This window comes from Thunnus albacares, chromosome 1, assembly GCF_914725855.1.
Source record: "Thunnus albacares chromosome 1, fThuAlb1.1, whole genome shotgun sequence".
NCBI lineage: Eukaryota > Metazoa > Chordata > Actinopteri > Scombriformes > Scombridae > Thunnus > Thunnus albacares.
The window spans coordinates 35,421,975-35,710,332 of NC_058106.1; the positions used below are offsets into that span (position 1 = coordinate 35,421,975).

The 288,358-nt window shown below is 39.8% G+C and overlaps 12 protein-coding genes across 20 annotated transcripts in view; 4 read left to right on the forward strand and 8 right to left on the reverse strand.

Moving 5' to 3' along the window:
• The first annotated feature begins 7,331 nt into the window (after positions 1–7,331).
• On the forward strand, positions 7,332–44,944 carry c1qtnf4 (C1q and TNF related 4). The gene is made up of 3 exons (XM_044356450.1): positions 7,332–7,477; positions 39,467–39,828; positions 41,222–44,944. The coding sequence occupies exons 2-3, from the start codon at positions 39,472–39,474 to the stop codon at positions 42,023–42,025; spliced, it is 1,161 nt and encodes a 386-aa protein (XP_044212385.1). The 5' UTR covers positions 7,332–7,477; positions 39,467–39,471; the 3' UTR covers positions 42,026–44,944.
• A 2,310-nt stretch (positions 44,945–47,254) lies between these two features.
• ndufs3 (NADH:ubiquinone oxidoreductase core subunit S3) lies at positions 47,255–51,480 on the reverse strand. The gene is made up of 7 exons (XM_044356463.1): positions 51,373–51,480; positions 50,020–50,085; positions 49,548–49,645; positions 49,022–49,171; positions 48,451–48,576; positions 48,201–48,320; positions 47,255–47,560 (listed from the first exon to the last, which is right to left on the reverse strand). The coding sequence occupies exons 1-7, from the start codon at positions 51,425–51,427 to the stop codon at positions 47,390–47,392; spliced, it is 786 nt and encodes a 261-aa protein (XP_044212398.1). The 5' UTR covers positions 51,428–51,480; the 3' UTR covers positions 47,255–47,389.
• Positions 51,481–53,460: 1,980 nt separating this feature from the next.
• ptpmt1 (protein tyrosine phosphatase mitochondrial 1) lies at positions 53,461–58,415 on the reverse strand. Its single transcript, XM_044356473.1, has 4 exons — positions 58,078–58,415; positions 56,490–56,570; positions 55,660–55,851; positions 53,461–54,986 (listed from the first exon to the last, which is right to left on the reverse strand). The coding sequence occupies exons 1-4, from the start codon at positions 58,246–58,248 to the stop codon at positions 54,858–54,860; spliced, it is 573 nt and encodes a 190-aa protein (XP_044212408.1). The 5' UTR covers positions 58,249–58,415; the 3' UTR covers positions 53,461–54,857.
• A 1,434-nt stretch (positions 58,416–59,849) lies between these two features.
• On the reverse strand, positions 59,850–70,088 carry prc1b (protein regulator of cytokinesis 1b). 3 transcript variants are annotated; one of them, XM_044356485.1, is made up of 15 exons: positions 69,957–70,088; positions 69,211–69,343; positions 67,524–67,646; positions 67,044–67,277; positions 66,704–66,874; positions 66,365–66,514; positions 66,130–66,277; positions 65,903–66,039; positions 65,373–65,468; positions 65,118–65,264; positions 64,919–65,032; positions 64,691–64,804; positions 63,913–64,089; positions 63,744–63,778; positions 59,850–60,693 (listed from the first exon to the last, which is right to left on the reverse strand). In XM_044356485.1, the coding sequence occupies exons 1-15, from the start codon at positions 69,965–69,967 to the stop codon at positions 60,645–60,647; spliced, it is 1,839 nt and encodes a 612-aa protein (XP_044212420.1). In that variant the 5' UTR covers positions 69,968–70,088; the 3' UTR covers positions 59,850–60,644. The 3 variants fall into 3 exon arrangements, with proteins under 3 accessions (XP_044212420.1, XP_044212437.1, XP_044212426.1); XM_044356502.1 differs by lacking the exon at positions 63,744–63,778 and having other exon boundaries at positions 63,990–64,089; XM_044356491.1 differs by lacking the exon at positions 63,744–63,778.
• A 500-nt stretch (positions 70,089–70,588) lies between these two features.
• vps33b (VPS33B late endosome and lysosome associated) lies at positions 70,589–79,461 on the reverse strand. The gene is made up of 24 exons (XM_044356513.1): positions 79,370–79,461; positions 78,951–79,069; positions 77,840–77,920; positions 77,676–77,737; positions 77,487–77,536; positions 76,683–76,750; positions 76,547–76,592; positions 76,364–76,458; positions 74,839–74,943; positions 74,637–74,727; positions 74,227–74,304; positions 74,078–74,151; positions 73,903–73,989; positions 73,727–73,817; positions 73,552–73,626; positions 73,382–73,446; positions 73,226–73,280; positions 73,096–73,142; positions 72,302–72,434; positions 72,090–72,163; positions 71,862–71,963; positions 71,685–71,760; positions 71,483–71,602; positions 70,589–70,838 (listed from the first exon to the last, which is right to left on the reverse strand). The coding sequence occupies exons 2-24, from the start codon at positions 79,044–79,046 to the stop codon at positions 70,759–70,761; spliced, it is 1,851 nt and encodes a 616-aa protein (XP_044212448.1). The 5' UTR covers positions 79,047–79,069; positions 79,370–79,461; the 3' UTR covers positions 70,589–70,758.
• Positions 79,419–80,977, forward strand: hddc3 (HD domain containing 3). The gene is made up of 4 exons (XM_044356533.1): positions 79,419–79,624; positions 80,225–80,280; positions 80,373–80,613; positions 80,756–80,977. Exons 1-4 carry the CDS (start codon positions 79,513–79,515, stop codon positions 80,884–80,886), a joined length of 540 nt encoding a protein of 179 aa, XP_044212468.1. The 5' UTR covers positions 79,419–79,512; the 3' UTR covers positions 80,887–80,977.
• An 841-nt stretch (positions 80,978–81,818) lies between these two features.
• Positions 81,819–87,439, forward strand: mfap1 (microfibril associated protein 1). Its single transcript, XM_044356524.1, has 8 exons — positions 81,819–82,023; positions 82,712–82,928; positions 83,049–83,187; positions 83,311–83,498; positions 84,471–84,740; positions 84,843–85,002; positions 85,754–85,843; positions 86,789–87,439. The coding sequence occupies exons 1-8, from the start codon at positions 81,942–81,944 to the stop codon at positions 86,966–86,968; spliced, it is 1,326 nt and encodes a 441-aa protein (XP_044212459.1). The 5' UTR covers positions 81,819–81,941; the 3' UTR covers positions 86,969–87,439.
• A 52-nt stretch (positions 87,440–87,491) lies between these two features.
• Positions 87,492–90,325, reverse strand: hypk (huntingtin interacting protein K). Its single transcript, XM_044356545.1, has 4 exons — positions 90,103–90,325; positions 88,657–88,712; positions 88,419–88,470; positions 87,492–87,725 (listed from the first exon to the last, which is right to left on the reverse strand). The coding sequence occupies exons 1-4, from the start codon at positions 90,262–90,264 to the stop codon at positions 87,630–87,632; spliced, it is 366 nt and encodes a 121-aa protein (XP_044212480.1). The 5' UTR covers positions 90,265–90,325; the 3' UTR covers positions 87,492–87,629.
• A 1,174-nt stretch (positions 90,326–91,499) lies between these two features.
• serinc4 (serine incorporator 4) lies at positions 91,500–126,181 on the forward strand. 2 transcript variants are annotated; one of them, XM_044356593.1, is made up of 11 exons: positions 91,500–92,026; positions 110,265–110,432; positions 111,213–111,391; positions 113,339–113,418; positions 113,934–114,027; positions 118,362–118,573; positions 119,777–119,872; positions 124,005–124,131; positions 124,353–124,465; positions 125,462–125,615; positions 125,709–126,181. In XM_044356593.1, exons 1-11 carry the CDS (start codon positions 92,000–92,002, stop codon positions 125,914–125,916), a joined length of 1,458 nt encoding a protein of 485 aa, XP_044212528.1. In that variant the 5' UTR covers positions 91,500–91,999; the 3' UTR covers positions 125,917–126,181. The 2 variants fall into 2 exon arrangements, with proteins under 2 accessions (XP_044212528.1, XP_044212519.1); XM_044356584.1 differs by lacking the exon at positions 91,500–92,026 and adding an exon at positions 98,508–98,972.
• Positions 126,182–129,369: 3,188 nt separating this feature from the next.
• Positions 129,370–175,498, reverse strand: adamtsl5 (ADAMTS like 5). 3 transcript variants are annotated; one of them, XM_044356565.1, is made up of 14 exons: positions 175,260–175,498; positions 174,740–175,027; positions 163,147–163,222; positions 154,454–154,626; positions 152,783–152,843; positions 151,884–151,989; positions 151,190–151,317; positions 146,691–146,814; positions 141,180–141,266; positions 139,346–139,509; positions 137,699–137,921; positions 133,585–133,716; positions 132,722–132,793; positions 129,370–132,636 (listed from the first exon to the last, which is right to left on the reverse strand). In XM_044356565.1, the coding sequence occupies exons 2-14, from the start codon at positions 174,745–174,747 to the stop codon at positions 132,302–132,304; spliced, it is 1,689 nt and encodes a 562-aa protein (XP_044212500.1). In that variant the 5' UTR covers positions 174,748–175,027; positions 175,260–175,498; the 3' UTR covers positions 129,370–132,301. The 3 variants fall into 3 exon arrangements, with proteins under 3 accessions (XP_044212500.1, XP_044212492.1, XP_044212509.1); XM_044356557.1 differs by having other exon boundaries at positions 174,740–175,498; XM_044356574.1 differs by lacking the exons at positions 174,740–175,027; positions 175,260–175,498 and adding an exon at positions 163,368–163,466.
• A 22,368-nt stretch (positions 175,499–197,866) lies between these two features.
• crtc3 (CREB regulated transcription coactivator 3) lies at positions 197,867–246,678 on the reverse strand. 4 transcript variants are annotated; one of them, XM_044356614.1, is made up of 15 exons: positions 245,360–246,678; positions 237,797–237,907; positions 233,891–234,019; positions 226,632–226,693; positions 214,660–214,722; positions 211,296–211,399; positions 207,997–208,035; positions 207,809–207,894; positions 206,007–206,056; positions 204,715–204,935; positions 202,620–202,855; positions 201,896–202,114; positions 201,249–201,332; positions 200,048–200,258; positions 197,867–199,179 (listed from the first exon to the last, which is right to left on the reverse strand). In XM_044356614.1, exons 1-15 carry the CDS (start codon positions 245,489–245,491, stop codon positions 198,974–198,976), a joined length of 1,953 nt encoding a protein of 650 aa, XP_044212549.1. In that variant the 5' UTR covers positions 245,492–246,678; the 3' UTR covers positions 197,867–198,973. The 4 variants fall into 4 exon arrangements, with proteins under 4 accessions (XP_044212549.1, XP_044212540.1, XP_044212558.1 ...); XM_044356605.1 differs by having other exon boundaries at positions 207,997–208,047; XM_044356623.1 differs by lacking the exon at positions 214,660–214,722 and having other exon boundaries at positions 245,360–246,677.
• Positions 246,679–249,608: 2,930 nt separating this feature from the next.
• Positions 249,609–288,358, reverse strand: part of iqgap1 (IQ motif containing GTPase activating protein 1) — a 51,013-nt gene continuing 12,263 nt past the window's right edge. The window contains exons 3-37 of the mRNA XM_044356632.1: positions 279,439–279,595; positions 277,529–277,606; positions 276,215–276,291; positions 274,126–274,193; positions 273,456–273,569; positions 272,468–272,646; positions 271,801–271,888; positions 271,526–271,683; positions 271,356–271,440; positions 270,442–270,605; positions 269,284–269,444; positions 269,038–269,162; positions 267,989–268,152; positions 262,035–262,125; positions 261,741–261,908; positions 261,333–261,475; positions 261,079–261,249; positions 260,856–260,939; positions 260,693–260,764; positions 260,331–260,400; positions 259,877–260,241; positions 259,599–259,762; positions 259,293–259,517; positions 258,067–258,207; positions 257,874–257,958; positions 256,591–256,823; positions 256,346–256,478; positions 256,113–256,215; positions 255,006–255,141; positions 254,836–254,923; positions 254,072–254,281; positions 253,813–253,979; positions 252,403–252,525; positions 251,923–252,031; positions 249,609–251,769 (exon numbers count right to left, since the gene is read on the reverse strand). Coding sequence (XP_044212567.1) covers positions 251,656–251,769; positions 251,923–252,031; positions 252,403–252,525; positions 253,813–253,979; positions 254,072–254,281; positions 254,836–254,923; positions 255,006–255,141; positions 256,113–256,215; positions 256,346–256,478; positions 256,591–256,823; positions 257,874–257,958; positions 258,067–258,207; positions 259,293–259,517; positions 259,599–259,762; positions 259,877–260,241; positions 260,331–260,400; positions 260,693–260,764; positions 260,856–260,939; positions 261,079–261,249; positions 261,333–261,475; positions 261,741–261,908; positions 262,035–262,125; positions 267,989–268,152; positions 269,038–269,162; positions 269,284–269,444; positions 270,442–270,605; positions 271,356–271,440; positions 271,526–271,683; positions 271,801–271,888; positions 272,468–272,646; positions 273,456–273,569; positions 274,126–274,193; positions 276,215–276,291; positions 277,529–277,606; positions 279,439–279,595 — 4,813 coding nt within the window. The 3' untranslated portion in view covers positions 249,609–251,655. The remainder of the gene's footprint in view (positions 251,770–251,922; positions 252,032–252,402; positions 252,526–253,812; positions 253,980–254,071; positions 254,282–254,835; positions 254,924–255,005; positions 255,142–256,112; positions 256,216–256,345; positions 256,479–256,590; positions 256,824–257,873; positions 257,959–258,066; positions 258,208–259,292; positions 259,518–259,598; positions 259,763–259,876; positions 260,242–260,330; positions 260,401–260,692; positions 260,765–260,855; positions 260,940–261,078; positions 261,250–261,332; positions 261,476–261,740; positions 261,909–262,034; positions 262,126–267,988; positions 268,153–269,037; positions 269,163–269,283; positions 269,445–270,441; positions 270,606–271,355; positions 271,441–271,525; positions 271,684–271,800; positions 271,889–272,467; positions 272,647–273,455; positions 273,570–274,125; positions 274,194–276,214; positions 276,292–277,528; positions 277,607–279,438; positions 279,596–288,358) is intronic.

The following is a 288,358-nucleotide window of genomic DNA, read 5'->3' on the forward strand; positions in this document are numbered from 1 at the left end:
CACTTGTACATATTTTTGGATTATACTGTATTGGTATTGGTGTTTTCAAACTGTATTTTTCATGTTTTACAAAAGAAAAGATGTCAAGAATGAGGACTAACTGGTTGCTTTGACAAAGTGTACATCTGGTTAACCACCCTGCCTCTGTTAAAGAGCAACACAGAGCTTTTCAGTGAGAGAGCAACCTTGCTCTCCACTGCAGAGAAGCTGGAATCACTCACCTGTTCACTAAAATAACCAGAAATATTATTGGACGGATACTGTTTTTATAATCTGGAGCTACTGGCTACAGTGTCTGATTCTGCAAATGCATACAGGTCATTGATAAAGACTTTGAGTTCCTGAAATGGTTCCAAGGTTGCTGGAAAAGTACCGGTGGTGTAAATGGGCCATATGTATATATGTGTGCACATCCCTGCCTGCATCAAATCAAACATCATATCAACTTTAACTGTCACAGCAGGGGTCTGGTTATTGTTTCCACCTTTAAGTTTCTCAGTTTTAATACACACTTAGTTCTGGTTTAATCAGACTCTTGTGTGTTTTCTCCCTCGGTACATTTTATTGAGGCAGATCTGGACACAGCAGTCGTACTTGGGGGAAGACCAAAACAGAGGACGTGGTCTTGGTTCGTTTGTTTTGGGAATGTGATCCAACCTAAAACTGATGTATTGCAACTCAACTCAACTTTATTTATACAGCACATTTCATACAAACATGCAGCCTTAACTGCGCCACATAGCAGGATTAAAACAACACAGACAACACTGACAAACAAAAATAAATAAAAGCCAAATAGACAAGAATAAATAAAATTTCGCAAGATTTAAAATTACAATAATAAAACATTGAAGCTTTGAAAATAGAATAAAATAGAATAAATATCAAAAAATAAATGAATTAATAAATAAACACCAAGGATAAAATGAAATAAAAACCAATGAAACCCAAAAACTAAAGCTAAAGTTTATTGCAAGCTCAAGGTTCAGCTGTATAGTTGTTATACAAATACAAATATTAAAGCATTTTAAATTAGAATTGAATAAGACAAGGAAATTGGTCAAAGTATGTAAAAATAGCACTAACAGAATAAATAAAAAAGGAAGATATATATATATATATATATATATACTGTATATATATACACGTGTGTGTGCTGCAAAATCAATGTCGGGAGAAGACTGGAGCGAACAAATTGCAAGTTTGAAAAAGCCCTTAGTGAAGGTGAATTTAGTTGATTTGTGGTCCGCAGACTGATTCCAACAATACATCTGAGAGAAATTCTTTCTAAGTAGCTTGTAGTTGAGGAAAACATTGTTCCTGATCCTGACTCATCCACATCACAGCGTCATCAACATCAACAACAAGCGATGGTTTTGTTCTCTGCTGTGTGACTGAACCCACTGTGCTGCTATATTTAGTTTGCCAGCCTGCTCCATAAAAACAGACCTAATGATGAAACTAGGGCAGCCCACAGTGACAGAGCCCCTTGCAACCTGAAGCAGCGCTCTCCAAAGCCTTGATGTTAATAATAACCCCAAAACCTGTAAAATTCATTTTCCATCAACATATTCTGCTTTGGAGGGTAAACTAAACACCTTAATCATTTTTTCTGTTTGTAAGTAGCAGGTTAATCTAAAGACTCGATCTTTTCTTAATTGAGTTTTTCAAGATAGATGAGACAGATTGATGATTTATGGCTGCATGGCAACTGGTTAGTATGCAAACACAGCCCCAAGGAGTCTGATTCGTATGAGGTATGAAGCACGCCTGGCTGCCATCTGTGTTTTGAAAATTAAGGATTAAAAAGAAAGATATGAATCCAAGATAAGAAAAAGAAAATTATATAGATAGATATATAGATATATAGATAGATAGGTATAGATAGATAGATCTTCATTAAAGATTAAATACAACAAATCACCACAGAAAATCAAAAGCAACTCAATCTAACTTTAATATATTCAAATATTTGAAATATTCAGGAAAGTGGAAGGCACGACTTCCCTCCACGGAGGTTGAGTTGCAGTCTGAAGACGAGTGTGCGCTCGTGGATCGCTGTGATGAATAATTAACTGGAGGGAAATCGGGATCCCTTTAATCAAACCAGCCAGTTACATCACTGCCGTGGAGGAATACTCCATCATTTACTGATCAACTTACTCATATTCACATTTGCATGTTTCCACAGAGGGAAGTCCAGGCTGAGACAAAAGAAGGTCTGAGAGTACCAGTTTACCACTTAATCAACCAGCACCACAGCAACCCAGCAGCATAGTGGGAGGCTGTTTATGATGGATGTGAAAGTCTAACGGAAATTAAAAATAATTTTTGCTATGAAATCAGTAAATATATCATTTGAAAACAATACATCATTTGTTTTGACTTGTGTTCTCGTTCTGACTGACAACGACACTACTGGTGGTGTGAGTGTGATATCTGTGTGGGCAGACGCTAAAAATAGTTAATAACATCACACCAACAGCCACTCAGACAGTTAACTAGCTGGGGCCAATGTTGATAGCTGTTGTTTAGCAGTGGTGGAGGAAGTATTCAGATCCTTTACTTAAGTAAAAGTACCGATACAACAATATGAAAGTAAAAGTTCTGCATGAAACCGTACATCTGAGAGTACTTGTTTTCCATCACCCAGCGGTTGATCCTCCAGAGAGGGCAAGTGGACCTAAAGCAGCAGACTCACTCTTCAATTTGCTTGTGCTAGTGTGATGTCACATAATGACACAGTTTGGATCTCTGGGGGTGAGGTCAAGTGAGGTCCAAAAAAACCACCTGCAATTACCGCTTTGTTCTCTTTGATGCCATATGGTGCCGTCAAAGAGAACAAAACGGAGATCTTTGAAATTGCCACTTTAAAGTATTAAAGTAGAAATACTCATTTCATCCCTCTGACTGATATATTATTATATATGACATCATTAGATTATTAATACTGAAGCATCAGTACATTTCAACTACTTTATATACAGTTAGCTAGTTTAGTCCAGTGGTTCCCAACCTGGGAGTCGGGCCCCTCCAAAGGGTCAGCAGATAAATCTGGTGGGTCGTGAGATGATTAACCCTTTTCATGCATTGTGGTCACTACAGTGGACAGCTATTCAAAAGCCGTTTTCTTATATATGCATGGGTTTTAATGGTATAGTTGCATCATCAGCCAACACAGTGGACTCTAGTGTGTCATCCCATACACTGCCATCCATTGGCCAGCCTTTGTAAGTGCAACACAAATTTCTGAAAACCAAGATGGCTGCCTGCTGGCCAGAAATGCTCATCAGCTCAGGAATATCTTGCCAATCCTTCTATAGTAATAGACCTTTGCAGGTAAATAAAATTTTGTAACATCAAGTAAAAACTAAGGAGTAATACAATTGCTAAAAATTTCGCAAGTATTGATTTTATGTTGGGAGAAAATGACAATTAATCATCTGTCCACTAAGTTGGACAAACTCCTTGAAAAATGTGTGTTTAAAAAAATGAAGTTCAAATATTTTTTTTCATGCCTAAAGAGGAATAAAAACACTTAGGAAAAAAAATCCTGACTGAGGTTATTATAATTCATGCATGAAAGGGTTAATGGGGGAGGCGTTGACATTCAGAATAACACAAATAACAAACAAAACCAAGTTACAATGATTTTCACAGGAGCTGTAGTTTTTTTGTGTGCTTGCTAAGTAATCGTTGCTTAACTTTAAAATCATGAAGGTTTCAGTTTGTAAGGGCAAGTGGCGTGATGCCAATTTGCTTTAGAATATGGAAAGTAAACAGCGAGCATGCCTCATTTTTCTCAGAAAGACAGATGAAAGAAATGCTGAATGAGAGATTGCATTGAGTTACAGAAGCTAGTGAACCAGAAGGTAGTCTGGTTCACTAGTCGTCAGGACTTCAGCGCTCTGTAGTTGCTTTATCATCATAGTTAATATTTCTCAACATAAAAAGAGAGAAGAATTCAAATTTCAGCTCGACTTTAATTTACTGCACTTTTTTCAAGCTGAAAAACAAAAAATGTTGCAGTTAATTAAAAAAGAAAAGTCCAGGGAGGCAAAGATCCATAATCCACAGACACAGTTTGATCAAACATTCGTACTAGATTTTTAAAAATGCGACTAAAATGGATAAAAATGACAACCTCTACTAGGATGCCCTCTTTCATCCATCGCCCTCCTTATCTGCCTCTGGCATCATTTTTCAATACACCTCCCCCCCCAAGTCTACCCATCTTGTCTTCTCATCCATGCATCCATCCATCTCTCCCTCCATCCATCTGTCTCTCCGGGTGGCATGGAGCAGTAATAAAACATAATGTCAGGGAGGATGAAGATGTCATGTTGCAAGCTTATCACTGTATTTCCATTTCCACAGATGAGATGGTGCTTTGTTATTAACAAGGTTGCCTGGAGCTGCCTACGCACCGCGTCACCTTCTATCTGAGGAGAAGTCTTAATTTTAACACTGGGGAAAATAAAAAATAAGACTGCTGTTTGTGTTGATGATGAAATATCCCCGTCTCTCCCTCTTGTTGTTTTTTTTCTCCACATCCTCTACCCTTAAAACTGGTATTTTAAGAGATGACATTTCAAAGGCTCGTGGACTAGCAGTTGCATTTGCAGCAGATGCTTTTCTCGCTAATTAATGCCAGAAAAGACAACTCTGACATTCGCTCACCAAGAGCAACAGAAACACAAACTCGCTCTTTCCCACACTCACAGTTAGAAAGAGCAAGGCATCGGTGCTGTTCATCTCTTGCTCGCTTGGCACATTTACACCGGCTATAGGTTAATTGGCTAATCCCAAGAGGATAAAGGGATTGATGACCATGAACAGGCAGAGAGAGAGGGTGTAGAAGACTGACAGCAAGGTGGAGATGGAATGAAAATGGCAAGGGGGGAAAAGGGAAGATAAGGGGGACGTTGGGACCAATTTGCCATCTTCTCCCGTCATTAACTGATAGCTGGGGCGGGTCATTAGCTGAGCGTGTCCTGAACGCTGGTCTCGTGGTGCAGGAAGAGGGACACCTGCTGAAGGTAGCAGATGGCTGAATAAAGAGCCCAGAAATAGATGTCCATGAGGGGGGAATAGTAGATGATTCAGCTCCAGCACCAGTTTTTTTCTGATTATTCATTTAAGAAATGGGGAAATTTTGTCAAAGCTGAGAAAAAGAGATGTCAGCAGCATCAGCAGCAGCAGCAGCAGCAGCAGGGGGGACGATGTGTTGAGGAAGTTATATAACGTTTCTGCTTAGGAACTGTTTGCATAGATAAAGTCAAACACATGGTGGTCACGCTCAATGATGCAAGGCTGATTCAGTTCCTAAATGAAATGAGAAATGAGAGAGGTTGGTATCAAAATACACTACGTGGCCAAAAGTATGTGGACAGCCAAACATTACACCCAGATAAGTGTGTTGAAAATGTCAGTAGGTGATTGGTTGCAAAGGAGAAAGTTTTTGTAATTTATGTGGTTTTGTTGTTGTTTTCTTTTGAGAATTTTGTTGTTTTTTCGTTTTCTTTTTTCAGTTTTGTTTTGGTACCATGTCCACCAACCAAAACCAAAAAAACAAGACATCTCGCATCACCAAACCAGTTTTCTGGGCCACCCAACATCCACATATCTTGTTTTTTTAGGCTAACTGAGGTCGGTCATGGTCAAAAAACACGGGTATTAACCTGCTGCCTCCACTCTTCTGGTTTCAGGCTTTTAACAAGATTTTGGAACCTGGCTGCAGGAATAAAGCCTGGGGCCCGTTTCAGAGAAGTGATTTGTGAGCGCTGCCTACACACAGATCACAAATAGCGCCAGGTTCCCGCTTCACTCGCAAATTGCTGATAAATTTGTGTATCCTACATTCCTCTCACATCCTCTTACATGTGTCATAAGTATGGTGTTTCTCCTGATTAGTTAAACGTGTCAAAATTAACGCGAGAGGAAATTATCTCATGTTGTAGCTTGCAAATTTGGTGAAACGAAACTGGGAAAACTGTTTCTTGCATTCACACAAGAAAACCAAAACAACTCAAATACAGAGAAGTTGCAAAACACTGAGGTTTCATGTAAGACAGCTCTAAAACTACACAAAAATAAGATAAGTGAATAAAAACCAGCATTAATGTTATTCGACCATCATCAACACAATTGTTCTACATTCTTCTGACTGTTTAAGTCAGCTGACACAAGTTGATTGTAAAGTTTTTTAAGAGCACAAATGTTTCTACATTGCTAATTTCTCATTTGGTTGTTTGCAGTTGCTTAAAGGAGGAGGAAGACGGTGTTTTTATGGTCCAGTGTAAATAACAAACTTTTAAAAATCTAAAAAACACGAGCAGAACTCTACATCAGTGTCGACGTGTCCCGAGCTTCGGTGGCTTCACACTCCATTACCGTCCCTAGTCGGAGCAGACGCACGTTGCCAACATGCCATTAGACTTGTTTAGCCTCATTGCGTGGCCGCGCTGCCCACTCTTTTAATTCTATTTCTGTGCGTTGGCCAAAGCACAAAGAGTGCGCCAGTTTGCCGAGAAGCGTCCAGGATGCTCAGATGCAACAGAGCGCGGCAGCCTGCCAAACGCTGGCCAAGAAAAGCAAAAGCACAGGAGGGATTTAGTCAAGTGCTCATTTAAATATGAGTGAGCAACAGACTGTGGAATTTGAATGAGATTATAAAGGGAGAAGGGGTAGGATGAATTTCAATTTGAGAGCATTACATGTATTCTCTCACCATCTCTTCCCCTCTCGCCTCACCCGCCTCCCAGAGGTGAGATAATGACTCCCAACAATGAGCAGGAGGGAGGAAGTTGGCAGCGCTATTGCCACATAGCAAAGCCCAATGGTTATTATGGCATGGCTGCTCCTCCCCTTCTATTTATCTGTGAACACACACACACATGCACACACACAAAAGGAAACACATTTGTACACATGCACACACACACACATGCACACACACTGGGATCTAGGTTAACAGAGCATCATATCTGAGTGGATCTTACTAGCAGCTTCACTGCAGTTGTACGCATTGCACCTCCAAAACCTCCTTATCAGATCACAACCCCCCCTTAGCACCTTAGCATATATTGTGTGTGTGTGTGTGTGTGTGTGTGTGGAAGGGGGTGGTGATGGAGGGAGGTGGAGTGCCTAATGCAGCAGCAGCAGCAGCAGCAGGTTGAAGGAAGAGACAGTGAAGGAGAGAGAAAGAGGCAGATGGAGAAAAAACAACAAGGGACGGGAAAAAAGAGCAAGGAGGGCGACAGAGGAGGGTGGGAGAGAGCAGATTGAGAGAGAGAGAGAGAAAGAGGAGGAGGGGGGAGTAAAGAGAGAGAGAGAGAGAGACAGAGTGAGTGAGAGAGAGAGAGAGAGAGAGAGAGAAAGAGGGAGGGGAGGTTTATCCAAACACTGGTGAGACAGAAGTTTCAGCTCTACGCTTCACACACAGCCAGGACAGAAGATACCACACGCAAACGTGCAGGTGAGACAACTCTATCTCTTCTTCTTCACCTCTATAAGGTGTTTTATTTATTTATTTTTTTTAGCTGTAATATGATGCTGACATTCAGGTGTGAAGGTGAATGCCGCGTGAAAGCGATGAACTTGGTGCTCAGCCGCAGCCTAAGTTGGGAGTGTGCAGGAATGCAGCGTAAACACTGATGCATCAGTGGGGGTTTGTTGCGTCCTGAGGGATGAATGTCAACATAAAGAGTCCAGAATCTGCTCCTTTTTCTGTCTAATTTTTTTTATCCCGCTGCAAGAGTGTCATTTTCCAGATGAACACAAAAAGAGGGGGTAGTGGGGGGGGAGTGTAAGTGTTGCTGTAATATTAATGGATGCTTTCCTTAAGTGTTGCATGCTGTGCGAGTGCTGTTGGAACGTGCCATAGTGTCTGTGTGCGTTCAGCAGTCGTGCCGCGTCTGAGTAGCATGCATTATTTATCTGCACTGATCTCTAGAAACAGCGATACCTCAACAGGGGCAGAGGGAGGAATGTATGTACTATAATTCATTCACAGAGTCTTAATATCATATGTGATGGCTCCACTGATATAACGTGAGAGGAAGAGCAGGGTGGACAACCATGCATGTTTTTTTATGTTTTAAGCTGTTCCACACATGCTTTGTCTTGTTTGTAACATCTTGCCACAGTATAGTAGGTTGCAGCTTGGCAGAAAGAGTATGCATGGATATCCTATGGTTTATTTATCTGTCATTATCTGCGGTGGAGATACTGGAGAGCTCCGTGGGCAGCAGAAGGATGTGAATAAAGCTAAAGAGTTGATGAGATCTCTCTTATCACAGATGGGTTTTTCCACACTGAGGAGGTTGACTCCTTTTGTCTGCAGCTCCAGTATCTTAATACACATCAGTGTAACACACGGCTGCTGCAGGCTACAGATTCATCATCTGACTCAGTGTAGATTTCACATTTGTAAGGGGACATATGCTTGTGTTATTTACAGCATCTGTGTGTGATTGTTTGCCTGCATACAGCTGCTTCTGCCCTTTTTTACTGGAGACTGAAGGCAGCGCCTGATGTTCTAAATCCTGGAGAGTCTAACACACACAGAGACTGATGGTTATGAGACAGTTATATTGGCCGATATCTCTCTCACAGCACATTAAGGCTTTAATAACAGGTAAAGGAATGTTCCACCTAAACTCACCCATTGTTCGTCTCTGAAAAGTTGTAGCTTGTTCCTTTGTGGAGGACAGCAGCTGTAGTGGGCTTGGATTCACAGCTCTTACAATGGATTCCAACTGTGACCCAGTTTCTTGGTGAAAATGTAACAAAATGTTAAGAGAAAGTTCTCACATCACTCCTGCAGTGTCATCCACTTCTTCGCTGTCCATCTTTATGCTCAGTATTATTCAAATATTCACATCTTTGCCAGTTACACAGTTTTTCTTTGTCGCTAGTGCAGTTAGCTGTTTGTGTTTGTTACCAACATAAAGCTGAAATCATCTACTCCACACTTAATGACCATTTCTACCAATATACACAGTCTTGGCAGTCAGAAAGCAGCAATCTGAAACTAGTAAATACAGAGGACAACACACTGAACAGGTAGTTAATAAGTGTGTTTCCATTCACCTGTTTTTAAGGTTTCAATTTGTGCGTTAAAAAACTGAGTTGAAACCCATAAAAAACATCAAAAACAGTTGAAATGTTGCAGAATTTTTTGGGGAAAATTGGTGTATCCATAAAAACTAAATGCGACAAAGTGCAATGGAACCAGACTTTAGCGGATAAATGAAGATGTACATGAAGCACATGACTTAAACGTCACTCCAGCTTCCACTGAAAAGATGAAAACATCAGACCTGTGTGCAGCGATGAGGACACTGTCATAACATGTCATATTTCCATTACATCCTCCATATGGTTCTCCATTATCTGAGGTTTAACCGCCACTCTTTTAATTACATCATCTTGTTGTGTCTTCTTCTTCTGAAATGGTTTAAAGGCATCAGACTGGAGAATTAGCACCACCTGCAGTTTATCTCGACAACCCAACTCACAATATTCGCATAACAGTCGTGGAAGGAAACACGCAACTGCTGTTTTTGTGGAAATTCAGTTAAAATTTGTGCTACGTTTGAGTGGAAACTTATGATGATTAGAGTCGCCTTGCAAGTCAACATTTATTAAAAGTGGATTATCAAACAAGGGTGCCTCAGCAAAACATTGAAAACAACAGCAGAACTGACAAACAATACAATTGATGAATTAAAATAGAGATAAAACATTGAGAACAGTGACAATAAAACCAACAAGCTGCCAAGAGAGGGTTAAAAACAAACACCAACCAGAAGGTTATAATAAGTTCTACACTGTAGGACAGAGAAACAGATGAGTTTCCAAAAAGGTTTCCAGAGAAGGAGCGTAATGGAAGAAGGGACCACGATGTGAAAATGTTCTGAAACCAGATATGAAACGGATATGTAAGGCAACCCCTGAAATTCCGCAACAACATGAATAACTGGTACTGTAACTATAACATTAATAAAGAAAAACTGTTTGTCTCGTTAACCTATGCTGTTATTTGTACAAAGAAGGCAAAAAATACGCAACACGTATCTTCATTGTGAGTGGAAACAGATTAAAAGCTACAGTACGAACTACGAGTGAGTGTCTGATACTCAAAACACGTTTTGATTGGAGTATTCCTTTAAGTTAGGCAGGTGACAGAATATGAGAGAGGAAGCTGCATTTCCTTTGCTAACGCCACTGCCACCTCCATACATCTGATTAAAAAACACACAGCAGTCACCCTACTCAAATATTAAGCAGTGGTAGAAGTTCTCAATATGTAAAAATACTTCATTACATGCAAAAGTCCTGCATTTAAAATCCTACTTAAGTAAAAATATAGAAGTATTACCAGGTAAATATACTTTAACTACTCAAGTAAAAGTATTTGTTTTGCAGAAAATCAGGCCGTGACTGATACATTCCATAAATTTAACAGTCAATTCATAAGTAGCTTTTTATTGGCGCTAGTTTTAACTGGGTCACCAGATAAATACGAGGGGTGTTGAGATGATAGGTTTGGTAGGAAAGAAGAAGAAACATAGTTCTGCTACATCAATTTGGATGAATTTTTCAGAACTTTTCTTTAATCTTTGCTTTTTTGTGAAATATTGGAGAGTTCTCTTTGTTGAGGCCATGCGAGGGGAAATGTCTCCTTGGTGGAAAACTAACAACTCTGACTAGAAGACATAACTACAGACTGATCTTTGGTAAGAGGCCACAAGTTACATTCAACCACTGATATTAAAGACCACAAATGAAAACTCACACATAAAACTCAGAACAGCAATCCTCGACAGTGTTCTTTACAGTTGATCCTGGTCGCGGCCCCGATGCTCTCAGTCATCAGTCTGAGTCCCGCTGCTCCCTGAGTAGTTTGTTAATAGGTTTAATTTGGAAACAGATCACTCTGCCGTTCAATGCTGCAACTGAGACAGATGTTACTTCTCCCAGAGGAAGTTCATGTGATGTAATTTTCCACGGCTGAGTCAGTTTATGTTAACTGTTCATTTTAATTAGAACAGTTTTTCATTTTTGTAAATAACCAGCATCAGACTTCTTCTGTTTCATGTTTCCTCCTGACATCCTAACCTAGCATACAGGCAGAATAACAAGTCTGTGATTCTCTGTTCTTCTCCCATGATGTTACATACCACACACACACACACACACAATACCTTGCTCTGCCTCATGCACTACTCTTAAATTACTGATGGACAAATGTTACACTGGTATCGCCTGAAACAAATGCGTAACATTGCATCACCAAGTGTACGGCAGATGTCACCGAGCGATGATCCACAATGAGGCTGCAGAGATCTCAGCACTGAACATGATGGTTGCAGTGCAGCTGACATCATTCTAGTGCAGTTAAACCATTTTGTGGTTTGGTCATTGCATTCAACAAGACAAAATGTGAGATGTCATCTCATAATTATGACTTCTGTATTTTGTAATTATGAGACACGGGAGTTATAATTACAAGATAGCATCTCCTCTTTAGTTCCTTTGGTCGATGCAGTTTGACTCCATGGTAACTATACCTTGAAAATGAGAACAGTTGAAGAGAGCTGGCAGAGATCCAGCGCAGTAGCTGATCATTTACACATTTGGCACCAGACAGAAGCCTTCGCTGGTGTCCTGAACAAGTGAGACTCCTGACTGAGGCAACTAACTACACGAACGACCTTCTGTAAGTCAACTGGGGATAATGGTGGTTTATTTTAAAATATTTTTGAGCTGTAGAAGGCAGGGTTTCTGCCAAGTTCAATATCCCCTCCAGATGTGTTTTAGGATATATAAAAATACTCTGCTTGGATTAATAATATAACTGATATTTTATTCCATAAAAGATGCTCAGTTACCTTGATAAAAATCCTTAAAATTACATCTACTCATTCTCCCCCATTGAAATCTATGAATATACAAATGTTTTTCATGTCAAAAGTTTAACTGCTGGACACAAGATGTCTCCTACTTCACTGTAAAGTCCATTCTCAGTGTTTGTGCACTGGAGGCTTCAAGTTTCCACATCACACTTGTGTTAAGTCATTCACTGGCTTTTGATTGGCTCCAAACAGGTTGTGATGTTACAAATCATGCTTGTAGGTACACACCTAAAACTGAGATGTTCGGTGAGAACAGAGAAACTTTCCTCCTTCAGCAGATGATATGAAATCAAACTCTGCACATTCATCATTCTGAACAACATCCAGCTGAAGGAACAAGAAGGAAAACACATTTTAAATGGAGGTGAACTTTAAATTTAAGACTGTTTTGATACCACATAAAATGCTATTTAATACCCGTTTCACAATCATACCGTCCAAAGTATGAAACCCAGATAGCAAAAGTGCTGTGGTCCAGATCCGGCCTGCACCCACCACTTTCAGCACTTTCATCCAACCCACATACAATGTGGAATGACGGTACTTGGACGGTCCGCCCCTGTTCCCCAGATCTGGGCCACAAGTATGTCAACGAAGAACAGGCCCACATCCAGAATACACATACCTGAGAGCACTGCATCTTTACCAGAAAGGGCCCACATTTGATTTGTGATATTTGGCCCATATTTGCTATTTTATATGTGGGCCATTTCAGGCTCACATCCATTTTGTCCGGGGTGGAAGAAGGCCAGCAGTGCTGCATCACTGCCTGAAGTGGCCCGCTGGGATATGATGGTAAACCAGTAGGGACGATATGATGATTATATCACTTTTTTCAGTACTTCTGAGCAGTATAGAACAATGAATCCTATAAATCTATATAATTAATACGGCCTGGACAACCATCAGAAAATATTCAAGTTCATTAAGTTTTTGCTAAAACCGTCACTCGCCTGTTCTGATTGGATGAGCTACTGTAGCTGCAGCAGTGACACAATGTTTGCTGCAGGTCTGATGATGTTGACTGAAAGATCATAAAATAGAATAAAACAGCAGCACAATCCACTGTCGCACCAGTCTCACTGGTAGTTTATAGGTGTAGCTGACAAACACATACATAAACATTTCAAAACTACCGCCGCCTACATCATACATAAGAAAATTACATTTTGATTTACTATTTAATACCTGCTGTGGCCTTTTTTTAGGAAACTGGAATGAATGTTTTTTAGATTTTTTTAGGACCTACAGATACCTTTATACAGTTATAAAGGTAGTACATTTGAGTTTATCAATATTTTCTCAGCTATAACTTCATGTCAGAATGCAATTCGACGTCTGTAGACTTTTGAGGAGATTTATCATTAGACATCTTGCAAACAGCTTCTGTCACTGGTAGGATCTCATCTGCACTGCAATGGAAGCAGCACACAACATAATGCTGTTCCTGAGCTGTTGACCAGACTCCACTGAACACTGAACGTAATGAACCAGGCTGCTGCTGATGAACACAACTCTGCAAGATACAACCAGAATACCCGAAGCAGATGGAGCACTGTTTGCTCTGAGCACGTCGGTCTTGAAACCACAACATGCAACCAGTTACATGAGATCAACATCAACCGACTGCAGGTGAATGTGAACAGTGAACTAAAAGAGAAAGAGAGATGCAGTCAGATTATTTTAAAGCAGTAACTTCACACCTTGAGGTTTGGATTACTGCGAGCGTCTGTGATAAACAAGTCATGAAATAAGCCCCGAGCAGAGAGACAAGACGGTGCTGCAGCAGAGGAGTGTCTTTGAGATATACAGGGTGTCATCATCTGCTAATCCCTCTGCTGCTGCGCTAATCTGTCTCCTGCAACAGCCTGAAAATCACACACACAAGTTCATTCGTCTAAACCGAAACCTGAACCCTGTCCTCTGTGTACCAAAACTTAACCTTAACTTAAACTTCTTTTCAGTCACAGAAAGGATCCTTCTACTCTGCACTGTTATTACCATGGGATATGCAGTAGATAATGAGTTGGCGTACTTCTGTTTTTGCTATTTCCGACATTTCCCAGAATTATTGTCAGTAGAAAGAGAAAAGGTGTCAATTTCTTGCATTTATTGCGTTACGTGTAATGTGTTGGTCGTGGCTCGTAGTGATGAACCTACAGAGAATTATCAGCGACTCTGCAGCTCCTCTCGGCTTCACGGAGCTTTATAGCGACTTTCAGCTCATTGTTTAGATGTCTGGCTGCAACTTTACTGTTTTGGTTCACTCTCAGCGCTCTCATAGTGTCGTTTTCAGAGAAAAAAGCTGTAAAAAGCCACTGTACACTACCCGCTCAGCACCAAATGGCAAACAGACACAGTTAGCTGTAGACTAGCTGGTGAACATAAAGAGACAAATATTTTTCTCAGGAGTTGGTGGAGAACAAAAACAGAGCTAAAAGAGAGTGAATATTGGACTTAGATTCACCAGGTGGACAGAAACACGACTTCAAATGAATGATCTTGTTACTCAATAACTGCTGGATGTGGAAATAAGCAACTGTTTACTAACAAGTTCAGTATTATTATCTTAAACGCTGATATCAGTATCTGGGTTTCCATCCAAATGTATCACAACTTTTAACCAAATTTTCAGAAAATCTGCAAAAGAATTTTTTTTTCATCCACTACTGTTACGCGAATATCAGGAGTTGGTTCATCGAGATAAGCAGCAGGTGGTGTTAATTCTCCAGTCAGGTGCCATTATACCACTGCAACAAACAAGCACCAGTCAAACCTCAAACAGTGAATAACAACGTAGGAGACAAGAAGGAAATACATCTCTGTTTGTTTCAAGTAATAATTTGAGGAGTGTTAGTCTTGTCGCCGTGTAGCAGTCACCCATTTGTGGGACTTGCTATCATTTCACCTGTCTCCCCGTCATGAATTTGGATAGTTGCATGTCTGGGTTGATTGGAGGGTTTATGCAGATCACCTGTGTACAGAGTGTGGGGACTGAACTGGACTATTGAAGAGGCATTATTTCATTAAGGGGACGTTTCCCATTGTGCAACACCTTGTGAGGTTTCTCCAAGTGAATATTATTTGTTTTTTTAAATTTCTTTATGTGGCTGGGAGCTGGTTTTCCGACTTGTTACAGAACATCTGTGTTCAAGGGAAATCAGTACCGCCACAGCCGTTTTCGTTCGTTTTCATCTGCCGTCACTTTTCGTTTCTTCAGTGGAGAAGAAAGTAAGTTTTTTTTAAAAGTCTTTATTTCAAATTGTCAACACACACGCTATCTACTGGCAAAGTGTTTCCACAAAAAACACCTCAAGTGAGCATAAAAACTTTTTCAAAATTGAGGACGTTTTTTTGAATTTTCCAACAACCTTTTCTAATGCGATACTTCAAAATGCACATAAAAATATGTTGATGGAAATACAGCTAGTGTTCTCAGCTTTGAGGAAGTAGTCATTTAAACCCAAAACATGTCTCCCAAAACCTGACCAAACTTGCAGACTTACAACAGTGATCTGTAGGTTTCAAAAGGAACAAACTGATGATGCTGTTCAACCGATATGGGCGTCAGTTCGGAAAACGCTTCTACAGTATGTATCGTTCTGGACGGGTAATGACAAATGATGTATTTTGGAAGGAAGTGAATTGAAGCCAGGCATAAAAGCATCAATCATTAACTGATTATTATTATTATTAAGAATAAAAGCTCACCAATCGTCTCTCTTCAACAGAGCTCAGGCTTTTTGATTCTCTCTGTGACTTTCACAGTGTTTCAGTAAACTGTCAGTCACCCGGTGCTCCGACGCAAAAAGCTACTGATTCAGTCAGTGACACTGATGATTCAGTGCGCTCAGTTCAGCTCGAGGACTTGGTGTTGAAAATGTGTTTGCTAATGTTCTGAACGTCCAGTTAATTAGTTTAGAAACTGAAACAGTGCAGAACAGAATCATAGGAGTGAAAGATTAAACCACTTTTTTCATGAGTATTTAATTTACATCTGAAGTTTTGGGTTACCTTAAATCACATTATCTGTTCCTGTTCCTCTTCTCTGATAGATTTCTTTGTGTATGATTGTTGAAAATCAGTGTAAAAATAAAATGGCGGCTCTAGAAAGAAGCTCTTTGATTCTGAGGAACTGACACCAAAACCTGATGTGTACTGTTGATGCATTAGATCACTGAAAGATGTTCTGCTGTGCTGGAAATATCTCAACATGTTAACACTTCACCTGGTTTTTCATTTAGTCAGTAATGCAGCAAGAAAACAAGAAAAATCCAAAATCAGACAACTAAACGAGCCAAAAGATGCAAGGTAATTCACTGATAGATGTTTGTTGGTGTTTAAATCTTGCAGTTGATGTTTGCTGTGACTCTACGCTGTCATTTTAATCTTAAACTAGCTCCTTATGGGACTGACATTTGTGTCTTTGGTCCTCGTAATCACACACATAACGAGGAGAAGCAGCAGTCAAAGCCGGCCCAGTCTGCTGCCTGGCTCGTGTCTCGTCTGTCACTGGCGGATCGAACCCTGCCGTGTTTCCTGGCGAGACACCAGGTCGTTGGTGTAGCTGTTACTCTCTCTTCCTCTCTCTCTCTCTCTGTTCCTCTGTGCAGTCATGTATCGGGTGAACTGACAGGATTGAGAGAGCAGTCTTGCTGCTGCAGGTTTTCTTTGTACTCGAGACTGTGGCGGGAGAAAGGAGATGTTTACAGGAAGGATTAAAGCTTAGAAAAATTGATCTCCTCTGTTGTCTCGCTTCGGCTGACAAACCTGGCTTACACCTCGAAATCTCTCCTTCTTTTTCTGTCCTTCTTTGCGTATTTTTTTTTCTTTCTTTGTTTCTTTTTGTTTTTCCTTTCTTTCCATCCAGTCCCCAGGCTGGTCCGGTGTCTACAGTTGAGCAGGCAGCTGACAGCACGGTGACAAGTGTTGAGGATGGGAGGATGAGAAACAGGGAAGGGAGGGAGGGAGGGAGGAAGTGGGACTAATGAGAGGGACAGCAGCAGCAGGGGTCTGTCACTGCAACTCCAGATAACAGCCCCCCCGACTGTCTTTGATATCTGTCCCAAGTGACCAGGTTGCTCTCTCCTCAGCTTGTACCAGTGAGGTGGGGGTAGGGGTGCTTATTAGCAGTCCCTGCTCTCTCTCTTCTCTTCCTTTGTGCACTTGTAAAGAGAAGAAGAGGAGAAGTAGCGGGAGGGCGTTGTCAGACCACGCTTGGATCACAAAAAACTAAAACCTTGAATCGCAGGAAGATCCAATAATGAGAGAGGATGGTGAGGATGAACAATACGTGCAGGTTCTTCGCCCAGTACGTTCTCGACCCCACTGTGTTGACATGAAAAATGCAGGATATCGTACATGAGGAGCTGCAGGAGGTTGTAAGAGTGAATATAGCAGATGTGATGTAGAAAAATACCAAAACAAACAGCTACCAGCTCCATCAAAGGATTTTTTAACTGCCAGTTTACAACTGAGATCAATAATTCAGTACAGAACACAATATATACATTTAGATATATGGACGGACCAAATACAGAATATTTTACAACACATGCCAGAATATCATTTTCTTTAATGAAATATAATGAACATACATCATTTATTAGCTGTTTTTTTCTTATATTTACATAATAAAATATGTTGCATGATCCTTTTTTATAATACATGAAAAGCAATGTACTTAAGAAAAAAAAAAAAAGCATGTGAAATGTATCTTTTCACCTGGGAAATATATTACATTAAATGTGAGATGTTTGAAAACAACCTTTATTAGTGTAGCACCTTTCATGCAGCTTAGTGTAATCTTAAAGGCTTTACTGAGAAGCTCTGAGTTTTAAAGGGTTAAGGCTGGCGATTTTGATTCTCTATATTTTCGAACGATGAACTGATCTACTAACAAGTACTGAGTGTGTATCCAAAGACTGATATATCTTATTCCTCGATGCACTGGGTGACATCTTCCTTCATCATGAAGATTACAGTTACGTTAGTTTTTTTAGAAACGGCTCCAAAGACCACTAACAACGATCATGTTTTTTGTCTCCGGAGAGTAGTTCTGTGTAAAGCAGATGCTACTGAGCATGTGCAGGAACACGGTTCTGTTTAAATTGCTTTACTAGCTTGTTGTGCTACATGTATAAGTTCTTATTTATCAAATTTATTATGTAGTACAAAGTCAAGAGGTTGTATTATGTAGCAAAACAAGCTAGCAAAGCTTTGTAAACGGAACTGTGTTTGCCGTACTAGAAACTACTCTCCTGGGAGTTACAATCTTAAAGCTGTTTTTACTCTTTTCAAGCCACACTCTTCCAGGATCAAGGAACATGTCACAGGAAATGAAAAGCGTTCTCCTGTGTTAAAGTCTGATATTCTGTTGACCCATCCATCCATCGTGACCACCGCCCCCTTGTAGACTTTGCCGCTATATAATAACAGTCATACTTTAAACATACGTCGTTTTGGGGGACTTGCACTGACGACTGATGCTGTGGTTTTTCCTGGGAGGACGGTCTCTAAAGGACCTGGTACGTTAAACTGCAAACCTACATGATTTAAGTGGTTTGTGTGTAAGCAGCCATACTGACTAATTCAGTGTTATGTGTATTGATTGTGATGCAGGTTGCAGTCTGTCACTCTGCTTTTAAAGACTGGCAAGAACTCACACCTCTAACACATTGCAGAAGAACAGACCTTTTTTTTTAATAGCTACAGTGTGTCCTGATTATCTTACAGTACATGGTGGAAGCAGCACTGGTTGTGTCTGTATGTCTCTGTATTGTCTAGAGCACTGAAATGTGTTTTTGTGAACCAAAATTATTGAATGCAAAACAGGTCCCTGACTGAAATTCTAGTCATCTCTTCAAAATCTGTCAAAGAGGGACATTTTTTTTTTTTTTTTAGTCCTCCTTGTGCAGCTTGTCCCAGATAAAACAAGATTACAACTGCTGTATTTTTCTTTTGTAGATCACAAAACCTGGTTTCCAAACCAAGACAGAGTGAAGCAAAAACATAAAATATTCATAAATACAAGCTTTGAGGACCACAAAAGGTATTTTAGTTCAGTCACCAGGTGCTCTATGTCATTTCCTCTTCCCAGAAACCTCAGACTCCTCTGGGCTTCTGTCTGCACACAAGCCTGATTATATATACTGTGCGATACAGAAGTCAGTGTTGATGTACTCTAAAGATATTGCTCCACAATAAATATCTTCACCACATCAACACCAAAGAGTATAATCTTTATAAGCATTCAGGAATGTCCTGTGATGTCAGGAATCCGCATTTTTATTTCCCCTCTTAAGCCTGCACATCCTGATAATGGACATAACCGTAACACTAGACTGAGCACTTTAATGTCCATCCACAGCCTTAGTGCTTATTTTGATATTGACTCCTAGTCGGAGGTGTGAACTTTTACATCCACCCTCTCTCAGAAGCCCTGTGCTTTGATTTCGCCCTCCCAGCAGGTAGGAGGCTGACTGAGGCGGCTTCAGAACATCAGTCACACCCTGCAGCTTTCATGGAAAAACAGTATGACAGTATAGATCATTATGGAAACCTTCATGTGCTGAGATTTTTCCTGTGCAAGTTCTGTAAACTGCATCCACAGGCGGGTGTGAGCGATATTATATTAACGTCTCTCTGTTTTTCATCAAATTGATTGGAGGAAGTGAAAGAAGGAAGTCAGGATTTTGTGTTTTTGCTGATAACCCCTGGGAGGATTTTGAGCCCCTTTGAAAGAACGAGGTAAAAAATACTGATTTTTATGCTTTCTTCAAACTGGCAACACTCGATAGATGTGAAAGGGCACTGAAGTCTGCAGAGTGTTTACTGCTGAACTATATCAACTTTTATATCCAACCTGTGGTAAATAATAGTGGTTTAAGTGCACTACAGCACAGTCTTTATGCCAAACTGGTAGCTGTTTAGATGAAGTCTTTTGTCATGGTAGAATATCTCTAAAATCTCATCAAGTAAAAGTGGCTATCGTTCCTATCAGTAATAACATTGTACTAAAAGTTAATCATCTGATGGGTCAAAAAGCACATTTTTAATAAAGACAATTTTAAACAAACCTTCAGTCTGGCTAAATTTATTCAGAAGACAAAGCGAAGGTGAACTGGTTTCACTTTGATCACTATAGTTGTGGACACACAGTTTTCTTGTGAAATGAGGGATAATTATTGACATTTTGGGTGTGCTCGCTTCTGGTTTTATGTCAAAATGAAGTGCTTTAGTTGCGTAACAACTGGCAAAGCTTGTTTATAACCATATTTCTCTCAGGGAAACATGAAAGTTGGTACCAGAGTTTGCACCATTTGGTACCAAAAGTCCTCCAAATTAAATGACAAGCTATGTATTGGTCCATGCATCCTTATTGGCAGGACAACCTAATCTTTCTGTGCCTTTCAAAACTGCTACAAATCACAGTTTTGTGATGTGACGATTGTTACGGACTAGTCAAGTCTGGGGGATTCAGTGCTGAGAACCGATACTAGTCCTAACCTGGAGGGTGTTGAAAAGGAGAAAATGTGGAACCTTACAGAGTTCCCAGGCCGGCTAGCAGTTATTAGGTCCCTCCGACTCGGCCTCGCCAGCACTGGGCGTTGCTCTTGTGAGCGGCGAGCTCCATCTGGCGTTTCATTTCAGTTTTTGGTGGTTGGGGGATGGGTCCCCAAAGAACAGAGCTGGTTTTACACAAGGGTCCGGGAGCAGGAAAGGTGTGAAGCTGCAATGTCTCAAAAACGCTTCTAAAAGGACGTCTCTGGTTTTTAACTCAACTCGTATCACTCATTCAACCTTGCAGCTGAGCCTCATCACGTCATTAAGTTACTCTAGTGGCTGCACGTGCACCTCACTGTGATGTCCTTTTTATCAACACGCATTTTAACTACACCACCTTGTTATCTTCTTAATGACAACGAGTCCAGTGTTTAGAAAAGGGAAAGGAAGAAAGAGGAACTATAAACCCCGCCCCCAATCACTCCTAACACGATGCCATAAGGTTCAGTTAGGTTTCTGAACACTCCGTTTGCAATGTTTCTTCTACCTTGCCGACGAGGTGACGTCAGCCCTTCAGGAAAGTAGAAAACCACACGCCCATAAACAGCCTTCTGTTCTGCAGCCATTGTTGCTAAAGTTGTTCCACAAGTTGTCCACTTGCATATTTCAAATTGGAATCAAGCTCAAACATTTACAGACGTATTTGAGGTATTGACATTTCAAATAAAGAATGAGACTGTTTACATGGCGTCCAGAGCTGGCTGAAGCTGGCCAATCAGAACAGAGCGGGCTCATCAGGAGGCGGGGCTTTAAAGAGACAGGAGCTAAAACAGCCTGTTTCAGACAGAGGCTGAACTGAGGGGCTGCATAAAGGACCAGTAAGATAAGTTGTTTTTGTGTGTGTAAATTAAAGTGTAAATCATATAACAATAGCTGATCCTGTTGTTTATCTTGGGAACAGTATCCATGTCGTAGATGTAGGCATATTTCACTGGATAAGTAAACATTTTGACTGGTGACGCTACAGGACAAGGGAATCAGAAAAGTCATTTGGATTCATCCTCTGGATAATTACACCAAATTTCATGACAATCCATCCGACACATTTCAGTAAAAAGTAAAAATGTCAGCCTAACGGTGGCGATTGAGGAAAAGTTTGTGGATGATCATGCAATCCATTTATCAGTTGTTGAGATATATTTCAGTCTGTAGCTAAATGATGGACCGACCAACATTTCCATCCCTGAAGCCTCACAGCCAGTGTGGCTAAAGATGTTATCATGAATAATAACCAAAAAATATATACAGAAGGTCAAAGTTTGGTCAAAGTCAGTCTGCAAACTGTGATGGATGTTAACAACAGTCAGTTTGAGAAATAATGTTTCCGTTCACCTTCCAGATACGTTCGTCTGACCCAGAGGTTTGTTTACAACCTGTCTGATCGTCTGACTGCTCGTGTTTCTTACCTTGTCTGACTTCTGTCTCAGTGACCGACTGAGTGAGCACACTGCTGTTATTACTGATAAAAAAACAAAATAAGACCAAAAAAAAAACACAACTATAATTTACAATACTGTTTACGCAGGTGAATGTGATGCATGTTGTATATCTTAGAACATTTCTGCAATTCTCTGACCGACTTTTAACATCAGCAGCACCATTGTGCAGCAAAGTTTAATAATCAAACAGAGAAAAGGCAGACAGAGTTTTATTTATTTATTTATTTTGACCCAAAGTAGCCATAAGCTGTCTCTCTTGTTATTGTTGCTATCACAGTATCTCCAACTAACTGTAGAAAATGAAGCAAGGTCAGATGGGAAGTTGTTGAAATGCGTTGCGGAAAAAGTACAAAATCTAGACGAGGACACAGTTTTAATGGCTCTGTCCTCCGAGACAAGTTTATTTCTATAGCACCTTTCAACAAGAAGTACTTTACGTAAAATATAAAAAGTATTAAGAAACAAAACACAATATAAAAAGGACATCATGAAAAATGGTTTAAAAGGAGTAAAACAAAATAGAAGATAAAATAAGGTAAAATAGAATTAAACAGGAGAATAAAAATGATTGCAGCTACAGTCCAGTGTGAGATATGAATAAATAGTCCCAAATTAAATTTAATAAGTGGCAGAAATACAGAAATGTCTTTCATTTAAAAGCACTGAGAGTTGGAGCAGACCTCCATAACATTACATTAGAAATGCTAATGACAGTACACTACTATAAGTTTAAAGTGAAGACTTTCACTTTTAATTTGTGGCTTGTAGAAATTGTAATCCTTTTTTCTAGGGTCTCTTAGGGTAAAAGGTATAATGAGTCTTACACTGTTTATCCAATATTGATGTGAAGACCTTCCAGTAACCTTAAAGCTGTAAGTCAGCATTTCAGCCTCATAGTCATTGTTGAATTTCTTATCTCTCGTGCCGGCGTACTGAGTCAGTGCAATGAAAACATCAGTCCTAATAGTTGCTGACAGAGCTGCAGGTTCACCAAGAAAGAAAATTCTGATATTTCATCAAAAATAGCTCCCTGAAGTCACAGTTTGATATGTTTGGCAGTGTAACGGGATGATTTTTGCTTTAATCTGCAGTAAAATCTTTGTTGAAGACATTAAATATGAGGACAGATGGATACCTCTTATCATGAATAATGACAAAGTCAGTTTCCACAACCAGCGGCATTTCATGTTGTTGCTTATTCATATGGTTTGACGAGCGTCCTTAAGACAAACTGTCAAAGGCAGCGATTATATTCTCGTCAGGATCAAGCTTTTTCTCCTCTCTGCAGCTGAGGGTTTTGGATGTGCTCGTACTGATTTTCAGTCCGTGTGGCTTTCAAGGCCGTGCGCTGCAATTCTAACAAAAGTCATTTTCAAAGGCGCTTCTACTCAGATGGCAGTGGGAGAGGACGAAGCGGCGACCTCGACTCCCTCCTTTTGTTTTAAAGGGATGGAGGGGAGGGAGGAGAGGCGACCTTGAGCTGGAGCTTCACAATGGATGTTTGTTCGAATTCATAAAGCAAATGATGTTTCATCCTTTGTGGGTAAACATGGGCATAATGGAGACTTCAGAGATGATGTTTGATTAATCTTACACTGGATTTTTAATTAAACCTTTTTGGAAATAAAGCATATTGTAGATTTCTACCTAAGAAGTTACTGCTGATAAAAACTACTTACAACTTTAAAGGGCAAAATGTGCTTTCTGAGAGTGAGATGAAAAGATCGATATCACTCCCGTGTCTGTGTTAAGTACAGAGCTCAGATCAGGAGGTAATTAGCCACATCATCAGAAACACTGGAAGCTGGAGGAGACAGCCTGGTTCTGTCAAAAAATATATACCTTCCAACACATCTAAAGCTCACTAATTTACACTGTGCATCTTGTTTGTTTAACATAAACAAATGTATGGAGCTGGATCCCGGGGGCAGTTAGCTTAGCTTAGCATAAAGACATAAACAGAAATGTAAAACAACAGTTTTGGTGGAACTTACATACTTTTACTATTTTTTGAGGAACAACAGTTTATCCGTTCGTCAGTACATCTGTGCAGCATCTTTGGCTGTTGTTCAGTTTGGTGAAATAGAGACGATTCCTCCGGTTAGCCAGTTAGCGTTGTCTGTCTAGAGTTTAAAAACCAGCCTACCAGCTCCTCTAAAGCTAACATTAATGTTAGAGTAAGTGAACAAGGGAGTGATTTTGGACACAGCTCAGTAAGTCTTTAACTAACGAGGTGTTAATTCGGGGTGCGATGTTTGTGAAGTGTTTTTACTCATGAAGTGAATCAGAACCACAATGGGCCTATATAGACTATGAAGCTATTAGACTATTTCTTGCTCCTGTTACAGTAACATTTATAAAACAATTATTAACTTAAATGAAACAATTATGAAACTTGAACTTGACCAGTGCATTTGCAAGATTTTAATCCATTAAAAAAAAAAAAGAAAAATCATCAAGTAGTGCAATATTTTCACTCTCGGCAATGTGATGTCAAGTTCATGCCTCGTCCTTTCCTCATCACATAGGAGATGTGATCATATGCGACAAAACAAAAGGTTAAATGCTAATTTAACATACTAGAATTAAATCCCCCAACGCTCCTTTCAGTACTTTGGATACTCGGCCAGGTGTGACAACACCTGTAACGTCATTCTTGTAAGTCAGTGATTAATTCAGCTCTATGCGCAGCGTGCAGCAAACTTCAATACTGAATAGGAAATATAATCACAACATGCAGTAGTACAAGTACAGTACAGTAGCTGTCATCATAAAAATAAATAGACTACAGTATATGTCTACTTGTCAGACTAAGAAAACAGTTTTCTTTGATGACGGACTTCTGTCGTCTTTTTCCGCTCTCCTGTGGTGAGGTCATCTGTGGTGTATCGTCCCTCTTTTACCCACAAATCTCTCTGCAAATGTCTGAGCAGGGATGGAGGAAACCCCCAGTTAATTTACTGCTTCATCACATCGCCTAGATGTGGCATCATCTCTACTGTCACACGGGTGCTGACAGTGAAAGTCCATTTCCGATTTTATTGTTGTTTGCACTAATGACTGTTTTCACGTTGTTTGTCACGTTATTTTAGATATTTTAGATGGCCTATGGGTGAAGCAGCATAGAGGAGCTAGAGCACAATGAGGGGATACATTTTTGGTCCCATCAGGGATGAAAAAAAAAACTCAGCAGAGGCAGGGATATATAGACAAGGCGGACAGGGAATCCCAACCATCCCCCCCGACAAATCGTACCCTCTGTTAATTAGTGAGCTTTAGAGGCGTCGGTAGCCTCCAATATTTATGCTATGCTAGGCTAAATGCTTCCTGGCTCTATGTCCTAGCACGCAGATGTACAATTTATACCAAACTACTCATCTAACTCCTGGATAGAAAGTAAATAATCACCTAAATGTTAATTATTTTAAGGTTAACCCAGCTGAAATTTTCTTTACTTTGTACAAAAAACAAAACAAAAATGTGTGTGTGTATGTGTGTATGCACCCATGCATATGTGCAATAAGTGTTTCTTTGTTATTTTGGCTTCAGTGCAGGCAGCCTTGCTCGCCTTTACAACGGAACAATAGTTCTCTGTGTGTGGCTTTGATCTAATGAGAGAGGGAGAGAGAGAGAGAGATGTGGGGGGCACGGGGAGAAAGAGCGAGGCTGTTCAGGGAAGCAGAGAACAGAGATGGATTTACACCCGGATCACGCTGAGAATGAAACAACTACTCCAAGAACTGATTTTATTTTGGCTTAACCAAAACACTTCAAAAGGAAACTGAACCTTGTGGTTTTGTGGAATGATATCAATATTTTCAGAGCACACTTTTTTTTTTTTTTTTTTTTTTACAGTTATTGGTTTGTCATTCACACCAAAGAATTGGAAGCAATTGTGCAGTCTAGGAAAACACATTTGATGACTTTAATTACAAATCAGAAAGCAACGGGATACTATTAATAAGAGTTATTGTGAAAATGAATTAGTAGAGCAACAACAAGGAAGCTAATTTCACAAAAAACATACTGTAGACAAGCAGACAAATTAGTTACTTGTCTTGTCATGCCAGGTATAACTGAGTATCATCAGTGAAAGTTTAATAGCTTAAGTCCCCATAAAATGTCCAAATTAATTAATCTAGTTAGCAAACATACACATAAACTCCACAATATACAAAACAGTTAGCCGAACAGTAATTTTGAATGTTGTATTAGCAACACATGAGCCTCAGACAGCTAGCGTAGCGTAATGTTAGCTTGTTTAGTAGAAAAGTAACCACAGGAAAACAAAACTTCAAAATCAACAGTCACAACACAGCCATAATAAAACAACTATAGATAATGACCTAACAAGTACATTTTGGAAGTAGATAAAAGATTTCAGTCAGTATTTGTTTGGTCACAGATCTGACTGTAACTGCTGTGTGTCGGTTGCTACTAGCAACAGGACGTTCAGGCTCTATTTGACCAGCTTCTGGAACGCGAAACAGCAAGCAAGCGTCCGACTATCACGTCACATCGCATAACATCGGATGCTCTCTGTCCACACTGAATCCGTTAACTATGCACCTCTGTTACGTCATGTAAACAAATGACATAGGCTACCTATCAGCTGTGTGCTCGAGATCAGACTGGAGATGTAACCACTCAAGTAAAAGGTGGGCGAGTACTTGCTATCTTCCAACATTTGTACTTTTTTAAACAGAAAACTCCAGCCAGCTGCCACCTTATTTAGGTTTTTGTAGTGAAATGAGGAAGATTCAACTAAATGAATCAGCTGTTCCTCGTCCATGACACTGTGTCCTACAGCGCTTTCAATGCAAGCAACAGGAAGAAACAGGGCGTCTGAAAAAAGTTCAGGTCAAACAGCGTGCTGCGGCACTCGCAGCCGGTTAGGACAAAGCAAATTGATTTTGTTGCTGACACTCATTCACGTCGCATTCAATTAGGACACGGAGTGAATCAGCAATCAGTCTTTCTGAAAAAGTGTTCCTGGAGTTTACTTTCCCCAAAATCAGCATCCACTATAGCAGTTGCTATAAGAAATTGAAACCTTGGTGAAGAGTTAAACAACGATTACTTAGTGATGCAGCACAGGTACTTGCGTCATCGTAACTTGGTTTCATCCATAAAACTCACCAACGCTCTCCTCTCAAGTCAACTTTCTAGTCATAATCTCTTCTGTCCAAAAACCTCCTCAGCGTTCGCTCTTCTCTGTCCTGCTGTTATTACATACAGACATGTCTGAACCATGACTGGGCATAAAGGTGGACGTAGCGAGGTGTGACGTAACCTCTTGGTTTGCATTGCATAAATATCAAATAAACAAACAATACTAGATTGCTTTTGTTAAAACTACTGTCCTTATCTTTACACATGAAACGAGTCACACAACATACTGTTGATAAAGGCTCTGTTCCAAAGGCTGGATTTTGAGTTATAAACATAGTTATAAATGCCAGTTGTATCTCTTCCAGCTTCACATTGGCTCTGTGTCTGATTGTTGGTCAGTAGGGGACCAGAAAAACTCCAAAACAACCTGACAGATGCTTGGCCCTTTGCTAACTGTCTGCTGCTCGGTGCCAGGCACGTAGCATACAGAGGGTTTATCACAGCTTGTTTGTTGAAACTGCTGCTGCTGGAAATAAGATTGATGAGAACATTAGGACCGAACCACAGTCGGTTTATAGTCTCTTTGGGTTTGACACTAGCTGCTACGGCTTTCATATTATATGTCATTTGATTTAGTGTTAATATAAAAAATATGAATAAAAAATGAGCTATAAGCAGAAAACTCCAATCTTAGTAGCTGTGAGGTGAATTCAGGAGTGCCTGGTTAAGGGCTAAATGGACTCCTGTGACATTAAGATGATGACTCTGCCACCCGCATATTCACTGGAGCAGGAGGAAATATGAAAATATATTAACAGGTTTTCAGAGCAGACTTAAAGGTAATATAAACTAGTAATCCTCAGCCAGCCTGTGAGAGTCGGTGAGTGGTTGTTTTGCTGCAGTCTGAGAGCTAATGTGTTTGTTATCACCTAGAGCAGATGGCCCAGCATGGAGGAGAGATTCACACACGCGCACACACATACACACACACACAACCACAAAAGCATTGTCATACATGCATATCATGCATGCGCACAGCCAGCACAAAACTAAGTACACATCCGCATGTACACACTCAGGAAAAACAACATATTTGCATACACCACTGTATACACAATGAATATATATACTCGTGTACACACATAAACACACCACACACACTCTTCAACTCAATAGTACACACACAAACACATAGCTAAACTCACATATGAACAAATCACACCTTTAATCAGCACACACACACACTTTCACACATTTCTTCAGACCAACAGCAACCCACGCAGCTAGGACTACACACGCACACATAACACCACCCACACAACAAAGTTATGTGGGCCACACACACACATATACTGTAAATCCAGTCTCCCATATACACACAAATAACAGTAAATCAAGCCAAACTTCCCACATCTTCTATTCTAAACTCACTCTCGAGAAATTTAGCTGTATTTGTTCAGCTTTCTTTCTCCACCATACACTCCTTCTCCTCCTGCCTCGCCTGCCATCTCCTCTCCCTCCTCCTGTCCTCCTTTTCATCCCCATCTCAATCATCAGTTATTGATCTGTCTCCGGGGAAGAGAAATCAGCCTTTCTCCTCCCTCTATTTTTAGACACTTGGCAGAATCTCATGGAGAGCCACAACCTGAGAGATGGAGTAGAAGCGTAGATGCAACCGATACGGCGAAGAGGTGTTTAATTTGATGGCGAAGCGACAATAGAGTTGAATAAAAGAAGGACCCTGTAAAGTAATGAACCTGACGATGCTCAGTTCACCCCAGAGCAACCGGTGACACAATGATAACACCCACGCTGATATGCAAATGCACCGTAGCGTTTTCATATTTTTGCATTTTCAGATGCGCCTTCAGGGGTTCGATAAAGGATGATCCCTGAGCCTGCGAGACACTTTCACAATCCTTTGTATTACTTCAGAAATTCATGAAGGTCAAATCTAAAAATGAGTCTGGTTTTGAAATCCTTGATAGGTTGACCTTCTGGAGACAAAAGGGGTTCAGCTGACAGCGTTCTGCTGGCATAAAAACACTACAAATAACTGATGGTGTGTTCAGGCACAAGTCCTCCCATATCTCCCTTTTGCATCCCGTCTTTTTCTTAGAAGGGCACATCAACCCTTTAAGCCTGAGCAGACTCAGAATGTCAAACACTGTCATAATCACAGTCACAGATTTTGTAGATAGCAGAGATCAGATGGCAGCGTTTGATGGCTGAAACAATCACCCTGCTTGTGGAGGGAGAGACGACTGATTGCGTGAGGAAACGACCTACGGCTGCACTGTCATCATTATGTCTGTTATGGACAAAAACCTTTTCCATGATGGAGGTCCGTCTCGCTAACGCCAGCTCCTCTCCTCTCGTCTTTGCTCATGCCGAACACACACAAACCATCAGCCATGCATTGCTTCTCCAGGCGTCACTCACTCAGCTGAACTGCAGTGAGCCATCCATCCATGCTGACAGCGACTGCTCGCTAGAGACCGGTCTGCCTCAGGTGACCCATGTAGGATCAGAGTCCTCCTGAGAACAACGCCACCAGGGTCACTGAGGCGTACAGTCCCTCATCTTTCATGGATAATGTTGCATTTTCATTCGGTGCTTTGGTATTCATGGAAACGGGCAGAAACAAAATGGAAAGGTTTGAAGAGAGCGAGGATTCATTCTGTTTGCACTTAGTAATCTTTCAGACTTTCCTGAAGAGGCAGTTTAGTTCTTGCTTTAAAGGGGTAATGTGTCATTTCTTCATTTTCCCTCAAGGTCCTTCAAATAGCTAATATTGACACAGCTAATGGAAAGTCCTGAATCCCACTGATGGAGTAATTATCAGAGTTATCAGTTCAGTTAGTCCATCTCGAGAGGTTTTCTACACAAATATTCACTCACAATTTCCACAACTATTGCTCTTCAACTTTTTTCTTTCCTCTTTTTTCTCTTTGTTGTCATAATTGTTCAGACCATCTTATTGTTTCATCCAGTAGAACCTCGTCTCCTGGACATTATATTCATACGCTACACCATCTTGGTGGTAATTGCTGCCCAGATTATGTTCAATGTTTTGTCTAATGAAGGAAGCGCTAGTACACCTCGTATATACTGCAGGTCTCTGAGACAGGAGGCCCACTTCACATCTTGTATGTGATTAGATTCATGCAACAAAAGTACTTGGGAAGCATGTTGGAATCAATTGAAAGACTGTGGTTTTCGTTCAATATTATGTTAACTTTTTACATTTTTAACCAAGGGTCAAGATCTTCCCCCGAGGTGCTTTAGAGCCTGAAGCTGCTATGAGCGGAGTCTACACCCTTCTCTGAACCTGATGACTATAGCTGTGAGGTTTTTCTTAATAATTTATTTATTTTTGTTACTGAAATATGTTCATTAATCATGTTTCCTCATTATGTTAATAAAATATGTAGTCAGGATGGCAATTAGTTTCTCTCAAAAGCATTTGCTGTTACAGTTCGGTAGCATATTAAAGTCATTTCTAGGATACATGGTTATCCAGAATGGTATAGCAGTGTTCTTCCATAGTAAACCACTTAACTGTGCAAATTTAGCTGCATATTGTCAATTTAACAATGAAATTAAATGCTACACCTACATATTATATGGCCAAGAGGGAGCAAAAAACTGTACATTGCAAATAGAATAGGTCCCAGTATAAAGCCCTGGGGCACCCCGTGCAGATAAGTTGAGCACCTTACATGCTCCGACTGGACAGTTTTCTGATGTAGCCGCTGTACTGTGTAAAAGGAAGTAGTTCATTTATGGCTGTACAGTTTGCTGTCAGCAGTCTGCTGTCTTTTTAACCTCTCAGTCCATGTTGTTGAAACAGTTTTAATACAATGATGACATCCAAGCTGTCAAGTGGAAACAACTCTGTGCTTCCATTTCTGCAGGTGTCAAAACAAGCGTGGTTGGTTCTCGCAACTTTGTCCTATTCACAATGACTGGCAGCCTGTCTCCGTCCCAGTTTTGAGTCTGTTGTATTTGTCTGTATGTGTGAAGGGCCTGTTAGAGTGGTTTGCAGCTAAATGTGAATAATTTAGAATGAAAATCTGCATCTTTTTGTTGCTCGCTCCTGGTAAAGTTGTTCTGTGACATCCAGGTGAGCAGTTGCCAAGCTGACGGAGTTCAAGTTAATGTAGGTGGTGATGAAAGGGACTGAGATTGACTGCCACTGTAAAGACTACAGCATTTAACACATTTGTTGAGACTGTGATCGTGATAAAAGAGCTGAGCCAAAACACAAAGCTCTGGAATCACAGACAAATCTTTGTCACGTCCCTCAGCAAAGGTCTTAATCCCTCGGCGGTGACTGAAAGCAGCTAAAACAAGCCGCCATGATACAAGCAACTAAATCAGTGTTTTTCTGCTTGGTTGGTATTCTTCATGAGAGTGTAAGGAGCTGACTCATCTGCAGGGACGCCCATGTCCAGCTGCTGCTTGCCCACACTGAGAACAGCCAGTTGGTTGAGGCATCTGGTGACTCAAGCAACGTGGTTCCAGTAATCCTCACTGCTGCCCTTATGACAGTGTCATATGGCGAATTTATGCAAATGTTTAGTGACGTGGGAGATGACATCATAGAAGTGCTGGATAAAGTGGTGTTCTGCAAACTCCATAATGTTTGTATTGCAAGCCACAGCTAACACCAGCCATGTGTTGTTTACTTACTCATTGGAAGCAGTGATGCTACAGGAACCAGGCTGCTACAAGCAAATATGCAAAAAATAAAAAAAACAAGGAATAGCTGGTGCATATCTCAATATTTATAACCTTCAAAAGCATGCATGGAAGTGGAGTACATTAAAATAAAAGCCTGAAGGGTGAGTGGAACCATATGAGCATCACTGAAGCGACTCAGCAGACTCAGGTGGAAAATACATGCACCTCTCTCTTTCTCTCTCGCCATCCCGGGAAAAAATAATTTATTACACAAAGGTTTTGGTTATTTTGGCTGTTGTGATCCGTGTGAGGCATACAGACTAGACTTCATCCTCTTATGTTGATTATGTTGCATGTGAATGAAGCACTTAGTCGTGCTTGTAAGGCTGATTGTTATCAGCTGTTTCTAATATGCTTCACAACCATTGGCTCATTCGCAGCTGTGTGGCCAGTAACATCCAATCATATTCATGCAGGTTGGTATTATAAGCTGACACTATCGCTGATTATTCAGCTAATTACATTCATGCCAACATTGTTTGTTGCCGCGTCTCCCTTCACAACCCTGATCTCCGCCTTTGTGGTATATCTGTTGATGTAACTAACATTTATGTTGCTGTATGTTCATTAAAGCTAAAGATTAGCTCTCGCTCTCTCCCTTAAACAGCTATACACGTACACATTACAAACATTACACGTTTGTAATGTGATTACTATTTTCAGTAATGAGTAGTGTGAAGGGTAATTACATTATGACGTTTGGTGGTTGACTTGTTTGCCGTCTTGGTTTGGTTCAGTAGTTTGATGGAAGGTTGATATATCTTTGCGTAAATGGTCAGTTCCTTGATACAAGTGTCTCTGACTGAATTCTTTTGAGTTAACAAAGCGTGATAAACTCTGGAGAATAGGTCCAATTAGTATGAAAATGTGCAAAAATATCTAAGCGGGACAAAAAGGCAAAGGGATTCACTCCAGTTTGATTAAATCCACCGTGTCACCATCCTGCAGGTTGCAGCAAGGTCACAAACTCGCTTCGTCTAAAAGTTTAAACACTATGACTAACTGTGAAGAGACCCCGGAGCGGAGCGAAGACACGCTGGAGGTAAGATATCTCCCAGCCTGCCGGAGCCTCGGGAAATCCCCCAGGAGCAGCTGGAGGAAGCTGCAGGGGAAAAGAGTCTGGGCTGGCAGCCTCGTCCTGTGGGGATTGTCGCTCTGACCCAGATAAGCAGTGAGAAACTGGATGGATGAATGGCTGTTTGGAGATTAGTAATTATCAGCACAAAATGCAATTAATAAACATAATAACATGTAATTAATTATATCATCTGTGGCATTAGTCAAATTCAATCATCTGTTTCCTATTTGTTTTTCTTTTTTGTGTTTCTTTCCAGTCTTTACGTTGGCATTTGGCCGTCTTAATTAAGCCCCGCTGCTTATGTTAAGTTTACATGAGCTATAATTTAGTGGTTAATATGCCAGAGCAAGCAGGAGGTACTGTAGCACCATTGTGAGGGATAAATTAAAGTATAATATCCTCTCCTCTTGAAACAAGTATCATCAACACCTTTCATCAAGGCAATTAACTCTTGCAGGCTCCAGTAAATCTGCTGAGTGGAAAAGACTGTGGTTTTACTGAGTGGCTCATCAGTTTACATATAAGACAAAACACAACACAGTTATCTTGCCCAAACACAATGTTATAACCAATTGTAAATTGTTGTAAATAATTAATATTTTGTATTATTTAATTTTCTAATGATAACTAGGTCCGTAGTTTAATTGTAGAATACATAATAAGGACCAATAGCAGCTTCAGGCAGCTCCTACTTCTGATTGACTGATGTGTTTAGCACTGTTTCATTTTTAGCCATGCCGTAAACTAGCATGACTGTAAACTCTTAGTCTTCTACTTTTGAAGGAGAAAGTTTTTCAGTAAATGTCTAAAAAAAAAGAAGAAAGAACACGGACTACAGAGTTTTACTGATGCACGTGCTTGGACGCTTTCACAGTTATTGGTGGATTAACGTGTCACTATTTGTGTATTTAGCACGTGAGCGTGGGATTGGAGTTATAGTAATCTGATTAATCACATGTACTTACTTTCTGAACATGCAGTTGAGTTTATCGTGTTGGTGTGGCTTCAACTATTTCTTGAAAATGCCAGCTCAAAGGACGGATTCACAATGTTTCAAGTCTGTCTTAAAACAACAGTCGGAGACTGAGACAGAGCCCAAATGAACATTGAAACATGCTGATCTTGCTGTAATCATTCCTCCTGTTCACACTGACCATTAGAAGATCCCTTAATAATGCACTTACAATGGAAGTGATGGAGGACAAAACCCACAGTCCTCCTTCTGTGCAGAAAAATATTTAAAAGTTGAAGCTAATATGAAACTTCAGTTGTCCAAATGAAGTAGATATCTTTCAGCGTTACAGTCTTTTTAGTGCCAAAGTCTCTCTTTTTGTTACTATTCTTCCACCGCAGCTGTCCGAGGAAACACAAAGAGGAAATTAGATGCTAAAAAGACTGTAAATGTGTCAGATATCCACTTGATATGACTAACTCAGACTGCTGAAGACTCATATAAGCTTCGAATCAACTTTTAAATGCGTTCACTAAATGACTTTGTGGACACACTGTGGATTTTGTCCTCCATCATTTACATTGAAAACACATTTGAAGGGGATCTTTTAATAGCCAGTATGAACAGGAGGAATGATTAAAACCTCTTTCACTGTTCATATGGAGACCTAACTGTTATTTTCAGACAGACTTGAGACATTGCGAACCCGTCCTTAAAGCCACAACAACACAATGAACTCAATGTTCAAAAGGTAAGTGCATGTACTTCACTACTTATCTGAATCAAATTACTGTAACTCCAAACTCTGTAGGACACAATAAACTGACTAATTAGCCCAATTTTAAAAATGCATGGCATAGTGTAGTTTTTACACTTGCACGGACTAATTCAGCTCTTCTCCTTTCTATTCTCCTCTGCTCTGCTGCTCCTCTCTCTGCTTAACTCCCATGGGTGCTCATTATGGAAGAGGTTTGTTTGATCTATTCTTTCATTGCTGTTTGAACCTGAAGCATCGTGCTCTCCAAGGAGTACAGTCTATCAACATGACCAGTTAAAACTGCTGCCATTACACAGACAAACAAACACTATTTCTCAGTGCAAGCTGCCGTTACACGAACAAGCTTAACTGCTGAGACGTCAGTTTTATAGCTTTTTTAAAATTTTGGGCTACTGTACCGAAAAAAAAGTGCCTCATAAAGGAAAATTATAATATCTGCAGTGAAGCCGGTATTACAGCATTTTCTTTTCTGTTGTGGAGAACAGATTTCTCTCCCTACTGCAGCAGGACGAGTAATCAGACGAAAACGATCAGTTGTGCCTCAGTGCCTTAAGTACAATTAACCACTATAATTAGATTCCATTTAAAGAGGTCGATTTAGTATAAACATACAAGAACATTTTGTTTCAACAGTAAATAACTTCAAGGCCTCTGCAGTAAAGCTTCTGTTCTCCTCGTCTCCTCAGAGACATCTAATTGATTGGAAAGTCCTTGATGATGGTGAACCGTGATCAATTTCTGGGTCATAGGCTGGAGGGTGAAGGAGTGAGGAGGGGAGGAAGGATACTTAGCTGAATGGAAAGCCATGTCATGAGTCATGAAGACTTTATTATTAAAACAACCAATCCAGTTGCTGTCAACCTACTTCCTAAGAGGTCACAACTCCAGCAACAATAGAAGAACTTTATTAAGATAAATAATAAAGTTGTTGCTGGACTTTTAACCTCTTCAGACTTCTTTCCTTCTCCATGCACACTGGAGGTTCATGAAGTTGTGCCAGAATATCTGCAAATTGTTGTTTTCGACATAGAAAACTGCAATAAGTTATTCAATATTTTAACATGTGGGAGGAATATGTTACAGTACTGACTAACAACTTCATCTTCTTATTATCCTTTTAAATACTGTACACACCCTCCATCATATTCTTCCACCATTTCACACTGGGAGATATTTAAAAGTTAATTCACAAGACTGATTCTTTGCAAATAAAAAAAAAAAACTACGCTTGTATGGAAATATATGACAGTCACTCCTGCAGGAGCATTAATACAAATTTACCAAATTTAAAGAACTGGTCCACAATTCTTCAAGTCTGTCCTAAAACAACAGTCATGTGTCCAAATGAACATTTAAACATGTTTTTCTTGCTGTAATCATTCCTCCTGACCATTAAAAGATCCCTTCATAATGCACTTACAATGGAAGTCAGTGCAAAAATGTATTAAAAGTTTATCTGAAGCTAATATGAAGCTTCAGCGTCCAAATGAGTCAAATCAAGTAGATATCTTTCAATGTTACAGTCTTTTTAGTGCCAAAGTTCCTCTTTTTGTTACTATACTTCCACCACAGCTCAACAGGGAAACACTGTCCGAGGAAACACAAAGAGGGAATTTGATGCTAAAAAGACTGTAAATGTGTCAGATATCTACTTGATAAGACTAACTCAGACTGCTGAAGATTCATATAAGCTTCACATCAACTTTTAAATGCATTTTTGCACAAAAGGACTGTGGGGCAATAATTCCCAAAATGACCATCAGCACAGTTATTAGAGGGCCTGAGTCAAGCGATTGAGACCATAATGACTTGTTGAAAAAAATGAATGACTTAGTATTTCTAGAGAGAAGTTCAGTGGGAGTCAGATGGAGCATCTAATGTCAGTCGGTGGCAGTGCACTTAAAGGTATTTCTGCATTGGCTTCAGCCTCAGGCTGTGGTTGTTGTTGCTTGGTGTGAATGCAAATTACAAGTCAAAATCTCAATAATTACAATAACTCTGATATGATGTGAACACAGAATAAGCACAGCCTCACAGAGCTGCGAGACTCTCAGCCTTGTTTTCTTATTAAAGAGAGTTATGAGCAGCTCCACCTCCATATACTGTTCATATATTTTATGAAGGACATAATAATATACGGATGTAGGTTGATAAACTCCTCTGGGTAGCTCTGTACATGATACGCTCTGTCCTTTTGTTTTGAGGGTGCTTTGAGCGCACTGACAGCTCCACCTGTGTGTTTCTGCTTCCTGTTGGCTCATTAGAGGACAATGGGACAACGAGAGCACTTGTCTCCGCTAATGAAAGACACATTAATACCTCCAGAGCGATCTGCTTCAATGACTCAAACACAGCAGAGGGACTGTATGTGTGTGTGTGTTTTATCTTTATGCAGATTGAGGAATCCTGTTATGCGTGTTTTTGTGATGTGCAAATGTATGTTTGCTCCATCATGTGAGTATTTTCCGTCTGTGTGGGTTTTTAGCATTTTAACGTGTGCTCATAAAACTGTTTTCACCCGAGAGGTGAAGCTTTGAAGACATTGATCCTCACATTTCTCTCAGAAGAGGCATTTTTTTGGTAGTGATGTGTGATGTTTAGGGCTAGACAAATGTCTATTGCAACAAATATTGACAACTGTCAACCAGAGACAGCCGGTACCAAATGGCTGGTCAGGTTTGTAATCTTGTGTACTCATTTGATCAGATAGTTCCTGATTTAAATAAAAAATAAACTGAATTATATGCTGGCAAAGACCTTATATGATTGCTTGTGTGTTTTTTTAACATTTTAGAATGTTTGCTAGAAGTGTTTCATTAGTCTCTACTGTCAAACTATTAGAAAAAAGTTTAAAATGCATTAAAAAAATAAAGGGTTTTATAGAAAAATATGTTTTTTTTTTCAAAGTAAGATATCGATAAAAGTATGTTTGGTGTTGGCACAGGAACTCAGATATCATATCGACACTAATATCAAAAATGTTCAAATGATACCCATCAAACAGAGGTTTATTCTCCAGTTAGGAAACCAACCATCTGCTGGAAAAAAAACCCCCATAGACTGTAAAAAATAACGGACACTGTGATGTCACCCATTGGTTTGTGGACTCTCTTGAAGGCTCGAGTTTGCATTTTGACCATCGCCATCTTGAATTTTTGGAGCCAGAAGTGACCTTACTTGGACGAGAGGGTGGAGCTGACACTAACGCTAGCTGCTAGCTTGGTTAGCATGGTAACTTTACAGTCTATGGTTAACTGTCATAATGCTAATGCTTGTATTCATGAGAAAAAATCTAAACATCCGACTCACTAGAGGGTCTTTTAGTACAACCGAATGCTGGAAAAGACTTTTAGACGACCAAAACGTTACAATTAATTGTCATGAACTGAGATAGCGCTGTCTATGGCTACTATGGTTACGCCATAGTTACATTACCATCACCATGGTAGCAACTCCCCTGTGATGGCACTCACCTGTCACTCAAAGCGGCCACACTCTTATTTATGCATAAATTTAAGCCTCAATAAAACTTAAACGGGTGAGTTATATAAATATTCACCCCTTGTACAGTTGTCATGAACGGGGACATTAGCTATAGAGACCAAAACCATTTTTTGTACCAGGCTGTAAACATGTTTATTTCTGCTGTAAAGTTGGGCATTTTAACATGGAGGTCTATGGGGATTGGCTTGGTTTTGGAGCCTCAAGTGGCCTGTTGAGGAACTGCAGTTTTTGGCACTTCTGCCTTTTCTACTTGGAAAAAACTGGAGAAACTGTTTTGCATGAATCTGTGCTTTGGCTTGAGGACAAATATTCTGATATATGAGCAGTGAAGCATGAAATGATATGATGAGACAGAGATTCTATATTGTGGAAATAACTGAAAATATGAGACGTTTTACAGATATTATTACAAAAGTTCTAATGAATGAGCAACAAAACAAACAAAGGGTCCTGAAGCAGCTCAGGCTGATCTTGGTGTTTACATTGTATTACAAGTTGTTGAAGGAAAACACAGAATGAGACAGTCCATTTATTTACTGTATTTATTTTTACAGGGAAAATCACTGTAAATGTGCCAGTGTTTGCCAAAAAGCTCATTTTCAACTGCTGTGCTTGGGCCAGATTTTAGATTAGCCATAACAAGAGGGACACAGAGAGGGGAGCTGCAACCAACTGCAACAAATAAAAAAAATAGGCAGAAATACAGATTTTCCCAGCCAGTGCTGTGTCTTCTCAAAAGTTAAAAAGCCCCTCCAGACACATTTAAAATAATTTATAAAACTCTGCTTTGAATAATAATTTGTATCTAATGTGGGGTTTTTTTTTCTACAGAAAAGTTAAATTACCTTGTTGGAAATTCTTAAAATGACATCTCCTGCTTCATTAAAAATTCAGAATCTGTGAATATGCAAATATTTTTCATTTCAAATCTTTTTGCCAGACATCTTGTGTCTAGCAGTCGATTCTCTCTGGCGCTGGAGGCTTCAAGTTTCCACATCACACCTGTATAAGCTGGATACTGGACCATGATTGGCTCTAAACTAGTTGTGATGTCACAAATCATGCTCGTAGCTAAACACCTTAAACTCAGATGTTCGGTAAGCACAGAGGAAATTTTCCACTGTCATCATTCTGCTCAGTGAAGCTCAAACATTCAAGTGAAGCAATAATGAGCAAAACACATCTTTGACTGGAGGGGGACTTTAAAACTTTCTTCCAACAAAATACTGCCGCTTGTCGCAGCTGCAGTGTTTAAAGATCTGAAGGAAGATTTTCTTGTTGCTAAAAATTTCAAAAAGCTCAGAGCTCCAAACTGCCTCTGTAGCTTCACATGAAATTAAACACATTTCTCACTTTTCCATCTTTCTACAGATACGATGCTGCTCCCAGCGAGCGCGCTAATTGGCCTGCTGTGCCTGAGTCATGCGGGGGGCGTCTGGGGATTCGCTCGTCTGCTGGACGACGTGGAGTTACGCTCAGCTTTCTCGGTTGCACGCACCAACAGCATGGAAGGCGGACCCAAGATGACGGTGACCTTTGACACTGTTTACGTCAACATCGGCGGGGATTTTGACCCCAAGGCTGGCTTGTTTCGTTGCCGTATCCCCGGGGCTTACTACTTCTCCTTCACGGTGGGAAAGTTCCCGCACAAAGACCTGTCTGTGATGCTGATGAAGAACAGAAACGAGGTGCAGGCCATCGTGTACGAGGAGAACGCCGGCGAGGAGAGGAAGGTAGGCGGACCCTGTGGGGTGAGAAGATCTGCAGAACTGAAGTTGCTGTGAAAATATGTGGGTGGGACTAAAGTTATCAGGCTCACACTTTTTCCAAGTGTGTCTTAAAACAACAGTCAGGTGTCCATATGAGCAGTGAAAAGATTTTCCTCGCTGTAATCATGGCTGGCTGTTAAAAGATCTCCTTCAAGTGTGGTTTAGATGTAAGTGATGGAGGCCAAACACAGTCATTTAGTGCAAAAATGCATTTAAAAGTTGATGTGAAGCTTGTATGAGGCTATCAAGTTTCCCTGTTGAGCTGCGGTGGAAGTATAGTAACAAAAAGAGAGACTTACATTGTGAGTACATTATGAAGGGATCTTCTAATGGTCAGTATGAACAGGAGAAAATGATTACAGCAAGAAAAACATGCTGACTGTTGTTTTAGGACAGACTTTAAAAAATTGTGAACCCATCCTTTAATTTGTATTGTTAACAAATCCCATGACAACACAAAAACCAACAACTGATCCTACTTAAAAGTATTTTCTGTGTACCCAAAGCATAGATAGATCTTATTCCTCTGTGCCGCAGAGCCACAGTGGAATAAAAACATCAATGAGTCACACCATTGCAGTGTGTGAAATGTTCTTTCATTACCATAAACACACACAGACACACACACACAGCTGCTGTAAATAATCATGCAGCACTAAATGTGGATTAATCCGCTGCTGTAATTAATGTTTACCATGTTCACCATCTTGGTTTGAGCATGCTAACATTCACTAATTAGCTCTAAACACAAAGTAAAGTTGATGAGAATGTCATCGGTTTTGTAGGTATTTGGTTGTGAGTATGAAAGTGATATTTTGACCTGATGACGGCACTAGATGAAAGATCAGGCGATCACCAAAGTTATTACAATTCATCCTGAGGGGAATCTGAATGTGTGTACTAAATTTCACGAAAGTCCTGGACCAAACTGGTGGAACGAAGGACTGACATTGTCACCTCTAGAGCCACCATGTTAGTGTGGCTAAAAACAAGTGCAAAGACTTGTTGAGTTAAGCAGACTGTATGATTTTAGAAAAGTCTCTCAGTTAAGTCAGCCTCCGATTCAAATAACGACTCAACTCTCTTTCAGGGTGGATTTTACCCTCTGAGGAAATGTTTAAAAAGGTGTTTTATTATGTCGAAGCTCTCCAGCTGTCTCACAGAGCGATGTGGCTCTCATCACAGAGGGTGTGTTTGTGTTGGGGTGGGGAATGAAAGCAGAGCAGAGGGGATTACACACCGAATTCCCCTGAATGAAGAGCTGCGTGAGGTAGATGATGGGATTATGTGCCTTGATGTAAAACAGAGCGGAATATGACTCTGTAGCCAGGATAATAAAGTCTGCTTCCATCTTTAGGTGCAGAGCCAGAGCGTTATGCTGCAGCTGGAGTTCGGTGACACCGTCTGGCTCCGTCTCCATGGTGACCCTCGCTATGCGCTCTACAGCAACACCGGACACTACACCACCTTCAACGGTTACCTCGTCTATCCCGACACCTACGGCTACCAGACGCACCACCACCAACACCGTCCTGCCTACAACTCCCAGCAGCCCCAGCTGAATGGTAACCAGGCCACGGAGCACGTCGGGCCTGGAATGAGGGACACGGCGGTGGAGGAGAAGGAGCTGCAACATAGGGAGGAAGAAGAGGAGGAGGACGACGATGAGGAGGACGATGACCAGAGATCTGCCTTCTCTGTGGGGCGCACCCAAAGCATCGTGGGAGTAGACCAAGTGGGCATGCCGCAGCATCAGCCGGTCAGCTTTGACACGGCGTTCGTCAACATCGGAGAGGACTTTAACGTGACTGAGGGGGTGTTCACCTGCCGTGTTCCCGGGGCCTACTACTTCTCCTTCAACGTGGGCAAACTGCCCCAGAAGACGCTGTCGGTCAAGCTGATGAAGAACCGCCTGGAGGTGCAGGCGATGATCTACGACGACAGCCAGGGCGAGAAAGCTCTGCAGAGTCAGAGCTTGATGATGTCGCTGAAGCCGGGAGACACCGTCTGGCTCTACTCCCACCAGAGAGATGGCTTCGGGGCTTACAGCAACCACGCCAAGTACATCACCTTCACCGGCTTCCTGGTTTACCCAGACCCCCCACCTACCGCTACCACTACCACCACCACCAGCCAATCAAATGCAGACAAGAAGCCCTAGCTGCAGCACATGAACGAAGGACTGAACATTGCGGGAGGAATTCATGCAAGGCGGAAGAGTCTGTGAAAGGCGTTGTGCGGTTCCTGTGCCGAGTGGAGAAAACTGGAAATGACTGTTGTTTTGTGGTCGTCTGACGCTTCCTCTTCGTATGAATTCCTTCGCAAAGTCACAGGGACCTTGGACTGAGTGTAAATGAATGAATGGCTCCCCGGTATTTGACTTCATCTCACTCAAATTTTGGACCTTGAATGACAGTAATGTGAACACTAATTGAATAGTTTGCTCGATGATGAAAACTCGGTCATTACTCGCTCACCTCTGTGTCAGTCGATGTCTTGTTGAAGTTAGAACGACCCCTTCAATACGCCGGGAGTTCGCTCCTGTGGCGTCATATTTACAGTGCGCCATGATCAAAACGTTTTAAAAACTAAATGATTGCACTATGGATACAAAAGTCCACACATATCCTTCAGAGGAGCCTTCGAATCGCTGCTCACATTTCTGATAAAAGCAAAAAAACGGCAATTCAGTCTGATTAACAAGCGTGAAGGAATGATGATTAAAACCGTGTATGCACATTTTATGCTCTTTTTTTTTAAGCCGTAGCTGTATTAACAGCAGTAGTAAGAGAGTTTGAAAGTCCTACACACTCTCCTTGAGTTTCAACTGACATGAAGGTGAGGAGATAATCACAGAGTTTTCATTTTTAAGTGAAATATTCCTTTAAGTGCATTTTGTTATTATTATCCTCGTCAAAGACTCGGTGTTTCTACTCGTACGTATCACGTGTCATCTTGCTTTCTTTATGTCTTTAGAGGCATGTGAAAATGATATGAACAGCGTGTTTTGTGTCAAAATCTTTTTTCTTCATTCTGGAGCGTTTCTCACCCCCGATACTCGGCCGCAGCAGGAGCCGAGGACAACGGGACGAAACCGACTTTGACTTACTTTTGTAACAAAAAAAAACAACAAAAAAAAAAAGTGCAGACTCCATATCCATCCCATACAGACTATTGACCACATGCCGCCTCCGGGCCTGCGGGGATCTGGACCTCATAATTTGATTTCTAATTCTAGCAGCGTTTAATTCATTTCTTCAGATGGCAACCACTGTGGGGAAAATTGAATTGCTTCTCCCAGGCCACAGTAATAAGCACGTCTGTTTAATTTCACACTGCCGGGAGAAAGATGATGATGTTCAAATTGTGATGAACCTTGACTTTATGAAATCACCCTCTCTGCTGGAGAGGCACCATCTCAAGTGATTCTACTTCACTTTGACTTAACATTTGCATTTTTTTTTTATTACAGTTAACAGGATGTCAAAGTATGAGATGTGAAGTTTTGATGTAAACAACAAGCTGAGGCAAATTCACAACTTTAATATGAAACAAGCTTTTAAAGTTATCAATTTTAATGATTTCGACTACATTTTTAAAGGGCCAGTTTACCTATAATTTTTGCCACCACCTCAAAACAATCAATAATTTCATGTTAACAATTGATCAAAGCTATCAAAGCTATTTGGAATATGAATGGAGTTGCTTATATTTACAAATTTAACCAAGAATTATCTCTCAACTCTGCAGCTCCTCTCAGCTTTACGGAGCGTTTTAGCATCTTTCAGCCTTATGTTGTACTTTTACAGCAATTTACTGTTTCGGTTCAGTCTCACAGCCACAAAAGGCTGCTGTTGTCAGTGAAGAAGCTCCCTGCCCAGCACCAAACGTCAGACAAAGTAAGCGTCTGATTGGTTAACATGTGTGTGTGTGTGTGTGTGTGTGGAGCATTTAGCAGCTGTGGGAATCACTTAGCTGCTTCATGATCCAACACGTGGACACGCACACTTGAAAGTCTCATTAAAAATAAATATCACAGACAGATAGTGGAAAGTGATATTATACTCTACTTGTCTGTAAATAATTCTTTAAAAGCACAGCATTCATTCAGACTGATGCACTATAGTTAAAGCACATTTAAAATGGTCCAATCAGATTACATCCAGATAAATCTGAAGATATGACCGTACAGTACAGTACAGTACAGTACAGTCAGAGAGGTGAAAAGCTGAGTTTTAGAAGTCTCTGACCTCACAGTGATCTCTTTGGCACCGGTGGGGGGGGGAAACGTCCTCGCACCTTCTCTGAAAACTAATAACGTGGAGAGAGTCTCCAGCTTCACACTCGCACCAGGCGGCTCCTTCACCACGGTCTCACTAATGGATAATTTCCTGTCCTTTACGGCTGCAGTGACTTCTAAGAAAGTGACAAAACTTTAGACAATGAAATGCTAATTTTCTTCTTTTTTTTTTTCACAGTATGAAATTATACTGCGAGTGTGCCTCATTTCAGATAATAATGTATTTTGTCACAGTCTAACCCATGGTGGTTTTTTCTATTTCAGCCTCAGTAAGTGAGCAGCGGCACAGAGGTCGGACCTGTGATTGCTTCAGTGTTACTGTGAGACAGACAGACCCCACCCGGTTCAGTATTATCGGTCTGTGAAGGTGATTCGAGCATAACTCATCTGACATACTCAAGAAGCACTTGTGTGATGCATGCATATATCTAAAAAAAAAAAAAAAAATACAATGAATTAAAAGATGATTGCTGAACAGCTTCACAGGCCCCCGTCGACGCCTGTTACTGTGTATTTTTATCGATACGTGAATTATCTTGTACAGTATTTGACAAATTGTTGGATGTGTCTGGTCTGTGCTTCTTTGTTTCTGATAACTCTGAAGAAAGATTGTGTTGTAGATGTCGAGCGGACATGGATCAAAATGTCATTAGAAGTACTTCCCGGTTATTGATTTGTCTCGATCAAACAGAAGCAGATTGTACTTTTCTATGATTTTGAGCTCCAGAGGCACAAACCAGAGTAAAAACGATCCTGGAATAATAAGTAAAATAATATCAATAAAAACATTTTGACCCATGTCTTGTTTCAGTAGTCTGGCTCATGTCGAAATGTTTTGAATATTTCTTACATGTATAATGAATGCTTCAATGACAAATGTTTGACAAAATTAAAAAAGAAAGAAGAAATGTACATCCTGTCTGGACTGTTATTGTGTCCATGAATTATGCAGCTGCACGTCCTCAGTGTTGATATGAATTTCTGACCTGCAGCGCCATCTTCTGGGCGACTCCGGTATGATTTATACAGCAGCAAAGTAGACTTAATAGAGTACCAACATGTCATAATAATTACTGTCTTCTTCAACTCACTTGCCAACACACTGTTTTGCAAGATATATTTTTTAAATTAATCTAAAGACCCTACAAACATCTCGATCAGCTTCTTATTGTGATAACATTTATTTATTTATTGCCAAAGTTGAATAGTTTTTGTTATTTCACATGAGAGATTAGTCACTTTTGTCTTCACTGGTGTGAAGTGTATAATAATAATAATAATAATAATAATAATAATAATAATAATAATAATGATAAACTTTATTTATAGAGCACTTTCATGACATAGAATACAGCTCAAAGTGCTTTACAAAAGAAATATTACAAGGAAAAAATTTTAAAAATAGGGGATAAATATAATGTGATGTGATGTCACAACTTTCTGTCCAATCAGGATTTAGCAATATTTGAGTATTAGTTGGTTAGTTATGGGGCTGTTTGCCTATGTTGCCAGGCAACTGCCAATCTAATCTAAAACACCCATTACTAGTTCCAGATGAAGCAGATCAGCTGAGTTTATGAGTCTTAAAAGACACATTCATAATTTAAAACCCTCAACATGAAGTTGCCACCGGTCCAGTCCACGGCCGGAGCCGTTCCGGTCCGGAACGAGAAAGGTGAGCCGTTAGTTAGCAAGCTAATGCTAACAGTAGCTTAGCGTAACCTCAACTTTAAATACAATTAGTGACACGATAAATGAGTCTGAAATCATATAGAGAGATTAGCTACTTATGCTAGCTGCTTTATGCTGATATAGTATTTAGTATTTCCATTTTATGCTACTGCATACTTCCACTTAATTGCATGTCAGAGGGAAATGTGTTTTTTACTTCACTTCATTAAAGTCTTAAAACAGCCGTTAGGAGCCCGAATGAACATTGAAACGTTTTTTTTTGGTGTATTCCTGTTCATACTGACCATTAGAAGATACATTCATAATGTGCTTATAACATAAGTGATGGGGGACAAAATCCGCAGTCGTCCTTCTGTGCAAAAATGTATTAAAAAGTTTATCTGAAGCTAATATGAAGCTTCAAATCAAGTAGATATCTTTCAACGTTGCAGTCTTTTTAGTGCCAAAGTTCCTCGGGGAAACACTGTCCGAGGAAACACAAAGAGGGAATTTGATGCTAAAAAAGACTGTAAATGTGGCAGATATCCACTTGATATGACTAACTCAGACTTCTAAGCTTCATATGGTCGAGGCAGATGGCCGCCCACCCGGAGCCCAGCGCTGCTCGAGGTTCCTTCCTGTTAAAGGGGAGTTTTTGCTTTGCTGCTGTTGCCAAGTGCTGCTCCTGAGGGGGGGGATGTTGGGTCTCTGTAAATTAGAGAGTGCAGTCTAGACCTGCTCTAGGTGAAAAGTGCAGAGATAACTTCTGTTGTGATTTGGCGTTACATAAATAAAACTGACTTGACTTGATGCGGACACCTGATTGTTGTTTTCAGACAGACTTGAACGCATCCTTTCATTATCGGAGTGAGTTGTTGTTTGATTCCAACACTGAAATCAGGAAAGCATAAAATGTTTCAAAAGGTATATTTAGACAGCAATTACTTGGACACTGCTTGTCTGGGTTTTCATGGTTTGGAGGACTTTAGTTCCAAACAAATCTTGTCAGAAAAGAAAATGTTCTTCGGGCACGCAGGCAGAGCGAGGAAGAAGTTATATTAAAAGCCTTTATTTAGTCGAGCATATTTGTTCAAACTCTGACTGGTTTCCAGCTCACAGGATCGGGGAAACAGTGAAAATGAGTGTTATATCACAGCATACAATGATATTTTAGTTTTATAACTGTGTGGCAACAGTTTGCACAAAGCCAGCTCTATAAAAAGAGTTTGGTTTGAAAGAACTTGGCTCCGACCTCAACTCCATCCATCACCTTTAGGATGAAGAATCAACATGTTTAACTATCACATTGGGGTGTAATGCTTTGATGTCCACATACTTTTGGACATATAATGCACCCAAATTAGAACCGTTCCATCCTGCAGTATTAAGAGTTGCTCCAAAGAAAACCTCCACAAAAAATCATTTTAAGATTGTTTTAATAGTATCGTTATTTACATAAATATTTCAGTTGGGTTTCTCGAAGGGGTTGGTACTCCCGGAACACAAACAGACAGAACATGATGATGATGTGTGTGTAGACTAAACAGAGGAAGATCACTTCTTCTCAGGAGCCTTGTCACCGGCCTCCAGTTTGGGTGCGGCCTCTTTGGGCTCTCGGTAAGCGGGGAAAACCTCCCAGGGTGTGTTGAGGTCAAACTTCCTGAACTCCTGTGACAGCTCCACGGGCTCGGCCACCACACGCTTCACCTCATCGTCGTAACGCACCTGCAGAGGAAAACACACACACACACACACACTTCAGTCTGCAGGCATTTTAAAGTCCATTTATTGTAGTATAGTATTTTTATGTCTGTAGGGGGAAATTATTTAAATGTTTTTCACGGTTGGGACAAAAGAATGGCAGGTATGTTAGAAAATAACAGCAATCAAAGCTTCACATAAAAGAAAAACCTTTCTTGTCTAGACAGCCTGATGAAATTATTCTAATCCTCAGGATGTGAAGTGTTCTTCCTCAGATAGACAGGAGTAAGGCAGAGGGGATGAATTTGACTGTGTTGAAATAAATAATTCATTTTTTTTTTTCAAAGAAATCTATTTCATTTCAAAGTCTGCAGGACATATATTATTCTTTCTCAAGTCACAGGCTGTCAAGGTCTGTGGGAGCCCTGGATTTATGATAATGAACTCTGAAAAAAAAAACAAAAAACAAAAAAATCACAGGATCCAGCAGAGTTTGAGATCCAAAGCGTCTGGGCACAGCTTCCATCCTGTCTGTCTCACAGACTTCCTGCCAATACTACTACTACGTTCATATCTTAGAATTAAAAAAACAAACAAATGAATCACACGGAGCTGAATTAAGCCAGCTCTCGTACCGAGTGGACGTGCTGCTGGCAGAACTCACCTCCACGTATCCTGACAGAGGGAAGTCCTTCCTGAAGGGGTGACCCTCGAAGCCGTAGTCTGTCAGGATGCGCCTCAGGTCTGGGTGGTTGGCAAAGAACACGCCAAACATGTCCCATATCTGTAAAAACACACACTTTACTCTCAGTCTGCCTGCCAGTGAAAACACTACGACAGCTTGAAAGTTATGTGACATCACTGATTGAGCGTTGTTGTGAATTTAATATAGTAGCCTGCAGGTTGTGACTCACCTCCCTCTCGTACCAGTTGGCAGCCATGTGGACGGGAACGGCGGAGTCCACCGGTGTTAACTCGTCTGTGTACGTCTTGACGCGCATACGAGTGTTGTAGCGCAGCGACAGCAGGTTGTACACGATCTGTAAACCAACACACACACACACACACACACACACACACACACATCATCATCATCACTGTAAAATCACATACTATGAATTATTAATGACAGCCTATGCACAAAAATGTTCATTCTAACCATAAAGCATTTGGTTTTAGGGGAGAGTGTGAGTCCTAATATCGATACTGGAATACTATCTTTTTCCTTCTGTTTTATTAATGAAGTGGCACACAAGTGGAAGCAGCCACAGTGTCTGTGTGAGAACAGTAAGTGACGAGCATGGACTTCACTACACCTGGAACTATCTTCTAAGAACTCATTTTTGTCCCTGGTTCCTCTGGTGAAAACACTGGTTTAGTTCCTGAGTTACTGTGACTATGACTGTAACAACACTATTACGATTACACTCATTCACTCTCATAGAAGCAATTTCTAGCAACAACAACGAAAAAAAAAGTTTGTACCTCAAAGCGGTTCTGCCGTGTTGGGATGTCGACAGCAGTCAGGTCGATCATGTTCCTGAACTGGGCGTTGGTGTGGTCCCTCAGGAACGTCAGCACAGGGACCACCCCGTCAGGATGGATCATCACCTCCAGCTCGTTGTAACAGGTCACCTACACACACACAAACGAAATGTAATCACTCTAACTGGTCTCAGGAGATGAATTCAAGACCAAGTTATGTAAATCAGCAAAACAGGAGAACGCAGACAGTTCCTGGTGGATTAAGGCAGGACTCTCTGCAGGTCTGCCTACATGCTGCTTTATGCATCACAACTATGTGCACCTGCAGGATTTCTTATTTACTTAATCTTTTCCCGCTAATGTATTTGTATGTATGAATGAATTTAAGTAGGGCTGAAATTAATGATTATTTTCATTATTGATATTATTATAAATGCTCTGACACAAACTGAACATTTGAAGTCTCTCGGTCATTTCCATCGAGGCGAGGGTGAGCTTAGAACTGGTTACAGGCACATGAACTGACCTGGACCTGCTGGATATATTTGGGCATCATCTCAGCCACGTATTCCCCGAACGCTGACAGCTGGTTGTGAGTGACAGCATCCTTGGGCCTGACGGTGGCTGCAGGAAGGACAAGAGGAGCAAGAGGTTTAAAAGTATTCAACCACACAGTGATCCAGACCTGTCCTGACAAGTCTGACCTGACTTTTTTTTAACACTAACAATTCATTATTAAAATTGCAAAACAGTTTAGGAACATTCAGACAGTTCACTGAAATGTTTTATAGAAATGCTGTTAAGTGACCTATTGAGATTTTAAAGATCATCTTAAAAACAGATTTATAACTCTGTGACTTAAATGTAATGATAATACATGGCACTAACTGCTATTTGTGTCCACTGATCAGCAGTCAAATAGGAGACAAAACAGCTCATCATATTTGACTGCTTATCAATCAACAAGCATCTTCTGTCGGCAGTCTGTCTGTACTCACGGCTGGTTTCTGTGGTGGAGCTCTGCAGTCTGCTCTGCTGCTGGAGGAGACATGAGGTCCTTGCAACTGGAAAAAGCAGAAGAGATGGTCAAAAAATCTGTATAAACACTTTACAGATTACCAGTGGTGGAAGAAGTAAAGTTACTCAGACACTTTAAGTAAAAGTACCAATACAGCAATGTAGAAATACTCCATTACAAGTAAAAGTCCTGCATGAAGAATCCTACTACAGTAAAAGTACATAAGTATTATGAGCTTGATGTAGTTAAAGTATTGCAGTAAAAGTAATGGTTTAGTCCCTCTATCTGATATATAATTATATATGACATCATTAGATTATTATTAGTGAAGCATCAGTATTTTATATACAGTTAGCTAGTTTAGTCCAGTGGTTCCCAACCTAGGGGTCGGGCCCCTCCAAAGGGTCAGCAGATAAATCTGAGGGGTGGTGAGATGATTAATGGGAGAGGAAAGAAGAAAAAACAAAGTTCTGATACACAAATCTGTTTTCAGTTTTTGGACTTTTTATCTAATCTTTGATTTTTGCTGAAATATTGGATCATTTGAACATTTATTGAAATGAAAGCATGTGAGAAGTTTAGAGGGAAAAATCACTATTTGGTGGATCTGTTAACAACTCATAGACATGTGAAATGTGACCCCGACTACACACTGCTTTTGGTAAGACGTCAAAAGCCAAAAAGGTTGGAAACCACTGGTTTCATCTTTAACAATGTGTTGTATTTTAAAAGCTTGTTATATTATCCATTGTGTCAAATCTTCATCTGAAAAGTAACTAAAGCTGTCAAATAAATGTAGTGGAGTAGAAAGTACAATATTTCCCTCTGAAATGTAGTGGAGTGGAAGTATAAAGTAGCCTCACATGAAAATACTAAAGTAAAGTACAAGTACTTTAAAATTGTACTTAGGCACAGTACTTGAGTAACTTAAATGTACTCAGTTACTTAACACCGCTGTTGATTGCTGAATATACAGATCTGCAGAGGAACTGACAAAATGTTCACTAGATAGATGCTAACCGACAACATGAAGAAACAGCTAATCCTACATCCACTCTGAACACTTCTACACGATGTATGATAACAAAATAAACCATGAGTGTATGAAGAAATAAGCTGTCACAAAAACAATACAGACTCTCTCTCCTGTCTGCTGTTCAGCTCCGTGCAGGCTAACACTAGCATTAGCTTAGCTAGAAGGTCAAACCGGAGACGTTTGACCGTTAAAATCGGACCGTGTCGTTTTCAGCAGCATGCAAAGACCCACTTTATATAACGGACCATCGCAGCAACCAGCCTGTACAAGCAAAAAAAGTGTTTCGAATTAACTTACTGTTGAAGCTCTTTCCAAGACCTCCGCGGACAAACCGCATCAACGACGCCGCCATGTTTGCTCTGTTATGTTAGCCGGTTTTCTTCGGGTAGAAAGGCGACTGTTGGCGGTCTATCGACTCCTGCAGGACCGGAGGAGAAACAACAACTTCTTCTTCTTTTTTCCTTCTTCTAAGACATGTCTTAAGAGCAGCTATATAAAACACCCTACATTGAATAATAATTTAATTCTGATATGTTTTTTTTCCAAAAAGAAGTTAAATTACAAAATCAGTTTATTTGCTGATGATGAAATTTTATTTCTTAGGGACCCAGCCTGATCTCTTACTAAATTACAAGCTCTTCTGGACAATTATAGCATAACATCTATAAGGTGAACTGTGAAAAGATTGAAATACTCCCTGTTGTGGATATTTTGAGCGATGGTCAGCGGTGGAGAAAGGCGTTCACGAGACCTTTGATGTCTTAATGCTGAAAATGTTTATTGAAAGCACTTGGCCAAGTGGAGAACCAAAAACAGTACACAGACAGCTGAAGTCTCAAGGAGAAGATATCTTAATCTCTGATTAAGAATTACAGTGTGACCTCAAAGCCAAGCTTGACCCAATGTAACCCAATTTGTAACCTCTAAAGATGGAAAATTCCATAACAGTCCCTCTGTCTAAAACTGATCGCAGAGACCTGTGCCAGCCAGACTCCTTCAAGTGGGCTCCAGAAGGGTTTACATATCTGGGTATCCATGTGGATAACAACGTGAAAAAGGTATGTAAACTCAACTACCCTGTGCTAATTCAAAAAATAGAGAGTGATCTAAACAGGAGGACAGATCTACCCCTGACCTTATTTGGCAGAGTCGACTATATAAAGATGAACATTTTGCCAAGGATAATGCACTTATTTCCATAGCTCCCGATCCCCCTTCCCAATAGTATTTTTAAATCTCTTTAAAAAACTGTAAGTGAAGAGAGATTATCATGGGACTACAAGATGGGTGGCCTCCAACTCCAACTAATTTCAAAGTTTACTGGGCAGCACAAATGAGATTTCTGTCATCTTTGCTTGAACGTGACTCTGCCTCCTCCTGGACACAAATTGGATTACAAGCCCTTAATGAAGAGGTGGGAAGTGACTTTATTTATAAGTAGAATCCAGAAAGTATTACTAGCAAAACCAAAAAACCCACTTACTGTTCACTTTGTTAGATCATGGTATGAAGTCCATAACATTCTTGGAGTGAGGAATGATTTGCCACCTAAAACACCTTTATGGAAAAACAAACTCATACCAATGATCTCTGATAATAAAATGTTTAAGCTTTGGTATGATAGTGGGATAAGATACCTGGAGCAGTTATATTGATGGCATCTTCATGTGTTATGAACAGCTAAAAGAGAAATATTAATTATTCACCAAACACTTTTTTTGTTATTTGCAACTGAGAGCCTAAAAAGTTTGGGTGATCAGCTGATTCTACCTGACCTGACGAAGGTGGAGGTGCTTCACAGTAACAAAGGCTCAAGGCATTTTATTAGCAGGATATATTCAACAATGATGGATCACCGCCCAAAACAAAACATACATCGGTCAAGAGAGAGGTGGGAATCTGACCTGAGCATGACTTCAGATGAGACTAAGGTCTGATCTATGTCAGAACAGCATGTTCGCTACTGTAAATGCCAGATTTAAGCTTGTCAACAACAACTTTCATCAGCCTTACATCACCTCCCCTCAGAAATTGCACCAGTACAAACCTACAATCTCAAATATGTGTTTCAGATGCAGCGTTACCGAGGACACGATGTTACACTGAACATCGCAATGTGCCAAAGTCACAACATTCTGGTGTGACTTATGTGACTAAAGTTACGGACAGACCAGTCCCATTAGACCCAGAACTGCGTCTCCTAGGAGACGTAATAAACGTGAAACTTAAGTCAGAGTTCCAGATAATTCATTGATAAAGCTCTCGCTGTTTTCAGAACATGTATTGCACTAACTTGGAAGTCAGATTCCCTCCTCTCTGTAGCAAAAATGGATATCAGAAATGACTAACTGTATATCCTTAGAGAAAATTCCTGAAAAACAGATATGATGTTTTCTTAAAGATCTGGCAGCCTTTTATTGAATACATGGAAACATCTGTCAACTGCAGATTCAATGTAACCTTTGAACTGGTCCCAGTGTTGGCCAGTACTAATGTCCAGGTACAATGGTTGAGGTGTCTCAGTGATAAGTATGTCATGGTATTCTGTTACCTGTGTATTGTATTATTGAGTTATTGAGTTTTTAATGGGAATAAGTTGTACTGTTTTTTGCGCCCCCCCTCAAAAAAAAACTCATCTCCTCCTTCTTCCTCATTAAAAAAAACAGAATCTATAAATATGCAAATATATTTAATTTCAATAAAGGTTGACACTTTGAAGATGAACAAAATGATCACTTTAATAATAATAATACAAATTATCCCTGGTGCAAAAATGAATAAAAATGATAAATGAACATTATGATTTTATCTCATGAATGTGACTTTCCATCACTCTGCAAAGCAGCTACAGCCGTCAGATCAATACAGTAGAGCACAAACGTCAACATTGCAATCTGAAATATGGAGGAACAGTATCAAGTTTCCCCTCAATGGCTAAAGCTAACAACAGTTTTGAAATATGAGAACTTCACTGTGGCTGAAAAGCTTGTTTTACATCAAATATCTTGTGAGACAGAACAGCGTTAAGTCAGAAAGTAACTTGTGTTTTCATGCAATCACATCACATTACTAACTGTATGCACACATTTACATACATACTCGTATTTGACAGTAACATCACAGCATTTGCAAACACTATCAGCCTGCATTCATCAACAATTAACTGTCAATATGTTTTTATGCTGTGAGGCACGATAGGAAAGTTTTCCACTGAGCACAGTAAACGCTTCGATGCTGAATTTTGCTGTAAAACGTCCTCATCGTATTGTGACACTGCAATCCAAAGGCAAGTCAAATGCTTGGAGTGTTTTTTTATGATTAAACCACAAGAAAACATGACTGCAATGTTGGAATATGGAAGTTATGCAAGAAGGGATTGTTTAGATATTTTAAAAGTTACATTTCTTTTAATATAATTCTGAGCTTCAATAATTCCAGATATTTTTTTTTGTTTTAGCCACAATCAGGAAATTAAAGGAAAAAATGATGAGGGTCACAAAACCTTCATGATAATGTAAAAATATACATTTCTGCTCACTGATCCGTTGTGAATTAACAACTAAAAACCTTCCATTTCCCAGTAAAACTCAAGAGAATCTGATTTTAAAAGAACAATTAGTTCAGCATTTACTCTTCGGTGGGTGTACAGTATGATATGGAGGATTTTTCTGAAAAGAAAACAGCTTTGTTTCATGTCAGCGTGACTTCAAATAAAGCTCTGAGTCCAGTCTTCCAGCTGCTGCAGGAACAGGATGAGGTCCGACCCGCCGCTCCGCGCTCTCTTAGCCAGACTGTCCGCACACCTGCTGGTGATACTTCCTCAGCATCTCCAGCTGAGCCGAGCGAACCAGGATGTGCGGCCGGACAGACGCCAGCTTCTCACAGGCTTCCTCTGGAGTCCAACTGTGTAACTGTCAGCAGAGAAACACGACGTCAATGTTGACATACCTGCTGCTCACCGACAGACTGACCGACTGAACAGACGGCAAGTTTAGCAGGTTTTGTAGATTATTGTGTTGCAGAAGTCAGAATCGAGACTTACAGTGTAAATTTAAGTGTGTTAACATCAGCACTGGGTGATCAGTGTTTGACTTTTAGCCCTTTTTATAGATATATTATATATTATAGATTATAAAGTTCCCACCAGTTTTTAACAGTACAGCAGGACAAAGGCAAAGCAACAAATCCTTCACCGTTCACCTAAATCTGGACGTGAACACCCTGAGATTTAAGTCAACAGTCAGCACCATAGCTGTTGTTTCTAATCACTAATTGATTAATTTATAACTTGCTAATCACTTAAATGTCTCACACAACAAACCCACAAAGTACAGAACTCAGTATTGTATTATCAAACGAGGATTGGCAAAATATGTGAAGAATCAGCAAACCAATAATTTGCTGACTTTTCCTGGAGGAATTTAATCAGCTTCTTTATCAAGACTAAGATAAAGAATAAATACTTGAACAAGGGATGTTGCGTTGCATTACACTGATAAGGTTTCTGTTTTCTGTCACTTATAATGACGTGTAGGTTTGAGTGCAAACAGCAGAGTAATGATATGACAGCGTTTATGTACTGACCCGTATGAGGTACGCGGCGACCAGCGTGGCGCTGCGGGAGCGTCCGGCCTTACAGTGGACGTACACGCTGGTCCCTCGCTCTCTGTGCTGCAGGGCGAACTCGACGCCTCGGTGCAGGTTCTCCAGGCTGGGAACGCCGGTGAGGTCGATGGTGCTCAGCCTCAGCTGCTCCACGCCGACAGCCCGCCACTCCTGCAGCCAAACGCATCCCATTAACCGTTTAGCATGAACACACCTTCAGCTTTTCTTACTTTAAGAAGAAGCCTGTGGTTTGCAGATCTATTATTGTGTGTCTTTCACATTTTGTCTTGATGCCTTTTATGTTTTAATCACTTATTGTTGTTGAAATGTTCTATATAAATAAACTCGCCTCGTTGTCATATGACAGAAAAGCAGCACAGTTAAGAAGCAGGAAGCAGGAAATGTTTGGAATTTTTGCTTGAAAATGACTTAATCAATTAAGAAGCCACTGAAACAGCTGCCTGTCAATCAACTAATCGATTAATCAGCTAATCATTTCAGTTTTAAACTAATTAACAGCATTTTAACTGATTTACATCATCGGGACAGAAAATAAAAACAAACTCTAGAGGAGATTTAAGCTCATAAAATGTAGAAACTGTGAAAATTTCAAAACTGGTTGATTTCTTGTCTTTTAATTCATCAAAACTTTCATATTTTAGAAGAAAACATTTTTAATTTAGCTTCTAGTTCGCCATATAAAAAATAATTGAATCTTTTGCTGCAGTGTTGCTGGGTCACTTTATTATTTTCTGTTTACACAAACTAAATATCTTAAACTTAGAGAAGAAGTCGTGGCGTTTACTCACCTCGGCTGAGTTGCAGAAATATTTGGTCTCATACTTCTCGTTCATGGTGACGACCCCTCGCACATTTTCTGTTTCTACCAGCTGTAACACAAAAAAAATCCAACAACAACCGTGTTCAGACGGTCACATGACCTTTGAGAACACACACAATATAGAGACTTTTTTTTCATTTTGGATTTTTCAATACCAAACCTGAAATATTAAGAATTCACAACATTTCCCAAGTTTTTACCATTTTACAACAAGCAACTTATATTATAAACTAGAAGCAGAATAACATGCAGCCTGAGCAGCTACTGTACCAACACCTACATTTCTTTAAATTTTATTGCCTTAATTTAGAGATATGTATGTTAAATACTCAGAATTTTTTTTTTTTATCTCATCACTTTTACTTAACCACTATCTCAAAATGATGACTTAATATGTCATAATGTTGATTTAGCATCACTATTACTTATTTATTTATTAGTAAGTATTTATTACTTTAAACCCATTTTTTCTTCCACAATAATTGTTTCCCTGATAGTTTTGTTTCTGACGGCAAATCTAATAAAAATGGGATTAACTTGATAGCAAATACAAAGGGAGCAGCAATAAATTAAAGTTAAAGCCAACATTGTCTTCATCAACCCTCAGTGCATGTTAGTGTAACAGCTGATCAGTGATAGAAGTAGAAGTACCAATACAACAATGTAAAAATACTCCATTACAAGTAAAAGTCCTGCATGAAAAATCCTACTACAATAAAAGTACATAAGTATTATGAGCTTGATGTAGTTAAAGTATTGCAGTAAAAGTAGTGGTTTGGTTCCTCTGACTGATATATTATTATATATGACATCATTAGATTATTAATAGTGAAGCATCAGTGTTAGAGCAGCATGTTACTGTTGTAGCTGCTGGAGGTGGAGCTAGTTTACACTACTTTATATACAGTTAGCTAGTTTAGTCCAGTGGTTCCCAACCTAGGGGTGGGGCCCCTCCAAAGGGTCATCAGATAAATCTGAGGGGTCGTGATGATGATTAATGGGAGAGGAAAGAAGAAAAAACAAAGTTCTGATACACAAATCTGTTTTCAGTTTTTGGGCTTTTTCTCTAATCTTTGATTTTTGCTGAAATATTGGATCATTTGAACATTTACTGAAATGAAAGCATGTGAGAAGTTTAGAGGGGAAAATCACTATTTGGTGGAGCTGTTAACAACTCATAGACATGTGAAATGTGACCCCGACTACACACTGCTTTTTGCTTTTTGTATTTTAAAAGCTTGTTATATTATCCATTGTGTCAAATCTTCATCTGAAAAGTAACAAAAGCTGTCAAATAAATGTAGTGGAGTAGAAAGTACAATATTTCCTTCTGAAATGTAGTGGAGTTGAAGTATAAAGTAGCATCACATGGAAATACTCAAATAAAGTACAAGTACCTTAAAATTGTACAACAGTGCAGTAACGTTACTTTAGTAAATGTACTTAGTTACTTTCCACCACTCTAACGGGTTTAAAGTTTGTAACCAACTAGCAAGTGTTAGCTGTAGGCTTAGATATGAGACAGAGACAGAGAGGCTGGTGTTTGGAGGTCTGACCTGTTTTGTCATGGATCTGAACGGCAGCGCTCCGAGGATCACGGTCCGGTCCACTCGGTCGAACCACCGCCTCGACGACACCTTCTCCATGACAACATTGTAGGCTAAAGTCGGGTAGAAGAGCAGCCGTGCTAACGCTCCGGACATGGCTGAGTTCTTGAACCAAAACATATACAAAACTCAGCTTTCAAACTCGCTCAGAGTTTCATTACCACACACAGTTGTCGTTGTGCTCAGTGTCAGAAGCACAGATGTCACGGCAGTCCGACCTGAAGCTCATGTTAACCGGTTAGCATGTGTCCCTCCCCCAGCAGGGATATTTTTTCCTAGGGTGGCGAAGTCAAGTTGCGCGAAGTCCCGCCCCTTCTCTACCTCTGATTGGCTCTAACCCCCAACATGCTTAAATCTGACCAATCTAACCAACGGAGGAAACGAGTACTAGCCAATCAGAGGTAGTGTGGCAGAGGAGGACGGGTCATTCCGTCGCTATCCTAAGAAAAAAAATTGCCCTCCGGCAGCCTGTTCCTCTAGCTATAAACTTCCGGCGTGAACCCATGCTTCCAATAAATTCCGCGACCTTCATGAAATCTTAAATCCATCTTAAAACTACATAAAGTTTAATGGTGGGAAGTAACTAAGTACATTTACTCAAATACTTGTACTTTACTTGAATATTTGCATTTGATGCTACTTTATACTATACTACTATGGAAATACTCTTAAGTACAAGTACCTCAAAACTACAGTTACTTACAACCGCTGCACTTTCTATCTACTTTATCTTTGATTAATAATTCACAGAATATGTCAAAATATTCCCTTTACTTTAGCACCACTTGCATTTTAGACAGATTACAGTGTTTTTTGTGGTAAATTGTTGTTGAATACTAACAAAATATCTTTATTAAATGATGAGGTGATCATATTCTACAAATATTAACATTGATATATGAGCAGAAAACCACATTAACAAGTTTTAGTGGTTCAGAAAGACCAGTGAAAGAAAAGACAGATATTCAAAAATACACTGGAAACAAAGACTAATGAAAGCCAGGATTACACTGAATGACATCTGGATGATATATCACAACAAATTCAAAGACCCTGCTGAGACAAAGTCAGATAACAACAGCTAATGTCAACTGATGTTTAATCAACACTGATTAAATTAAACAAGCAGAGTTAACAATTTGCCAGATAGATATTGATTAACATTAGCTGATCTTAAACTAATCCTTAAATCAAATTCGAGCTATTTGTTACTACAGTTAGTGTCAAAGTTTCATTTTCAGTTATCTGTCCTGATAAAAGAGTTTGAAGGTAAAAGTAGAGCTGCAATCAATTGATTAGCTACCAACTATTACATTAACTGCCAATTATTTTGATAATTGATTAATCATTTTGAATTTTCTGGTTTCTTTAGTTCTCCGTGACAGTAAACTGAACATCTGTTACTTTAGGAAACAGTGATCAACATTTTCTGATATTTTACAGACTAAACAACTAATTGATTAATTGAGAAAATAATCCATAATGAAAAAAAAAATTAGTTGAAGCCCTGGTTAAGTTTTTTTTAATAAACTTTATATCAACAAACTGCGCAAAAGTTTATGTTACACTGCATTATCTTATTATTTGTGGTAAAATGATAATTACAAACCATAATTTACATGTGAAAACACAAGCTTTGGTCTGGTATAAAAAAAAAAATAAAAAAAAAAGAAACCTGTGAGTATTTGTCCCCCATCCTCAGAAATAAAACCAGTCTGTGCTTTTCAAGTGAAAATGAATTTATTTTATTTTGACAAGCTTTTCCAAATCAGCCATGATAGTGTATTGAATCCATATGATTTATAACTGTATTAAACTATTACACAGCACCAATATATGATATGTTAATAACAGTCTTAACGGCCTGTTTAAACATCTATTAGCTTTGTCAGAGACGCTATAAAGAGAATAGCAGATTCAGAAATATATACATTACATACATACATGTATAAAAACAAATATAGGTGAAAGATTTGGATGGAACAGTGTAAGCGTGAGTAAAACTACACAATGCACTGTAATATATTTTCCAGAAAGTGCAAATATTTATAATACATTTGGTCTGTAACCCCAGATTGCATAACTTCAGAAAGTTAACCTTTCTTTTGTCTCTTTTTTTTTTATAAAAACATGTGCAGTACAGGATGCAAAAAAAACATTTATTACATCTTAATAACTGGCAAAATCAGAGAGGCAAAATAGTGTTAGTTTAACTTATGATACAATCATATTTTTCCTTTTACAGACAGTGATAGACCGGGAAAATGTTCAGTAACACGCTGAAGACAACATGTTCAGCAACTGGCGACAGATCGACAAGACGTCCTTGTTTGACAGGAAGCTGCTAAGAGTTTATCACCGAATCGACACTTAATATATTATTACCTTCATTTCCATATAAAAGCAGATAGCAGTGAAGGGTAGTGATGCGTTCTGGGGGGAGATCAGAACAGCGATATCATAGCTGACACAGTCAACATCAGAGCGGAGAGGTCAAATGTTGGTGGTGGTGGAGTTCAGGATGTCGTGCTCGATCTTGGCGTCAGAGGCCTTGGACAGGTCTCGCTGTGGAAGAAGGAAAAAAATAGGCGTAAGGTTGATTTCTCAGACGTGACGTGACAATATGAGGAAGAGATTGAAGCAAAACATCATCACTTACACTTTTGTAACCATTAAAGGACGAGTTCACAATTCTTCAAGTGCATCTTAAAACAACAGTCAGGAACCCAAATGAACATTGAAACATGTTTTTCTTGCTGTAATCATTCCTCCTGTTCACACTGACCATTAGAAGATCCCTTCATAATGCACTTACAATGGAAGTGATGGAAAAATGTGCAAAAATGTATGTAAAAGTTTATCTGAAGCTAATATGAGTCAAATCAAGTAGATATCTTTCAACGTTACAGTCTTTTTAGTGTCAAAGTTCCTCTTTTTGTTACTACAACAGGGAAACACTGTCTGAGGAAACACAAAGAGGGAATTTGATGCTAAAAAGACTGTAAATGTGTCAGATATCCACTTGATATGACTAACTCAGACTGCTGAAGACTCATATAAGCTTCACATCAACTTTTAAATGCATTTTAGCACAAAATTACTGTTGTGGACACACTTGCGAGCACATTTGAAGGGGATCTTTTAATAGCCGGTATGAACAGGAGGAATGATTACTGTTCATATGGACAGCTGACTGTTGTTTTAAAACACACAGGAAAAATTGTGAAGCTGCCCTTTAGGAATGACACACTGAAGGTTGTTAGTGGGAGTTAGAGAGTAGCCGATCACACAGATGGACAATCAATGTAAAAATGAATAGGGAGTCAATGCAGGGAGGCTAAAATATGAGTTATATGATCTTGTTTTCTTGAACCAGTGTGAAGGGCATTACAATAACGAGAAAAAAATAAAGGCGGGAAAACTCTGTGTAAGTCCTCAAAAGATAAGAAGGATTTAATTTTTGCAATTAAGATGAAAGAAACAACCTTCTTATCTTGGTCATCAAAACAAAGACCAGAATAAAAAAAACAACAAAAAAACACCCAAATTTCTTGCAGTTGGCTTAATGTTATGTGATCAGGTTCCCAGACTGCAACTATCTGACTGAAAGAGTCAGTTGTGGCAAATGGAAACTCAAAAAAGAACAATTCTTCGTCTCAGAGTTTGACGGACTGACACTAAACATGTCGTCTGCTATCAAGCTCCATGTTAAACCTGCAGTGTGGAACTTTAACATATAAATGAACGTTCGTTACATTCAAGCTCTTCCCAAACAAGTTCACAAAATGCTGATTAAGCCAATCACCGCCAGGTAAATCTCTCTGTATTATACAGTACACCAGTATGTTCTATGGGCAGAGCATACACAGTAGAAACTTCCGCCGGCTGGGTGGCTAACTTCCAGTTAGCTCTCTGCTAACTTGAATGGAGATAAAATAATTTAATCGTGCGGCTCCTCTAGACCAGCCGTTCTCAACCAGTGGGCCTGTTGCCTTTCACCACCAGCTGTTTAAGGGAGTCAGGGGTTTTCCCATTGTGACTCTCACAAAATCAAAGGCAAGGAACAAAGTGAAAGCAACTTGGAATGCTACGACGCACGTTAGCCTCTCACCAGTCTCACCAATCCCACCACGACTTGATCTCATTATTTCTCAGAAGTAAGCCCAAGTATCTCACTGAGGGTATTCAGAGTATTTATTTTGGTCATTACAACTGACAGTGGCCTAACACATATTTACAGCCCAGGTTTTTTGTCATGTTTTTTTTTTTTCTTCATTTATTTGCGAAGGTGGTCCTCGGGAATACAATCTGAAGTGGGCCTTAAGTTACAAAAGGTTGAGAACCTCTGCTCTGGACTTTCCAAAATTATTTTATCATAAATTATTTTAATCAGCTCAAAATAATTTATCCAGCATTTTACAGCTGCAACAGTAGCAACAGAGTAGAATACAGCAGAGCCTGTGACGTTAGCACATGTGGTGTCAACAGTGTTTTGTAATTACTCTCACTGCCACAAGGGGGAGACAAAAGTGCCACACTCCACCTTTAACTGCTGGTAGCGTCTACACATGACATGTATCTTCTATTTGGTGAACTATCCATGAAATTTAGAAAAATAGAGCATACAACTAATAAATCCAGACATCATTATTCATAGATAAGTACATCACCTGTAGCAGTTTTGTAAATTTTTCACCAAAATTCAGTGAGTAAAACAGGAAACCTGGTTACTGTAATCAAGGTAGGGGATTTGAGAACATGGTTCCTCAGATTGATTTCTCCAGGAAAACACTAATTTCTTGGTCATGTATGCACAAAACTGGGTTTCTAATCAGCTTTTTTTTTACAAGTATGTACTTGCATGACATAATACTTCACATGGGGAAAGTGACAGCGGAGCGGCTGAATAAAGCGGAGATCATCACACGGAGCGATGCGTCGTTGTATTTAAAGTAATTCCATCCAAAGTCACGCAAACATTGAAACTAACACAAAGCAGCCTGTAGACGTCTAAATAAGATGGTTCTCACTGCTGAGCATCTGTTTGTTAAAGTGACAAACTTTTGCACAGGGATTAAGATGCGTCCTCTGTCTGTCTGCCATTCATCTCTGCAACATCAGTCCCTGACGCAGATATTCAAAAAACAAAACAAGAAACAAGAAGCAGCATCTTCTGTCATTACAGTTAAAATCAGTCGCTGTAAAACAAGGTGGAGGTTTGGGGAGAAATCTAGTCACTAATCTGCTGCAAGTATATCCGGCTTTACAGTAACCAGGTTAGTACAGTGCAGATTACCTGCGTAACCTTGTTATTTAAGTAATTGAATAAGATACTTTGGATTGCATTGTAATGTGAGCCGGTGTTGACAGCTGTAACCATTCAAACTGAAGCACAACTGTTGGAAAACAGTCACACGAGAAACGGACGACTTCTGTCGGGTGTAGACGGCGTGTTAGATGGAGAGACTGATGGGATGGTCAGTAGCTGAGGGTTAATCCTGCAGGTTCGAGCTAAACTAGTGTGTTAAATTGCTGTTTGAAGATATTTATTCCATTAGAGGCATGCAATTAAGTGAAAGAGGATTAGTCAGAAGGTTTTAGGATTCCAAACACACCTTGATTGAATTGATTCAGTGTTGACCAAGTCCCTCTAAAATATAAATGTACATCATTAGAACTTGTACATCATCAGAAACCCCTTCGATATACACTTAAATGTGTTATTGCACCGAAATGAGGAAAAACATGCAGAGCAAAGAAATTAGAGACAAAAGTGTAAATTACCACAAACTCTGAATATGTGCTGGCAACAGAGGTTATGCTGAAGTTACGCTGTGGACCAGTGGGGGTCAGCAACGCACCACTCAGAGGGCTCCCCTTCAACTGGGCCTCGTTCTCCTTGTTACAGCCCTGCAGTCTTGGGTGGGGAGGTTTCCCTCCGCCCGTCCGTGCTGTTGAACCCTGGAGGACGCAAAGCAGGAGAGACTATCAGGTCAGACTTTTAATGCTTTTACATAAAAACTGAATGAAAGTAGGATTCCCTCCTCCCCTCAATCGTTTTAATGTGCTGCTGAATCACATTTTAATTGGAAAATCAATCAGTACAGCTGTAGAAATTACACATTGATTAGTTCACATTCAGTAGACATTTCTGCTGAACAGTTAGATTGAGGTTATGGAGAAAAATTTATGTCTAAAAGCACCTGTATGTAGTTTTTGCCCAGTTAAATCAAGTCAAGTTTATTTGTAGAGCACAGTATCCCACAGCGGAAATTCAAAGGGCTTCACAGCAGGCAGACACACACACACACACAACTCATTAAAAGCTAAACAAAACCAAGAATTACTTCAGTTTATTCTTAAGATACAATTCTGTGCAAGCAGGTCATATTTTACCACAAAGCATGTCCGATAAAAAAATGCTGTTTCATTGTCTGACTGAGATCAAGTCAACTAGTCAAATGCTGTTTTCTAGTAAATTTGCAGGGTGTTTATATTACATGTGCAGGATATTTTGTGTCGCCTGTTATATTTCTTGTTATTCTTTCAATATTAAACCAACCTTATTTGCTGAGAGAGGTGGGCGGGGCACAGGTGAGCGACAGACAGTTCCGCCGTAGACGGAGCGCATGGTGCTGTTAGAGGCGACGCTAGAGATGCTGGAGGTGGTGTTACCCTGACAGGAAAGAGAGGGAGGGAGAGTTAGTGCTGACAGAGCCAGGCGGCTGAATCAAGAACTTATATCATGAGTACAAATGCAAGGCATGCATTGCAAGCAACATGATTTTACCATCTTCCGTGATTTATTTGGGGTAGTTGTGCCGAGGAATCTGCGTTTGGTTGGGGTTCGTACCGCTGTTCCGTACAGCATATCCTCCTCAGTCTGTTTGCTCTTCTTGAGGTGCTGTTAAGAGTTTGTACAGAGAAGCGTCAACACGTGTCTCAAACTTACAAGCAAAGCCGGTAATACGACAAAGCGACTAGCTTACCCTTTCTTGTTTCTCCTTTTCTTTCTCTATCCGGTGCAGCTCCCACTGTTCCTCCACGTACTGCAGGAACTTCTGACTGTTTACGAAAAACTCACGACCCTGCTCACCTTCCCACGCTTCGATCTGGGCTTTTAGTTTCTTTTCAAGCTTAAAAAAAGAAAAAAAGACACAGGTGATGTCAAATTACTGTGAAATGCTTAGGAATCGCAACATGTTTAACCATTTCGAAAATCAACGGTGACCTTCACGTCTTACCTTTGGCAGACTTTTATGCAGCTCAGACCTCTGTTTCTCCTCTTTGAGAAGGTTCCCTCCTCTGTTAGTGAATCTGGACGGATCTGTGGCTTTTTTCTGGGAATAAAAAAAAAAGATTCTTCATTGTTTCTGAAAACATTTTATTCAAACTCTGACAGAAATTTAACAAAACGCATAAATCTTTGTGTGAAAAAGTGAAACATGTCTGTTTACACAGCTCACAGGCAAAGGAACAACTTTAAATATTACTTTTTTGTGTTTACATTTTTCACTTTTTCTATTGTTAGAGAGGATTTTATAGGGTTGAAATCTGAGTTTATTAGTATTCACACTGCTGCAACTTGTATTAATTAGTCATCTGTCTTGAATTGATTTTCTTATTTGTTCTATTTCCAATTTCAAAAGACTTTAATTGAGTAACTGTATCTGTAAAATCCAACTGGCTCTGGTTTAGTGGCACCAGCACAGCTTCAGATGAACTGTTAATTTTACTCTTGTTAGTTTCATTTTTCCTGATCAAGTGAACTCACCTCCAGCTCCAGGAAGAGTCTCCAGCTTTCTTCCCATTGGTTAACCCCGTCAAAAAGCTCTTTGTGATCCTCGTAATGCAGCTTCAAACGCTGGATCTCAGCATCGTGCATCCCCAACAGCTCTTCAGTAAAATCCTCTGAAATAGTCAATTTATAGTATAAGCAAAAAAAAAAAAACTCCTATAAATGTGATTAAAACAGCTAAAATGTCAAACAAGTGAACTCACCGCTAAAATACGGTGAAAAGGCCTGCCGCTGGTCAGTGCTGAAGAAGCATTTTTCCCAAAACACGGCGATCTCGGAGCGAATGGCGTCTGTGACGTTGCGAATGTTTAGCAGTTTGAGCTCCTCCAGACGCTGGACCTCTGCTTTTAACTGAAAAAAAAAAAAAGGAAGTGAATACATGAATACAAACCTAAAATTGTCCAATCAGCAGCACACAGGACACTTAAGTCTTCTCACCGCCTCCAGGTTCCTCTTCCTGGATGTGACCATGTGCTCGTTGAAGGCCTCTCTCTCCTCTTGCGGCACCTGCAGTCTGTCCCACAGCTGCTGGATCTTCTCTCGATGGGCCTCACACATCGCCTCGTTCTCTACTTTGCGCTCCTCCAGCTGCAGCATCAACAAGACAGAAAGTAGCATCAGTTAACAACTTGGACAGTGACTATACATTATATCTGGGTTTTCAACTAAGACCACAGACAACATTCAAGGCCTGATTATAATTTGTGGGACCCCCCCCCCAAAAAAAAGAGTTTCACTTCAAGATTCACCAAGTCTGATGTTATAAAACAATCTTACCTGACAAAGCAGCAGTTTGAGTGATGTAATATTGTCTCTGGAAAGACAGAAAGAGTCCTCATCCTCACAGACAACATCCTTCTCAAAACTGGTCTCAGGGATGTGGTCCAGCACTTCCATGTGCAAGATGATCTCCTTTTTGATGTCCATAAACTCAGCATATCGCTTCGCCTGAACACATGAGAGCAGCACATCCAAATCAAAACATTAAAATTGCCAAAATGAGGCTTCGTGGCAGTGACTTGTAGCTTTTCTATTCATACAGTAAAAGCAACTGAACAGGACAGCATGTACACGGTACACAGAATGTATGTATGTATGTACACAAACAATTTTGCACCTTCTCTGCGTTCTGGTCGGAGATGTGTTGGCGGAAGCTCTCCAGTTGCTCTACTGAAGGGACAGAGTCTGGAGAGATACCGTAAGGCATAGAGCACAGGATGTCACACAGGTCCTGGTCCTGCTCCAGCAGAAACTTCAGCTGCTGCATCCGCAGAGTCTTCTCCTTTATCAGAACCTCCACCTGAGTGCGGATGTTCTTCTCCTGCTGGAGCATGCTGATCCCGACCTCCTCCTGAATATACAGAGAGGACGGCGATGACAAATTCACTGTACAACATGTGGTGAAACTGAACTGTGCATACTGAGAATGCAGTAATAGGATATGTAGGAATCTAATGTTAGCATCCGCAATCAAAAAACAATACGTTGTGGAATATAGGAGACTGAATGATCCAGTCAAGAGAAACATGTGACCAAAGTTAAATTATTTTTCAACACAAAATCAGTCCAACGCTGAGAATGTTGCAGTTATTATTACCTCAAACACAGGTAGCTGAAGCTCCAGGCAGAGTTTCTCCATGTCTGTCCTGCATGTTTGAATGCTGCTTATAAGCCTCGTCTTCAGAGACTCTTCTTCTTTGATCATCATATCTAGTAATCCCTGGTGGACAAACAAATGAAATCAGCTTATTCAGACTGGATGACAAAGAAGAGACAAACAAGACTCTCCAGTAACTGATCATTTGACTGATATGCATATTGACAAAAATCCCAAATAGTCTTTCAATATCAGAATATATCTACTTTCAACAACTGGAGTTTACTGATCACACAGTAATGCTGCTTCTTCTGTAGATACAGATAAAGATACAGTCTAAAAATTGACAGGAAATTAACTGCCAACTGTTCTGATAACTGTTTAATCATTTTGAGTCATTTTTTAAGAAAGAAATGTGCGTCTCAAATGTGAATATTTTCTGGATTATTATACTATGACAGTAAACTGAATATCTTTGGGTTACGTATTGCTGGTCAGGACAAAACAAGACATTCAAGGACATATCCTTAGGCTTTGGGAGACAGTGATTGACACTTTTCACCATTTTCTGGTATTGTATGGACCAAACAACCAATCAATTAATCAAGAAAATAATTAACAGATTAATTAATAATGAAAATAAACATTAGTTTGCAGCCCTATTACACAGTAATACTGGTCCTTGTTGGTGCAGATAAAGTCTAGTTCTGTCTAGCAGATGAGCAAAGTAGTTCAACTCAAATGTAGAAAAATGATGAAATGATAACTGATGCATAACATGATCAAACATCTGTTTTCTATCAGTTTTTCTCCAGTCAGTGGATACTGGAAGCTTCCCAATAAGACACTTAAAACCACAGAGTATCTTCAAGTGAAAACAGATTTTTGTCAATATTAAATGTGAGGAAGTCTTCTTCCTTCAGTCACCACGAAAACTTAGAAACAGGCAGAAAGTGTTCCTCATCTAACATCCGCTTGTGTTTGCAACAGGAACAGTTCAAACAGAAATAGCCTTCTGTGGCTGTAGTAATGAAACCACAAACTTGTACACCCGTAGTAAACTGATGAATCATCCACCGTTCATTATCATCAGGTATAATCAAGTATATTTTTAAATTATCAGCTGATATAACAGTAGCAGATTTTTAAAACTTCTGAATATAAACATTGGTATCGGCCTAAAAAAAATCTAGTATCAGTGGGGCTCTCATGCATATAAATACTTGCAGTTCTAATCTTAAAACTCTACTGTGTTGACCAATGTGATCATTCAAGATGTGTTGTGCAGTGTGTTCATGACATCATTAAGGCTTTGAATTCTTTCCAGTGGCCTAGTTTCGCCCATAATGATTGTCCTGTTCTTGTAGACCCCCACCCCCATCTTTCACTCTCTCTCTCACTTGCACTACTAGTCATATTCTCTGTGTCCAGACATTTGACTGGTACTGCACCCAAACAACACACAAACTCATGACTTAAAAAAACAACAACACATGACTAACTGGTTAAAACCTCTGTTGACACCGTTCTAAGCCAAGTGCACCCAGTCTGATCTGATAAAGCAGCAGGTTTGGAAACATCAGAGTCAAAATGATCTTTTTTGTCCACCAGCCACTTGCATATTTTACCAGCATATTATTACAGGTTTACAGTATATATACATACATGATGCTGGTCAGTGTCTTACCTTAATGTGGTTCTTGACAACATTAGTTCTCTGTAGTCTCTGGTCCTCTGGTATACCAATCTCCTCCCAGATGTCCTTCAGGTGGCATAGTGCTTTATTCAGGCACGACACAGACTCAGCTGCGAGCACCTCACTGCATACAGTGAAGGGCAGACACGGTCAGTTCACTATCAATATATCACTAAAACTCACTCCAGTACCCAGTGGTGGAAAGTAACTTTACATTTACTCAAGGTACTTGTACCTCACATGAGTATTTCCATTTGATGCTACTTCATACTTCCACTACATTTCAGAGGGAAATATTGTACTTTCTACTCCACTACATTTATTTGACAGCTTTAGATACTTTTCAGATGAAGATTTGACACAATGGATAATATAACAAGCTTTTAAAATACAACACATTGTTAAAGATGAAACCAGTGTTATGTAACAACGTTACTTTTATTTAAGTAGGATTTTTCATACAGGACTTTTCCTTGTAATGGGGTATTTTTACATTGCTGTATTGGTACTTTTTATTTAAGTAAAGGATCTGAATACTTCTTCCACTTTCGATAATAACCAAATAGCTGCTGACGTTTAAACCGCAGAGACAAACCGCAACTCATCTGATGGAACTAACCGACGTCAGTTTCGCTAGCGTGCTTAAAAACGTATCTCATCTAGCTAAAACCAGCTAAATAACGATATTTTACGCTCTGAAAACTCTGACTTTATCGCAAAAAAATACGTGACCTTACCTTTTTCTCATTGTTGTTCCAAACTCTGTTGTGATTCCCAGTGAACAGCCTTAAACAACCAAAACTTGTCAGGGAGACAGGTCGCCTGTCTGCTCTCAGTGCACCGGCCGTTTGTACACAGTTCAAAATACGCATACAGCACCGCTCTGCCCTCTGATTGGCTGGTTTTGCAGGAGCGCGTGTTGCGTTACACCGCCGCCGGCCGTTAGGAGTATCTGTAGTTAATGCTTAAAGGGAACCGCCCATCACCGAATCACTTATTCACTAAAACAAACGCACCAGTTTCATACCGGGTGCGGCGACGTAGCAGCATTCCGTCACCACGCAACAATGAGCTTCTGTTAGTGACCACGATAAAGTTATAGATAGATACATGAATAATGTACATAATTTTTCAAGTCTGTCTTAAAACAGTCAGGAGCCCAAATGAATACTGAAACATGTTTTTCTTGCTGTAATCATTCCTCTTGTTCATACTGGCTGAAGATCCCTTCTTAATGCACTTACAATGTTAAATTCCTGTGCAAACCTACTTGGCAATAAACCTGTTTCTGAAAAACGATCCTATCATTTAATAGCTCTCTAAACCAGAACTTGTACACATAACTACTTAAAGGAAAATAAGCAACAACTGTGTTAAAAACATTTATTTACTTTATACATCTTTACAGTTCTTTCGATGTCAGACACAGACCATAAGAGTCAACATTTTTCCATCAGATAATGGCAGGACCGGAGGGAATGCATGACAAGTGGCTGCAGGAATGTGTCAGGTTCCTGTCCATCGATGTGTCGACAGGCTTCATACGTGGTTGTCAAGCAAAGCCTCGAGGAGTCTCGAACTGTTTGTAATCGCAGTTGTTACCACAATAAATTTATAACCTGGAAGAAAAAAAAACAGTAATGTGTGTTAATATAATTTGGTTTCAGGTTTTTGGATTTTCATAAATAAACCACATGCAGCAACAGGAGAAAATGCTTCATTTTACGGGTCTGTAATTGTTGAATAATTTCAAAGCAGTTTCATGCAAAGAAGACATTAATTACTGGAAATGAGTGTTCAATATATACATTTCCAGTTTATTAATTCAAATGAACTGTTAACTGTGTAACCTTGGAGTCTTTTAGTCAATATCCTCTCCACTACTGATAATATTAAAAATGGAAAAATATCTAACCTCAAATAATTTGAATTGACATATTTGTGTGCCATGACAACTACATAACTGAACAGAGAGCATGACAGCTTTTGTGGACATGATGCCCTTTCTCTGCTAATTATTGTGAATCAGCAGCAGGTATTTTTTAGTGGAGGACACGTTTAAACCGTTTCAAGAGACAAAAGGACTTCACTACGTCTTCCATAAAGCACATCAATAAGGAGAAGGTCAGAAAACAACAAGGCTCCTACCTGTTAGATGACTAATCAGGACAGCAGAAGTGAAACTAAACTACAAACAGGAGCAACACTAGCAAGAAGAGAGGAGGAACCTAAATGTTAGCCTCAGCGTTCGGGTCATCTTTACCTTTCTCTCTGCCGAGAAAACGTAAAGCCGAAATCTCAGAGAAGGTGCAGCCGCCGAGGAACATGACCAGGATGATGCGCTGAGCGTCGTTCTTTGCTTTTGAATCGGCTCCGCTGCCGCCTGATGAGAGACAGAAAACCTTCAGCACTCGTCAATTCAACGCAACTGCATGTAGGTTCTGCTGTTTAAACTGTGACTTAACCTGTAACAGCAAACTCATGTCCGTTCAGCAGCCTGGTGACTTCATCGAGCCCCGTCCAGCCGTCTCGCTCCAACACCTACAGATGACATACACAGCAGGAATGAGAGAGAACAGTTTCATCATCTCTCATCGATTCTCTGCACAGAAAACAAACATCCTGTTGAATGAAAGAATCACCTGCTCGATGAGTTTGCAGCTCAGAGGGACGTAGGCGCCGCTGAAGATGTACGCCATGTCTCGTGGGACACGCAGGTCGTATTCTTCATCTGACTTTGGCACCTTCACACAAAATATGATAATAGGTTTACTACCGTACAGCATTTTCAGTTAAAATACCATCTGCATGACCTGCTGTAACATGATGAAAGAGATGAAAGAGCTATCAGAAAGCTGTTGATAGTTTACCAGGTTGAGTTTTCTGCTCAAGGCTCTGAAATTGCTCTTCTTTGCCAGAGAGGAAAAGGCGTCTGTCAGCTTTCCTGGAAAATAAATAATATTAAAAATCATCAGGACAGTTTGGTGCCAATTTTAAGATTTCTACATTAACATAAGCAAAAATAATTCAGCTATTTCTTAGAAACGAGAGACATAGAGAGATATCGAGGAGCCTGTTTCACCTGCAGTTTTGTCGTTGACCAGTTTGCCCACTTTGGTCTCCATAACAGTGAGTGTTTCCCCTGGTTGCTGCTCCACCAGCAGCCCCAACTGCCTAAGGTTGGCAAATGTGAGCAGGTGGTCGATGCCATAACTCTGATAAGATCAATCAGAGACAATGTTATACAGTAGACCAGTGGCTTCAACAGGGGTTAAGGGACCAGCAGGGGTCCAGTTTAAAATGAGGACTTTGGGTTGTACATCTCCCTGGTCAAGACGTTCTTCCAAATATTAATATGTGTGTGTTGCATTTCCCTTCACATGTACAATTTTCATAAGTCAATTCTCTCCCAGTGCATGGAGAAGTGGGTAATCACCATCATCACCTTTTCAGTGGATATGGTGAACATGTTAGCAAACAGCTTTATGGAGCAACATTATCATTCATTTGGTGTCGTGTTTCTGTCCACTTGGTGAATCTAAGTCCAGTATTCACTCTCTTTTAGCTCTGTTTTTGTTCTCCACCAACTCCTGAGGGAAATATCTGGCTGTTACTTATTTTTGGGAGAATTAAATAGCTGTTTCTGTTGTGCTAATGCAGTCCAGTAAAATCATACAGCACGAGAAACATCAAGTTTGAAAAATGAAGTTGATAGTTTTGTATTGTGTCTTGCTTTTACTACTATGTGGTTCCTTTAGTAAATCCTTGGCTGTGTCTAATTGTGGCTTCCATAAATACGATAAACTTTAGGAACCACAGACTGCTGCTGCACATTTTCACAAACGTTAACTTTGTCAGACAGATGTTGAATCTCACCTGCAGGTACTGTGCTTTTAATGACCGGTAATCTTTTGGCAGCAGTCCTGCGAGAAAATACAATCACATACTGTTGATAGATGATGAGAATAACGTGATTCTGTCTTAATTACACATTGAGACAACTCACCGTTTTCTGTGATTGACAGCAGACAAAGCAGTCTCAGACTTTCTATCATGGAGACCTTGATAAAAAGCAAAAAGTAAAACAGGAAACAGATGTTTTTTTAGCGTGTTGTTGCTATTGTACTTGTTCATATATTAGACTCTCTTTAGGCAAACCCACCTGTCTGTTGATGTGCTCCTCTATGAAAGAAATGCATTCACGGATTTCGAATCCTTCAAGTAAAGCTGGAAGAAAACAAGAAATGTAGATGTTAACGTTAATTAGCAAAGGCCGTAACTGAGCTAAATCCTGATGTAACAAACATACAGCGCGAAGCAGAGAAATCTTACAGTGTTCTGTCTTCAGGAGCTCCTGGAAATCCTGCTTTGTCTTCTTCTTCATTATTGATTCACTGGCACCGATGTCTGAAAGAGAACGAGCTCTTCAGCAAAGCGGCTTCACAAATATTATGTAAAATATATACGACAATGGATCTGATGTACATCACTCTGCTTAAACACTCACGAAGGCTCAGGAGCCGATGTTCCTGTTTCAACCCTTTTAGTTCCTCCGACACAAACGTCTTCATCTGTTTTATGTCCATCCCCCGACGCTTCTGCAGAGTTGAAAAGAAAGAAAACTCAGAAACCAGTATCGGTTGCTTGAGTGAACTTAGTTTCAACGATGGATGATTTGCTCACATCGTAAGCAGTCTGGAGGTTCCTGGCTTTCTGACTGAGAAAGCTGAAGACGTTGGAGAAATGTTCATTTCTGATTTCATTGAAGACCTGAAAGAGTTCAGAGAGAGGTTTTAAAAGTAAAATCATGATGAAGAGATTCTGCAGCGGACGACTCGTCTCTTATAATAAACCCTACCTTGTCCTGAGAGTTCAGCATGACTTTTAAGCTTTTTTCAGAGGAAGTAACTTCAGGTCCAAACTCCACACAACCTGCAGGACAAACGCTGTGATGAGACACTCGAGCATCCTGAACATTTACTCTCCACAGCTTGCACTGATACCCACCACATTTGATTCTAAATATATCATCCACAAGTCCTTCATACACCACTTGTGAGCACAGAGGAGTGACGAAATCCACATCTGCAAAGATAACGACAGTAGGAAACAGTTACGGAGAAGATCTGCAACCATTGGTCAGTCAAAGGAACATTAATCAGCAACTATTTTGATAATCGATAACGCTCATTCTGGTCTTATATAATAATGAATTGAATATTTTGGGGTTGGGATTGTGTGTCAGACAAAAGATGATATTTGACGTGTGCTCTAGGACACTATGATGGACCTTTTCCCTGTTTTCTGATGTTTTATTGACTAAATGATAAAATGATGATGAAAATAATGGTTATTCGCATCTCTAATAGGGAGGAAAAGCATGTCCTCCACTGACAGAAGGGTACGTGGTTCCTCACCTCTATCAATAAGAAAAACATTTCCTATTTCAGCATGCTGAGGCTTTTGTTCTCCCTCTTCTATCTGCTCCCTCCACGACTCGTACGCCATCTGATGTCAGACAAACAGACAGAATCGATGGCAGTTCAGTCCTTCATTGTGCACATACTTATCGCAGTGGATCTAAGGGTTAAACATGACATAACAGTCTTTGGTCTTTACCTTTGAATATCGTCCGATCCCGTAGACCTTTGAGAACGGGCCGTAAAGGGAGTGAAGGAGGTGCAGAGCGCTGCCGGCTGTCCTCACCCAGCGCTGGTCGCCTGCCTGCAAAAACACACGTGGAATAATTTGGTTAAACTTTGTCTACTGAGGTTTATTACACATTGATAACACTGCATGAACAGGCTCCAGATGAGCTCAAAGCTTCAGATATGTGAAGTCAATTTTAGAGGGATTAGTAAGCATTAATACCAGCAGTTTCACTCATGATACTTTGGCTTGTTGAGTGGTGATTTTAAAGGTGTTTGTGATGTTTTAGATGAAATAAAAAATATAGTTTTGATCAGTAAAAGTAATAAGCTGTTAAAATGTTTACTGTGTGATGAAATTGACTCTGATGCATCTGTGCTGGTATGTGGCTGCTGCAGCACAAGCAACTTTTAGATTTTACTCACTTATACAGTAGTTCACACATCATCACATGATCAATTACATTAGTGCTGAAACAATTAGTCTATTTTGGTAACATAATTATCACTTAAGTCATTTATAAATGAAAAATTCTCTGGTTCCAGCTTCCCAAAAGTGAAGATTTTCTGCTTTTCTCTGTTTTATCTGATTGTAAATTGAATGTGTTTCAGTTTCAGACAGAAAAAATAATTTAAAGAGTAAATTTAAAACCCCTGAAAAATGTTGTTTTTGCTGACCTCTAGTGGTTAAACTTCTCACCCTGCTGTACTCCAGGACCCCACGACATCACTAGTGAATGTGATTACAGGTGCAGCGATGCACATTTCTGACCACACAAACACAACCACACCCATGAGAGGTGCTGGTTGAGGTCAGAGGGGAGACGGGCTTCACACTTTCAGACAGAAAGTGCAGCAAAACACTGATATCCAGCCTGCTGTTAAGTTAGCCTTCTCTTTGTTATTTGCAGCTCTAATTTGCATCATCATTGAGAGTGTGAATGTTTGAGAACAAGCAAAGATATACAGTATGTAGGGTACTATCATGTTTCTTTTTTAAATATAAAGTTTTAAAGAGCAATTAGAGTCATTTAATCCAATGACTAATCATTCAGCAACTGTTTTGATAACCGATTCATCGTTTTAGTCACTTTTCAAACAAAAATGCAGAAATACTCTGGTTTCAGCTTCTGAAATGTGAAGATTTGCTGCTTTTCTTTGTCATATTTGACAATGAACTAAATATCTTTGAATTTTGGACTGTTGGTCGAACAAAACAAGAAGATGTATGATTGAAGATGTCGCCTTGAGCTGTGGAAAATTATAACAGGCATTTTTTTAAACACTATTTTCTGACAATTCACAGACGAAAAGATTGAATAAATAACCTGCGTATTAACCAATAATAGCAGCTCTAAGCTCAATATTATTTTTCTGTTTAATAGCTGGCTGCCGTTTTGTGATCTTATCTTCTGACTCTTACTGAGTTTTTAATTGAATTGCAGACATTTGGCACTTGATCGGTGGGATTTTCAGACACAACTTGCATCATTTACCAGAAAGTTGTCTCGAAAGAATTCTGGGAGCTCCAGACTGATGATGTCATCGTCTAGTGGAAGGAGGTAGAAAGCCCATTCATCTGTCGTCACATCTGAGAAAACACAAAAACAAGGTTCACGTCTCCTCTGATCATCAGCCTCTGAAAAACAAAGTGAAGTAAAAAAAAAACAAGCACCTACCGCCGTAGATCCCCTGCTCCTCCAGCACCGCCTCACATGCATAGAACTGGACGACAGAAGAGGGTCGGCAGGTTAAGTATCAATAACTAGTATCAATAACTTGATCCAAAACAAATCAGAGCAGAGCAGTAATTACCTTCTGAGGGGTAAATATTATCTTGTATCTTCTAAATTTCCCTGCTGCTTTGTCTGCATTGGCCACATCTGGAATAAGAAGGAAAACAGAATGAAATACACCTGAAGGATCCACCTGGAATGATCTAGTGGGTTAACTGTACTACATGTAGGTAAAGCAGTGTATTGTTTTCATGCAAGTGCCAATACAACGCCTGAATTTCAGTGAGAAATACATAAACATACTCCTCAAAAATGTGTTTAAAATTGTGGTAGTTTTGATTCAAATCTGAAACTGTCTGATCAAAACTTAAGTAAACAAGATGTGCTGTTGCTCTGATAACACTGACACAGCACTGTGACAAAAATGAAGCTATGTGATATGACAAAAAAATCATAATAAAAAAAATCTAACTGTAATTAGTATTAAAATATTTAGATGTATATTTACATCTCTGCTGTTAGAAGCAACTGTAACTCTGTCATTTTGAGTTGAATTTTTTTTAATTTTTAATTTTGAGTCAATTAGAGTTTAAGAAAATGTACCAATAATAGATAAGTTAAAAAAAAGTTATTTTTCTTAAGTTCCTAAATACAAAATATGTGCGTACTTGTGGTACGTAAAACTGTGTTTTTAATAATCAAATCAAACTGATGACAACTAGAGTTCAGACTCTTCTGACTCCTCACATGTTTTAAACGGAGAACAGAATTGCAACTTTATTTAAGCATTTACAGTATTAAATTAAAAGATATTAAATGATAATCTTGAGCTTTAACTGAAACTTTAATTTAAAAAAAACAAAAAAACTCCAGCTCTACTCACCACATATCCACTTCACAGTTTTTATTCTTGGCCGGATCAGAAAACAAAGCCTGTAAGAAATGAATGTCACAATGTCATGCAGTCACATCAGGTGTGTGTGTGTTTGTGTACTGTATATATATATATATATATATATATATATATATATATATATATATTTATTAGGAGTGTGACAGCTGCAGGACTCACTGATCTGAGGTGCTGATTATTGGTTTATATTCCACTTTGTAGAGTTTGTCGACTTCATGTTGCTATTAAAAAACAAACAAACAAACAAACAGACAAAATATTTGAAAAAAGAATTGCAGTTTTTCACAACAGGAGTCAGAAAAGTAACATTTGATGAGATTCACCTTTAGTGTTGAAACGTTAGCGATACGATCCAGCGGGCTCATCAAGTCCGCCTCGATGAAGAGATCCTTCTTACCGGGAAGCTGTGTGATGAAGAGCGGAGGATGAAGAGGAAATCACTCAAAAACACTCACAAAGAAGATTCTGTGTGTCTACTATATTAAACTATTTGGCAAATGTTGCAGAGTAAAAACATGCATTTTCAGTCTTAAACAAACATGAAGTACAAAGAAGAGTCTACAAAATAAAGTGCTCATTAAATGTAGGAATTTTTCTGTACTTGTGACACAATCACAGTAAAAATATCCCTTACTTTTTTCTTTTTAGGAACTGACAGGTGTGTTTTAATTTGATTATACAGGTTCTGCTTGGTACAGTGGTTTGACGGCTACATTTAGGAACAAACTACAGGTGATGCAAAATGATATTATTCTCTAATTATTAAATGCATCCCCTCAAACTCAGAAGGGTAGGACTACTGCCAGTATAGTGCAGAGCAGAACAACAGAAGCTGCATCATAATAATAATTAATTATTAATATTATCAATGGTTATGCTCTTCAATACTAAGATAACAACAGTCCATACTCAGCATAACTATGATACCAGGGCGTGTTCATGTAAAGTGCCTCCAGGGAAAAATATAGCCAGAGGTTCCTTTTTTTAAACTGCTGACATGTTGTGGTTCAATCCTCCGCTACACATCCAGTTTTTAAAAAATGAGAGGAGCTAATAGAGGTTAGGTTATGACTTATTTATGGATCAGGCTCAAGTATTTATAATGAAATCTGCAATTAATTACTTTAGTTGTCCTTGTATTTTGATGTGAGAGTCATTATCTTTTATATCTTAAAGTGTCTTTTGGATTCATGATTGTATTGTTTAGTTTTTATGTTAAATGTCTTGTGCTTCTTTGTCTTTTAATATCTTGGGATCATGTTTAAAATAAGTGTTTTCACTTTAACATGTGGATTTTTTTTGTTTGTGTGTCTATTAATCCATAAATAAAAATCAGTCAATCGATCAATTTCCTGTAATAAAACACCAATAAATACATGATGATATGTCGGTGACATCCCTGGTGGTGCGTCTGTATATCCGGCTTGTTCCTACCTGTTCCAGCAGGTAGATGAGCTGATCTCTGGCCAGCCTCTTGAGCAGAGAGAAGTCAGGGAGCTCCGGGGAATCTCTCCTGGCACTGTGAGCCATGCTGGAGCACAATCACTCACCCACTGAACACACACAAAAAACACACTAACTCTAAGAAATGTAATGACAGGCTACAGAGAGGCTACAACCATCAGAGACACGTAGAAGTGCAGCGGTTATCAGATCAGCTAGCTAAATTAGCTTGTAGGCTAAAAACACACCCTTCACATCTCACGTACTTTCAAGACTAAAACTAGCGTCAAACATTCTGACATTAAAGTGGAAATAATCTCGCAGCAATATGAAGTAAATGTTCGAAACCGGAAGGTGAGCATTAGGTCGAAACATCAATAAAGATGCGTTTAGTTGAGATTAACCGTTACCTGCTTCCGTAGCGACATAAGCGGAACTGATCAATCGTCAGCTGTTTCTGTCCGAACACCTCAATAAACGGACTGCTACACTGTTGGTTTGTAGGAGAGACGCAGGAGCAGCTGTTTGTTGTAGCTATATGTAATTTTTCACAATGAATACAGACGCGGCTTTACTGTTAGAAACGGTTAATTTTGCTGCAGAGAAACATCGTAACCAGCGACGTAAAGACGTAGATGCGACGCCGTACATCAATCATCCAATCGGTAGGCTTGTTGCTGCTGCCGAATGTTTACATAAATCGACTCGGAAGTAAGAACACTGCAGAGCCGCAACGATTAGTAGATTAATTGATTAAGTGCCAACTGTTAAATATATTGCTAACTATTTTGATAATCAATTAATCGTTTAGAGTCATTAAAAAAAAAGAAAATATCCAAAGTATTATGAGCTTGATGTAGGTAAAGTATTGCAGTAAAAGTACATAAGTATTATGAGCTTGATGTAGTTAAAGTATTGCAGTAAAAGTACATAAGTATTATGAGCTTGATGTAGTTAAAGTATTGCAGTAAAAGTAGTGGTTTGGTCCCTCTGACTGATATATCATTATATATGACATCATTAGATTATTAATAGTGAAGCATCAGTGTTAGAGCAGCATGTTACTGTTGTAGCTGCTGGAGGTGGAGCTAGTTTTAACTACTTTATATACAGTTAGCTGGTTTAGTCCAGGTTGGAAAGGTTGGAAACCACTGGTTTCATCTTTAACTATGTGTTGTATTTTAAAAGCTTGTTATATTATCCATTGTGTCAAAAAAATCATTTTACAGTACAATAGATTGATTTCTCTCTCTGATACTTTTAAGGAGTAGCAAGAATCCTCAGCCATGAAGGAGGCGTCACAGAAATTGAGGTTTTGCAAGTACGTCATCAGTTCTTATCAGTTCATTTATTCAAGTCATCTCTTACAGTGTTTTTGTATTACTAAGCTTATGTATTGTTCTGTTCCTGCAGGCCGCTCTGCTCCACGACACCGTGGAGGACACCGACACTACTCCTGCTGAGCTGGAAGCAAAGTTTGGGCCGATCGTGGCTCGCATCGTAGAGGAAGTGACAGACGACAAAAGTCTGTCCAAACAGGAGAGGAAGCGTCTGCAGGTGGAGCACGCGCCCCACCGCAGCCACCAAGCCAAACTGGTCAAACTGGCTGACAAACTGTATAACCTGAGGGACCTGAACCGCTGCACGCCTGTCGGTCAGCACCTCTCTGTCACTGTTTTTATAACTGAGTCACTTATGGGGTGGATTTTTATCTTTTTCAGGATTTCAATCAATATATTTCATTTTATTCTTATCATCATGTCATGTACTCTCCCTCCTCTGTGTGTGTTTGGTAGGTTGGACGGCAGAGAGGGTTCAGGAGTATTTCGAGTGGGCCTGTGCGGTGGTGAAAGGCCTGAAAGGAACCAACTCAGCTCTGGAGGAGAAGCTGGAGGAACTGTTCAGACAGAGAGGAGTTCAGCTCTGATGACACAGCAGCACTACAAGAAGAGTCTATTTAAGTTCCATATTTCCATTTATAAATGTATAACATATAAATAAATCATATTTCATATACATTTTGGTGATGATGGTGTTACTTATTCATGGGGTTTCCAAACCTAAAACATGAAAAACTGATAAGGAGAAAAAAGTAGAAACTATTTATATTTTTTAAGGATGCAACACATAATCAAATTAAATACACAAATTCCATATCATATACTGTTATTTACTATATACTGTTGGCATATACTGCTGTTTCTCTGCTGAACTGTAATAAACTAACAAACGGAACTATTTATCCAAAACCATAATACTATATATTACATACTGCATCACTGCACAACTGTATATCTTTGTAAGCTCCTCACAGTTAATTCATATCCTGTACATAACTATTTATAATTCATATATAGCCATTCCATACCATACTGTTAATTTGTAAGATGTATATATATTAGAATAGAATGGATTTTTAGTGGAGTAGGAGACATCTTGTGTCCAGCGGGTAAACTTGTGAGATGAACTATATTTACACGTTTATAGATTCTGGATTTTTTAAATGAGGGACAAGAAGGTGTAGATATAATTTAAGGATTTTCAACTTATATGTGTGGAAAAACCATACAGACACACATGATTAGTCAAAGTAGAGTGTTTCATATACATATACTCGGGACCTTTAACTCGATTCAGCTGTTTTATTTATTTTATGTATTTATTTGTTTTATTCGTACTTTATTTAATTTTCTTTCTGTTTCTAATGTGTTGTTTGTGAACCCCCCAAACCACCTGGCATTTTGTTCGTAAGTATGTACCTCATTTTCATTCATGTACTCAATAAACAAACATAATAAACACAGGTGGAGTGTGTTCCAGGTCGGGAGGAAACGTCTGTCGGAACAAACCCGCTTCCGGTCCGCTCACACTTTACAGAGCTAAACTTCCGGTTGTTGGAAGAAGCAACAACGAGCTCGTTTCTTGTACAAGTGAAATACTAGTTTTTACTGATATTTAGGTGATATCGTCGACCAGGCAGACATGTCTAGTCGCGAAGCCCTCAACATGAAGCTGCCACCGATCCAGTCCACGGCCGGAGCCGTTCCGGTCCGGAACGAGAAAGGTGAGCCGTTAATTAGCGAGCTAATGCTAACAGTAGCTTAGCGTAACCTCAACTCTATATACAAATAGTAACACGATAAATGAGTCTCAAATCATGAGGAGAGATTAGCTACTTATGCTAGCTGCTTTATGCTGATATAGTATTAAGTATTTACATATTATGCTACTTCATACTTCTACTTAATTGTATGTCAGAGGGAAATGTGTCTTTACTTCACTACATTAAAGCACAGGTTCACAATTTTTCAAGTCTGTCTTAAAACAGCCTTAAACAGTCAGGAGACCGAATCAACGTTGAAACGTTTTTCTTGCTGTATTCCTGTTCATACTGACCATTATAAGATCCCTTTATAACGCACTTACAATGGAAGTGGAAGCATATTATTTTTCTACCGTTAATGTATTGACCAATTGTTTAAGCTCTTGTATCAGCTTTAAAAACCAAATTAGTGGAATTAGCTGGAAAAGAATAAAGTAGTTAATTAATAATGACCCAACAAAAAAAGTGTCACCATAAATAATAACATTAATTAACTTTTTGCAGAGTTGTTGTACTGATCAGTTGTGTTTTATGAAGGTGTCATGATGACAGTTTTTGGAGATTTTGGAAAACCTCTCTATAATTAGGCAACAGGGACGGGAATGCCTCGCTTTAATAAGCTAGTAATCAATAATGTGTCATCTCCTAGGTGAGCTCTCCATGGAGAAGGTGAAAGTGAAGCGATATGTGTCGGGTAAACGTCCCGACTACGCCCCGATGGAGTCGTCGGATGAGGAGGAAGAGGACTTCCAGTTTGTGAAGAAGGGAAAGGAGATGGAGCCAGAGCTGGAAGTGGAGGAAGAGGAGGTCTCTGACCCACGTCTCAAACGTTTGCTCAACCGTGTCTCTGAGGACGTGGAGGAGAGGTATCACACTGAAGATTTGATTCAAGAGGTTTTAGCCTCTTCAGGACGACATGATTTGATACAAACACTAAATTTTGTGAAGCTCATCGATCTCATTGCTTTCTGTTTCTTTCTCCTCAGGCTTGCGAGACACAGACAGATCGCAGAGCCTGAAGTTGTGGTTGAGAGCAGCGAGGACTCTGACGAAGGAACGTGGCACCCAGAACGTGAGGAGAGTAGCGAGGAGGAAGAGGAAGAAGAAGAAGAAGTCGATGATGAGGTTCATATCTGTGCTTCAGTTTATAACTGTTTTATGTGTGTTTTTTCTCAGTTATTTGACTCAGTGACTGTTGTTTTCTAAGAATTATTAAGTCTTTAACGTGGACTTTGTCACCCTCCGCAGGAAATCGAGAGGAGACGAGCGATGATGCGGCAGCGAGCCGTAGAACGGAAGAACGAAGAGATGGAGCTCATGGAGCTGGAGGAGGAAGGGAAGTCTGGGGAGGAGTCGGAGTCTGAGTCCGAATATGAAGAATACACAGACAGCGAGGACGAAGCAGAGCCGCGACTCAAACCCGTTTTCATCCGCAAGTAAGAACTGAAGAGAAAGTTTCTGTAAACAAACACATCATAATCCATAAACGTTCAAACAGCTTTCTGTGTAAGATTCTCATGCTGTTATATACACAGCAGCAGAAGATATACATTGTTGATTAAATATGTATCAGGCACATTAAAATAGCAGCTGTAGCTTAACTTTAGCAGGCCTTATTTTTTAGAAAGCGACTCCTGAAATCGTCATCACATAGAGAGAAGACGTATCACTCTGTCAGAGTCGTTGAAACTGCAGAAACACTCATGATTTTACACTGACGTTACAGAGTGGAACATCTTCCCTCACAAACAATCTTTGGTCTGGAGCGCAGACACCGGCTGCAGACAAACACACAAACCAAGCCAAGTTGAATTTGGGCACGTTGTCAAGTTAATTAGTCAATTAGAGACAGCTGATGACCTCCAGCCAGCGACGTCTTTTTAAGGAAAGCGACAGTCAGCGTTGGCTGAAAAATGAGAAGCTGCTACCTGAAGGAAGAGAGAGGAGAGATAACAGGTTTTGGCATCGGACTAGAACAAATCCACTGTACTTTCCTGGTGTCACTTCCTCCGACGCGCCCAAGTGGCCTAATCACATTCACACACTTTCATATGCAGCAGGTCGAGGTTAACAAGACAAGTACAGGACAGTAAAGAAAAGATTGGCTTTGGAGCAGCTTTATTTTAGCTGATTGGATCCATTTACCTATAACTGGATTGATTGGAAGGCTTGGGACGTCTCTACTGTTCATTAATCGGAAGTTTTTATTTACTGCATGATGTTAAGTGAGAAATAATTACAGTAAAGGGTGCGTTTTTTAAAATAAAACCACTCAAATCAGTCTTTTATTTGCTTATTCTTGGCATATAATGATAAAAGCAGGGATATAAGGCAACACCATGGAAACGACATTTTTCTCGTCACGTGATGTTTAATCGGCGTCTCTCTGTGTGTGTTTTGTGTCACAGGAAGGACAGAATAACGGTGGCGGAGCGTGAAGCAGAGGAGCAGAAGCAGAAAGAGCTGGAGGCCGAGGCCAAGAGGCAGGCGGAGGAGCGACGGCGCTACACCCTCAAGATCGTGGAGGAGGAGGCCAAGAAGGAGTTCGAGGAGAACCGGCGCACGCTGGCCGCTCTGGACGCTCTGGACACTGACGGAGAGAATGAGGAGGAGGAGTACGAAGCCTGGAAAGTCCGTGAGCTGAAACGCATCAAGAGGGACAGAGAGGCCCGAGAAACGTGAGTAAACACAGATTTTAAAGGGTTCACTTTATGATGATGATGTCAGTAAACACAGCTCTGGTGTCACTGAGGACGGTAACGAGTGGTGTTTGTCCGCAGCATGGAGAAGGAGAAGGCTGAAATCGACAGATTCCACAACTTGACGGAGGAGGAGCGCCGGGCCGAGCTCCGCAACAACGGCAAACTCATCACCAACAAAGCCAGCAAAGGCAAATACAAGTTCCTCCAGAAGTATTACCACAGAGGAGCCTTCTTCATGGTGAGTCACTGCGCAGGAGAACTCTTAACACATCATGATCCAAAATCTAGTTCAAACACAACAGAGACAAGAAAGTGTCTCAACTTCTCTTCTCTGATGTCTGAACTGATCTGTATTTATCTATTTATACTTTCCATCTGATCTTATTTGTATTGTTCATTCTTTATTTTTTATTTTAAGTATTATTTGCAAGTTTTCTGATTTTTACATAGTAGCATGAGCTGCTCTCTTGGTCAGGACACAAAAGACATTTAGAATCTCAGTGATACATTCTTCTGGTTAAATTAAGCGTCTGATCATGTGAATGAAATCTCAGATGTATTGTTGTAGTTTTAACAGTCACATCAATCGGACTGATACAACAACAGAGCTGATATTAGCATGTCACACATGTATTTGTGTATTTGTTGGTTGATAATTACAGACATTGCAGTGCAGAAATGTTAAAGATATGTTTATGTTTTTATGATATTTAGTAACAGCGTCTCCATTACATTGTTTCTCCACCAGAGGGCACCGAAGAGTTTTTCTCTTTAATCATTTTAAAGTCTCAATTGTCAGTCTCAGATCGGCCTCAGAAACCCAAATCAGTTGTTTACTGTGATATTTTTATTACTGTTTATGTCATTTATGTGTTGCATTGATCCTTTAATTGCTCCTTTGTAAAGTTTGAAGACAGGAAGTCATCATCAGTAGTTTTGGGTTCAGGTCTCTCATTGGTCTGTAACTGTCAACATGATCTGTATTTCAGGATGAAGAGGAGGACGTCTACAAGAGAGACTTCAGCGCTCCGACTCTGGAGGATCACTTCAACAAAACCATCTTACCCAAAGTCATGCAGGTCAGCTGCTTTCACTCACATCGCATCTGTGTTACATGTTGTAGTTTCGACTGTTCAACAGAATCATCACAGAACCAGGATTTATTCATCTTGTATGTTTGGTCTTAAAAGCAACATTTATTAAAGCTGTTTTATGTGATGGTGGGAACAGCGCTGCTGTGTTAAAGGAAGAAATGTGGCTTTTTAAAAATACTGTTAATATGCCACAAACAGTATGTACCAAATGTATAATTCCATGTCTAAACATTTTTTTCCTTTCTAACACACACAACCCAAGAAATCAAGTTTTTTTTTTTTTTATTCTAAACCAGTTGTGCATCATTTCATGCACATTTCTCTTAATTTAGTCTGATATATTTCACATCTCTGCACATTTTCGGATCTCCACAAAACTCTGAAATAATGTTCTGTGACACTACAGAATACTTTGTCTTAAGTTAAAGAAGTAAAAGTTTTCTCTTGTTTTTGACTTAAACTCGTGTACCAGAATGGTCTTAGATTTTTCCATTTCATCATCCACATTTTAACGTAGCTCAGGTGAAATGTCTGAGCTGTATCTGCAGTAAAGCTGCGTTCACGTCAGTCAGATGGACGGGAAAGATCCTCACGTTCACAACTCGTTAGTGTTCACATCATAATGACAGAATAGGAGTTAGACTTGTTTATGTTGCCGCTGTCACATCCAATCATATTAACCACGTTAAATGGCAAAGTACCCTAAATCATCCATATTTCTGGCTGTTTTTTAAACAAATTAACGCAGGTGTGAATCATTTCATCATCGTCTTTTTTCTAGTTTATTTGTGTACGTCAGGTTTAATAACCTTGAACTGTAGCGTGAAAGTGTTTCTACTAAGTGGGAGACATCGTAGCCGTCAGATATACCCGATACGTTCGACTGATTCTCTGATTTGACCTCTTCGTGTTTCCTTTTCCCCTCATAAGGTCAAAAACTTTGGGCGGTCTGGACGCACCAAGTACACCCACCTGGTGGACCAGGACACCACGTCGTTCGACTCGGCCTGGGCTCAGGAGAGCGCTCAGAACAGCAAGTTCTTTAAGCAGAAGGCGGCAGGAGTGAGAGACGTGTTCGACCGGCCCACAGTGAAGAAGAGGAAGACTTAAGACGCGAAGCCGAGGACTCGCACGCGGCTTCAGAGGACTGGACTTTGTTTCATAGAAGAAAAGCAGCAAATTGACTGATTCTATCGTTGGGATGATGAGTTTTATTCACCGGGAAAAAGCGCCGTCGTTTGAAAGACTTGATTCCATGTTGACCTAAGATAATAATGTGATCAGACATCATCTACGATACAGTTACAACAACTGAATGCAGCTTTTTTCTTTTTTTACAAGTTAAGATTTCTGCATTTTCAGGAGATACAGGGAAAATGAGTGAAATCACCTTTATTGTCCTTTTCAGTTTTAAACCCTCAGAAAGTTTAGCAGCGGGTTGTGATGTTATTTTGTAAATATCACCTTCAGTAAGCAGATTCTTGTATCGATTTCCTGCATTTCCCCTTTTTTCTCTTCCATATTTGTGAAAGTACATGTTGTAACTTGATTTGTATGTGAATAAAACTTGTATTTTCACCATTTTCTAAACTTTTCTACAGAGAGAACAGGTAGAATGAAAGGAAAAGACATGCCCGATGTTAACTTTTATTTAAAAAAAAAAAAAACAGAGTAAGTTAGAGCAACAACAGTTTAACCGCCGAGTTCTTCTGACTTGATGAGTTCTTCAAAACAAAGACATGAAGCAGTCCAGAGTGTGAATGTAGTTTGTTCAGTTGGTCAGAGCCACCAGAGCTTCCACCACGTTCCCCATGTGTTCCCTCAGACTGCGCTCCGCCACGTTCCTGGAGATCTCCATCTCTGACATCTGCACATAAAACATCACAACGTCAACCAAACGATAAACTGATGATAAACTGAGACAAATGTTAAACTAAATTGGAAATAGTCAAACAATTAACAAGTGTGATGCATTAAGGTGTCTGCAAATGTTTTGTTTTTGTGCGATCGACGGTCCAGAATCCAAAGTTTATTTTAAGTTTACCGTCATGTACGACACATAAAAGCTTCAAATCTGAAAGCTCGTTATTGATTAGTCAACTAATCGTTGCAGCTCTGATTTGAACCTCCTGATCATTTGTGTAATTCTGATTCTTTAGTTCCAGTGAAGGGAAATCTTAATGATATTTTAGACAACGGTTTGTGTTTGATGCCCTTGTGCACTAATTCAGCTCCATAAAGAAACAGTTTTCCTGCAGAGCACCGACCTCGACCCAACCACCCGACATGTCTGTGATGAACTGGAATTTATCTGTAATCTGCGAGTGATCATTTGTGAGACATGAAACGGACCCCAGACCTCATCACCCAGCATCAGTGATGGACTTCATTAATACTCATCCTGCTGAAAGCCTCATCAGAAGCAGCAGATTGATGCCCACAGCTTAGGAATGACATGTTCTACTGTCAAATACAGATGTAATGTTCTGGTGTCTACATACATTTGTCCATTCTTGTGTATTTAAAAAAAACATTTACAGATGTGTGATCCCAAACTTACAATTAGCTCAACATCCTCTTTCTTGATGGTGACTTTGGCCAACTCTTTTTCTCTGCAAGCACAAAAAAAAAAAAACAAGACAAACAGTGAGAACAATCAATGTGTTGTGTTTTCTGCAGCATCAACATAAGGTTCAAAATCTGATGAAAAAACCCTCAAACTACAGATTAGAAATGTCACTTTACTTCTAATAGATGAAGAAGCAACATATAAAGGCTGTGAGGGTCATTGATCTCACCTTTCCTGTTTGGCTTTCTGTTCTCGTGACCTTCTGTCTCCGATCACTGACATGGCCTGAAAGAAGAAATCAACTGTCAGAACACAGAACATGTGATGAGCATCAAAATCCTTTGATTATTAAACAGAACATGGACAGGACATGGTTTTCAGGTAAATTTTATTCAACTTTAAGGATCTGAAATGTAAAATTATTAATTTTTACATAAAGTACAAACAGGCTGCTTGTATGTTTGTATGACATGTATCCAGTATCACGTATTATAAATATGGTTGCTTCAAAGACTGGTATCTTATATTTTATGAGTATGAATTGACTCCTGGATAAGAAACAGCACAGCTGGGAAATATACTGATATTTACATTTTATCATCAGCTACTAATTGTATTGTTTTTTGTTTGTTTGTTTTTATACAGTAATTCTAATCATACATACATTTTTTGTCCAAGTTAACAATACAACCAGTTACTAATTAAGATTTTTCCTTTAGTTATTTGTGAAATATTTGAGGATGCCAGCTGAAAACCCAACAGGTGACTTTCCATTTCTGAACAGGTATCATTATGAGTGATTTAATAAAGACATCTAGACCTGTCTCAAAATTTTAAGTGGAAAAGCAGCACAGATTATTCTCTGTAATTACACAATACAATATACCTTAACACATATTTTTCTAGGGCTGCAACTAATGATTATTTTCATTGTCAATTAACAGTTTTACTGTCAATCATTTTACAATAGATTCGTTTTTTGGTCTGTAAAAAGTAAGAAAATGGTGAAAAAAGCAGAAATTAATCATCTCACGACCTCTCAGATTTATCTGCTGACCCTTTAAAGGGGCCCCACCCCTAGGTTGGGAACCACTGGACTAAACTAGCTAACTGTATATAAAGTAGTTGAAACTAGCTCCACCTCCAGCAGCTACAACAGTAACATGCTGCTCTAACACTGATGCTTCACTATTAATAATCTGATGATGTCATATATAATAATATATCAGTCAGAGGAACAAAACCACTACTTTTACTGCAATATTTTAACTACATCAAGCTCATAATACTTATGTACTTTTACTGTAATAGGGTTTTTCATGCAGGACTTTTGCTTCGAATAGAGTATTTTTACATTGTTGTATTGATATTTTTATTTAAGTAAATAATCTTAATACTTAATACAGAAAACTGTCAATGTTGGTTCAATAAAGCAAAGAAAAAAAAGGTGAACAGATTAGCAATTAGCCGCTAAGTCAACTGTCAACTGTGCTATTAACAAGCAAACGCTAACTGCCAATTAGCCCGCAATTATCAAGCAAAATCAAAATAGAACTATAAGGAAAATGTACACTTAAAGCAAAAAACTAAATAAAAGCACATGGTTTGGTTTGAGTGAAGCCAGCAGTGGCCGCATGTCTGCCGGCTAACGTTAACGTTAGCTCGCAGCTCTCACCGTCTCTAAATCAGAGCTGGATATTTCTTTCTCCTCCGCGTAGTCCGTGACCCTCTCCAGGTCCGCGGCTCCGCTGTCATGTTTCCGAGGTTTTTCTGCCGGTTTTCCAGTGCAGTTTTCATCGGCTTCCAGGTCCAAATCAACGTCTCCCTCTGCCGCCATGTTTGCTACAGTGAGGCCGGAACAAAGAGGAAGGTTCCTCTCAAACGTCGGAGGGACAATTGTGTAGTACCGGATGTGAAGAGCTATTTAAACAATACGCAGATTTTTTAGAGAGCATGTTGTATTTTAACCAACTACTTAAAAGAACCGAGTATAGCGTAGATCATTTAGTTGTTTTTTTTGTTTGTTTTGTTTTTTTCATACCAATCTACTGCTTCACACTGTAGTCCGATAGGTGGCGGTAAGGAGCCGTTGAGCTGTTTGCCAAACGCCAATAAAACCACAGAAGAAGAACAGGTGAATTTAGTATGATTCTGAACCAGTCCTGGCCAATGTGAAATCAATAATTAGCAATGTAACACATCAATAATCCCATCTAAAATATTTTATAAAAGGTAGACTGTCTGTTTGATGTCAGTAGGACTCTGCTCTGCCACACTGAAAAGAAGTAAAATATAAAGTCAAATCTAAAACCTACTTTTTGTCAAAAACTACAGAGCCTGGGTGGGGCCACGGAGAAACAAAACAAAACAAATTTATGCTCTGTGCTCTCAAATTAATAATTTGTGCTTTAAATTTAGAAATCTGTGCTCTCAATTTAATAATTTGTGCTCTCGTTTTTCACCTTAATGGCATTTTCTCAACACCCTCATTATCGATTTCTTGGATTTAATATGTTTTTATTTTGATCTAGGACTAAGATATGTGGATATACTTAAAGCACAACACTGTGTTATCTCTGAGATCCCTTATAATATTATCATTATTAAATTATTACAAAGAAAATAATCAACAGACTAATCATTTTTGAAAATAGTTGTTAGTTGCAGCCCTACTAAGTGTAGTAAAATCATTTGACCTTAATCATTATAATGGTTTAATCTGTGAGATCACGAATTATTAAATCAAGATCATGAATCATTAAATCAAGAGCATGAATTAATTATTTTTTTAAAAAAGCTTACAGTGGGCAGTTACCCTGCATATATCATATCCTGTACTTTTATTACATTCAGTATTTAGTGTTGGGCCTGTTAAATACTGAGCTCATGTCAAGTTCAACTCACATGAAGGGATCATTTATATGAATTTTTTACATTAACAATATGATGAAGTAATAGTAACTCAGGCAGAAAACCAAACATTTAGTTAATTCATTGCAACCGAGTGACTCATGTTTTTCATTTTTGATTTAAATTCTGATTTGATCAAATATTAATCAAAAGTTAAAGATAATATATTAATTTGTGATCTGATTTACCTGATCTAATCATTGCCTGAGAGATAGAGAGAATACACAATAACAGGATTATGTGGACGTTTAATTGTCTGGATTACTGAATCACTCCTCGTTTCTATTCCTGTCTGTGATAAGAGGTTTACTTGTACTGTAATAGAAATAGTCCTTCATTGAACTGTAACAGATTTCCTGCGTCTCCAGACTTTTCCAGCCCTTTCGTGTGCTTGAGCTTTTTCAATCCGCCAACCTTAATCAGATTAAGGAAAGAGAAACCTGCTCGTGTCTTCACCCCGAGCAGGACTGAAAACCACATCAGTGTTTTCTGGTGTTCCTGGTTCATTCTTGAGGAAATATGTGTGGCAGCGAGAGGCCGGAGGGATGGCATCAGTGAGACACCGCTGTCATCACACCAACCCCTTCATCCTGCTCTATGACTGATGGTCGTCTTGACTGCGGACGTTTAAAGCTCTCCTCATCTCAGATCTCAGCGACGTGATGTCAAGACGCTTCTGTCGAGCCCAGGTGAGACACTGCAGCATGCGACGCTTTGTGGTGGTCGAACAAAAAGCTAAGAGGATGAAAGCATGACAAAAAGCTCTCAATGTGGGAAAACATAAACAACAGGTAATGCCAGCCAATCACACGACACGATCACACAACACACACACATGTGTGTGTGAAAATGGTCTGTAACATTTTGGGAAAAATACCTTCATGTGTGATTCCTACATGTAGGTTTAAGAATAAAAGACTTAAATGAAAGAGCAGTTTACATGAATCTACATCTGCAGGACAAATACTGAATACACAAATTTTCTTTATCTGCTAATGTTTAAAAATTAAAAATGATTCAGTCGCCCCCAAATTAATCTTTGTTATACACAAATATATACATCTTTATGCCCCATAACATACAATTGACAGGGTGTTATGATTAAAAAGCTTCTATAATTATATAATTTGCTATGAAGACACATTTATTTAATGTTAACATGCAGACAAACTGCTAATAAATTAATGGAAACAAATACACCCAGAATACTGTGAGACTTAGTAATATGTTGTTGCATTTGTGGGTCATAACTGAGAAAAACTATCAAAAAGGAAATACACAATATCATCAAAATGATGTCAACATCAGAATATTCCACCTATATATTACATGTGATAGTTGAACTTATAAAACCATGAGCATTAATGTGCTGCTATAACAGCCTTAAGAGCATTAGAGAGGTCAAACACTGATGGGGGGTAATAAGGTCTGGTTCCAGTTCATCCCAGAGGTGTTGGTTGGGGTCAAAGGTCAGAGCTTTGTGCAGTGACAGTCCAGTTCTTCCACACCAAACTGGGAAAACCATTTCTGTATGGAGCTGGCTTTGTGCATGGGGTCGTTGTCATGTTGAAACATGAAAGAGACACTAAGTTTGAAGCACACTGTCGTCTAAAATAGTGACTCCCAACCTTGTACTTTTTCTTGTGAAACACTGGATACTTTTACCTGCTCACACCTCTAAAAATCCTGTATTTAAGACAAATTTGCTCACAGTTCATGTTCACACCAAGGTCTAGTCTGTAATGAGGAGGTCACAAGTAAGTATTGGCTCATTTTACTCTACTCTGAATAGAATCCTTAAAGTTACATCTTCTCCTTCTCTCTCATTAAAAATTCAAGAATCTATGAATATGCAAACAGCTTTCAATTCAGAAGTTTAACTGCTGGACACAAGATGTTTCCTCCTTCACTGTAAAGTTCATTCTCAGCGTTTCAAGTTTCCACATCACACCTGTGTAAGTTGAAATTGATCAGCTTCCAAACTAGCTGTGATGTCATAAATCATGCTCATAGGTAAATTCAGATTTTTAAGACCAAAGATACGCAAAAGTGTGAGGACACCGGTGTCCACAAACTTTTGGCCATGTAGTGTAAAACATACAATAACTGGTCAGTATAAAAAATATTTGTATCTAAAAATATCACTGTTTAAAATCAGGTCTTGACCTTCTTTGCATTTTTCACTGCATGTCAATAATTTCAATCAATATCTGAGTTTAGGAATGCTGCACAGATTAAATATCTCTCTGGAATCTATTAATAATCTGCCATCAACCTAATTCCTGTGCACTCAGTCATGTCACAGTTTTATGAATGGGTACATTGTATTTCTATGTGAAGCCTGCGCTTCTCTCCTGCAGCTGCAGCATGTGAATCATTTACAACTTTTTATTTACCTAAAACAAGATTAAAAAAAAAAAAAACAACACTGGTCAAAAACCGTCGGCCTGAATTTTTGCTCAACAAGAATCGTAGATGAATAATGAATGGATTATTTTTCTCGTCTTTTTTTTGTAAACAAGGCCTGGATTTCAGCCAACTGTTATTGCGCAAGCCTATTGAAACCATAGATTGAACGCTTTCACTCAAGCGGCGATTTGCATCCTCTAATTTGCTTTTGTTTGTTCTCTCTGGCACTTCCTCCTCTCCCACAAGGCAGCAGCAATTATCTGAGAGTGAAAGGGGCCCCCAGGAATGCCAGACCGCGGCTGACTGGACCGTTCAGAGCAACATGTGTTTATCACGGGGACTAACTGCTGTACAACCGCTCATGTTGGAGGGAATTATCCAAAGTGAGACTGAGGGTGTTGTGTGAAGAACAATGAAAAACAAAATGATGCTTGTTTTTAAGCCAATGGGGAAAAAAATCATACAGTATACACTCACTGAGCACTTTATTGGGAACACCTGTGCAGTTTTTGCTTTAATGAAAAAGGTGCATCTGCTTTATGTTTATTGTTGAGGTTTTAGTGGGTGGTGGTGTACTGGAGTGCGTTATATTGAAAAGTGTTCCTAATATTTTGCCCCCATCATGTATGTTAATGGGGGGGCAGGGGGGACAAAATATTAGGAACACCGCTAGATGAAAGGTCAGCGGGCCACCAAAGTTATTTTTAATTAATCTTGTGTTGCACATGAATGTTTGCACCAAATTTCACGACAACCCATCCAATACTTGTGGAGATATTTCATCTAAAACCACAAATGTGTGTTTCCAGATACAGATGAAGTCAAATGAGTCACCAACATGTGAAGGATTCATCTTCTGGAAACTCTGAATGTCTGTAAAAAAATGTCACAGCAATCCATCAAACAGGTGCTGCTGTATTTCAGTCTGGACCAAAGAACCAAACCAAATCTCTAGACATAAACCTTATCTAAATTAAAAATGAAGTGGCTACAGACTTGAACAACACTCAGCTGGCTGGATGAATAAAGATGTTTTTAGCTGTGCATGCTAGTTGTTCCTCCTCCTCGTATTTAGCTGCTCCCCTGCTGTCATCGCCTCCTCTGACCAATAATCCCACAACATGTTGCTTTGCTGGAAGGTTTTGCGAGTCTTCATTCACTGCGTTTGTAAGTCCAAGCCTCTTAGCTCTTAGAGCCTGAACCACGCTAACCGCTGAGGCTTCTTCTTAACCTCTTGTTATTGTTATTCACTTCCTAGAAAGCGAACCTGGACAGATAGTTTGCACTGTTCTAGCTCTTCTGAAGAATTACTGTACAAGATTTTTGCTCAAGCAGCTTTTTTCCAACATGCCCGTTAAAAACAACTTCCTGTTCCGTGAAGCAGTTACACAGCGAGATAAACATGACAGCAGCCGTCCTCATGGATCACTTCTGTCCTCATTACAATCATGAAACATCCGTTCCGAGTGAGAAATATGCCTCATAATTTACATGTGATATTTTACAGTTTCATATGAATTAGTTTTTGATTCTGGTATTATTGAAGATAATTATATAAACATACTGCAAACAACCATGAGTATATTGCACAAAATGAATAAAATTGCACATCACATGAAAAAAGCAGTTACTAGACCAGCGCAATCTGAGTGTGTGTGTGTTACAGGTATTCCTCACGTTGTGGGGACGTATATCTGTTTACACAGTCATGTTGGGGGGACTCGGCTCCCTTATGGGGACAAAAAGTAAGTCCTCTTAACGTAAATCATTAATTTTAGGGTTATGTTAAGGTTAGGATAAGTCTCCAGGAAATGAATGTAAGTCAATGTAATGTCCTCTGAAGTCATGAAAACATGACTGTGTGTGTGTGTGTGTGAAGGGGGGTTACTGGGAGTTAAGGAGTCTGATGGCTCGGGGGAAGAAGCCTCTGCAGAATCTGGCAGTTCTGCACCGTAGGCCACATCACCGTAGGCCCTTCTGCCATCTTGCTGGAGGGTTGAAGGGCAAACAGTCCATGATAAGGATGAGTGGCGTCTTCAGTAATGCTGATGGCCTTGGTCAAGCAGCGTTTGTGTGATATGTCCTGAATGGATGTGAGTGAAGTCCCAATGATTTTCTCAGCTGACCTCACCCCTCTCTGCAGGGACTTCCGGTCTGAAGCATTGCAGTCTGCACACCAGATACCGATGCTGCTGGTCTGTAGACTCTATATGGAGTGTGGTGATGATGGGAGGGCGGGAAGTGCAACCACTGCCGGGCTCTCTTGGCTACAGATGAGGCGTTCAGGGTCAAGGTCAGGTTGTCCGTGATGTGCCGCTGATGTACAGTGGAGCGTGATTAGGGCGGTTGATCTCTTCGGTTTTGTCGACATTCAGGGACAGATTGTTTGTGTTGTAACAGCCCGCTAGTCATGTCACCTCCTCCCTGTGGAGCAGATCCCCGTCGTCCCGCATGAGGCCGACTACCATCGTGACATCTGCGTACTTTATGACGTGGTTCATGCTGAACTTGGCACAACAGTTGTTGGGTCATCAGGGTAAACAGCAGTGGACTCAGGACGCAGCACTGAGGGGAACCGGTGCTCAGTGACATAGAGTTGGAAGAGTTGTTTATCTGTCTGTGATGAAGACCAGTAGCCAGTAAAAGGGGGGATGCTCAGGCCCAGTTTGCCCAGTTTGCTTACCAAGTGTTGGGGGATGATTGTGTGTATTTCTGTATGTATGAGACGGGTAAAAGAATTGATGAGAGTGATGAATCATAATTTGTTTCATTTTTCTGCCTCATCAATAACTTCAGCCAGCCCAGATGACTTATGGGTAATGTAGTTTGGTCATTTTTGACAGTTATAAGGAACTATTTGCTTGGCAAAGATTATAAAGATATTAAAAAGAGGTATTGGCAACTTTTAGAGCCTTGACTTCTGTTTTGAGGGTTTTTTTGTGGAGTGATGTGAAATTACTACGTCAAAGTAGGTATACATGTTTGTAGTTTATGGTTTTGCTGGAAAACAGTGAGAATGTACACTTAGTTTTGCAAAATTATTAAGAGTTTGGAAGGGTGTTTGCTATTTTGAGAGCTCTATTTCCAAAGATGTGGATCATTTTCTGAAGTGAAAGATTTAAATTCAGCAGTTTAGACTGGGAAAGAGGTTGTAGTGCAGGAACAATAGGCCTTTATCATCTGGCAGAAACAGCATTAATTAAAGTTCTATGCAGGATAAACTGTGTTTTGCAGGTTTAGATGCAGTTCGGTGACAAATCACTGCTCGGTGAAGCCGGTATGTGGCGACGCCGCAGCTACTAACGTCCTGTTTGGACTGGTGAAGGTCATCCTGACTGAGAGGAGGGCTGAACAATGACGGGATTATCCCGGCGCCCCGCCCTGAACACTAACCCAAATCTAATCTGACTTTCTCCTCATGCACTCAGCGCTTTTTAACAGCAACCACACACATTGTTTCATTTCACGGCTGCAGGAAACAACCTCTGGATTTCTACTGTCTGTCATGGACCTTTAACATATTTCCAGCTCCAATTGTGACCAATAATGAGTTCCTTATTTCAACAAAAAGCTATACATTCAGTGTTCTCACACACAAATGTAAACAAAATCCTGCATTGAGTGTATTTATGATTGCAGTAAACTCGGATGATGCTGACAATGAGTGCAAAACAAAAAAAACAATGACTGAATCTTAAAAGCAAACATCAAGCTTATGTTTTCAATATTATAATAGACATATCTGATATCTGAGCATTTAAAATGATCCTCTATCTTTCTATGATTTATTTTTATTTGCACAGAAAAGGGATGAAAACAGAAAGAACAAAGAAAGAAATTGCACAGTGTAGATAGAAAAAACATCAGAAGACACTAAAAAAATAAAAATAAAAATCCTATAAAGGCCTGTTGAATTGTTCTCCTCATGTCAGACTTACATTAAGAATGAGAAATACATATAAAAGCACACAAACAGCAGGAAAGTTTGCAAGGAATAAGTCATGTTGTCAAAAAGCTTATTACAGCTTTTCATGTACTTATGCTGAACTAATGGACCTCTAAATGTAATTGAATGTTGTGCAGATCATCTGAAATCACTTAAAAGCTAAAATATTAGCCGCAGCTCAATATTTTTTCTTTGCCAGATGCCTTTTCGGCCTTCCATTAGAGCCCCCCAAAAAATCCATCAGCATGTTTATTATTAACCTGTAAGCACATTTAATGCATCTAATGCAGCCTGCCTTTGTTGATTCCATCACAGACAGCCCTGCATCCAGTCTGCCCCACTTCAGGGTTTCTGGGTCGTAAATGCCGGCATGATAACTTGTTAGGATTACGGACGTGGCCTCTTTATCTGACTGACACTCAGACTCGGGCTCGGACGAGGTCTGGGAGGTCGGTGTGTGTAGTCGGCATTAGGCTGTGAAGTGTCAGGCATCAGCATCCAGAAATCCCACTAGGTAATTGTTTAATTTTGTAAATCTGGATTAAACAGGAGTATTGTCCAATTCCATTGTACTGAAGGGATTGTGTGGTAGAGGGAGGGAGAGGGAGGGAGGGCACTGGGGGAAGGGAAGGGAGGGACAGATGGGACTGACACATGGTCCCTGTCGACCTCCTCCTCCTCCTCCCCCTCCTCCTCCTCCTCCTCCTCCTCCTCTCCTCACCCCTCCTCCCCTCACAGACTCTCTGCCTAATCTGAGCGGGTAGGACAGGGGGAGGATGGGGGAGGGCACCGGGCATTCGCCACCAGCTCTCCCACTTTTCTGGCAGCACCCAACACAGCCGCAGAGCCAAAGCACGCAGGATATGGGCGAAAAAACAACTTATTCCCCTGTGAGGCTGGACTGTGAGCAGCTGAAGCGGTGCTCATGCTGAGGTTATCAACTGCAGGGAGCCCAGCCGGACTAGATTTAATCCAGCATAAGGAGCGTGTAGGGACAATTTACCGGATTGAGCGTTGTGCTTTTTTCACTTTTTATTTTATTCTCCTACCAGGAGCTTTCAGGCCTGTTGGAAGTTGTGTTTTTGGCCTCTTTGAGGATGTGAGGATGCCATCTTTGCAGGCACTCTGAGAAAAAAACCCCCCGACTGTGCTGGAAATTCATGGCCAAATGTGGAGTTGTGGTGGCCGAGGAAAAGCAGTTTAGCGGCACGATGTCGGCCACGCAGAAGATGAACCGTAGAGGCGCCTACAACTACTTCCTCAACATGGTGGCCTATCAGGTGAGAGCTGATGACGAGCAGCAGCGCAGGAGGCAGTGACAGCAGCTGGAGTTTGATGTTTTTAGGGTTCGTTCAGTGTCAGATTAAAAGGAAAGTTTCTTTATTGGTAGATGATTATATATTAACTTTTACTAATGAAAATCAGAGCTGCAATGATTAGTTGATTCATCAATTAGTCGATCGAGAGGAAACTTATCAGCAACTATTTTCATGATTGAATAATCAGTTTAGTAATTTTTTTAAAGCAAAAATACCAGAAAAGTGTTGATTTCAGCTTCTCGAATATGAAGATTTAATGTTTTATTAAAGTTTTAATTATATTATATTATTGGATTATTCTTACTGATGCATTAACATAAGCAGCATTTTAATGTCATAGCTGGTCAATGTGGAGCTAGTTTTTGATCATATTTCTGTATGTAGAAAATTGATTTACAAAGTAACTTTGGCTCTCAAATAAATTTAGTGCAGTAAAAAGTGCAATATTTCCCTCTGAAATGTAGTTACGTGATATACGAAGTAGCATAGGTTGGAGGTATTGAAGTACTGGGAAGTAGCTGGAAACTGTACTTACATAGTTTGGTTCCACTGTTGTATTTATCACTGGCAGACGTTGATCTCTGTCACCAGTCGGGATGATTTTCTTCAGCTGTACAATCTGCAAAACTGCAACAATAATTAAGCTTATAATTTTCCATTTCTTCTTGCAGCTAAAATTCTGTTGATTTGAGGCCTTAGTTTGTGATGTTGTTCTCGGTGTTCATGTTATTTTGGTCATCACCAGTGTGACGTTCATTTACGGGCTTCTGAAACCTTTTTAAACGTCTTTCTGAAGAGTTTGTATTTTGGACTTGAAGACTTTAGAGAAAAGATGGCAGGAAGGCGTCAGTCAGCCATGTTTAGTCAAATGTCTGAGCAACCGATCATGATTGACGGATGGTTGGTCAGTCTGGATTTGTACATCTACAAATGAGCAAATGTCCCATAGACAGACAAATAGACAATCAAATCTAGATTGTCAGGATTTAAAAAGATGCATTAAAGCTCTGAACAAAAAAATATAATCTAGTAAATGTACTGCTGACAGGTTTTCCACCTCTTCTCATTCAGTCTCACCAGTGTGGTGTCGATTTTTGGTTCTGTGGCAGCTTGTTGAAAGTGTTACTCCAAAAACACTTGTATTGCTGGTCAACAAATCCCCCAAAATGACCAAAACCAGCTCTCAATACTTTATGAAATTCTGTACAGACATCATGTTCCCCAGAGGATGAATCCTACTGACTTTTGTGATTCTCTGACTTTTCCTCAAATATTTAGGTTTATGACCTGCAAAGCTGATGAAATTCACAGCAAATTTTTAGCCTGTTCAATATGCTAACAGGCTAAACTAAGATGGTAAACATGGTCAGCATGTTAGCATTGTCATTGTGACATTAGTGTCTAGTTTAAGCATCACAGTACCTACAGTAAATAAAGCTTCACAGAGCTGCTAGCGTGGCTGCAGACTCTCTCAGTCAAGTCATCAGAATATCATCAGCCTTATCCTTAAAATCAAGACTATGTAACTTTTGAAAGACAAACTTGTCAAGTCAATTTTTATTTATATATCCAAATATCACAAACCATAAATTTACCTCAGGGGGCTTTACAATCTGTACAGCAATACAACGTCCTCTATCTATGATTCAAATAAGGAAAAACTCCCTAAAAAAAACCCTTTAACAGGGAAAAAATGGAAGAAACCTCATGAAGCAACAGAGGAAGGATCCTTCTTCCAGGACTGACAGACATGCAGTAGATGTTTGTACAGAACAGACCAGATAGCAAAATTACAGTTTAGAGAAACAGGATGACAGAATTATACACTTTGAGTTACACAACACTTTAAAATGTCTTTCTATGTGTTTATCACCAGTATAAAACCAGTATACTTCACCAGGAGACATATTTGTTGTTTCCTGCTTGTCGTCCCGTTCCTCTCGCTCTCACTCCTCTAATGATGACGTCTTTAAAACAAGAGAATTATGGGAAATGAAGGGAAATCTGATGCATTATTGATCATTCATCATTACTACTTGTGGCCGCTGTCGCTGCTGTTCAGCAACAAGTGTGAATGAATCAATGTTCACTCTTTTATAGTGCAAATGGAAACAGCACAACACAAATCACTTCTATTGATCAGCTGATCATACCGAGCAGAGTTCATGACCTTCATGACCTTCATGACCATCCGCCAAATGTTTTTTAAATCATTAAGAGTATGAAATAACTTTTTATGTTCTATAAAAAGCCTGATAAACAGTATTAACAAATTTAAAGTTACTTCACTGGTTTTAAGAGATAAAATCAAATATTTTTCACCGAGTACACAGAATAAGGAATTAATTTTGCTGCTGGTGTCAGAATGATAAAATAAAACAAGTAAACAGAATTAAAATAGATTGTTCTTGTAAGCTAAAAGCTAAAAAGCCTAAAAAAGGTTATTCATGACAACGTCAATTATGACAATATTAAAGATTTACTATATAGAATGTATGTAGATTCTTTAGATTCTGATTAAAAATACTAAATAATAATGTTACAGTTAGGAAAGTTAAGAAATAAAACATAAAAACAAAGTTATGAAAAAGAAATTACGTTATTTTTATTATACAAAATGTTCTGTTGGACCATAAAGAATAAATGGTTTTAACAAGAAGAGAAAAAGAGCTTCATTAATGAGTAAACATAAACATCTTACTGAAAAATAAATAAAAGTAACATTCAGTCAGTCCATCAATCACTTTCATCTACGTCAATTTACTGACACTTGAAAACCACTAACATTACTAAAACACAACAAATTGTATAAAAACTAAGTTTAAATGCAGTAAGTTGCTGCTGTGGACTATGATGAAAGGTAATGTTGGATCGCTGCTGCATTAACAATGTGATTCATGCAGGATTAGCTCTCAGATTAGCTTCCTGAACACTTGGAAAGATGCAGGAGATCCAACACTGACATCTACAAACAAACAACCAGCATCCTGAGTCCTGCTGGTTGTTTTTACAGAAAATATTCCTGATTTGACAAGAAAGTCTGGAGCATTTATCCAAACGTGCACAAAGCATGAAGTAAAACTTTATCACTCAGGAGCTAAAAAAATAAAGATATTCCTTCTGCTACACTCTCTGCTGTTTGGCCCAGATATACTGTATGACCCACTGTATTATTTTAAATCAAAGTGATTACTCTGTGTTTATACCAGATTTGCGCCGCTCGCTTACTGCAACAACTTCACTCTGTGTAATCCTCTGTTATAAAGCTTAAACTGGGCCAGAGGACAGACGTGTGCAGAGGTTAGAGCGATCAGCACTGTCTGTAAGATGGATCAACAAGGTTTATACTATTTCATAGCAGTGAGTTAGCAGACAAAGTTTTCCCTTAACAAGAAAAGCCTTGAATAATTTATAATCTAAAGAACCACAGTATCAATATTCTGCACAGAAATGCTAAAAATGTTTCCCAGTTTGGATCAATACAGCAGCAACACAATACTGAGTTAATGTGATCCAGAAAGACTCAAGACAAGTTGTTGTTTGACCCAGTTTTAGTGTGAAAAGCTTGTTATAATCTAATCTACTCTTTTATAACTTACATGTCACAGTTTGTTATTGATTGTTAATGAACTCGTGTATCTTTTGAATGCTATAAACACATCGTTTTGAGTGAGAAACAATACATTTGTGGCAGATTTTAGTGTGTAGAAAAACGTTCAACTTGCACAAAAACTACAATTTTATGAAACAAAATATAAAATCATATTATTCACTATCATTCACAGTGCATAGGATATATTTTAGAGTCAATGTAGTCATGGAGTCTATCAATAGGAGATTAGTGTCCTTATAGTTATTTGTTTTAGGTCAGAAACATACAACCAAAGCACCAGTTGGTCTATATGAGCTATAATGTAATGCATCTATCAACATCCCATGTATTTAATGTATATATGTTCCTGCTTAGTGAGTCACTTCAGAGAGCAGGTCACTTTCTGACTCTTGGGGGGGTTTGAGGTTGTGATGATTCCTTCAGTCACCATAGAAACTTTCAAATAACTTTGCTTCTTTTTGTGGTCACGAACGATTGATTTGAGTTTAGAGGAAAAAAGTCTCATAGGCTTATTGATTTCCTCGACTTAAATAAATACTCCTGTATCTGATTGATAATCAACGTGGTTGTCAGATGTCTGGGAAGATGAAGATTAGATGATTGGCTGGTTGAGTCAGTGATGATCTGGAATATTTCCTTCCTCAAATTGTATCTTATGTATAAAAACACATATTTGGAAAATGTTAATATCGTTGTGAGAAGTTGAGTTTCTTGAATTAAAGGAGTCGATGTGGAGCAAATATTTGAGCGGGTTGCTGTTCTGACAAAGTTTTTTTGTAGTTTTTTTCAGTAAATTTTCCAATAGATTTTGTCACTTTTTTAATGACACGATCAATGTGTTGATCTCGTCAATTATAATTCCAAAGAATTTAGTGTTTAGCACTTAAGGCTTGTCATTACACTCAATGAGATCTTTGATGAGTTTTTTACAATATGTTCTTTTGCCACTGAAAACAATGAAATTAGATTTTGTAATATTTAAATACAGTTTGTTTGCTTGAAAGGGGACATATAATGCTTTTGGTGATTTTCTCTTATTTATATACTGTTATGATGTCGGATGTCTATGTTAAACAGGGTCAAAGTTCCAAAACTTGAGGTGAACATATGTAAAATTCTCCCTACAAGTCAAAAACTTCAGCCTGCTCTAAACACTTTGTTTGCAAACTACTTCCTCCTTGTGATTAAGTCAGATTGTTCGAGCATGCCAACATACAGCCGTTCATTCAGTCCTCTTTGTTGCTAACGTTGTTGCTTTGTTTATTCACGTTGCCCACTCACATATTTCAGATTGGATTTTGGCTCAAACTTGTACAGATGTATTGAGAAGTTCATATTTTGAGTAAAGAATGAGAAAAAGTGAAATTAGACTACTATTGTTGGTTTATGTAGCCTCTGGAGCCGCCAGAAGTTGGCTGAGATGCAGCTTCCGCAAACTAACCAATCAGAGCAGAGTTGGCTCATCAGGGGGCGGGGCTTAAAGAGACAGGAGCTAAAACGGCCTGTTTCAGACAGAGGCTGAACTGAGGGGCTGCATAAAGAGCCTGTTTAAGATAAATGAGGAGTTTTTTTAACTGTAAATCATGCAAAAATATTCCAGTAGAGCCTCAGAATAAAAATATACACCTGGAAATATGTATGATACGTGCACTTTAAACCGTTCTACATACACAGATAAACCAGATTCAGCATCTTTAATCAGTGACTGAAAATTAGACAGAACTAAGGTTGTGTCATCTGCAAACATTATGAGAGAGAGCTATATTGGATACATTTGGTAAATCATTTATATAAATGAGGAATAATAGCAGCGCTAGAATGGATCCCTGGGGGACCCCACACTGTAACTGTGCTTTGTGACAAACAACTCAAAATATATAAATATATAAACTGTTCTCTTTTACAAACACAATGCAGTCAGAGTGCAGATGAGAGATAATAACTATAATAACTATAACTATATTTGTATAACAAACTTATGAGGTGCTTTACAAAGAAACACAAACAGGAAAAAGAGGAAGAAGACATTGAACAGCAAGAATAGAACAGAAAAACTAGAAGAAAGATGCTGAATAAGTAATCAATAAATTGTAGCCAAAGATAGAGGAAAGGTTACAGGTTCACCACATGAATTGTGTGTTTTCCTCTTGGCAGTGTGACTCTGCATGGTAAAGATTTTTGAGATGGGGTCTGGTGGCCGTTCCAAGTTGTTGTCTGCAAAGCATCTTAGTTTTGACTCATGTCCCGCTGAATTAAATCCAATTTTCTAGTGAAAACCCAATGTACTCATAAGTCCACAGGAGGCAAGGAAAACACTGAATGAAAATGTTTATGAAGTTACATTAAGCCTGATCCTTTACCAACATGATGTTGTATTCCTAAACTGTAACATACATGTTATCACACTGGCTATATCATGTACACACGTTACACGTGTCAAATGATCAGCACCAAATGAAAATGTAACACTGCAACAAAAGCTTGTTTAGATCCGACCCTGTTTGCAGAAACCTCTACATCTTAGCACCAGAGCTTTTGGCCATTCTTTTGCACATGTACATTAAAGAATAAGGCTGAGATTTTCTATGTTTATCTTACTGTCAACAAATCTCATGTGCAGAGCCAAACTAACAATGAATCAATCTACTTATAAGTGTTGTGAGTATGTATTCAAAGCCTGACATATCTGATTCCTCTGTGCCGTAGACCTCCGTTGTTGTCCACAAACTATTAAATACACATCAGTGAGCCACATTGTTGCACTGGGTGACACGTTCCTTGTCTCAGAAGAACGTGGTGACCTTAGTTTGTTTAGAAACGGCTTCAAAGACTAATAACAGCGTTTTCACTCTCTGGAGAGTATTTTGGTGTCAGAAAGAGGCCAGTGTGCATGCACAAGGACGCAGCTCTCTTGACAGTAAACAAACACCATTTTTTCATTGATCAGACACAGACATTGTAAATTTCTCAGAGAAGTTTAGTACAAAGAGCTGGCAGAGCAGTTTCAACAGACTCATGTCCTCACGCATGCATGGTTGCCTCTTTCTGACACCGAAATACTCTCTGTGTGAAAAGAGTGAAAACTCGATTGCTGTTATTAGTCTTTGGAGCCGTTTCTAAGCAAACTACAGTAACCGCACTCCTCAGGGACAAGAAACATGTCACTCAGTGCAGCAGTGATGTGGCTCATTGACGTGTTTTTAATAGTTTTTTGGACAACAACAGAGGTTTACAACACAGAGAAATGCAATATATCAAGCTCTGGATACACACACAGTATCATTTCATTGTTAGCTCTGCACATTTGTTGACAATAAGAAAAATATAGAAAATCGCAGCCTTATGCCATTAACAAAAATATACAGTATGTTCCTGTATTCCAGCACTAAAGAACAAAATAACAATAAGTATATACAGTACATAACCTTAACAAAGTGTACCTATAATGCTCTTCAAAATATACTTTAACTTTACATTAGATGTACATAAACTGCTGCATGAACTTAAATCATGTTAGAACATTTATGGCATGTGATTACAGCATAAATAATTTACAAAATATTAATATGTGCCTATGTTGTTCTTACAAGAAGAGTGAGCAGCAGTCAGCCATAAAATACTGCAGTTAAGATAAAGACAACATTTCTGTGGACTGATATTTACTTCAAGAGATCCATGTAGAGACAAATTTGGACAAACTGTCCCTTTAATAATCACGTTTCATGTGCTCCAGGATCAAATCATTTTTGAGCTACTGTACACGATTAAAGTTCTATTTTTATTCATTCTTCCCTTCAAAGAGAAGATATTGATAATCTTCTCTGCATTATCCATCAGATTATAACCAGCACGTGATGATTAAGTATCTCTGGATTCTCTGCACCAGCATCCAGTGCACATGTTCATGAATCGTACAGTGCAGCAGAACAGGAGCTTCTCTGACTCTCCGACAGTTTTGTACAAGAGTAATTTTTACTTTGCATCTTTTTTCCTTCCAGCCAGTAATTACCAGAGATTGAAAATCACTGTGCATCTCACACAGCAGAGCACATATTCTACAAAATTTATAAAGCTAAAACCCATATTTCCTGTCCCACAAGTCATCTTGTGACCCCTCAGGATGACTTTGCAACCGTCAGACTGAGCATTGCTGATGAAGCAGACAGATGGACCTCCAGACAATAATCTGCAGACTTTGCTGTCACATCAGACAGATGTGCGTGCAGGTTTACCCGCTCGGCCTCCTTAGATTTAGTCGAGGATCAGAGGTGAATTATCAGAATCAGAACTGGCCAGATGCTGCTGGATTCATTAGATTAATCTGCCACCAACTGCACCGCTGCCAAACACTAAATGTAGGTTGTCTGATACAGTGACTTCCAAAAATCTTCACGCTGCTTGACTTTAAATTCTTGGACTTGATGCATCCACAAATGAGTCATATTTAAGGTTTAAGCTTTTTTAGATTTAGTGCAGATCACTGGTTCCAGTTGGTTGTTTTGTCAGTTTCTTGAGTAATAGATGGTTGGAAAGTAAAACAAAATTTGTGTGAGAAATGTTGCTAAAAAAGTGTTAATTAAGTAAAGTAAAGCTGTATTTATATGACACTTTTTAAAAAAACAAATGTTACAAACAGTGCTGCAGAATAAAGACAGAATAAAATACAATTAAAGTAAAAGTAAAGCAAGTTTGTAGAATTTGTTTTTTAGTTTTATACTTAAATACTTTCTAACTTTTTTTACTTAATCTTTTTTATTCAACTGAGCAGAACAACAACAAACATGTTTGTAAATGCGTAGGAACACCTCAGAAAACAAAAACGAATTACCATGTGTTATAATTTCTTCATGTATGTAAAGGGCATGGACATAATATTAGAAACACCATCTGAATAACGCACTTCAGTAAAGCAACACCACCCACTACGACCTCAATAATACACATAAAGTAGAATCATCACCATTCTGACAGAGTCAACAAGACTGAAAATGTATGAACTTCATGAAAGTAGAATTCATGGCAGTGTTGTTGTATTGGATTATACAGGTGTTCCTAAGAAAGTTCTTGTTATCAAGACAAGTTTATTTGTATAGAAAGTTTCAACAGCACAGCAATTCAAAGTGCTTTACATTAAAAACATAAAGGAAACATGGCATCAAGACAACATGTAAAAGCAATGCAAGGCAATATAAAAATACATTTAAATACAATTAGAGAAGTTAAACCTGCAGTTTTCTGGGAGTTTGTTCAGATATGTGGAGCATAAAAACTGTACGCTGCTTCTCCAGGTTTAGTTTTGACTTTTAAAATCTCTTCTTTGACAGACAGGAAGCCAGTGTAAAGATCTGAGAACTGGACTGATATGATCCACTTTCTTGGTCTTAGTGAGGACTCAAGCAGCAGCGTCTGGATCAGCTGCAGCTGTCTGATCGATTTTTAAGGGAGACCTGTGAAGACAGCGTCACAGTAGTCGAGTCTACTGAAGATAAATGCATGGACAAGTTTTTCCAAATCCTGCTGAGACATAAGTAACTTTAATTCTTGATATATTCTGCAGGTGATAGTAGGCTGACTTTGTAATTGTCTTATGAGGCTGTTGAAGTTCAGGTCTGAGTCCATGACTACACTAAGATTTCTGGTTTGGTTTGTGGTTTTTAACATTACTGATTGAAGTTGAGTGCTGACTTTTAATTGTTCTTCCTTGGCTCCAAAAACAACTACTTGAGTTTTATCTATCTTATCGTTTAATTGTATGGAATTATAAACCTCTGGTGATATAGTTGTGTAAATTTGTGTGTCATCCGCATAACTGTGGTAACATGTTCAGTTGTTTTCCATAATCTGAGCCAGTGGGAGCATGTAGATGTCGAACAGAAGAGGCCCCAGAATGGAGCCTTGGGGAACTCCGCATGTCATTTTTGTCTGCTCAGTAATTAACTATAGACACAAAGTAGTCCCTGTCCTTTATGTAGGATTCAAACCAGTTTAGTACTGTGCCCAAAAGTCCCACCCAGTTTTCCAGTCAGTCTAGTAACATGTTGTGGTCGACTGTATTGAATGCAGCTTTAAGATCCAGTTATACTAAGACTGAAATCCTGCAACTGTCAGTGTTTAAGTGGATGTCAGTAAAGTCCTTAAAAAGAGCAGTCTCAGTGCTGTGGCGGGCGAAATCCTGACTGGAAGACATCAAAACATTTGTTTAGTGCGAATAAGTTGTTTTGCTGTTGGAAAAAAAGCTTTTTCAGTGATTTTACTTAAAAACAGGTGGTTTGATATGAGCCTATAATTGTTCATTAGTGAAGTGTTTAGAGTGTTCCTTTTTTAAGAGCTTGATGACGGCAGTTTTCAGGGCCTGTGGGAAGAAACCTGAGAGAAGAGATGTGTTTACAATCTGTAGAAGATCTGACGCTGTGCAATTAGAGACATTTCTGAAAAAGCCTGTTGGCAGAATATCAAGGCAGCAGGAGGATGATTTCAGATGTTGTATAATGTCCTCCCAGTTCAGTTTATTTCAGGTCAATTCCATCAACAAGTCAAACTTTTCTTTATGCCACACGAGACAGTTTCAAACTGTCTTAAAGACACAAACCTTAAAGACAAGACATAGTATATGCAACAACAAAACCCTGAATAAATGAATGAAGAGACATAAGAGGTGCAGGAGCTTTCACACAGGGCATGAGGAGTCTCTGAAATGTTTGATAATGATTTCAGTCACATGCTTTGGCCTTTACAGTTACCAGATCTCAGCTAAGAACACCTGTGGGAGATTTTTGGGAGGTGACCATCATCATCAAAACACCAACTGAGTGAATATATTTTGGCATCCAGCTGATCTGGAGGCTCGTGGTGGAACAAAGTCTACGACAAACTGCTTAATCAGCCTCATATGCATAAAGTTGCTCTTGAATTTTAAAAAAAATGGTCAAAGTAAAGAAAACATTTTCAGGAACTCTTAGAGAGAGCAAAGAGAACATTTTTATGTTAAAAGTGTTTATTTATAGCATAAAGAATATGTATTATAAAGAAATGACAAAACGTCTGACCTCATGGTCAGATGACTGATTGTTTGTTCACTTTTTGCAATTTTTTTTACTTCACTTACACATGATGCAGGTATAAGTAAATAAAAAGAAGTATATTTTTACAATCATGGCCTCTTGGAAGTTTATTTACATCTCGTCAGCGGTGTGTAGGTCATATTTTTATCCACTCATCTATTTTTCATCTTTTTTTAGAGCTAACAATTGCAGATTATTGATTAATCTGCCGATTATTGTCTCAATTAGTTGTTTGGTTTATAAAATGTCAGAAAATGTTGAAAAATGTTGATCACTATTTCTCAAAGAGATGCCCTCAAATGTTTAATTTTATCCCGACCAACAGTCCACAAACCAAAGATTTTCAGTTTATTGTCATAGACTAAAGAAAATATTCACATCTGAGAAGCTGGAATCAGACAATTTGGAGATTTGAAATGATTCAAAACGATTCATCGATTATCAAAATAGTTTATAGTTGATAGGTGATTCGTTTAATAGTTGGCAACTAACTGATTAAGCTCTGATCTTTTTCATCAGACTGTGTTTGTTTGTTTGTTTGTTTGTTTGTTTGAGCGACCTCCGTCCTCTCCTCCTCAGATATGCTGCTGCTGTGGACCCGCTCCCTGCTCGCTCTGCTGTGCCTTCTGTCCTCCGGTCAAATCCTCCACCAGCACGCGGGTCATGTACACCCTCTTCCACATCATGAGCTGCGCCGTCTCCTGCCTCATGCTGTCACGCACCGTCTCCGAGCTCGTCAGGGAAAATGTGAGTTCTGGATCCCTAACCCTAACCCTAACCCTCCGTTGTGTTCAGTGTATCTTATCTTTTCTTTTTTATTTATCTTTTTTTTTTAATTTTAGTTTAATTTAATTTTTCTTATCTTAATGTACTGTACCTTATTTTATCATATTTAGTCTTATTTTATCTTATGTTATTTTATCTTATGTTATCTTCTTTTCTTTTATCTAATCTTACTTTTTTCTCTTTTGAATCACAAATATTTATATTTTTTTCATAATTAGAACTATAAATATTGCCCCTAAAATTTTTCAAACATGATTAATTGGGGGTTGTGACTCAGTATGGACATTGTTGATTAATTCAAATAATGTTCAATAAAGTTTTTTTTTAATTCACACACACTACTGTAGTTACATTCACATTATAAAAGCAACCACAAGTAGAAATGCAAGTAGAACTGGAGTAAAGTATCAGCTCATTCCATCTGTAGGAAGCATAATATTTAGTAAAATGCTCCCTATAGTGTTTTTATGAATAGTATTTATAATGAAATATTGTTTCACAGCACTAGAAAACTAGTAAAAAATAAAAAAAATATGATACTTTAATGTATTAAACTCAAATATTATTTACAAGCCTGATTCACTTCATCCCCTGGTGCAAATTAAAGAGACTTAAAGAGAATTAAAGCGACTTTTTTAACTCAAGTCCACCCAAAAGGTTTACAGGAACATTTGTAAGAGATCCTCTGTGCTTCAGATGTCTGCATACAAAATAATTCATGTGTGTGTGTGTGTGTTTCAGGTGCCTTTCTTCAACATGGTGTGTGACCAGGCGCACGGCGGAGGCCACTGTGAGATGCTGGTGGGCTACTCAGCGGTCTACAGAGTCTGCTTTGGCACTTCCTGTTTCTACCTGATGATGGCGATCTTCCTCATAGATGTGAAGTCCAGCCAGGACTTCAGAGCGCTCATACACAACGGGTCAGTGCTGCAGAGTTGACCTCATCCCACCTGTTGACTCGTTTTAGACGTCTTTCAGATCAAATAGTGTAGATCATGTGTGTGATTACACATCATTCAGGAAGCCAAAACTAGACGAGTTAATAATTTGGAGGTTACAAAACTCTTTGTGCTGATTTATCATTATTTTTAGAGAAAGTAGCTCATAAAAGCAACAGTTTATTTTTAAACATGGAAATCCAATGACTCAGAGTGACTCCAAATGATTCATCAATTATCAGAATAGCTGGCAATTAATTTAATAGTTGGCAATTAATTGATTAATCATCTAATTGTTGCAGCTCTAATAAAAATGCCATCAATGCTCCACCAAATGTTTCCAAAATTTATGTGTGTTTCTTTATTGATCCCACCAACAAACAAGACAATCAAAAAGAAAAGACATAAAGTCCTGAATTCACTTCTTTCCAGCTTCTTTGGAAGAGAAAATAAACATAAAATTCTCCCCAAATCTCCCATAAAAAATCCTTAATCAACTACAGACCTTTTAGAGATTTGGCACACATTCCCTCAACCCCCCCTCCCCTCCACAAAACATCCTAAATTAAGCTTAGAATGGAAAAAAAACAGCCAATTTTCTTTGAATTTATTAAGACCTTTATGTAATTTCCCTGAATCAAATTATTTAGAGTGGATGTGATCCCATCCAGAAATGTTCGCACGCTACACACATCTTTAAATACTTCCCCGAGGTCTTTAATGGGAAAGTGTTTTCTCCCTCTGCTCACCCGACCTGGTCCACCGGTCTATTTTCAGCCCTTTGTTGTCACACTTTCCACTGCAGCGTTGTCGATTAGAGCCGTGACGCGGCTCGGATTAGGATTTGACAGACTGGAATGCTGGTCATCTCTCGGTATAAATCTACTCAGCTCGGTCTTGTTGGTGAAAGGTCTCAGGGTCTTTGGCAAAGGTTATACGCCTCTTAGAGGTCTGCAGAGGGTCAGAGAGTGACCCAGTGCCCTGCTGAGACCTTGTACAGTGTGTCCTTATAAAGACCAAACAGGGTCACATGTATACGGAGGGAACATTAAACACAGTGTGTCAAGACAAAATTTTGTCATGTGCAAACCTTGTGGGATTTTTTGATTAGATTAAAGGCTCCATCTGTAATTTTTTTTATACTTCCCTCGTGCTACTGTGTACTTATTCTCCACTACATTTCAGAGGGAAATGTTGCGCTTTTTACTGTAGTTAGAAGTTACTTTACAGATCAAGATTTTACATATGAAACATATGATCAGTGACATATGCGATGTACTGTATACATATGTGTGTACAAGCTTTGCAGATACAGTTTATGGTTTTTGTTTTGGGGTTTATTATATTTAATTTATTTTGTTGTTGTGTTTTTCTCTTTGCAGTAAGGGGGGTATAGGGTGTATGGGGTGGGTGTTGTGTTATTTTTGGTAATGTAAAAACCCTGGATGGAGATGTCGACGTATCTTGTCTGAGTTTTTGATGCACGCAGCGTCTATATTTCCTTTTCGTGTTATGAGTCCTTATCAAACTACATGGAGAATCGAGCTATGAAATATAATCAGCTGATAAAATATGTTGCATTGTTCATTTGAGGATGTCATCTTGACCTTTGGGAAACAGTGATTGACATGTTTCATCATTTTCAGACATTTCATAGACCAAACAACTGATCAATTAATCGTGACAGTTATTTTGACTGTAATTATTAGTGTGGTGTACCCTGCAGATCTACTGTATGTGTATGGAAACTTTCCTAAAACAACTTTATAAAGTGCATCACAACCAGTGAAAAGCAGATAAAGTAGAAGAACAAGCACAAGCAGAATATAACAGACACATCTTCATACAACATGGATTAGATGTTTAAAATCAGTTTTCATCTTTATGTTTTAGCTTTTAAACTAATTGTTTCTCTGTGTTGTCATACAGCTTCTGGTTCCTGAAGTTCATCACCTTGCTCGGGATGTGCACTGCTGCCTTCTTCATCCCGACAGAGTCCTTCCTGCACGGTGAGAAGCTGTTAACTGTCAACCATCACAGACCCTGAACTCACCTGAAAATAAAGGACGAGTTCACAATATTTGAGGCGTCTTAAAACAACAGTCAGGAGCTCAAATGAACATTGAAATAGTTTTTTTCTTGCTGTAATCGTTCCTCCTGTTCATACTGACCATTAGAGGATCCCTTCATAATGCACTTACAGTGTAAGTGATGTTTCATTGTTCATTTGGGCTCCTGACTGTGTTAATGCATCTCTGTGTGAATCCTGCTAGAGGGCAGCAGAGAACCGCTCCTAAACACTCTCTGAAGGTCGACTCTGATGTGAATTATTGGTCCATAAATCTCTGTAGTTGGATTTGACTTTGTTTGGGAATAATAAATCTGATACAAGCCTGATATCAGAACTCAATTCTGATTTACAGTTTGCCCCTTTTTTTGTTTCTTCCCTAAAATAGATCAAACAACATGAATGATGGTTCTTCTTTTTGCTCTCTCTCTCTCTCTCTCTTTCTCCTCCTGTCAGCTTGGCATTACGTTGGTGTGGTGGGAGGATTTGCCTTCATCCTCATCCAACTCATCCTCATCACAGCTTTTGCACACACCTGGAACAAGAACTGGTGAGTGGTGGGAATGAGATTTGTATTTGTTGCCATCTTTGTGGCAACAAAGAGGCACACACACGAGTATTTTTTTCAGGAGCTGGGTAACAATAAACCGCACAAAAGAACAAAAACATACCTGCTAGCTTGTAGTTCTATATGGACATTACAAAGTTTTGACCAGGCGGGTCGGTTGTTCCTGCATCTTGGAGAAGTTGCCACGGTTCTTCTGTGGATTTCGGCGTCTCAGCTGCTTCTGTCTCTTCATGTGATCCCAGACTGACATCTCCATGATCTCTATGAGATCAGGACTCTGCGGAGTCTGTTGCAGGACTCCTTGTTCTTCTTGTTGCTGAAGATAGTTCTTTATGACCTTGGCTGGATGTTTGGGACCAATGAGATGCCCCCCTGATGGTGTTGCATGATGGATAAGAATCTAAACATCTAAAGTGCCTAAAACCTTTGCACAGTACATATTTTCTCTGTGTTAATAATTGTATTGTGTGACAGCTCCCAGTCATTAAATTATTATATATATACAAGTGTGTTCACACTCTCACCTTTACCTCAGGAAGACCATTAGTTGTCGTAACATCGTGTCCATGTAGAATTAAAGAAAAGGATAGCAGGGTGCAGGTACAGCACAGAGCTCTGACCTCAACCCCATCTAGCAGCTTTGGGATGAACCGGAGCCAGACCTCATCGCCCCACATCATTGTTGGATCTCACTAATGCTCTTGTGGCTTAATGGGAGCAAATCCCCGCAGAGAGGTTTCAAAACATCTTGTTGAAAGCCTTCCAAGAAGAGAGGAGGCTGTTAAGCAGCAGCAGCAGCAGAGTAATGCCCATTGTTTTATAATGACTAGTTGTATGTAATGTTCAGGACTGTGTACCAGCCATTTATGTACAGTCAATGGTACCAGCTAATCATAAATCCATCACTACGTTTGTGTGTCAGGTCCTTTCTAAGTTCTTCGTAACTACAAGCAAGTTTCAAACTACTGAGTTACTAAATCATGTTTCACCATGAAAACTAAAGAAATGTCACTTTAATAATGCATAAATCGGTTGCTAGGAAACATCTGTAGCATCACAAGCTGAAATATGAATACAAAAATACATTTTTATGGCTAAAAAGATCAAATAATCTTTGCAAATGTAGGTCTGACTTTGTTTTATTTCTATCTGCAAACCTGCACAAATATGTGTGTTTTAGATTTAGTACTACTCATGCAGTTTACAGTGAAAGGGAAATATCCGATTAGGCTAAGCTAAGCTAGCCGTCGTTATTTGGTCATTTAGTCTGATGTTATTGGCATAAAGTTTGTAGTTTAGTGTGTTTTTTTTGTGAAATGCAACATGTCAGGTCAGATACTCTTCAATCGAAATGAGTCAGATATTAGCACGCTAATGTTAGCTTTGCCAGTTGGTTCATTCAGTTAGCTTAGCAACACTTCCACCTGGCAGTTAGAAGGCCTGTAACAACTCATCTCTATATAAGAAATAGTTTGTGTGGTTCAGCTAGTTTTAATTTAGTGATGCGTAAATCTGCGTTTAGTAAACACGTAACGAGACTAAAGTTTAAACTTGCAGCTGCTGCAATCGACAGGTATCCACATATCAAGTTATTTCATAACATTGATGCAAAAATGTTGTAAATCAGATGTAGCAGTCCCGCTCACTGATGTGCAACATTGACCAAACTTGCCTGTTACAACAGATATATTAAAGGAATGCTGTTGCAGTAACCGAGTGGTTGCTTCTATGACCGTAAAGATTTTGAGGGAAGGAATGTGTTGTGGAGGCAGCAGAAGAAGAACCATTATTCCCTTTATTCCCTGGTGATACAGGTGGATTTAACAGACAGCCTGTACCTGCTGTTACTAGTCAGCGTGTAGAGTTCATACAGTTTACATCCATACGTGTGTGTATATCGAAGGTTTCTAATAGTTTATCACATATGGACCGCAGCCTTGGTCACATCTGGAGAAGAACGTCTCTGTTTGTATCAGTGCTGCTGATGACGGATTCATCTTCTGTCCAGCAGAGACGGTACATCTCTGTACATCACAGAGACTGACTTCAGCAACATCTGTATCGAACACAAAAAGACAGAAGCTACCTCAGTTTCTCTGTTTTGTATTTCACTTACTTTCCAGTTTCTCGCTGTGCTTTTTGTTTGCTTGGTTGCTCGTTGGTACCTGGTGATGTTTTATTTTTTATTACTTCTTTCTTTCAATTTTATAAAAGTCCACCTCCACTCAGAAATGTGTTTTTCCTTCAGTTGGATGTTGTTCTCTTCTCTGTGCAGAGTTTGTTTTCATATTTATCTGCTGAAGTTTCTCTGAGCTCACCTTAAATCTGAGTTTAAGGCGTTTATGTTTTTGTGACATCACAACTAGTTAGTTTGGAGCCAACCGTGGTCCAGTATGCAACTTACACAAGTGTGATGTGCAAACTTGAAGCATCCAGAGCACAAACACTGAGAATTGACTTTACAGTGAAGTAGGAGGCATCTGTTTTTTAAATGAACAAAAAACAAAGATTTTTTTTTAATGAGGCAGAAGGACTAGATGTCATTTTAAGGATTTTAACATGGGAGTTGTACTATTTGTGGAGAAGTCTTATCAGACACAAATTATTAAGCTATTCAAAGTACAGTATTTTTAAGTGTTAAAACATGTCTGGAGGAGATTTTTTAAAGATTTTTTGGTTTGTTTTTTGCATTATTGCCTTTATTCGATGGCCAAAAATGCAGACAGAGACAGGAAACAAGAGTGGAGAGATTGTTATGATGTTCAACAAAGTTCCACAGCTGGAATCGAACCTCAGACGTTGCAGTTATGAGGTTTTTATTAATAGTTTTATTTGTTAATTCACTTCAGTGAAAGACTCTTATATAAAGGAATCAATCAAATATAGCAAATGCTTATTCAGTTAGATTTGGCAGAAAGAATACATACATATTAGATCTTAATTAAATTAACAATAACAAAACTAAGCAGAGAAGTGTCAAATTATGATGGCTGTTTGTTACTTAACCTGCTCATCTGTTGCTTTATATATTTGTCTGCTTGTTCCTGTTTTTTTTTTTAAAATATTTGTTTCCGTGTGTGTGTTTGTTTATTCTCTCTGCTGATATTTCCTCCTCTCTGCGTCTTCCTCGTCTTGTCCTCATTCATTCAGCCCGACTCGTCCTCTGACAGCCAGCTTGTCCCAGATGTTATTTACTGTGTCCAGCTGTTGCTGTTGTGCCGTCAGTCTCTCTCAGCCACTTCTGAACTCTGCTGTGGCATGGCAGAGTTGTAGCTACAACAGCTAAGAGGATTTATTCATTCAGGACCTTTTCCAAGGCAAACGCGCAGAACGTAAAATCCTCTTATTCCCTTTATAGTAGTCTGGGGTTCTCAATCCCCCACCGCCCCCCCTGCAAACCTGACTCTCTGTCTCTTATGGGTTTGCAGCTCAGAAGACGACCTGCAGAATCTTTCCCTCTAAAAAGCAGGAGTTACTGTCGCTCCTGTGTGTCTATAAAAGCTTTCTTACAGCTCCAAAAATGATAAAATGTCCACAAAAATTAATCTCACAGCTTGTACAGCAGAACTCAACTGTTATGCACAGATTATAAAGCCCCCTGAGGTAAATTTGTGATTTGTGATACTGGGCTATACAAATGTGAATATAAATGTCCTAAATATGGCACATTATTTCCTTTAACCTACTTTTCATATGTCTTAAATGTCAGTTTTCTCTTGTTACCTACTTTACTGTGCTCTGATTTTACTGACACACCTGGAATTTGCTGCATAAGCTGAAACATATTTACTTTTATTTTAAATTTATGACTTTGATCAGCGGATCGGCCCCGACATGTATCCAAGCATGGTTACACTGAAAGAAACACATAGACTGCACTGATCTTCACAGGGATCGACTCATTTCTCTATAATCAAAATCTTATGTTTCAATGATTTGAAAGATGCTTTAATCGTAAAAAAAAGAGTAAATATAGAAGCTTAAGCTGCAATGAATGAATGAATTCTCATTTTGGAGTGAAGTACTTCCTTATAAGCACTGGAGAAAACTCAAAGAGAGAAATAAATCTTGGATTTTCACCTTTAAGACACTATTTCCTTGACTTATGCCCTCATTTTACACCAATAATCTTTTAAATCTATAAAGTGTTTGTGATATCTTGCAAACAAACAAACAGGACGAACCTCCTCGGCCAATATCACAAACATTATCCCAAAACTTCCAGTGTGAAACATGCAGCGTCGCTGGATAAACATGCAGGTTAAAGTAAATCTGAAGCCTTCACTTCATGTTTCCGTCCTCTGTGCTGCTCTCAGGTTAACCGGAGCGGCGGAGAACAAGCGTTGGTACCTGGCGGTGATGTGTGCCACCCTCTTCTTCTACACCATCGCCACCATGGCCTTCACCTTCATGTACAAGTACTACACACACCCCATCGCCTGCCACTTCAACAAGGCCCTGCTGTGGATCAACCTGGGACTCTGCGGCCTCATGTCCTTCATTGCTGTCACACCGTGCGTGAAGCAGAGTGAGTCGATGAAACACACTCGCGTGTCTGTCATCGATCCTCAGTGGTGAAATAACACTTAGTCCATCTCCAGCTATGCAAACATCCCTCCTGTTGAAACCAGTGCTGCTGCAGATAATAATAATTAGATGTAAGCTAATATTATCTGTGGCTCCGTTTGGAAGACAGATCTGCTTTGTCTGCAAATGTTTTTAGGCTTTTATCATTGAAACATACAGCTGCTTGCAGACAGGTCGAGTAACTAAGTACATTTACTCAAGTAAAGGTGGAACTACTGGTTCTTTACTTGATTTTTTCCATTTTTGGAGACTCCATTACATTTATCTGATAGAGACTGACCCTACTTGTTAACTTCCAGATTAAGATTTTGTATTGAACATGAGATAAGATTCTGTACATTGCTGTTTGTCAAGATAATAATAAATAATAATAAATATAAATATAAATATATATAAATAAATATAAACTTTTCAGGGATTCTCCTGAAACTCTCTCCTCCTTCCAGATTGATGACACAATTAACTTTAAAACATTATATAAGGATTATTATTTGCTTTCTTAACGAGCGTTAGATGAGAAGATTGATACCACTGTCTTATTTGTCTGTTAAATATGGAGCAGTGGGTTAGCTTAGCATGCAACAGCTAGCCTGTTTCTGTCCAAGGATAATAAAATCCTCCTACCAGCACCTCTAAAGCTCACTAACACGTTTTATCTCATTTGTTTAATCACTTCATTAAACAAAGTGTGAAAAACCGACAGGTCCTGCCGTCATCATCAGGCTGTCAGCCAACCGGCAGGGAAGTTACTGCACCTGGCACCAGAAATAGTTCAGGAAATAACCCCTCATAAAACCATAACCTGTCATTTGTGCAGTTAAAACAAATGACATATAACATGGCAATTAGTGAGATTTAGGTGCTGGTAGTCAAATTGTTTTACCCTCAGACAGAGGCAGGGTAGCAGTTTAGCTTGATGCTAAGCTAACCGGCTTTTGGTGTTAGCTTCATCTTTACTGTACAGATGAGAGTGGAATCAATCTTCATGTAAGTCTCAGCAAGGAGGCAGATAAGCGTATTCCTTTAAGTAAAGGATCTGTACTTTCTCCATCACTCTCTGCTCGTGAAGTATACAGTACGTCTGGGGGGGTTATAGTTCATATTCTGACCCTGACTCTCTCTCTCTGTCTCTCTGTCTCTGCAGAGCAGCCTCGGTCGGGGCTCCTTCAGGCCTCCATCATCAGCTGTTACGTCATGTACCTCACTTTCTCTGCTCTGTCCAGCCGCCCGCCAGAGAAAGGTACGCTAACGTAGCAGACACAGAGCAGAAGCACAGCGACCGTTCCTTGCAGCTCCACTGAGACACCGCACGCTGTGTCTGTCCAGTGTTAACGCTGACTCTGAAACCGCTAACATCAATATAAACACTTGGGAGTTGATTTTCAAGGTTATTCTCTATATGTCGATTAAAAGAGAAACATCTGCTGCCCTGAATGAGAGGAAGAAGCTATCCACTTCACTTGAAATCCTCTTTTTACTGTAATGTTGCTTGTAATAACACATTTTTTGATTGTAAGTGATGCAGACTGTTTTCATTCTTCAAGCTGCGGTAATGAACAATGGGTCAAATGAGCAAATGTGTATTGTGAAAAGAATTACCACCCGACACTGTTGAGCTGCAGGTGGAAGTATAGTAACAAAAAGAGGGATTTTGGCACTAAAAAGACTGTAATGTTGAAAAATATCTACTTGATTTGACTCATTTGGGCTGCCGAAGCTTCATATTAGCTTCAGATTAACTTTTAAATGCATTTTTGCACAGGAGGAGGACTGTGGATTTTTTTTTTTATGTGCGTGTGATAACTTAATCAGAAGCTATCCTTTAATATCACCACTGGATAAAAATCCTCTTGTCATGTTTGACATTTGCTCGGTTGAACCGGATCATCCTGCCCTACGCACATGCACATATGATAAAATCCTCCATAATTTGCCTCTACTTTTCATCCGACACTCATAATGACTCACCTGGTGGCTCCAGGTAAGACAAAGAGCCTCCACATGACTGAGACATTAATGCAGCAGCTTGTCAGAGGCCCCTCTCTTATCCAGGGTTTACATCTAAATGGCACACACGTAGATATAGGTGCGCACACACACACACACACACGCACACACACACACACAGATAATCTGGGATGAGATGTGCTCTGACATGCTGCCTGCTGGGCTGGTGGCCTGTGGTGAGGGCAGACTGAAGGATATTTGTTTCACATTCCTCATGGATCCATTGACAACATAATAACACAGGAAAACAGCCTGGCAGCATCATTACACATGTTCTGTGAAAGTGCAATATGTTGTTCAGTTCTGTCTGTCAAGAGTGATATATCGCTTTGTTTTATGCTGCTACGCTAAGTACAATACAACATATTGTTAAAGATGGAACCAGTGGTTTCCAACCTTTTTGGCTTTTGACGTCTCACAAAAAGCAGTGTGTAGTCGGGGTCACATTTCACATGTCTATGAGTTGTTAACAGCTCCACCAAATCATGATGAGTGATTTAATAAAGACATCTAGACTTGTCTCAAAATTTTAAGTGGAAAAGCAGCACAGATTATTCTCTGTAATTACACAATACTATATACCTTAACACATATTTTTCTAGGGCTGCAACTAATGATTATTTTCATTGTCAATTAACAGTTTTACTGTCAATCATTTTATAATAGATTCGTTTTTTGGTCTGTAAAAAGTAAGAAAATGGTGAAAAAAGCAGAAATTAATCATCTCACGACCCCTCAGATTTATCTGGTGACCCTTCAGAGGGGCCCCACCCCTAGGTTGGGAACCACTGGACTAAACTAGCTAACTGTATATAAAGTAGTGAAAACTAGCTCCACCTCCAGCAGCTACAACAGTAACATGCTGCTCTAACACTGATGCTTCACTATTAATAATCTAATGATGTCATATATAATAATAATAATGATGATGATAGGAACATGTCACCCGGTGATCAATTCATTGTTGGTTTGGCTCTGCACATGACACTTGTTCACAGTAAGAAAAACATAGAAAATTGCCAGACGTATCCTTCAACATGCTGTTATGCACAGAGGCAAACTATACGTGTGTGTGTGTGTGTGTGTGTGTGTGTATGTGTGTGTGTGTGTGTGTGTACAGTAGGTGTGTGTGAGAGTCCCCGGGCAGTGCAGGACATTGTAGCAACTTGTTGAGAAAATATGCACTCTCAGCCTGTTATAAAAACACCTTTTCAACGCAGACCGTGAACCACACACAAAGACACGTATGCACGCACACACACACACACATACACACACACACACACACACACACACTCGACTGCTCTGTAACATTTGATTTCCACCTACTGTTGCTGAGTGTGTTTCCTTCCTCAGTTGCTCTAATTCAGGGTCTGTTCACCTGTCATGGCAACGTCTCCAAAGGGGATATGTGTGTGTGTGTGTGTGTGTGTGTGTGTGTGTGTGTGTGTGCGCGTGTGCGTTTGTGTGTATGTGTGTGTGTATGTGTGTGTAATACAAAGAGATCCATCCTTGTTACTGTCTTCTTAGGTCTTTGTTTGCCTAGTCTGTCCCCGGAAGGCTTATTCTGCTCTATGACCTCACCATGACAAACACACACACACACATTCATACACACACACCTACACACACATACACACACCTACACACACATACACACACACACAGTAATCCTTACATTTCTTAGAGGAAGAATTAGTCTGGAGTGCAATTGAAAAGAGACAACTCAAAGAGCAGGACATGTTCTCTCTCCCTTGACGACTCTTGACCTGAGTGTGTGTGTGCGTGTGGGTATGTGTGTGTGTGTGTGTGTGTGTAATATAGTCTGAATCCTGTAATTAGCCAGTGTTTTCACTGAGCTCAGGTTCCTTTTTTTCCCCACAACACACAAACACATAACTTCTCTCAGTAATCCACAGCCGGCTGAAACGACCCTCTGGAGGTTGGACTAGATTTGTGTGTGTGTGTGTGTGTGTGTATGTGTGTGTGTGTGTGTGTGTGTGTGTGTGTGTGTGTGTGTGTTTTTGGGGAGTTTGGAGCTTGTGCACATGCATGTGCATGTGTGTGCATACAGTACATATTTGTGAGTGCTCTGTGTTCCTCTGCCTTCGCCCCAGAAAGAGTCCAGAGGGTGAGTCTTTAAGAGAGAGAGTGTCCCAGGAGAGAAAGTGTGCAGCCGAGGCCCCTTTTACAAGAAAGAGAGGAATTTCCCAGGAAATGAGACGAAGGAGAAACAATGAAGAAAGTGACACAGCTTTTGTCCTGCATGTGGAAAATTTCTCTGTAGCTCTGACATAAAAACAAAACAAAACTCAAAGTGACTTAACAAAAGAAAATGTCAAAGAAATCTCCAAACTGACTCCTGTTGTGGGTGAATAAATAAAGTTAACTCCGGCTCATTTTAGACTCAGGTTTGTTTTAGTACGATTCATTTGAACAGATCTGATCACAGTAGTCACACTCGGATGCGGACCACAAACAATCTCTGGAGCGGTTCATTTGTGGTGGGAAAGTGATCCAACCTCGATCCAACCCAACCAGCTAAACGGCTCTCATCGCCAGGTGTGTTTTGCATGCTGGGATGCGGATGAACTGTTGCTAACTGCTAGCCAGAGAATTAAATGAGGTCCAACCTGGATTAGCTCAACGAAGATTGTTGTATTTGACCAGATTACCTTCTTCAGGACCTTCTTCCTGTGTTTACGTTCTTGCTCCCGCCCCCGACACATCTGACCAATGAATGGAGAGAACGTTCTCATGTAGCTTTTAGTGAAGCATTTTGGTTCACTTGGAACCAGAGCGAATGAACTATAGGTTTGAAAACGCCTTTAGTCTTGTTTGTGGATTATTCTTAATTTCAGTAATATAACATTTGATATAAAACAACTGCATTTAATTTCAAATTGTGCCAAATGTGCATCAGTATAAACACGTTAAATTGAAATTAATGTACATAAATTCAGTCCATATTTTTGTGGATCACTTTCTTCTCTGTGTCACTACATTTGGTGGTTTTACTCACACATTTACAGATGTTGCCACTGTTTTGTATCATGAAACAAATCGATTTCTTCCCCCTAAAATCAGCCAAATTAAAGCATTTTGCTCCAGCAAGGATTTTACAACGAGACACTGATGAACTTGAAAGGTGCTACAGGCTGCAAAGATGTTTTCAGTTTTTGTTTTGAGGCCGATACCATATTTTTTATCTTAGTATCATGTACATCCATTTGATTTCACCTTTCAAAACAACAGTAATTGCCACTAATCCATATAAAAGAGACTTGGCGTAAAAATTGAAAAAACTGACAGTTTTGTTGTGTGTGATACTCTGAATTTACCTGCTGTGTTCTCCTCTGTGTCAGTTGTGTATCAGGGCATGAACATGACCGTCTGTTACCCATCTGTGGGACAAGATGACATCCAGAAGGAGGGCAACGCCGTCGCCATCATCGGAGCTGCCATCATGTACTGCTGCGTTCTCTTTGCATGGTAAGAAATCATGTTATCTTTCAACAGAGCGTCCTGTATGGATGTAAATTCTCTATAAAATGTGAGGTGTACAAAAAAAATTACCTTACTTTACCATGATACAACATAAAATCCACATCAAACGTTCATGAATTTTGAACCTAAGCATTCAATTAAAAGTTATATCCTTGAAAGGAGTAATTCTGTGCTAATAAATGTGCTCAAATCAAATTTTTCCACAGTAATGAAGCTTCCTACCTGGCAGAGGTGTTTGGTCCATTTTGGATGATCAAAGTTTACCGCTACGAGTTCCAGAAAGCCACCTGCTGCTTCTGCTGCCCCGAGGAAGAGGAAGGTTTGTACCGAGATGCAGTTTAAAGGGGGAACTCCAACGATTTTATAGGTCAATTTTACACATCAGGGTCTGTTTCCAGGTGTGTTGGGGAGTACTACCGCACATGTGAAAAAGTACTATAAAGGCTCTTGTGGCTCCAGAGGGAGCTGTGGGAAAAAAATGATAAATTGTCTCAAGTTATGTCAATTGATTGCATCGTGGGTAATGTTGGTGCCTGGTTGTGATAAGGACGAAGAACGCATGGAATTAAAAAAGACAACAATTCTGGTTCCGCAGCATCAATTTCGATCCTTTTTAGAAAAAAAAACTGTCCATCATAAGTCCGACAATGTTATAGGAGTGCAATGCTGTTGGTGAAGTACTTTTCTAAGATTACAAATTGACCTTTCAACAGTGCTTTGTGTTGTGTTTTTACATCAGTAAAGTGCATATTCACTAATATTAAGGTAGAAAAAAGACAAGCAGCTTGGTGGGAAATATGTTGTTTTGTATTATAGCAGAAGCAGGAAGAGCTCTTGTATAAATTTCCATTGTTCTGGTGTTACAAATATACAGTAAATCCCCCCTTTTTTTGAATTTTTAGTTTGTAATGTCTTGTGTTTTGTGTTAAACTGAGGAAAACACAAGTATAAACTCTCAATAGCAAAGCAACAAAAACAAAAAAATGTACTGGATATTCAAAGATTATTTTAAAAAAAACATAATAAAAAATAACAGATGGGCAGTAAGTCAAAAGTAAAATTGCATTTCTTAAGTCTGACAGTGTACTCCAAACAAAGTAATAGATTAACTAATCTCTATTTATTTTAAAACTGTTGCTTGGTAACGTTGTTTCTCTGGTCCAGCAGTTCATTAAGATGTTCTCCATCTGTTGTTGGAAATGTTGGCTTCCTTTCTTAATGTTGGTCGCGATGATTTGTCTCATAGATTAAGTTTTATTTGGAGTTGAGCTTTTTATTAAAGACATTCGCACTTATAAATTTGTCTCTCTTTCAGCTGAGGAGGAGTTTGTGATTGACAACGAGAGCAAAGGCTGTCAGAAGGTCATCCACAACGAGACCCAGAGAGTTGCTTACAGCTACTTCTTCTTCCATTTTGTCTTCTTCTTGGCCTCGTTGTACGTCATGATGACCCTCACTAACTGGTTCAGGTCAGTCAATGACATTTCCAAACGCAGATGTTGTTCTCATCCTTATATTTCTGATTTCTGAGCAGTAGCTAAACTGCGTTGTCGTCCTCCCAGTTATGAGTCTGCGGTGCTGGAGACCACCTTCACCCACGGCAGCTGGTCTACCTTCTGGGTGAAGATGTCGTCCTGCTGGGCCTGTGTGATCCTCTACCTCTGGCTGCTGCTGGGCCCTCTGTGCAGCTGTCAGAATGAATCCAGACCTCGCCGCTCACGCATCAAACGCCGCTCGGCATCCTCCCGTCACGTCACCGTCAGCGTCTGACACTCTCTGCGAGGGGCCTGGCAGGAGGGAGGCCGACAGGGCGCGATGCGGACGAGAGGTCAGATGACTCCGAGCCTCCCAGCGGTTCCCCCCCCGCGCAGGAGGGGATTTTCAGGAATGGAGGTCACAGGGGTCAGGGGTCAAAGACTCACAGCGCTGTGAGAGGGACCAATCAGAAGAGTCGGTGCCCCGTTGATATGTGAAGAAGTGGGTGATGCCCTGATGTCACCGGCGCCGCACCGTGAAATTAAACCACTAATGAAGACTTGACTGTGGTTTTGAAACACGCTTACAGTATGAATTGCCAAAGGGATCAGGAGGGGTGAACTCTCACTCTGTTTATTGAGGGAATTACAGGACGTAGGTGCAAAGGTGGAAACATTTCTGAATTTTTACTTTTTAATTTTAGTAATATTTTAAATTTCTGGCTGTATTTAGACTTTTAATATTATAACTAAAAAGGAATTGTAGATATTTGCTGTAATATTGCTACAAAGGCACTCATCCCTATCGCTTTTTCATTTATTTTTGATAAATACTTTTTTTCCCGCCTCAAACAAAAAGCCCAGTTTGTCTTCTGATCTTAGCCAGGCAGTTGTTGGTTGTGAACAAATCTTTCCCCCAAGTTGGAAACAGAGAGCTGATTGATAATAGCATCATCTGTGACCTTTATAAGGAATAATTACATTGTAAAAAATGTTACAATTATAAAAATGAACTTAAAATTGAGGCCGATTGCCGGTGGCGTCCGACCATGTGTGAAGGTTTTCTGTTCAACCAAACACTACAGCAGACGTCTCTCTGGTTTAATCATCAGTGGGAGAATAAAATGAACTTATTGATTGATGTTTTATACTTTGTACACAGACTGAAATGTTTGGTTTGAATGAGAACCTTCAGGCATTTGGTGCCTGAAAGGAATAGTTCTACATTTTGGGAAATATGCATTATTTTCATTATCAATTAATCTGACAATTATTTCCTCAATTAATCGTTTTGTCTATAAAATGTCATAAAATAGACTCTTGGAGCCCAAGGTGACATCTTTGAATGTCATGTTTTGTCTGATAAACAGCCCAAAGTCCAAAGATTTTAAGTTCATCTATCATGTATGACAGAAAAAAGCCTGATATTCTCACATTTGAGAAGCTGCAACCAGCAAATTTAGCACATTTTTCCTTAAAAAACGCCTAAAACAATGATTTGATCATTAAAATAACTAAACTAATGAGCAATTGGATTAGTGGACTAATCGTTGCAGCATATATGCATATTTGCTTTCTTGCTGAGAGTTAGATGAGAAGATCAATACCTCTCTCAGGTCTGTACACTAAATATGAAGCTACCATCAGCAGTCAGTTAGCTTAGCTTAGCATAAAGACTAGAGGTGCGGGGAAACAGCTAGCCTGGCTTTATCCTAACTGAAAAAACTCTAAACTCTCTAAACTCTAAAACCTCTAAAGCTCACTAATTAACACGACAAGTTGTGGTTTGTTCTAGAACGATTTTTTAGCTCAGTCAATCAAGAAAATAACTCCGGCACACAAGTTCCTGTAAAACCAAACTTGTCGATTTTACATTTCTGTTTGTGTAACCAGATAAAACATGTGCATTTGTGAGCTTTAGAGGAGCTTTGGACAGAGTTAGGCTAGCTATTCTTTCTGTTTCCAGTCTTTATGCTAAGCTAATCGACTCCAGTCTATAGATCTTCTATAGATCTATCAATCTTCTCTCACTCTCAGCAAAAAAGAGTGAATAAACATATTTCCCAAAAATGTCAAACTGTTCCTTTAACATCTATCAGGGACTTTTCAATTTGTTAAATATTGATCCTCCATATTACTACTACGAAATAGTACAAAACTCTAATTTAAAATCAGCTGCCGGAACAATAATGAATTACAATCGATGTAGTTCCACAGAATAATTGCATGAACTTTATTTCATTTAGTGCTAGCACTTACAAACCAGAAAATGTAAAGTCAGAACCAATTTAATTGCATTTTTTAACTCATTCACAAACACAAACTTGCAGCTTATGATTCTTATATGGTCCAAAGCCAAAGAAAGGGTTTTTTTGTGTGTGTGTGTTTAAATAAACCTGAATGGTCCAAGATAATGGGAATAACAGATTCTCTTTCAGTATTTTCTCTGAATCATTTCACAGGATTGATTTTTAGATGCTCAGTGACAGAAGGTCTGACAAAGTGAGAGGCAGCTAAACTGAAATGTATGATGTTCTTCAAAGGTCAACATAACAGATTTGTTAAATCGGGGAGCAAAAAATACTTTGCATTTGACTCACAATGAGGAACAAGCTTGTTGCTTTACGGTACATCATTCACTTCTCTATTCATTAGTACTGTTTATAGTCCAAATAGATCTAAATGTGACTTTATTGTTTACATGATGTTTTTGCATCTCTTACTGAATTTTGAAAAAGCAAAAACTGAAACCTGGAGTGCTCAAAGAACACAGAAAAAAAGAAATCTGAACTCCAGAAGGGATAGAAGATTTCTATCTCATGCCTTCAGATGAAGTAGTCGTGTCTGCAAGACGCCGAGTTGAACTGTGTTATAAATCTAAAATAGCCCCCCTCCCCCCCCCGTCCTCTACTGAAGGGAAACTGAGCTGAATGTGTGAAGACGTTCTTACAGTTGATGAGCAGTAATTTGGTTCAGTCAAAATAAAACATACAGTTGTTATTATCTGTACTTTTAGTATCGTGTTTCCTTTGTTGTAGATGTGAAGCTTTTTTTTGTAAATACATTGTTTTCTTACAAATGCTGCTGTTCTCATGTCTGGTTTGTTCATAAATAGCGAGAATCACCTCAGGCTTCTTTAACAGTGTGTGATTTTGGGTTTTCTGAGACGAAAGAGACGACAGTGAGAGAAATGTGGTCAAATCGAAAACAATGGTCTTAGATGAGACTCGACAGCAAATTTCTCACAGTGTCAGAAATTTAGGAATAAATTCTCACAATGTGACTGCTGCTACGACCCACGTCTGCATCCCAACCAATCAGAATATGACATGAGATGACGCAGAATAAACGGCACAGCAGTTTAGAAAGCAAACAGCATGTCTGCAGGAACACCGCCAGGCTGCGAAGCTACTTTGACATAGTGGCCAAACTGTGTAATTACAACTTCCGGGTCCGTCACGTGATGCACGCTGGCCCAAAACGCATCTTTCCCATACTCAATCATTGGAAAAGGAGCGATGGTAAAACGGGTGTCACAACCCCCCACAAAATGACTTGTTACATGGTCTGATAACATTTGGAAAGTCTAAAAGAGTGGTATGGTTAAATTATTTTATCCCATTCAAGAGAGCAGAGAGCCATCTGGAAGCAGAAGTCTCAGACGAGCATACTCTGAACCAGCTCGGGTGGAAAAGGACTCTATTGTGAACAATCTATGGGCCCAAAAACACGAGGACGACTGCCGAAACATGGCAGACTATTTTTTATTCTGCTTCATACACCACTGAGCAGTTTTCATAGGGAATGAATTTGCGCCATCTTTGAACGTGGTATCCAGTTCTCCTTAATACATCCATGGTACACACAAACAAAAAGAGATGGAGGCAAAAGGAAAAAGAAGTTTGTGTGAACTTGCTACATTTTCAAAACATAAGAGCAGTACGGATGGATGATGACGTGTCTCTGCTTTCATATACTTTTTACTATTTGCATTGAGTTGAGTTGACACAATGTGACATGCAGTAAACGATCGTTGTTGCACAGTCTAAAGGCGCCTTTAAACGTGTGTAAACAGCTTTCAGTCCAAATTCAATTACAATAGTTGATATTTTTTTAACTCCTATAAAAACTCTATATTAAGCAGAGCGGATCTTTATCATCCGTACTCTTTTGGCACATTTAGATGAGGTTTGACAGGAAATGTGATATTTCAAATACATTACACGATGCACAGAAGTCAACCGACAAGACTGCAAGTTCTCAAAAATAATTATAGTCAAATGATACTTTAGTATATTTGTAGCTAATCAGTGCCACACAATAAAATACTGTATATTTCATATTCTCTTTCATGTAAAGCATCACAAAACAGACCTGATTTAACACACTAGAAAAAAAATGAATACCACAAATGAGCAACATAAACACTGTGAAAGACGTTACACAAGTGAACACAAGTAATGTGTTATGGTTTAAGCTTATTTTTATACATAAATACACTGTGAAGCAATATGTTGTTACTATATCTTGAGTTAAAGATAAAAGAAAAATCCACCTTCAAAACCTGCGTTTGGACGTCAGTCTATAATGTTCAGTATTTTTGTGATCATTGAATTATAATTTTGGCAACTTTTGGCAAATCCATGTTTCTATTTTTTTAATTTTGCCTCCCAGAATTGATTTAAAAGATAATGATATGTGATAGTAGAGTTAGATTCTGTTAGAATAGTTACAACGTGTCTGTGGTGCAGAAAAAGGAATTTGTAGAGAAACATATTAATATTTTGGTATCTGTACCAAAACCCAGGTATTGTAGTGTAGAAACTCAGGAGTTTCCTGCATAATTTAATGACACTACAGGTTTATGTTGTTGCCATTGTTTTATTTATTTCCACTTTATTTATGAGAAATTATGTTGTTTTCTGTCATTTTGGTGTAGAAAATGGCATAAACACTACATTACCCATGAGCCTCAGCTGCCATTGCTATGGAGAGGAGTGTGACTCACAGCTGTAGCAAATTCAGAACACTTAATTGTCACAATGAACCCTTTTCGGCAGACATTTTGACTGTAAAAAAAAAAAAAAGGACGTAACCGTCGTGACGTCACCCGTTGGTTTGTTGACTCCTGTTTTGAAGCCATCTTGGATTTTTGGAGACAGAAGTGATGAGAAGTGATCATATTTGGGAAAAAGGATGGAAATACCTGCTTGGTCAAAGCAGGAAAAGCACAGGTGTAAATAATAATATCAATAATAATAATGTCAGTGAGTGAATGTGCACAATAGCAGAGTGACCTTAATGCAATGCAGCCGTCATTAATGTTATTATTTCCATCTGTGCTTTTCCTGCCTGTCTGCTGTGAAAAATGTCTATTAGAAGCAAAACAGCTGAATTCATCCAAAACGGATTTGCCAATTCCAGTCACCACTACACCCACATGGCGTACTCTTCACGCTGCAACATACATTATATCCAAGACTCTCATAATGTTTAGCTGGTGTTTTTCTATTTCCAACCAAATCCTTTAAGCATTCAGTGTTCCAAACACTCTTTAGCTGCATGCCTGCTTGCACACTGCTCACCTGAAAGATACAGTATGCTGTCACCTACATCATTTGAAATACCCGGCCTCCACCTGTAGGGTCTCAGTCTACATTTCCAATAGGAGATGTTTTTTTTCCTTTGTGGGGAATGATGAGGTCAGAGCCTCGATGCCAAATATCAACACTGTAGTATTCTAGTTTCACATCATGATCCGTTCCACGTGAGTTGGCTAACTGTAACTCATACTGCTGAGTGATTTATCAGCTTTCTACAAAGCGTAATCCTTAACTTCTGCTCATCGTTAACGGTGCAGGTAATGGATACTCTATGTCCATCAAAGCCTTGGAAGTGCTCCACCTGTAAGTCACCTAACAGGACTTGTATTTCCAGAGCTCTGAAAGGGAAATCACCCCTGAAAATAACCCTTCCTACTCTGCAACTTTATTGGTCTCTGCAGCTCCTCCTCGATGGATTTTCTTCTTGTGTGATTGGTGAAAGTCAGAGCTACGTGTTGGCTCAAGAAAGAAGGCCTCACTCTTTAATTCTGGAGGACTGACAGCAAAACCTGATGTTGAATCGCTGAAACATTTGCTGCTTTTAAGTCTTTCTGAGCTGCTGGAAATATCTGACATCAAGGAGATTTAGGCCATTTAGTCTTAGGAATAAGCAGAGAAAACCATTGAAAACCTGCTGTTTTGAGGTGGATTTTTCCTTTAAAAACAACACATGAAAAATTTCATTGATATAAAAAAGTAAATGAGCTGTTGAAAAACAGTAATAATAAAAAGGCCATTTCAGTCAATGTTCTTCTCTTTGGTATGTGTTTAAAGGTGGGCACAAGTGTCCACCTAAAGTGCTCTATATGGTACAGTAAGCTGGTGAGGCTTTTAAATAAACTTGGAGTCTTTTTGGTTTTCTTAATGTGGCGAGTTTCAAATGAAGCTGAAAGTGTCCGTCCACGGTCCAGCTGTCATCTTTCTCCAGTGACGCCACTCTGGAATTCATCACACATGGATCGCTTAGATCCCACGGAGCGTGATGTTTTTAAGGTCCAGAAATGAAACATTGGAAGTAAATAAAGCTTCAGTATGAGCTCTATTCTCTGAGAGACACACACACACAAACACACACACTCATCCCCTCGGTTCTCCTCGCTGTTTGGGTCCTCTGTTGCTGCAGAGCCTTTCGAGCGGTCGCACCAGTTCGTCCTCTCTGGGTGAGTACGGCACCACGTAGCTGTCCTCCTCCAGCAGGATGCGGTTTAGCGTGTGCTCATAGTTAATGTGCCGACGCACCATCAGTATATACTGTAGCCCCTCTTCCATGTGGGGGCAGTCGCACAAATTAGGGACCCAGAGGAACTCCCGGTGCTCCAGGCGGAAGCGGTTCCGGTAGGAGTGGAGGATCTGGACGTCATAACGCGTCTCCTCGCCTGTGTACAGCTTCCCGAGGACTCTGCCTCGGAAAACTGATGGGAAATAAAGATATTTTAATATTTCAATTCATTCATTCAAGTTATTTAAATACATTGAAGCTACAAGGTTCAGACTTACCGAAGTCCTTCTTGCAATACTGTCTCTGGCGTTCCCTTCGACCTTTAACCCGCAGACATTTCCCACAATGCCCTGCGGGATAAACCGAGCAGAAGTAAGCTCACAAGTATAGACTTCATATAAAAAGAGGACTTATAGGAATTAGAGTAGGGATGTCATCCTTATGTGCCAGTCGGAAAAATAATGCCCCTTACATTTTTTCAAGGACACACCTTACTAGAAATGATGCTCTCCCTCCACTCTCTTCCGTAGTGAACCACATGTCACCGCCCCAATGTGAAGGGCTGCTTTTAAGACTTTGATTGGTGCAATGCAGGTTTTTTTAAAAGTCTCTAATTGTTTCCACCCATTTTTAACAATGAAACTTGGGAGATTGTCCTCAGTCTCTATGAGCAAAGTGTTTAGAGGCTGACCTTTGAGTCTACAACATGACAAACATTAGCCTAGCGACTGTTAGCCGCCAACTGCTTCAGTGCGGTCTGAAAATGACATCACCAGGATGATCAGTCACTACAAATTGTAACCCGTTAACCATTTCCCCCATATAGGTTAACAGGAATTAATTGACTGAATAATGAGGTGAGAATTAGGTTTTTGGCTAAGCTAGCAAGCTAGCAAACTAGAACCATCCTAGCTAGCATACTGTAGCCCCGTTGGTCCATGTAATAATTATAAAGAGGTCTTATTTGCACATAGTATGTTTGTGTTCAGCACCTGTAGACATCATTAAGATCAAGTTACTGCTTTGGATCACTTTCCTAACTCTGAATAAAACCCCAAATCTGAGATGAAGAGTTTTTTTTTTATCAGGTTGTGGTTAGCTGGGAAGTTGGTGATACGTTGGGATGAGGTGGTGAACATACTTCCAGGTGAAGGCTGAGGCAGGAGGTTTCTGTGGTTGTCCTCCCGCTCCAGGCGGGGCAGGATGGGCTGGTGAGGGCGCTGCTGGCGGTTGTGGTGGGAAGGTTGACGCGGCGGCTTCACAGGCTTTAAAACTAGTGAGACACAAATCACAATCTGTCATCAACAATGTTGTAATGTTTGTTTTTTTTACATTAATCTTCTCAAAGCAAACTTTAATCTAAGCAAGTTGTTTGAATTTTTCAACATGAGTTGCTGTGAGTTAGCGGTAATAATATTAAAATGATATGCTATGATATTTTTTACAGTTGTACACAAGAAATTGATCTTCTGCATCATTTTTGAGCAGTAAATGTTACGTTAGCATTAGCTTAGAGCCAGTGTTGTTGTGAACACTTGACCACGACTATGAAAGCAGAATAAATCATAAGAAAAACACAAAGGCCAGCTTCTTCTGCTGTAGATAATTAAAACCTGCTTCATGTTGTGTTGTATTGTGCCTTAAAATGTATCTGTTAGCTCGGCCGCACTTAAGCAACAGGATTTCAGTTGGATTCAACTAATGCTCTTGTACTGGCACCAGTGAATTCATATCACTTCCTCAACCTATTTAACTTTCAAACTATTGAAAATGCTGCTGAGAAAAACAGGAAATTCTTTGTTTTTTGACATATTGATCTAATGAAACAGCAGGCCTCTCTCTAAAATGCCTGTGGTGTATGAACAAATATGTTGTATCAAAAATAGATAACATCCCAAACCCTGCATTTATAGCTACAATCCCGAGTCTTTCACACTGTTAAGATCATCGTAACTGCTCAGAACTTTTCTTGTTATGAAATTTGCAGCCCTTCTCGAGCCAGCGATAGTTTAATGTTTCATTAAGCTGCAAGATCAATATAATTTTTCAATTTATAAAGAAAGACTGTGTGTTTAAAGTATAAACTGTCACTATCCATGAAATGCACAGGCAACATCCAAGTATGGGAGTGTTACAATAGCGTCTGAATGTGTAGCATTTTTTATTAATCTGTGAATATTTTCATAATATTTTCATAAAATGCCCGTTACAATTTCAAAGATCCCATGGTGACGTCTTCAAATGTCTCGTTTTGTGTGATCAACAGTCAAAAAGTCAAAAAAAATTCACTTTACTGTCTATGTACTACATACATGACACAGAAAATCTTCAAATCCTCACATTTGAGAAGCTGCGTCCAGCAACAGAATGACTAAAATGATTTTTCTATTATAAAAATAGCTGCTGATTCATTTTCCGTCGGTCAAATAATCAGTTAATAAAACAGCATTTCAAAATTTCACATCATTGTCAACGTTTCAATGCTCTGAGCACCACAAATTAAACTCCATCAACCTCTCACTCTACTGAGAGGAGACAGAAATCTCAGAGACGGATATTTAGATTTAAAAAAAAAACCTCAACAGATGAAACCACAACTATCTGGCTCGGTGGACGGTATCAGGGCAAAGTGAGAAAATGAACTTTAAAAAAAGCAAAGGTCCAATTTAATTTCAACGATGACAGCAGAAACATTATGCAGAGTATAACAGTGAAAGTACAATCTTACAACAATGGATATCATGTGAAAATATGCGCTAAATTAGCATTAATTTGTATAATTTCCTGTTGTCAGCAGGGTCGATTATATAGAATTACTATGCAACAATTGGAAATATCACCATGTTACCTAACAAACAGTAAACACACTATTTCTGGAAACAACAAGAGTCAATTTCTGTTCGGCGTGAATCCACCAGCTGGAAAATATTTCCAGAGAGGCTACAGTGTTGGATGTATTCCAACAGAAGGCACAGGTCCTCGGGCCGTGTGCATATTTCCATGTGAATTTGAGTATTTAAGGAGGTCAGGACAGATTCAGCACATATGTACTGCAGGCTTATCATGAGAGATAAACCAACCGCATTCCTCAGCAGCAGCCACCATGTCAGCCGGCAGATAGACTCCTGTTTTGTGTTTTAATGTGGTCAGAAGATGGACCGCTTAAGGCCCCCGAACGCTTATCGTCCACCACACAGGTGTTTTCACTTATTGTGCCTGATTGGACTTCTTCTCAGGGCTGTGTGTGGGGGGGCGTGTACAGACTGTGATTGATTGACATTTCCCTCGTTCTCCTCTTCATTTAGAGTCAACTTGTTAGTTTTGGAAAGCTTACACCTTTATCATTCTTATTAGTACATGACTGGAAACACCTGTGTGCATGGATTTCAATTTGATCAAGATGTATCGATTATCAAAACAGTTGCTGATTAATTTTCTATCAATCTTTGCAACTCTACTTAAAGGAGAAATACATTACGATGCTGCTGCTGCTACAGACTTTGGGTCAAAGTCTTCTCACGTACAGGCAATAAAACGCCTTCATGAGGCTGATAAACTCGGTTCTATATGGTTCTTACAGAAGTCGCTCACCTTGAATTTAAGGTTCAGTCATTATCTACTTACATGTCAGCTGAAACTCCACTAAAGGTCTTAAAGCAGCAGAACAGACAAGTTACTTGTTAAAGGTTCCTTGTGAAGTTTTTGACCACTACAGTGTTTTTACAGTGTTCACTAAATTAAATTTAAAACCTATTTAATACTACGTAGAAGGCAATTTAACACCTTTTTCACTGTCATACTGGTCAAAGAATAAAAAACAGGTTGGGACGATAAGGCCTACAATTATTTAGTAAGTACATTAATTTATTGACATTTATATCACATTTTGTCAGTACTTCCCAGTTGTATGTAATAATAATTCCTAGTAATATAATCAATTAACATAACTTGGACCCAGACAAATAGCAGAAAATTGCTGGATGGATTAATCAATTACAAAATAATCAATTTAGGTTGATTTAAGTTTTCAGTGGATGAGTTTTTAGCTACTGCAGCTACCAGTAGTGTTTGCTGACTGAATCTCCATAAAAAATAATAAAAGAGCTTCCTGTCTCCCGACAACCTTCAAGTGATGTACAAAAAATAATGTTACTGTCTACAGCTGGCAAGAAAACATTTTCAAGATCTTTGTAATTTAAATTGGAGAATTATTCATACCTTCTAAGGCCTTTTTTGAGGAAACTGAATTAATGTTTTTTTTCTTAAGACACTAGTAGCGCTACGGATCACTGTTTTTATGAGTGGATCCTGATAACCATTCCTGCTAATGGTTTCCCACTGATCTGCAGTTGGCAGTAATGCTGCAACCACAAACATGGATCTGAGTAATGCAGGTTTCAATTTTAAAAAGAAAAAAAAATCATCTTTGCAAATGTTTTATGAGGACGGAAATGTTTGTTAGACTTCAAGGATACACACAATATGTTTTGATGATAATATGGAATATAAACATAAACTCTGTTTACAAGAAAACCCCATAGGGCGTCTTTAAATTTATATCTCCCAAACTACTGATGATAACAGACATATTTATATAGCTCCAAAATCAGACATAAAATGGTCAGATTAATCCAAGCTTCTCTGTGCTCTTGCAGCATAATTCAAGTAGCCAAACTCCTTTTATACCTTTGATACTGTAGCATGACTGTCGGCATGTAGGACATAATGTAGTAAACACTTTAAATTTACATTTACATGTATGAAAAGACCTTAGGGTGCTCAGACAAATGAAAATTTGAAGATCAACAATTCCATCACAGCTGGGCAACTGTCTTTGCTGATGAAGACAGTGAGATACAATCAAAAGATCCAGAACAGCTACTAATGGACCCTGTGATGAGATTATTTTGTAAACTATCATTTTACTGTTCGCCTTTCCTTTTAGTTTGAAACTGTCTCATTGTCTGTCCGCTTGCCTTCCTTGCTCTGTCGGATGCCTCTTTAGCAATTAACTTTATTAACTAATTATTTACTTTAATAGACATTTTTCTATGTTTGAAGCTTTTAAAAAAAAGGCTTCATTAGCTTTAGTGGTTTGCTGTGAAGAACTGATGAAATCTCAGTTCTTCCCAACATCAGCAGAGTTTTGACTGACATGCAGGTGTGTAGATAATTGATTAATTTAAATTCTGTTTGTCCTTTAAACTCTTGCTTTCATCTGTGAATATACTTGAAGGTGGTTAAATGAAGCTTACACCATTGGGACCGCGTGGTGACAGGGGGAGGTCGGGTGGTGGTGGTAGTGGTGGTGGTGGTGGTGGTTGTAGTGGTTGTAGTGGTGGGTTGGTCCCAGGGGAGGTAGCTGGCAGTGTGGTGAGCCTGACGTAGCGGACTCCTCCTCCCGTGGTAGAGGGCGTACTGGTCTGGTGGCAGCCAGTACTCGTATTCGATCCCCGGGTTTCTGTCTGTTGCCAGAACCTGCAAACAAGGACCACATGGAAACATCTAGACCGGCCTGGAAAAGGCTTTGAATCTTTTCATCTGTTTCCATTTGCTTTCACATTTTAGCTGATAGTGCAGCGTACAGTGTGAGCTTTGTATATATCTTCACATTATATGCATGCATCAATATTGACAAAATACTGAAATTAAATCACATGTAGTGTTACATTTACATTGTTCGGTTCTGTTCCTTATTTTGCCATCAGACCAGAACCAAAAACATCTTTCATGTCTTTATAACCGCATTAACTATTTCCTCTGTAGTTGACAAAACAATCTTACCATGAGGTCCATTTAGTGGCTTTTCTGGAGCTTTCAGTTGTAGCTATTATTGTATCGGATATCATGGTGAGATTGTTTTACCAATCGTGGTTTCCAAGGTCGAGAAATAACTTTTGATTTAATTGATTTTCTCTGTGCGTTACAGAGTCTGGTCCAGGTGTCCTTTGTCTAATATTTGTCCTTGTATCCCTGCACTGTATCTGTAATCCTAAATAAATGTGTCTTTTTACAATTTCTTGTGTTTCTTTTATATCTGATCTTAATGTCTTTTATGTTTCATGTAAAGCCTTGTGGTTGAAACATGCTAGACAAATAAACTCGCCTTGCCTTTTAATCCTAAATGGGTGGGGTAAGGGTTACAAGATTAACTAAAATACATGAGTGATGAACAAGAAGGTATTGCAGCTAAATGAACCGTACATTCACTGCTTTTTCTGAGCTTAAAGCTTTTTTTTTTGAGGACTAGTCCTGGGGTTTGATGTTTAAACTTTAGACAACCTCCTCTGCTTAAGGATTAAGTTAACCCTAACCCTAAGGGCTAGCTAAAAGGGCACTACGACAAATTATAGGCAATGAATCCCAGGACCGATCCCTACACACAAAAAAAGCTTTGTAAAGCAAAGAGAACGCAGCTGAAACTCATGTTCTTATTGTTCTTAAAGTATCTCAGAAGGAGGCAATAGTTAACAGCTGTTTGGTAGTAACGCCAGGTTGAAATACCTGCACAGAACCTGAATGGAAACTATCAATTATTTATCCAAACCTGTTTTTTTCTTATTATATGAAATGCTTTAAGATAAGCCAAATAACTTAAGGGTTACAATATGTTGCACAATGTTGGAAAGGAGAACGTGTTAATCTTTTACTGGCATTGGTGCCTGTCTGGCTGGCTCGATGGTGTCTGGTGAGTAAACAGACAGACGGGCTCAATAAAGTCCGGCCTGACTTTAATATAAAATACAGGTCACATGCAAACAGGCGAAACTTTACAATTAAGTTACTTAAATTATATGACTTTACAATTACGTTAAAATTAACAAAAGAACGTTAAATGTTCCAGCTCCTGAGAACAGATGTTGATGAAACCGCCCTGGTCTAGTGTCTTCAGGGACTCTCACCATGAGGTGCAGGTCTTCCTGGGTGGGTCCTGGCACCTCGAAGCTCTCCCAGGTGTCTGCTGAGCGCCGGTACAGCAGTTTCGTCCCGGCTACATTGTATTCCCCTGGTACACTGATCTTCCAGTTACCATTGATCACAAACTGGGAGCGACCGTTCTGGAGGGCTGAGGGAGGAAGGAAGGAAGGACATGTTTGGTGTCATTCAGTGTTGATATTGAGTTAAATATTTCTTATGAGTTAAAGGATAACGCTGGCGATTTTCTATATTTTTTTTTATTGTCAACAAATCTCATGTACAGAGCCAAACCAACAATGAACTCATCCTACTAACAAGTATTGTTTGTGTATCCAAGCCTGATATATCTTATTCCTCTGTGCCATAGACCTTCATTACATTAGTTTGTTTGGAAACGTCTCGAAAGACTAGTAACAGTGATCATGTTTTCAGTCTCCGGACAGTAGTTCTGTGTAAGACAGACGCCACTGAGCATGCGCTGTTTACAGCTTTGCTAGCTTGTTGTGCTACATATTAAGGATGTGCAGAGGGCCCAGTATTTGTATCTGTATTTGTTGAGGCAGCAAAATTATTTGTATTTGTATTTGAATAAAAGTGGAAAGAGGCCTAAAAATACTGTCTTTGTTTTTATTAGTGTCTCCAGGAGTGATGTCCAAATTAGGAAATGTGCGTCATGTAGCAGTGAGACCTACTGATAGACGTCACAGCGGAGCAGAGGAGAGACACTGAGATAGAGATGTAACCAACCTGCATGCTGGTATTTGACTTTTTTTTTTTCTTCCCGAAAACAAATAATTTTTAAAATATTTGTATGAAACAAATATTCATAAGAAACCCACTATTTGTGCTTTGCTGAATCACATATTTGTATTCGGGCACACCCCTAGTACACATCACAACCTCTTGATTTGTACTGAAGTTCTTTGAGGAATTTACGATGATATGTAGCACAACAAGCTAGCAAAAGCTGTAAACAGAACCGCATTTGCTCACATGCTCAATAGCATCTGCCTTACACAGAACTACTCTCTGGAGACTGAAAACTTGATGCTGTTAATAGTCTTTGGAGCCGTTTCTAAACAAACTAACGTGACCAAACTCTTCATGATGAAGGAGCATGTCATCCAATGCAACAGTGTGACTCACTGACTTATTTTTAATAGTTTTTGGACAACAACAGAGGTCTACGGCACAGAAAAATAAGATATATCAGGGTTTGGACACACACACACACACACTCACGACACTTAAAAGAAGTTCAAGTCATTGTTAGTTTATAGCTCTGCATATGATATGTGTTGACAAGATAATTACCAGCCATATCATTTAATGCCAAAAATTTGCTCCTCATATCAGTGGGTCATGTTGAGCTAAAGGCAGGCGCTCAGAGATAGAAATATGCCATCTGACTATATAAGGCAGCTGTCTCTCCTCAGTACTTAGAGAGGGATTTTCCATGACATGAACTGGAAACAAGTACTTTCACCTGCCTTGCCCCAGTTGCCAGATAAAAGCCTTTACTAGCTTCCCTTTCAAGACCACAGTGTGTGCCATTTCAGGGCCTGTTTTATTTTGATCCCATAAACAAAGATGAGAATAGATGCCCTTTGTTATTATGTTACCTGGAAATAACTGCTGAGCCCCTCCTGTCTCTGGGGAGAGGAAGTAATAGTCTAGGAATTAATTTCAAGTGTCTGATTTACACTGTAACTATGGAGCCAGTGACACAAAGTGCCCTCATCTGCAGAGAGCTGAAACTGATATAAACAGCATACCAGGTGGCCTGTGTTTATACGTATGTGACAGGCTGAATCTTACCTAGATAATTCCTGCTGTTATCGGTGACTCGGATGTGAGTGGCTCCAGCTGGTATCATGGTCACTTCGTTGTATCCGAAAGGTCCGCCTGGCCAACAGAGACACTCAGTTAGAGGCTTGGATCCAAAGTTAAGTTTCCTGTTTTTTAATGACTTCACATGATTAAAGGGAACGTCAGTTTTTTTACAACCTGGAACATGAACTGCATCAAAAACAACTTGATAGCCAAAGAGAGAAAAGCCTCGGATGGCTTTTAAAGTCGAGTTATTTTAATCTAAATGAAGGTGAACATTAAAAGTTCAAACTACAGGTTGACTGTAAATGTTTTGTTTACAGTGTGAGACGCTGAGATGTGACCTCGAGAGGTCAAACAGAATGAGAAGTCATGTATAAAACCCAAAATAAAGAGCATCGTTGTTGTTAAAGAGGCATTTTACATGTCAAAGTCAACTTACTAGTCATAAGGAGAATAATATCTTCTGGCTCTGAGGGAGTTTTGTTAAATTAGAAGGAATTAATCTTGGTTTTGTCTTGGAGATGACACATTTTTAACAGAAAGCTTGACTTATAAACTGGGGGTGTATAGTTTAAAAGACTTAAGCGTTTAATAGGCAGGGAGGGTTTAATGAAAGAGACGATAAAATTGGTTTATGGGAAGTGTAGTATCCAGTGTTTTTGGAAAAAGAAAACTTGAACCCTATTAGACTATAAATCTGTGATGTTCAAAGCATCAAATAAGAAAAACACACCACCAAACCACAAAATGAACCCAAACATGGATCGTCTTCCATGAACATTAAAGTGATTTATGGTTTTTCCAAAAGAAACTCTCTCAAGTGGCCATAATCAATATTTCTATCATAACAACGTATGAAATGTGTGTAAAGTGTTGGTTGTGGCTCATAGTGATGAACCTACAGAGAATTATCAGCGACTCTGCAACTTCGCTCGGCTTTACGGAGCTTTATAGTGAGTTTCAGCTCATTGTTTATCTGTCCGGCTGCAACTTTACTGTTTTGATTCACTCTCATAGCGTCATTTTGGGACGCAGCAGACAGCTGTTTTCAGAGAAGAATCTCCAAAAACCCACTGTACACTACCTGCTAAGCACCAAACGGCAAACAGACACAGTTAGCTGTAGTACTAGCTGATGAACATAGTGGAGCATTTAGCAGCTAAAGAGCCAGATATTTCCCTCAGAAGTTGGTGGAGAACAAAAACAGAGCTAAAAGAGAGTGAATATTGGACTTAGAGTCACCAGGTGGACAGAAACACGACTTCAGATGAATGATAATGTTGCTCCGTAACTGCTGGATGTGGAAATAACCAACTATGTGCTAACAAGTATCAATCTCAAGTTAATATGTAATGATATGTCAATATTGTGTTCACTACCTGTTTCTGTTGCCAAAAAAATCTGTTAATTTAAGTGAATTAATTTGAGGAGTGAAAAGCTACTTGTAGGTAGCACATGGTGGGTATTTATTTGATAATAAATTCTTTAAAAAAACTCCTTTACATTAATAAATGATCTCTGAAAAGTTGTGGATACAACAACAACAGCTGCATGACTCTAAACATTTTACTTTATTACATTATTACAGTTCAGGGGTTTCTTTTTGTTCTGTGTACTTTATATTACGAGTTAATTTTTGAATAGCCCACAAAATCATCATCTGTCATTTTTCAATCATAAGTAATTGATCAATAATTCACAAACAATCTGGATCAGTAATCAGATAATTGTTTTGTTTTTTTTTTATAGATCTTGCCAAACACAGGCTGTGACAGGTCGCGGTTTGCATTACAGTCTTGATCGTCTATAAAACAATCAGAATCTATGATGTCAGTTAACGATTAACTGTGATTAATGGTTTACAAGATCAGTTTACAAGCACAAAGACAGACAATTTGTGAATGAGCTGAAATCACAACCATTCATTAGAGAGTGATATTTCACTCCTGAGCCAAAACAAAAAAAAAAGGGGAGGCTGGGACAGCTCTATGGTTCCCCTGCTGTTCTGGAGTGAAAAGCAGCCGCTGGATGAACAGCATTCATCACAGCTTTTGAAGAGCGCCTAACTTTGGTTGCTCCTGCTTACCGGTTTAAGAGAGAAACTATGCGCAAGGTTTGTCTGCGGAGCCTCAGCTGTATGAAGACAAAATGTCAGAGTTACAGACAGGCAGCGATGAGCGCAAGGCCAGTCTGACCTTGCGAGGAGCGTTTTTTCCTGCCGCCGTCCTCCATCGGTTCTCCCTTCGTTGGGAAACGCAGCTGCAGGAGGAGAGAAAACCTCCCAAGGCCGTTGAGTCGCCCAAACAAAGCAACCATTATCAGCCTGTTTTCTTCTTGCTCAATCTGAGCCATTATGGCCGGCACTCCATCTGTCAGCTCTGCTCTGCCTACACACAGAGCCGAGCCCGCAGAGGTGCTGGGTACTTTCTGTTCATGTGTATGTGTGTGTCCTTGATGTGTTAAATCTCACAATTTGATTAAATTCTCAGTAGAGGGCAACACAGGATCTAAATGCAATTTTTGTCCCATCTTGATCAAAGCTAATTTAATTTTCTTTCCCTTCTGTGAACTTAAATCACTGCCAACATTGTTCCATCTTGGTTCAATGTCGACTGGTAGAAACCCAAAGACCCAGGCTGGATGTGAGAATGACAGACTCGCATTTATAAATGTTTAAGGTAAAACATTGAGCAGTGGTGGAAAGTAACTAAGTACATTTACTGAAGTACTGTACTTACGAACAATTTTGAGGTACTTGTACTTTACTTGAGTATTTTCATGTGAGGCTACTTTATACTTCCACTCCACTACATTTCAGAGGGAAATATTGTACTTTCTACTTCACTACATTTATTTGACAGCTTAAGTTACTTTTCAGATGAAGATTTGACACAATGGATAATATAACAAGCTTTTAAAATACAACACATTGTTAAAGATGAAACCAGTGGTTTCCAACCTTTTTGGCTTTTGGCGTCTTACAAAAAGCAGTGTGTAGTCGGGGTCACATTTCACATGTCTATGAGTTGTTAACAGATCCACCAAATAGTGATTTTTCCCTCTAAACTTCTCACATGCTTTCATTTCAATAAATGTTCAAATGATCCAATATTTCAGCAAAAATCAAAGATTAGAGAAAAAGTCCAAAAACTGAAAACAGATTTGTGTATCAGAACTTTGTTTTTTCTTCTTTCCTCTCCCATTAATCATCTCACCACCCCTCAGATTTATCTGCTGTCCCTTTGGAGGGGCCCGACCCCTAGGTTGGGAACCACTGGACTAAACTAGCTAACTGTATATAAAGTAGTGTAAACTAGCTCCACCTCCAGCAGCTACAACAGTAACATGCTGCTCTAACACTGATGCTTCACTATTAATAATCTGATGATGTCATATATAATAATATATCAGTCAGAGGGACCAAACCACTACTTTTACTGCAATACTTTAACTACATCAAGCTCATAATACTTATATACTTTTACTGCAATACTTTAACTACATCAAGCTCATAATACTTATGTACTTTTACTGCAATACTTTAACTACATCAAGCTCATAATACTTATGTATTTTTGCTACTTATGAGTGTTTATCCGTATCAGCCTATTTAGCACATCATGTTTCTTACCTCTCAGGGTGATCTACTTGTGTTTGTTTCGTTTAATGTATATATTTATCTTCTGTTTTTTTTTTCTGCACCAATTATAAATACTTTACCTAGAAGGCACATCCTGTCCTCTGACCAGCATCAACAGTTTGGTACTAATAACATCGTTTCGCTTTTAGTCATAGCAACTTGAATTTTTGTTTTCTATCTCAGCTGTGTAACCATTGAGTCACACAGCTGAGTTTAGTTTACATTATTTCTAACTGACATTGTTGGTGTATTTGATGTGCTGTGTGTATTTTGTATGGTGTGTTCTGTGTGTTTTGTTTTTGGTTTTTTTTGCTTTTTACTGTTTGTTGTTGTGCTGTTGTATGTTTTTTGTTGGGGACTACAGATGCAAATTAGCTTCAAGCTAACTCTGGTGCAGTGTATCTTTAATGTTTCAAACTGCACACTGTCCCATTCAATAAATAAATAAACCTTCTTCTTCTATCTATCTATCTATCTATCTATCTATCTATCTATCTATCTATCTATCTATCTATCTACCTGATGACTTCAATAAGTGTTAATGTTCATGTATGTGTTTGTTTGTTATTGGGGGTTAGTTTTCCTAGAATAATCCTCATTAAAGTCTTCCAAAAAGCTGAATAGGCCACAACTGAGTTTGTGCTGCCAGTTTTAATATCCCCTTCGTCTTTTTCACTTGTTGCTGCAGGTGTTTCAATGCTCGCAAGGTGTCAAGTAGCTTTCTAGTTAGCAAACATCGTCTCAATAAGCAACCTACAACTTTCCCAAACTATTTTGTGCCAAGCAGAAATTTATGTTTATTTGTATTTATAATATTGGAGGCATAGAAGGATCCCAGGAACTACATTAATGATCTTTTCCTCCACAGACGTTTATCTGCTGCAGGTAAAGACTAGACTTCCTGTTTCACCTCAAAGAACAGAGGCTTTTCTTTCAAATTTGACCGTATAACAATTTGTTATAATAATCAATGCATTGACAGAAATGTTTCAAACTGAACTGTAATACAGAGTAAATGCAGTCAGAGTATGTTCTTGTCTATCATGATGGATGCATTTTTGCACTGGAATATATTATAGTATGAATCCTCCTGTCATCACTTGGTACAGAAATATACTCTCTTATACTTTGGACTACATGTGTGTTTATTAGGATTTTTGCCTATAGATAATAGATAAAATGCTTACTTTGTAGAACTTTTGTGCTTGCTTGGTTTTGGTTTATACTGCACATTTCCAAGCGAAATAAAAGTCACATGGACTCAGAAGAGTTTTCATTGGCTTGTGTATTCGGTAACCTATTATCCAATTCAATAAAAGTAATCTATTTATAGGTGCCGACATATTTCTTCTTCTACATCTTTTCTTTTTCCCTAATGGAAACAAACCGTTGCAAATGTGCAGACAGAAACAATGTTAGTGTCTGTACTGCAGGTGCCAACGTAGGTACAAAGTATTTTGGTGGCGACGAGCCAGAATGTCATTTGGAGTCTTGACTTTGGCCTGAAAAACTCTGCGTTCTTCCTCCTCCTTTCCAGAAAACTTAACATATGTAATTTCACAGGAACTGTTGTTAGTTCAATTTCTTCATGGAAAGCAGCCAACTGCTTTTGTTTGGCCAACTTTTTACCGTGGTTAATGTTCACTTTATCGGAGAACAATAACCTCTTGACTAAACTTGAATGACTAATAACACTTGGGAGGGAAAAACACGAGTAGTGCCTGGAATTATCCTGACATCGTGTTGGTCGTGTTGATTGGAAACTGCTTCAATTGATTCCTCGTGGAGGTAATGTAATAGTGTGTGTGTGTGTGTGTTTGTGTGTGTGTGTGTGTGTGTGCGTGTGTGTATCCTACCTGCCTCCAGACCGTTGCTCTGGTACACACTCTTGTGGTGCATGCAGGTGGTGTTTTGTCCTCCACACACCATGCAGGCGTCCTCCTGCGTCTTCGAACCCAAGATGGAGTCACAGCCGGGCTTCTGTACGACACACACAAACATGCACACGACTATTTAGGAAGTTTCATGTCTCTGCTGAGACTTGTTTCTCTTACAACGTGTTGAGAAGCAGCGTTCCCACTTCACACATTTTCTGACAGGAGCCCTGGCAACTTTTTAACCTTTCTTTTCGTTTTGTCTTTGCTGCACCTTAAAGTCTACTCCAGAGGACACACACTCTCTCGCTCCTTCTCTTATTTGCTTATCCCTGTCATTTCTCCTCCTCACAAACATTTACTTTGGGGAAAAAAACAGCAGCTAAGGGCCTCAAGAGGGGAGGACGGGTAGGAGCAATGTCTCTGTAAACGTTAAAATGCCAAAGCAAAGAGCACGGAGGAAGAGCTGGATGGTTTATGATGTGTGGAGAATCTTGTTGCTAGATAGATTACAGTGGCTGCTTTCTTCCAAGGCCTTCATCTACCGCTCTGCAGAGCAAACCAATCAAGGAGGAGGTTCCCAGGCAAGAGAGTAACAATCTAGGGAACCTATAATCAGCCCCTTAAGCCCCTTAAAAATACAAAAACACTCCGAGCATCCTGTGTGCACAACAGGAAATGAATCCTTGGTGACAAGGTAACAGAGTGCACGAGGGCCCCACTGAGGGAGCGACCTCAGTCCTGCAAAACACCAGAAAACCAAGCATGCAAGAAACAACATCTGTATTAATGTGACTTTGAGACTGTAAAATGGTTTGGTGTCGGTGATTCTTTCAGTCTGCAGCTTTCAGGGCTAATTTCTTTACTTCAGGTGGTTTTGAGCAGCTGATCTACTCACATCTTTGTTATGTGATTGGACAAATGCTAAAGGAAATTAGTTGATTTATCAATTCAATCAACAGAATAATAACTGACAACAACTCTGATCATTTATTAATTTGTTAAGTCATTTGTCAAGAAAATAAAATACAAATATTCTCTGATTTCAGCTTCTCATATGTGAGCGTTGCTGCTTTTTAGCCACACTAGCGGCGTGGCTCTTAGGATGACATCATTGGTGAATCAGTCGACCACTTCACGCTGAAATATCTCAACAACTATTGAATTGAATTAACACAAAATTTGGTGCAGACATTCAATGTCCCTAGAAGATAAATTCTAACCACTTTTATCGCTTTTATCCTTTTGTGTATGACCAAACACCTTCAAAACTAGTTACATTTAGCGCTACTTAGCAAATGTTAGCATGCTGGCAGGCTAAACTGAGATGGTGAACCTGGTAATATTATACCTGCTGACATTGGCACTGTAAGCATGTTAGCATACTGATGTTTAAGCATTTAGCTCAAATCACAGCTGTACCTAATACCATGTTCACGCTATGTCAGATGGATGAGAAGGACCGGGAAGACTCCATCTTTGTGTTCAGGACTTGAGAGTGTTCACGTCATCTGACTGAGTTTTCAGATGACATGAACGCCATCTTGTATAATAACTGAGTTGGTTGTATGAGGGTTTAAAACACTGTGCATTGGCAAAATTACATTATATCCATTAAATTTGGGTTTAATGACACTGAACAACAGACTATGTTTGCTTAATTTTCAAGCACTTCCATATTATTTAGTGATGGTAAATATGAGCTGCCAGAAAACTCACAGTTTCGCCTTCATAATTATGGAGGTTGACATGAACACTATTTACAAGTTGGAAACGTGTAAATAGCTAACTTATGGTAACTTCAATATGACACTAATAGTACTATTAGTATAATTTCACAGTTTCTAGCACGGCTGTAAACTCTTAGTCTTGTTTCAAAAACATGTGTGTTTTGGACAGAAACTATTTGAAGATATCCTCTTGGGTTCTGGCAACTTGTGTAGAACATTTCTCACTATTTCTGACAATATAATAGATTACACAAGAGATGTAATCAAGCCAAGGCAATTTTATTTGTACCTTGCTGTCACAAATCACAAGGCACATCTGTCTCAGGGGGCTTTACAATCTGTACAGCGATAAAACATCTTCTATTCTTAGACTCTCGATTTGGAAAAGAAAAGAAAAACTCCCCCAGAATACCTTTTAAGAGGGAAAAAAATGGAAGAAACCTCAGGAAGAGCAACAGAGGACAGACATGTAGACCAGGTAGCAAAATTAGAGAATCACGGTTTGGAAAAACAGGATGACACAATTATTGGTAACAAACCAACAAAATAACAGATGTTTTCATTGATATTCATTAATAATGAAAATCATCAGTTGCTGCTGATTGGATAAATTCAGCAACTGCAGATTAAAGAAGTGCAAATGTGCAAAAAGTTAGTCGAGAAGGAGCATCTACATAGGTTACACACACACATGCACACACACACACATGCACTGCGTCCAAACCAGACATGTGTTCTGCAGTCTGATCTCAATTTGAGACCTGCAGCCCTCTACACCAGCTGCAGGCAGCATCTGCTTCCTGTTTCAGGTCCTGTGCTGCTCTGACCTTGGTCCACGGCCCATAAATCTACTTATTTACACCACAGGCTGCACGTCAGCATGCACACACATACACATACAGTATATGTATAGAGACATACAGTATGTAAACACAGACGCACAATAATCCTGTGTCAGTGGTGTAAAAATAACTTTGCCTGTGAGTGCACCCTGATGCAGCAGATGTGTCTATTGAGTATTATGCATGCATGCCGTTATTCTGCGTGTGCTGCAAATGACCCGAGGGATAAAAACTTATTTTCAATCGTCCCCATCTGTGTGAGAGTGTGAGGGGTGTCAGGGTGACAGGCTGGATGTGGAAGCAGCTCTGGACTGTGTGCAGAGTAGAGCTGTAATGCTAACTGAAGGTTGCAGTCCACACTGATGAGTGCACTCTGGCCCTAACGCACAGCATGGAGTTCACTTCTCCAGAGAGCACCAGTCAGAGTGTCACTTATACCTCGACAGAGTGGGAATGAAGAGAGAAGAGAGAGAAAGTGGAAATTTAGTTCAACCCCAGCTTAATTTTTTTAAAGGTCAACAGAGTTATGAAGTGGAGGGAAACTCGTAGGGATCCAAAAGGCAAGGCAAGGCAGGTTTATTTATCTAGTGCATTTCAACGACAAGGCGATTCAAAGTGCTTTAGTAAAGGTAAAGAACAAACTAAAGAGAAAGAACAAAAGATCAACTGTGTTTGAAAATGTCTGGTTCATTGATAAAAAGTCAAAGGAACAAGTCTGTGTACATAAAAGCTTAAGGAGAGGAGTTAACTACAAGTCTGTGCATTTCAGTTAGAAACACTCAGCAGTTCAAATGCATCTGGATCCATGTTTGATTAATTCAGCACCTACAGATTTATGGCGGCTGAGGTTCATGAGTATTGTAGCGTTTAGATCCATCTGCCGTACCAAACTGTCAGAAGAACCCTGATTAAAATGATTAAAACTAAACTGATGGCCAAAACATAAACCTGGTCTATTGCTTAATTATCCAAGACACTGTGTTTCTGTGTTGAGGAACACAGATGATATAACTGAGATAAAACTGGAGAAATACTTCTGGAGCCAGCAGTTATTCAGACTTTGAAACTCTATATTTTATTATTTAAACAAAAGTAGCCAAAGTTCTCAGACGTGAAATGTTATCTAAACACAAAAGCAGAACATTTGGTTCAATCATGTCATCAAATTACCACAAAACATGAACTTTGACTTAATAAAATAGTCCAAAACTGCAACATTTTGATTCTAAGTAACTACCACATATCAGATGACATCTTTTAAATATATAATAATCAATGACACAGACACCAAAACATATTGCAGTTATCCAGCCCCACCAGTTCCAATATTTCATATTTGACATTTAGCAGTTTCATGTTTAGATCATCACCGAAAACTAGAACTCAAAACCAAATGTGAAATTCTTACAGGGTCTACATCAATCCGATGTCTCATCCTGACATTTACAGCTGCATAACATTGAATTAAAAGCCTCTGCAGAATAAAGAAAGAAAAGAGGCATTGTTCGCAAAGATAAACGACAAACAGAGCTTTTTAGCTTTGAGTTTTAGCTCAGTTTTGGCTTCACGTCACATTTACAGTATGTAAGAATTCACTGATTTCATAAAAAACTGTTTGCAGCAGCCGCAAACAGAGACAGATAAAAGCGAATGTTGCTCTGCGTCGTCTAGATGTAAAAAGAGGTAATTGTTTGCCAACTTGTTAACCGTAACAACCTTATAAGGCAATAATATGTCGGGACTGTGTGTCTGTCAGTTTGTTGTTGAGTTCTGCTGCCCCCTAGTGGCCAAATATCAATGACCTTCTCAGTTAAAGCTGCATTATCTTAAATTAAGTATTACTGACAATTACAGTTGAATGAATACAGTGAGTAAAAAAACACTTATAAGACATATTGTTTCCACTCACCAGGCAGCGTCCGTTGACACACACCGCTCTAGGCTCTTTCTCGCAGGTCGTGCCATCGAGCACACGGCCGAAGTTGTAGTAGAAGTTGTGACCCAGGGCCAGGCAGCTGAGTTCACAGGGGTTAGAGCCTGGCAGGGAAGATCTTCAGTCAGTGGCTCGTTAGTTTATTATGGGAAAATAGGCAAAGAGGCAAAGTGACAGGGGAGGGGAGGTGGCTGAGAAACAGAAACACAGGCAGGAGGTGAGGAGAGGAGGGAACTGGGAAGAAGAACGGGGAGGGAAAAAAACTCATAACACAGGTTGGATTAAACACCCAGCAGGCCTCACAGAGGACAAGAGAGTCACATGACTGCCACCAACACAAAAACTACAGTTACACAAACACACTCTTAACCCCAGCTGGTATTTTCAGATCTGTTCAACCAAGAGAGTTATTTCAAAAAGAACAGCTTTCTCTTTTACTTAAAAAAAAAAAAAAACACCAGCTGGTAGAGGCATTATGTCACGTTCAGGTCATATGGGATGCATCGTAAATTGCCTGAAGTTCATCTTCAAATGTCTTGTTCTGTTGCAGCTCTAGAATTAACCACTTTTTAAACCATAAATGTCTTCGAGAAATCATGTTGTTTTGAAAACCTTGTATCCCCCCTGACACCGATTTGGCAGCAGTTGGGAAGGCGTTCGTCTCACTGACCTCCATGAAACGTGGTCCATCTGAAGGTGTTTCCAGCCACCAGCGGTCTGTCATTGAAGGCGGCACACTGCATCTCTCGGAAATCGTCCGAACCGGAGGGACATTCCTGCACACACACACACACACACACACACACACACAATGTGAGGATGTTGCATTGTTGTGTTCAGTCCCTGAAAGTTAAACTTAGCCATAACAGCTACCAACATACCTAACTACAACTCTTACCTTAACCATAACCCAGCTATAAATCTAATCTCAAGCATAAAAGTGAGTCTTAACCCTAAAATAAATGGTTAACCGTGTGGGATGTCACAGTGTGAACAAATTATTTCCACACAAAACTTCACGTTCCTCACATAAAGTGCAGCAGAGAAGTCGGGGATTTGTGTCCATTCAACAGAAGCTTAGAGTTAATCACACTGAACAAACTGCCACATGCACACACACTCGAGCATGCTTCAACACGCTGCAACTCATCTGTGTTCTTCCCTTAATCAATATGGGCCACAGTGACTGCCTGTCCAAACACACCCACACACACACACACACACACACACACACACACACACACACACACCTCGACATGTCTGACACACCGCCGCTGACCTCACAGCACGTTTCTCAACACAATAGCAGGTCTGATACCTGGCTGCTGCAGCATGACTACGTGAAATCCCAGATTTCAGAGCAGAGCGGTGCGGTGAGGACGCGGGTTAATATGTCGGTGAAATTCCAGATCACACCCTGAAAGCTCTCGACTCAGTCAGCTGCTATACCTGCCCCGAACACACCTACATGACCGACTTCCAGAGCAAACATCAGCCATTGTTCTAAAAATGTTTGCATTGAAAGCCGGTTTTTCCCATACAGTGTGAAAACCTTCATGTTGAAATGACCTTGGTGTTGCAGATCTTGTATTGTCTGGGTTCTCCTCCACATGGTCCGCCCACTGGGTTCCTGTGACACAGAAACAAAGAGATTTATAAGATAAAACAATCTTTCATTAATCTCACAGTGGAAAAATTTACAGTCTTACAACAGCAAGAATAGATGAGTAAGAAAGCAAGATATAACAAGTAAGTAAATCACCTCCACTGAGTCAGGGGGCATCCTGGGACATGGGATTATGAGACTTTGGGAGTATCGCAAACACAACAGGAAAGAGTCTTTTTTCAATAAGATGCAGTGATTAGTCTATTAATCAATTAGTTAATCGACACTATAAATTAATCAGCAACTATTTTGATAATCTAATAATCGTTTTATTCATCTGTTAAGATGTAAAAATGTCCAACATTTGCTGCTTTCAGCTTCTCATATATGATCATTTAATGCTTTATTTGTCATATATGATAGTAAACCAATTATCTTTGGGTTCAGGACTGTTGTCAATTTAAAAAAGAAAGACGTTACCTTTGATTCTGGGAAATTATACCGGGACATTTTATAGCTATAATAATTAATCAATAATTAAAATAATTGTTAGTTGCAGGCTGCTGTGACGGGTTCAAAAAGTCTCACTTACATTTAATTTAATTTTAATTTAATTTTATTTCTTTATTTGACAGGGACAGTGCATATTAATAACATTTCTGAAAATATGCCAGAGTTAGCCAGAAAGGCTGATTTTCAGCTGTTGTCCCTGGGCAAGTTTGATTTCTAATGAACCAGGCTCTTAATGTTGTGGTGAAAGCAAGTATATATTTGGAACATTTGACATACTGATATAAATTATATTAAGGTATTTTTATTTTAATTTAAATGGTAATTTAACTGAGTTTGTTTTCGATTATTCAAAAATAGATGAAAATCTGATTTAACAAGTATTGTTTACAGTGAAATTGAACTGCACTACTTTGTAATTTAACATCACAAGAGGACTTCATTTACTGGAAACTACCTTCTTCTTACAACAGGAAACATACAGTAACTTCAGGGTGCACAGAGACATAAAACCAGGCGTTTTCAGTGAAAATCTGTAAGACTTAAGTCAGTAGTTCCAGGGCTTTGTGGCTTGTAACCCTTTAAAACAAGGCCATGTGTTCTAGACATGAACTGTGAGAAATCAAAAGAGTGATTTTTCCCTCTCAGATTGTTTAATTTGAAGGAATTTTGGAGGCCTAAATAGATTAAAGTATTCGGTATTTCGCAAGAAAAAAGCAAAGAATAGAGAAAAAGCAGGAAAAAACAGATTTTCTTTCTTTTTTATCCTTTTAATCATCTTGTGACCCCTCAGATTTACCATGAGCCTCCTGAGCCCCAGACTGGGAACCACTGTGTTTAGTTAATTTAAAATTAATACAGTAAATGTTAAAATCAACAGATTGCTATGTCGAAAATGTATCGGCTAAAATGAAACTCTTAATGTTACTCAAAATCTATTCCAACTGTAGAAATTATGCAAACAGATTTTCTACAATGCCTTTCAGGTTTCTCTGAAAATACACATTAAACTTTAAATAGCATTAATTAATTCTTAAGATCATTGGGAACCAATTTGAAATGCATCATGACTAATAATACGTCTCCTTTCCATGTACACTGAGCTGGATCTGACTGTTATTCACCTGGTGATGCAGGTGCGAGTCCGAACCGAGGCTCCGGCCCCGCAGCTCCGTGAGCACACGGACCAGCCGCTCCAGCTCGCCCACTCGTTCTTGAAGTGCAGCTGCCGTCGGGCTCGCGCCGGACGCCCCGACGAGGCCTCGCCGGAGGGACCCCACGCAGAAACCCTGGAGGACTGAGACAGAGAAGATAGAAGGAGACGGACACTTAAACGCTGACATTTAAGTGACAAACACACTAAAAAGAACAAAAAAAGCAGATCCAGGCTGAGCTGAGATACCTGTCAATCACTGCAAATACACCACAAATACACAACTCCTGAACCTTAAAGCCTTAAAACAACACTGACATGCCCATATCTGCTTTGAAAGAGTGATTGTTTGCTGTAATTGTTCCTGCAGTTACTAAAAAGATCAGTAACTTACTAGGATACCTTCATGATTTGTCTGCTAAAGTCTCATATTTGCTTAAACAATTAAACTGAAATTGTTTTAAGATGAGATTTCTTTGCAGAAGAAGAAGAAGCAACCAAACCTTTTAATTTACATACGGGCATGTCAGTATTGTTTTAGGATAGACTTGAAACAAACAAAACATTTCATAATTGTCACCTCACACATTAGAAAAACTGACGTCAGCTGTTAAAACTCTGAATTCTTGTAAAACAAACAAACGTTGACTTTTTATTTCAAAGGAAAAATTGAAGGATTTCCTATTCACTTCAATTCTACAAACTGTTGTATTGGAGCAATAATTGTATTTTAAGGTACTTCCATGACTTACTATGAATACTGCAATTAATTTCTTATAGTAAAATAAAATGTTAGTTTTTTAGTTTTGCTTCACTTTTTTAAATATATTTTTAAATGAGAATGTTACATTTTTACAGCAATAATATTGTTGCTATTGCAGTGAAATTAAATGCAACTGTTTGATAAAAATTTGACTGATTAGTTTATTTATAAAAACAAATATTGTTGATTTTAATAACAGTGATGAACAAGAAGATAATAGAGAAGTATTAGGTTTTACAGAATAATCCTATGATGTAAATAGTTGTTAATAAAAAAAAACTGTGAAACCTCACTATAAAGTTCAGAGTATTAACACCTTTCTACTGTTTCCACAGATCACACGGAGCAGTTTCTATGCTGCTCTGCTGTGTGTTTTCTATTTATATTGTGTTTGGAGTCGTGCACCGTCGAGTTCCCGTCAGCTGAGACAGCGAACGCTAACAACACGACTCTCTGCTCGCCGCTGTAATCACTCTGCAGCATCACTCTGCGGTGTTGTCCTGCATGTTCAAAGCTGTCAGGTGGCAACTGGCAACTGTCAGCACTTCACCACAATCCCTGTGTGTGTGTGTGTGTGTGTGTGTGTGTGTGTGTGTGTGTGTGTGTGTGTGTGTGAGGACAGTATTGGCAGAACAGTAGGATGTCATTTGTGAAAGGGAAAATGTCTGTTGAGGGGAGTTGTCTGTGACACCTAGCAAAACCCGCTCTATTTATAGCCAAGAATCCAACGGGCAGTAAAATCTATTCACACAAACAGACAACCTTGTGAGCCTGGTGGATCAGGATCATCAGAGCCAAACAATAAAAGTGATTAGAGAAATCTCAATGGTGCTCCTCAAACACATTCCAGAGTTTTTCCCCTGGAGGAGGACTGAAACTGGCAGCGCTCCCACCGGTTTCTCATACAGGAGCAGGCTCACACACACACACACACTTTTAACTCTTTACACACACCTTCAACATCAGCTGCATTTCTGTCTTGACCTACTTAATGGACTTGGGCCAAAGCCATGTGGAGTATCTGTTGTGCAAATTGGGAATTATTGCGACACTCAGAAGGAGCAGATGTGAATTAGAACATGAACAAAACAGAACTCGGGACTCTTGTTCTCATGTCCCGCCACTTTCTTCATTAATATGCAAATGTATGCAGCAAGATTGTCCGCGGTGTAATCAGATCATCCACTGTAATGGAGGAGTGTGGTGTGAGTCGGATGTCTCCATCGTGTTTGTGTGCTTGATTTATTGTGTTGACAATAAAAGACTAAAGTACTCAAAGTACAAGGTGGATAAAACATCAGATTCTGATAACTTTGATTTTGAAAATGTACAATAAACAAATGCAAATAAGATAGAAACATATAAATCTTTACAATAGGTAAGGAACAAACAGGTTTCTGCAGTGTTCCCAACCTTTTTAATGCAATTTAATTCATCTTCTACGATCACGTCAGTCAAAGAATAACAGAAAACCATTTTGCTAAACTTGACACTTGTCCATTATGAGACAATGAGCTTCCTCACAACTGTAGCTGCAGTAGTGACAGTGTTTGCTGCAGGTCTGATGGTCTGCCTGCAGCAAACACTGTTTCACCAGTCTCGTTTTAGTAACTGTCTCTCGACAGCCCTCAGCCACACACAAAAAAGCTACAACTATGGCAGGAAATGGATTTTTGTAAATTAAATGTAATACTTTGTAATAACTGTACAGACCGTTTTTTTTTTTTTTGAGGGAACCGAATTTAATGCTTTGTACAGATCTCCTCCAAACTTTGTTAAAAGTCCTTAACTCTTCCCTGTCCCTCATGGAAAAATGCAGAGTCTATAAATATGAAATCAAATGTTTTTCATTTCAAAAGTTGAACTGCTGGACACACACGATGTCTCAGTGTTTGTGCACCGGAAGCTTCAAGTCTACACATCGCTCTTATATGTTGTTTGTTTGCCCTCGATTGGCTCAAAACGAGTTGTGATGTCACTAATCCTGCTCATAGGTACGCGTGTTAAACTCAGATTTAAGGTGAGCACAGAGAAACTTTCCCCCTGCAGCAGATGAACGTGAAATCAAACTCTGCACATACGTCTTTCTGCACAGTGAAGGTCAAACATCTGACTGAAGGAACAAGAAGAAAAAACATATATCTGACTGGAGGGAGACTGTTTGAGACCTGCTGATACCCTGGTTTTAGCTGTTGGGTTTGCTGATCTCACCGTCCTCAACACATGAAGTCGATGATACTATTTAGGACTATGCAGCATATTGGAGGCAGAAGGGATCCAGCATAAAGCAATAATGTCTATAATAATAGTAATAATGGCTAATTGATTGATCTTTCATGTGAATAGGTAATTAAATGGGGATGGTTTCCATTCACTGACCAGCTGTTTCACCTCAGCAATGAACAGCTGGAGACATCAGGTAACATAGTAGCATGAATCCACATGCGACCTCAGTTAACTCCTCTGCCGACAGCAGAATAAAACTAAATAAACAAGAATAAAATGAGCAGCTGCTGTCTACACCTCACATCCATATCGATATGATTTCAGGTTCATCCCACATAACGAGGCTCGTTTGTTTCATAAGTAGCCGACACAACTACAGCAAACACAACATCCTGCTGCTACAGGCTTTATTTTAACCGTGACGTGGCTTAAAGAGACAAAAATACCAACAAAATGCTTTTTCTCAGCATAGTTTCACATGTTTTAGGATCAGTGATGAACATCTTGCGTATAAAAAGGTTAAAAAATTCTGAGCGGTTCCAATATTAACTTTAGCCTCTTGAACAAATCCAAAAGACCGGTTATTCAAAGAGTTTCCACAGTTTAATGAAACATGACATTTATCATTTGCTAGATTATTACTGCAAAGCCTTCTGAACTCCCGGAGTTCAACATTAAAAGAGTTTAATGAAAACATTAGTCCCAACAAGCCTCTGTACTTCTCATGTAGTATCTCCACAGCCTTGGCGCTTTCATTTACTGGTAACCATTAATCTCTCCCAAAAACTCCCACATCCAAAACCTTCAGTACACGTGTTTTCTTGTACTTTTAAAGGGGTCATATCATATTTTGTGATTTTCTGTTATTTATATACTGTTATGATGTTTTATATCTATGTTAAACAAGTTCCAAAACTAGAAAAGCTCCCTGCAAGTCAAAAGTCAGGGCTTCAACCTGCTGTTAATACTTTGTTTGCAACGTTTTTTTCTACCTTGTCCAAGTAGATCTATCTGTGGACTCACACTACTCTACACGACACTTTACTACACGACACACCCACTTGGTTAGGTTCAGGCATGAGGAGTGACATGATTAGGGTCTGAGTAAGAACATGGGGGAGGGAGGGGGGTTGTGTAGTGAAGTAGGTGTGTCGTGTAAATCTGCAAGATTGCAACTAGACCCTCCTCACCTTGCTGCATGCCGTTCTGTAGCCCTTGTTGCTAAGGTTCTTGCTAACGTTTTTCCGTGTGTTGTTCATATTGTCCATTCACATATTTCAGATCAGATTTCAGCTCGAACATGTACGGATGTATTTGAGAAGTTGACATTTCGAGTAAAAAACGAGAAAAAGAAGTGAAATCCTACTACTGTAGGATGGTTTCATAGTTTGTTGACGTAGCCTCCCAAACAGCCAGAAGTCAGCTGTGATGCAGCCTCTAAAAGCTGACCAATCAGAACAGAGTGGGCTCATCAGGAGGCGGGTCTTAAAGAGACAAGAGCTAAAACTGCCTGTTTCAGACAGAGGCTGAACTGAGGGGCTGCATGAAGGACCAGTATAAGATAAATAAGGAGTTTTTAACTGTAAATCATGCAAAGATATTCCAGTAGAGCCCCAGAATACAAACATAGAGCTGGAAATGTGCAAGAATACATCCAATTTAACTGCTAATCTCTGCTGGTTGACCAAGCTGACAAGAAGAGAAAAGTCTGAGAGTGACTGAGGCTCTTTGACTTTGTGACTCATATGATAGAATTGGTCAGATATGCACACACACACACACACACACACACACACACACAGCTGAGAGTGACCTGTGCTATGACTCTCCGTCATTTTTCATGGCAGGGTCACGTGAGGTTGCCCTCATTAGTGTTACCGCCGGTCAAATTAGTGTTGATAACAGTTGGAGATGGGGTGGGCTGCATTCTAGATTAATGAAAGTGACCTTTGACCTTTACAATGCACCCCTCCCCCCCCTTCACATGAGGAGAAAAAAAATCTGCTCTCATGTGTGAAAAGAAAACTGCATACAGTCAGAGCGACAGGTAGAAACAAGGACCTGAACCCTCCACTCTACAGTCTAACAACATACATAGACAGAGTACTTTATTAATCCTAAAGGGAAATTAAAGTGTTACAGCAGCCACTTGACAGAAATCAAAATATAAAAACAATAAGGAAGGTAGAAGAAACAAATACAATAAACTCATATAAAAAATTAAAATGAATAGAATACCTAAAAATGGAATAGAGACCAGAGATAAAACCAACTACGAAATATAAGAAGAGGCTTTACAGACTTATTAAGTGTACTGTCGCCTGACTTTCCCATCATGCCTCTCATCTGTCAGCAGACCAGCTCTCCCACTCTGAGGAGACAGTCTGGGACTGACAGACACAACTGGAAAAACTTTCCATCCCGCGTTCACAGCCAAAATTAAAATAATCTGATTATCTACTCAATACGTCCATAAGAATTACTGACTTAATTACTGTTAATACTGTCCCTGAAAATGACTTTTCCACACTATATATAGAAAATCACTTCATCTTGTTATTAGATTGTTTTACTTGAATACTGTGTAATGACACTTAAATGTTGTTTTGTTTTAGTAATTATTATCATTTAATCTTTTATTCAGTTCTGTTTGATGATTTGTTTCCTTCTCTGTTTGTTTTGTGAAGAGAACACAAATTTGTCAACAAATCTAAATGTAATTTTATAAAAAAAAAATAATTACATGTATCCATGAGTTTTCAAAGGGGACGTATCATGCACATTTTCAGGTCTATGTTTATGTTCTGGGGCTCTACTGGAATATCTTTACATGATTTACAGTGAAAAACTCCTTATTTATCTTATATTGACCCTTTATGCAGCCCCTCAGTTCAGCCTCTGTCTGAAACAGGCAGTTTCAGCTCCTGTCTCTTTAAGACCCGCCTCCTGATGAGCTCACTCTGTTCTGATTGGTCACTGCTTCACTGCTGACTTCCTGCCACTCTGGAGGCTACGTCAGCAAACCATGAAACAAACTATAGTAGTAGGATTTCACTTCTTTTTCTTGTTTCGTAATAAAGCCCTTTTAACAATTTTTAAAATTTTTGCCAGGACTTTTAGAACATTTTATGTTAATTTCATATTAACTACTGAATCCTCTTAAATAAAACTAATCTAACACGCTATCTCACTGGGTACTAGTGCTGAATTATAATACAGATACTCAGAAAATATTTTTGTCAACAACTTTTTTTTCTACCAAACCAAGTTCTTAAAAGATTCAGTTTCTAAGAACTTTGCCAAACTAAAATACAGTTTGTCAATATTACATTTTAAGCAATATGTTTGTGATTTAAGAATAATTAAACAACAACTTTCTGTACTTGACAATTTTTTTTAAGTCAGCACTACACATTTCAACATTTCAATCAGTAACAAAAAATATTGTGATTCAACAGCCCTAATTGCTGGTCATTGTTTATTTTGTAGCAGATTTTTATGTTTTCTGTTATTAAAACAAAACAGAGGATTATGCAGCACTTAGTGAAGGTTCGAGCTCTCTGACGTCTAGTTTTTGTGGTTCTTCCAACTGTGGTGCTTCAAATATGATATATTGCAAACCAAATTTTCCCCCTGGGAAAAGTTACTTCATGAAAATAAGACAATAACATGATTCTAGCTCTAGCTCTTATTCTAGTATTTTGAATTTCTTGGTCCATTGAGTTGTTTGGTCTACTTGTCTTGTTGTTGTGTTTCGCTGGCTGAATGTTGACAACAGAAACATTGCCAGTGCAGCTGCAACAATGACTGAATGCAGAAAATGTTCCAGCAATCAAAACATCTAAAACAACATTTTAAATGTGGAATGGTTTCGTCTCCCCCAGAGTGTCATTATGTCTGTTTAAATGACACCAGTGTGATACTGACTTACTGTTTTTCTAACAACACATAATAAAAAAGGGACCCTCGATGTGTCGACCCTCCACTACATTCTTGTGTTTGATGTGACAGAGCGGGCTGGGGGTTTAGACTATCTCAGTGTCTGGTTATTCCAGCTGGGCCTGGGGGGAGGTTGGGGGGGGTTGTCTGCCTGACAACAAGACAAACAGTGATGATGATGATGATGGACGCGGCAATCGGAGCAGAAATGGTGGTGTGGCAGCAATCAGAGCATGGAGACACCATGAGGACGCAGTTTATAGGAACAGTACCGTTTCTAAGACAAAATACCATCAGAAGACAAACACGCTGCAAAAACAATCCAATCAGCACGCTCCCAGACCTCAGCGACCCACTCACATGGTCAAAGGGCTGTGATTGGTTTATTATCTAGATGAGCTGGATTTTCCTCTTTGGAACCTGAGAGCACCGTTTTTCTCTGCGCAAATTAGCTTAATCGCAACATTTAACTCTGTCAAATGTAAGAAAAAGAAGACGAAAAGGCAGGAAGGAGTGGAGAGACTGTGGGAAACGGCCTTGAGCCTTGGCAGGTTGCATGACCCCGTGTGTAAATGTAGCACGGTGCCACTTGTTGAAACACTGTCACTCAGCTATTAGCTTTGTATATTTGCACAACACAACACAAATATTGAGATTATGGCTTCCAACTGACTTCCTGTGTACAACTGAAGACCTTAAAAATGTATGAAAGTGTTCTTAAAGGAGCTCAATAATAGCAATTCAAAAATATTTAAGGAAGACATCGGTTAAGCTCCATTAAATTTTAATCAAATGCTATTTAATAAATGCTATGTTTCATATTAACAATGAATAAATGATTATGTGTGATGTAATAAAGCACTTTGAGAATCACTACAAATGAAATGTATCATTATTATTATTATTATTATTATTATTATTATTATTATTATTATTATTATTAATGTGAAAGAGACTGTCCTTGGTGATGAACCTACAGAAAATTATCTCTTAATTCTGCAGCTTGATGGAGTCTTTAAGCCTCTTTTAGCTCAAAGTTTTGGTTTTATGGTACATTCACTGTTCAGCGCTCTCATGTAGGGCTGTAACTAATAGTTATTTTCATTATCTATTAATTTGCAGATTATTTTCTTGATTAATTTTGTCTATAAAATGTCTGTAAATGAAATAAAAATGACAATATTTTCCCAAAGTCAAAGGCAACCAATTTACACATTACTAAATTTACTAGCTAAGACTTTTCTTAAGTTTTAATGGGGCAACCTGATTTAGTAAATCACTAGTTTTTAATAAGTTAGCGGTTTCTAAGAGCTTAAAAAAGACTTTACACATAAACTAAGTGATGGATTTAAAAACAGCTGGTGCAACTCAGGCCAGGTATTATTCTGAGCAGTGACTTGGCTCAGTGTCTGCTGGATGTGTGAATAGACGACTGTTTGAGAACACGTTAGCCATATGTCATAATATGTGTTCTTCTGCCCCAAATTATCAAATGTAGCATTAAATTTAGTTTGGTTAAATCTGAACTTATTGGTTTTAAAAGCTATTTTCAGTAGTTTTGGACAATGTCGTGCACAGCTGCACTGACTGACTGAGAAAGGTTCCACTTCACTGGCAGGGTTACATCATTTGATAATCAATCCAGATTCACTATAGTAAGAGGCGTAAAACTGAGCAGAGGCGTTCCTGTCGAGGTCGTGCAGTAACTTGTGTTGAAGTAGGCGAGTCGGACTTACGCTCTGCAGGGAGGACAGGCAGACAGGAGCGACCAGCAGCAGGACAAAGGTCAGGGCCTGGCACAGAGTCAGCTTCCTGTAGACACAGAGAGTAACAAACACCGTCAGTCGGTTAGTGACATTACCGTTGCTGTTTTACACACAAGAATGTCCAGAGTTGAAGGTATAGAAGTTGTTACAGCAGAGGTGGGAAGACTTGAGAAAGAAAAGACACGACTGACATTTCAAACCGCCTCGCAGGCACAGAGGTCTTTAGGTCGATGATAATATCCACAAATAAGCCGCCACACTACTGCGAACCCCTGTGGGTAGGAGCCAAGGTCAGGAATGCCCCCCCATCCAGCCAGTATCATTAATTCCCCCTGCCCAGTCCCCCCCACCTCAACTGTGTCTTATTAACTCCCACACAGCCCGAGAGGGAGGGACCGCCTGCATGACTGGACTCCCCCCTCATTCAACCCTGTCCAACTGTTGACCCACGTTACATAAAAGGATGCTAGAAAACCTGTATCACCTGCTGCGTTTACATGAAGCTTTTTATTTCACTTATAATCTGAATAAGAGCTCAATTAGAGTCAATGTCCGGTTGCACCAGCTCTTTGGAAATTCAAATTTAGCTTTGTTATTACATGTTTAATAAGTGGAGAATTATGCAAATCTTATCAAACTTGTTCTTATGTAGAGATTAGTTTATAAAATATTTACAACCAGTAACTTAAGGTGTTATTGTTAGGTAGCTAACTGAACCAACCAACAAAGCTAACGTTAGCGTGCTGATATATGACCAGTTTAGTTCTTATGTAGAGATTGGTTTTCATAAAATATTTGCAACCAGGAACTTCCAGGTGTAATTGCTACGTAGCTAACTGAACCAACCAACAAAGCTAATGTTAGCTTGCTGATATACGACCAGTTTAGCTCTTATGTAGAGATTAGTTTTGATAAAATATTTATAACCAGTAACTTAAGGTGTAATTGCTACGTAGCTAACTGAACCAACCAACAAAGCTAACGTTAGCTTGCTGATATACGACCAGTTTAGAGAGTAAACGAAATATGAAATGTGGTCGACACATCTGACCTGACACTTTATAATGATGTATACTTGGAAGATTTTAAAATTTTATTTCACAAAACAATAATAAAACATTGTGCTAACAATAGACTAAATAGCCTAGCATTCACAACATTAGCTAGGTTAGCAAAATCAGATGTATCCCACTAATTTTAAGCTTCATCAATGCTACGAGCTCTGAAAAGCACATAATTCTACACATATACAAATAAGATAAAGTTATACCTAAAAGGTTACCAATTAAATTTTATATATCTTTTGTGGAGCTGCAACAATTAGTCGATTCATCAGTCGATCGACAGAAAATTAATTGTCAACTACTCTGATAATCTGCCTCTCAAATGAAAATAATCTAATATGGATGAATGTTTTCTTGTGTCTTTATAGACCAAACAACTAATCAGTTAATTGAGAAAAATCATTAGTTGCAGCTCTAGTAGAGTACCAACACTGTAAACCACTTCTCATGGTGCTGCCTGATAAGACTTCCACTCAGCATCGTGTTGAGTGTCTCTTGTGTTTGCTATGTTACCTCGGGGCAAACATGGTGAGGCAAACTGTGAGTCGCTGATTCTCCCTCTCTTTCTCCCTCTGACTCATCAAAGGACAAGTGCTTTTCCTGAGAAGTGCTGGTGATTCTTGGAAAGCCCCTCTCTTTAAACGCTTCCTGGCAGTGCTTTCCTGGCAGCTGCAGTGTGTCATACATTTAAGGGTTGTGGTTTGTGATGGGACTCGTCATTTTCAAAGGAAAAAGATGTAAGAAATTTGGAAAGTTACACCAACTTAATCTTCTCTGTTTCCTTTTTACTCTGCCCTTATCTTCCATGTCCCTCGTCATCCTCCAACAGCCTCCAGCCTGTCTGTCATCTATCTCTCTCAGTCTGTTGTTGTCTTTTATCTCTCCCTGGGCCATAAACAGAAAATTGGTCCAAAGCTTTTGGAGTTGGCTTTTTTGGCTCAGTCCCAGGTCAGTAGTTGCCCTGTCTAATTAAACGATACACATCTCCCTCACACTCGGCTGAGCAGCCCTTCCCTTCAGAGCCCTTCAGAGCCCTTCAGCTCCCGTCTTGGCCTTACATGGGGGAATTCATATCAGAGGAACAAGGAAGGTCGCGTTGACCGAAAGAGGCAAGGAGCACATAATCATGATTGATGTAAGGGGCCTTTTCATTTTCCCACAGACTTTATTTTACTTCCAGCATCTGAGCCGCATCGCTCAAGGCCATAGAGTATCCTACGTTTTAGTTATAAACTACAAATTATTACGTGTACTTTAAACTAAACATATTTGCTGGTCGTTTCAAAATGCAGACAATACAGTTTTAATTTTTTTTGGTGAATTTTTCCTTTCATTCCAGGCAGCCATTAGTTTCCACTCATTTTAGTATAAAAAACAAAAGACAGACTCTTTAAAAACCTCCTTGAGTTGTGTAATCCATCACAGAACACATCAAATCAAAACTGGATGACTGAATGATAAATCTAGATTGATTTGAAAAATGTGCATTTCATTATCTCTAGAACTGCAACACTTAGTCCATTAATTGGCAAGAAATTAATCACCAACTATTTTGATAATCGATTGATGGTTTTGAGTCATTTTTTAAGGAAAAAAATGATCTGGTTCAAGCTCCTCAAATGTGAGTATTTTTAGATTTCTTTTTTGAATTTGTATCTTTCGGTATTGAACTGTTAGTTGGGACAAAACAAGACATTTGAGGATGTTACCTTGGGCTTTGGGAAACAGTGATCAACATTGGACAAACAACTAATAGACTAATTGAGAAAATGATGAAAGTAATGGTTAGTTGCACTCCTAATTACATCATAGTGTAACTTTGACAAAACTAAATGCGTTCTTGATGTTGTTTTGTTTGCTGGTTTCACACTAGAGGCGAACCGAACCATGGTTCAGTTTGAGCCGGACCGAGACCACCTCTTTATGTCGGACCAAGGTTTGGCTGTTTGGTCCAGACTGTGGTCCGGGTGAGGGTTTGCCAGACCAAACAAGCTAGGTGTGAGAGGGCCCTAGATCTGCAGTAATCACAAATATTTATATTATAAATGGATAAAATGACTATGTGTCGAGTGAGAGAGGCTGCTTGTAGTGACAAAATCACAGAGAATTATCACCCGACTCTACAGAGCATTTTAGCATCTTTTAGCTAATTGTTTTGGTTTTTTAGAAACTTGACTGTTTTTCTTCAGTCTGATTGCTCTCATCAACCTCACATTCAGTTTATACAAGCTCTGATAAACCTACTCGTACGCTGCTGGCCCAGCACCAAACACTGCAAGCATTTAGCAGCTAAAGAGCCAGATAATTCTGTCAAGAGTTGGTGGAGATCTAAACAGAGCTACAAGAAAAGTGATAGTTGGACATGAACAAGTAAATGTTTTTCTAACAGGCCATAACAACTTTATGAAGTGATAATATGTCAACAATGTTTACAGCTTGTTCCACTGCCCCAAAGTGGCAAAAGAATCAATTATTGCTATATGAAGTGGGTTTCTGTAATTTTTTTTTTTTTGCCCAAACAAAAAAGGTGCAGTATACCTGCCCTAACAGATGAGCAGCACTTAATTAATAAAATAAAATAAAATCATAAGCTCTGAAGAAGTCATGCTGTTGCAAGTTTATGTGCTTGTTTACTGTCTACAGACCAGCACTTCATGTTTTGGTTGATATTTTTGTTTGTTTAAATTTCATGAAAGAAAAACAATTCCTCTGAACTGCAGCTGAGCAAAGTGATCCACTTATTTTCAAGGATTTATATAAAAGGAGAAGTAATTTCTCTCAGTTTGACATGATCTTCGGTTTCAGTTTTTTGAACATGAAAAGACAACAGTCCTGGTCACTGACTGATTGGCCCCCCGACTGCAGGGGCCCTCACAGAGGTGAGCAGGGGTCAGCCCGCCTCCTCCTGCTCTCATTAAGATTATAGCAGCACATTAGCGAATAGCTCCGGGGCAGGGAGAGGGAAAGGGCTTTAATCAATACGAGACTAGTTGTTTATTTTGACTGACATTAGTCGCACACATGACAGAAGAAGAAGAAAAAACAACCCACCCAGACAACACCCAACTACATCATTAAGAGTGTTAGACAAGAAAATGAGCCAAACGCAGTGATGCTCAAAGATCCGCTAACACTTCTCCAAACCCTTTAGCTCCCTTTGTTTATGTTGTAAGTTTGATTTTCTGAGAAAATATCACATGAATGCAGCATCACGTAACACAGACTTAGATATCCTGTAGAGCTGAAATGATTGAGTAGAAGTTATTTGGATAATTGATTAATTATTGAGTCTTCTTTGAGCTGGTTCCAGCTTCTGAAATGTGATGATTTTCTGATATTCTCTGTGTTATTTAATTGTAAATTGAATATCTTTGGGTTTGTATGTGAGTTAGCAGGATATCTCTACAGCTGCAACAATTAGTCGATTAATCGATTAGTTGATCAACAGAAAATTAATCGGCAACTATTTTATTAATCATTTGACTGTTTTTTCAAGTAAAAATGACAAATATTCTCTGGTTACAGTTTCTCAAACATGATGATTTGCTGTTTCTACTTTTCATAAATGAATGTCATAAATTTTATATCTTAACATTTTAGAAAACAAACAAAGTGAAGATGTTACTGTGGCCTCTGAGAGATTTTTTCACTACTTTTTAACATTTCATACAGTAAACGATTTATTGATTAATCAATGAAAATAATCATTAGTTGCAGCCCTAGATATCTCATAAAATATTTTACAGATATTAGTGATATTTTTGTGAAACTTTGAAATGATTAGTCCACTAATTGATTAGTCAATCAACAAAATTAATCAGCAACAATTTTAATCGTTTGAGTACTTTTATAAGCAAAAATTACAAAAATGTGCCTGTACTGGAACTGGAAGATGAATCGATAATATAAATGATCCTTGCAGCCTTAGCTTTAGTTAAATAATTTTTAAAAGTATTTTCTGAATTTTTGAAAAAACATGCTTTTTTTCTCATTAAATACTCCTGAAATAACACCTGTCACTATGTGTACTTTGATGCAGATCTGGATTTAAAAATTTTACACATTTTGTATTTTGAAAATAACAAATTAAAGTCCAAAGATGATGCATCTTTAGCAGGACCAAACACTCTCAGTTCTTTATGGTTGAGAAACTCTGATCATCTAATGATTCAAGTCCCAAAAGTCTCCACATAAATCCAGTGAACTGACACTTGAACGAAGTGCGATCTGACTGTCAGACAGGTGACAACATAACCTGCATCCAGCAGAGAAAAAAGAAGCTGCGCTCTCCCCACCCAACGTTTAATACCTCTGTAATGACTGAACTCACAAACCTTTCCTTAAACACACCCTAACAGACACGTAGCCCTCACATTCCCACCCTGCACAAATAAACAACATTTCCACGCTGTTATCATGCAATTACACTGAAACTATAGTGGTGCACAGTGCGCTGCAGGTGAGAATGTGTCCTTTGACCTGCGGGAAGGTGTGAGTCACATCAACACCGGAGACACCTGACTGCAGATCTGTGCTCCTTCAGTTTCTTTGTGTGGGATCTTGGTCTTTCTGCATGGTGACCTGCAGGCGTCCTTTTTACAATTGTCTGCTCACCCACCGAGTTTGGAGAAGCAATACATCTTCCAACCGGGGGCCAGTCTTGACCTTTGACCCCTCTTGAGATTTAGCTGTGACCCACCCAGTGTTAAGGAAAGCCTGGTGGAGGGTCTGATGGTTATATGGAGCACGCTGCTGAATGAATTGACACAACCTTACAACCTTTAACAGATGTTCAGACTGGAGGCTCGGCGGTCAGCTCTGACCTCTGGATCCGCGCTGACTATGAATGAGGCAGCAACAATCGAACACTCAGTGGCCTCGTATTCATGGAAAGAGTTTCTTTGAGCGCTCGTGGAGCGTCTTTGTGCTTCAGCATCTGCTCCACTTAAAGATGTAGTAAAACATTTCACAGAAAAGAAATGAAATACTATTGTATGTCTGGACAAAACACCCACAGACATTTGTGGTAAATGACTGAATGAAAGACAGATCGTGTTGTTGGTTTTGTTGTTGCCAAAATGTCTAGACTCAGACTGTTGCTCAACTACGGTCCCTTCCCTTCACTTCATTTCACTTCACATCACTTCACTCGCTCCTTCCACGACAGGGAGAACAAACTTGGTACACCATCATACCTCAGGGATTATAAGATTATCTTTTCACAGCCACTTTGACTGCGGCAGAGCCTCCCGGGTCATCTACAGTCATGGTTTCACAACATGAGTAACATGAAGAGATCCATGCAAAAAAAAAAAACAACAAAAAAACCCCACAGTGAACAGTGAGCCAGACCACCGAAACTTTAAAAAATTACAATCACAACTGACATTTCAACAATGAAGCCTGTCAACCTCAGCGTTACTACACCCACTTCACTTCTAAATAAAAACTGTTTTCTTGAAGCTGCAAATGTTCCTGCAGGATTAGGAGTCAAATTTCTGTCTCCATCAGCTTAAACACTAATGGTCCAATGGCAGAAATCCCAGATCTGGATCACCACCAAATCCAAATCAATTGTTCCTTGGCCTAAAGCCGATATGTCCGTCAAATTTCATGGAAATTTTTTTCACGGGGGTTTTAAGACATTTTGCTGACAGACAAAGAAACGCACTAACTGGGTAAAAACACAGCTGTAATCCTGTATGGAAGGAAACCTTTCAATCAGTAAAGTACAAGCTTATCGTCAGGTTTGTGCAAAGACACACAAACACGGAGCAGTAAAGTCTTATCTGACTGAACCTTGAGACTAGACAGCGTTCGTCAGGAATATCGCTGTCTGACTTCGTTATTTTCTCTGACGGAGAACAGACGTTCAAAGTAACCAGGGAACGGTGTTTGGATGAGCAGGATGCTTTGGCAGAAACATGACAAGGACAGATTGTTCAGAAGTGTTCACAAGTTCAAAATGCTTTCATATTTTTCACAATGAATAATTGGAGCAGCTGGGATGCAACTGTGCATTCTTTCACTTGGCACCAGTTTGTTAAACTTGTTATTTTAAAAGTTGTCAAAATGCAGGATTTGTTGCATGGGAGTTTATGTGTTTTTTTAATAAATCTTTGACTAGATTAGAGCTGTAACTAACCATTATTTTCATTACTTTTTTGATTAATTGTTTGGTTTATTAATTGTTTAGTTTATAAAACTGGCCATTAATTTCCCAGAGCCCAAGATAATGTCTTCAAATATCTTGATTTGTCCAAAACCCAAAGATATTCAGTTTATACGGATATAAAACAGAAAAAAACAGAAAATCTTCACATTTGAAAATCTGGAACCAGAGGATGTTTGGTGTTTTTTGCTATAAAACTCACTGACACAATTAATTGATTATTAAAATCATTGCCGATTATTTTTCCTTCGACTTAATCGATTAATCAACTAATCATTTCACCTCTTGACTGGATTACTGACCAGTCTTTCCAGGATATAAACCCACAGGAGACAGACAAAGGTAGAACAGAAGTGAATAATAAATATTTAGACCATTTCCGTTTGTACCTTGAATAGAAGAATTACATCATGTATACCCAAAATGACAATAAGCCTTTTTCATGGCAGACATATTGAGTTGTGATAGTGGGAAAAACACAGGTGTTATTAATAACATTAATGATGGATCTGTTATATTCAAGTGTCCCAGTAAACCTTGGCATTGAGTCAGAAAACACAATACGAGGACACTGAAGCTGCTGAATGGAAAAAAACCATCAAGATCAACACCTGTGATTTTCCTGCTGTGACACCTAAAGATGTCCACCATGAAAAAGACTCATTAGTTGCATTTCACATTTTTCAAAATCAATAAATTGGGATGCATCCATGGTTTTCACTTCTGTACCTTTGTAGGTTTTGTATTATGTGCGATTGTGTGATTTTGGTGAATATAGTGGAGCATTTAGCAGCTAAGAGTTGGACTTGCAGTTCATTTGCAGAATGATGTATGTGCAGAGTTTGTTTTCACATCCATCTGCTGAAGATGGAAAGTTACTCTGAGCTCACCTTAAATCTCAGTTTAAGGTGTGTACCTACGAGAAGAATTTGTGACATCACAACTAGTTTGGAGCCAATCGTGGTCCAGTATCCGATTTACACAAGTGTGATGTGGAAACTTGAAGCTGCACAAACACTGAAAATGGACTTGACAGTGAAGTAGGAGACATCTTAAACTTTTGAAAAGAAATATATTTGCATATTTATAGATTCTTGATTTTTAAAGAGGAAGAGATGTCATTTTAAAGATTTTAATGAGGAAGTTGAACTTATTAGACTCAAATTATTATTCGAAACAGAAACATGTCTGAAGGGAATCTTTAACTAAGAGTCTTTTTTTTAAATACTGCTGTCCTTCTGCTCACAGTCCGCATCCACAAGGAAGAAAAGGATTGAAATTCCTCCCCACAGGAGAGAGTGACATCATTGCGTGTAACACCAAATTAGAGTCCTCGTTTTGAAGCTATATGCTCAGTGTTCCATGGTAAGTAGATTAAATCTGTTCACGGGGCTGGTGGCTCCTTCCCAAACAAACATTCCTCTAAAGAGTTATCAGAGAGACAGAAAATGCGCCCTGAGCCAAAATCTTTCGCTCTCTAGTGTCGACTTTCTCTTTCTGCAGACCATGTCCGTCTGACAGACAGCTTGCACATTTCTTGTGACACATTACATCAGATGCAGCTCACACTTTAACATCTTGGGTGCAGAGTGCAGAAATGTTAGCGTTCGAGTACTCCAGAGCAGCAGAGCAGCAGAGGAAACAAAGTTAAAAGACAGATTCAAGACAAATAAAAAAGACTTTATGCACAGTCGGAGCAAAAGGCTCAGACCCTCTGCAGTCCCCTGTGTTTGTGTTCTGTGTTGCAGGGACGGGATTAGATAAAATATGAGCAGGGTATTTATAGTTGGTGACATTTAAGAGATAAGCAGAATGGGTGGAATGTAGAGCCAAGAGTGGCAATATCACAGATACAGCGGGAGGATTACCTCACCCGCTGGCAGGAAGTATATAGCTCACAGCAGACTGAATCTGCCCTCAGAGAAAACACACTGTACAAGCCGCATCTCAGCTGCTTCAAGTCAAGTTTCTTTGATGAACAAGTCAAATAACGCATGAACACAAGTCTTAAGTCACCACATGACAACACACACATCTTTCAATACTGTGGTAAAGGATGCCAGAGCTACCTGCTGCTCTAATCTTGTATCTAACAATCAGCACAATCCCAAAGTTTTATTTGACACCATTTTTTCATGTGAGGAATGTAACAAATTTTCTTCTTTCTTTGGGGGCAAGATTAATGACATCAGGTCGAACATTTTCCTTTTACCTTTCTCTCTTATCTCATGCTCCTCTCGGCCTACAATCCCAGAGAGTTCTCACTAACTTGGTTAACAGAATGAAAACGACCTCTTGCCCCCTTTGACATCCTTCCAACATCTCTGTTTAAAAATGTCATTGGCTCTATTGTACCTGCTGTGCTCTCATAATCAACAACTCTCTATTATCTGGTCGTGTTCCTGCTCAATTCAAACAAGCTGTTATTCGACCACTTTTCAAAAAATCAAGCTTTGATCCTTCTCTACCCCAAAGAGAGTTACCCTAACCCTAACCATAACCCTAACCCTAACCCATCTCCAAGTTGCCTTTTGTAGCCAAAAATTTTAGAAAAACTGGTTGCTAAGCAGCTCACAACTGCAATAGATGAGCATAATATCTCTGATAAGTTTCAGTCTGGCTTCTGTTGGTTGCACTCACCAGAAACAGCTCTTCTCACTGTGTTGAATCATATCTTGATGCACGGTGATGCAGGAAAATGTTCAGTGTTGTTGAACCTCAGTGCAGCTTTTGATTGTGTGGACCAGCGTATCTTGGTGGAGAGACTTGAGCAGTGGGTGGGTGGGTGTGTATCTATAGGTCAGCCATGCAGTGGTTCTCCTCCTACCTCTCTGATAAGAGCTTTGCAGTTTTTTTTTGTTGGCAGCTTCACCTCCTCATCTAAAACTCTGTATTGTGGTGTGCCCCAAGGTTCAGTCCTTGTTCCTGTTCTGTTTGCCTTGTGTGTGCTTCCCCTTGGACAGATATTAAGGCACTTTAAAGGTATCTCATATCACTGCTATGCAGATGATATTCAATTATATGTTTCTTTTAAACCTCAAAACATATCAGGTTTAAATAACTGTCTAAATGCTGTAAAAACTGGATGGCAGATCATTTCTTACAGCTAAATGCAAACAAAACAGAAATCCTTATTTCTGCCCCTCCTAGTGTTGTTCCTGAGATAAGGGATGGGTCTCTTACCTCAACAGTTAAATCCTCCATAAGAAATCTAGGTGTGACTTTGGAACAGGCTCTGAATCTGGGCCAATATGTCAAGCGTCTGAATTGCTCTTGTTTTTTTCCAGCTGAGGATCAAAGTTCAGGCCCATCGTGTCTCAAGAGGAAATGGAAACGTTACTTCATTTTACTGTAACTCTCTTTTCACCTGCCTCAGCAAAACATCCCTGGATTGTTTACAAGTGGCCCAAAATGCTGCTGCTGCTGCTAAACTCTTGACCAGATCCTCCAAAAGATTTCATGTGACACCGATTCTGATTGCTCCTCACTGGCTCCCCATCAAATTCAGAATCCAATTCAAAGTTCTCGTGATCATCTATAGAGCTCGGCATAGTCAGGCTCCTGCCTACATTAGAGATCTACTGCAGCCCTACATGTCACCAGCAGGTCTCTGAAGTCCTCTGATCAGGGTTTGCTGGTTGTTCCTTAAAACTAAAGGAGACTTTTCAGGTTGTGGCTCCTAAACTTTTGAACTCTCTCCCTTTGGACTTAAGCTCTGTGGACACCTTTAAAAAGCAGCTCAAGACCCATTTGTTTAGACTTGCCTTTGTGTAATTTTTCTATTATCTATTTATTCTGGGTTTTTTTTTTACTGTGTTTTATGCCTGTATTTGTGTTTTATGCTTTATTTCCTCTGTGAAGCGCTTTGTGATTTCTCTGCTCTCGAATGGTAAAGTAAATAAAGTAAGTTACTTACTTATTTACTTACTTCCCCCTGCAATTCTTGTGATGAAGTGAGAACAAAACAAACAGCTTCCAACTGGAGGGAAAAAAAAAACTCAACTGTCCCTGGAATTTATCACCTCCCATCCTTCACTGTACTGCAAAAAATGTTCAAGGCTTTGCAGTTCATTATGAGCAAAATAACTCAAGGTAAATATTTAAGGACACCACATATTTTTCCCTCTGAAATGCAACATCAGAGAGCAAACAGCCTTCACTTAGAAAAGAGAAAAACTAAACCTGTCTCTGGAATTTATCACCTCACATCACTGCTGGACACTCACTTATAAATCATCTTCATTGAGTTCTCATGCAATCCTCCAAGCAGTTAAAGCCACACAAAACCTCACCAGAAACACATTTTTTAAAAATCCCAGAGTCTTACCTCGACATAGTGGATCCTTGTGGATTGGTCTCAGGTTTGTTACATTCGCGGTCAGGTGCAGTTCTGGTCCCCTATCATGGTGTGAAACGTCGCGGCTCAGATGCGCAGTGCATCCCAGCGGCTGGCTGCTCCGACGCACGGACTCCAAACTCAACACCATCCATGGCAGCCCATACTCTCTCCTGGGCTTTCCTTCTTCCTCTTCTTCTTCTTCTTCTGTTTTTTAAGGGGAACTTTAAAGGAACTTGTTTTTCCTCTTTCAGCTGCAGAGCTTGTCCATCCAAACAGCTGTCAGTTCCCAAAACACATCACATCAGTTTTGTCTCTCGGGAAACGCAAAGTGGGAAAAAAAGACGCATCTTCTGCTGCACTTCAGGTGCAGAAATTAAATTAAAATAAGGGAAATTCCTTTTTCTGTTTCTATTTTATATTAGACACCATCAGCTGAGAGGCACACACAAATTATTCCAAATGGGAAACAATTTAAATTCAGTCGCTGAAGTGTGTATAACAGTCTTACCATCGCCTCCAGGCAGGTGATTTTCACTTGCGCGCAGTCCCTGCCTGATAAAACTCTCCTGTAGCAACAGGTAGCTCCAGTAGCTGTTTCTTCTCTTTTCTTTTTGACCTTCCTCACAGCCCAAACCACACAGTCTATAGTCCAAAACAGGACAAATGTGTGGCAGAAAAGCCGCACAAAGAGCCACCGGCAGCGCTCCACTACTCCACCGCCCTCGTTGGCAGTGTGAGCGCAGTGCTGGTGTGTCTCTCTCTCTCTCTGTGTGTGTCTCTCTGTCTCACCCCCCCCCCCTCTCTCTCTTTCTCTCTCTCTCTCTCTCTCCACCTGAGCGCTGCATTCCTGCAGTGAACACGCCTCTCTCCCCCAATCACAGCCCAGCAGTTCCTCTAAAGTCAGAGGTGACAAGATGTTTCCTACAGAAATCCTGCAGGTGAAAAAGTGCTGCTGCACAAAGCTGGATGACAAACTTAAAGATCTCCTCCAGTTATGCATTAAGAATTAAAAAATACTCTGCTTTGAAAAATAAATTGTGTGTCATGTGAGTTTTTCCAAAAAAAGAGACAAAAACAACAAAAAATCTTAAAAATGCTGAAAAGTTCTGTCCGCTCTCCTTGTATGTGTGCTGGAAGGAATAAGAGTCAACATCAGACTTCTTTATGATGCTTATTGAATTAAGATTGTTTTCCAAAATATTTGTGATGTCACAAATTGTGCTTGTACATGTCGTAAAGTTAGTTTTAAGGTGAACTTAAAGAAACTTTCTTCTTCCAGCAGATGAATGTAAAAACATGTCAAACTCTGAACATAAATCATTTCTGACCAGAAAACAACACTGTGAAGTAAAATATCAGTAAAACATATTTTTGGATGGAGAGGGACTTTAAAATTTAAAGATTCCCTCCAGACATGTTTTGTGAAATGAAAAAAAAAAATCTGCTTTGAATGATAATTTGTGTCTAATATGGTTTTACCTCAAAAAAGTTCATTTATGTTGCTAAAAAGTGATAAATAGCACATCTCCTCCTTCTCCCTTGATGAAAAATCCTGAATCTTAATGTGTAAATATTTTTCATTTCAAAGGTTTTCCTGCTGATCAGAAAATGTTTCCTGTTTCACTGAAGTAGAATAAAGGAACAAGAAGAAAAACACCTCTAAACACAGGAAATATCACAATACAACATGTGTTCATTGCAAATAAAAGCCCTTTATTCATCATTTTAAAGTATTTTACCTTGAGTAAAAAGTACCAAAGGATGATGATGATGATGATGATGATTATTTGGTATGTAATTATATATATATATAATATTAATGTAACATTCCTGCAGGTATTGACTGTGCTGCTGCAATATAATAATACTCCATTACTGTGTACAAAAGTACAAAAGTATTTACAGCTAAATTTACTTGAAGTATCAAAAGTAAAAGTACTCGTTTTGCAAAAAAAGCAAGAAAAAAAAACAAAACCCAAAAAACCCTGTCCCTCTGTGACTGATGTATTAAATAAATTGGTACCACTTTCTAATAAGGCACCCTTTATAAATAGTTATTGATGGAAATGTTTCATTAATGGTTAATAAGTCATTTATTAATGCTTAATAGATGAGTTATAATCCAATAATTAAAATATATTCTGGGATGTCCAGGTTGTGAAGAATCTCTCTGGTTGGTGTTTATCATCTCTGTTTGGTAATGAAGCAAATAAAATGTTGGAAATCCGTTAATAAATGAGTAATAAGTTGTGAATAAATTGATTTTTGTCTCTTTTCCAGAAGGTTCGTCCCACCAATCAACAGGCAAAGTAGTTCTTAATAATGATTTATAATGTACCCATAAAGTATTAGTAAATGATTTATTAACCATTAATAACTCTTTATAAGGGGAACCGATACATTTAATAAAATACAATATTGATACTGATGCATCCATGTGTAAGCAGCATTATACTGAATATAGTAAAATGCTTTATATACAGTTTATATACAGTTAGTCCAGTGGTTTCCAACCTAGGGGTCAGGACCCTGCAAAGGGTCACCAGATAAATCTGAGGGGTCGTGAGATGATTAATGGGAGAGGATACTGATACACAAACATGTTTTCATTGTTTCGACAGTAACATTTACTGGAATGAAAACATGTGAGAAGTTAAACGTCTCTTTGATGAAACTGCTCACAACTCAGAGACAATAAAACACAACTAATCACTGACAGAGTTCACATGAGAAAAAGGTTGGAAACCAGTTTAATCTTTAGCAATGTGTTGTAATTTACAAGTTTATATGTAAATTTATGTGAGATTAAATTCTGAAAAGTAACTAGTAACTACAGTTGTCAAACATATGCAGTACAAGTACAATATTTCCTTCTGAAATGTAGCATAAATAGAATTACTTGAGTAAAAAACCTTTATATCGTTTTTTTTTTTAAATCACTACAAATAATAAATAATAATAATAAAAGTGACAACAGAAATGTAGCCGAGTGATTACACAACCACAACATAATGAACGGATGTCAAAGCATCACACACACACACACACACACACACACACACACACACACACACACACACACACACACACACACACACACCGTCCTCCAGCTTCTTGCCATCTCTGTCTTTTCCATCCTTTCACCATCACGTCTTTCATCACCATCTTACTCACTGTTTCATAATTTCTTCCCATTCTTCCGCTACTTTTTTCCATATCCCATCACCTCCTCCTCACCTTCCTCCTGCTCTCACTGTTTCACCAGGTGAGTGCTTTAGGGAGACAAACCCCATCTGCATCTACATGTCAGGACTCCTGTCTGTGTTAATCACTTCATACCTTCTCTTGTATTATAACTACATGAAACTGTATCCCGCGGGCATTTCCTTTGTCTCTCATTGTGCTTTAGATTTGAGGTGCCACATCCTCTTCTTGCAGGTTTTGTTGGAGCTCATCTTGTGATGTATGAGTCTGTAACATGCGAGTCATCTCCAGTTTCCTGCAGCAGCATGAACGGGAAGATTTGAGTGATGGTGAAGCAACCACATAGCCCCTCGGTGAACTCGGAGAACTGTCTCCACCTCGGTGTGTCGCAGGCCCCTTTAAGCTCAGCCAAGGCGGGAGACAGTTCATCTGAGCTGCGCTGCAGCTCCAACATGCGACCTTGAACTATCATCTGGAGCCGTGCAGACATAACAAAGGAAACAGGAGAGCGTTCGTTGGATGACAAAGCGGTCTTACATGGTCTCAAGGTCTTAAAAGAGTACTTAGCATTGTTCTTCTATTACGCTGTCAGACTCATGATGGTCATATGATGCACATTTGCAAGTCTGTACTTTTATTCTGGGGCTCTGCTGGAATATCTTTGCATGATTTACAGTTCAGACTCCTCATTTGTCTTATACTGGTCCTTTATGCAGCCTCCCAGTTCAGCCTCTGTCTGAAACTGCAGAATAAAACGTTGGCATTGTACGTTTCTGTAAACCACGTTGAATATCTACGTTTCAACAGGTGTAATAGGTATCATATCAACATTTCTAAAGTGAGGTAGTTCACATGAGATCTATATGAGCTGACTTTCTATTTAGGGGGAGGAGGGGTCGGTGGACGGCTGGGAAGTTTGTTGGAAATTTGTTGGAATCAGCAGAGAACACAGTTCGAGACCACCTCGAAAACAATGTCCGCTTCCCGTTTCAACTGACAAAAGTGGCTGTTTTTAGCGAGACGTCAGGGCATTTGCAGCCGTTTTTATTTTTTTATTTTATTTTAATCCAAACCACAATCTTTCTGTAACACTAGCCAAGTGATTTTTGTGCCTGAACCTAACCAGACCTTAACCACAGCGTTGTCACATCATAAAACATCATTATTCAACTGATAACGGCCGACATTGAAACGTAGACATTCAATGTATCCGTGGTTTGCAGAAAAGTACAATGTCAACATTTTATTCTGGCGACTGGGTCAAAAACAGGCAGTTTTAGCTCCTGTCTCCCACTCTGTTCTGATTGGTTAGATTTTGAAAACTGTGTCTCGGCCGACTTCCTCTGGCTCCAGAAAAACAGTAGTAGTACTTTTATCTTTTTCTCGTGCTTTTCTCAAAATGGAAACTTCTCAAATACATCTGTACATGTTCGAGCCTGAATCCGAGCAACAAAGATTACGGAGCGGACGGCTGTTTGTGGGCATGTGCGAACAATCTGATGTCATCACGAGTAGGAAGTAGAGTGTGAGGACGAGGACATCGGAAACGCACTGGTTTAGGTCGGACAACTATGGAGATAATCGGTTCAGAGAGGATACTTTAATTTCCAGTGCAGGAAGGTTACAACAGTGAATGTGTGTCGTTCTGATTCACTCATGCACACAAATCACAAAGAGGGTGGTGGTGCGCATTGCCAGCTGGTGGTCCTGTGAGCTCCTGATGTGGTAATTTTGCAAACGAAGCATTCAGAGCAGGTTGATTTTCTGGGATTTTGACTTTCAGGCAGCATTTCTACACACGTTCACCATGTTTAAAATCAACATCCGACATTATAAAAGTTTAAAATTAACAGAAAATTGCAAAAAGTATGATATGTCCCTTTTAAAAAAAGGCTAAACATAGATGCTTTTTTATTCCACACATTCTTCTTCCCTGTCAAAACCTGGTGCCAACATTACCCATAATGCAACTCAACTGCCAACACTTTTGTCAGAGATTTGAGTGTGTTATGCTAGAAGTGGCTGACGTAGCCTGGAGCTGTTAGCCTCCAGCAGAGATGAGGAGCTACAGGCGTCCGCTAACTTCACTCCCCCAGATTATTTTTCATTTTCAAACTTGTAGTCTTCAGCCTCACCTAATGTTGACTCAAGTGACATCACTTGAGGCAATTTATCAGCTTCCTCTGGAGACACAAAAGGCTTCATACTACTTTAATTCAGATATGCAGCAGCTTGTACTCCCCGACACCTGTAAACAGACTTTAATGTGTAAAATCAGTGGAGTTCCCCTTTAACTGTGATCTCGACTGTCAGTTTCCGTTACCACTTGCTCGGTTGTTTGTGACCACACAGGGTGTTGAATCCAGTGTAAACACTGAGCTGAGTCAGACCACTTACCAGTAAACATGCAAGACGTCATAAATATATAGAAGCATCAGTTAGGAAGCAGCAACCAGCAGCCACCCAGTCTGACCGATAAGACCTGAGTTATTCTTTGTCTTATTTCCTTTTATCACATATGTCTGCTTTGATTAGCAGATGATAAAAAGGACCAGAATATTCTTAAGTAGAAGCACTGTTAGGTGACAAAAAAAGAGGATTACTTGTGTTAAAAGCTAAAGTAAGCATCTTAAGAGTGCAGACAGCGTCGAGTAACCAGATGAACAGTCGGTCCTCTTTAATGCTGTTCTGTGTCTCCTCCAGTTCTTTATCTCATCTCATCAATGACAAAGTATCTAAAAAACAATTTGCTGTGGATATTCTGGTCTCCAGAAGATAAATCCCAGTGGTCCCCTTGCAGCAACGTGCAGCCACAATTTTCACATGTTTGCAAGAAATAAACCTTTTGGACTTTATCGATCCTCTTGTTGCATCCCGCAGGACAAACTGTATATTGTTAGGTGGCATCTTACTGGTTAAGGTGTGAAGGAAGGTAGTTGCCTTCATCATGGTCAGCATCTCTCTCATGCTGAAAGCTTATTGGTTAAGACACTTGTCACATAATTGCAGCATCCGCAGTTCAATTCTAGCAGTTGTTCAGACCTTTGTTGTACATCGTCGCCCATCTCTCTCTCTCTCCTTTTGTTTCCTGTCATCGCTATACTGTCACTAAAGGCCCAAAAATACATGAAAGAAAAAGACCCCAGTCTATTTTTTCTCCACTTACGTGTTAAAGGTCATGATTGAGTATCGACTGTGAGTCCTGTCATAACGTCTCTGAGTGCACAGCAGCTCTATGGTTAAATGGAGACAATGTGTTTGTGTGCATTTAAGTCTTTTGATCATTTCTTGCTCTCAGAAGTGTAATTTCACAGTTTTCCTCGCATTCGTGTGAAGATATTCATCACCGTCATGGTTAAGACGACTTCACAGATGTCTGGCTGTAACTTTTTATGACACTGAAGGTCCATGCAAGTAGATGAAAGGTGGAATTTTTAAGCTTTTATTCTTACATAACTATAAAATAATTTAGCAGATAGAGTCCTTTAACTTGAAGTTCACTTCATAAATTTTATAGAAATGTTTCCGGCAGCAGTGAGTGGCTCCTCAGTACCTGTACATATAATGATTAGTTAAGTGCTCTGAGGTCTCTGTTCTTGTCTCAGCTTGTAGAGAGATTTTCCTCCGCCCTCCCTATAGTCCCCCCCACCCACCCACCCCCCATCATTACTGAACACACTTCACTGTTTAGTGCTGAGACAGCAGCAGATAGCCCAGTGTTTACAGTAATCATCACATTCATACACCTACGCTCTCTCTTTCTTTGTGTGTGCATTTAGCTGCCTACAGTGTGCTGCTCTGTAATAAGAGGTTCCTGAGCCCGAAGAGGCACTTCAGCCCTCCTCAAAGACATTAGTGGGGAGTCAGAGCCCCCCCCCCCCCCCCCCCCCCACCCACCCACCCCGACTCCTCCCACCCCCTCTCTCTTTCAGGTTTATACTGAGGTTGGCAGCCTGCCAGTGTGAATGGAGAAACTTGATGAGTGGACTTGGTTTCACACAGCAGCACTGATGAAAGACTAACAGTGTTGGTGTGAAAAGTCATATACGTTACATACATCCTTAACACAGCTGCAGCTTGGATGTGGTGTTTTGTTGCTGTTTGGTTAAAAGGAAACAGATTTCCAATTTAAAATTTTACTTTAACCCTCCTGTTGTCTTCATGCAACTTTTGTCCTCCCGGGTCAATTTTGACTCCGGAGAACAAAAGTCCACAGATGCTATAAATCTTAATAAAACACCTAAAATTCAATGAAAGTAGTGATCATTACATTAACTTGCAAAGTGTGTGATATGGAACCATCCATGTGATTTTCAGGCAATTAGATGAAAGAAATCCATATTTGTGATATAAAAACATTTGAAAATGGGACAAATTTGACCCGAGGAAAACAGGAGGGTTAAATATTACAGAATGTATTTGTTAATTTTAACATAAATATAACTAAACATGGCGCTGTATTACGAATTATTGTATTGTTAAAGATGGAATCACGGCAATAAAAACAACAGCAGCTACAAACTCTATCAGTGTCTCATTTAAATGTCCACCTTTGTTGTTGTTGTTGTTTGTTTAGAAGCTACTGCTCTCCATCCTGATATACTGCAGACGTGTAGCATTAATTTCTGAGGATGCACTCTCTAAAGGAACGCAGCAGGTGAGAGGAAGCACAAATAAAAGCAAGTGTATCACATGTATAGATCTGTTGAAGGTCTTAGTTCAATTAGTTTCATGTATATACAAGCTGACAATTGTGAACATTTGACATTTCTTATGATTTTGTTCTGAAGGGAAAATGACTCAGAACACAACAAGTTGACAGAAATATCTGATTGTGATTGTTCTTACTTAATAACGCAAATCTGATTAAAAATGTGATTATAATTATAAATTGAACTCCGGGCTTGTGTTTGTCGTCTGCATAGAAATGAACAAGATCAGTTTGTTTTGAGGTTAATCACAACCTACCTCTGAAACAATCAGATAAAATGATCCAGTTGTTTGATCTTGAGGTCTATTCAGGGTTCTATATCATCTTTAAAAAAAATGTAAAATTTGACCAATTTAGCTTAAAGTTAAGATAATACATTAGTGGTAAAGCTGATGTTCATTAAAGGCCACTAAAACAGAAATATTAAATAAACAATATTTGATTTTGTATCCCGACATATGAAGTGAACCACAGGACTAAGATTATGTTAAAAGGCTGGATTTTTACTTTATTTACATTGTCAGTGTGATTTTAAATTAGGTTTTTTTTCAGAAGTTCCAGTTTTCACCTCGACTCTCCTGATACATCTGTTTTTAATTAATGAATTAATTAATTTACTTATTTTTTGAAGTGTGTTTTTCCTGTGTCCTTTTGACACTATGTTTGTTTATATGGAAAAAAAACAACATCATGTTTTGATGCTTTACAAACACGAGCTGATGAGCTCCTTAATAGTTCAGTGAGACTTGAAGTGCTCAGCTGGATCATTTATGCAGAGAAAGTTTCACCACTGTGTTGATCTTTTTGAATAGCATAAAGATTTCCCGTCTTTTCAAACATAATAATGACACAAAGTGTTTCTTCTTTTGACTGAAATCATCTCCTGCTGATCATTAATATTACAGACGGTTCGGGCTGCTGGACTCAACAGTTTACTGTCGTTTTCCTACAGTAGAAGAAGAAAAATACAATTCAACACTATGATAATGATAAATAGGAGTCAAATAGGATTATTAATCCCATAATGTAACGAATCACATTCAGGAAATAAAATGAACAACTTTAAATTTAGAACAAAAACACAAAATAAAACCAATCAAATCAAAAAACAGCAAACAGGTGATTAGATGTTCTATAAGTGAGTAGAAAGAACATGTTAATTACATATGTGTGTAAAGTTTGTACAACAGCTGTAACGTGCTAATACACATTTATCAGGTTGTTTGGTTCAACAAATAATCCTTCAGCCTAAATTTAAAGTTCCTTATAGAGGTAGATTGAGCTGCAATATTACAGTAATTGTTCCATAACTAAGCTTCCCTGAATCTGATACGATATTAATATAAAGTTACTCTTCAACTTGAACAATACAACAGTTTGTTTTTTTAATTTTTGGTGCATTTATGGACGGATGAAATGACAGAGGAACTAATTCTGGCTGATAGATACACATATAAACACATTAATGCACATATTAAATACATATACTATAGCTTGGAAGCAGTATTCTGTTGCTTTCTGGTAAAAACATTCAATTTGAATATTACCTATTATATGCCTGAAGGATTAAAAAGTGTAACATCCTCTGTTTGACATGTTGCATGTTTTCCCAGCAGACTGAAACCGTCTGTAACTTGACAACATTACAAGTCCAGGCAGCACAGACAGGTGATTAAGATTTTGACAAGTGTCATCAAGTATCGAAATTGAAAAACAAAAACAAAAAAAAATGAATCATCTTTAGCAGAATATGTGTGAGTTTAGTAAACACAAGTGCCAGGTGGTGGATGCCAGCACAGCAACTCAAGCTGAGTGAAAAATAAAATAAGTCATAATGAGAATCTCCTGAGATGGATTCATTTCATCTTATTCCAAACATGTGCTTCATCTAAGACAAAAATGAAGATGAGAGGAAAAAGGTATGAGAGTCTACGTATACAACAACATGCAAAGTCCGCCTGAAACTTGGGTGTCATGATTGATGACCGACTAACCTTTAAGGTTCATGTGGCCTCGATTGCTCGGTTTTTGCCCCGAACAACATCATGAAGATCAGACGCTACCTGTCTGAGCTTGCAGCACAACTCCTGGTACAGGCTCTCTCCTAATGTCACACACTGAGTACTGCAACTCCTCCCTGCATGCACGTTCAAACCTCTGCAGATGATCCAGAACGCCGCGGCACGGCTGGTCACCAACCGGCCCAAAACAGCACCCGTCACCCCCGCTGTTCACATCCGTCCACTGGCTCCCAGTTGCTGCCTGCATCAAATTAAAAACACTGACACTCGCTTACAAAACGGCAACTAAAACAGCTCCTGCCTACTTGAACTCCCTCATTCAGGCTCTGCTGAAAGGTGCCTGGTACCACCAACTTAGCTGGGCGCTAAGTCACTAGCCAGACTCTTCTCCTCTGTAGTTCCTCGGTGATGGAACAAGCTACCAAACTCCATCTGATCCGCAGAGTCCCTTTCAATCTTTAAGAAAAAGCTTAAGATCCAGCTCTTTCATGAACAATAAATAAACAAATTTCCACTTCTTTGCGCTCTATGTGCCTCTGTTGGCACCTACGTCCTATCAGACTCAAACTTAGGTTTATAGCATTTACTCACATTGTTCTCTCCTGACTAGATCCTTGCTTGTGTTGCATTAACTCTCAGATATACGTCGCTTCGGATTAAAGCATCTGCAAAATGAAACTGTAACACTGTGATGGTAAAATGGCACCATCCCAGACTGCATCCTGGGTGGTATTTGAAGTAAAGTGGAGGTATATGTGCCCGCTGGATGACATGACAGGAAAACCCTGCAGGCACTTCCTGCTTTCATCTCGAGCTGTCCTCCGTCACCTGGGCAACACATTGCCGTATACATGGATGTGATGTTATGACATGTTTTGGATGTGGCGCTGGCTTAATGGCTGTAGCAGGATTATGTAGAGAGGAGGAGCTCTCAGAGAGCGTGAAGGTTTGACGTATGGAGTTCATAAAGTTCATAAAATAAAAGAGGAGGAACAAAGAGAACAACAACTTTGATTTACTGCTGGCAGGGACGTATGGGGGGGTATTACACGCTTGTCTGTAACACTCAAGTAAGAAATCCTCAAAAACAGGGTGCAGTCAAGCTCGTGAGTCAGTCATGAAGGTGTATGTTGTCCAAACTCATCATAATAAGAGCTATTTATTACACGCAATCACCGCTTTCTACCATAGGACAAAATAACACGTGAGGATAAAAAGCCACTTAAAACTTCCAGTAAATACCATCCACTACATTTACTGGACTGTTTGAATACTGTGAAACAGGCTGAACATCTGCAAGGAGAGGTTATGTACCAAACACTTACACGCTGCTCTCCACTGGCTGGATGAATAAATCAGTACCCTATGTGTGCAAAAAAAAAAAAAAAAAACAGTTCAACACCAGTATGTGCAGAGTTAAGATATGTGATGAACATTTGGGACACACATTTAGCAATACAAAAATGTGCATTTTCTATTTTAGTATGTAGTCTTTTGATCTCTGCTGCAATCTAAGAAAAATATGTTTTTGAGAATCTAATCTAAGGAGTCAAATGTTGTGTTGTGATCATGGTGTCATTGGGGACATTTGGATTCTTTTAAGGGTTTTTTTTTGTTGTTGGACTTGTGGCCCCCAGAAGAATTAACAACACTCTGAGGACATTACGTGTTAAGGACATATTTCATGAGGACACTGGGAAGACATCCACACTGTGAGGACATTCAGATTAAAGACAATGTGAGAACATGTGCTGCAAAGACATTCACTTACTTGAGGACATATTTTATTATTTATGTATTTATTTAGAAGTTTTAGTGTAGCAACTTTCACAGAAATGAAATTCACAAAGTAATTAAGACCATAAAAACATACATACAATAAAAACATATGTCACAAGTTAGACTTAACATAAAACAAACAAAACACAGGCAGCAGGGTACCTCAAGAAGAAACACATGAACAAATGACGAAACTACACATCACGCACAACTCAAGATGACACAAAAGCCAATATAAAAAAATGGGTCTTCAATTGTTTTTTTTAAAAAGCTTCTATATAGAGACTGCTGACTGTATATGTACAGGAAGAGAGGTCCAGAGTGTTGGAGCCACAAACGCAAAGACACGATCACCTTTAGTATTCAGCCGAGAGCGAGGGACAGCCAGTAGGTCCTGGTTGGACGACCTAAGTGGCCTACTGGTGATGTAGTGATGGATAAGATCAGTGATGTATACAGGAGCCTGTCCATGCAGGGCTCTATATGTAATAACAAGAACCTTAAAATGAATAAAATGAATCCTAGAACAGATGGGAAGCCGATGCAAAGAACTTAAAATAGGAGTGATGTGAGTCATCCTGCTGGACCTGGTTTACAGCCTCGCAGCAGCATTTTGGACTGTTTGTGGACGGTTCAGAGATGTTTTACTGAGACGTTCACTTATATAGGAGGACATTCAGTTATGTGTAGGAGGACATTCACCTATATATATGAGGACATTCACTGAGAAATTTCACTATGAAGACATTCACTATGAGTATGTTCACTATTAGGACATTCACTTTGATGACACCAACTTTAAAGACATCTACAGTGAGGAGATTCACTGTAAGGACATTTATCATGAATGAGGACATTCAAGATGAACAAATGTTTGAAAATTATAGTCAATTATCGCAAATTATAACTGCACACAAAGCATCAGGTGTGAGTGAGTGTGAGGTGATTTATAGTTTGCACATTAAAGAATGAAAAACTCCAAAAATCAGTCGTAATTGTCTTTTAATTGATTTTTTGTGAAACTGACCCATAAACCTGGACATATACACCTCCGGGAGGAGTGATGTTTGAGGACACTGACACTCTGAGGTAAAACAGTGCAGCCTGGTCTTGTAAATCCACACCGACCTGTAAACCAGAGTCAGAGATGGTCTAAACAGGGAACCTGGATGGGAAACATCTGCTGCGTCCGTCCAGCCCGACGTTATCTCAGTGTCTCTCCTTCGCATGTGAAGTCCAATAAAGCTCATGCTTCAGTGCACAGTATGTAGCACGCTCAATGTTCTTGCAAGCACAGTAAATCACACACCCATAAAGACCAATCTCTTTGGGGTAAGGTAGCACGGAGGATAAATTGTGTTTATGTCAGCGGCACAGTAGTCTGACAGAAAGATCTCAACTTCTCAATACAAACATCTATAGGGGGGCCAAACACAGCTGCACGAGTGTGTGTGTGCATGTAAACTTCATACTTACCAAGTGAAAATCACAAACACACAGTAAACAAAGTCATCCCTGACTCGCTTATTGCCAACAGATGGTACCACAGAGCAGAAATGTGGTACGAACTCGTTGGCTGAGAATAACACACGTAAGCATGTAAACAAAAGCCAAAAACCAGCGCCAACCACATCCAAGCCTCCATTCACAAAGCGGGCCATAGATCAGATGCTGCCGCCGCTCCTCCTGTTCTGGGAATGAGGTTTTTATTTGAGCCTGTTCAGCTCTGATCCTGCTCCTGTTGAGTGGGATTAGGTTATTTCAGGCACTCGCAACACACAACACCAGAGGTGTGACCGCGCCGCCGTCTGAAGCCCAACATGCTAAATATACAGATCACAAGCTTCGACGCAGGATGATAACTGAGGTGTTTATTAGTCATTGCAGCAATCAATCATTTTTCACTTGATGGATGACACTGTGGTCCGACTCCTGGATGGATTTAACTCCAGCTTCTCAGGTATCAGTATACATTCAGGTCACAGAGGTAATGTGTTAAAAAACCCAGAAGGTCAATTAAAAACCCTTAACTCTGTTCTGAGGGTGTTTTCCGAATCCTTAAAGACTCTTCTAAACCATCTAGATGAAACAATATTAAGAAGATTTTTTTTAACCTGTTTCCCAAGTTGTGATTCTGTTTCCTATCCAGGTATGGCCAGGGCTGCCACCTTTGTTTTATTTTAAAACCTTTTCTATCAGTCAGCAGATGGAATATTTTTCCATCCAGATAGTTTTACAAACATTACTGATGAAATATCTTTTAGAGAAAGTGATGTTCATCCCTGTTACCTGAATGTATGTTGACACATGATAAAGATGTGCAGAGATCCCAGTATTTGTATTTGTATCTGTATTTGTTGAGGCAGCAAAATTATTTGTATTTGTATTTGTATTCGAATAAAAGTGGAAAGAGGCTTAAAAATCCTGTTTTTGTTTTTATTACACTTTTAATTTTAGAAAATTATTATGATTACTGAGCTGAACCCATACTAGCTACACCCATAACACAGAGACAGCACAGCGTGTAACATGTAGGGAGGAACTTCAAAGGCAATTATTTCATTTATTGCCAATTTTTTACAACCTAACTTTGTGGAAAGGAGAAGAGGAACAACAGTTGGAGAGTCTTTGAGAGCACTTTGCTTGTGTCAGTAGCTCAACTTTATCTCTGGGGAACAACCCCAACAAATAATATTTAAAATATTTGTATGAAATAAATATTCGTATAAAACCCACTATTTATTTTATTGAATATTATTTTATTATTTTTTTATTATTTGATTACAACAGTTTCATCAGAGGAAGGTGATAGATAGTTACATTTAACTCTAAACAAGCTATCAAAGTAGACGATAAAGCCGTCAGCCATTGTTTTTATTGTCTGGTGTTTCTTCTTCTTCCTCTTCCAATGAAATGTCAGTGAAAAACAAGAAAATGCTGATATGACAGCTGTTTTCAGATTTACACACTCTGGAGGACGTTTTAGAAAAGCTCCATTTTCAGGGGAGAAAAATGCTAAAAGTGTGTTTCTATCCCCCTGTTTTGATTTGCATTTTCAATTTGTGCATTAAAAAACCACAATGGAAATGCTGAAAATATTGCAAAAGGTTTTTATGCTTGGCTGAGGTGGGAAAGTTGGTGTATTGATTAAAGCAAAATGCGACAAAGTGCCATGAAAACAGACTTAACGAATGAATCATGACGTACATGAAGCATGTGACGTGTGAGGAGGCAAAAACAGGCAAAATCTTCTGGAAAAGTTTGTGTTACATTTGAATAGAAACTTAGTTTAGGATGGATAAAGATATTTGGTTTAGACATCCATGTTCCTCAGAGAACCATGACTCTTCATGTTGAGTCAAATCCACGTAACCAAAACGACGACTAATGACTGAATTCAGCCACATGTGCGAAACGCTCTGTAACATGTTGCAGTAATCTGTACAGTAAGGAGTAGTGTAGAGATTACAATCTGAAAATCTTAATTACATTAAAGTTACTAATCCCAGTGACGATACTTTGACATTCTGGTTGACTTGTGTGCTCTCTCTCTGTCTCACCAGGAGGTCGTTGGGAGGAAGCCCCGTTTGAAAGCGTGTAATCCATTGGCGATGGGGGCCGCGAGCACGCTCCGGGAGACATGGAGTGGACATTCCAGTTATACTTGAAAACACTCTTGTGGGTAAACTTCCCACTCGCTGCTTTACATTTTTCAAAGGGAATCATCCGGACCAGCTCCCACACTGTGGATGAGACCGTCCCAAAGGGGGTCATGGTGGGAAGGGTCTACATCAGGCCCGCAAGCGAAACCAGAAAAGGATGTTGTTCATGACTTGTACATTTTGTCTTTAATGGGAAATTGTTTAAAACTTCAATAGGTTTTCATTGCGTTTTCACATTTGTACTACGGACAGTATGTGTTGATGTTTAGCAGATATTTACGCCGCAAAATTGAATTACAAGTGGATTTTCTTTCTTGTGTCTCTCACATACACAAACACACATACAAAGTGACGCCAGAAGGGCAAAAGAGTGACAGAGTATTAAATAACTTCACTGTATGTTTTGTGTCTGAAACCACAAAAGAAGAATCTGTTGTGAGGCTTTTATTCTGCTGCGTATAAGCATCTAGTCCATCAGAACGTGTGGGCCGGTCCCTGACTTTCATTCCATGCCAGCGCTGTTTGAACTCTATAAATGAAAACGGGGACAAAGCGTTCAAAACACATTTCTATCTCCTCTTTTATCAATATTGCAACCACCTGAAGAAATCCAATCTGGAGACATTTTTCGGTCGCAGCTTATAATTTTTCTCTATGGGGTCTGGCTGGAATTAACTGCCAAACAGCACACACAGAGAGAGAGAGAGCCGCGCTCGCTCTGCCTCATAAACATCAGCGAAACACGTGTGGTGAAAACGGCGTCAAGGCAGTAAAAAGGATGCTTCTCATTGCAAATGGCGAAAGAGAAATGACACGAAAACAATTAACTGCAAACAAATGGAAGAAGAAAGAGAAAGAATGAGAACGTATGAAGCAACAAACAGCAGGAAGGCAATGTGGACACAACAGGCACAAGAGAGTAAGTTATATTTAGATATTAGGAAAATAATGTGGTTTAGTAATTTATAATAATGAGCTGAATCCTGGAAACAGCTGTCTGCTGCTTCTGGAAATGATGCAGATGAGAGCGAACCAAAGTTGTAGGGTTGTAAAAACCAAAACAGTGAGGTAAAAGACTTTAAAACACTCCTCAGAGTTGAAGAAAAGAGTGATGGTGATAATGAGTGTGATAATTCTCTGCAGGTTCTTTTCTATGAACAGCTCTGTATAGATATCGAGATGAGATTCTGCAACCAGTGGCGATCCCATATCTCCACAGTCTGGGGTTGAACTCTATCCTCCAAGATAACAACACTCACCCCCACAGAGCGGGGTTTATCAGAACCAGAATTTGGGAGTGGAGAGGATGGGGTGGTCTGCCAGCAGTCCTGACTTCAACCCCACTGAACACTTGTGGGATCAGCTTGGGCGTGCTGTTCGTTCCAGAGTGACCAACACAACCACGTTGGCTGACTTGCGACAAATGCTGGTTGAAGACTGGGACGCCATCCCACAGCAGTGTGTGACCAGGCTGGTGACCAGCATGAGGAGGAGGTGCCAGGCTGTTGTGGCTGTATATGGTTCTTCCACATGCTACTGAGGCTCCTGTTTGGTAAATGAATAAATTGTTAAATTGACAATATGTCTTGTTTCTTCAAGCTTCAGTCACCCAATCCACCAAACAAGAGTCAATGGCAGAATAAGCTGTTCGGCATTGGTAGAGAAGATTTGGCAAATTTTTCATGGGCGCAACCCACATACTCAGTTCTGCTGCTCATCCCACAAATGCATGTTCCTTATAAATGTGGCACCATTTAAAAGGGAAATAAACAGGCTTTCCAACGGTATCAGATTTATTGCCAAGAAGCATTGTTACAACTAAGAAATAATCCACCAAACACTAATTTCCTTACTTTTTGTGCTAAATTTATATTATTGCTGGCTTGTTAAATGTGCCACAAACTAAATGCAAAAAATATGGTGAAGCAGCTTTTTGCAGCTATGCACCAAAGATCTGGAACAAACTCCCACCACATATTAGACGAGCATCCTCTGTTGATATTTTCAAGAAGCAGATCAAAGCTTATTTTTATGGTTTTGCTTTTAATTAAGTCAACCTTTTATTTGCCTTTTATTGTTATCTGCTGTTTTTTTTTTCACTACCCGTTTTATCTTTCTTATCTCATGATTTTACCTCTTTTTATCTTCTTGCCTCTTTTAATCACCGTAGTTTTTGTTGTTTATTATATTTCTTTTTTTCTCCTTTCTTTTAAAATTTTTAGATATCTGTTTTTTGTTTGTACCTCTTTCTGTAGAGCAATTTGAGCTGCATTTTATGTTAAGAAAGGTGCTATATAAATAAAGTTTATTCTTCTTCTTATCATTATTATTATTATTATTATATTGTGATTTATATAGTATTTATATACTATCATGTTGGATATTTATGTTAAACATTGTTGAACTTCCAAAACTTGGGGTGAACATATATTTATATTTAGCAATTAAAATGTTTACCATGTTCATCATGTTGGTTTAGCATGTTAGCATGCTAACATTTGCTAATTAGCACTAAACACAAAGTACAGTTGAAGCTGATGGGAGTGCCGTTAGTTTTAAGGAGTAAAGATATATATATTTTTGTGATTTATATAGTATTTATATACCATTATAATGTTGGATATCTATGTTAACCATTGTTGAACTTCCAAAACTTGAGGTGAACATATGTAAAAATGCTCCCTGAAAGTCTAAAGCCAGACCTGCTCTACTTCCTCTACCAGTTACCTCTACTTCCTCCTCGAACTGACGTCAGATTGTTTCCCCATAATATATCCATTCTGTAATTTTTGTTGCTAACGTTGTTCCATGGTTTGTTCACTGTGTCCACTCACTTATTTCTGATTGAATTTCAGCTTGAAACATGTACGGATGTATCTCATAAGTTTCCATTTTGGGTAAAGAAGGAGAAAAAGAAAATCCTCCCACTACTGTTTGTTTACATCATGGATGTATAAAGAGAACTGGATACAGAGTTGGACGCGGGGCTCCGTTCATTCCTATAAAAGTTGCTCAGTGGCGCACGAAGCCAAAAAAGTTTGACTTCCTGGTATAAAATTACCTGGATCTTCCGCATCTGTTCGGCCCATAGAACATGCACACCAGAGACTTCTGCCGGCCGAGCCAACTAACTTCTGGTTTAACGTGAATGGGGATAAAATAATTTAATTGTGCGGCTCTTCTAGACTCTCCAAATGCTATCAGACTGAATAGATCAGTTACTGATAGTGAAATGAATCGTTCTGTGGGGGTTGTGATGCTCAAAAAAATGTATCCACCGTTTTACAGCCGCTCCTTTTCCCATGATTGTGTGGTTTTTGTGACGGACCTGGAAATTAATTACACGGTTCAGCCACTATGTCAAACTGGCTTCAAAGCCCGGCGCTGTTCCTGTGGGCTTGGTTTATGTAGCCTCCAGAGCTGGCAGAAGTTAACCAATCAGAACAGAGTGGGCTCATTGGAAAGGGGGGGGGGGGGGGTCTTAAAGAGACAGGAGCTAAAACGGCCTGTTTCAGACAAGAGGTTGAGTTTTTTAAACTGTAAATCATGTTAAGATATTCTAGTAAAGCCCCAGAATAAAAAATATAGACTTGGAAATAAGCATGTTGCGCCCTTTTTATTTTAACCAGATGGTGATGCTACATGAAAAAGTCAGAAAATAAGTTATTACGGTTGATCCTCTGGGGACCATGAATGTGTGAGCCAAATGTTACATGTTATCCATCTGATAGTGTTTGAGATATTTCACTCTGAACCACAAATGTCAACCTCACGGTGGCGCGAGAGGAAAAGACACCAGCGAGGACTCATCCTCTGTGGAGTACGTAAAAAATTTCATGTCAATCCATCGAACAGTTGTTGAGATATTTTAGTCTGAAGCAAAGTGGTGCAACAGACAGAAAGACCTCTATCTCTAGCCTGGCTTAAACCTGTCAATCACGTTGGAGGTGATTAATTCCTTACACATTTTGTACGTGAGCAGGTCAGTTAAAATTTGTTCTTAATTGACTTTGCTGCTTGAAGAAAAGTTAACAACAATAAAAGCAGTTTGCTACACAGTTATTCTGCCAGCAGCTTAACAGACTTCATTAATTACTTTCAGCCAGCAGCTTCAGTTCAGAGCTCCTCCAGGTTCCCACCAGCTGGACGGTACACGCACGCACACACACACACGCACACACACACACAAACATCATCCTCGGAGGAATTCGAGGCTGGCATCATGACCTGCCCAGACTCACTTTGTGGACCGACTCCAGCTCTCTGACTGATGACTGTGATTATCTGTTCAGCTCTCTCACTCTTGTGTGTTGTTTTGGGAACTCACTCCCAGATTGCATTCTGTTTTATCAGGTTTGGCTATTCTCCAGGAACCCACACCATCCATCTGCCAGACTTACTGTCCCCACACACACACACTCCTATGTACAGTATACACTGTTTGCATGTGTGTGTGCTGTTTCTTCTAAAGGACTGCGATGCCCATCTGCAGGGCAACAAATGGCAGGTTTATAAATTCAGTGTTAAACATTAATCTGCTGCATAGACTGTGAAGGAAAATAACTATTTATTAGTAAAGATTTACTGAACACAGTTAATCCTAAAGTCTGGTGCAGGCTGGTAGAGAGGAGAGGAAGAGATCGCCAAACAAACACTGTGTATTGCAAACATTAAAGGACGGGCTCACATTTTTTCAATTGTCTTAAAACAACAGTGAGACGCCCATATGAACACTGGAAGAGGTTTTCATGCTGTAATCGCTTCCTCCTTCAAATGCGCTTGATATGTAAGTGATGGAGGACGAAATCCACATTTAAAAGTTGATGTGAAGCTTATATGAGGCTTCAGAAGTCTGAGTTAATCATATCAAGTGGATATCTGACACATTTACAGTCTTTTTAGCATCAAATTCCCTCTTTGTGTTTCCCTGTTGAGCTGCGGTGGAAGTATAGTAACGAAAAGAGGGACTTTGACACTAAAAATACTGTAACGTTGAAAGATATCTACTTGATTTGACTCATTTGGATGCTGAAGCTTCATATTAGCTTCAGATAAACTTTTAATACACTTTTGTCTCCCATCACTTTCATTGTAAGTGCATTATAAAGGGATCTTCTAACGGTCAGTATGAACGGGAGGAATGATTACAGCAAGAAAAACATGTTTCATTGTTCATTTGTGCTCCTGATTGTTGTTTTAAGACACTTGAAAAATTGTGAACTCGTCCTTTAATTTAGCCTGAAAGGCGATTCTGATGTATAAAGTGGCCTTTATGTAAAATCAGGATTTGGGGCAACTTGAGAGGCGAAAGAATGATAATGTTGAAAAGTTAAAGTCACATCACACATGCGCAAATATCTGTACTGGAAAAGTTGAAGAAACTTTCTGAAAGATTAACGACGTAGTTCAGTGAGTGATGGCAGAGGAGGAATGAAAACTAACAGCAGACATGAGGGAAGAGATTATATGTTGGACTTAATTAGATTTTAAATCACGGTCTGGCTCGCAGTCGTTTCCTTAAAAACGACGGTTCGCTGCTTGTTGTCGGTTGTATCACATTTGGAAACGTTTAACGGAGCTTCCCACTAAAACCCAATACAAAAGAAATCAATAAGAAAAAAGCTTAATGTGTTTCGAGATCATTTGTCAGGATTAATGGGTGTAGAGAGTATTTGGATGTTTGGCCAAACCAACACAGAGATGTTCTGCTTGTGTGAAGTGTGAATGTGAACTACGACACACTGCTGCCACCTACTGGCAGAAACACTAACAGCATCCTGTAACTTCAGACCACATCACTTAATACACAGTATAGAGTTTTATTGTTTATATTAAATCAGAAAGGTAAGCACTATAACATACGTTACAAACCAAGAACATTTTATATCTTGGGAGGGGAAAAAAAAAAAAAAACTCAATGAAATTACAAAAAAAAAAAAAAAAAAGTAGTAACACTAGTGGACATAAACATTCTTTAAATAACAGAACTGTACATTTTTAATATGCAACTAAAAAAAAAAAAAAAGTAAGACACCAAAAACAAAAACAAAATAAAAAAAAAAACAACAACAGAAGTGAGACTAAGTGACAGAAAAAAAAGAACCACGAGCAGTTGGTACCAAACAGAACTAGAAGCTAAAGAGAAGTCGTTACTAGCTGGAATATGAAAAAAAAGTCAAAATACAACAAAGTAAGGCAGCAGAAGGCAGGCGTTTAGACAGCAGGAAACAGGCCGGGAAACGTTTCAGATGCATTCAGACGGAAAGAGAGAGAGAGAGAAGAAGAAGAAGGGAAGATTTAAAACAGCAAAGTGGCTCCATCACTTAACCCCCACAGAGTTTTACAAGAGACAAGAGAGCAGGTAAAAACGTATAATAGCTGAATATAAACTCTTATAAAAAAAAAAACAACCTCATGATACCCAGAAACACCCCTCTTCATTTTTTGTATTCGACAAATAAAAATCACACTGAATCTCTTTCATACACTCCAAAAAAAAAACAAAAAAAAAACCCCGCAGTCCACACAGTGCAGGTTTGACACCTTCTGACTGAGAAGTAAAAAAAAAAAACAAAACAACAACAAAAATAAAAACACAAACAGTGCCATGCAGCGTTTCGCCTGCAAATCCAAAATGTCGCGAGTTTAAACGATGAGTTCCTTTACGACGCTCTTGTTCTCCGACTGTTGACACACACTGTGGACACTGGACACATGTAATATTGTGATTTTTTTTTTTTTTGTGTGTTTTTTCTTATTTGTTTAAATCAAATTTTGATCCCCCAACATTGTGTACATTACAAGCTGCATAATGTACAAGATGCACCTGTTCAACAGGTTTCACTCATCATCAATGGAAAAAAAAAAAAAAAAAAAAAAGTTGCATAGCTAAAAGAGCAAATTGCTCCAAATCTTTTTTTTTTTTTATTCTTATAAACAATATTAAAAATAGCTCTTTGAATTGCAGTAATTGTATTTTAATTATGATACACAACAGGGGACACTTCACACCCTGAACGGCCGAGTCATTACATCATCAACTGTAAATATGAGCTCGTTACAAAAAACATTTCTATCGGACTACACGGTCAAAGCCCAGAAAATATATATATATATACTTTTTTAATAAATTTTCTTACATCAAAATGTAACATCTGCTGCTGGTACTTTGAAATGTGTGTATGTGCACTGACTAGACATATTTAGTCACATAAAGACTCACTTTTCTTTGTATTTAATGGCTTCGTTCAGCTTCTTTGGGTTATCAGGTAAAAACAAAAACAAACAAACAGTCTTACCAGGGGTAAAAAAAAATCATCACAATGTGAACCAATTAGTGCAAAAAAGAGGTTTAAGTGCAATGTTACATGATGTCCGATGTCCACATGATTACAGTCTGCTCTCTGGATGAGTCACTTTGACTTTTTTCAGCCACAGAGGAGGAGGAGGGAGGAGGAGGAGGAGGAGGAGGAGGAGGGTGGAGGAAGGGATGGGGGGGGGGGAGGGTTTACTGTACTGCCGCAACACGAGGACAGAAAGCCGGATGCAAACAGATACTTGGGACATAATCGATCCACAGTAGCACAGCGCATGCCCTTATTCACAACCAGATTTTTTTTTTTTTTTAAAGTACAGTACAAGCGCCGTTACAATTCGGTACAAAAAAAAAAAGTAAAATAAAACATATGCAATGAATGTACATAGAAGTATCTTTAAAAACATGTCAAAAAATGTTAAGTTCCATTTTTTTTTTTTTTTGTTGTTTTTTTAAATCTTTTTCATAAATGGATTTGTACGCCGTCCCAGTGCTGCCGGAAGAAATCACAGCCGACTCATCCGTGTCCGAGGAGGAAGGGGGGATATATCCATCAAATCACCAGGAAAAAAATATATATATAGCATTTACTCTGCACATCTTTTTATTTCTTAATTAGAAATTCAAAAAAAAAATCTATACTCTTTAGTAATATTTACTTATTAAAATCTCATCTTTGTAAACAGTTTGCCCTTTTTGTCGTCTAGTTTGAAAATACATTCTGATCAGACTGTCAATTGAGGCCATAAAATCTGTGGCAAACATCTTTTTAAAAAATAATCTGATACTAAACAAAAAAAAAAGCTTCAATCCCTCTGAGTCTTCATTTCTACCACGATCGTTCAAGGAGCCTGAAGTAGCCACGGCACACCGCTGCCAGATGTTTTACCAGCAACACGTATCGCTGCTCCAGCTGTGAGTCGCTCACGTAGTTGTGAGGAAAAACAAACAAAAAAAAAAGTAAATTGTGTGTGTGTGTTGGCATTTCTGCTGCTCTTCAGCGATGTGATGGGGGGGGGGGGGGGTTGCTATGGTGTGTAACCATGGCGACGAGGTTGCCATGGCTTCAGGGGGAGGCTGTGAGCTGGTGATGAGAGAGAGAAAGAGAGAGAGAGAGAGAGAGAAGCGGGAGGGCTCCTCGCTGGATTGTCTTTTTGGTTGGAGGAGGAGGTGCAGAGTCTCAGAGCTGATTTGTTTTATTTTTTTTTTTACCCACAAACTGCATTGATCCGCCTTATTAGAAATAAAACGTCTCGAGAAATATGATCAGAAATTATGATGAGAAATATGTTTGTTCAAAAGTCTCCTCCTTAGAAAGAAAGCGTGTGCACGGTTCACATTTAATGAATCTTAGTGGCAGTGGATGCATGCACAGTGGCCCTATAGAAAATGTTTGCATGCATATTCAGATTTGTACACTCTATACACTGCAAATTCATGTGTGTGTGTGTGTGTGTGTGTGTGTGTGTGTGTGGGAGAAAAAAAATGAAAAAAACGTCTCTTTCTTGAAACCTGTGACGCTCTTTAGGCTCAGAGTCTGTCGCTGCGGAACGTATCCTCCACCGACGGGTCCGGCAGCACCATGTCGGGATCGCTGAGCATGCTCAGACCGTCCAGGCTGAGAGGTTCGATGCGCAGCTCGTCCTCCAGCGGGAAGCCTCCCTCCGAGTCGAAACATTCGGGCACCGTCGAGAGAGCGCTGCTGATGTCCTTTGACAGACTGGGGTTGGAGTCGTCTGGGGGGGGGGGGGAAGGAGGGAAACAGATGACGGCGGGTGAATGTTTCTTCCAGTCTGGGAAAACACTTCCTCTTTCTGTAATAACCGGTCTCACTGCTCTGGCTGTTAGTCATGACTACTCTCTCTTTAACTCTCTCTCTTCTCTTAGTAATGTCTGCACTTTCAGCAAAAACAGATCGGAATCCCGAGGTGTGTGTTGTGTTATAATCTTTAATCTATCTTAAAACTCTCATTTTTTATAGTAACATCTTATAAATTAAAGCTGCAGTCAGCGTTGGTCGGGACCTCAGACTCTGGCCCGTCGGGATCAGATCATTTTGCTTTTTAAAAATGAGGGATGTTTCTTACGAGTGTGGTGTGCTTTTATTGTGAAAGTTTGATTGACAGGATGAGAATTTCTTGCTCACATCTGTGTCATCAATATGATGCAAGTTTTGGGCCCATTCACTTGAATTTCAATGAGTAAATTGAAAACTCTTGATGAGTTTGTGTGTAAAACAAATTTATTTCCTGATTTTCATCGAGTCTATTTTTAGGTTTTGCTCCACTCTGCAGCTCTGTGAAGCTTTTAGCCTCCTTTAGCTAGTTGTTTTGGTTCTGCTGTACGTTTACTGTGTCCGTTAAGTCTCTTATACATCCAGCAGCAGCAGTCAGCTGTTTTCAATCACTGTACTTGAAGCGTCACATGGCTGGATAAAGGTACTGTGTGTGTTATGCTTTGTCTTCCCTCTAGAGGCTGAAATCAATTAATGCAGCTTTAAATAAACAAACTAGAACATTCTTACAGTGAGACAAAACAAAACACACAGTTCCTCCGAGGACGCACCGCGGAGACTCACTAACTCTTCTCGTACGTGGGACTCACCGGTGAGTATGATGTTGGGCAGTCCTCCGCTGCAGTTGGAGTACAGCATGTTAGACCTCATGTGCATCGGGTCCTGCAGGTTGCCATGGCTGCCGCCCAGCCCCGTGAGGGCCGCCTGGGAGTAGTAGAGAGAGGAGGAGGAGGAAGGGTCGAAGCAAGAACCCCCCGCCGTGGAGCTCATGGCGTTTTCCAACAGACTGAACTGGTCCAACTAGCCGGCAGATGGTGGAGAGAAAACACAAAGCGTTAGCCAGCTGAGTTATCATCATGGTTACCCCTGGCAACTTGTTGTATGTGATGGTCTTCAAGTGTTTTCTAACAACATCTACAGTTCACTGAGAACCTTATTCACACTACAACTGACAGCATTTAATGAAAATCCATTCATAAAATATGTAACATCGATCCTAACGGGGCAAAAACAAGCTTCTCGGTGATGTTAATTAAGACGAGACGTTTCTGCAGAAATTCACTCGATGTGCGGTTGTTTGAACTTGTTTGTGTAAAAAAAAAAAAAAAAAAAAAAAAAAGGATGTTGTAAGAAGAAGATTCTGCTTTGAGTCAGGGTTTATTGCAGTGCTGATTTTTCTCATAACAAACGTTGTAGATTTTCACATCCCCATTTACTTCATCTGTTGGCGTCACGGCGCTGCTGATGAGGAAACGCTACACCGAGGATTACGCCGAGCCAACGGGTTTTGCAACATGAAAACATTCACAAAGCCTTTGAGTTTTGGTGTGTTGAGTTTATATTACTGGGTAGAAAACAGACCGAGATCTTGTGCAAGAATGATATACATTTACTTAAGATGTTACAGGTTTCTGCTTTGAGACTTCTGACTAAATTATGGTTGCAGAAATCTTTGCTGTGTATCCGAGACTGAATGAAAAGTCAAACACTGCAGCAGATTTAAATGAAAGAAGATGGAAAAATGGTTTAATTATGAAAAACAAACTTGACACAAAGCTTCATTTATTCCAATGTAAATTAACGTGAATCAGACTTTTGGCTTCATCTTGTATGTAAATTGTGTTTGTTTTTATATGATGCATCGACTCCTTCTCACCTTAATATTCATGTTTTCAAAAAAGGTTGTCTTTGAACTTCCGCTGGTTAAAATGTGCCCTTCTGATATTAATGTTTGGCATGTTCCTGGTTACGTTTGACTGTGTGTGTGTGTGTGTGTGTGTGTGTGTGTACCTGATAGGCGGGGGTCTTGCTCTGGCGATTGGAGTACTGCGGCTCCATGAAGGGGTCGTTGAAGAGCGTCGCCATGTTGTTGTGCTGTAAACAAAGAATAAAGTCCATATTGTTGTCAAAATTGGTAAGAGAAGCTAATTATCTGCCAGCTTTCTTCTTTCTAAAGGTGAACTATGACATATGACATGTAAATAAAACTATTCTTATCAATGACTCATTGAGGTAGAAGAGACCAGGGTTCATTTATAAGGCTGTGACTACCGGGACTATAATTAAAATCACATTATAACCAAAAAACACTTTATCTACCTATTACAACTGTTAATGATTAGAACTCAACCAGCCCAAGGTATTAATGTCTTTGTTTTTTTTTAAACATTTTCAGGTTATTTTTATGTTGTTTTGGTCTATTTAGCAGGAAAACAACTACACAGTAAATGTGATTGCTGCAGTTAATGCGGGTTAACACAATTACACTGTTGAATCTAATCTTCTACACTAATTTCTACCCTGCAGGGAGATGGAAACAAATCAACAATACACATGCACAAACACTGCTGCACAAAATTATATATGTGTGTGTGTTTGTTTGTTAGTCCCCATGTGCACACACGCACTCTGACAAAGAGCGTCTTCATGGCACTCACTTGGCTCGTGTTGAAGTCCAGCGGGATGCTCTGCAGAGGGGAAACAGGCTGCTGTTGCTGTTGTTGTTGTTGTTGTTGTTGCTGCTGCTGCTGCTGCTGCTGCTGCTGGTGCTGATGCTGGCACTGTCGGCCCTGGTCCACTGCATGCTGGGATTGTTGGTAGAGCGGATAGGGTGGGGGCGGCTCCCTCGGCATGTTGCTGGTATCCAAAGCAACTCCCTACACAGGAACGGAGAAAGCCAGCAGGAGTCACTAAAAGACCGACTGAGGGTTGAACGGAGACTTGAAGTTGATTCATTGTGATTGTCATGTCATTACTCAAATACATTCTCTCAATCAAAACGGCTAAAAACAAAAGCACCACTGTGTGTTTTTGGCAGCGGCGGAGCTTTTTACTCAGAGGTTGGATTCTTTCATATTATTGCACATTTCCTCTTGTTACTAAAGGTTTTTTTTTTCTAGATTTAGTTCTGGTTTTAGTATTTTTGACATAATAAGGAGGTTCTTTTCTCCAAAATATTACTTTGCAAATTGCAATGACATCGGAGATGCACGGAAAGCAACAAATCAACTAAGTTACACAAAAAAAAAAAAAGTTTGTTCATCTACAACACATGAAGAAACTAACATTTCTTAAACTTGTAAAATCCAGTTTTACAGCTCCTTAAATAACAGCTTTTTACGACGTATTAAATAACTGACAGTCTCAGTGTGAGGTGTGTACCTGCGTGATCGGGGACAGCGAGGGGGACATGGTGGGAGACAGCTGCTTGGCCAGACCTCTGCGCTGCTCGGCACCGGGGGACAGGGTGAGGGGGCTGATGGGAGCCGGCCGTCGCCGCGGGGAGTTGCTGGACAGACGCAGGGACGAGTTGATGGAGGGATTGCTGAGCGATGACTGCAGTTGGCAGTTGTTGAGGGACGCCTGAAGTGAGGGGTTGCTCAAAGAGGAGGAGAGACCTGCGGGACGGACGATAAAGAAACGTTACAGTGAAACAAATAAAGCAGCTGTGAGTCCCGAGCAGATACGGGGGCCCTTTTGAAACAGAGGAGAACATGTGGAAGTTATGATGCATTATATACTCAATTTTCCAGCATGCTCTCCAGTCCCCCCCCCCCCACACCCTCACACCACCCCTCAACCCCAAAAACACTAAGACTTTATTGTGTGGCTGGGGAGAGAGAGAGAGAGAGAGAGAGAGAAAGGAAAATGAGAGGACAGAGAGAAACTGAGGGAAAAGAACAGAGCTGATTGTAGCGAGCCAGAACGGGGTCAAAGTTCCCGTGTCGCTCTGGTGCTCGGCCAAGCTGAACTGTGCTCGACATGAGAGCCCGACCACACATACGCTCGCAAAATACAGAGAGAGAGAGAGAGGGGAGCGGTGGTGAGCGGCGGGGCGGGGGGGGGGCTGCGATCGGACACAGAGAGATCATTCAGTGAGTTATCTATAATGTACGGTCGGCTGCTCAAAACACTGCGGCGGCGAGTCTACAGCTGAAAACAGACTTTAAGACTCACTCAACAACAGGTAGACTGTTGGAGTCGTGTTGCTAGGAAACGCCTCAAATCCTGCCAAGAGCTCAAATTCTCAGAAATGACATTATCAAAGCAGTGAAAACATGCATCTTACTAGAATCCAGTGTGACAAGTTTTGCGATAAAAAGGCAGAGACGCAGAGAAAAAAAAACAACTTTGGAGGAAAAAAAGGAGGGATGAGAGATGAAAGTAAACTTTGCAGAGAGAGAGAGAGAGAGAGAGAGAGCTGGAGGAGAGCGAGCGAATTATCAACTCTCCTGCTATGTGATGTCACCAGTCCCGATTCTAGTTATATAATAATAATAAATAAATAAAACATGTTCAAACTAATCTTAATGAGAATGACAGGCGGCGACCGGGTGTCGTGATGTCACTGGCGGTTAAAAGACGGGTTCGTACTTCTTCAAACTTGTCTTAAAACAACAGTCGGGAGCCGATGAGAACACCGAAACAGGTTTTTTCCTCGCTGGTAATCATTCCTCACTGTTCATACTGACCGTTATAAGTTCCCCTTTTTAAAATGTGCTTAGTGAGAGGAGATGAAATCCACAGAAAGAAAAGTATTTTAAAGTTTATCTGAAGATAATATGAGGCTTTAGCTGTCTGACTTAGTCAAAACAAGTGGATATCTTCCATCTTTGTGTTTGTGAAGTCAAGTCAATTTTTATTTATATAGACCGATATCACAAATCAAATTTGCCTCGGGGGGGCGGAGGGGGGGGGGCTTTGCAGTCTGCGAAGCAATACAACATCCTCTAAGACTCTTGAGTGGAATAAGGGAAAAACTCCCTAAAAATCCCCCGTCTGTTTCCCTGGACAGTGTTGCTCTGTTGAGCTGTATTGGAAGGATCGTAATAAAAAAATAAAAAAAAAATTGGCACTAAAAAGACTTTGAAAGATATCAACATAATTTGACTAATATGGACAGCTGCAGCTTCATACGAGCTTCAGATAGACTTTTATATGCGATTTTTTGAAGCTCTAAATGACTGTGTGGCCTCCATCACTTACATTAAAAGGTTTTTAATAGCCAGTGTGAACAGGAGGAATGATTACTGCTCATATAGACACCTGACTGTTGTTTTAAGACACATTTAAAAACTGTGAACTCGTCCTTTAAGATGCGTACGTATCATATATTGTGATCAAAACACCCCTGTTTTGATTTAGTTGCATCTATGGATAAATCTATGGTGTCACAACATGATTATCAGGATAAAAAAAAACACCTTCTGGACATATAAAACCTGTAAGAAGAGGTCGATGTGTTGTTTCCGCTCACCCTGTGAGTTGCCGATGCCTAGGTGCATCATGGCGGCCGGCAGGTTTCCAGTGCTGCTGCCCCCGCTGAGGTTGGGGTACCCTCCGTTGTCCTCTGGGTCCAGCGGTGTGGAGAGGGGGGAGGGGAAGTGCAGGTTGCTGAGGTCGGGCAGTGAGCCGCCGGTGTTTAACGAGCTCTGGTAGTGGGACAGACCGGGGTTCTGCTCCGGAGACGGAAATATACTATACAGAGACAGGAAAAACCGGTTTGACCCATCAGGAACCGACGCTCATAATCGATTTGTTTCATATGAATATTGCACATAATTAAAGGTGGTGTCATTAAACAGGCTGTCATCGCTGTTTCACATTGATGAGATTGTTCTAGCCTCTTTTTTTCCCCGCCTACTCTCCATTTGCTGGATTATTTCTCTTAATTTCCATTTCTGCTCATACGCTGCTTTAACAGCGTATGAGCAGCGACTGTGACTCATTGTTGTCTGTCCCCCCCCCACACACACCCCCACCCCCCCTCCCCCCCATGCACACAAACTGGCACATCACAAAACAATGAACAAACGCTTGCCTCCACAAACAAACAAAACACACGTGTCTTTGCTGTCAGAAAAAGAAAAAAAAAAGCAATGAAATAAGAGGCCGCTCGGCGCCTGCTGCTGCGCGGGTCATAATGTTCTGCCTTTATTCATCGCTCCGTACATCAATCACGGATTTCCACATTAGACGAGAGAGGCGTCTTTCTGGGAATCTCAGTTCTCTTAAGGCTATTTAGAGGACTGCATTGCTTTCTGTATGACAACAATAGATGCACTAAACTATGCTTGATCCACACGGTACAGAGAGGAAAAACTGCTGCTCTAAAGCGATGGAATTGCAAGTAAAAAAAAAAAAAAATGGAGACATCCGTTTGCCTGTAAATCATGACATGACACCGGAGGTCATCCGCGATGGCAAGACAATGGTATTTGCAAACTGCTGTTAAACAAAGCCGGTGGAATCTGATTGTAATAACAACTCTGTTCCTCTTGTTTTAAACAGGGCTGGAGGTGTAAAGAGGAACACAGACATCCTGTTTGATGAGGTGGGGATGTGCGGCATTTCATTTCTAGGATTCCATTGTGTCTCCTGACGGGCTGCGGCCAATGGAAAACACCTGTATCCTATTTTGAGCCATTTGATTTGGGGGGTACAGTGGCAATAAAAAATGTTTTGTGTGAAATTACATCAACGATCCAGATACGATGGAATAACATGTTCAAATAAGCAAAAAAACACATTTTTGATCCTTTGACGTACTTGATTCCAGGCACTTCGCAGGATTTAGGCCTCGATGCCAGAGTCTGGACCTGAAACACACAAAAAAATTACAATTATGTCACAAATTATCTGAGAAATACATTCACACTCCTCGCTAATCTTAACACACGCATATTGTTTCCAGGCTTTCTGGCGATGGAGGATATAACAGTATTAAAGCATTAAGGACAGGATCGACAACAAAGACAGCGTTGTGGCTGCTGCCGGGATTCGTGCCATCTTCTAATTAGCGATGCACTGATCTGACTTTTTTTCTCTCCAGATATCTCAACATAATATCTGCCAATATGAAGATTAAATTAGATACCAGTGCTCTCTATTTAAAATCTGTGCACCTCCTCCCTGTTGGAACCTTATTTTAGGAGGTAACATGAGGCCGCCGGTGTGACTGTGAGTTAATGTAAACGGTTGTGGAAAATTCTTATTATGAGATAGATAAAGAATTTCATGTGGATCAATCCTGTAATGGCTGATAACCGATCTGCTTGATGCGGTCAGTATGAGCGCTGGTACTGATTCTAAGTATTAGACGGGTGCATCTCTGTGGGTAATGACCTCCTTTAAGGATTGGCTGAGTCTGAACCACTGGTGCATCCCGGTAGGATGTAATCCTCTAACGCTGGGATCCGCCGTATCCAGACATTGATTGTCGGGAGTGAAAATGACCGTCGGACGGTATTATGATCTGTCGTTTCAAATCAAGAGAATTGATTCTGCGTGTGTGGAACAAAAACTAGTCTGTCAGATTTTCACGTCTAGTTCGACAACATGCAAGATTTCCTCCGTTGTTGTTGGTCATGCAGGACAGACTGGTTCAACCAGTAGTCTGATGTGCTTCGACCAAATCACAACAGGAATTTAAGGCGCCACAATCACCTAATAGTGACCAGTCTCCCAAGACGTTACAGGATAAAGCTGGAGATTTTCTATATTTTTCTTATCGTCAACAAACAAACCAACAGTTAGTTGATGCTAACAAGTATTGTGTGTGTGTATCTGAATCCTGATGTATCTTATTCCTCTGTAGACCTCCATTGTTTTCCAAAGACTACTAACAACATGTGAGGGAGTCACACCGCTGCTGCTGGGTGACATGTTCCTTCATCATTAAGAGTTTGGTTAGTTTGTTTAGAAATGACTCCAAAGACTAATAACAGCGATCACGTTTTCAGTCTCCGGAGAGTAGTTCTGTGTTGACAGACACCACTTAAGATGTGCGGGAACATAGTCGATATTGTAAACAATTTCTATTTTTCCACCTCATTTTCGACTTGTGTGAAGTTGGCTCTGCACCCGACTGTGGAAATGCTCGTAAAACACGATTATAGATACAATAAAAATAGAACGATGTCCCTCTGGATCCTGTGTTTTGTTGTAGACGGCTGGAGGAAGCTACAGTACCTCAGAGTCGGCTGTTGCCCTCAGACTCTCCCTCTCCGTACATCTCTGTTGTACTTCCTCCTCCTTCAAACATATATTCATACTTGTTGTATCCATCAGACTCTGGCCCAGACATTGTAAATTGTTTAAGAACATGTAGAACATGTAAAAACATGTCTACGGCACAGAGGAATAAGATATATGAGGCTTTGGATACACACAGACGACACTTGTAAGTACATCGATTTATCGTTGGTTTGGTTTGGCACATGAGATTTGTTGACAACAAGGAAAAAAATACAGATGTTGTGCAGTCTTGTCTCGACATTACAGTCGCTCAGTTTGGAGTTTTCGTCGTTGGCATGGCGACAAAGCAAGAAAAAGTAAAAAAACAGTCTCACCTTCTTGGCCTCCCACAGCTGCTTGGGAAGGGGCTTACTGACACCTATTAGACTCTCCTCGTTAGGCAGGGTGGGAAAAGAGAAGACTGCGGAGAGGAAGGTGCACTTTAATTAAAGCATGTGTTCCACAGACAAACAGATGCGAACCATTTCTGAATGATCACTGAAAGGAAAACGGCTCAACTCACTGTCTCCAGATCCGTCCACCTCTGCCTCGTTTACGCTAGCTGCGTGCCAGCCTCCACAAGAAACAAACAGAGAGACAGAGATGTGGAGGGAGGGGGGAGGGGGGAGGGGGGAGGGAGGGATGATCAATGGAGAAATAAAGAAAGACATAATAAAACAAAAGGCAGAGGAACATTAGAGCATATTCAATATTAACCAGCTGTTTTGAATCCAGGCGTGTCTGGGGTGATAATTAGTCCTTCGGATAGTAACGGACCCCTTTTGGGATACGCTCCGCAATTACTGCGCAGTTTCAGAAATATAACAGTTGGGCATCTGGCATCATGTTATTAGTCAGAGAGATGAGGGAAAGGGGGGGAGAGTTATGTGGGGGGGGGGTTGAGACATACATTGTCTTTTCCTCCTTTTCACTTTTATCTACTCCGTGCCTTACTCACGTGTTGAGCAATAACACTTCCTGTGTCCTTTATTACTTATTAGGAAAATATTTCCTGATGTCTCCTCATTGCTCACACTTAAAACTAAACTTCTCTTACGTTAGCTCTCCTTCTCTCAGAGGCCGCTTCGCTCTGCGAGGCGGCTTTACGGCCGTCGTAACAGATGGGACGATGAGGCGTAATTTTCATTTCCCTTTTCGAAAGGTGTCTAGTTGCTGTTGCTGGTAGAGGCTGCTACTGGGACAGAAACAGGACAACTGGGATGGAAAATAGCTGGCTTGTGTCCCTGGCTGGATAACACACAGAATGTAATGCACTCTGTGTGTCTGTGTGTGTGTGTGTGTGTGTGTGTGTGTGTGTTGTAAACGCACAGGATTAAGAAAAAGAGCTGCCTACTGCCTACTGCCAGAGCATACCAGCAATCAAAAGGGCCCGTCAGCTGCAGAAGTAACGTTAGATCTCCTCTGACTGATGCGGCTTGTTTTTTTTTTTTTTTTTCCGTTCACAATAACTAGCGGAGGAGAAATCGCGCAGCTGAAACTCCTCTCTGCTTAAAGTGTTTCCACCCCGGCGGGGTGACTCATCGCTGTGATTCCTAGTTAGATGCTTCTTTAATCAGCCGGAGCTTAACACCACTTGAAACCCACTGAAACCTTGAAGAGGTGTCAACGAGAGCCCTGGGGCTTCACGGGGCTCCTGAGACGGTAGAGTGGGTGAGGCGGTGAGGCGGCGTCTCTCGTTCCCCTACCGTGAACCGGTTCGCTGTCACGGCCTCTTTTAAGAGGAAAGGATATTCAGCCTGTGCAGTTATGTGTAGTATGTGCTGCTGGACTCTATACGGCAGGCTGGCTATGCGGGAGGACTGTGAGGTATACACTATGTGGCAGACCAGGTCACCTTTGGGGAAATGTAATTATTTACTTAGATATACAGTCTAGGTCAGCTGGCAGCTCTGCACTGAATGAGGCAATGCAAACAGTTAGCTGATGGACAGAAAATTAATCAGAAACTATTTTGAAAAACAGCAAAAAATCAATTGGTTACAGCTTCTTAAATTGGAATATTTTGTGGCTTCTGTGATGTTAAACTGAGTATCTTTGGGTTTTAGACTGTTGGTCAGACAAATAAAGACATTTTAAGACATCCCTGTGGGCTCTGAGAACTTGTGATGGATCAAAATCGAGAAAATTTTGGTAGATGGATCGTAACTGAAAATAGCTGCAGCCATGTGCGAGAGTTTCACGGGATGCTGGTGCAACAGAGAGCAATCATAAGCATGAAATACACACACGGGGCCACGTTTCTGACCGGGTCTAAGGTCAACCGTTTAAACACAACACGCTGTGATTCATATTTCTTCACTGTGTCGATTCTGTTTGTATGTGAAACTCACACTTGGCCCCCCGATCTTAAAGCAATATCCTGTTTAAACTTGTTGGCTAAACACAGCGAGCGGTAATGCACCGGTGTCTCATCCACTCCGCACTTCATCAGCGCTGAGATCAGACAAAAGCCACAAACACTGTCAGAAACACCCTGGACGCTGGGATGGAAACAGCCCAGGAGAGAGAGAGAGAGAGAGAGAGAGAGAGAGAGAGAGAGAGAGAGAGGCACCGTAAGGGACCCGGGGAGAGCGAAACGAAAAGGGAGGAGGAGGATGAATCTTTCGTCTTCAGGGTTTGATTGTTTCTTTGGACCAATCATTGTTCGATTACGAATGTATAAACAGAACATTTTAAAACCAACAAAGGACGGATGGTGATTTGTGTAACCGAGCTCGAGAGTAGCTTGCAGGTCTGAAAAACAGCTGGCTGGCTGGCTGGACTGTGTTCTCTGTTAATAAATGACCAGAGGAACAGAAACACAAACACCATAAACTAGCATGATTACTATGACATGGGCCTTGTATAGGAGCAGCCCGCATACTGAATGTGACCATGAGAGGTTGAAAAACACATGTGAGCTCTGTGCTTTAATAGTTGTGCTTTCACCTCGACTATAAAAGTATAACGTGCTGGATTAATCCTAGAGGTGACATCTCCATACTCGAGTAGGTCTTGATTAGTCTCCGTAGGCTGTTTCCTGCCTGTGCTGGTGGTGAATATTACACCTCTGCTCTTTATGGTCGTTCACTCTCGATCCAAGTTTGTGTCACATCAGGTCAGCAACACATGTACATGCACTTCAGCCTAATAAAAGTTCAAGTTGAGCAGAAACGTATATACATTACTTTAAATGGTAAATGGCTTTTATCCAAAGCGCTTTACAGTGTTTCTGCTGAGCACCAACATACAGGATTACACTTTTTATTGGGGCTGCAGCTGACTATATTCATTATTGATTCATTTTCAGGTTTGTTTAATCAATTGTTTTGTCTACAAAATGTGAGAAAACATTAAAAAATGTCTGTTGCATTTCCATTATGTCCTTGAGGATGACATCAAATGTCTTGTGTTGTCTGACCAACAGTCCAAAACTAAAAGATATTCAGTTTACAATGATGTAAAACAAAGAAAAGCAGAAAATCCTCATATTCAAGAAGCTGGAATCAGAGAACTTTTGGCATTTTTGGCTTAAAAAATGACTTAAATGATTACTTGATTATCAAATTAGCTATAATAGTTGCACCGGGGTTTAAACTGGGCAGTTATGCACATAGAAAACAGAAAAATGAAACTAAACAGATGGAGTTTAAGGACATGATGTGAGATACAAGCCTCCATGAGCTGCTGGGACTGAAGGACACATTATAACAAAACCATCTCTTGTAAGAAACTATCCACCAAAATTCATATTGAGCTGATTTTGTCATTAAAACACAGCCAAACAAACACACATTATTTATGAGTGTATGTTACTCTCACCATTACGCTGGGGGGGACATCGACCCATCTGCTGGTTCATGCCAAAGGGGTCCTGAGGGTTTGGGTTCATAGCACTCGTATGAAGAGCAGAGTCTGAGTTGGTTCTGTGTAGGAGGAGGAGGAGGAGGAGGAGGAGGAAGAAGAAGAAGAAGGAGGGAAAATTATGCGAAATGTTCCAGCACCTTGGACAGAGGCAGAGAGATTTCTCAGGGCCGTAAGGTCAGTGAGTCATTCTGCTTCCTGTTCTGCCTCCACACAGGCTGCATTCATCTGCCAGGCTCACGCTGACCTCACACATCAACACCCTCACAACAACACCGCCGCTAAATCTTAATCAGTCTGTGATGTGAACACAAACGTTTCGGCTCGGTGATGAAATGATTATCATCTTAAAACACTTCATATATATACATGCTTTAGATTCTCATCCATGAAAGTTCTCCACATGACATGAAGATCAACTCTTTTATCATACCAGAAGATTATATTCTTACCACTTTTACCTGGAATAGGTTTTACAGGAATGCATTCCATACTAAATTTGGCCACCAGCTGTTTCAGTAAAGAAATATCAAATATTCAGCATCAGGATCAAATTACAATTGACAGCTAAAGATGATTTAATATGAAATAATGGGCCTCATGCAAGAAAATCCTCATATTCATCACCTTTAATTCTCTTTTTTCTGTGAGGTTTTCTCGTACAAGTGTTGATTGGATTCACCAAACTCTCTTTTCTCTCTTTCATCATCATCATCCCAAAAATCATTTCATTTTTAAATATATTACTTCAAGTCCTGTTTTCATAAAATCAGCAGATAAACGTAGCTGAGTCGGTGGTTGTGTTAGAGGACAGGAAACATTTAGAAAATGTTAATGCAGCTGCCGGCGGTGTGTTGTCAAGAGCGGTGCTGTGTTGTGACAGAAATAAAGGAGTTAGATGCTAAAGCGAAGTGCTCCGTAAGTTAATACGGGAGGCAATAAAGGAATGTGACAGTAACAGAGATGTTAGAGGAGAGACGGCGGACTGTCGGCAACAGCAACACCAGATAATACTGAACAGAGAGCTGCAGAAAGACCCCGAGGCAGCTATAAACTGCTGTGCCAAAATAATTAAATCTATAAAAAAAAAAAAAAACCCTCGGTAAATTGGCAAACACAGATGATGATGATGATAATAACATGATGAACAGAATATAAATTATGCCGATTGTTTTAGTCATATATTTTAATTTAGTTTCTGTATCATATTTAAACCCCAAATTCAAGTCAAATTAGTGTTTTGTGCCCTGCGGAGAGAGAAAGACTGTTAATACGTGACTCATGGACAGGTCTGGACCAATCATGGATTTTGTTCGTTCATCGGAGAAATTTATAAGTAAGAGAAGAAGCCACAGATTCTCTTAAATCACTCACATGTGCCGTTTAAGAACAAATCTGCTCTTATGAGTGGTTCTTGCATGTGACTCATTGTCTTATTAGTTGTAAATATCTCTATAATAAAAGAGAGAGAGAGAGAGAGAGAGAGAGTTCAATGTGAACTGTAAATTCACACACTTACACCAGTCTCTCTCTCTCTCTCTCTCTCTCTCTCTCTCTCTCTCTCTCACACACACACACACACACACACACACACACGAGCCAACCCACACAAACTCTTGAGCCCTATATCACTCCAGCTGAGAGCTTTCTCTAGTGCTCTCCATTAAACCTCGATGGCTCCCTTCATGCGTCATTCTTACTTCCTTCTAGTACGTTGTAGCCAATTGTTGTTATCACACTTATTCTGAATTTGATGCTTTCAAAGTTGTTCGGTTTGACTTTATTCTGTCAATGAAGCCAATTAATTTATCCTTGAAAGCATCTTAAGAATTTTATTTGGCTCTCTGGACAGATTTAAATGTGTAAATGGTGTAATTGTGTCACATACCTAATGCTACATATTAAATATAATGTAATAAATAGGGAATATTCAATCTGATCAAAATGTGGGACTGATGACCAAAGCTAATAAAAGCTAACATTGCTACATTACATCAACAGAATGGTGTCAGCCAGAGCACTAACTAAAAGTTGGCAAAGGATGATTGAATCAGGTTTGTAGTCTTGTTTACTTCTTCTTTAATTATATATTTGCTGATTTAAATAATTATTTTACCAAATTGAGTCTGTATTTTATACAGTGAAATAGTTTATACTGTTGCTGTTTAGACCAGTCAGCATTTGAGAGGTTTGGCATCATGTGGTTTTGCTGAAAAAAATGTTTATATCTCTTAAAGTAAAGGATTGAGGACGGTATGGTTCTGCTCAAACTCTGGCATCGAGTCAGCGCTGGTATAGAAAAATTTCCAGTGGTACTCAGGTTCTTTGCATGTGTGTTTTATGTAGAAAACTGACTGGTTTTAGGGCTTCCTATTGTTTTGAAAAGCAGTCAGCCCACACACTGAAGCCATTTCTTTACAGCTGGACTCGGTGACCACACACAGCATCTCAGAAGAAGTCCTGTTGTCCTCGGAGAGAAGTTCAAAACTCTGAACCAAATCCAACTGGCCCTCAGACGTACTTGTGCCTCGATGCTTCCAGGCTTAATGCAACACTGAGATAAACATCAGATGCTTCTGTGTTAAACACACTGAGGTGTCATTGATATAATCTTATTATTTAACTCTTGGTAAGACAGTAAATAAGCATATTTTCCCAAATTTTGAAGTATATGTTTACCACTGCCAACAATTAGAATGCATGTTTTTCAAAACAAAGCAGTTATTTTGTAAATTTTGAACAATTAAGTTTGGAGGATGTAATCAGAACTCTTCTGTGTCTTTTTCGACACAAACCAGACATTGAATTCAGAAAAATAACACTTTACAAATACAGCACTTTGGAGAGGGATGTAAAAAAAAAAAAAAAGGCTGAAAGTAAGAAAATGTGAATCGTGAGCCTGGATGTTAGTCTGCAAAGGAGCCGTGAGTCCTAAAGCTGGGTTAGTAAAGAGAAGATACTACTGATTAATGTTTCAGAAATACCAAACTGGAAAGATGAGTGGAAAACTACAAGGAGAAAAAAAAAAAATGAATAAATCAACCGTAAGAGTCTTTAGAAGAGCCTCTGCGGCCCTCTATCTCAGCGCTTCAAAAGGGAAAGAAAGGAGAGGATTATTGAGATGTTACAAATCAAGCAGATTTACGAAGGATAGAAACCAGGATATTACGTAGCCAGCAGCGATTGCAAAGAAAAAAAAAAAAAAAAAAAGACAAAGAACGGAATTGTCGGCCGCTGTGTGAGCAAAGGATAAAGCAGTGAAGATAGAGACTGAGGGGAAGAGAGAGGAGAGAGAGAGAGAGAGAGAGGGGTCAAGGGTCACCTGTTGAGTTGTGATATTAATCTAAACCCCGGCCGTTTTTCCTCAGTCCATGGCTGCTGTTCCCTTCAAAGAGAGAGAGACAGAGGGAAAAGAACCACAGACAAATTTACTGGGTGAAAGAAGAGACCCCTGGCTGCTGAAGGACGAGAAAGTCCTGCTCTTAAGTTTGTGAAGAGAAGAAAAAGATCTTGTTTAAAAAAATAAAATAAATGATTTGTGTGTGTTGGTGCATGTGTTGAAAGAAGACAGACCCTGGAAAAAAAAAACAAAAAAAACACACTCAGATGCAGCACAATACCATTGTATATCCGAGGAAAAATGGAAAGACAAAATAAATTAAAAGCAGAGGGAGAACAAATGAGACGGAAGAAAGGAAGACAAACAACAGGAGTGCTAAGAAGAAGGATTACTGGAAGCTAAACCTGCAGCTGAAGAACAGCCGTTCTCCCCCGTATCTAATGGGGAGAAAACCGGTGAAACGCAGCCAGCTCTCTGGGGGAAATGACTGGCCAGAAAGAGAAACGACATAAACAACTCGATGTGAAGAGTCATTGTCGGAGCCTGAAACGACGGAGTGGGAACAGTGACTAAGTGGATTTTTTTTTTTTTTTTGAAGCGTTCAGCAAAAAAGGGGTCTTGACTCTTCCTTAAGACTGAAAGCGTACTGAAGCGACCGCTGTTGCGAATCGTCTTCTAAAAATACATCTAGACTGCAGAAAGAACTCGAATGAACTTCCTATTTGTGAAAGAAAGAGAAAGGGGTTTTAGTCACTACACAACCTTTGTTAAGCCGTGCTGGTTGTCATGTTCCTGGAATGCTTGCTTACTAGATTGTATCTACAGAATTTAGGAAATGTTGTTTTTTCAGCGTTAAGCGAGGAATTCAAAGCCGGTGCTCTGTGGCGCTCGGGCGTAAAGGAGATTTCTAGTTACACACGATTTGGGGTCTTATTTTTGGCTGCAGTTTCTCTTGACTTATCATTATCAGATAAACTCCTACTCATTAAAGTAATTGCTGAAATCTGGGAGCATGGTGAAGAATGAAAGCAGCAACAGCAGTCACACCATCAGACAGGTTGTACACAAACCGAACGTTGGGCCAGATTATCTGCAGCGCTTTATGTGAGGGTGGAGTAACACTGACAGCGAGTGCCAGCGCATGTTTTTTGTGATGTCACTGCAGTCCCAGATCTCAGCAATTACCTTGATGAGAACAATGTTATTATTACTGTTATAAATGTTGGCCAACATGGCCGGATCAACAGGCTATGAGGCCCTGGGGCAATAATGTTTATGTCCCCCCCACCCCCCAACCTTTCTCCCACATGTTCTCTCATGTATATCCTGTTACCTTTAATTACCATGTATATAGAACGAGGTAAACTACCAGCCAGCTTGAGCCCTAGAAACCAACCACGTGTCATCTAGTTAAGATACATAAACATACTTGGATATATGCACCATGTAAACATGACATAAACATAATTAAGGAAGGTATTAAAACTGGATTTGCACACAGGGCCCCTCTACAACACGTATTAGCAAAATAACTGAGCAATTATTCAAATTATCACAATCTATGTGCCACTAGGTGATCATGTCGACTTGCACAGGAATACATCATAATTATTCTTTACAAAAACATTGGAAACACTTTTCTATCAAGCAGAAATATGAAACAAGGCTTATAACCACCTTAAAAAGTTCAACATAATGTAGCATTAAAGGCCTGTAGGTCTCCGGCCGTGCAACAGGGGGCAATCTCTGATATGTCCTTTCATGTAACATTGACGAGCGGTGTAAAAATAGACAAAACTACAACACAGACAACCCCTCCACGTGTGCCGAATCACCTGGTTAAGCCACTATGCCTGTCACTGAAGGGTGTAATAACCTTTATTTAGCCTGAGATATACGACGTAGGCTGTGGAATGCAGATGAGCTGCGGCACTCCACCCATCCCACAACAAATACTGTATCACTCCGACACAATTGCAAGCTGATTTTGTTTCCGTTTGTTACCACCGTGAGTTTTTTTTCTTTCCAGCTTGTCTTCTTGTTCAGAAAGGTGTAATGTTCTTAAATTAAACACATGAAACTGATTTAAAATTTTGACAATCATACAAGCACATAATATACATCTAGAATAATAGCTCAGTCAACTTTATTAGCCAAAATAGTCAAGATGAAACACAAACAGACTGACTGACGGTTAACTGGGGTAAACTAGTTGAATATTATACAACATCTGATGCTGACCAGTGCTTTCAAAGGGAACATACGCACATTTACGGGTCTATATTTTATTCTGGGACACTACTGGAATATCTTGGCCTGATTTACAGTTAAAAGAACTCTATAAAGAACTTATTTATGCATCTAAACTAATGCCTTTTTGTTTTAAAATGCATAATTTTTGCTACTTTTACGACTAGCGTCCACATTACTCTGGTGTTTTTGAACCCCTAAAATTGAAACTTTTGCTGTGGTTTAGTAGAAAGGACTTCAAATGTTTTGCCAGTGACTTTACTCATTATATTAATATATAGAGTATAGTATATACGTTGATATACCTAAATATAAATACAAATTCACCATTAGTGAAGATTAAGCTATTTAGAATGAATATATAGAACATGCTATGCAAAGTAGTTTGGTTCCAGCTCAAATATATAATTCAGTTCATGTCTCATACTTTTTAATTTATTTATTTTTCTTTTTACAGATGGCTGAGGGTGGAAGAATTAAGGTGTGGGACTACTTCACCAAGGACCCATCTGGTACACTCATCTGTAATATCTGTGCAGGCTCTGTCAGTCAACGATCAAACAGCCTCAAACTGAAAAATACAACCAACTAGTGGGCACATCTTAAAGTGAAACATAAAGAAGCCTATCATGAGACACGTGATGAAGCAGCACAGCCCAAAGAAGACAAAGCTTCATCATCAACAACACAGCCTACACTCAAACAAGTGTTTGGTAAGACCACAAAGTGGACCCCACCCGACCCGACCCGAGATCAAAGGAGCTGGAGAAGTCGATCATGGAAACAATCACCACTGATATCCTTCCTTATGCAATTGTGGAGGGTACTGGTTTTAAAAGATTACTGGCCGAGGCAGAGCCCAGGTACCCTTTGAAAAATGAGAAGCATTTCTGCACTCAGCTGATGGGCCAAATTCACTCACAAGTTGTAACAAGAATAAAGCAACTTCTCTCTGTGGAAAATGCAGGAAACAGCATTCCCTTTACCACTGACTGTTGGTCTGGATCTACCGAAGCCCTCATGAGCTTGGCTGCTCATTTCATAGACAGTCCAAGTTGTGTTGAATGTGAAGGCCATGTCGGGGTCCCAAAAAGTGGAACACATCAGCAGATTATCCTGACCATGCTTGAGGAATGGAACATTGGTGCAAACATGGTAAAAGGCATGAGGCTTGTGGAGAATCCTGACCTGAGCTACAGTGCTCATATACTTCAACCGATCATTAATGATGGCCTCAGCTCCCAGAAGATGGTGGTGAACATACTGGCCAAAGTAAAAGTATTCTACATCCACCAAAATTCTTTCAAATCTTTATAAATTAATCTCCAATATAGATAACAGCATCCTCCTGCCAACTGCTAAGCTGGACAGAGATTTATCTCTCCCCTCTGACACCAACCTCTGGACATATGTCTGCAGAAATTAATTTGAAATGACAAAGAATACAAGTCTACAACTAATCCAGTATAAAATCCTCCATAGAGCACACATCACTCAACATAAAATGCATAGAATGGATCTCTCCAACACAGATAAATGTTCATAATACACTCTAGGCACCACAGACCACCTCCACTCCTTATGGCTCCACTCGTGCAACACATTTGCTTGAAGGTAACACAGAAGCTGTCCTCAGTCTTGGGTTGCAGCATTCCCCTCTCTCCCTCATTACGCATACTTGGCGATTTATCGTCGGTTGAACTTCCACCAAAACACACAAAACCCACACTGGTTGCCCTAGCTATCGCCAAGAAAGTCATTCTTACAAACTGGAAAACCAAACAAACAGTAAACATCAATCATTGGTTAAATCTTCTCACAGAGCATATATCAATGGAAAAAAAGAAAACAAATGTTACATTTTTTTTTGTAAAACTTGGATTCCATTCATCATAAATGTCAATCTTAATTTTGTCTGTTAGCAAATGCCAGTAAACCAGCCACATCATACATATGCATGCATTCATATACACGTCATACACTCAACATTTCACTACCAAACTGTCTCACAATTTATCCCTCAACACCTCATCCATTAACACTCTGCTCATTTAGAAAGCTAATAATCTACCTCCTCCTTCCTTTGCTAAGTCCTTTCTCGTATTTATTATATGTATGCATCTTCTTTTTTCCTCTCCACCTCCCCCCATATAAATACTACTTTACCCACCGCAACTAGGATAACCATTGTTTTGGTCACCAGCATCATTATGGGCATCAAAAATGGATCATTGGTCAATTGGCTTTATACTTACTCAAAGGTTGTTTTTTTTTGTTTGTTTATACAATTTATCTATGTTTTGTTATGTTTTATTCAACCATATCTGAATGATGGGACCACCTTGGACTGGCCCTTGATGACTGTGGGAGATTTGGGGGACTGGACTGGTTTGGGACAGTGTGGAGTCAGAGGACCTGATCCCTGCTAAACCCCTCTCCAAATAGAAAGCTGCTCTTCAGACCCAGTTGAACAGATTGTTCTAAAGGCAACATGCAGACCACCCACCCACCCACACAAACACACACACACCTACCTACACACATGTACCACAATAAATGATTCTAAGCCCAACATTATGCTTAGCTGTTCTTATTATTGCTGCTGTTTTGATTTTTTTCTTTTGTTTCGGTTTGTTCGTTTTTATTTCTCCCTCTTATTTTGTGCTGTGTCATACATGTCTTCATGTTGGTCACTTGTATTGTATTCCCATGTGTATACAGATGGTTTGTCATGGGATGCATGTCATGGCATGAATATCCATACTGACAAAACCCCAGCAGCTGACTTCCTGTCACTTCTGTTCTTATTTGACCTCAAACAGGCCCCCACACAGACAAAGTGGGCGATACTCTTGATGTGATTTTGACTGCTGCTCTACAGCAAATCTGACTGACACCCCCCCTACCTCTGCCTGACTAATTCTTTGTTCAATTCACAATCTCCTTACCAAAACATCCTCATGTTCCTCCGCAATTGGTCTCCTTCCACTGAAACATCCGGTCCCTCACACCGACTCAACTTTCCAATGAGCTCTCCATGTCTCCTCATAATGAATTCTCCTAAATCCCTGTCAATGAGGCTACAGACACACTCTGTTCCTCACAAGCCTCCTATCTTAACAATCTCTGCCCTCTAACATCCAAACCTGCTCGCAACAGCCCCCCCAGTCCATGGCTCACTGAAGTCAGAGAGCAAAGAACGGAGCTCAAAGCGGCAAAGAGAAAATGGCGTGAATACAGAGAGCCCACTGACCTCAGTGACTATCAGGGTCTCCAAGCATCATTCTCTTCCAGATCTATGGCGCTACAGACACTTGGAAAATGTTCTCTGCTTTTAACTGACTCCTCAATCCGCCTCCTCCTCCGCCCTCCAGTCTGCTCACTGCAGACATGTTTGCCTTGTTCTTTATTGATAAAGGTCTCTGCCATCAGTAACCAGTTCTCTGAGGCTGACCAACTCAGTCTACAGCTGCCAGCTAACAAGGCCACACTCTCCTCGTTCTCTCCTTTGACCGAGGGGGAAGTCTCCAAACTTCTGCTGGACTCTCGCACCAATGCCATCCAACCTTCTACAGACCATCTCCCCCGCACTTCACCCCGCAGTCAAATAACATCAACTCCTTGCTTATAACAAGTGCTTTCCCCACCGCATTTAAGCAAGCTTGAGTCACCCCATTGCTCAAAAAACCTACACTCAGCCCAGCCTAGGTTGAAAACCACAGACTGGTCAGTCCTCAGCTCTCTTGCTGCTAGATCTGTCAGCTGTCTTTGACACAATTTCCCACCAAATCCTTCTCTCCACACTCATTGAGCTTGGTATCTCAGGATCTGCCCTCTGCTGGTTCATGTCCTACCTCTTAAGGAGATCTTTTAGAGTATCTTGGAGGGGAGAAGTGTCCAAACTGCATGGCTTATCCACAGGGGTTCCTCAAGGGTCAGTCCTTGGTCCCCTTCTCTACTCAATATACACCACCTCACTTGGTGCAATCATCTGCTCCCATGATTTCTCATACCATTGCTATGCTGACGATACCCAGCTCTTCTTATCATTCCTGCCTGAAGACCACACGGTCTCTGCTGGGATCTCGTCATGCCTTGCTGATATCTTGGCATGGATAAAACAATACTACCTTCAACTTAACCTCTGTAAGACTGAGTTCCTTGTCATCCCAGCCAGTCCCTCTATACAACAACAGATCAGTATCCAGCTCGAATCAACCCAACTCATGCCCAAAAAGTCTGCCCGAAACTTGGGTGTCATGACTGATGACCAACTAACCTTTAAGGTTCAGGTGGCCTCAATTGCTTGGTCGTGTCGATTTGCCCTGTACAACATCAGGAAGATCAGACCCTACCTGTCTGAGCATGCAGCACAACTCCTGTTACAGGCTCTCGTAATATCACAGGTTAGAAACAGCGGCACAGCTGGTCTTCAACCAGCCCAAAACAGCACGTCACGCCGCTGTTCATATCCCTCAACTGGCCCCCAGTTGCGACCCGCATCAAATTCAAAACCCTGACACTCGCTTACAAAACAGTAACTAAAACAGCTCCTGCCTACATGAACTCCCTCATTCAGGTCTATGCTCCCTCCCATTCATGACATTCTGTCAACAAAAGGCACCTGGTACCACAACAGGGCCCTAAGCTGCTCTCAATCTTTGAGAAAAGACCAAAGTGCCAGCTCTTTTGTGAACACCTTCACACTTGATGGACTGAAAAAAATAAAATAAATAAATCTGCTTTTATGCATTCTGTGCACTCTATGTGTTGCCTCTATGCACTGTGTGTTGGCACCTACGTCCAATCAGACTCAAACTTAGCTTTATGGCACAAGCATCTTCTAAATGAAATTGTAAAACACACACACATACACATATATAAATATATATGTGTATGCATATATGCATACACATATGTAAAAATATATATATATATATATATATATATCCACACACATGTGCTGATATAAATATCGGTATCTGCATCAAACCCAAAAACTAGTATCGCTCAGGCTCTAGTGTTTATAGGAAAGCAGCAATCAGACCACCTAGCCCTGCTGTAAAATCCCTCATGAATCATCACACAACATCTCCCAGAGAGGGAGAAGAGGAAATTTTAAGATCCCTTCCCTGGAAGACTTTTCTACAGCACAATCTCCAGGGAGCTTTGTCTGAGATTTCATCCCGAGAGAGGCTGGTATAGGAATAGCAGGCCAAAGATGGGTGAATGGAAGAGGAGGAGGGCGTGGGACAGGATCAAGGCTCTGACCCTGAAGCAGATGGACTCCGAAGGGACGCATCCAGGGCTGTATTCAGGTCTAATGCCTGAGGACCGCAGGAACCAATCCCCTGTAAGAACTGCTCTTCCCAGACACCATCGTACTGCAATGTTTTTTTGACACGCCGCAGTTCTGAGCAAGCACTATACTTTGATTTAACTCTAGAGGACAGATGGTGGACTGACTACAGATGGACAAAGTTGGGAAATCACTACTTTTTTTTTCTAAAGGAAAAAAACAAAATCAGCCTCACCAAATCCAGAGAGATGATAAAATCTGTTGGCCAGACTGCTGGTCATGGAGCGGTTAAAGGCTATGTGAACAGCTCTGTTCCCCTGCATTGCTGTCGTGCCTGTTGATCCCTTAGCACGGGCCCACTGCCTCTAAGTTTTGATCTATTGGAGGCTGGGAAGCTTGACATGAATTACCCTATTATAAACATACAGCGGTACAAATAGAACTAACTGTAACCAAAACACTCACAAATAGTACATTTCACAAGATGCATGCTTACTGTGCACATCTCTTTCACCGGTTTAGTTGATTTGAACTGGATGCCTTACTGACTTTTGCCATACACCAATCCTCATTGCTTGAGAGGCTGGGTATACAGCAGATGGCTAAGCACACTGCTGTGGTAGTTAAAGCGCTGAAACAGTTAAAGAGCTCTGTGGCTCTTCTCCAGAGCTGACTGGCGGTAATGCAGTGCAGATGTGGTTGGCGTTGTAAACACTTACCGCCCCACTCTCCCCTGAGACAGACAAGCAGGGAATCTGCCTCTCACTGCAACAACACAAGAGGCTAAGACCATTTCCATGGATGGATATTAAGTTGAGCCACTGATCTGTCCACTGGGCAACAAGAAAATGGTTTTAAACATAATCAGTATATCAACAATAAGTCTCTTGTAGAGGACTGTAAGAACAGAATTTTCTTCAATGGGATTTCCCAACAGGCTACTGGAAGAAGAGCTTCCCTAATCTGGCATGACTTCAGCCCAGACTCTGGTTTCTCATTCCCCCCTCCAACAGTGGGTCATGTCTTTATCAAAGCTACAAGTTCAAGTCAGTAGTCTGGGAGTAAAAACATGACTAGTTTTTGTACAGTTCATTCCTTTTTGCCCACCTACATAGCTCACAGGACACAGACGAGCTTGTGATATATTGCTGCTGTGAGGGCATCAATCATGATATAATTCATGAAATTACTAGGTTGAAATGGAAACATCCGCTTCAAAATTCTCAAGCAGACTACATCAGGCAATGTGGCTTGATGTGACTGGTGCCGTCTGTCTGCTTGAACCCTTGGATCTACCCAGAACACCTGGGAAGTATGCAGCTATCCATCATCAGAAGGTTAATGCCAATATATTTTGTATGCTACAATTGCACAAGGATATGCATTTGACAACATATTTTGAAAGTAAAATGATGGTGCTGCTACATTAGAATATGATAGCATGGTACCATTGTCCTGTTCTTTAAAGGGAAATTCTAGATCGTGTTTCCATGTGAGCTTTCACTTCGTATGCTCTAAACCTCTGGGCTTTAGCCGTCTTTGGTCCATGACCCTCAGACGGTGAGAAATGCTGTAATACATATATGACACTTTTCATACAGTGGTTGCAACTGACGGTGCTGAACATATAAGAATTACGTTAAAATTAGAGATTGAAAGTAGGACATTGAAGTGCACTTGTACGGTAAACAAATTAATAAATGTTGGGTAGGAAGTTAACTGAAGGCCAGTTTGTATAGGTAGGTTTTTATTTGGCTTTTAAAAGTGCTCACTAAAGTCGCCTCTTTAATCTCTGCTGGTGAAGTGTTTCAGATTTTAGGTGCATAAACAGAGCAGGTATTGCAAAAGCAGCAGTGGGTATTAGAGGACCTAAGGGCACGGGTTGGGACGTGTGGTTTCAGTAGTTCTGCAATATTGTAAACTATTAAAATAATTTCAAAATCAATTGTAAAAGTAACAGGGAGAGTCGCTAAAATCAGTGTAATGTGCTCACTTTTTTATGGAGAGTAAGGTTAAAAGTGCAGTACAGCATAGTAGTGAATTTGACTAGAGATGAAGGTATGAATGAGTTTTTCTGCATTTTTTTTGCTTAAAAATGACCAAACTCTTGCAATATATTCCTGAGGTGAAAAGGCTGATTTTATGATAGAATCTTTATGAGAGTTAAAATTTCATTCCCTGTCTAAAGTTACACCCAGGCTGTTTACTTCTGATTTAGTTTTGTTAGCTTGGTATCACATTTTGCAGAGTGCTCTGCAAAATGCTTTCGGGTCTGATCGAGAGAGGAGGAACATAAATGCTGCATGCATTTCCTGTTACACCACAGTAGTTCTATCCTACCACTTTCATGCAATAGTCATCTTTACCTTCTTCATCCGTTCTCCTCTCAATATGCTCTAAACTCATGTAATGTAAAAGTCTAATTCACCCCTGACATCCTGGCAGATCCAGGAGGTCAGGAGGGTTCATTTGCCAGCTTTTTTAGCACAGTGAAGTACCACAGCCAGGATTGTTCATGTTAGTCTTGGCTGAGTCTCTTAAAAAAAAAAAAAAAAAAAAAAAAGGATGCAAGGCAGATATGTGCAGGAAAGCTCTAGATCAAATCAGAAAGTTGCTTTGAAAGTGAGCTGGTCACACCCTTAACTAAACTCAGTTCATTAAATAATCTACAGTAAAATGCAACCCAAAAGAAAACTTGTGTAAACTCTCTGATAAGTAGATGTTGGGTATTGAACAGAGGGGTCTCCATGTTTTGGGGCTCTTGTCTGTTCAGACACAGTCGGTAAGCCAGTGCTGAGGGTAAAACTTGTATATCTCTGCCTGTGACAGTGAAAGCTGGCCAAAATCCACTGCTGAGGGGGAAGTTTATCCTGTTACACACTGTGACAACAATCTGCTGCAGGTTGGAGCAGGAGGCTCGGCTTGGCCTGCAGAGACTTGACGGAGCTGATGCCAATCACATATAGAGGGCTACGGTGGAAGCTAGGGTGGAAGCGAGGGAAGGGAGAGATGAGAACGTGTGGGGGTATAGTAGAGTAAAATTGTGTGCCGTTTCACAAGGTTACATAAAATGTATTTTTTCCTTTTTTCATTACAAAAGCAGGGACATTGTGTTAAAACTGCTACAATAACAAAAACAGACTGTGCAAGTACTGTACATCCACAAAGAGAGACCACGTATAGCAATTACAAGAAAATCATTCTGTCACAAACAACTGTAGCCCGTCATTTTACAGGGTATAAAAAAAACCTGTTGTTGAACCGTTTTATGCTTCAGAAAGATTCAACCAATCAATTCAGAGATTCTCTCCATGTGAAGTATGAATGATTAGTCTACTAGCCACGCCTGCACCTGGCATCATGACAGGAGATTAACTTATTTACTTAAATAAACTAACATTTTTGTATTCCCACTGAAGATTAATTTTTAATATCAAACCTAAGAGTTTGCGTTCTGTGCTTTGAGCCACATGGCTCTCCCAGAAACACACCCACTCCGAGAGCGCTGACGTCTGGTTGCTCCGTGAGGACGTTTGTCAGCCAACCTGTTTTGTGCTGTCAACAATGACGAGAGGGCGTGGGCCTTATTCGCTTCTACAGTACAAGCTGTTATAGTGCTCTCGACAAGGAGCCTGGCGAATGTCTGTGTCGGCGCTATGGGAGAAGACGAAGCAGGGGTGATTGGCGGCCGGCCAAGCCAGCATACAAAACACAAGTGTGGAGACAGAGCAAGGGCCTGAAAAGAGAGTGAGTGGGAAGGAGCTTGGCTGAGCTTTTTATCACAGGGCTATAATTCACTCCCTTGTAAACACTGAGGAAAAGCTGTCTACCAATACACTGACTGTTCAACATAGGCACAACCAGAGCTGGAAAAAAAAAAGGGATCTTGCAGCTAACATCAAGGACAGCTAGGCTAGCATTGTTTTCCAGCAGGTACTGTGACTGAATCTCTGCTAAGTTGGAGATACCACATCGCAGCGGTGCTATGACAACACAAAATCCCTAAACAGTAGGATAACTGCTGTTGGGCATGACCTTTAATGCAAAAGGCTATCTGTCAAACACCTTTATGTAGACGGAAGTTTCCCGAGGGCTTACACAGCATCCTGACACTTGATGCATTTTTGCAGAAACAATTAAGGCCAACAGCTCCACCCGTCACGCCGCCTCAGTTTCGCTCTGGGCGTCCGCTGACTGTATACGTTTCTGATTTGAGTATGAGCGAGATGACTGGTGTCTGGATAAAGAAAGAAAAAAAAAAAACACTGGTAGGCGCAGAGAGAGAGAGTCGATAGAGGAAACGGGCTGGAAAGAGGAAACGGTTCCTGTTGTAAAATAATTGAGTTTTAGGAAGAAGAGAAAACAATAAGCATTCAGTCAGCGGCTCGCCAGGAGCTACACTCACCTTCTCCAGTTGTTGTCCGGAGGTGGGGACAGGTACACCGTTCCATACGGAGAGCTCTCTATGTGGGTGTTAGTTAAGGAAGTTTTTGGCACAAATAGAGAAACATCACTGTGACAGAAGGTGCATTTTATAACAATAACATGTACATATTCCTATGTTATTGGATACTAACACATAGAAAGAAATGTGAGACAAAGAGAATGCAACACATCTCTCATCTGACTTGAAATTATTGCAAAGTATAAAAGCTTTCTTGTGCAATGTGTTAACTCACACCACACGCTTCAAATCGGCCTTTCTGCACGGCCAAAACATGCGACTTCAGTGCTCACGCTGTACGGATCAACAGCATGGTGCCTACACTGAATGTAAGCATCGGACCCCGGATTGGTTTTATCAAGAGACAATTCAGAGAAAGTTTATTCACACACCCTACTCTCAACAATGTTGGTAGAAACATTACTTTGTGCATTACTTTGTGCAACATTACTTTGTGCAATTCTACTATAAATGGAAGAGAAAAAGAAAAATATGGAGCCGCCCATGCCTGGAAGATGCAAATAATCTGATCTGTCCGTTCTGTTGCTAGCTAAGCTCGGTTTTACGTCACAGCAGTCGCAGTCAAGACTGCAGTTTTAGCCTCGACATGTACTAGCGGTTACTCCATTAATATTTAAACAAGCTGTCTATAACAAAACACATATTTTGACAACGCTCGTCTCGACTTTGGAACCGCTGGAAAGAACGCCAGCAATCCAACCGATCCTCCGGGAGCCAGATCTTTGATCGTTTAGGCAAAAATCAGGTGTCAGATCTGGTGAAATTTCAGCCAGATTCTAAAAAATTATTAACAGCTTTGGGGTTTAAAAATCAAGCATAATCCGTGCAGTGTCAGTCCAAGCTTTTAGTCTACTTCTTCGTCTTGATGTGTAAATACATGATGATAAAAACTCAGGATGACAGTTAAACGTGTTCAAAGAGAAAAGAAAGCATTTATAATGTAGGGCGCATTCTCATCAAAGTTCCACTGCGGTGAGAGACAAGTGTGAACAAAGAGAGCTGCCTTTTTCAAATACTTAGTGAAACAATGACAGCATTATTTGATTTACTGCTGAGTGCAGACAGAGTTCCTGGCATTGTCTGTGGAAGGGCAGGACTTCAGTAGGGTGGTGTTTTGTCTTGCCAACAGTCCCTCTTTTTTTTTAGTGTTTACAAGTCGAGCTCCTCTGCTCTGGTATCAGTCTCCAGTCTGAACTGGTGGTTTTTTATTTGGGGGGGGGGGGGGGGGGGGGGTGTTGAAAATTATGACCAATCAACACAAGGACAACCTCTTGCTCTACACGGTTTCTGTTTCAGCCTTGGACGAATTATTATCAGCAGTAAGACAGATTTACCGCACATAGACTGGAGCCCTGTTATCTCTCATCACCTCCGACACAAAACATTTGATAAGCCCCTTTTTAAACATTCACCACCGCAAACTAAGTAGAGAAGACATTATTGTGGTTCTTCTAGACACAGAGAAAGAGACGAAAACGATCCTGTCGAACTGGTTGTTTGAACTGGTTCATCTTCCAGCAACTATAACGGTGGGGTCAACCCCCGAACTGTAGATGGCACACTCAAGTTGTATGTCTGGTATGTTGAAAAGAATGAATGAGTTATCATTTCTCTATAGTACGCAGTGTGAGTGTAATCATTTTTTAAAAAAATCACCCTCTATTTCTCACAAACGACATTTTCAAATTACGGCGCTATGATTGGATAAGCCAGAAATTTTCACTTTCAAGATGATGCACTGCTCCCTCGTCATCATTTTTTAAAAATCGCTCTCCGCAGCAGATAAGCTCCATTGATTCTCGGTGCATTCTGGGACGGCCCACAGAACAGGCACATGAGGTATGACCTTTTCCTGTGGGCCCACATTCGCAATGTTTTTACTTCTCGTAAACCTATCTGGCAGAAGGGCTGGGTGTCGTTGGAAATATTTTCAATACTAGTGCCGATACTATATCTGAGCGCTATCTATAATAATAACAGACATTCTGTTTTGAAGGGCTATGCGCTGTTAGACTGTGCTGATAACAGTAGTTTTGTAAAAATGTGGAGACATGACCCTGGGTGGATGCTATCCCGACTAAAATCTTACAGCAAAAACAAAAACTCACTGACATTTATTCTGGCTTATGCAAGAATTCCCCTACAGGCATCAGTGAATCAATACAGTATCACATTATTTTAATTGGGTAGCTCTGACACTCAACAAAAAAGCCAAACATATTTGAATCCAAACTCTCTTTTAATGTCATTAAATTCTATATAGATATGTATTCTATTATCTAATGAAATTATAAATATAGAAAATTAAAGGCTTAATTTGGATGTGTTTTCATGAAATTGGGGAGTGGCGGTTGGCTGCAACAATTACTCCATTCATAGCGATGAATCATGGTATTCAAACAAAAAAAAAAAAAAAACGCACAATGACGGTAAATGTGAGCAAAGTCAAAGGAAATGCCTCGAACACAGATTCTGATAACAAATAAACAGCAGATTATATTTCATGATTGCAACCTTTTGTTCCGTGTAGAACAACGTTAGACTAACTACCGTCTCATATGACAGTGAGATTGCACCTCTTCACGTCTCCCCTTGTTTTTTCTGTGAAATGCTGCACTGGCTGTTTTACTACCATGACTTCTGACCTCTTCTGTCACACATATGCCTCCTAAAATAAATGCACAGTTTTTTTTTTCTTGAGAGTCTAGAGAATACAAAAACTTGACCAGATTTAGGACTGACTCAGGTGCTCATCATTCCCTCTGCTGATATTTTAAGAATGATAAATAAAATCCACTTGGAGATAATGAGATGTTCCCTCAAACACACACACACACACACACACCTTATGACCATGAGCTAACTGGACAGTCCTTTCTATTTTGGCACCGACAACACCAACAATCTCTTTCAACAATGACCTTTACACCATGTTGACCACACCGACTATATGCAAGGACACATGCGTACAGTATGCACATGTGTGAAACCAACACCACACACAAATGGGCAAACAGCTTCTGTTTTGATACTAACAACAACAGACTCACTTCCTGTGAGTGCCTACACCCGAGTTAACACATTAAGTGTGTTTTACATTACAACTACATTTCACAGTAAATAGGAGAACTTTAAGTCCAACTGAAATCACATTTATTCATACCTTTATGCAGTCAACGTGTTTTTAAATATATTTAAAAGGGGGGAAATATCAGAAAAGCTCCTTTTTTTTTCAGCTGCTGGAGGGACGTATTGGTGTTTGTGTTTGGTTGATGTTAGCTACCAGGCTGAGTACTGGTGCTACACCGTACAGAACAGAGAAAATAAACAAACCGCTGTAGCTACAAGTCATGGACAGACAAGGTGTTGTTAGCTTTGATATCAAAGACTAAGAACTGCACCAGCATCTAACCAGACCAAGTTAACATTTGCAGGTATGTTTACATGCTGTCAAATTGCTCCGGCTGAGTGGCTAGTTAGCTATCTAGCCTGCTAACTGAAGTTAGCGGTGCACTTACCCCCGGTGAATGTTTGTTTGGTGGCTCGTTTAGCAAGCTAAAAGTTGCAGTTTTAGAACTTAAGGATGTAGCTATTTCTCTTCAGCCAATCAGGAAACAGCACAGGCCAGTATGAAAACATGGCGGATTTCTGGACAGAGGAGAGGGAGGACCAGCTCATCCAACATTGTAGCTCAAAAACATACTTCAATAAAATGAGGTAAATTGTTAGTTGACGAGGTGAGTTAAGTTAGCTAACGTTAGCAAACAAAACACCGGTCAGCAGCCAAACGGTGGTAATGTTCAATGTGTTCATAGATGATAACACAGCTTGTTGGCTATCAAAAACAAACAGAAATCCAGCTAACCCACTTAATACAATATGTCAATACAGAAGTAGAGGGGGTTTGCCAGTGCGTTGTTGCTATGGTCATCTGTGTCTGCGTGCGTTGTTTTGATGTGAATGGCCCAGTTTCAGAGCGTTTTACAATCAGATGAAAGCTAATGTGGGTTGTTGTTCAGAGTCTGTGGCTCTCGTGATCTGTAGCAGGATGCTATCAGGCTCGGTGTGACTGTCTGCTCTGCTTATGATAGAACGACACGTTATCGCTTTATTCAAAGATTTGATTGGCTGTATCGAAATAAGGTCAACATTTACATAGACTGATAACTAATGGTATTCCATTGAATTAATGCAAAACTACAGTGCACCATCACGACACCAAAAAATACAGAATATAAATGTCTCCCCTTTTGGATTTTTTTTCTGAATGGAGAACACAGGACAAGTGATTCGCAGAGCAGGTATGTATGCTGTAGCAGACAAAAAGAGTTTGATTTCAGTTAGACTTAAAGACAAACCACAGATAGCTTGGTTATATTGTCTACATGAATTCAAATTAAACTGTGTTGATCAGGAACTCTTTGAAACAGTTAATATTTTAGAGCTATGCTAGACTAAATCAATAGTACTTTCCTCAATAGTGGAAAAGCCCCTTTGATGTGACTATTCTCATGTGTCCTCATGACTTTCTATTGTACACATCAGCCCTGGTTACATATGAAAACCTCATCAATGTATCATCAATGACATTAAAAAGGGAAACTAACGTGGGTTTATGGAATGTTTTCCTCAACATACAGCATGCATCCTCATGACCATTACTTTACACATCTGTTCTGATAGAAATATATACAGCGGTATGACATCAAACTCCCCTGAACCTATCATGCCACAGTGACAGGTCACTGAATCATCTCTGTCCGGAGGCGTAGAATAAACAGATCCACTTATTAAAACGCTAGGAATTGGGGGCGTACTGATGGATCAGTGGGCTAAGTGGTGTTTCATGTTAATGTGACATATTGGGTGTGAATCCAGATCAGGAAATGTAGTCCATGTCAACCACTCTGTCTCCCAGTCCTTCCTGTATCTCTTTATTACAAAGTATCGAGAAAATCCCAATGACTATATAATATTTATAAAGAACCTTTCAAAATAATATTTAACTTTACAGTTTTAATTTTGATTTACGAGAAGAACTCACCTTTGTGTGATGACGTATGGAGCTACATTTATGTGTGTATAAGTACTGTACATAGTGTTCTCGTTCAAAACAGTTCAAAACACTTGAGTTTTTGAGAAGTCAGGGCTCTGAAGGGGCCTTTCAGCACTCCAACTTGAATATGTAATTGTTCCCCGAGGTACTTAAATGAACTGTTATTTTTAAGGTTTGTTTGTTTAGATCCCCATTAACTACTGGATTGTAACAGTAGCTACTCTTCCTGGGGCTTTCACATGACGAAACAACTAAACACATACACACACACACACACACACACACGCATACCAATTTCACACCCACTGTAAAATTACACATACAGTTGAAACTTGAAACCATTCCATCTCCTATCATAGTTCATGGTTTTCTTATGGCCACTAATCCACTTGCTTCTTACGGTCTAGCTACTTATTACTGAGCAATTGAAGTGTTGAACTCGAAATCATCGTTCACAACAAAACTATTAAACAAACTCCCCGTTTCTTTGTCATATAGTAAATTCTTACAGTTCATTCCTTTATTCACTAATGTTCATACCTGTTAATAGGTGCAAATTCTGTTCCATGTAAATCAGTCCAGTCCTTTTAACCTGATGTTTTGCATCCCTGGTTCAATCACCTCTTTCCAATACGCCTCCGCTACTAAATGATCCGTGAATTTTTTTTTTTATTCTTCCCTGAAAGTTATAATCAATGTATTGTATTAAGTTTAGACAGAGGTTGTATTTTCTGCTGTGGCTTTCCAGCCGCTCGACCTTTTCTTTTAGTTCATCATCCTCCTCGCGGAGTAGCTCGTTTACCGTCACCAATTTTCTAATCCGAGTATCTATATTGCATAACGCTTCTTCAACATCACCAATTTTACGGCTGCACACACACACAGATATGTCCTCCTGAAGAGCATTTAGCTGCAGTTGCAATTCGTCCCTTGCTGCGCTGATTTCGTCTCTTACTATCATGCGAATTAAAGAAGGTAATTCTTGTAGATTTTCCTCTTAACAATCCATGTCCACTGCAGTCAGCTGTGTATAAACAGTTTCACGCTCTCTTTTGTCCATGCTTTTGTCGTCCTTGGAGGCATAACACAACTTTCATTCTTAGTTAATATCAGTAAATCCTTGTTTTTTTTTGCCGAATTTCAGACACGTTCTGTTAGAGCTTTGCATTCCTACCGCATTCTCAGCTTTGGCGCATGCTCAAACCTGTCTCGTTGGGTTGGACCGTGTTTGGGTTCAACCCAAACTTCAAGACAGAGTTGACAGACGTGATTTAAATTTTTTCAGGACAGTATTTCCAAGGTACACAAGATGATCTATTATCATAACCTGACAAGATTATTGCAGGTTTACGTTCTACCGCTGATTTACATGTCTCTATTCTCTACTGCATGAGACACCGACGTAGCTCTGTGATCAATTCTGATGCAATCATACAAAACATGTCATAGGTGACACAATTCATGGTAATTTCCTGTGCATTGGAAATGGGAGCGGTCTACATTATGCCATCTGGTTTACAAAATTTTATGAAACCCTAATTATATGACTACAAACCATGGACATTGGTGCCAGAATGTAGCAGGAAAAGACTGATTTCACAACTCTTACTCACTCCAACGCTGACGAGACTCTGTGGAAATGGATTCTGAAGAGTCTAGTTGAGAGTTAAAGTGCAAACACTCCTCCTGTTCCTCACTCCACAGTACATATAATCACTTTCGCAACAATTAGACCCTTCTGAAGCTCCCTCATGAAAACACATCTCCTGCTACGCTTGTATGCAATACACACACATGCGTATACCACCTGAGAGTGCATTCAGAGTATGCTAAGAATCTCCTACTGTCAATGTCCATTAGGCATAAGTAAAGCGCCCTGTCTCTGCGTCACATTTCAAATTAGCATAATGACTAATTCTGATCCCAAGGCTACAAAACAGCTGCCTACGCTGGTGAGTGTAACACAAACCGCCATTGAAAAAAAAAAAAAAACAACAACAATGAAGACCAATCGCCTAGAAGCCACAACACCCACTTCCACATGGCCGATTAACCTTTCGTGATGACGAAAATATCTGCATCACATCACGGCGATGTGTTAGTGAGGTGTCCTGCTGTTAATGACTTAGGCTCGGAAGGATATCTGCCGTCCGTGCTTGTCGATGGGTCGGCGATGGGGGGAGTTGATGCGGTTGCGGTCCCTGTGGACCCTCTCGACCAGTCCGTGGTGGCGGGTCCCTCTGACGGAGTCTAACCCTGAAGGAAAACCACCCTGAGAAAGAGACAGGAGGAGGCTGTTTACATCACACACGTAACACTGCAGTTTCACAAAAGGTTGGCAGGGAGAAGACATCACTTTGTCAAATTTTAATCAAAGTGCAGCTGCTTATTTTGTTCATTTAGCAGAAACCAATATTTCTTCTATATTGAGTCTAAAGCCTCAGTCATTTATACACTGATGAGGTTATCCTACTACATGGTGTTACAATCCTCACCTACTATTGTACTGTCATATGTCGACTGCTACTACAGCAAAAAGTGAATATAGACTACGTTTCATGGGTTGTGTTTTTTCAGGTCTTGCTGGCACTTCAAGCACAAAGGACTGCTGATTAACACTACAGGCACAAAGGTGTGATTAAATATTGTCTCTTTTGTTTAGTGTGACACACTTTCCATAAAAGGTGTTTTCTGGGAAACATTTTCATAAAAATACGATAATAATATAAGGTAAAAATATACTCTAACGTTGATGTATTATACTATGAAATTAAAGTAAAACAAAATGTATTTTAACATGAATGGGACACTCAAATATAGTCAATTGAAAAGAGCACTAAAGAGTATTCCTAAGAGATTATTATGTACATTTTTCTCTTTCATTGTTTAACACATTTACAATGAGATAAAAAAAACTTTTAATTTTATTGTGGCTATAAAGCTCCAATCCTTTATTGCCCTGTTCACATCCACTGTTAGAGTCCACATGGTTCACATGCAGCCGATATAAATAATCCACGTCTGAATTTTGCTGCAGTGGCAACTATTAGTGAAACAGTGAAAAAGGTAAACAACCTTTCTGTTCTCTTGCAAGGAGTCAAGACACCTGCTGACAGCTGTTTTATGCTGATTTATGATCTAACTGTATATAAAGTAGTGTAAACTAGCTCCACCTCCAGCAGCTACAACAGTAACATGCTGCTCTAACACTGATGCTTCACTATTAATAATCTAATGATGTCATATATAATAATATATCAGTCAGAGGGACCAAACCACTACTTTTACTGCAATACTTTAACTACATTTTTCTCTCTCTCGGAACTGGTTCTCATAACATGCTGTCTGACCACATGAGAAATCAAATGAATTTATAGTTGTTCTGAACATCTTCACTCAAAGGTGGAGTGAAAAGCCGACCGTAACAGAGAGGGGACTGGGAGACGCCGTATCGTTTCACTATGGTGATATCGGCACATATTTTAATAATAGTTTTGAACTCAGCCAGTGTTATGGGTCTCTCGTTTGTCATTCTGACGGCAGCAACACTACAGGGTAACCAGGTTACCTTACATCTATGCTACAGCTAATGGTAGGGCTGGACGAGATAACTAAAATCTTAAAATCCCAATATAGGTAATTTCATATCCTGATAATGATACCTAGCCCGATATAGCACATTTTAATTCAATGAATAAATAGCAATTTATGTTGTTTAGTTGCTGTCATTTATGGTCGCCAACTCGCTGCTTCTCTCCTCTGTGCTCTTTCTCAGCGCGGCGGGGCTGAGCCTTCCGTGTGCGTGCAGCGCAGCGCAGCGCAGCAGAGGAGAGACAGACAGCGATGGAGAGTCGAAGAGTTGACGACAACTAAACTTGTTATGTTACTGTAAGTGCAATAAAAGCTTTGCGAGTAAAAAGCCAAAAAGAGTAATTTATCACTGTAATCCACGCAAAAGATGGACAGACTCCAAATGGCGAAAAACACTGCTGTAAAGAGTGTGATTTGTGTCACAACGGTAAACAATAGAGCATAATATGAAACGATGGACGTTTTTCTCTCATCACACAATATATATAACTCCAGCTGGAACTTGCGCTCTAGAGTTATCGTCCCCCATGTCGGAGTAAGTGTATTCTTCGTACGACTGCGTGCACTGAACCATAAAGTCTTTATGGTGATGGTCTGGCACAAATTCACATACCCTTACACCCCTATTGACAAATGATTATCGTCAAGTGGAATCTAAAGGCCATTTCGCTTGTGGAGCTTTGTTCCCAGAAGGGACGGTGAATGGACAAGTGAGAGGGGCTTTCACCCTCCGTGTGGGGTTTGATTTCTGTACCTGGTCACGGTGCTGCAATTACTGCTCTACCTCAAAGGACCATTCTTTCAAGTAACAAGGGCACTTTCACCTGGACTCTCTATATCCCAGTATAACTAAGTCCTCGGAGAGCTGACACAGATACCAACCCGGCCCCCTTCTTACAGAGAAGCACTGTTAGATCACATACAGCACTGCGCTACTTGAAAGAGTGCTGAGAACTACGGCGCTCATCTTTTATTCCATTTTTTTTTTTTTTCAAAGCGGCATAAACTCTGAATTATTTAATATTCTCAGGAGAAGCTTGTTTGCACTTCTGAAGGTCCAGCTTTGCTGTTTTTGCAGTTAAGTTAGAAGGGAGTGGGGGGGGGGGGGGTCATTATGGCCTGACACAATTGGCCTTGAAAAAACCCTGAATAAGAAAAAGACCTTGAATTTGGTAGATGTTGATCTCAAGGCAAGCAGGGTGTTAAAGAAAATAGTCATGTTTAGTTTGACAGTGGACATCCTTCTGCTTAAAAGGAAAGCGTCACAGTACACCGACACAAAATGAACTGATTTTGTTCTTATTACAGCGTCGGTACAACTATAAGGCCGTGTGTTCAGACTAATACTGGCACTGTGTGAAAAATGCCGCCTCCTCATTTATTTGAATCACACTACTGCGTTGCCACTGCAGAGGGTCAAAAAAACCCCAGCCGGGGCCGTCCAGAGAATAAAGTTTAACCTGGATCAACTTTTGCCACAATACAACATCACAGGTACAAGCACACATTCTGCTTTTATGAAGATTATACTTTTCCGGTTTTTGTTGACATTGTCAGAAAGGTGATAATTCTACTTTATGATTATTATTAAGGCCGTAGTGGATGGTGGTTTGTACTGTAGTGCATTATATTGAAAAGTGTATCCCATTAATATACATGAGGGGGGAAATATTAGGATTAGATTGCACAGGTATTCCTTGTTTTTTTATATATATATTATATATTATATATTTATGTATAGAGCTCTTTTTATATAATGTTTTTCTTTTTATCTTATCTGTGTTTTTAACGGCACCATGCTCGTAATTTTGTTCTGCTTTGCATCACTGACGTTTTGCTGAATGACAATAAAAGGATCTTGAATCTCAGTCAGTGTATTTTCTACTATTTACTTCACAATCATGAAGACAAAGGATTAAATGATTAGTGATAATTTTCCAGAGTCATAGAATCCATCTCATCTGTCTCATAGTGTGCAGCGTTTTAGCATCTGATAAGCCTTCCTGAATCATTTTTCATCATTTAACGTGGTGCTGTTTTTGGTCTTAATGCCCAGTAACAAAGGCAATATAATGTACATGTGTAAATGTGCACCCCTGTACAAAAAGGAGGACATAACACATAATTAAACAAAATTTTTGTTAAACCTAAAGATGTGGTTTCCCAGACTAAGGTTATGCCTAGTCATGGACTAAAACAAATTCAGTGGAATTGGATTTGCAATGCATGAATTACATAATTCTTGAAGATCTAGGACTATGGTTAATAAATGGTAGAGCAGTGTATGATATTTATTTTTGTTGACTTAGCCTAGATACATGCATTCTGGCATTTTGCCAAAATATGTGTAGATGTTAGTACAGAGGCAGTGGTATGCACTTTGACCAGTAGACTACTGGGTGGTGATGGTGGTGGTGGTGGTGGTGGTGTAAATACTTTGACAGTGATGAGATCCCACCTGAAATTCAGTGCTGGTGTTGCCGATCTGATTGACGTTGGGCAGAGAGCCTCCATAGTACTGTGCCCGTGACTGAGACAGACGAAGCTGCTGGACCTTCTGAAACTGCACCTGTCAGTCAAAAACAAACACACAGCTGTCAGGGGCTTCATATGGAAGGAACATGTAGCTTTACAAACAAACAAACCTGTAAATAATCTCCACGCATTAAGGGTGTAACAGTACACAAAATTCACGGTTCGGCATGTGCCTCGGGTTTGGAGTCACAGTTTGGTACATTTTCAGATCAGCAGGGGAAAAAAAAAAAAGAAAGGTAGAAAATAATATTTTGGTCTTTCATTTTGAGAAATGTAAACATCCAACAATGGTTCATTGACCGTAACTATTACAGAAACAGTTTCGTTTTGCTGCAGCAGGAAAGGTAAACAACCTTTCTGTTCTCTTGCAAGGAGTCAGGACACCTGCTGACAGCTGTTTTATGCTGATTTATGGTCTAACTGTATATAAAGTAGTGTAAACTAGCTCCACCTCCAGCAGCTACAACAGTAACATGCTGCTCTAACACTGATGCTTCACTATTAATAATCTAATGATGTCATATATAATAATATATCAATTAGAGGGACCAAACCACTACCTGAATCACTCAGAACTGGTTCTTATGATACATGACAATTAAAGTCTTGCTTTCCCATCAAGAGCAACATCACCTAAGAGAATCAGATGTTAGCAAAGATATTAGCCTTTGGTTTGTTTCCTCCTCTAAACTCAATCTAATGCTCTCATTATTTAATCTATCTTTTCACAGAATCAATGTTTGTACAGAATCGATGTTAAGAGGATGTGTAGTTGAAAGGAGCACAAATCGAACTACAAGAAAAATTTAACTGATTAGTCTGATTTTTAAAAAAAAGCAGCAGTATTTGCAATTTACGGGACACAAATAGAGGATTCTAGGAAATGGGCAGCTTGGCCTCCAAACCTGCGCCCTACCAAGAGATGCCACAACAACTACCTCGCAGAAAACACAAGGTGGCTTGTTCTGCCAAGGTAAGGTAAACAGAGCCAGCCATCAGCTGTGATCAGGGATAGGCAAATCAGAGGGGCATTTCTTCCTTAGACTGCTGAAAGGGCAAAATTTGAATCTCAAAAGACTGACCTTATTTGATTTTATCAAAAGATTTACAAAGAATGAACAGAGATGGCTGAAAGAGATAAGAGAATGTGACAAGATATTAGGGATGGGCTTGGAAAATCTGAGTAGTAAACATAGCTATTAGTCATCGGCCTGAAGTTAACGATCGGTGTCAGTCAGGTAATGAGCAGTAACTATGGTGAGGCGTTCACTACTGCCTCGTTTTGTTTATGTATGTTATGATTATTTTCATTAACGATTAATCTGACAATTACTTTCTCAATTGATTGATGACTAATTTCGTCTATAACGTGTCAGAGCAAAGAAAAAGTGACTGTTATAATTTCTCAGAGCTCACAGTGATGTCTTAAGATGTCTCGTTTTGCGTGATCAACAATCCAAAATCCATGTTTGACACAGAAAATCTTCAAATCCTCACATTTGAGAAGCTGCAACCAGCAAATGTTGGGCATTATTGCTTAAAAAAAATATTAAAATGACTATTCGATCATCAGAATAGTTGCAGATTAATTTTCTGTCAGTCGTCTAATCAATGAATCCTATTGTTGCAACACCTTTTTTTTAAAATACTAATTTCTATCTTCAATCCAACAGTGTTCTTGTCCAGGTCACGTATGAAAATAGATGTTAATCTCTGACTTTTCCCCTTGTTGAATAAAGAACATGTCATGCAGCTATGTCAAGTAGATGCAAGCTAATAAAAGCCGCAACAAAAAGAATGATTTTCTGCTCCACATGAAGCACAAACCAACCAACTCTTCCTACTCTCTGCACTGAAAATACTAACTGAACCTCTAAAACTGCAACCTGATAACTCATTTAGATCTTTAAATGCACTGTGTAGCAGGGAACCAAAATATCAGTTTCATTTATCTTTTATCTGGGGATTAACGTCAAATTACAACTGCCCCTGCTACACAAAAGACAGCGACGCACATATATTTCAAACATTATCACCAGTAAATTGGATATCCCAATAACAACAACAGCAACATTCAATTTTCTATCTAGGAAAAATATAAAAATATTTTAAAAAATAAATCCTCATTAAACCTCTTGCAGCAGTCTTAGTGTTAGGGATTACATAACATAGTCTTGATCAGATATGCAGACTTTACACATTCATGGCTCACAGGGATACCAGCTTCTAACAGCACAGCAGCCGAGAGAAGACTGGAGTCTGTTTGTGCATTCAGGTACAATGTACAGTTCTTCACAGCCCCTCGGGGGGGTGGGTGGGGGGTGGGGGGGGTTTATATTCACTCATTCGGTGGCTGGTGTAAATGTTGAAGCAGCTACTTTTAATTCCAGCTGTTTGCTGGCACTGTGTCCTGTACCCTGGCGAGCCTCAGCCTCACTCACTGGGCTTTTCTGTCTAGCAGGGGTCACTGACAGTTCATACCTTATGGCAAACTTCATTCAATGTTGCCTCAAAACCACATCCTCTTTGACTGGCCATTCAGGACTCTCGCTCACATAGAAAGAGCACATTGTGAACCAATGGCATGGGAATAACATAAAAAGGGTCTTTATATCCTCCCAGGAGACACTATTTTTAAATCTCGGACTGTATACGTACTGTATATGCTTGAAATGTTCATGAGGCGGAGAAGAAAATCAAATAAATTACAACTGCTTTAAAAAAAAAACTGAACTTCTGTTAAATTCTAACCTGACGCACATGGTTTGTTACACAGAACCATCTGAGAAGTCGTCCTTGACAATTGTTTGGAAAAGTGCAGGCACTTGGCAAATAAATACTTGGCAGGTGATTAGATGAATCATCTGTCTATCATCGTCTTTACCTGCGAGGCAGCTGGATTCATGAGAACACGTGAGAATCCTCACAGGACACTAATTGGTCTGACCCAACGGCGGTTCGGACACGAGCACGAACTTGAAGCCTGACGAGACGAGATTCTTGTTTCGCGAATCCAGCTGCCTCGCGAGGTGAGTTAAATTCAGGGAGCAGCTATAATTACAGACAAGAATCCGCATATATTTAATCTATAAAAGGTTCTGGTTTATCGAGGTCATGAGATTTCTAGAAGCAAAAATTAAAAATGCAACTGGAGACCTGAAGAAGCCTCTCGGAGAGGTGAAATGTATTGACTCAAAACAGCAAACCAAGATGACTTTGACTTCTAGAAACAAATAGTCTGCAAGTCTGATCTGGGATCAGTACATTGGGAATTATTATATTATTACTTTTCTTCATTTTTAATGCTTTTCCTACATTATGGAGTTGGAAAAAAAAAGTCTCTGCACAGCTGAATATGTGACAGGTGAGTCGGAGGAAAGCACGACTTGAATAAAAATGAGAACAACTCCTGCACACTGTCTCACTTACTGCTGGAATATTTATTAGTTTCTGATGTTTCTATGTATCCAACATTCACCAGGTATATATATACAGTATATATCTGACTCGTTTTCATCCTTTATGGAGTGAAAGAAAAATAACTTCAGAAACAGAAAACACATCTTTAGTCAGCTCAGTTTGTTGTCTGGTAATACGCTGCTGAGAAAACACCTTCCTTAATTCTCAAATGTACTTAAATAAAGCTGAACGTAGGAATACATTGGAGAAAAAATATAAAAAGGCCACACTCAAGATTTATTTTAGCTGCACTAGAGATACCTAGTCATGACAGCATAAATCATCTGACTGTGACTGTTGTGAGTCACTATGCGTCAACATTTGGACAAGTATCTCAAAATATATTAAGTCATAAGTCTACAAAGTGACACCTGAGCACCCACATCACCAGTGGAAAGCAGCGCTGCCTAACACAAATATGAGTGATATCCTCCAGGAATGGTCCCACTCTTCCTCTCTGGGCAGTGTCTGTCCGCAGCAGTGTTTGCCCCTGTATTTAACCGCCGCCGCCGCAGAATTACGAGAACTGCTGCTAAAATTTCACACGGTCATTAATATAAACGGGCTACTGGTGATTTTCGTTCAGAAGCTGTGCGAGCGGGATAACGCCCTACGAGATTGTGGAATCGTTCTGAGTCATCGACTGGTGCATCGAATCCCAGAATCCTCTACTCCCTCGTTCCTTTAAGAAATCTCTGTGAAAGGTACCGTTATAAAAATAGCGTAGCTCCTCTAAGGAACAGGACAGCGCGTAGCGAGTGTGTGGTTGAGCGAGCGGCAGAAAAGTGATTAGCCTTCAAGTTAGCGACAATGGGTTAGCCTAACCTCACCAGACTCACTTAAGGTGGACTAACCTTAAAGGTGGACAGCTATTCTCATTTTAGTGTTTAGTGTGAATACATGATGTATATCAGAGTTTAACCTGTGGGAACGTATTGAATATGATGAGATGCAAGAGATTTAATCTGCATCTTCACACTGCTACCTTTAGGTATTTCAACTTTTCAACCCAGCCTGTTCAATATTGGCTAGTGGTGCAAATTTCAAGGATCCACTTTCCCTTTTTCCTATTTCAATGCTGGTTGCAATGCAGCCTTTCCCACAGGTTGAGAGTTTACTTGTGGTGGCGGGAGGTGCGGCGTGCAACCCTTGTGCATGCAGAGACTCGTGCAGTTAAGAAGGGGGAGAGTGTAACCCGGGTTATTTTCTGTAGCTACAATTTACAGATGTCCTCTAAACGCCTCACATGCAGACTGTCGGTCAACGCTACAATTTACAGATGTTCCCTAAACGCCGCGCATGCAGGCTATTGGTAGATGCTAGCTAGGCTGTGGCACACAGAGAAGCCTCTAGTCCCCAGTCAGTTCCTGCAGCATGCAACTGGCAATGCAATAGATTTTTATCTTCCTGGCCAGGCCGCCCGAGTACAGCCTATGTGTGGGAAACACTGCCAGTTAAAAACATGTCTTGTCTAAATTATTGTATCTCAAAAGGCCAATTTGGTAAAAAAAAAAAAAAACAACACATTTCCAGACTGCAGTTGGCCTCATCAACAAGACCCCAAATGACATGGACTCTGTCCTACTCGTGGACATTGCACATTAATGTAAAATCTCAATCTTATATTTGCACATCTGTGATATTGATCTAACACGGCACGTTACATTAACGCAACTTGTATTATTATTAATCACACTGCACATACTTTCTACACAGTGAGCATCTGCACAATATTTTGTACATTTCATTCTTTTCATTTTAAAATTCACATCTACAGCAGCTCCTTTCTTTCTTCTTCATTATTTAGGATGACTTAATTTTGTGTATATTTTCACTCTTATGCACAACACCAAGGCAAATTCCTTGTATGTGAAAACCTCCAGTCAGCTTCAAAATGTCAAGAGACTGACAGACTCTTGTTCTAACACATTCACGAGGTGCGGCGGGCCCTCCGCAGCATCAACACACAGAAAGCAGTAGGGCCCGATGGTGTATAAGGGCGTGTACTCCAGGCAGGCCTGTGCTGACCAGCTAGCAGAGGTATTCACACACAATTTTCAATCTCTCTCTATCCTTATGCACACTCCTCATATGCCTCAAACCCTCTACTATCATGCCTGTTCCCAAAAACCCTATGGTAACCTGTGCCAATGAAGTCAGCCGGTCGCCCTCGCCACTGTCATTTCAAAATGCTTTGAACGACACGTACTCACCCACATCAAAGACAATGCCCCGGCTGACCTCGACCAACACCGGTTTGCCTACAGGGAAAACACATTGGCTGAGCACGCCATCGGTGTGGCTCTCGATACAGTCCTCTCTCTCACCTGGAGAGACACAACACCTACGCCAGGATGCTCTTTGTTAATATCATCATACCGAAAAAGCCGGTCAACGAACCCCACGCGCTATGACTAACTCCCTCCATATGCAACTGGATTCTGGATTTCTTCATCAACTGTCAAACTGGGCCGGCACCGACCTCCATCCTCACCCTGAGCACCGGCGTCCCCCAGGGCTATATGCTGAGCCCCCTCTTTTATGCACAGCTGTTAGCATGACTGCCAACCCATCGACATCTCAAACAATAATTTTATAAGTTTACAGATGATATGACAGTCATCTGGCTCACATCAGACAACGACGAAGCCAACAACCTGGTCTTAAACACTTAAAAGACCAGCGAGATTAGGGATTTTAGGACTACCAAAAAGATCACACACAGTCCCGTCCACATCAACACAGAGGCTGTGGAGAGAGACCCCAAGCTTCAGGCTCCTGGGAGTCACTATCACAGAGGATCTCTCTTGGGCTGACAACATTTCAGCGGTGGTGGGTAAGGAACAACAATGCTTTTATTTTCTGGAGGAGGCTGAGGAGAGCCAACCTCCTTAAAAAGCTGCTTGTCAGCTTTTATTGATGCGCCACAGAAAGCATCCTAACAAACTACATGACAGCTTGGTACAGCAGCTGCACAACTGACAAAAAAAAAAAAAAGAGCCCTCCACCGTGTTGTGAAAACAGCACACAGAACATTGTTGGCATTGAGCTGCCATCACTAGGAAATCTTCACAGCACTCGCAGTGTGAGGAGGGCTGAGAACATCATAAAAGACAGTACACACACCCCGGATACCATCTGTTTAAGCTCCTCCTATCAGGCAGGCGCTAAAGATCAATCTGTACATGCACAAATAGACTGCTTCTTTCCAAAAAGCTGTGGCACTATTGAACTCATCTCCGCAGTCTGACATGCTGCCATCATCGGAGCATGTGCAATATTTACTTACATGTCACTTCAAGCCACTGATTATGTGCAGTATTTCTAAACCAAGCATACACGTCATTCAACACCCCAATACACTATCACTACACATCTGTCCACCACAGCTTCACTGCACTTTTGCTGCTGTTTTCACACCTTCGTTAGTTGCATTTTTTTTTTGTATTTTATCATTAATTGTATTTATATCGCTTACATTTTGCACTTTGCTTTTATATTTCTTATCTAATTCCTGTCTTATTAATTCTTTGTAAATATGTGTGTAGTCTTAAATTCTAATGCACCATTTGAAGTTGGCACAACTGCAATTTCCTTGTGCTTGTACAATAACAATAAAATTCTTGAATCCTTGAAACCTACTTGGCAATTAACCCGGTTCTGATCCTGAGCAATGTTCCCATTTCAGTTTGTTTTTGACGGATTAAAATATGATTCATAAAAATGCTTTTGTGTGCTTGCTTGTTTGTTTTTTACACTGGCCCAATGCACTGTAAATTTGCATGCAGCAGATATGGGTTGTCACTGCTGAATGAATGTATGAAGAGAAACAAGAACTACTGGCTGAATACCAGAAATCTCAGTCAGCAGACGTGCAGCTCACTCCAGCCGAGGCTGTGTGAAAGAGGGAGCTTTGTCTGTAATTACAATGAACGCATTGGTGCAAAAAAAAAAAAAAAAAAGAAAGAAAAAAAAAAAAAAAGCTCCACTAGTTTATGACAATTAGATGAAAATTAATTGTATTTACCCTTGAAACAGTGAGGTCTGTCATCAGCTGTTCAAAGGCCCGCGTCTCCTCTGCTTGCTTCTGGTTGTGCAGCGCTATCTTTTCGCTGAACTTCCTGGGGTTTGAGCCACCTGTGCCCGGGGAGCCGGACATTGTGCGGGCCGCAGTTTTACAACTTCAGCTACTTGGAAAAAGTGGAAGACGGTGCTGGCAGTCTATTTTTCAAAGTCTCTCAATGAGCGTTGCAGTGAACCCATCAGAGATTTAAATACATATCACACATTACTGATGGGCTGTAAGTTAGTTAGAGTCAACTCGGCAGGCTCAAGTATCAGAATTGAGTAACTGTTATGTTATTGTAAGCCGAGCTCGTAGCTAACGTAGCTAAGCTAACGTTAAAGCTCTCTTAAATAAAAGTTGTCTTGTTATGCCCAGATAGTGGAGTAAATAAAGCCTTTGCAAACTATCAGTGCTTGCAAGTTAACTTTTATAACTTTCAATAAGAGTGGCGTGTTGATTAAAAGAAGTTAATGGTACAATATAACTTCATATTGACATATTTCCAGCGAACCACTTGTTTGAATCTAACGTTAACATAATGCTAGCTGTCATAGCTAACGTAACGTTGGAGGCGAACGGAGAGCCGAGTAGCCGCAGCTAGCTGAGTTAGCTAAGCTGCTGTCAGTGCCATCTCGACTATTTTGACAAACGCACTTCGCCAACTTGTCGACGCTCCACCTCGGTCAAACATCTAACAGACATGTGTTAGAGACAAGTTGTATCAAAAGATTTAGCTCAAGTCTTCGAGAAAGTAGTTAGCCTCGTTAGCCAATCTTTGCTACTAATGTTAGCACGGCTCACGAGCAGTTGGGCAAAGGTTTGCTCGGTAAATGGTATTTCAACAAGTGTCCGCTGGTCTCGTCCGGACTTTACTGAATTTCGAGTTTATGTTACCCACAAACTCGGAAACAAGCAGCCAAAAAAAAGCAAAAAGAAAAAGAAAAACCCCTCAAATATTCACACTTGATCCAGAAGCATAATCCACAATTTCACACTTAAATTGATATCACGGCGCTTCGGAGTCGAGTCTTGTGTTAATCCACGGACAGCAGAGAGATCTCAGACAAACTCCAACCCGCCGGCTCCATGAACAAAAACAAAAACAACGGCAAAAAGCGTCTTTCTCCGTCTGTGCTGGTGCTGAGGTCTTCTGAGAAATTACTGCAAGTGAGTTCAGCTTCCTCGCCGTCGGTTGACAAGGCTTGTAACAGCAACTCGGATCCGCTGGCTTGTTATCCTCATACTACTGCGAGAAAAACATTACCTCGTTAAACACCGTCGGTACTCTTCATGTCCACAAGACGGCGACAGAGTTAAACTATCCTGACTCTCTGTGGGACTACCTATCACTATTAATCAATATATCAATATCAATATCTCTACTATTAACACAGTCTGTAGGAAGTTACTAATGGGAATAAGCGGTAATCAATAATTAACAAGTGTCCAGATCCTTTACTTAAGTAAAAGTACCAATACATAAATGTAAAAATACTCCTTTACAAGTAAAAGTCCTGCATGAATCCTACTTAAGTAAAAGTACATAAGTATTATGAGCTTGATGTAGTTAAAGTATTGCAGTAAAAGTAGTGGTTTGGTCCCTCTGACTGATATATTATTATATATGACATCATTAGATTATTAATAGTGAAGCATCAGTGTTAGAGCAGCATGTTACTGTTGTAGCTGCTGGAGGTGGAGCTAGTTTCAACTACTTTATACACAGTTTTCCAGTTAAGTCCAGTGGGTCCCAACCTAGGGGTCGGGCCCCTCCGAAGGGTCAACAGATAAATCTGAGGGGTCGTGAGATGATTAATGGGAGAGGAAAGAAGAAAAAACAAAGTTCTGATACATAAATCTGTTTTCAGTTTTTGGACTTTTTATCTAATCTTTGATTTTATCTGAAATATTGGATCATTTGAAGATTTATTGAAATGAAAGCATGTGAGAAGTTTAGAGGGAAAAATCACTATTTGGTGGAGCTGTTAACAACTCATAGACATGTGAAATGTGACCCCGACTACACACTGCTTTTTGTAAGACGTCAAAAGCCAAAAAAGGTTGGAAACCACTGGTTTCATCTTTAACAATGTGTTGTATTTTAAAAGCTTGTTATATTATCCATTGTGTCAAATCTTCATCTGAAAAGTAACTAAAACTGTCAAATAAATGTAGTGGAGTAGAAAGTACAATATTTCCCTCTGAAATGTAGTGGAGTGGAAGTATAAAGTAGCATCACATGAAAATACTCAAGTAAACTATCTCAAAATTGTACTTAAGCACAGTACTTGAGTAAATATACTTAGTTACTTCCCACCACTGATTTATATATATGACCTGAGTTCATATTAAAGGATATCTATGATTAGATTAGTTTTTCTTTATTTTTTACTAGTTCCTACATTGTTGAAGACATCAAAAATATGAAATAACACATATGGAGTTATGTAGTAAACAAGTATTAAACAAACCAAAATATACTTCATATTTTAGATTCCTCGAAGTAGCCACCTTTTGATTTGATGACAGCTTCACACACTGTCGGCATTCTCTCAACCACATTCATGAGGTCGTCACCTGAAATGCTTTGTCCAACAGTCTTGAAGGAGTTCCCACATGTGCTGAGCACTTGTTCGCTGCTTTTCCGTCACTCTGCGGTCCAACTCATGCCAAACCTTCTCAACTGGGTTTAGGTCGGATGATTGTGGACGCCAGAACATCTGATACGGCACTAAATCACTTCTTGGTCAAATAGTCCTAACAGAACCGTGTTTTGGCTCATTGTCCTGTTGAATAACAAATGATAAGCACAAACCAGATGGGATGGCGTGTTGCTGGTTAAATGTGCCTTGAATTCTGAATAAATCACCAACAGTGTCACCAGCAAAGGCCTTTCTCCCACCTTCTGTCTGTGTCTCACAAAGACACAGCAGTTGGAACCAAAAACCTCAAATTCAGACTCATCAGACCAAAGTACAGATTTCCACTGATCTAATGTCCACTCCTTGTGTTACTTGACCCAAACAGTCATCTTCTTCTCACTGGTCTTCCCTCAGCGGTGGTGTCTTCGCAGCAATTCAACCATGAAGGCCTGATTCACACAGTCTGTCATGTGTCTGCTACTTGACCTCTCGTAAGCATTGATGTGGGATCTAATCTGAGGTGCCGTTAATTTGTGAAGCTGGTAACTCTAATGGATTTATCCCCCGCAGCAGAGGTAACTCTTGGTCTTCCTTTCCTGGCGCGGTCCTCATGAAAGCCAGTTTCATCACGGTGTTTGATGGGTTTTTTTGCCATCAAACTAATCAAAGAAACTGTCAAACTTATTGAAATTTTCCAGATCAACTGACCTTCATGTTTCTCTTTACATTCATTCATTCATTTCTCTTTACTTAGCTGAGAAGTTCCTGCCATAATATGGATTACTACAGTAATGGAATAGGGCTATTTTCTGTATACCAACACAACTGATGCTCTCAAACACATAAATTCCACCAATTAACGTTTGACTCACCTGTTAATTGAAAATCATTCCAGGTGAAACCCTCATAAAGCTGGTTCAGATATATTGTGGACAAAGCTGTCATCAAGGCAAACAGTGGCTACTTTAGGGAATCTTAAATATGAAACATATTTTGTTTTTTTTAACACTTTTTTGTTCATGACATAATTCCATGTGTGTTATTTCATAGTTTTGATGTCTTCAGTAATGTTGTACAATGTAGAAAATAATAAAAAATAAAGAAAAAACCCTTGAATGAGTCCAAACTTTTGACTGTAAAAAAGACCAGAAGTGTAACAAAAATATAGTTAAGAGAATAATATGTACTATTATGCAGCACAGTGGCACATATCAGTGGTATGTCATGTCATATTATATTATGTTTGATAATTATTACTGATGCATTAACATGTAAGCAGAATTTTAGTGTTGTAGCTCATTGAGAGGAAGCAGATTTTAACTGCTTTATATGTACTGTTGGTTAATTAATTCTATAATCATGCATCACATTTTACAAACTGATCATAATATGTAAAATCATCTTTAACCAGTAACTGTAGCTTTCAAATATATGCAGTGGAGTAAAAAGTACAATATTTCCTTCTGAAATTAAGCATAAAAAATAAAGTAGGGTAAATCTGAAATAGTCAAATAAAGTACAACTATATAAAATTTTACTTCAACAACTGTCAGATCAGGGAAAACACATGGCATCTGTAGAGCTTTATTCTAAAACAGGTAAAATACATTGTGCATGAGAGCAAATAATGTACTGAGGACACAGATTTCCTCCGTTTCAAAGAAAGAATGTCCACCTCTGATCAGGGCAACTTTACATGAGACAGAAAATCAACATCTAGTTCGAAAAAGGTCTGCAAAGAATCCCAATTTAAGGCTTTTCTGAATTAAGCACAATGAACTAGAGAAAGGAAGGTGTAGAGTGACATCTACTGGAGCCACAAGTCAACTTACTGTAATACTGCACATCCTCAAACTCACTTAAATGATCTGTCTCAGGTTTGCAAACATTAACTACAGTATAATGTGGACTGACAACATAAAAAAAATATATAAATAAGGGCAGGTTTGTCAAATTATTTTCAACATGACATTATAAAAAATCTATGTATTTAATGTCCAGCTTTCACCTCTAGATCCCGTCCTTTGTTTTACAGATCAGCGTGCGTGATGTCGTTACGTTTAACAAACTACTAATGTAATGTGACAATCACATGTTTCAGTTATACATGACAAACAACCCATGTTGGATTTTTTTTTTGAAAGATATAATCTCCAGTTTATCTGAGAAAGCTGATAAATGAGCACATCTGCAACACTTTTCATGCAGGATGTGCCGGAGTGTCACGTTTCTTCTGCTGATGAATGTCGGACAGAAGCAGAAATTCACTGCAGGTCAGTTCTGGGCATCAGGGCTGCAGTCAGCCGGTCCAACAACAAACCAACATCCTGACTTGTCAAAGAAAGAAGATAGGAAAGACTACAGAGACGGATCAGCGCCAGCAAAGATTGGATTTGCGTGGTGTCATGTGAATTAGTCTTACAACAAATTGAATCGTAAAGTTACTTCTATTAAAAACATCATGTTTTGAGTTCAACAGCTCAATGTGAGCATGGCTTTTTTTGTTGTTGTTGTTGTTGCAAACATCATGTCTGATGCCACTTTCTCTTTCTATAAAAGGAGTGTTTGTGTGTATTTAGCAGGGGGGAGAGGTGGGTCAAATCCAAATCAAGAGAGATCAAAATAAAATATGTGAAATATAATTCAACTACAGTGTTTTAAAAAATAAAATATGGAGAAGAAGAAGGAGCGCATCGATTTCTACGATGGTTTCTTTTCCAATTTGTCTCAAGCAGCGAAACACAAAATTAAACACAAAAAAATGTCCCAGATGAGACAGAGTTGAGTCAAAAACTGGGTCTGACTCGTGTACTACAGCCCTGCTGAAAAGTACGCTGGCGCTGCGGTAGGACTGCAACTAACGATTATTTGATTATTGATTGTTTTCTCGATTCATTGATTAGTTGTTTGGTCCATAAAATGTCTTGGTTTGTCCTGACCAACAGTCCACAACCCAAAGATATTCAGTTTACTGCAAAAGCAGGTAAACAAATCAGAAAATATTCACATATGAGAAGCTGGAATCAGAGAATCCGTGAAAAGTTCTTCATGAAAAATGACTCAAGACTATTAATCATTTATCAGAACAGTTGGTTGATTAATCTAATAGTTGCCAACTACTCGATTAATCGTTGTAGCTCTACATTGTCTCATTGGTGGAGGAGATATTTATCAGTCAGGTGAGCAGATCAACTAACAGCTAAGAAAGACATAAAACATGATCTCTTTACATAAAACATACATTTTTTTATAATTAATCAAAGCCCATGCACAAGATATTCATAATAATTAAAGCAAAAAAATACAACTCTTTAACCTCTGACCTAGCTGCAGTTACAGATGTAAAGACAGTTAGAAAAAAGACTCTAAACTAGCATCTGATGTGTGCCGGCTTGAGTCGCACAATGGACTGTTCCAAGAAGAATAAAGCACATACGGTGATCCATGTAATAAAAAATAATGCACATAAATTTGCATAGGCACATAAGAGAAGTGCAGTGGGGAAGAAGCAACCAGGATGGTTCGGGTCAGGGCTTTCAGCCACCCTTAAAGCGGGTGTTGTGGTTTAAATCAATGTCCGTCTGTAGCCCTTTTATCCTTTTTTTTTTTTTTTTTCTATTTCCCATAAAATTTCTTGTTGAGCAGGAAAATGAGCAGGTTGACGTTGATGGTGGCCCTGTCGAAGAGCTTCATCACCGCCACGCCTTCATACTGCAGCTGGAGGAGATCCTGAGAGTGAAATGAGGAACAAACACACAGAAAGAAAACATCAGGCGCACCGCTAACCACTTCTGTAATATCTACTATAAATTCACTACCCGTTTCCTTCGCTGTAGATAAAAGCAGAGATAAGCTCTTATATAAACAAGTAAAAAAAAATACCTGATATTCTAACTGTAACGTCTCCAAGTGCACGCCCATGAACTTGGCCTTCACATCAAACACGCCAACGGTCTCTGATGGAGAAATCTCAAAAATAGCATTCTTGAACCTGCGAGGAGAGGAAGAGTAAACAGAAGACACAGCTCATAAATACAGAGGAGGGAGTAACAATGAAAACTGATCAACGGAAGCCAATTACTATTAATTAAACAACAAACTGTATTTGACAGAAGTTGAAGATAAAGATCAAAATAGATTCATCACACGTAGAAACGAATCCTCAAGTGACATCATAGATTTACACACTATCATCTCGTTACAGCAGCCAGTTTAAATAAAGTTACACAGATTAAAGACGCTGTAACTCTGAGTTATTGCCTTAAAAACATACTGTACTGTAAAATACACATTTATTTCCTAGCCTTCAGCTGCTGGAAAGTGTCAACTTTGAACCTCGACTCTGTGTTTGACAGAACTCACTGGTTGGGCTGCAGATCCTCGATGGCGATCAGCACGCCCTTCTCATGGAGGCGAGCGGCGGTGTATTTCTGTGAAACCTGTTTACTCTTCTTGGCCTTGTTGTCTCCTGGTTTCTTTGACAACCTGAGGAAAGAGAGAGAGAGACAAGTGTACAATATAACGTAACAGGCCTCTTTCCCAGCAGACATTCAGACTTGTCATAGTAGCAACAGCACAGGTGTTACTAATAATATTAATGAGTGTCCCGGTAAGCCATAACAGTGTGACAGTGAGCCAACATGCACAATAGCAGGACCCTGAATTTATCAATCATTAATTTAATTAAATAAACCTGTGTTTTTCCTACTGTGACATATAAAAAAAAAGACCTTAATGCAAAGTGTTGCTGGGTGTAGGATCACGCTACCATGTAGAAAGAGAAGATTAATTGTTATTCATGAAGTAAAATGTTCTGAAAATGTTCATCAGAAAGCAGAAGGTAGATTTTTAAAACTGGGTTTTTTTACTTGTCACTGAGGAAATGAACAGACAACTCATTCTGGACGTCATCTGGTATTTATCTTTATCTCTCTAATCCAGTGGTTTAGACTCTGCTTTCCCTGCTACCCACACTACTGGTTTTCAATCTAACAAGGCAGCAGCTGTACTTAATTGCATTCTGCATTCCAGGAGTAAAACAGCCTCTGATTAGATGTCCAAAATCAAAAGCAGCAGGAGTCAGAGGATAAACATTGTGAGCCACTGCTACAAGTGACCCAGTTTAGAAGTTTTTACACACGTGTGGCACGATTCAGCAGGGAGAGGACACACACGGTGATATTTTTCATTCTGTATTTTGGGATACATCTGATAGGAGTCAGACATCTACAGTAAATCTATAGATCAGATTATTATAAAAAGAAAAATGTCTCTCTGCAAACTGAAATAAAAGGGGAAAAGTTGCAATAACCCTAACCATAACCCTAATCCTAACACTGACCGTAACCTTAACCCCAACCCTAACGCTAACGCTAACCCTAATCCTAATCCTAATCCTAACCTACTTGGCCTCTCACACCTGGACTTTAAACACACATCCAAACTCAAACTAACCATCCAGTTTAAAATATGATTTCTGTCTCGTTTGTGCATCGTGCAAATTACAATTTAACTTTGTTCACAGGTCTGACTTTTTGTTTAATCATGTACACATGCGGGTGTCTGGTGTGTAAAAAGGGAATATGGTTCACAAAGTCAAAAATGGATGTAAACAGGCAGCTAAAAATAAACAAAATCTGATCAAAAATCAGAGGCACAGCAGCGTAAACGTACTGTAGCGCATGTCTCTGTGATTTTTTTGTTTTGGTTAGACTCTGGAGTGAACTACAAATGAGACATGTGAGATGTTATATGAGATTAGAGGACACTTACTTGCCCTTGCTGGCCAGGTTGTCCATGCACGTCTTGATATACTGATTGTATGAATCAATCTGCACGTTGTAAAAAGCCGTCTTTGAATTCAGGGCAGAGTTGGTCTGCTGAAGTTTCACCAGCTCAGCTTTCCTACGCTGACGATACCGTCTCTGATTCCTGATGTCCTGTAAGACACAAACACAAACACATTTAAGTAAAACACAGCAGTTATTTAGTTTTAATCATCCACATCCAGAGATAATGTGGTTTTTTTTACCTTGGCTATGTCGTTGATGAGGTCCTGATAGCGGTTCTCGGGGTGAACCTTTCCCAGCTCCGCCAGCCTCTGCAGGTTACTCTTGATCTTGTCTTTCTTCCCCTGCAGCGTCAGGCTGTCGTCCACCACCGGTTTGACCTGCTTCATCTTCTCTGGAGTCTTGGCGTCTCGGATGGCTCTCCTCTGCATGGCGCGCTGGTACTCGGCTTCCTGTCACCCAGGGAAACGAGATGGATTACAGTTATTATATAAAAAGAGCTCAAAACCGTATAATTTATTTAAAAACCTCTGTTAGCAAGAGCGTTTATTTACTGCACATAAAATTTGAGAGTATGTTACATTTTTTCACCATGTTTTGTTTCAGCAATACATAAATATATGATCTATTATGCTAATTTGTTGTATTTGTGGTAAATAAAGACCATGCTGAAGACAAATGTTTGCAGTAATATACCCGTCTTCTGTTTTAATTGTATTATTAGTAGTAATGTTATTTAAAATTCCTCTTTTCCTATAAACTTAGCTGCTTCTGTTGGGAAAGACGATGTCGTCATAGTACAAGTTGTAATTTTTAAAAAAATTCAGTTAGCACTTCGCTGCCCGCTTGAAAAGGAAGTAGAGCAACTTCTTCCTGTTTTCAGTCATAAAGCAATCCAGTAGATTTCCACCCAGATGAAATATGCTGAGTAGACACAGATACCAGCTGCTGCAAATCATTGATGTTCAGCGCAAAAAAACCCATAAAAAGTTCTCTCATTTCTGACCTGCTCTGTGCCGGCTGTTGAGTCCAGGATCTCAGTCAGAGTCTCTCCTGGCTGGAACCGGATCACATCCACAATGAGCCTCTTGGTGCTGAAAGGAGATAAAAAAAGAAATCTGTTGATATTTCTGAAACAATCACTTGAATTTCTTAAGCTTTGAATCTACAACTTACTTGAGCAGGAGGGTCTTGGCGTTCATCTCCACATTGGCCTCACCGGGGACGTCGAATTTGTTAGTGAGTGTGAGCGAAACCTCGGTCTTCCCCATCAGCTCCTTGTTGGGATCGTCAGGAGGGAGAGGATTTTCACCTGAGTGCGACATAGTTGTAATAACAGTCAGCTCAAAGTATCAGATCATAACATACTGGGTTGGTTTCTGTTCATAAATGCTCTCATCTAATCTACCACCCGTTTCGAATCACAAGGTTCCTGCCAGGACAGATAACTGGAGCGATTTTTGGATCCTTGATTCAATTTAGTGCACAGCGTGAAGTAGAAGGGAACTCCTGTGTGAAATAGGATGATGTGTGATGTCACCTAAGGGTATAAGTTCATCTTTTTTTTCCTAATTATACACTCAAAAAGCACCATGTGATAAAAGTCAAATCAAGGAGGCTAAAATAAGCTCTGAGCAAAACAAAAAAAAGTAATAATCTCAGGTAAAGTGAGAATATGACTTTGACTTTGAAAGTGAACATTACTAGTCTACCGCTCATGTCATACATTTTCATTTTTGTTGGTTTGACAGGAACCACGCTGACTAAAAGGCACGTTTAGTCTGTGCAACAACAGTCAGATGTGTCCAATAAAATCTGTGTCAGACTGTCTGACATCAATTTGAGCCCCTCAGATTGCGCAATGAATCTGCGGTGAGTTGTAAATATTTAAAAAGGAAATGAGAGCAGAGGCAGACCTTGTGCTCACGTCATCCGTCTGTGTTGTTTTATGTTTTGAAAATGCAACTAAGCAAAGAAGGTTTTTCTCCATCGAGCCTCACAAACTTCTTTTTTTGTTGTAGTTTGTGTGTGTGTTTGTATTTTTTGTCTTTATATAAAAAACGGCATTTAGGAAATGTCGCACTGCTCAGCGTATTAGTATTCTGCATGTCGTATTCTGATTGGTTGGTTTGTAGATGTGAGTCATAGCAGCAGTCACATTTATGTGAGAATTCGGCTCCAGATCTAGCAGCACTGTTTTAGATTGAAGATTTGATCTTTCACGATTGTCAACTTTCCTCTCATACAGCCAAGAAAACCTTCCCTGCACTCTGCTCCACTCACCGATGAGGGACTCCACGGTGGGAACCTCGCCCAGGTCCTCCAGCAGCTCATGGATGGGGTCATTGTGCTCTGGAGCGATGGCGTCCTGATGGTCCAGCAGCAGCTAACAGTAAACCAGTCAAGCAGTTAGTCACGGATGACAAAACATCAACAGTTTAAGTAGCGACTGACAAGAATATTTGTGTTTGTGCCAGTGAGCAGGCAGTGGGAGCGATCTGAGAGTTCAAACTCACTGTGTGAGTGTTGATGATCTCTCCGATGGAGATGTAGATGACAGGTTTGGTGACGGTGACTAAATCAGAGTATTGATCCACGTTGAACTTATCTTCCAGTGAGTGAACGTCACACGCTGCCAGGAAGAAACGCCTGCGATGGAAGATGGAAGCATAAAGTCAAACAAGTCAAGAGAGACCAAATATAATAAGAAGACGAATAAGGAAAGAACACTTGTTTCATATTTATATATAAAACATCACACCTGAACTTCTGATAGGACGCGCTGAGATATTCGTTGATGGGATTGAGGTGGGCGTTGTCTCCCAAGAACATCTTATTGGAGGCGGCGTGCTGCAGCATCTTGGCGACGGATCCCAGGTTTCGTCGCTGCTCGGTGGTCAGCTGACCACCCGCCGACATCTCAATGATGTCAAAGGCATCAGGTGCCACGATGGCTGGGTTCATGTAACGGTAATATAAGAGGTTCCCAACAATCTGAAATCAAATGACTCAGTTACTAATGATCATGATCATAAAATAAGGCATATTTTTCATAATTTATGGCCCATTTTGGGGTGAAATATATTACCAATAATAGTATTAACATTTATAATTTTAAGTAATTTATCAAACTGTTCAGACAGGAATAAAATTATATTCAAAAGGTCCTGCATGATGCAGCCATCAACATAAGTTAAACTGAATTAGACCAACAAACAAACAATATATTTATTTTTACTTAACGTGCATTTTTTTGTAACACAATAAAACGGTGTAAATTAAATCTTCTTGTCATAGTTTTATTTTGGGATCACACAGATTAATCAGGAGTGAAATGAGTTGAGATCTGTTTTAGTAGCTGCTGCTGCGAAAATGAGAAAAGAGAAAAGCTTTTGAACATTAGGACACAGCTTGTGTAGGATGAAGAGGAGAGCCGGAAGAGTGGCGAGGCTCACCTTATAGGTCAGCAGATAGAGAGAAGGAGCACACCACCACCCCGACAGAGAGGCTGGAGCTGGTTGGCGAGGCGGAAAAAAAGCAGAGAAACAGGAGAAAAGGAAGAAAAACAAAGAAAAGAAATGAATAAGAGACAAAGCAGGGAGAGCCAAGCTGAAGATGAGAAGGAAAAGAAGTTGTTCAGTGAGGAAGGGCAAGAGAAGAGGAGCAATGCTTGTCCAACTCGTCAGGATTAAAGGGTTAGTTCAACCAGTTTTTAACAGTATTTTTTTAATCATAGTATTACTGCAAACTGTCTCTATGAAGAAGGATGTGGCCATCAAAGTTGTCATTAAAGTGATCTGAATCTGAATGTAAGTTTTTGATGTTATGAGCACCACAAACCAAATACCATCCGCTATTTTGTAGCTGCAGCACAAGTCTGAATGTCAGAGATCAAAAACCCTTCAAACTGAAATCATCTGCATGTGTAGATACAACTAGATACACTAAAGTGAGAATTGGGAAAATGAGTTTCGTGGATTGACCGTTTAAAGACCGTGAAGCGCAGAGTGACTAACATTAAGCCTACAAATTAGAAATGCGAACCTTGAGGAGCTCATCCTCTGTAGAATCCGGGAACTTCTCGTGGAGGGTGTCCTTCAGCACCTTGGAGATGAACCGCATCCCGTATCTGTCGGACAAACCGTCACAGACATCACAGCGTGAGACGGAAACAAACTAACTTAAGTCTGTAAAAATGTGACCAATGTAGGCGGTGACGCTTCAGAGAGAAACTTACGGTATTTTATCCACCGAGACGATGATAGCAGACAAGAATTTGTCAGTGATCGTCTTCATGTTCTTGATGGAGGCTTCCAGTCTCGTCCTCACCTCCTCGTGGGCCATCGCCTGCTCCGGAGTCACGTCATAAGGCAGCTTACTGTTGGTGGAGGAAAACAAGAGGAATCAGTGTTTATCAGAAAGGGGCACTCTAGCGATGTAGTAAAGTTTGGGGACTCTTAGATTAGGATGGTTGAAGCAGCAGAGGCCGAGATATCCTGACTGTAGTCCATCAAGTTTCAAAAACACTATATCCGACATCTCCTCACCTTTCATTATGGCTGCCCACTCCTTTGTAACCCTACACCTTTGTTTTTTAAATGGAGGCTTTGTGTTTAAAAATTGAAGTCACTGTGATAACCTCTGTGACATCATCACGGCTATTTATTTCCAACTTTGGATAAGCTCCCTCCAGAGCCCCACAGGAGACATTATGCAACTGTTTTCACAGGCTGAGAAGTACTCGTCATGACGCTTGCATTAAACTTCATGTGTAAAATCAGTGAAGTGACCTTATAACAACATCTGATGCTTGTTTTGGCTCAACTGTGAGCTTTAGCCTTGCAGAAAAATCCCCTTCTACAACCAAGATAAATATTCTGTAATCTAGAGGAATTTACTGGCATCGAACAAAACAAAATTGCAGATACGGTATGCAAAAACTACTAGATAAGATTTCTTCAAACTCGCATATAAATCAGACCACAACAAAACAAAACCTGACTACAAAACTAGCAAAATATACGCAGTGAAGATTTAGAAATTCAAGATAAAAATGTGTCTACATTATGTCTTTTTAATCTGATTATAGATCTAAAGATTGTCCCATGTAGATATACAGTTTTAGTAGTGAAGACTGCATCATTAACCATTAATAAAATATATAAAAATATATTTGCAGTGTTGTTTTTGTCTTTCATAGTTTTAAGATTGAAGTGCCATCTAGTTTTCTCTTTAGATTATTTATTTTTGTAAGAATATAAAATGACTTAATCATCCTGAGAGAAGATATTAGGACTTTCTTGAATTAACAGTGCTGATGTGATGTTGCAGAATGTTCTTATACATGGATCATTATGTAAATTCATAGTAAATAAATCAGACAAAGTATCTGATTCATGTATGTATCCAGTATCCGCCTGCTGAAGAAGAAAATGCACAAACACAACCTCATCTCCAGCTCACCTGGCCTCTCCGGTCTGCGTCTCCATCTGGTTGACCCAGCTCTTATAGATGTCCACGGGGTCGGTCTTGATGTTTAGCGTTTTGTCATCCATGATCTCCTTGACTACCGGCGCCAGGATCTGCCTCAGCGCGTTCTGACCCCGGGCACCTCGGTGGAAACTCACAACCATTTTGATGACGGTGGGGTTTCCTGTGACGACCTCCTTCATCTGGTCAACTTTCGACCTAAAAGCGACATTTTTAATGTGTATTTATGAACCAAACCTTATCTGATTTAAACCTGTGGTTTCAGTATCTGTCTCTTACTTGATCTCCTCCTGCAGGGCAGTTTTGAAGAGCTTGAGCAGCAGGTACTCCTCTCTCTGGTTAGAGGCGTAGTTATACAGGGTGAAGATGACAGAATCCATGAACTTTGTGGATTTATTCTGAGGCATCTGGAAAATCAGCTTGGCGAGATACGTGGGATTGGTCTGAAAGCAAGCAGAAATGTAGTTAGAGAGGTATCAATGACCCTAAATGAGAGATAATTAAAAATCCAGAGACAATGCAATCAAAGAACAGTGGCAGGTGTACTGTAAAGTTACCTGTAAGAGGTAGAAGAGGTACTGGTAGGCTTCCAGTTTGACCCTCTTCTCCTTGCTGAGAGCCTTCAGGCCTCCTCTCTGTTTGTTCATCATCATCATGTCGGACAGCTGGCCCTTGTTCTTCTTGGTCAGCTTCTTGCTGTGGGAAACCACCTCCTGCAGCGTGATCTTGTTCTTCACCAGCAGGCCGATCTTGATGTCCATCAGGTTCAGGTCGTTCTCCAGCTGCTGATTGGAGCGGATGTTGGTCACCACCTCCTCGCGGAGCCTCATCAGCTCCAACTCCTCCTGGAAGTCCTGGTCGCTGTGATCCAGCAGGTGGACGAACTTCCTCACCACCGCCATCGGAGGATCCGCGGCGTTGACTGTGTGAGGACATTTTTGGGACATGAGAAAGTCACGCAACCAAATAATGCATGAGCGTGTCTTGGATCAAAGTGGGGATTCTACTTACTCAGCGTCTTGTAGTCGTCCCTGGCCTTATTGGCTCTAATGAAAGCCTGAATCTTCACCACGTCATTGATCTGCAATATAAAACAGTAATCATTAGGTGGATCAATAGTCCATGTTATGTGGAAATGACTTCACACATGTCAAGAGTGCTAAATGAGTCATTTGCCTCCTTCAAACCCCCAAAGGACCCGGAGTAAATGTCAGCGGATGTGTCAGGGGAAATTATGTGACATGATTTAAAGCGTTCATTAGGTAACAGGATATTTGTTTTGTGATTAAAAAAAAAATTACAATGCCTTCTCTTGGTGCTTTGAAATGGGCCAAAACTTAATTTGTAGCTACACATAAGGAGGGTTTACTCACATGATCATTGAAGTACTTCAGACGATCCTTATACTTCTTACGAGCTTGGTGCATCCGAACCATCGCTTGGATCTGAGAAACAATAAATCCTTTAGTCTAAACTGTATGTACAGTAAACACTACTGATAATATTCATATTACTGACATAACATGATCATTTCACCTTGACAGCATCTCCACTGTGGTCTTTCAGGTACTGGTTACGGTCTTTGAACTTCTTCCTCTGTTTGTGGCCCTTCCAGTGAGCCTGAAAAAAAAAACCAGATTAACATTTAATGAGCCTCAAACAGTGTAATAATAAATCCTGATAGACTTTAACCTTTAGAAAAGGTGCAGGACTTATATGTATAAACTCAGGATGATGTTTGTATAAAGGTCTAACTCACCTGTATGCGAGTTACAGCTGGTTCTTGGGATTTCAGGAAGTTCATCCGCTCCTTCAGGCCATTCCTCACCAGGTAGCCACGGCAACGAGCTTGCAGCTTGGTAATTAGAGTCTCATTGGCCCGCCACAGCTGCTCTCGATTGTAGGCTGTGGTTACCCCAGAAACCACCGACTGACAGGGAAAATAAAACGACCGGTTTAATGCTGTGTTAAAAAGCTACGACCCTGCAGTGTTGCGCAGAGACAGTAACATACCTGGATGTCCTCCTTGTTGAGCTGGGTGTTGTTTGTTACGAAGCTCTCCGGCTGCACCCAGGTGCCCTCCTTGGTCTTCAGGTTGTAGTAGTAGTTGTGTCCACCCTTCACCCAGTGCTGCACCCAGTCGCTGCCATTATCACCTGGACAGAGAGAAGAAGGTGCAACTTGATTGAGTAACAAGAGCCATCATCCCTTTATTTTCAGCTAGTTTCTGTAATGTAATGGATCATAGCAGCTAAAGGTATCAGTGTAACCTTAAAACACTGGAAACCACAGAAAAGATGCATCAAGTTTCATCAAAATTGTACAGACACAGCAACCGTCACCTTTCTGATGGCATTAACTACAAAGTTGTGATAAATACACTCGTCCTTTACTTTATTCATCCCTAAATTTTCTGCTCACCTTCTTTCTTTTTGTCTTCTTTGATCTTGGCCAGGTCGTTCTGGTAGGTCTGACCACACTCAGAGGTGACTCCGTACAGTCCTGCCCCGGCGTTACGCAGAGCAGCCAGAGTCTGAGCTGCGTCACCAGTATCCACCGCCTCATTGATGGCCTGGATGGACTGCGAGACTGCAGATACAAACACAAACATCAGCCTTCAGTCCTCTTTGCACTGTCCTAACATATAAGGAACACCGGCAGAGGGGGTGTAGCACATGTTTGCATGTAAAATGGGTTTAAAGTGTGTATTCGTACACTGTAAGGCTTCCTTTGTGTCCTGGTTAGCCTTCAGAATAGCATCCTGGATCTCATCCAACCACAGCACAGCAGAGGGGTCCTGGGTCTCCTGGAAGGACACAAGAAAATATGTTCAGAAACTAACAGCGGCACAGCGAGCACATGCACAAACTCACACGTACACACTCTAATCATGGTTGTATCTCGAATGGAAAAACGTGTGATTCTGCACGTCTGTATGCTTTCTCTTCCAAATGCTGGTGATTCAGGCCAAATTTGCACTTTTTTTTTTTTTTTTTTTTTAATTTACAAATATTTCACTCAAAATACTACTGGATGGTAAGTAAAAGATACAATAATGTGTAGCCAGGAACGAGTAAGAATACAACTAGAATACAACTGTCATTCTTACATATTAAGAAGAATAATAAAATTAGATTATTTTTAATGCCATATCCCTTTCTGTGAGAAAGGTTATATGGTGATATTGTAATCTTGGTTCTTGAGCCTGCGGGTGTTGTTGTTGTCAGTATTATTCAGCTCTGAAATACATTCAACCTTCGTTAACGTTGTTATGTTCGGTGTCTGTTGAAACTCTTTGCCAGATAATCAGCATGAGCAGCACACAGCAGGCTGAGATGTTTGCTTCATTAGCAGCATTTCTGTACTTGTAAATATGATCAGTTACAGAACAAATACGTCCATCCTTCTGGCATGGGTTTTTTTTGGAGAGGCTTTGACTGATTTTAATTCTCCCTGCCAATTCTAAGAGTATTTAAACCAAACTCCTATAACACATAATATCTACAGTACAGGCTTCTTTTGGTTTGGCTAACAACATGTTAATATATTATAAAAATAACACGTCAGACTTTGTAAGAGATAGAACGATGAAGTCCTAGACTTATTGGCTGAGCTGGTCAGAGCTGTGCTGCAAGGAACACCTGATACCTACATAAATATATATATTTAAGCACATTAATATAAATATTCTGGTACCAAGTGCAATAGTGCTGTAGCTGTAGTGATTTTATTGATTCCATTGGTGTTATTGTGTGTTTTTTTTTGGGGGGGGGGGGGGGGGTTGTTTTAATGCATCAATGATTATAAAGGTATGTATGTAAAGTATGCAACAACACTGAGCCCAAGAAAAAGTTCCCTGAGGGGACAATAAAGTATATTTTATCATAAAAAATCAACTTATTAAATTATTGCACATGGAAGCGGACAGAAATGAGAGGAATCACATCCACCTACACATTATTAACCTTCAATATACATTTGTGGACTGTTTGTTGATGAATTGCTACCTGGCTTATTTATTTCCACTACAGTCGGTGATTTCCTTCTACATTTCTCAGAACGACCTCTACAACACTTCCAGAGAATAAGCATGGGCCTCAAAGTGTGCTACTCCAGCTGTGGGTTAAATGTGTCCATTGTATGATCATGCCCTCACCCAGTATACAAATCACAACATCTTTTGTAGCTGCAATGCATTCTGGTCTAATTTTCTGCCACTGCGGGTGTTCTCTGTGTCTGTGATGAATGTCTACCTCTTGTTCTTTGATTATGGAGGACAGACACGTTGCATTTTAAACATTTAACTCACCCTGTGGCTGGTGGAAATACATGAACATGCTGTCACACATCAATTACATTTGGCCAGTCATCCAAAAATACACCAAACTGTAGCACAAACAGACCTAAAAAATGCAACATGCGTCACAAATGGATGTTTTTTTAATAGCGTTTCAGTGGGGATTTTTCCTTTATGTCATCCGATTCCATTTGCTCACCAACCGGACGACAACTAGACCTCAGTAATGAATTCATCACTATGTTATTACGAGCTGTAGACATACTTAACCGCAACCAGATGGCGCACTCTGCCTCTATATAAAGTTTGTGGCAGCAGGTTTCTACTTGCTTCTGCTGCTGCTGCTGCTTTCTAGAGCCCAGTAAAACAGGCAATTCATTTGGTTTCAGCCTCCCCCCTCCTCTATGTGTCCCGCCCCTTCTTGTTGTGCTGCAGGGCAGATGAGAGGAGGTGTGTGTATATGCATGTGTGTGTGTGTGAAAGGGGTGGGCGAATAAGACTGATACCCGATCTTGAAGATTTCTTATGCAAGGGGAGGAGGAGGAGGGGGGTGGGGGGTAGGGGGTTTGGCAGCTAACATCTGCAGTAGCATGCGCCGGGAGTCTAACGAGCTCCATCTTTATAGTAAACAAAGCCGTACCTGGGCTGAGCGTTGATTAGTGTTTGTATGTTTGCACTTGGCGCTGTAATTGGTATTTGCGAGGGATGAGTCACAGCAGCTGGCGGGAGGTGCTAGACAGGGTGTGGTGCCAGAGTGGGCAGGGGACTGGAGGACAACTTGGGCGTAGCTTGCTATAGCTCATCACACTTTAGAAACACACATCATGGAAAAAAAGAGGAAGTGAAAGCTGAGGGGGTTGGGTAATTTATAATTCATCTTTCTGAACTTTTCTTTTTGTGCAATACCTCGTTTTCTTTTTCTTTTTTTTTTAAATTTCCGTCAAAACCATGAGCTCATTCATACATCTTTAGGCACATGGGAAACCTGCATATACGGAACAAAGCATGACTTGACTGAAATGTATAGAGCCTGATACAGTTTTAGTTGTGATTGTTGCAGCTACAAAGTCAAGTGATAACCATCTGATGAGGCATAGTAGACTATATTCAGCTTGTTAGTCAGCAGAGTCTGGGCAGAACTTCCTGCTGTTTATCTAGGCACAGCCCTCAGCGCACAGTCAAAGCCAACTTCTGCCTGACTGTCTTTTTGACTAACTGTTCTAATACTGCAGAGCTAATGAGGCGACACCAAGAAGCCCGTCAAAATTGAACCGGAGGCGAAATAACGAGCTTCTTCTCCTCACTCCCCTGGACTTAAATCACCTGGAATCACCCCTCTTGGAGCTTCACTACATCTTCACGCTCTCCTGAAGTCAGTCACCTCTGATCTGTTGGGGGAATACCTCATCAAGCCTTTGAAATCCAACAGGAAGCTTCCAGCGCTATAAGCACTTCCTCTTTCTTGAGCTCATCACCTCAAATAGCCACATTCACCAAATCAACAACCACAGGATGGTGTGTGTGTGTGCCCGTGCCCATGCCCCTGGGCCCATCTAATGTAGTGGTCAGCTTTCTGCCCTTTTATGGAAGCAAACGACTGAGGCCTGGCTTGTTATTTCCTATGCCTGTGAAATAGGCAGGAAAATAGTTTGCTTTTTTTCCTCTCTTTTTTTTAAATATTTTTTTCTGGGTCCTGTTCTGAAAACACGACGACTTCCCACATGATATATTCAAGGATTTAGATGTAACAGATGGCTGTTGACATTTCAAACAGTGTGGGCAGTGACCGAGTATTTAGAAGTCTAACCTTGATAAGGCACTTTCTTTATCTGTATTTACATAAGCTAAAAACAAACGCAGTACAAAAATGGATACACTGAGAATTATTCTCTTCACATCCCTTGTTCTTAAAAAAAAAATCTGTCTTCCAGTTTCACCAGCAGGTGTGGAGTTCCCATACAGCTTTTTGCACTGTGTTCCTGCTGTCTGACCTCACCTGCGGCTCAGTCGCCCTTCGTTTCTCCCTCGACAGGAAAACAACCCAAATATGGTGCCGTGCTGGTGACATCATATGCAAATTTCCAGCACAGACATACGAATACAAGAAGCACATTCATCAGCTTGCCTCACTCAAGTTATGATAACACAGGCAAATGAGTCAGAGAGAGCAGGCTGCTTTCGAGAAAGACTAGTGTGTTTAGATCACGTCCTCCTCTGGATTCATGAGATCCACCAGTGACATCAGGGAGTGTTAAAAAGATAGGTCAAGCCTCTGAGAGCTTTAAGGGGACCTATTATGCTCATTTACAGATCTATATTTTTATTCCGGGGACTCCACTAGAGTAGTTTTGCAAGATTCACATTTCAAAACTCAAACTTAAAACTCCTTATTTATCTTATACTGTTCCTTTGTGCAGCCCTTCAGTTCAGCCTGTCTCTAACAGGCAGTTTTAGTTCCTGTCTTTTCAAGGCCCCCCTCCAAATGAGCCCACTGTGTTCTGATTGGCGAGCTTTCCAGAAGCCCGCCAAGGGGTAACTGTATCAATCGTGTTAAGTTACCGCTGATGCAAACCCGACATTTCCTGCTTTACTGTTTCATATTAAAAGCTTTTAAAATGACAAAATAACAGAAGAATTTTATTGTGACTAATTTACAGGAAATTAAACGTGTTCTTTACCAAATTAGCGGCGCTTCGTTAGCAGCGCTTAAAACCAGTCGACACAACAACGTATGGAGATATTTGGAGCTCTTTGTTCAGCGGATCAGTTAGAAATAAGGCAGGGAGGAATAGTATAAGCAGAAAAAGCCACAGTGATGACGATGTGTGATGAAGAGCTGCAGACCACACTGCCCTGCTGTGTAAGGGAGTCACGGCTCGGCGTGACTACCCCTAAAACACTGGAAAAACACCATAACGTTAGCAGAGCGCAGCAGTGAACCATATAAAGAAATCTGTCACGAGTTGACGTCAGTTCAGGCTGAAAGTAGAAAAAAGCGTTCAGAACAGTCTGAAGCCAGTGCCTTTTGCTCCCAGTGATTAATTCTACATACGTTTACCTCATTATGTGACACTTTGGCCGCGTTTAATATGAATATCCGACATTGTAACATTATATATATATATATATGACTGAAAATAAGTAAAAGCATAATAGGTCCCCTTTAAGAGACAGAGAGAGCGAGGAGGCTCAGACATGCATGTCCTATGCAGATGTATGACAGGAAGTGAGTGGGGGGAGGAAAGATGATCACACCATGACATCAGCAGTCTGGTCAAGTCATGTGGAGCTCAAAGGCCTGAGTCACACGGAGCCATCTGCAGCCCTACATGTGTCTGGGATCCCTTTGGCTATGACTAAATATTCACAATAATATATCTATGCAGCATTGGGGTGTTACAGATAAAGTACTGCATTTTATTTAAAACCTTTAGGTGTCACAGTAGATGTGCACCTAACAGATAGCAGCCAAAGCTGATGAGTAATGCTGAATAGTATTAACTGTGAAGAGTGTTGAGGTGACAAGGGCAAAAGTGATGAATCTGATAACCTAATAATATTTATATAAAGGAATGAAGTCATTATTTGTTGACACTTCAATACTAGGTGCTAGGTGCTAACACCCTCTATGCTCCTTCCTTATCAGAGTATCAGAGTAACCACAACAACCTGCAACTTCAGTTCCTACTGTGACAGAAATGTGATATGATGTGTTCACAAGTTAAAATGTGAACAATACACTCGCTAGCCATTTTATTATGTACACGTGTACAATCTACTGTACAGTAATGCATTTAATCAGTTTTTTTCTTTGAATATTTTGTCCACCTCATTTACAGACACAAGGGGGGGAATATTAGCAAAACGAGCTATTAATTGTGCGCACAATTTATTATTTTGAGTGCCTAGATTAAATAATGTGCACAAAATTTTGATTCAACTGGAAAATTACTGGTGTGCATACTGTTATGTTGAGTTTTGTGTCATGATAAACCTGTCATATAATAAATATATAGCTTTCATTAACAGAAATATAAAACTTTATCATATGTCCAGTCACATTTAACCCTGACAGCTTTCACTAGCAGTCATAAGTCAGGATGTAACTGTAGCCAGGCCCTGTTTGCATAAAGTGACTGACTCATATTTACATAATGCTCACCTGAATACTAGATACACATAGAAAAGCAAATCACAAACGGACAAAGAGAGAACAGGATGTATACACAATAGCCTGGTTGGACTGAATTCTCATCCGAACCTCGTACTCATGTTATAACCTGAACATCTATTTTCTGAAACTATCTTTCTACAGCCGCTGTCAGAGAGATTCACTCCTCCCGTATGTCTGTGTCTGTGTGTTTTGTCTTACGTGAGCCTTCTCTCTGCGGGCCTCCAGGAGTTTATCGTGGTAATGCTGAGCCACAGACGGGTCCACATCGGTGAGCTTGGCTGAGGGGTTCTGCAGCATGGCGAGGGTCTTCATGGGATCCCCTTCATCCAGGGCCTCATTGATCCGTCCGATAGCTTCAATACCTGCAAACACACGAGCAGACGTACAGATAGACCTCATTAACACTCTGTGGGTTAATGATTACAATATAATATGAAAGGATAGGAAAGAAAAAGACTATTGTAATATCATTTAAACAATTTAAGATTTAATTCTACTTAAATGAAGCAGGAAAAAGTTACTTTTACATATCCTGGGTTGGTTTTATGATTAAAACCTACCTGTCAGCACATAAACTAATATCTTATTATGAGCTTTGCTGGTTTTGCTTGAGAATATTTATTTTTTTTTTTTTTTTTTTTTTTTTATTGTTTGTCAGATTTTCCACATAAAATAAGGTCATAAAAAGTAAAACAAGACAAAACACATAAAGAAAAACAAACACACACATAGGAAAAAAATAAACTATATATACAGTACATAGTTCATTAGTTCAGGACACTGTCATACATAAACTACATTTCTTCATCACTTCATCAGAAAGTACAGTCAGTAGAGTTACTTGGTATCCAGACAGCGCATAAAGCGTCCCCACATTATTTAGAATATTTGTAAGTGACCTTTTGCAGCGCGTGTCTACTTTTCCACAGCCAGGCAGCGTGGGAGGGTTTTTAGCCATTGAGTAACAGTTGGTGATTCAGATTTTTTTCCATTTAAGTGCAATACGATATTTTGTCAGTTGGATACAAACACTGATCGTTTTTTACCTTTTGACAATTTCATATGACCAGGAAAGAGACTCAGGATGCAAAGACAGGGGGCAGACAGGTAATGTTAAAGAAACATCTGATATGGATTTGATGAGGATCTCATTGGGATCAAAGTCATCAGTGTGTACTGTATGCGTTACTTTTTATTGATCATTTCATTGATTATTTGGGGGGTTTGACAAGTGAATGGCTTCTTACGTTCATGCTCCTCCTGCACAGCCATGTTGACCTGGTCGATACAGGCTTGAATGTCGTTCCATGTCAGATAGGCAGAGCCTTCCTCTCTGGCTGCTGCCTTAAGACGCATCAGCTCATCCATGTACCTGAGGAACACACGGGTTCAGCGCCACATCAACAACCTGCCTGAATCCATTCAGTAAACACATAAAACACCTCAGACAGCACAAAGACAACGTGACAACGTCTTCTGTTGTGTGAACTCACCTCTGTGCATATTCACCCTCCACGTTGCTAAGCCCGGTGACAGAGCTGGACAGTTGTTTCCAGAGGGCGCCTCGGTCTCCCACTTCCAACGCCTCGTTCATCAGCACCACCGATGACAGCATCTCCACGGCAACAAGCAGCTCCGGGTGGGACAGCGAACCCTGCGGGACACAGGACTCAAATTTACCTCGTATGTCAAACTGCCAATGAAGACTACCAGAGGCAGAGCAGTAAACACCGGAGGGAACAGTATGTAACAGTTGATGGCGTCTTGCTTTGCGGTTCCACGGTCAAATCAGTTCAAACATGGCAAACCTCAGGAGGAAGGAAAGTGCATCTAAAGCCACTGGTGTGTAGTTGGTGAGGGTGTGTAGTTGGTGAGGTTGTCAATTATGTGGTATAAGAGAGGCAGAGTGTTAAAAATGGTTGGAAATGTTATGTATGCGTTACAGGCTACTTATAATGTGTTGTTTTCCAAGAAGTAAAGAAATGTCCTTGTACGACTATCAATTAATCTGTTTGGTCTCTAAAATATATAATAAAATAGTAAAAAAACATAAAAAAACAACATGTGAATCCTCCAGAGCCCAAGATGATGTCTTCAAATGACTCGTTTTGTCTGACCAACAATCCAAAATCCAAAGATATTCAATTTACAGCGTTATGAATCTGAGAAAAAGCTGCTGAATTTAACATTAAAAAAGCTGGAATCAACAAAAATTTTGATTTTTTTTGCTTGATAAATGACAATTAATTGATTCCTGTCAATAAACTAATCGAATAATGATTCCAGATCCACGTAAATGTGATATAAAATATGTGAAAGTAAGAATTTTGTGCAGTGAACATGTACAAGTCTCATCAGTTCTAAACATATAAAATAAATACTTCTATTAATAGAGAGGGCTAGACTGCCATAACACACATATAGCAAAGAAAACACTGTATGAACTGTATGAACATCAGTGTGCCTCTGACTGATATGAAGGTAAGTAGATGATGAGAAAATTTTTGTTTTCAGCTCAGCTGATCCTATAATTTAGCCTCAAAAGCCACATGGTCACGTGTTTTCATGTACATAATGACGCAGCGATGCTGTGGGTTTTACTCGTATGTACTTGTGTGGTTATGTGTGCGTTTTCTTCGTGTGTATTGTACCTCTTGGCTCTGCTGCTGCAGGCTGGACAGCTCTCTCTGGTAGAGGTCTGCAGCGCTCGGGTAGACTTCAGGCAGCTGAGCGTGCGGGTTCATCAGCTCCTCGACCGTCTTCTCAGGAACAGCCGCCCTGATGGCAGCGTTGATGCGTTCCACTGCCTTCAACACTACAAACACACACACACACACACACACACACACACACACGTAAAATTACAGAATGACCAATAAATATAGCAGTCGATATCAGCTCATTGCATTCATTGGTGTGTATATGTCGGACGTCGTGCGTATAAATACAGAAAATACCAAAGATTTGTTTTAAATCATTGTAGAATCTATCAGAGAGTAGTGACAAGTTTATATTTAAGCAGTAAAACATCCTTCTCACCACATTTCTGGGTTGCATTTGGATTGTTAAAAAAAAAAATTAAAGGAATCTTCTAAAGAATGTGGATTAAATTTATAAGTTCTGTAAAATAAAATAAATACCAGCTCTCAAAAGTCGTGTATCTGGTTACATTCTGTACTAAAAAGGTTGTAACCTAGAAAGAAACCCACTTGCTTCTGTAACTGTGCTGCTGAAGCCTCATATTAGCTTCAGCTGAACTTTAAAAATGTAGTTTTACACAGGAAGAGGACTGTGGATTTTGTTCCACATCTCTTACAATGGAAACATGTTAGGAATGCATCTTATGATGGCCAGAACGAACAGGAGGAAATATTACTACAAGCAAAAACCTGATTCATTGCTCATAAAGAATGTGAACCTTTGCTTTAACGACAGTGAATAAAATAGTTTTATCATGAGATCAGATAGAAGAGGGGGGACGAAGACGATGGTTTTAAGAAACTGTGAGATGGATTTTGGTTGAATGTGTGGTTCATATGTGTATATATATATATATGGTTCATACTCTTCAGGTAGCCTTCTGCTATATCATTGGACACGTCCACGCCGCTCTGCAACTCGTCCTTCGTCAGGGCTTCTCCTGGAGACGTCTGATAAAGGAGAATATCAGGATTAGATTTCGACGATGAGACAGAGACATTTCCACATGTTCTCAACAAAACATCCTGATCCTACCTGCTCTTTAGTCTCTCTATCAGCCTGCAGCTGTTTGAGGTACCAGGCTTTGTTCTGGGGCTGCAGGTTCTGGACGCCCATGGCCTTCAGCGCCTCGTATAGTTTATCCTCATTGCCGCCCAGCAAAGCCTGCTCAGCTGCGCTCAAGGCATTGCTCACTGTCGGGGGGGGGGGGGGGGGGGGGAAATGGTTAACATTCATACCATTCGTACCATTCATGTGTACTGATAAAGAAATAGTAAATACATGTCTGCGTATATGTTTGTGTAACTTGCCGTTGACTTTGTTGACATTGCCCTGGATTTCAGCCTGGGTGAGAAGTTCATCGTAGATGTCTCTCTCTGCTTCGGTGTTCTCCATTTGCTGTTTGAGGAAAGCAAAGCAAAGCAGCATTAAACATGAGAACTACTTATCATTTTATTCTTCCCACAGGACACCAGAGTACAATATATTTCTTTCCAGAGGGGAGTTTTTGTTTCCTTGCTCTGATTTTTTTTTTTTGAGAATTCTGGTCATTTGTTTGCTTCACCTATTGGCAAAACTAAATTAAAATATTACAAATGTTTTTTTTTTTACTATCATGCATGACTCATAAAAGATTACACATGCCACATGTTTTTTTTCTTCTGGCAGACTTGTCAACAGAGGATGGAGTGATGTTATTACACTCTGTATCTTCCAGCCACCAGTCTTTACTGTGTGGGTTTATTTTAATTTTTGTTGCCTCAGTGGTTTATGTGGCCTCAGCATTTTACTTCAGGCTGTATAGTCAATTATTTTTTAATCAAAAGCTGGACATTGACTCCAATGAACCCTCTGTTTTTAATTATATGAGCTTCTTATGGTCTTTCAAGGAAAATCTGCCCGAGGCCGCCGCTCATGTCTGGCCCTTCTGAAACCTGCACACCGCCTGCGATCACTGCACCGAACAAAACCTCGTACCCGTTTGCGTGAGTTGGCCACCTTCTCTGCCTTGGCCTGGTACAGTGTGTCATGGTACTGGCTGGCACATTTGTTATCCAGGTTGACCAGCATGGCGTTGGGGTTCTGCATGGCGGCCACCGTGCCCTCTGGAACGCCATGGTCGATGGCCTCGTTGATGGCGATCACGGCGGCGTGCACTGAGGATGGAGGAGAAGACGGGTGAGCAGCTGGCTTCGTGTTCTTTCATCTGATCTTAATTATCATATCAGTTTTATAACTTAATATTCCATCTTGAGATATGAGATATATTGTTGAATTTGATTATTGTATCATGAAGTTTTCCTGATCGTATCCGAACGTTCTAATTGAGTGAACAGCATCTGCTTTATCATCATTTCCACATTACTAATTATTATTTTCTACAGTTTTCTTGCAGGTAAATGCACACAGTATTAAACTGGATACACTTAACCCTCTGAAATTAGTTATATATTGTCATGTTTAACATATTCCTGGTAAAATATAGGAAGAAAATGAGGAAAAACTGTTGAAAATGTGAACTTTAATCCCAAAATCAATGCTTTAACTTTAATATATCATAAATTTTGCCATTATCTTGGAAATGTATAGAAAATGAAGTTTGTGTGTACATTTCTGTGTCACATGGGAACTACTAACTCAACAAAAAAACCCCTGAACTTTCAATTAATGCACATAAAGGTCCACTAACCTATTAGAATTTGACATATGCATAAAGAAAAATGATAAACTGGGCTTGTAGATGAGTTTGAGCTTTAAAAAAAAGTATTAACTACACTGGAAACAGCTGTTTAGGTGCTAAAAAAAAGCTGAAATTGATATAAAATCGTGTCCACACTAACATTCAGAGGGTTAAGGGCGTGTGTGTCTGTTTCATAATGAATGACAGAGAGGGAATCAACTAAATTATACAATCTGCAGCTCTCAGATCCCGCCCTCCTCCCCGTGACATCTGAGCCTCTCTTACATGCAGCTTCATCCACCGAGAGCTCATTGGCCAGGATGCCGCCAATCTTGCTGAAGGCGGGCATCTGGATTCCATACTTTTCCAGCTCACTCTTCATGTTGTTGATCTCCTCCTCTGAGAGAGAGAGAAGACAGAGAAGAAGAGGGAACAGACATGAGGATTGAGGTGAAAAAAAAAAAAAAAGTGGAGAGAGGAGTGGGAGCAGACGAGGGGGAGGAGGGTGGGGGGGGTGGGGGGGGTGGTGGGGGGGGGGGGGGGGGGGGGGGGGGTTGGGTTGGGGAAGTGAGACACTGGAGTGGAGACAGACTGTTCCTGGCTCATGTGTGATAATCAGATTTCTGACTCAGGCTCTGGGACAGCGGGAACTCCACTGACAGGAAAAGCTCTCACAATTACTAATGACTTTCACATTTCCAGCAGCTCCTCCACACCACAGCTTGCTGAAAGAAAAAAAAAAAAAAAAAAAAAAAGAAACACCGCCCCTCCGCGCTCTTTTCTCTCAGACAAATGCTACACATTTAAACTTCATGTTAACTCTGCCAAAGAGGTGACATTTGTATCGCTCTGGATTTAAGATGACATAATCGGGTTAACGAGGACAGTATGAGAAAAAAAAAAAAAAAAAAAAACAGAGAGAGACTCATGTTCGGGCTGGTGCACTTTCACTTACCAGTGAAATCTACTTTTCCATACAGGTCCTGGATCTGAGGGGCCAGGCCCAGCTTGAACAGGTACAGGCTGTAATAGAGGACAAAGAAACAATGCATAAAGAAACATGACGGAATACGCAGCTGCAGGAGTGACAAACACATGGAAAACAACTCCATGCAGGGGTTTTTTTTTCGCTCTACTTTTGTCATGATTACTATAATATATTTTCAGTACAACCAAATAACCACAATGAATAAATTCAAGGGAGTAAAGAGGGTTCATACTGAGGAAATACCAAAATCCAACTATGTAATTTTAGCTAAAGAAACAGGTGTTTTAGTACTCAGTGCTTCAGTTATGTTGTGTAGCTGCTGTGTAGATGGACGATAACCCAAACAAATCAAACCGTGCTGCTTTCAAGGGTGTCAAATCATTTTAACTTTCAAAATAAGAGTCAATAACATGTTGCATTTTTTATTGTTGAAATTGTTTGTGTCATCTCAATGTGAAGAAGAAGGGAGGAGGAGGAGGAGGAGGAGATGTGAGATTTCAGCAGAATTTCAAAGAACAGTCAAAGAGTGACTCATGTCTTGACCTGAATACCATCATTTATGTGAAATATGTTTTGCTTGATACGCTGTCGTATTAAAAAGGACTAGTTCACAATTTTTCAGGTGTGTCTTAAAACAACAGTCAGGTGTCCATATGAGCAGTGAAAGAGGATGTAATCATTCCTCCTGTTCATACTGGCTGTTATAAGATCCTTCAAATGTGCTTTCAATGTAATAATGTGATGGAGGCCAAAATCCACAGTCCTCGTTTTCTGCAAAAATGTATTTAAAGGTTTAATAATATGAAGCTTCAGCAGTCTGAGTTAGTCATATCAAGTGGATATCTGACACATTTACATCTTTTTAGCACCAAATTCCCTCTTTGTGTTTCCTTGTTGAGTTGCGGTGGAAGTATAGTAACAAAAAGAGGAACTTTGGCACTAAAAAGATTTGTAACGATGAAAGATATCTACTTGATTTGACTAATATGGATGGCTGAAGAATCATATTATCATTGGTTAACTGTCCTTTGAATTTAGTTTTAGCTGTTGAACTTCTGCAGTGGAATCAAATATTTAGAAATTAAACTCTATTTTATCACATTCTGACATCACAACACCACCAGTTGGACCAACTGTGGTCTCTTAAATGGAGCAAGTAATGAACCCACTTCCGTGGCAGTATCGTGGTATCTGGGTGTAACTGCTCTGTGTGTTTTTTTGTGAAGCACGTTCATATACAGGCACACAAACACTAACACCACCTCTGCTCTGCTCTGCTGTGTCGACTGGCTTCCTGACTCTGAAGGCCCCTGCATCCATTTTACCTGAGGTGGAATGCTCTATTAAAACAAACCGCTCCGTACCTCGTACCACTGAATGCCTTTCTGCTGAAAAACTGCACTGTTCACCTCATAAAAATGTCGCAGACATGAAACATGTACAGACCACAGCTGAAAACAGCCTGAATCTTTCCGAGCGCTCTCAATCCAATGAATGAGGGACTCATGTGATTTCTAAAACAGACGTTTTAAAAAGACAACATCTGTTTGTCAACCCTAACGAGGTCTCCGCTTAATGGTTTTCTGCCTGTCGTACAAAATCAACAGAAGAAGAATAAGCAGCGGTCAGTTTATTGAGAGTTTAAATGCCAGCAGATTAGCTGAAGAAGAGTGCGACTTTATGAACGCAGGGATCAAAAAAAACAGATCCAAGGACATATGAGACCAAAAACAGAAAGAGGTCAGACTGGTTTTGCGGTCAATAACTCATTAACAGAAAATACCACGGCATATTGCTTTGTAAAAATGAAAAAGCTTTTAATAAATGGGCTTGACGCCAATGTATTTTAGGGCGTGTCAAAACAAGTGACAGCTCATAGATATAGAGGACAAGTTGAAAGGCGTAGGCGCTAACAAAGCTAAGTGAAAGTCTAACCTCTCTCTCTTAGTGGTCAGACTGTTTAACTCGAGTCCTTCACCAGTAAAACCTCATGCTGCAGGGCCTGACGACCTCAGACACGGATAAGAAGAAACAAACAAACAAACAGAAGCAGTACCTGAGTGCATGTATACAGTAGATGCAGCGTGGCATGTTCTTTCTGTCATATATGTCTGTGGTTTCAGGGTAGAAGATCTGAAAACAGTTGAAACACAATGAGTCAGTCCGAAGCAGCAGCAGGTTTCTCCCCATCGATGATAGCATGTTAGCGTGCTGCAGCATGTGTGCAGGAGTGATTCAGGGGTATTAGAGGATTACACGCTGTAAATGTGCATTCAACCGCCCTGGCGTTGTCTCTCTGTGTGGCGCAACTGAAAGAAGCTACTGATATTTTCTGTTGAAGCTGCCAATTGGTGATATTTTGGGTTGACCCTCTTTTTCAAGCCAAAATCATGACAAGTTAAGAGTTTCCCAGAGTTTGATTATTAACAGGGTGGAAACTTTTCTGAAAAGGAAAAATACTAAAAAAGCCCACCGCTATTTTTAGAGTAAGTTGTCTTTTAAAGCACTATTTCAGTCTACAAAACATTTTCATTTCTTTTGACCCTCCCTTCAAGGCATATCGTATTTATAAAACTGATTTCTTAACTCCAGCGAGTCGCTGGCTTCAGTTAATTTCACCACAGTATGAAAAACAACTTGCGCCGACTTGACGTTAGCAGGTAATCCATCACTTTTAACATGCTGGCTGCCGTTTATAGAAAGCAATTAAGAACTCTTTTCCCCTCATTGACTTCATGAAAACTCTGACATCAAAGATTTTAGAGCTTTTTAATAAAACAAATGACCAAATACATGATGTTCTTTCTAAAGGCTCCATGCTTGGTATTTGTGTGTCTTCCAGGTTTGATATTTTAAAAGAAAAGCTCGTAAAATACAGCAAAAATTTAATCAGCTGAGTCTTTAAAACAATCCTTGATCACAACTATATTAACATGTGGCAATAATTTACTGTAACTTAATCAACTTAAGCAAGTTTAAAGTCTCTGCACGTTGATTTTCATACTGGAGCTGGAAGGAATGAATGCCTTGAAAGTAGGAAATCAATCTCAAAGTGATGCTTCAGCGTTAAATGTTACATTAACTGTGTATAATTTCCAGTTTATGACATAAGTCATGCATATGTGATACGGCCCTTTATGGTAGGAAGACCTGTACCAAATCCATTTAGTCACTAGAATTCATGTACAAACAAACGTCGTTGAACAAATTAATTAATACATTAATTTTAAGGACATACTTTTAAAGAAACCAAATTTCATTGCAGGTCTAGGAGGAATCTTTGGACCCTAAATAAACACTATTATCACACTATTTTAAACAGTAGTATGGAGAGGTTTGGTGTCTGTGTGTGTCAGATGGCAACGCTCACCTTTGGCAGTCCCTTCTCTGCCATGGCGTTAAGCCACTGGATGACATTGTCTGTGTGTCTGAAATGGAGACCCGTTGCCTGTAAGAGGAAAAACCCAAAAAACGTCAGGACACAATAAACATGTTGTTCACTCCAGACTCAAAGACATTAATCCAGTCTCAGTCACACAGACAACAAGAGCTGTAAACCCGAGGCCCTGTTACGCCAACTGCGTTAGCCAGGTTACATCACAAGGCAGGAAAATATACACCAACTGTGACACAAAAGAATCAGAGGAGGTTTGTAGAGCAGCCAGATAAACAGATAAAAGGCAGAGAAGTGTATTGTGAACAAATGATAGCGATCTGGTTCTCAAGTTCCAATATTAACATGTTAAATCCTGCCTGCAAACTCCAGTTCTCTGGCAGAATACTTGTTGTGAAGTATTATGGAGGCAAATTCTCCAAAATGACTACAAAAGGTCTACAAAATGACCTTTTGGCTTCAAAACACTTTGATAGTACAGCATCAACTCTTTAGCGCAGTGGTTCACAGCCTTTTAAAACATATTTTCTTTTTATATCCATTTAATCATCAGATTTATCACTGCTTTAGAGCATTTGATTGACACTTCCTGTTTCTGCAAAAGCTCTATTATCATCCCCAGACAGGCAGAAAGGCTGAAATAATGCTGCAGGTGGGCACGCTGTTTCATTTTAGGGTGAAAAATCAATTTAAAAGATCTTCATCTTAACCATTTTGTGCCTTTTTATACATGATGCGCCTTTAAAATCAGCGATTCTTGTTGTATTTATTATGTCATCGAGTTTCTATTGTGATTGTATCTTGCATTTCAGAAAACCTGCTGTGACAGTTTTGGCTCCGCTATCTTGGCAAATCTTGTTTTGGCTATTTATGATTCCCAGACTGATTTTGATGCCAAGAACAACGATCAGGTGATCAGCTACACTTTGGTACATGACTCAAAACGAAAGGCTGGGTTGCTAAATATATATTTAATTTGTTGTGAATATTCCCTGGAAGATTAGATTGGATTAGTTACTTCATTTACTTTCCTACATTGGTGGTGGTGTTTAGAACATGATTTGACACTTTTCCTGTTTAATCTCCTTAAAGGATTTTTTTCAAAGCACATTACTTCAAGTGGAAATTCATGCAGGTGTGAAGGGGTCCGATCACCAAAACACAGGATTAAACCTCTCAGTGACTGACTGGAATGATTGAGGATCAAATTATGATGAAAAATTATGTATTTTTCTATGCTACATAAACACATGAAACACATACACACGGTCCAGCATGACGCCCACTGCTACCACTATTATTATTAATCATATTTCTATTATCTTTAATGTTGTTATTATTGTTGTTGCTGTGCTTCTCTGTGTCTCTCTCTCTCCTTCTTTCTCTCTCAACTCGACCGGTCAAGGCAGATGGCTGCCCATCTACAGCCTGGTTCTGCTTGAGTTATCCTCCCATTAACCCCCCTGTTGTCCTCGGGTCAAATTTGACCCGGGGAGGACAACAGGCGTCATTATGTGCTGTCATCAACAAAATGGTTTTAAAACTAAATTTTTACCTATACCGGTCTGCCATAATCCATCAACATATTTTCCTCTGATCTCAACTATAGTTAAAATAATTCATAATTTCTTAGTCAGGATACTGTTGTTGATGACAGCACATAATGACATCTGTTATCCTCGGGTCAATTTAGACCCGGGAGGACAACAGGGTTAAAGGAGAGTTTTTCCTCGCCGCTGTCGCCATGTGCTGCTCATGGAGGGAATGTTGGGTGTTTGTAAATTAAAGAGTACGGTCTAGACTCGCTCTATGTGAAAAGTGCCCTGAGATAACTCCTGATTTAGCGCTACATAAATAAAACTGACTCGACATATACATGTTTTCACCTTATAACGCGTCTGCTCACGGTCGTAGATCTTCTTGAGGGAGACGGTGTGCGGGGCGAAGAAGTTGCCCAGTTTGGCCAGATAGACGCCGTTCCTCAGCCCCTCCTCCAGCTCTGTGGTGGGAGGTAACTCCTCGTCCAGACAGGCCTCCATCCATCTGCAAGGAGAGCACAGCAGACACTCATTACATGTCACAGAAAACACAAAGAGGAAACACACATTCATAGTTAAATATAGAGCTTAGTTTCCCTACAGGGATAATTACTGTTCATGAAACTTCTAACATTTCATTTTTTACAAAGCCACAAGTCAATCGAGTTAGTACTTCAAAAGGATTTATTTGAAAAGGGTTTTCCTAGCACTCAGAAATAGAAAGCAGTGTTCAATGAAGTGTCTGATACTAACTGATGAAAGATAAATGCTCATTTTTAAACTGGCGAACAAAGACTCAAGCACACGAGCGTCGTGTGTCATGAAGTGTTCTGGATAAGTTAAAGCTGTGTGAAACTGAAACTGAAAGTACTGTTTTGATTCTGTTACAATTTCAGTTGCATGTGGCGCGAAAGGTAAAGATGCTGAGTTGTGCTCAGCTTTACAGTACCCTGTATGAAGCATTTCACTTGTTCAAGTCAACTGATTATTGATTGTTGCAAGTCTCCCTTTGACCAAACAGTAACAAGATGAGATTTGACTCAGAGAAGAGGACAAAAACTAGTCTGTAGTATCTCCAAAGCAATTCTTATGGTCATTTGAATCCTGATTCCTCCTGTTATACGCAGACTTTTTATCTCGCATCACCAACAGCTCAAAATGTCCACTTGTCCAACACCAGTTCATGACAGGACACCTTTGAAAACTAATGAATGAATTCCTGTCAGTCTCAGCTGTACCTTCAGATGAATGATACAATGCTAAACATGAAAATGCACATATTAACACATCAGACTCACAAAATGAGATTTAGACTGAAGAAAGTCTAAAACCAGGTCTGACGAAGCAGAGCTGAGACTGGTCACCATTTAGATGTAAACTGTGACCAGTGATTTGGCATGGAGCTTCTGGTGCAACCATCCAACCAAATGTATTTATTGATTTTTTGCTCCACTAGTGACGAGGATCTGAGAACAACAACGTTGTCTCTCCATTTTTATTCCATCCCAACAATTTTCTTTTCTGATTTCTCAGTAAAGAGCATTACAGCCTCAGACAGGGAAAGTTAAGGTGGTTATAGACTTATTGGACTGTCAGTGGTAACATCCATCACAAGCAATGATTAACTGATAAGTTGATTAGTCGATCAACAGAAAAGTCATTGGAAACTAGTTTATTAATCGATTAATTGTTCGTTTTAAATGTCAAACATTCTCTTGTTCCAGCACCTCATATCTGAGGATTTGTGGTTTTTCTTTGTCATATATGACAGCAAATTGAATATCTTTATGTTTTGAACTGTTGGTTGGACTAAACAAGCTAACTGAAGGCATCTCTTGGCAATTTCAAATGTCATTTTTTCACCAATTATTAACAATACATTGAGAAAATACTTCTAGGATAAATAGATAATGAAAAATAATCTTTAGTTCACACCAAAGAGATAATGTTCTAAAGTCAAAACACCATAGGGATTCAAAATGGTGCAAAGATAGATGAAGGAAAGCAACTTAGTTTAACATCAATATTAAGATTGCTCACATTCCAGTTGATCAACTGACTGATTGATCTGCAATCGTAGTAACTAAGGACCTTCAGGGATTATAACGCTTAACAAGATTTGAGATTAAACTGGTGTTATGTCACTGCGTTCACCCTCACAGTGAAAAGGATGTAACTAGTGTACAATGTGTAGAAATTAAGTAAACACAGAACTAGATCTCAGATGTCAGTATCACCTTCATCTTTTCTATTTTAAAACTTGTTGAGGCTGAAAACTTTTCAGCTCCAAGACAACAAAACACCTAACCTTGCCCGCGGTAACCTCTCGAGTTCCCGGCATTCCTCATGCGTGACATTTCATTTCTTTTAGGTCATATTGTGGAGTCACATTCCTGCTGTGTGCCCGTGTCAGCCCTGGGCCACGGAGGAGACACGCTGTGCTCTTATACTGGGACGGACCTGGTGGGACTGGATTCCACCATCGCATGTCATCACCACCCAGTAACTACGGACAAAGCCAGTCCACTTATATCACTAAAATTAAGTTATTTCTTTTAAGTTAAACTACTTTAATTGTATCTTTCTCACCTACTTTCACTACAATTACCGTTTCCTAGAAAGGTTTTAAAAGAAACAACCCTGGTGGCATAAAAACTGCTACGTAGTTAGACAATTAGCTCCCAAACCTGTCATTTGTCTATAATTGCAGTTGCTCCCCCAACTCATAACCAACTCTGACTTGTAGCTGCGTTGCATTTAGGTCTATTTTCTGCTACTGTCTGTGTACAAATTACCACCTTCTATAGTGAATTTCTCCCTGAGGGACTTAAAAACTTGAAGTTTCATATTGTGGAAACTTGTTTGCTTTCAGACTCCACTTTAGCTGCACTGCAAAGTCAGAATTTTCAGATGGGTTTTCCTTTCCTTTGGGTTTTATCAAGATTATATCAAGTTATATTCACTTAACAACACAGATTTGGACACTTGTGTCAAGGGTCACTGCAAAAAAAAGGGTTTTCTTGCAAATCCACAGTCGTCCGTCTGTGCAAAAATGTGTTTAAAAGTTTATCTGAAGCTAATATGAAGCTTCTCAAACACTGTCCGATGGAAATTGATGCTAAAAAGACTGTAAATGTGGCAGATATCCACTTGATATGACCTCATATAAGCTTCACATCAACTTTTAAATGCGTTTTTGGACAAAATGACCCCCATCACTTACACTAAAACCACATCTGAAGGCAACCTTTTAACAGCCAGTACGAACAGGAGGGACGATAACAGCGAGAAAAACCTCTTTCACTGCTCATATGGACACCTGACTGTTTGTTTTAAGACACACTTGAAAAATTGCGAACGTGAATGTGAGATTTTAGTTCTGAGGAAAGATCAGAAACACTTCTCCAGGTCGAAGCAACACCGATTAACAAACATCTTCCCACTAATGTCTGCTCTGCTTTATTAAAAAGGCCTTAAAATATCAACTCTGATTACGAAAACCTTGACTTTATCATCGGCTGTGAGGAATTTGGCAGGCAGAGTGACGTCAACATGGCCGTTTGAAAAAGGCAAACAGTCTCTCTCTCTCTCTTTTCTTTTCATCTGCTGAGCAAACACTCCCACTCTTCTGTAACTGAAGTCTTTGTCAAGTAACAAGGTTAACTATATCCTGAGTGAGATTAAAAGATTCCTTTCCTCCTACAGACAGACCCCACTTCTACACACACACACACACACACACACACACACATTACTGGAGCTGTGTGTATGTTCATTCACTATATTCAATCAAATTTAAAGTCATAGTCCTGAAGTTTACCACTTTAAGGGTTTTTCCTTTTTTCCCCCCCATTGCTTGTGAGAACGTTTGGCCCTGATAAGAAGATGTGAAAATCTCACACACAAACACCCACACTCTGCTGTTCACAGGCCAGCGCACCACCAGCTGAAACAACTCCCCTCTCAGGACGTCGTGACATGGGGTCTCCAGACAGGCTCGCTATTGAGGCCGAGGTGGCCGACCCGCGGCGCAGGGCCTGGGCTTGCCAGCCAGGAACAAGCCCCTCCTTTCACTCCGCGCTAGAGCAGTGAAAGGCTCCATAAAGACGGCTAACTAATGGCTCTTTTATCAGGGCTACACACCCTTTCCAGCCTCGCACAAACACAAACACACCCTCCACTTAACCAAGTAAGTGCAGCAGCTATGAATGAGATTTAATAATGTCGACAGCTGGATTCCAGAAACAGCGGGAAGCAGCCAAAAGAAATATCAAGCTGTGATGACATTGACGGGCATGTCACAATTAAAATAAAAAATAGCCACAAATATGCATTGTCTTGAATTCTCCAGAGTTAATCTAGATAAATAACAAGTCAGATGACAGATATGAGAGTGCAAACCCTAACCATAACCCTAACCATAACCCTAATCCTTTGGGACAAGTTGAAGGCTAATGCTGCGTTCATGTCATACCGTACAGATATGAGCAGGTAAGTGGGGGAAAAAAAAGCCTCCCAGTTGTGATTGCAAGGTGGAGATATCGGGAGTTTGTGCCAGTTTTGATAACCACTGATAAACCAGTAGCAAAATATCTGCAAACCTCCAAATAAAATCCAATGTTTACAAGAATACAATGGATAACGCCGACTAAAAAGCAGCTAAACACTGTTTGTATCTGACACAGTGGGCTGTTATTCAGAAATATCAGCAGGATTTTAGTCAGTTTTATTGTATAATATCTGTTTGTGATCTGGGATACAGAAGCTTCTTGGTTCTGAGGTCAAACCAGTGGCTAAATAACAGATATCAAACAGCGCTACAGTTCAGGAAAACTCGGAAAGACGAGGAATCATTATCTCATCCTTCCCCCCCCAGATTAAGCGTGCCGGCAGGAAGCTGAAGTCAGTGGCGAGTTCAGAGGTCAGTCTCATAGGAAGAAACCCGCTAATGACCGCTGTCTCTCCAGGAAGACACACACACACACACACACACAGACAGACACCTGGCCAGCCGTCCCGTCTCCAGCAGCTATCCGAGTACATCCTCCTGCAGCACGTCGTCGCAGGGAGTCACTTATTAATGTTTAGTCCATAAAACCTTTGACTTCACTGACTCCATTTTCCCTTCCCGCGGTTTCACTCTGAGCCATATTCACTACCGCAGTTAATGTTTAATAACAGATAATATAGAGCGTATACTGACAGACCACAGACTTTGTTATTGTAATACTGAGGAGGTATTGTTCTCGTGGCCCTTTCAGGGAGCCGCCCGATAGGTTTCATTGCCTCATTGTTTAGAACAGTTGGATCAGGACTCTAAACAGTGACGGTGGAATACAGTGTGTGTAATGTGCCGCTTTCTGGTGTGTCTTGCATCATATCATCCAACGACTAACGAAAAAAGACCATTTTAATACAATCAGTGGAGCTGACGACTAATATTATTATTCATTATCTATCAATCTGCCAATTATTTTCTCTATTAATCATTTGTAGTCTATGTGAATTGTCAGAAAATAGTGAAAAATGTAATACTAATTATATTATATATAGTTTAAAATTTCCCACAGCTAAAGGAGATGTATTAAAACGTCATGACCCAAAGATATTCAGTTTACTGTCATATATGACAAAGAAAAGCACCAAATCTTCACATTTGAGAAGCTTGAACCAGAGAATATTTGGCGTTTTTTCTTGAAAATTGAAATTAAATCAATAAAATCGACTAATTGTTGAAGCTCTAATGATCAGTCTGAGCTGAAAAAAAAAGGATTAGGTGATTTCACATGAAAAGATCTTCAGGCATCAAAAATTTGACTTCATTTAGTTGTTTCAGCAGCATTTAAATGACTAAATGACACTAAGAAGCAGGTCCTAGCTAATTAAGTATACTACTAGTATTATATGGTCTCTGAAATGACAATATATAACCTAGAATTAAAAAAAACAACCACATTAAGGAGCCTGGACGTCTTTTGATCTGCTAATGACTAAATATTTGTTTACTGAGCAGCAGATGAGATGCTCTGAATATGGAGATTTCAAGTCAACATGATAGTTAGATGATCAAGTGCAGCATAACCGGAATTTCACGCCTCAGACTTTTTGCTCAGTCACGCAATTTATTTTGGCTTCAACACACACAGTTTGAAGTGAGTTTACGTGCACGGCAGAGACAACATGGAATAAAGCAGATGCAAAGATGCAAGGTGCAAAGCAGAGTAGACAGACGTCGCTTTATACAAACTTCCTGCTAGCACAACGGAGATGAGCTACAGGAAAGGTTGCCTTAAAGTTATTGGAAGTACCTACTGTTATTTATAGGTTACAAATTGGTCTAAATGTATATTTATAGCTTCATATCCCAGTCGAAGGCAGGCAAAGCATGAACCCCACCCACTGTTTTAGCCTTAGCTGGGGGGGAAAACCCCTGGTGCACGTGTAAACACAGTCATTAATGCAAGAAATAACAGGAAAACAGACATTACAAGGCCAAACTTTTTGGCTAAATTTGGAAAAGAGAGGCAGTGAAGAGTGATGGACACGGATATGAACAAGAGGCCGGTACGTGTCGGCTACACTCTGATCTGGTTTGTCCCTTGTTTTATAAATGCTTTTCTGCATCCGTGTGTTTCTGAGAAGAAAAAGAGAAGGAAGTGCTGTATGTTTACAGAATAGCTGCAAAGGCAAATCATGTGTGGTGAGTCTTATCTGGATACACACAATGTCAAGGTAGATACTACACACACACACACACACACACACACACACACACACACACAGCTGCTGCTTTCTGTGTGTTGCAAACCGCCCACCTCTTCCACTGTGATGCTGAACAGGAGTCTGATTAAAAGACTGAGTTTAAAGAAAAGTTCGTGTGTCTGTGTTCAACCGGGAAGAACGGCTCTGAAATAATGGGAATCAACAACAATCCAAGCGGGAATTCACCATCTCAGTCTAAAGCAGCGATTCGTGAAGGACAAATCACAAAAGGGGAGGGATGGAGGAAACGAGGAGAAAGATGACAGGAGGGAACACACACACACACACACACACACACACACACACACACACACACACACACAAAAAAAAAGATGAGTGAGAGCCAAGTTGTCCATTACATGCTTTGCTGCAACACTGGAATCTGTGCACCAACTGACCTCGTCCTCTCGCCGCTCTAAGAGCAGCTGGACTGACACTGTATCGTGTGTGTGTGTGTGTGTGTGTGTGTGTGTGTGTGTGTGTGTGTGTGTAGGTGTGTGTGTGTGTGTGTGTGTGTGTAGAGGGGAATAATCAGCCATGTTTCACAGGACCTGAGCTGCATACTGCAACTAATTTCATATGTAGGTCATGACCCTGAGTTCATGGTCTTCATGTATGAAAGCTCGTGAGAAAAACTACACACATCATTTAATATTCTGATATCTTATTGTTTTTTACTTAAGAATTACTTAAGAGTGTTTAAAGGCGCCTTTAGACTGTGTGACAACAACGACCGGACGGTACGATATCAGTTTGAGGCTTTGAGATCGGTTTATCGTAGCGCTACGATGGAAATAGAAAAAGTAAATGAAAGCAGAGAAGCGTCAACTCCATCGTTTTGGTTTCCGTGTGAGTGTGTAATAAGGAGAACGAGAGGCTGCACTTATGAAATGTCACGCCGGCCGCCAGCGTATTATGTGTCATTCGTGTCGTATTGTTGACCTGGGTCGTCATAGCAACAGCCACGTTGTGATAAGTCGGTCTTTATTTTTTTTGCTCCAGACCGTCTTTGGGCTCCAAAGCTCCAAATCTGTCGTCGGTGGATCTCAGTGAGATTTATGACGCTGTTTTGGATTCACAATCAAAGATTTCACCATGTTTCTCTCACGACTGTCAACGTTCGTCTCAGACAGCCCTTTATTCAGTGATTCCCAACCTGAGGGTCAGGACCCATCAGGGGGTCGACAGATAAATCTGAGAGGCGCTGAGCTGATTAGCAGGAAGAATTTTCCTCTGATTGTTGCTTTTTTCTTACGAATCACTTGACAATTTTTGCTCTTTCAGCTGCATTTCATGAATGTAAGATGCTCATATAAATTATATTATTACTTATTTCAGACCTGTACTATAAAACTATTCATATAACACAAGGGAAAACCTCTCTCATTCACATATGCAAACTGTGACGTCATGGCACATGCTTTGTTTAAAGGGATCACAAGCGAAAAAAGGTTGGAGACCACTGCTTTAAGCCATTTATCAAGTAAAAAAGCCAAACATTCACAGACCCCAGTATGAGAAAAATACAGAATATGCATAATTAAAAAAATAGTCACCTGACAAGCTCATTTATCTAAAAAAATATGTATGTAAAAGTGTAATACATCACTTTTTTTTTTAGTTTTGACTGTTCTAGCTTTCATCAGGTTCAGTTATAAAAAGCTTTTGCTTTAATAGAAGTGCAGCGCTATAAATGGTTGTGACCTTTGACCCGCTGTGATGCTGGAAGCCTCCTTCTGAGGACCCAGCAGGTCACATCTGACCTCCGGCTTTTCAGTGATTTCTGTCCCCAGTTGAGGTCATCAGAGTGCAAATACCAGCTGAGAGCTGATGTACAAAGCTGTAATAACAGAAACCAAGCAGGCCTGAGAGAGTCCGAGTCAGGTAGGCCTGCTGATCAGCTGGAGGGGGAAGGGGGGGGCTGGGGAGGGGAGGGGGGGGTCACAGTCAGTCAGACGAAACTGCTGTCTCAGCTCACTTCCCTAACACTGACAGGTTTCATCACCGTGGACGATTCAAAGACTTTTCCTGAGCTGTGACAGATATCCAAACCGGAACAGTAAGTTGCAGTCTCAGGTTTCGCAGGTGAGAGGCTGCGGAGGAGGGGCAGGACCTTTACGGAGCACTGATCCCCTTTTCATGCCTTCGTTCTCTCTTCTGTGAAGGCTGTGTGACGCTCGCCTGCTTTCTGGGAGGCCTCAGTGTCACAACAAGCAGAACAACGTGTACAAAAAAAACACGAAATACGGAGCTGAGATGATTTTCAAAAGACACGTTCACAGAAAAATACTGCTGATTAACAGACAGTCTGCAAGATTCTACTTCTTCTATTCTTATGACGCTTAAGCATTTATGACTAAGTTGTTTGATCAGTATGGTCGGCTCTGAGGAGCATGATACTGGTCTACTTATTCAACACTTTGATCCAGAGTGAAATTTCTTTAAAAATATTGAATAGTTTCCCATTAAATTTAGTACAGACATGAATGATCCCCTGATTTATCAT

Bases quoted from the DNA above. Each gene is read 5' to 3' on its own strand.
- c1qtnf4 (XM_044356450.1), top strand. From the start codon at position 39,472: ATGCTGCTCCCAGCGAGCGCGCTAATTGGCCTGCTGTGCCTGAGTCAT. The intron at 39,829-41,221 runs GTAGGCGGACCC...TTCCATCTTTAG, and splicing joins ACGCCGGCGAGGAGAGGAAG to GTGCAGAGCCAGAGCGTTAT.
- ndufs3 (XM_044356463.1), bottom strand. From the start codon at position 51,427: ATGGCGGCGTCGTTGATGCGGTTTGTCCGCGGAGGTCTTGGAAAGAGC. The intron at 49,172-49,547 runs GTCAGTTCATGT...GTGTGTGTGTAG, and splicing joins AATATATCCAGCAGGTCCAG to GTGACCTGTTACAACGAGCT. The intron at 48,577-49,021 runs GTACAAACTTTT...GTTGGTTTACAG, and splicing joins CACGGCAGAACCGCTTTGAG to ATCGTGTACAACCTGCTGTC.
- ptpmt1 (XM_044356473.1), bottom strand. From the start codon at position 58,248: ATGTTTTGGTTCAAGAACTCAGCCATGTCCGGAGCGTTAGCACGGCTG. The intron at 56,571-58,077 runs GTCAGACCTCCA...TTTGTGTTACAG, and splicing joins TCAGATCCATGACAAAACAG to CTGGTAGAAACAGAAAATGT. The intron at 54,987-55,659 runs GTCAGTACATAA...CTCTGCTGACAG, and splicing joins TCGCCGCGTACCTCATACGG to TTACACAGTTGGACTCCAGA.
- prc1b (XM_044356485.1), bottom strand. The intron at 66,875-67,043 runs GTGCAAAATTGT...TCATGTGTTCAG, and splicing joins CCGACCAGAACGCAGAGAAG to GCGAAGCGATATGCTGAGTT. The intron at 65,033-65,117 runs GTAAGCTAGTCG...AACTCTTAACAG, and splicing joins AAAAGGAGAAACAAGAAAGG to CACCTCAAGAAGAGCAAACA.
- vps33b (XM_044356513.1), bottom strand. From the start codon at position 79,046: ATGGCTCACAGTGCCAGGAGAGATTCCCCGGAGCTCCCTGACTTCTCT. The intron at 77,921-78,950 runs GTAGGAACAAGC...TTCATCACACAG, and splicing joins TCATCTACCTGCTGGAACAG to CTTCCCGGTAAGAAGGATCT. The intron at 76,593-76,682 runs GTAATTACTGCT...TCTGTCGTCCAG, and splicing joins TAATATTTACCCCTCAGAAG to TTCTATGCATGTGAGGCGGT.
- hddc3 (XM_044356533.1), top strand. From the start codon at position 79,513: ATGAATACAGACGCGGCTTTACTGTTAGAAACGGTTAATTTTGCTGCA. The intron at 79,625-80,224 runs GTAGGCTTGTTG...GATACTTTTAAG, and splicing joins GTACATCAATCATCCAATCG to GAGTAGCAAGAATCCTCAGC. The intron at 80,281-80,372 runs GTACGTCATCAG...CTGTTCCTGCAG, and splicing joins CAGAAATTGAGGTTTTGCAA to GCCGCTCTGCTCCACGACAC.
- mfap1 (XM_044356524.1), top strand. From the start codon at position 81,942: ATGTCTAGTCGCGAAGCCCTCAACATGAAGCTGCCACCGATCCAGTCC. The intron at 82,024-82,711 runs GTGAGCCGTTAA...GTCATCTCCTAG, and splicing joins TCCGGTCCGGAACGAGAAAG to GTGAGCTCTCCATGGAGAAG. The intron at 82,929-83,048 runs GTATCACACTGA...CTTTCTCCTCAG, and splicing joins TCTGAGGACGTGGAGGAGAG to GCTTGCGAGACACAGACAGA.
- hypk (XM_044356545.1), bottom strand. From the start codon at position 90,264: ATGGCGGCAGAGGGAGACGTTGATTTGGACCTGGAAGCCGATGAAAAC. The intron at 88,471-88,656 runs GTGAGATCAATG...TTGTGCTTGCAG, and splicing joins CAGAAAGCCAAACAGGAAAG to AGAAAAAGAGTTGGCCAAAG. The intron at 87,726-88,418 runs GTAAGTTTGGGA...TTTTATGTGCAG, and splicing joins AAGAGGATGTTGAGCTAATT to ATGTCAGAGATGGAGATCTC.
- serinc4 (XM_044356584.1), top strand. From the start codon at position 98,853: ATGGCCAAATGTGGAGTTGTGGTGGCCGAGGAAAAGCAGTTTAGCGGC. The intron at 110,433-111,212 runs GTGAGTTCTGGA...TGTGTGTTTCAG, and splicing joins CCGAGCTCGTCAGGGAAAAT to GTGCCTTTCTTCAACATGGT. The intron at 124,132-124,352 runs GTAAGAAATCAT...ATTTTTCCACAG, and splicing joins TGCTGCGTTCTCTTTGCATG to TAATGAAGCTTCCTACCTGG.
- adamtsl5 (XM_044356565.1), bottom strand. The intron at 139,510-141,179 runs GTAAGATTCAGC...TTCCTCCCTCAG, and splicing joins TAACAGCAGGAATTATCTAG to CCCTCCAGAACGGTCGCTCC. The intron at 132,637-132,721 runs GTAAGTCTGAAC...ATTTCCCATCAG, and splicing joins GTATTGCAAGAAGGACTTCG to TTTTCCGAGGCAGAGTCCTC.
- crtc3 (XM_044356605.1), bottom strand. From the start codon at position 245,491: ATGTCCGGCTCCCCGGGCACAGGTGGCTCAAACCCCAGGAAGTTCAGC. The intron at 207,895-207,996 runs GTGAGTTGAGCC...TCCTCTCCGCAG, and splicing joins GGTGGACGGATCTGGAGACA to TCTTCTCTTTTCCCACCCTG. The intron at 206,057-207,808 runs GTGAGACTGTTT...TGTGTGTTTCAG, and splicing joins AGCTGTGGGAGGCCAAGAAG to GTCCAGACTCTGGCATCGAG.